The sequence below is a fragment of the Dermacentor silvarum genome, unplaced genomic scaffold (assembly GCF_013339745.2).
Source record: "Dermacentor silvarum isolate Dsil-2018 unplaced genomic scaffold, BIME_Dsil_1.4 Seq357, whole genome shotgun sequence".
Taxonomy (NCBI): domain Eukaryota; kingdom Metazoa; phylum Arthropoda; class Arachnida; order Ixodida; family Ixodidae; genus Dermacentor; species Dermacentor silvarum.
Genome location: NW_023606106.1, coordinates 1 through 220,001, shown reverse-complemented (window position 1 = coordinate 220,001; position 220,001 = coordinate 1). Strand labels below are relative to the sequence as shown.

At 51.5% G+C, this 220,001-nt stretch overlaps 3 protein-coding genes across 3 annotated transcripts; all 3 read left to right on the top strand.

Moving 5' to 3' along the window:
* Positions 1 to 5,471: 5,471 nt before the first annotated feature.
* On the top strand, positions 5,472 to 88,603 carry LOC119434975 (uncharacterized; the record flags this gene model as incomplete). The annotated part of the gene is made up of 9 exons (XM_037701968.2): positions 5,472 to 5,765; positions 8,169 to 8,309; positions 25,013 to 25,270; positions 44,451 to 44,707; positions 58,295 to 58,475; positions 58,543 to 58,590; positions 78,784 to 79,100; positions 87,917 to 88,026; positions 88,359 to 88,603. Coding segments are annotated over 9 exons (1,851 nt in total), but the record flags the coding sequence as incomplete, so codon positions are not given.
* A 186-nt stretch (positions 88,604 to 88,789) lies between these two features.
* Positions 88,790 to 138,819, top strand: LOC119434974 (uncharacterized). The gene is made up of 4 exons (XM_037701967.1): positions 88,790 to 88,854; positions 119,267 to 119,430; positions 119,823 to 119,950; positions 138,679 to 138,819. The coding sequence occupies exons 1-4, from the start codon at positions 88,796 to 88,798 to the stop codon at positions 138,817 to 138,819; spliced, it is 492 nt and encodes a 163-aa protein (XP_037557895.1). The 5' UTR covers positions 88,790 to 88,795.
* A 15,464-nt stretch (positions 138,820 to 154,283) lies between these two features.
* Positions 154,284 to 206,265, top strand: LOC119434973 (transmembrane protein KIAA1109). Its single transcript, XM_037701966.2, has 6 exons — positions 154,284 to 154,568; positions 160,799 to 161,035; positions 174,750 to 175,055; positions 205,851 to 205,928; positions 205,989 to 206,085; positions 206,159 to 206,265. The coding sequence occupies exons 1-6, from the start codon at positions 154,299 to 154,301 to the stop codon at positions 206,248 to 206,250; spliced, it is 1,080 nt and encodes a 359-aa protein (XP_037557894.2). The 5' UTR covers positions 154,284 to 154,298; the 3' UTR covers positions 206,251 to 206,265.
* Positions 206,266 to 220,001: the final 13,736 nt, after the last annotated feature.

Sequence of the window (220,001 nt, the reverse complement as noted above, 5' to 3'; positions counted from 1 at the left end):
CGCCAAAGCCTTCGTTTAAGCATGGGTTTCCCACTTCAGATGCCCCACCATTGTCATAAATGATCGAGGCTAGCAATTTGAATGTACTCTCTTCACTTCCCTCAACCGCCTGCTTGGCACTAAGCACTGCCATACCGCGTGTGGGGGTCTTCCCCAACCTGTAGCGCGTATAGTCGCAGCCACGTAGGGTTCGGGCGAATAAGGCAACAAGCGAGTCAACTCAACAACGTTTATTGCTGCGGGCAATAAAACACACTTGCAGAGGCAAGTCCGCTCTGTATAATAAGTAATAAAATAGGCTTGCCCCATTGCGTGTGATAGTGACGCAAACGAGGTCACTCACGGGTTGCAGCGGGTGTATCCGTAGGGGCAGGTCAGGAGTAGCGAGGTCAGAGGCCCGGGTGTCTCTCGGTCGCGCTCTTTTATACCTTTTTACCTTTTCGCAAGGGCAATGTCCTCCTCGCCCGCAGGATACTTCCCCTCTTCCCGCGTGGGCACGCGCGTCGCGAGAGGCGAGCGAGAACCGGGAGAGGGCAAAGTGCATCTCTCCCGTGCCCGCCCGGCTCCCGGCGAGTGCGCTACGTGCGCAAGCGACGGCGAGCGCTCGCGTGAGAAGGTGGCGGCGTGTGCTCCCCACACGCGTGTGGGTTCTTGGTGTCTCACAGGAGACCAACCACCGCGGGTTCGAGCTTAGCGAGCCACAGGGCCGCGTCAGCCGTCGCCTCCACCACCGCTCGCGCGCGAGCTCAGAGGCCGCAAGGGGCTACCGAGTGACGCACGCAATAACACGGTAAAGCCCCGAGTTGACGGAAACCGTTTACTGAAACCGTCGGCACCAGCACTGCACAAACGCCAGCGCGGCGGGGAGCCAAAGGGGTCCCGCACCAGGCCGAAAATACAATAACAGGCGCCTATAACACGTCGCGGCGAGAGCACAGGCTCAAGCTGGGACCGCTAGGAAAAGTCCCGGCGGCTATGCTACTTGCTCTGGCGATAACCAATGGGTCAACTCGTGAGAGCATGGGCAATATCCTTCGGCGTAGGCTTTCGGCAAGTGCGGCTCGGCGGGGTACGACCTCGCGCGAGCACTAATGGCACCGCTCGTCGGCTTAGCGTCGGGAAAAGGATCTGCACAAAGTACGCGCTCCCCGCACGGGCAAAGGCACCGTGCGCGAGCTCCAGTCCTAGTCACAAAGGTGTTGGCGGACGAGAGGAAAGCATGAACGTACCGTGCGCTGGTCCCGGAGAGAAGTCCCCGCGGCATGCTTCCTGCTAGCAGCCGAAACGCAGCCGCCTCGTGACGTCAGCGCCCCGCCCTCAGCGCAACCGCCGCGTGCGCAGCGCCACCGCGGGAACCAGTTACGCGGAGGACAGGGGAAAACCGGGGGACGGCTGAACAGGTGTTAGCCCGCGCAATGACGCCGGCGCAACCCTCAATCCCCACACGCGACATACCATCCCTGTGCAAACGGCATGGTTGAGCGTGAGTGAGTGAGTGAGTGAAATAACTTTTATTACAGGTCCGGCGAGGACGCGAACTCGTCGCGCACCCGGCTAGTCCCACGTCGGGACCGGCAGGTCTAGCCCACCAGCCCGGTCGCGGGCACACCGGACAGCCAGGATTTGCTTGTCTAGAGCGGGGCTACGCAGAAGCGAGTCCCACTCGTCCTTGAGCGTCTCCATCGCCAGCTCAAGGCTGCCCTTACTCTGCACCAGGATTGAGAGCACTGAGCCAACTTCCTTCCTGATGCTTCTTTGCCTATACGCCATCCTTCGTCTCTAGCTTGGCTGTTCAGCAGCCGAACTTGTCTACGGTGCACCCCTGCAGCTTCTGGGAGACTTGTTCGTTTCTTCTGCCCCCTCACCCTAGCCGCTGAAATACCTCCAATGCCTACAGGACAGCATTCTGCAACTACATCTCGTCCCGCCTCATCTTTTTACCACAGCATCTTTGTGCATCCGAACCTTGCGTCTTCGACGCACATAGTTTCAGGGGAGATGCTTTAAAGGCACCTCTTGCACCCTCCTACGATTTGCCGTACCATGTCGTCCACAATATGCTGAAGTCCGCCGCTATCCTATTGAATGGTCATGAAGAGGTCGTCTTGTTAGACCGCTGCAAACCGACCTACCTCGAGGCACCTCCCACGGAACTCCATGCGGATGTCGCAGGCATATATACCGATCTGCATGTCACCAAGATAGCCCCATCTTTACCTCGTCGACACGTACATTTCGCTGTTCCATCTGGGCTGAGTGCCCTGTGGCACCCACCAACACCGCAGCATGGGCACTCTATGGTCGGTGCTCTCAGCTGACCCCTTCGTGCCAGCTGCGAACGATGAGAAAAATAAAGATGGCCAGTGCATGCTTGATATGCAAGCACAGCATGGACAGTTGTGTTCTAGAAGCCTGCTACGCTGGTCCTCTTGTTCTGGCGCTCTGCTGCGACCCTCGGTTCTTGACAGACGCAGTAGCAGGCTGCGCCACAAGTGCACTGGGTATGTGCCACTTTCCATCATGAAGCAAAGCTTTAGTGAGCTGCACCATGAATGCACTGGGTATGTGCTGTTCTTCAACAAACCTCTCGCCAATTTGCGTGACTTGAGTATGTGCCACTGTGTGTGCAGCAAGCTGGGGAACAATTCTCAGCATTTGCAGGGACCGCCGTGCCAGGCTTCTCATCTCGAGGCTATGCGCATATATTTACGCACTTTTCAACGAATATTTTTTACGCCTTTATACAGCCGTGTTTCATCCACGTCTCGATGTTTGCTGTTCATATACCATTGACAGTCTATTTACATGGCCTTTGTGCTCTTTGGCCACATCTGGCCCTTGCGCCAATAAATACCAATGATCATCGTCATCAGGCATGCACGGACTTCTCGGCAGTGCCGCTAGATGGTGCAGCATGTCCAGAAAGAAGCACGAGAGGATCTTGACACATTGTATCACTGCAATGATTCAGTGCTAAACGCATTACCGACGGTTGACAGTCATTGTGAGATAGGTTCCCGCACTTTTTGTTTTCGCCTTTGGTGCGGCAGCCCCTTTGATTCTTGTGCTGTCCGGGGACTGGGCATTTGTGTAGTTCTGGGTGTTGCCGAGGGCAAATAAACTGTTTTTATAATCTTAGGGCAATAGTGTGTTTTCTTGTATGCGCAGTGCTCGGTGCCCCCTTTTTGCGGCCTGAGTGTGTGCACAGCGGTGCACTAGATTACACGAAGCGACGGCTTGCATGGCCCTGTGGCTCGTAAAGCCTGAACCCGTCCGTGGTGGTTGGTACTCCCTGTGAGATACAAGACCCCCCACAAACTTTATTTTAATGGAGCACTACACTGAGCAAAAGATTGTAAACGAATTTTCAGATGTTCCAACGCTCTGTAAAACAGTGAAGCCAATTTTACCGTTGTAATTCACTTTTGCAGATGGCCCAATAATTTGGACATTTTCAGTGCATTGTTAGTGTCCAAAAGTTGATCGGTGACTGTAATTGTGTTTTCGTTGGGCCACCAGTGGTCGCGGTATTTTGCATTGCAGCCCAAGCACAGTTTGAGGCTTTAGTGAGTAGCTATAAGCCTGCCTTGTGCAAGGCCTACACCCAGTAAAAATTTCTAAGAAAGTGTGGGCCTTACACGAGTAAATACAGCAATTTGGGAAATAGATAAGGAGGCGCATTTCATGGGGCTCTCCACAGGTTCTTTTAAGCAAGAAAGCTTCTGAGGCTGTGAACAATAATTTTTACTCTATTAAAATATGTCATATTCGAGGGTGAAAAGTAATGTTATGAGGTATAGGGATATTACTCAAGTTCGCCCTTCTCTGGAACGCACCGCGCCAGCGGAGCGGCAGTTGCTCGCAAGCACTTTCGCAGCAGCTTTAACAGTCAGAGCTGTGACCCCTAACCCACGGTTCGCAGTGAGTTGCGACCACAGCGGGTTCAGGCCAGGGGGACAGGGCGAGTCTTTGACTTGAGGTGTTTATTCACCTTGGGTTTCATACACCAGCAGAGGCAACAACAACAAATGGACAAACAAAAACCAGAGCGGCGGACCTTTCCGCACAGCTGAGGCGTTAAACCGTACACTAGTGGAAACACACAAGAGGCTGATAAGGGTTCAGCTCACCTCGCGTGAATCTGCACTTGGGCCCTGGGGCAGTCGGTCAGTCACAAAGGTTGCGCATTGCAGGGGGACGGCGTGCGGCGGTCTCCCCGGCTGCATTGAGATGCGGCCAATCACAAGCTTGTTAGCCGAAAGACAAAAACGCATCGGGGTAATCGCGCTTCTCCCTGAGCGACGGAGAGGGAGTGTCCCTGGTTCCAAGAAAGGGGAAAGAAGGGAACTGGTTGCCTTGGCTGCGGCGTTGTGGCCAGGCGCGAAGAGCAGCGTGAGCAATGAAACGTGCCCTCCCCGCTACCCTCCGTGAGCGAGCACGTGAACATTGCGTGATAACCGCGCAGGCGCTTCGGAAATATCGGAGGGCACGTGCATTAATGCATGCGCACTCCCACAAAGGATATGTAAAAAAAAAAAACAATAACTGGACAGCATATCAAGGAATATAAGTTACACAAAAGATTCAATGCTAAATTGGTTTTTCACTGCTAAAACGCCCAAGCCTGGCATACCATTTAGGACTATTGTTAGTGAACAGGGTACTTGGCAGCTTCATGTTAGCAAGTGCCATCCGTGTCCTTGTGATTGTCTTGTGCCATGTCTACGGTTTGTGTGCATCCTTTTAGCGACAATTATGTCTCAGTAAAAACATTTGCATCTTTCAGTTCCTGCGAGCATTAGCTGGCTCTGATTTTACCAGTGGCTGGCCGTACCTCATAATTGAAAAGTGGAAATGCTCTGCTGGGGTGTTCTGCTGCTCAACTTTGACTGGTTTGACTATACATGTTGTAGAGTAGCATGGTGTCATGGTTTACTATGCCTGTTGTAGGCACAATGTGTGGAGCTCAACGAAGCTAGGGAACAGGGAAAACACAGAGAAATGCCAACTTTTAGGACCAGACCAAGATACAAAGCGGTGAAGACCTCCACACATGCGCAGCAGCACAGAGCATGTGTGACAGAAACACAGTGTCATGAAAGCTGCCTTGTTAAAAAAACACATTTCAGAAGAAAACAATGATAGATGTCAATGGAAGCAGATCTTTCTTATATCAATAGCTTCCTATAATTTCGCAGTTTGGTTCCTGCTCTTGCCTTCAATCTTACATGCTCAAAGCCAAGCACACATGCGTCATACTCTGACCTTTGCGCCAAAAACAACATGTACAGTAAACCTAAACACCAACTTGTCCAAGAACAAGTTCCTGGAAGGTGGATTTTAGTTATGGTCGCAGTGGTCTTATTTCTTGACTTGTGGTACAATGAAAAACAGCGCAGCTTTCAAAAACTTGGCACCAGCCCCCTGCTGCCGCATAGCACTCTGTCTGTCCTTGCATGTGTATGTTGCAGCAGCAGCAGCAGCAGCAGCAGCAGTGGGCCCAGCCGCTGTCATTGCGTAGTGCAGTGGTGGTGCGCCTGCAAGGGGATGTGCAGCTGCTGGTGTCGCCACCTTTCCTGGAAGGGGTGCGAGGCTTTGCTGAGGCCCTGGTGCCCACACTGGCAGCCCTGCACCCGACCACTGTGCTGGGCCGGCTGATGGCACAGTGCTGGAGGGCAGTCAAAGGCAGCACGCCCCCGACGGCTGGCCACCCATCTCAAGCACCCTGTCCTGCCGAAGGGTACCACGAGACGCACACAGAACAGGCAAGCCGTGCTTGTATGAATGCGAGACTTTTAATGTATTTGCATTCTTAGGGTACTTCACAGACTTTCCTTGGGCTAACTATCTATAGTTGAACCTTGATATGCTGAACTTCAGTATAATGGGAGCACGACAAATCGAGGAAGTCCGACTCACCACAACCCGATAGCGAGCGAATATGTTCGCTCCTGTGCTGGACACCAATGCCTAAGTCGGCGTGTACAGTCACGTGCATGGTGGCGCGTTCGAATGATCATATTCGTCCATTCCAGTGCCCCGTTCCAAAGCTGCGGACGTTCCGCGTGCGTGGAACGTCCGCACCGCTCTCTGACCGCAAGCAAAATAGGAACAGCCCGCTCCCTTTTGTTCCCGAGTAAACCCGCCGTTAAGTGGCATTAGCAGCGCAACACTCGCGCCATCTCTCGTACTAGTCTGTAACCACACTGACTGCCGCCGGCACAAAGCTACGCGGCGAAGCCATATTACCGGAGACGCGAGAACCAGACGGGGAAATAACATGAGGGGAGGCGTGAGAGTCGAGCATCGCCACCATTCCCCCTACCTTAAATAACTACATACTCCGGCGAAACATGTCACATGTTCTAACATCAATGTGTGCTTCGTGAACAAGATGCGGCAGTGGCAGCACCGAGGAAATATCCACACACTGTCCATAACATGCGCACGCACATTATGTCTTTGGGGTATACCATTGGTCACAGGAGCAGCTCTGCAGACTCGACGGCACTACTCCATGCCAGGATTTAGCAAGTGTTGCTCATGAGCGAGCGTTGCCATGAGCAAGCATTGCTTGCACCTACGCACCCTGCAGGAGAGATCCACAGTAGTCGTTGGTGATTGCCGGCTCTTTTCCCAGTCACCAAGGGTTGCGAGCCGGACATAGGCAGCTGCTGAAGTCGCTGCGCAGGTCAGGTGTAGCGAGGTCAGAGAGCCCTGGGGGTCTCTCGGTCGCGCTCTTTTATACCTTTCTACTTTTCGCAAGGGGAATGTCCTCCTCGCCTGTCGGACACCTTCCCTCTTCCCGCGCGGGTACGCGCGTCGCGAGAGGCGAGCAAGAAGCGGGAGAGGGCATAGTGCCTCTCTCTCGTGTCCACTCGGCTCCCACTGCGCGCGCTACGTGCGCATGCGACGACGAGCGTACGCGAGAAACGAGAAGCGTATGCAGCAGAAGAGAAGTGTACGCGTGCTCCCCACACTGTATACATAGGTTAACGGCCTGTTATTAAGGACTGCTTCAATTGTGATTGTTTGTATCTCTTCTCTTCATTGCTGATTTGCTTACACACATGAAAAATCCATGGAACCCTAGTCATAAAAAAAAAAAAGCTGCTTGTTAGAATCGGGTAGATACTGCAGTCAGCCATTGTGAGCTACAGTTATTGCTTGAAAATCTTCCTACAGCAGACTGGAAATAAGCATTTTCAATGGTAGGTGACTTGTGATCAATGCATTCACTGTCCCCTAAGCTTCACAGAGACAGACGCTACCACTGAAGGGGTTCCTATTGGTGCCACCATGGCGGTCAGGTGCGTTTGTGTTGACTGGTGAAGTTTGAATTATCCAGCAAAGGTAAGTTTTAGGATTGATGTAACGAAAGTTTCAGCACAGAAAAAGGTAGGCATCGACCGGGATGCTCGTTCAGGATCGAATGAACGGAAAAAATAAATTAACTAGAGTCGAATTCACGGAAGTCCACTGTACTGTGTTTTTTTGCGGTGTAGCGCTCTTAGGAAGTTGAAAGCAGGCATGCAATGGCATGCCAGATTATGCGAGGCACCAACTGACGTGGCTCTGCGGCTCCCTAAGCCAGAACCTGCCCGACTCAGTACTCCGACTCAGTACATGAGACACCACAATGCTCTTTGTGCTTTCTCTCCTTGTGCCACTGCTCTGTGGGAATTCCCCCCACTACGTTAGCTCGGCAAGACACCATACCTGGATGAAGAGACAAAGAAGCTAGATCCACATGCTCTACCTGAGTGATTGTAGCTTGATAGCACAATCGAGATTATCAGGATTGCTCTGCCTGCAGGATTGGCTCATGGTATAAACCACCATGCATGTCTGAACCAGGTCACACATGTGCACTGATGTAAGGATCTGCCCACCATAGCACCCCCTACAACTTGCCCAGCAATATATTCTACTTACCACCTTTGATTGCACAGTCTCTGGGGTTGGCCCAGTTTTGATCGCAGCGGTATCAGCCCACTATAATTTGTGAGACACCATCTGACGGACAGGCAGGAGACCCAAGGAAGGGGGTGAGGTTAGGCAAAAAAAGTTTTGCTTTGAAGAAACAAGCACTTGTGATCGTTTAGTTTAATAGATTTTGTTTTTTCTTGGACTCAGTGGCTGTATGTTGTTACACTTTTCTTTTACAGGTGCAACTCTGGCTTCATGTACCCCGTGTGAATGTCATGGCACTACAGTGTTCGGTTGTGGAAGAATTGATTGCTTTTTCCGCTCTGGACAATCTCAAGGACTTGGCCTGTGTGTCCGTCTTGGCCCTCTGTTTAGACCAGGTCAGTTCTCCAGATGGTTTTTAACTCTGGTTATTGGTTTTTCATGTTGTGGTGCTCAGCCTTATTCACCCATCTTATTGCAGGTGAGGTCAAACAAAGGGGGTGCTGGTTGGCCATTTTCACTACATGCCCAAGTGAAAATTTGCAACTGGTATTTAACTGGCTTGCAACTGGTTCCAGTTTAATTGGTTTAAGGAACACATTCCCACTTGGTAACTGGGACCAGTTAGTAACTGGGACCATTGGCAACTGGGACCAGTTCCTAACTGGTCCCAGTTGCCAGCTGGTCCCAGTCCCAAAACCAGTCCCTGTATGTGCCAGAATGTCCATGCGCTCCAGCTAGCTCAAATAATCTTGAACTTGCGGATATCCTACCCCATTGCAACTGATCTCAGTTGGATCCCCATTAAACTGGCCCGTGCAGAAGCCTATCAAAAGTGTATTCTGCTGATGGATTTCACACAACTAAGGCAGTTCAGCTGTTATTGCTTAATTCTCTAGCAAAAATGCTAACACAAAAACTTACAGCCTATTAGGTTATTCACACTAATACAGTCTATTAGGCCTATCAGTGCATTAGTCTAATAGGCCTATTGGTCTAGTAATTAGTGTATTAGTCTAATAGGTCTATTGGTGTGAAAGAAAATGTTGCAATCTACCAGATACATAACGAAAACAGGTAAACAGCTAAAAGCTTTATTAGCACAGAATGTATTTTACAAATTCCTCTTTCGAGATCTTCGTCAGGTCAGCAATCTTGATTAAGAGCTTTTTGTTGACTTCGACCAAAGGATGTCCCTTTGAGGAAGTGGATAAAAAAACCTGGGCACGAAAATACACACATATAGAAGCAGATAAAAACAGGGGTGCCAGTTCTACCACTAAACGTTTAAGCTGGCAATATTTGCTTCCACATTAGAATAATGTGGCTTCGCAATTACCAAACTAATTTTAGGACAGTGTGTTATATGCTAGCTCAAAATGTTTATCATAATAAAAAATGACGCCACGTGACATGACAGGACAATTCTAAAGACACAAAATCAACATAAGATGTGTGTTGTATCGAAACAGTAGGCAGATAGAAGGAACTCTAGACAGAAATCTTGCACAGCGTTGTCGGAAACAGGCATGTCATTGCTGCAACGTGCACAGCAATCGGCCTGACGGCACTGTACAGAAGTACTTACGTCCACCGTCAGGATAAAAAAGAAAGAAGAAAACACTTCATACTGTACCATAGAAGCATAAATAAGAAGTATAATTACCTCGAAATGGTAAATCGGCGCCGGGTAAAACACTGCACATCGATGCACACTGATAGATCCACAAAGCCGTGAAAAACAGGGGTAAAACAGTTGCCTTGCATTGTTTTGAAGTCATAACAGCAGCCATGATAAAACTATCCAAATATACTACTGCACGAATGAGATAATGCAGGCGCTAACACTACGGGTTCCTTACAAACACATCGGTCATTCACTAACACGCACGCATGCCTCGCGTGACGCCTCGCCTTGACATGGCAGCCGCCATTGCACACGTGCTGTGCGCAACTACAGCTGACTACGGTCGCAGTTTTATGCCCTTCCCGCCCGCCGTGTTCCCTTCTCTGCGATACTGCTCTTTGATGTCATTAAATATTACGGCCTTTTATATGTGATATCAAGTCAGCAATTTAGATTAAAAGTTTAATATTTACTTTATGTGCACTTCAACAGAAAATATGACACTGACGAAACTTCAGCGGCAAACAAATATGGTTGCTGCTATTACATTGTTGTTCGTAAGCTGACCGGGCACCGCGATCTGACGGCTGGTGGTTCGTTTGTTTTGTTTTTTTGCGCAATTATATGGACACTTCAACCGGATTTCTGCCGTCGGTGTCGCCGTTGCTGTGAGGTTTCGTATGGATTCCAAGGGCTATAAAATCGTCACCGCGCGCCATATGCACGAGCGAAAGCGCGTGGGGGACGCGCGCTATCATGGAGAGCGAACACACGGCAGAAAGCAAACGCGACCGTCACGAGAAAGGCCGTGGGGGTATGGGAGGGAGGGAGGCAGGGCGACGCTGTGCTCCGGCACCAAAGGCGTATCTTGCAGCCGGGCGTAAGGGGAACTTGCCACTCAGTCTCCCACGCAAAAGCAAGAAAGTGGGAAGGCAGCGCGGGAGGGAGGGGGGGGGGGGGCGCAGCTTCTACTCTGCCAACAACTGCCTTCGTACTTTGCCCGGCTGTAGCCGTCGCCCGCACCGTCTCTTATCTCCACACGACTCTAACCTTTGTATGCGCCTGTGCATCCGCCGCTCTATTTCCTTTGAAGCGATAGACCGCATGAACCTTGCCCGCTGCGGCGGCTGCGCTTGCTGCCAGCGTTTTGACAGTCGTAATCTGCGGTCATTCAGTGTGATCTACTCTTGTTTGCTTGTGCGCGCTGACACCACGCTTGTTAATTCAGTTAGTAAGCGGATGTGTCCATGTTTATGCAGCCGATAAAACTACTATCCCTACTCCGAATAGCTCTCTACTAATTTGCTATCGCAATTGATGCTTCGCCTTTCGGGCGAAACTGCGACTTTTTTTTTTTTTTTTCGTGGGGAAGTATTCGCTGTCCCTAGCAAAAATTCTAATACAAAACTAATAGCCTATTAGGTTATTGACACTAATACAGTCTATTAGGTCTATTAGTGTATTAGTCTAATAGATATTGGTGTATTAGTATAGTAGGCCTATTAGTTTAGTAGGTCTATTAGTGTATTAGTCTAGCAGGTCTATTAGTGTATTAGTCTAACAGGCCTATTAGTGTTAGTCTAATAGGTCTATTGCTCCCTTCATTCAAACCTGATCCTGCCGCTTGCTGCAGCTGGTCTAGCCCGCCAAGCTGGCACTCTCTCCTTTTCCAGTTGATGTTGCCGACGCGCTGGTGCACGCTGTGACACATCACACTAGATGAGCGCGGACACGCGCTTTCAAACGCTGGCGGCGTGTGGAAGCGCCGCTGCAGAAGCGAGCGAAGTGACCTTCGTGCTGTTGTTAATCGCTTCAACGCAAACTGAGCGCCGAGAACACACAGCCCGCACAAAGCTACGAGCCGCCGACACATCTACACTGCTAGACTCCGCCCCAACGCACATCGCTTTCAAGATACGGCCCGCGCGACTGCGCGTCGCCACACAATACGCAGTTGATGCCAGAGTACAGTACAATGCCACCCCGCTATCCCTCCCCCCTCGCCGGTGTCTCGAGCGCAACGGAAGAAGGCGCGCTTCCTCTCTGCTTTTCTTCCGCGCGCGAGATTTAGGAGATTTAAGGTACGGCCACGCTAGCGTAAAAAACACGCGGCAAAAACACGCCGCAACGCGTCATGCCGCGCGCGGCAAAAGCGGCAGGAATCGGGGGTTTTGCGGCGTGCCGTGCGAAATGGGTTCGAGACCCATTTCTGCGGCAAATGTCGCATGCCGCGAGATTAAGAACCAATCAAGAGTGACGAGGGTGACGTCACGGAGCCATCACAACCGGACCGCCGCCGGGTTTTCAATCGACGATCGTCGTCTCTCGCATGAAACAACGAGCGCTCGCGGTGTTGCTCGCTCGTTCGGAGAGCGCGGAAGATCTTATCGCGCTGCCGCGCGGCGAGATGCGCTTGCCACGGTGGCCTCGCAGCAAGGCGCTGACGCGCGGCAACTGCCCCCGCGGCATGACGTGACGCGCGCGTTTTTTGCCGCTAGCGTGGCCGTCCCCTTACTGACGCCGTCGTCGGCTCCTCTCGCACGTTTTCACTCGCACATACAGCATACGGCGCGCGGCGACTGCATTATCGCCCTTGGACTTTATACCGAATATCTATGAGCCGAATTTTCGAATTTTCGTGCCGAACCTGCATATAACGAAATCCTCTTTATAACGAATTTTTTCGGGAATTTGTCAATTTCGTTATATCCAGGTTTAACTGTAGTAGACACGCAACACTGCTTGTATAAGACTAATAAATCTAATAAACACGGCCTATTGGTCTTATAGGTAAATCACTACAACTAATAGAAATTTCTATTGGTCTAATACAAGACTGTATTAGAGTAATTATTACAAACTTCTATTAGAATGTTTGCTAGGATTGTTAAAACTGCCAAACTTAATTGCTCAGTATAAGTAGGACTAGCTGCTGCTGTCTTAGCAAGCACTGCATGTTACTTGCTTTCAGTTAAACCATTTCATTAGGATCCAAACTGGAACCAGTTGCTACCAGTACAACTGGCCAATGTTCAAGTTGGTTCCAATTGCTACTGATACAAATGGTCAAAGTTCCAGTTGGAATCCAACTGGAACCAGTTGATTCCAGTACAACTGGTGAAAGTTCCAGTTACCTCTCTACTGGAACCTGTTGATTCCAGTACAACTGGTCAAAGTTCCAGTTGTATCCCAACTGGGTCCAGTCACTCCCAGTATAACTGGAAATTGTTCCAGTTGGATCCCAACTGGAACCAGTTGCTACCCAGTTGCTTTCCAACTGAGACCAGTTGGTGTGTAACTGGAACCAGTTGGTTTCCAGCTAGAACAGTTCATCCCAGCTGATCCCAGTTGGATCCCAGTTGGAAATTTTCACCTGGGTTAATTTTTTGACTCTTTGTGGGTGCTGGCGGTTTCTGTCTTGCCAAGTAAATGAAACTTCACAAGGTCTCTTATGTTATCCCTAAGACTACTTGAAGGCAAAAGTCCGAGTGCCAATGGATTAAAAACACACTTAACGTACACATCCCCCTAAATTCGCTTAGTCTGCTTTGCTTAGTCATCCCTCTTAATTTGTTTATGGATCCTCCTAATTTGCTTACTCATCCTCTTCATTTGCTTACTCATCCTTTCAATTCGCTTAGTCATCCCCCTTAATTTTCTTAGTGTACTTCGTTTAGTCATCCCTCTTAAATCCAAAGGTCGACGGTTCAACTCCCATCCAAGGTCTAGTGTTCAAGTGCCTTAATTAACTCTATCTTACTTAACTCTGTAGGAATTAACTTTGCCTTCATTAACATCAAAGGTTGTGGGTTCGAGTGCCTTAATTAATTTTTATCTTAATTACTTGTGCCCAAATAACTTTGCTTTAAAAAACATCAAAGGTGGTGGGTTTGACTCCCACTGAAGGTTGTGGGTAGCACACACGGGCACCTTCTCCCACGGGCACTCGCCGTCGCTTGGGCACGTAGCGCACTTGGCGTGAGCAGGCGGACATTTTCTCGTGCGCGCGCAGCGCGTGCAGCGGGAGCGGGGCGGACACGGAAGAGATGCACTTTGCCCCCTCCCGGTTCTCGCTCGCCTCTCGCGACGCGCGTGCCTGAGTGGGAAGAGGGAAAGTATCCGACGGGCGAGGAGGACATTTCCCTCGCGAAAAGGTAAAAAGGTATAAAGGAGCGCGACCGAGAGACCCTGGGGCTCTCTGACCTCGCTACCTCATCTACCTGCCCATACGGATATAACCGCATCTACCTGCATACGGACATACCCGCTACCTGCCCATACGGATATACCCGCTACCTCGCTACCTGCCCATACGGATATACCCGCTGCAAACCATGAGTGACCTCGTTTGCGTGATTACCACATGTGACGAGGCAAGCCTATTTTATTACTTATTATACAGAGCGAACTTTCCTCTGCAAGTGTGTTTTATTGCCCACAGCAATAAACGTTGTTGAGTTGACTCCCTTGTTGCCTTATTCGCCCGAACCCTACGTAGCTGCGATTATACACGCTACGGGTTAGGGAAGACCCCCACATTTGGCGCTACCAACGTGGTTTGAATTCGGCAACACGGCAAATTATTTTCTGTTTTTTGGAGCTGGGACTACTGAAGTTACAGCCAACAATGGCGACGGGCTTGTCTGACTTTCCAGATTTTTTCATGTTGTCGGATGTAGCGGCAGATAATCAAAGACCTAGTGCTAACACGGTGGCACCTTCCGAACAAACCGGTAGCTTTGATTTTGAGTGTTTCACGCGGAACAGTCAGGATCGCGGAAATGCCACGTTGTCAGGGTTTAGGCCTGAAGGCAGGCGTAACACGCCGAGCACCTCGCCACTTCCTCCCGCGGACACAGAGGCACATATGCACCTGAATAGTTCGACGCAAGCTGCGGATGCGTCCAAACCTTGGGGCGGTAGTATTCTGTCGAGCGAAATAATGCTGCAGAATGCACTGCAAGTCATGCAGAGCTTAGCCGGCGCCCTGCAGAACACAATGCAGGCCCCGCCACAGAGCAAGCGACCACGAATTAAGGTAGACATGCCTACCTATAGCAGGTACCACGATAGCACTAGTGCAAACGAGTACCTCGACCGTCTGCAGTAATATCAGCAAGCAACAAGGCGGGCTTTCAGACGCCGAACTTCTCGCGCGCATGGTCCCTGCTTCACTGTCTGAGCAGGCGGCTCGTTGGTTCCGACTGGCTGGATACAGAGCCCGCACTGTAAAAGAGTTCCGCGCGAACTTCCACGAGAAATTTCTTACGGCGAACTACGAGTGGCGTTTGAGGAGAGTGTTGGAGTTGCATACCCAGCATCTGGACGAGTCCCTGCTGGAGTATGTTCGAGCGATGGACGAACTTTATTGTCTCGCAAGTCCTCTCGCCAATGACGCCGAGAAAGTCGAGCGTGTCACACGGCAAGTGCACCCGACTTTCGGGGTCTGCTTCAGGGGATGTAGGTTCAAAGACCTAGACGAGCTCGCCGCCAAAGCAACAACGCATCCAAGGGGACATTCCTCGCGGCATGAGCATACCGTCCGCCTTCACACGCCGCGCTGTCACTCAAGCCTCGCTGTGCGTGGAATGGCAGCGGGATCGCTTCACATTCCCCTATGGTCGACGCATCGGCATCGTTCGCCGACGAGCAGGTCCAGCGCAGTTGGGAATTATCAGACCGCGCCTTAGACCCGTACGCCTACGCGCTGAAAACAGCACAGCATAACGCGGCATGCAGTGCGCCGCGGCAGGAACTTGCAACTAATGCGAGAACTGAGGAGCGGCACATGCCGACCGCCGAGCGGGGAAGCTACAGCCTGCCGGATTGGAGCGACGGGCGCCCACGCCACCGAGGCATCTGTGGCCGTTGATACCAGTGCGGCGGACTGGGGCACATCGCCCGTGACTGCGCAAGCATGCCTGGCCGAGGTCGAGCACGTGGTTCGGGAAACGGGCGAGGCCGCCGGTGATCCACCTTGGGTCCCGGGCAGCGATCTCGAACACAACCAGTGATTTCCATTTACTTGCGCCTTTGGCTTGTCGCATAGGAGATGTCGCGGACTCGCAGGCGTTCATCGATCTAACGATAGTGCGAAAGAAGTTTGCCGCACTATTGGATACTGGGACAAGAGCTTCTTTATTTGGTGACGAGGTGTTGCATCATCTCTGCGAGAACAATATCCCTTAAGAGATAGTGACACCACTTTCCACCTTGCTTCCGGCGCAGCACAATCGAGCGGTGCAGCTAGGCTAGTGATCCGTTGGGAGAGACGCGTCAGGCGACAATGCCTCGTACATCTTCCAGGTCTGTCAGTGCCTGTTATTTTAGGTCGAGTCTTTCTCGCCAAGTCGGGTATTTTGATAGACATCGCCAGCGGAGGTTACCGAGAGAACAGAACGGGTGCTTTGAAGCGTTTCGCAAAAGCGCCCGTGCCTGCGGAGACACGCCAGTCTCCGGGCGCGGCGCGAGCGGGCAACACCCAGCCACAGCCGAGCGAGCAAACAGTAATCGGTGAAGGCGATGAAAGCAACGGAGAGACAATGGCACAGTATTGTGCCGCGGTGTGGCAAGGGGCAGCGCACCCACTTTTGTCAAAGGTCAACAGCCTGCCGGAGAGAGAAAGGGCACGACTGTCATCGCTGTTGTACGAATACGACGTGATTTTCACGGACCGTCCGGGCCGCACTACGCTAGTCAGGCACAGGATAAGCATGGGTGACGCTGCACCGTGGAAATGTAATCCTCGGCCGATAAGCTTGACTAATGGAAAGCACTTGACAGCGCCTTATACGAACTCATCGACACAGCCGTTGTGGAAAGGTCGAACAGCTAATGGGGCTTCCCGGTAGCTCTAGTCCCGAAGAAGGACGATACTTATCGCCTTTGTGTAGACTACCGCAGGCTGAATGAGGTTACGAAGAAGGATGCATACCCTCTACCCTCCATTTCCTCTTTGGTAGCAGTTGATAACGGACAATGCGTCCTACTTCACTGCAAAGGTGTTCGTTGACTCATGCGCCACACTTGGCATTAAGCACAAGAAAACAACAACCTACCATGCTCAGTGGAACCCCACTGAACGAGTCAATGGCAACATCAAGCACATGCTTGTCACGTTCAACGAAAGACATAAGGACTGGGATACCTACCTTCCAGAGATCGGGTTTGCATTGCGATCGACAGTGAACTGCTCGACTGGATTTTCGCATTCTTCTCTCAACCTGGGGAGAGAGCTGCCGAATCCGATGGATAGGGTTCTCGCGGATCGCAGTGGAATGCCAGTCGCGCCGTCAGCACAAGCTGAATACGCGACGCATCTACGTGCCAAGATGACGGAAGTTTTACATGAAGCACGCTGCAATCTTCGCACTGCTAGGGCACAACAGAAGGCGCAGTAGGACCGCTCCCATCGGAACGTTCCGTCCACTACGAAGTGGGCGATCTGGTGCTTCGATGCCAGCACGTTCTCAGCGATTCAAGCAAACAGTTCGCTGCCTTGCTGGCGCCGAAGTGGACCGGGCCATATCAAGTGCGAGAGAAGGTTTCCTGGCTTGTTTACCGGCTCAAGAACAAGAAAGGAAAGCCGATCGGCGGACCGGTACACGTATGCGACCTGAAACGCTACGTGCCGCGTGATGAGCAGTGGGATGACGATCAGGCCCTCCCTCAACCGCGATCGGGGGGAGAGAGCAGTCAGACACGAACGGCGAGCCCGCAGCCGCGCTACAATTTGCGTAGCAGGCGAAAGTAATCTGACTGCTAGTTGCGTAACTCGACGACTGTGAGGAACATTCGTAAGTCCGGGTGGCGTTGCGTACCGCGTGAGCATACAGCCGCGCTGGGCTGGCACCTTGGTAGTTTCTTCCGGGGAAGCGAACGTCTAGTGACCACGGAGCGCCGAGTATGGACGATGAGTTGTCGCTCTAGCAAGTACCCTCACAGGCCACAACGGGAATGTGGCGTGAACACTCTACGCGTGGCTATGCGGGATGCGGTTTGACCAAAGACTGCTGTGAGGGCTAGTGCGGTGATTATCTTGTGCTGCAACTCGAATTGGTGATGATGCTTGCGAACATTCCCTTCGTAACAGACGTCGACGGGGTTCCCGGATACGCTGATCACAGTGCCGCTCCCTGCAGTTTGCTAATAATTTCCAGGAGCAGAGCAAGACGAGATACAGCCGTGTGAATTGCCTGCAGTACGCGCTGGAACAACTGACGCCCTTGCAGCACTGACGGCGCTACGCCGGCCTTGGAGCCACACAAACCGCTAGCCGGCGGCCGGCAGGTGACCACCCGCTCCAGCGCAGCCGACCCCTGGGGCACGGCACTGAGAGCCAGCTTCGAGCCCCGACAACGATGCCGCCTTGCAAGCCCGCCTCCCAAGCCCGAGCAGTGCAGCTGACTAGCCGCCTCGGAGTCGGCATCAAGTGTCCGCCAGCTGAGGGCTACATCACCACCATCCCGACGCTTCCTCGGTCGCCAACCTCGGCGGGTACTCGGGCAAACGGACGTCCCTAGGTGCCAGCTTCAACATACGGGGGCCTTCTTAAGGGGTGGAGGATGCGGGGAGCACACGCCGGCACCTTCTCCTGCGAGCGCTCGCCGTCACTTGCGCACGTAGCGCACTCGGCGTGAGCGAGCGGACATCTTCTCGTGCGCGCGTAGCGCGCGCAGCGGGAGCCGAGCGGACATGGGAGAGATGCACTTTGCCCTCTCCCGGTTCTCGCTCGCCTCTCGCGATGATCGTGCCCGCGCGGGAAGAGGGAAAGTATCCGACGGGCAAGGAGGACATTCCCGTCGCGAAAAGGTAAAAAGGTATTAAAAGAGCGCGACCCAGAGGCCCTGGGGCTCTCTGACCTCGCTACACCTACCTGCCCATATGGATATACCCCCTGCAACCCGTGAGAGACCTCGTTTGCGTGACTACCACATGCGACGAGGCAAGCCTATTTTATTATTATACAGAGCGGACTTCCCTCTGCAAGTGTGTTTTATTGCCGACAGCAATAAACATTGTTGAGTTGACTCGCTTGTTGCCTTATTCGCCCGAACTCTATGTAGCTGCGAATATACGCGCTACGGGTTGGGGAAGACCCCCACAAGGTCTATGGTTTGACCCCTACCAAAGGCCGAAGGTTCGACTCCAACCAAAGGTCATGGGTTCGACTCCTACCAGAAGTCGACGATTCATAACCTTAATTAACACCAAAGGTCGTGAGTTCGACTCCCTCCAAAGGCCAAGGGCTCATAGCCTTTTTGTACCTTTCGTGTCGTCGACGCCTTTTCGCTCAAGGTCAACTGACTATTGAGAGAAATAAGGCTTTCGCCTTGAAAACTCGGCCAACTAGGTATGTAGTACTCGAATAGATGAGCAGCAGAATAAATCTCTCCCTGTTTGCAAACAGTGTGACGTCACTGCGTGGGCTCCTCCCCTCTGCCGTGCTTCCGAAGCGGGCGCTGGTTGGCAAAAAACGTTCATGCGACCTGTTCTCTCTGCATAAGAGCGCCGCTTGTGTATCAACTGCTGTGATCGTAAGTCCAGCATAATGCTATTTTTTGAAGTGACAGCATTTACGAACTGTGCTTAGGAAGTATAATCGTCCCCGTTTTACCGGTACAACAATGTAGTGTTGTTGCCGAGTGCATGGTTCCCGTAAGTCAGCGTGTGGTGATTTCATAAAAGTGCCCCTCTTTCATAGATCAAACATCTACAAAAATGTATTACTCCTCGAAAACAAACATTTTATGACAGATGATGCACATTTTCGCGTTGACAAAGTGATACTTCGCTAAATGACTAGTCTTCGAACGCAAACTTGTGTTGCATTGTCGGGAATGCACTGATTTGCGCCCCATTTACACTGTAGCTTTAAACAATATACAAGATGAACTTTGTCTACAACTACACGGTGGCTCAGTGGAGCCGTAACAAGTAGTGGCGCCTAAATTCACATTAGGGAGAAATGCCGAAAAACTTATTACCCAGCTTTAGGAGCATGGTAAGATACCTTAGGTGGACAAAATTAATCCGGAGCCTTTTGTTACACTGTCCCCCATAAGCTGCTGTGCAGCTTAGGGTTGTTAAACACCATAATTTAACTTTAATATTAGTCTCAGTCATGTGAATGTACAAAGCAAAATCTTACATAAGTACATAATCCTGAGACTTTGGGTAACAGCGCAAACAGACGACCACAAAAAGGGAGACACGGACACACAGGCGGTGACTAACAACTGGTTTTATTGTGAAGGATAGCACACCTTATATATGCCAGAGTGAAGCAAGGGAAAGGGGAAAACATAACAAGGGTAACATCGTGCCAACAACGCAAGCGCAAAAACGCCAACCAAGCGCAACAAGACGCAAACAATTATTTTTCTTTCTAATCTGAACCCCCGATAGCCGCATCCAGAAGATAAAATTCAGCGTCAAAGAGAGCAAGGGAAGGGGTGCTGAAGCACTTGCTACCGAACTTCCTGATGTGGTAAGCTTCCAAACTGATGCGCGCTGTCTTGTCACTACTCTTTCCTAGAATCGTCGTCTCCTTTAACCGGGCCACACAATCAGTGCACTTGCTAACGTGCGCAACTATATGTGCGTATTTGTCATCTCGTTTTTTCAGTTTTAGAGCGTGTTCCCCTAAACGGTCATTGACACAGCGACCAGTTTCGCCGACGTAAAACATCCCACAAGACATGGGAATGCAATACACCACTCCAGTGGAACATTTGACGAACGGCGGTTGGTGGTTCTTCTGGCATCCACGTTTACTGGTGTTGCAGATACGTGGGCACAACTTTCCCAGCTTGTTAGGGGCAGAAAAACATATTGGCACGCCGTGCCTACTTGCCACCTTCTTCAGATTGTGGGAGAGTTTATGGATGTAGGGGACCACCTCAGGTCTATGTGCCTTCCGGTGATCCTCCGCCGTTGTACTTCCCGTTCCACGCTTGAATTTTTGAAGGAGGGTTTCAGAAACAGCAGTCAAGACCGAGACGGGAAACCCTGCAGCCAAAAGACGGCTTACCTGATTGTTAAAACTGAGCGTCATCTGATGTGGGCACGATTTCTGGAGAGCCGATTCCATACACATCACCGCTATTCCTCTCTTAATTGTCTTGGAATGTGCCGATTCATAGGGCAGTAGCTCCTTCTTAGCCCGTGGGTAGTATCCCCAGCAAACGTGTCCATCACAGAACGTGATTTTAAGGTCTAAAAACTGTAAAATTGAAGAGTCCGGAAGTTCATGGGTGAAACGCAACCCACGTCCATGTTTGCTAAAAAAAGATAAAACTTCACCTACAGTAGAGGAGTAGGTGGAGGCAGGCTGCTTTTTTAAAAGCACTAAAAAATCGTCAACATACCTAAAAGTTTTTAAAACCAGCCCCCCATTAAACACCTGTTCTAGTGTGTCGTCCACCTTGGCCAGAAAAATGTCACAAAGAATAGGGGCTACGCAAGACCCTATGCAGATGCCATCACGCTGCAAAAAAGGCTGATCGTCAAATACAATAAAAGTAGAATTCAAGTAAAACTGCAATAAAGACAGAAAATTATCAACGGACACGCCGGCGGTGTTCTGGAAGGATACGTCGCCGTTAGCTTCAATGCACTCTTTGACACACGCTAACAGTTGATTCTGCGGGACAGAATAAAACAAGTCCTGCACGTCAACAGAAAAACCAAAACCAACATGATCATTTCCCTCTAGAAACTGTGCTACTGCGGCTGAATTTTTGACCAGAAATGGGTCGTTCACAACAAGCACATTCCTGACTCGGCACATTCCAAGACAATTAAGAGAGGAATAGCGGTGATGTGTATGGAATCGGCTCTCCAGAAATCGTGCCCACATCAGATGACGCTCAGTTTTAACAATCAGGTAAGCCGTCTTTTGGCTGCAGGGTTTCCCGTCTCGGTCTTGACTGCTGTTTCTGAAACCCTCCTTCAAAAATTCAAGCGTGGAACGGGAAGTACAACGGCGGAGGATCACCGGAAGGCACATAGACCTGAGGTGGTCCCCTACATCCATAAACTCTCCCACAATCAGAAGAAGGTGGCAAGTAGGCACGGCGTGCCAATATGTGTTTCTGCCCCTAACAAGCTGGGAAAGTTGTGCCCACGTATCTGCAACACCAGTAAACGTGGATGCCAGAAGAACCACCAACCGCCGTTCGTCAAATGTTCCACTGGAGTGGTGTATTGCATTCCCATGTCTTGTGGGATGTTTTATGTCGGCGAAACTGGTCGCTGTGTCAATGACCGTTTAGGGGAACACGCTCTAAAACTGAAAAAACGAGATGACAAATACGCACATATAGTTGCGCACGTTAGCAAGTGCACTGATTGTGTGGCCCGGTTAAAGGAGACGACGATTCTAGGAAAGAGTAGTGACAAGACAGCGCGCATCAGTTTGGAAGCTTACCACATCAGGAAGTTCGGTAGCAAGTGCTTCAGAACCCCTTCCCTTGCTCTCTTTGACGCTGAATTTTATCTTCTGGATGCGGCTATCGGGGGTTCAGATTAGAAAGAAAAATAATTGTTTGCGTCTTGTTGCGCTTGGTTGGCGTTTTTGCGCTTGCGTTGTTGGCACGATGTTACCCTTGTTATGTTTTCCCCTTTCCCTTGCTTCACTCTGGCATATATAAGGTGTGCTATCCTTCACAATAAAACCAGTTGTTAGTCACCGCCTGTGTGTCCGTGTCTCCCTTTTTGTGGTCGTCTGTTTGCGCTGTTACCCAAAGTCTCAAGATGTACCAACTCGCCCAAAAAGAAGTATTGATGAAGTACATAATCCATTGTGCGGTAACTTCGCTGCGTCTGCTGCCTCCTTTGCTGCTCTCAACATTACAAGACCCAACTTTTGCATGTTTATGTGCATCATCACGGCATGAAGTCCGTGCCATAAATGTGAATACACAAATAACGAAAAAAAAAAGTTCAGTTTTACTTAAGACCCTTGAGATCTACGTTAAATCACGATAATTTCAGTGGTTTGCGTTTAAGGCATTTTCAGTGGTTTGTCCCGTGGTTAAATGCATACATGGCTTCGGCAGTGGTCAAAACATCTCAGTCGATACCTCTCAGTCTATAAATTATGCTCAAACGAAGGTGATTGTTGTTTTTTATAGTTTTTTTTCTGCGCACAGCGCAGATGACACTGAAATACATGCGCTCACTAATTATCATGTCTCATTCATTCTCACCTTTTCAATAATTACGGGTCCTGAAGTTCTATCGGTGCCTGATCACTACAACTGGTTTTATTGCACGCAACATACGTCCACAGTCTCGTAAGCAAGATGTATTGCTAATCACGTAGCACACCACGCGCGCACGTATACACACAAACGCACACTACGCAAAGATAAACCAATATCATCGCTGTTCTCGCCACACACTTTACCACAGCAAATGTGGCACACTTCCATGGAAAAGCCGATATTTTTTTTTGTACAATCCATCATAGACCACCACCACGTGGTTCACGTTCGCAAGTAAAAAAGGCCAGTGTCGCCACATTTTCATCGCGCAGTTTAGCACGCGCCGATGTTCTCCGACACACATTACTGTTAATCTGGCTGGCAAGAGAATTGTGGAGGTTCACGTAAAAATTAAAAATTAAATAAAATAAATAAAAACACGCATCCACATGGCGCTCACCTACACCAACTTCTGCATGACTGCACCACGCAGAAAGCCGGCGGCGGCTGTTTTTTGCCAACCAGGGTCACTGCACGTGAGCCAGTGATGTCACGCTGTGACGTCGCCGGTGTGGTGTGATCTACCCCAGGAGAGGTGTATTGGGAAGAAGTGAACAAGCCGGCTATTTTATTTATTTATTTATTTATTTATTTATTTATTTATTTATTTGCAATGCCTACAGCGCCCTTGTGGGGCATTACTGTAGGGGGAAATAATTACATTCAAATACAAAAATACAAATACATAGCAAAATGCAGATTGCTGACATGTCATTTGGAATTAACCACAGTACAACTACGAAATTTCGTTTAAAATCAATAAAGACAAAAAAAACATAAATCGCTAGGACAAATTGCACAAATCGACCTGCAAGCACAAATCAAGCACAAATAGAAACAGACACAAATGTAAGCACAAATCGCAAGCACAAATCGCTAGAAGGAGGAGAAGAAACTGTAAACAATAACTTTCATGTGAGCCCAGGCTGAGATGAAATGGAACTTTGAAGGACAAGTGGGAATGTTGAAAGGGGAGCGGAGGCAATTTCTTGCGGGAGTTTGTTCCATTTTTGAATTGTTCGTGGGAAAAATGAATGTTTGAAAAGATTTATTCTGGTAGCAAACTCACAAACTTTTAATGTGGGATCAGTACGGGCAGAAACAAGCAACCAAGTGTGGAGAAACAAGTGAAGTGAACAAAATGAATGCCAAGTTGTCATTTTGAATGAAATCAAGCCTCTTTGATGACATTTCCGTAAACATGAAAAAAAGCTTCAAGTAGTATCGCAGGTTCCTAAATATGAGTGGGATTCATAGATTTCTTTTTTCTTTTCTTTATGCCGGATTTTTGTAACACAGTGACTGGAGAGTAGCTGTGGTGCACGAAAATTCAAGCTGAAGAGCTCATCTTTTAAACGAAACCAACTTGGCGATAAGCGCAGAGTTGTACCCCATTGTAAATGCGCATTTTTGGGGTCTTCACTGATGCAGACTGAGCCGCCTTGCATTGTAAAAATTGACGTTATGACTGAAATACGGGTGTGCAAGATGAAAAACTCTGCAGGTTAGGAGAAAAATAAATGTATATTCTGAAAATATCATTTAAAGAAAATTTGTATTTTTGTTCGAGGTTTGTAGCAACAGAAAGATTGTTGAATGGACGTAGCTGCACTGTTAACTGATTTCTTTATTGAAATTCCCGGGATTTTTATGTTGTCACCAAATCTTGTCCTTTTTATCTTCCTGTGGCTTCTCCAAAAAGCTACTTTTCTTGTCAAGACCACTGACAAGAAATTACAAGTATTTACAAATTACATGGCCACTGACAAGTACTTTTGTGTTTTTTCTCGCACCAAAAGCCCATGTTCCCACTTGAGTACTGGCCAGCTACTTTGCTTCAGCAAAATTAAGCCATAGGTGATCACTGCAGTATGCTTGAGCTTTTGCTGTGAAAAGCCACAAGTGTGTCAATGCTCTTGGGAGTGGCAGTGTTTGGACACCCATAGCAACATGCTGACCACGTTTGGACACACAGCATTCATGATTCAAGTTATTTGAAATGCCAGTGTCTATTTAAGAATTTCTCGGTTGCTGGCCATTGGATTGACCGAGCCTGGCACAAATACTGAGCTTGTTGGCAGCATTGGGCTCATGCACTGTGCCTGTGCTGCCCCAACTTAGTGTTGTGCTGAGATGCCCCACACTGTTACTTCATTCATGGTTATGTGAGCAGCTCCAGTGATTAGGTGGTCTTTTGTGGGGAAAGGTGCAAGTGCAGATGCTGCAGAGCCGGCAGGCGCAACGGTGCCTACAAGTGCTGCCCGAGGCACAGGAGCAGAGCCCACCGCTTGGCCGGCGCCCTGAAAAGCCACTGCTGCTTGAGACGAGCCTGCCAGGCCACCATCAGGGTGTGGCCACCATCAGCCTGGGTGCAGCCCATGCTCAGCTTCGGCGCCTGCGCAACTGCAGCTCCTCGTTGCTCAAGGAGGCCACCGTGACGTGCGTCGCACCCCACCACAGCAAGGTTGGCTTTCTCAAGGGTTTCCTAAATCTACCACGTTTTAAAGATGGGCTAGTTATGTGCTACATCTTGAACTCATATTCGCGGCACAAAATTCAGGAGGACAAGCACACAGAGCAAGGCCAGCGTTGGTCTTGTCTATTTCGTTTCTTTCTCTGTGTGTGTCTTCTTGAATATTGTGCTGCGAATATGAATGCTGGCTGGAAGTAGCTTTATCACATAAGTGAACTTTGCCTGACCTGTCAAATCCACATTTTTGCCATGCCACCAGAATGGCAGCAGTGGTTTAGTGAAATAAAGCTGTGGGGGTTTAGTATCTCACAGGAGTACCGACCACTGTGGGTTCGGGCTTAGCGAGCCACAGGGCAGCGTTAACTGTCACCTCATGTCCTCTAGCGCACCACTGCACGCGCGCTTAGGCTGCAAAAGGAGGGGGCACCGATTGCTACACATGCGTACGATTTTTCACCCTAATTTAGCGGAAACCGTTTGTCACCGGGGACACCCAACACTGCTCAAACGCCCAGTCCCAGGCTGGCACAAGAATGAAAAGGCTACCGCGCCAAAGGCGAAAAATACAGAAAAGGGCACCGCTAGCACGTCGCTGAGGGAGGATGGCTCACCTTGACACGCTGCTGGGAAATGACCCTGCAGCTATGCTGCTTTCTCTCCCGATAACCAATGTGCCCACACACGAAAACTCCGGCCATCTCCATCGGCTTGGGCCTCCGATAAGTGCAGCTTGGCGCAGTATGACCACGCATGAGCACTAGGCACTGTCTTGGGCTTAGTGTTCGGAAAAAAAACACCGCCCAAGCACTCCGTACAGATGGTTAACCAGCGAAGATGAAACGTACGGCCCCGGTATTTAGCAGTGGGTTAATCCCAACGCTGTATTGAAGCATTTCTCAATTATTAGTTATTGTTATGATGTGGATAGTGGCATGTGGCGGTGACAAGATGAGCTTGGAATGATGATTCTGCTGTGGCAACAACAAGAAGAGAATTGGTGATGGTGATTGTGGAAGAAGACCACGTGCCACCAACAAGCAAGCGGCGTGCAGAACGTGAGGGCGAGGGGCAGTCTCGAACGGCAGATCGCAGAATGGCGGTGCAAGGCTCGATGACTGGCAGGATGGGTGTCCTGCTACCGTGCGGACCTGGTCGGAGATCCCACTCGTGGTTGAGCTCTCCTGTGCACCAGCGGCCTGCTGTTATAGCGGCCAGGTGCAGTGCTTCCTGCTGGCGACTGGGACGCCTGAGCTACCTGCCTGCTGAGTGAGCCCGATGACTAGCAATCGGGGGTCCTGCTACCGTGCGGACCTGGTCGAAGATCCCACTAGTGGCTGAGCCCTCCTGTGCACCAGGGGCTTCTGTAATAGCGGCCTGTTGCAATGCTTCCTGCTGGGCACCGGGGCGCCTGAGCTACCTGTCTGCCGACCGAGCCCAGCGTTCTAGCGGCCAAGGCGTTAGAGGCCAGGCGTTACGGCCCAGCTACAGCAGTGGCCTGGTGTTCTGCCGGCCTGCTGTTCCCCTGCTTCCATATCACGACAAGGTGTGGCGTGATGATGATGGCTAAGACGTGGCCGTCGCAAGCAACACACCAGCTGTCTTCAAGGGTCAGACGATGCAGCGACGCACTACGCAACGACAACCGTCATGGTCATCGCTACGACGACACACACCGGCGAGTCGTGATGCATGAGTGCTAGGCACATCTTTATATAGAAGGACAAGCGACTTCGCGAGCTCTAGCCTGTGTGTATGTAAATCGTCTGTATCGTGTTAGCATGTCTGTATAAAGTCTGTGTTGCATGTAAAAAGCTCCCCTCTGCCGTGTCATTATTAAAAGGATCCTGGGCCCAAAGGAAACGGCGAGTTTGTTTCCATCACAGTTACATGTTTGTGTTCCTAGTGCAACGCAAGCGCCAATGGCGGGTGGATGCTGGTAACCACAATGCTGAGCTAACTCGAGATATCGAACGCATGCTACAACGGCGAGCCGAGGAGGAGGCGTTGCGGGCAGAGCAGCGTAAACGTGGCAATGGCGGGAACGTGTTCGCCGGGGCCAACGCCTGCTTTCTGCGGGAGTTTCTCGAGCGGCACTTTGGCTTCAGCTGCGATGAAATATCCACAGTGAAATCGTGAAGTAGAACGCAAGCGCCAATGGCGGGCGGATGTTGCTAACCACGATGCAGAGCTAACTCGAGATAGCGAATGCATGCGCCAACAGCGAGCCGAGGAGACGGCGTTGCGGGCAGAGCAGCGTCAACGTAGCAATGGTGGGAACGCGTTCAATAACAACGTCACTAACGGCACTGCCACTGGCGCACGCGCTTCTGTGCGACGTAGAGAACGACGTAACTGACCGCGCAGCAAATGGAGACGTTTAGAGAAACATGGGACGAACGGTTTTTCGTTTTGCCTAGCCATATACAGCTTTCGCTGTAAAAAGGAGCAACACAAGGTATGAGCTTGTTGTAGGTGCAAAGGCACCGTAGTTGAGCTCAAGTCTGGGGTCCTACCGAAGGGGCCAGCTGACCAGGTGGAAAACATTTATTGTGGAGCACACGCCGGCATCTTCTCACGCGTGCGCTCGTCGTCGCATGCGCACTTAGCACACGTGGCGGGAGCCGGGCGGACATCTTCTCCCGCTGTGGGGAGCACACGCTGCCACCTTCTCCCGCGGGCGCTCGCCCGTCGCTTGCGAACGGAGCGCACGGGCGGGCATCTCGTGCGCGCACAACGCGCGCCGTGGGAGCCGGGCGGACACGGGAGAAATGCACTTTGCCCTCTCCCGGTTCTCGCTCGCCTCTCGCGACGCGCGCGCCCTGCGCGGGAAGAGGGAAAGTATCCGGCGGGCGAGGAGGACACTCCCCTCGCGGAAAGGTAAAACGATATAAAAGAGCGCGACCGAGAGACCCCCGGTCTCTCTGACCTCGCTTGACCTACCTGCCGATACGGATTTACCCGCTGAAACCCGTGAGTGACCTCGTTTGCGTGACTACTACACGCGGCGAGGCAAGCCTATTTTATTACTTATTATACAGAGCGGACTTCCCTCTGCAAGAGTGTTTTATTGCTGACAGCACTAAACGTTGTTGAGTTGACTCGCTGGTTGCTTATTCGCCCGAACCCTGTGTAGCTGCGATTACACGCGCTACGGGTTGGGGAAAACCCCCACATTTGGCGCTACCAACGTGGTTCGAATTCGGCAACACGGCGAGTTTTCTTTTCTGTTTTTTGGAGCTGGGACTACTGAAGTTGCAGTAAACAATGGCGACGGGCTTGTCTGACTTTCCAGATTTGTTCATGTTGTCGGATGTCGCGGCAGATAATCAGAGGCCTGGTGCTAACGCGGCGGCAGCTTCCGAACAAACCGGTAGCTTTGATTTTGAGTGTTTCACGCGGAACAGTCGGGATCGCGGAAACGTCACGTTGGCAGAGTTTAGGCCTGAAAGTAGGCCTAACACGCCTAACACCTCGCCGCGTCGTCCCGCGGACTCAGAGCCACCTATGCCTCTAAATAGTTCGACGCAAGCTGCGGATGCGTCCGAACCTTCGGGCGGTAGTATTCTGTCAAGCGAAATAATGCTGCAGAATGCGCTGCAAGTCATGCAGAGCTTAGCCGGCGCCCTGCAGAACACCATGCGGGCCCCGTCGCAGAGCGAGCGACCACAAATTAAGGTAGACATGCCTACCTATAGTGGGTACCACGATCGCACTAGTGCAAACGAGTACCTCGACCGTCTGCAGTATTATCAGCAAGCAACAGGGCTTTCAGACGCCGAACTTCTCGCACGCGTGGTCCCTGCTTCACTGACTGAACAGGCGGCTCGTTGGTTCCGACTGGCCGGACACAGAGCCCGCACAGTAGAACAGTTCCACGCGAACTTCCGCGAGGAATTTCTTCCGGCCAACTACGAGTGGCGTTTGAGGAGAGAGTTGGAGTTGCGTACCCAGCATCCGGACGAGTCCCTGCTGGAGTATGTTCGAGCGATGGACGAACTTTATCGTCTCGCAAGCCCTCTCGCCACCGACGCCGATAAAGTCGAGCGCGTCACACGGCAAGCGCACCCGACTTTCGCGGCCTACTTCAGGGGATGTAGGTACCGAGACTTAGACGAGCTCGCCACCGAAGCAAAGCGCATCCAAGGGGACATCCTCGCGGCGCGAGCATACCGTCCGCCTCCACCCGCCGCGCTGTCACTCGAGCCTCGCTGCGCGTGGAACGGCGGCGGGATCGCTTCACATTCCCCGAGGGTCGACGCGTCGGCATCGTTCGCCTACGAGCAGGTCCAGCGTGGTTGGGAATTATCAGACCGCGCCTTGGACCCGTACGCCTACGCGCTGAAAACAGCACAGCATAACGCGGCACGCAGTGCGCCGCGCCAGGAACTTGCGACTAATGTGAGAACGGAGGAGCGGCACATGCCGACCGCCGAGCGTGGAAGCTACGGCCCGCCGGATTGGAGCGACGGGCGCCCACGCCACCGAGGCTTCGGTGGCCGTTGCTACCAGTGCGGCGGACTGGGGCACATCGCCCTGACTGCGCAAGCACGCCGGGCCGAGGTCGAGCACGTGGTTCGGGAAACGGGCGAGGCTGCCGGTGATCCACCTTGGGTCCCGGGCGGCGATCTCGAACACAACTGGCGATTTCGATTTACTTGCGCCTTTGGCTTGTCGCATAGGAGATGTCGCGGACTCGCAGGCGCCGTTCATCGAGCTAACGATAGCCCGAAAGAAGTTTGCCGCATTATTGGATACTGGGGCAAGCGCTTCTTTATTTGGTGACGAGGTGTTGCAGCATCTCCGCGAGGACAATATCCGCTTAAAAGATAGTGACATCACTTTCCGCCTTGCTTCCGGCACAGCACAATCGAGCGGTGCAGCTAGACTAGTTATTCGTTGGGAGAGACGCGTCAGGCGACAACGCCTCGTACATCTTCCCGGTCTGTCAGTGCCTGTTATTTTAGGTCGAGACTTTCTCGCCAAGTCGGGTATTTTGATAGACATCGCCAGCGGAGGTTACCGAGAGAACGGAACGGGTGTTTTGAAGCGTTTCGCAAAAGCGCCTGTGCCTGCGGCGACACGCCAGTCTCTGGGGGCGGCGCGAGCGGGCCACACGCAGCCGAGCGAGCAAACTGTAATCGGTAAACACGATCAAAGCAACGGAGAGACGGTGGCACAACATCGTGCCGCGACGTCGCAAGGGGCAGCGCACCCACTTTTATCAGAGGTCAACAGCCTGCCGGAGAGAGAAAGGGCACGACTGTCATCGCTGTTGTACGAATACGACGCGATTTTCACGGACCGGCCGGGCCTCACTACGTTAGTCAGGCACAGGATAGACACGGGTGATGCTGCGCCGTGGAAATGTAATCCTCGGCCAATAAGCTTGACTAAACGGAAAGCACTTGACAGCGCCTTCGACGAACTCATCGACACAGGCGTTGTGGAAAGGTCGAACAGCCCATGGGGCTTCCCGGTAGTTCTAGTCCCGAAGAAGGACGATACTTATCGCCTTTGTGTAGACTACCGCAGGCTGAATGAGGTTACGAAGAAGGATGCGTACCCTCTACCCTCCATTTCTTCTTTAGTATCTAACCTAGGCGGGGCGAAGTACTTTACGACGCTCGATGCTAGTCGGGGATATTTTCTGGTCGAAATGGACGAGCGCGACACAGAGAAACGGCTTTCACTTGTCACCGCGGGCTCTTTCAGTTCAAAAGAATGTCTTTTGGCTTAGTCGGAGCTCCCGCTACTTATCAGTGGTTGATGGACCGAGTTCTAGGAGATGCGAAGTGGCAACATGCTCTCGCATATCTCGACGACATAGTGGTTTATTCGAAAACATTCGACGAGCACTTGCGCCACTTGAGAGACGTCCTAGACAGGCTGAGGTCCGCGGGTATCACGTTGAACCCGAGTAAAGCTCAGATAGCTGCGAACAGAATAACGCTGTTGGGATTCACGTTGGACAACGGCCGCATTCTGCCGAATGAGGATAAGCTTGAGGCTATACTGAGCTACCCGTCGCCGAAAGACATCGGCGAACTGAGACGCTTTCTGGGATTGGTGAACTTTTATCGCCATTCATTCCAGACTGCGCGGCAGTGCAAGCGCCTTTAACGAAGCTCTTGAGGAAAGACGAGCGTTGGACTTGGGGTCCAGAGCAGGAGGCGGCACTGCGTGGCCTCACAAAGGTGCTCGCTGACACAGCAGAGTTGCAGCTGCCTGACTTGAACAGGGAGTTTGTGATTCAAACAGACGCAAGCGACCTGGGTCTAGGTGCAATTTTGCTTCAGGAGCACGGAGGCATTCTCCAACCGGTTGCGTTCGCGAGCCGTTCGTTGACGCCGGCGGAAAGGAACTACTCGGTGACAGAGAAGGAGTGTCTCGCGATAGTTTTCGCTCTGCGAAAGTTTGACTATTATGTCGACGGGAGTGGCATTCACGATTGAGACTGACCACATGGCTCTCACTTGGTTGAGGCGCTTGAGTGAGCCGAGTGGCCGCCTGGCGCGTTGGGCACTGCTGCTGCAGCGTTACGACTTCACCGTGCGCTACCGCAAAGGAAAAAGCAATGCCGCAGCGGACGCACTTTCGCGAGCGCCAGTCCGAGGCGAGGGAGAAACCTTGGCCGTAGCCCGAGTAAGGGACTCGGAACAACCGTCGATCCTGGGCGAGAGCGTGAACCACGTAGATGTTGTCGGTTCCGCAGGAGTTGTCTTCAGCAGAAAGGAGCTGTTCGAGGCTCAGCAGAAGGATCCGTTTTGTCGAGCCGCCGCGCACATGGAGGCAGCTGGTATTGCTGTCGGTGCGGAGCGCTCAGGAACAGCTGGTAATGCTGTGAGCGCGCTGGATTCCTATCTGCTGAATTCCGACACCGTCCTGCTGAGGTATATTCCCACCGAGAACGACACAAGTGAGGCGTTTAAGGTGGTGATACCGCGCGCATTGAGAGGAGCACTGCTACGCTACTTTCATGACTCGTGCATCGCTGGGCACGCGAGCGGCCCCAAGACTTACGTTAAGTTGTGTCGCTTCGCCACCTGGCCAGGCATGAAATGAGACCTGATTCGCTACGCCCGATCATGTCATGTGTGCCAAAGCGTCAAGCCCCGAGGCGGACGACCGCCCGGCTTCATGCAGCCTATCGACAGCCAGACTCCCTGGCAAATCGCGGCATGTGACGTCATGGGACCGTATCCCACAACACCGAGCAGGAACAAATTCTTGCTGGTGGTCACGGATCACTTCAGTAAATGGGTAGAACTTTTCCCCCTACGAAAACTGACGGCACGGGTGATCATGGATAAGTTGATGGAGGTTTTCACCAGGTTTGGTTTTCCGGAGCAGTTGATAACGGACAATGCGTCCTACTTCACTGCAAAGGTGTTCGTTGACTCATGCGCCGCACTGGGCATTAAGCATAAGAAAACGACAACCTACCATGCTCAGTCGAACCCCACTGAACGAGTCAATCGCAACATCAAGCACATGCTTGTCGCGTTCTCTGAAAGGCATAAGGACTGGGATACCTACCTTCCAGAGATCGGGTTTGCATTGCGATCGACAGTGAACCGCTCGACTGGGTATGCGCCTTCTTCTCTCAACCGGGGGGAGAGCTGCCGAATCCGATGGATAGGGTTCTCGCGGATCGCAGCGGAATGTCAGTCGCACCGTCAGCACGAGCTGAATACGCGATGCATCTATGTGCCAAGATGACGGAAGCTTTACACAAAGCACGCTGTAATCTTCGCACTGCAAGGGCACAGCAGAAGGCGTAGTATGACCGCTTGCATCGGAACGTCCACTACGAAGTGGGCGATCTGGTGCTTCGACGCCAGCACGTTCTCAGCGATGCTAGCAAACAGTTCGCTGCCTCGCTGGCGCCGAAGTGGACCGGGCCGTATCAAGTGCGAGAGAAGGTTTCCTCGCTTGTTTACCGGCTCGAGAACAAGAAAGGAAAGCCGATCGGCGGACCGGTACACGTATGCGACCTGAAACGCTACGTGCCGCGTGATGAGCAGTGGGATGACGATCAGGCCCTCCCTCAACCGCGATCGGTGGGAGAGAGCAGTCAGACACGAACGGCGAGCCCGCAGCCACGCTACAATTTGCGTAGCAGGCGAAAGTAATCTGACTGCTAGTTGCGTAACTCGACGACTGCGAGGAACATTCGTAAGTCCGGGTGGCGTTGCGTACCGCGTGAGCATACAGCCGCGCCGGGCTGGCACCTTGGTAGTTCCTGCCGGAGAAGCGAACGTCTAATGACCACGGAGCGCCGAGTATGCACGACGAGTCGTCAAGGGCACAATGGGAATGTGGAGTGAACGTTCGACGCGTGGGTGTGCGGTTTCACCAAAGACTGCTGTGAGGGACAGTGCGGTGATTATCTTGTGCTGCGACTCGAATTGGTGATGATTCTTGCGAACATTCCCTTCGTAACAGACGTCGACGGGGTTCCCGGATACGGCCAACTATGCTGCTGATCACAGTGCCGCTTCGTGCAGTTTGCTAATAATTTCCAGGAGCAGAGCAAGACGAGATACGGCCGTGCGAATTGCCTGCAGTACGCGCTGGAACAACTGACGCCCTTGCAGTACTGACGGCGCTACGCCGACCTGGAGCCGCACGAACCGCTAGCCGGCGGCCGGCAGACGACACCCCCTCCAGCGCAGCCTACACTAGGGCGCAGCACTGAGAGCCACCTTCGAGCCCCCACAACGATCCCTCCCGCCTCGCTAGCACGAGCAGTGCAGCTGACCAACCGCCTCCGAGTCGGCATCAAGTGTCCGCCAGCTGAGGGCCACATCACCACAACGCTTCCTCGGTCGCCAACCTCGGCGGGTACCCAGGCAAACGGACGTCCCTAGTTGCCAGCCTCAACGTACGGGGGGCCTTAAGCTGGGAGGATGTGGGGAGCACACGCTGCCACCTTCTCCCGCGGGCGCTCACCCGCGCTTGCGAACGGTGCGCACGGGCGGGCATCTCATGCGCGCACAACGCGCGCCGCGGGAGCCGGGCGGACACGGGAGAATTGCACTTTGCCCTCTCCCGGTTCCCGCTCGCCTCTCGCGACGCGCGCGCCCGTGTGGGAAGAGGGAAAATATCCGGCGGGCGAGGAGGACACTCCCTTCGCGGAAGGTAAAACGATATAAAGAGCGCGACCGAGAGACCCCCGGTCTCTCTGACCTCGCTTGACCTACCTGCCGATACGGATTTACCCGCTGAAACCCGTGAGTTACCTCGTTTGCGTGACTACTACACACGACGAGGCAAGCCTATTTTATTACTTATTATACAGAGCGGACTTCCCTCTGCAACAGTGTTTTATTGCTAACAGCAATAAACGTTGTTGAGTGACTCGCTGGTTGCCTTATTCGCCCGAACCCTGTGTAGCTGCGATTACACGCGCTACGGGTTGGGGAAGACCCCGACACCGCGTATGCTCGTCGTCGCATGTGCACATAGCGCGCACAGCGGGAAACCGGGCGGACACGAGAGAGAGGCACTTTGCCCTCTCCCGATCTCGATCGCCTCTCGCTGACGCGCGTACCTGCGTGGGAAGAGGGAAGGTATGCGACGGGTGAGGAGGACATTCCCCTCGCGAAAAGGTAAAAGGTATAAAACAGCGCAACCGGGAAACCCCCGGGCCTCTCTGACCTCGCTAAACCTGATCTGCCCCCACGATTATAAACCGCTTCAGCCTGTGAGTGACCTTGCTTGCGTGACTTCCACACGCAATGAGGCAAGCCTATTTATTCCTTATTACAGAGTGGACTTCCCTCTGCAAGGGTGTCTTATTGCTCGCAGCAATAAATGTTGTTGAATTGACTCGCTCGTTGCCTTATTCGCCCCGACCCCCTATGTAGCTGCAATCGCATGCGCTACGGTGTGGAGTACATCGGAACAACTGTGTGTGGCTAGATCTGGAGCTTGCCTTCAGCCTTAGCTCGCGCAGAACGGACCCCTGCAGTATGTACTGTGTGATATAACGGAGAGGTCTCCCCATCCTTCACTTCGCCCATCGCGCCGCGACCGCTGTGGTTGGCCGCGGCCGCTGTGGTTGGCAGTGTGAAGTGCTACCACCAAAACTGGTCCATGGCAAAGCCCACCCCCGACAACCGTCACGAGTGGAAAGGGAGAGCCGTAGGGTTGACAGCACAGTTGAATGCCCCCCCAAAGGTGACTCAAGTGGAAAGTTAGGGCTCCACATGGTAGTAGAATAGGAAAAATGTCTAAACAAGCACTACGTCCGCGCCTACGCTCCTCTTTAGTTTCTGTGGTAGTCGTGAGATGGCGATGTGAGTTTTGCACCTGACAAAGCACTTAAGAGGGGTGTGCAAATACCGCAAAGTAGATATTGAATCGAACTAAGAAAGAAAAGCTAAATATTGAACGGAATATTGGCTCGCTTTCCTCTTCCAGCTCGGAGGCCTCAGACTTAATTTTACCGATTTCACAGACAGGGCATGTACTCTTGCTCGTAAAATATAGTTTATGAGTGAGTGTTAGTGAGCTTCTTTATTTTGCCGATTGTCAAGCGCCTAAAAGCAGAGCAGTGTGGCATGCTTTGACAATAGTAATGGCACTAGATAATCAATGTTGTAAACTAAGCTCGTGGGTTGAGCAAATGGCTTATTTGAAATTGTAGAAAATGGAAGGTAAAAGAAGGATGGTAGCCTTTTCAACATGTGGGTGAGGATGAGGGAGGGTGGGTAAAGCTTTTTGTGCTGAGGGTGAGGTTGCAGAAGGGCGGATAATTTTTTTTATAGGTGAGGACGAGGTTGAGAGAGGGCAGTCAAATTTTCATTGGACAGTGAGGTGAGGACGGTACTTGCGGTGGAAGGGTAAGAGGGGAAAAAAAAATTATTAGGCAATTTGCCCACCTCTGCCGACCACTACAGCTTTGAACTTCAAAGCTTACAAGCCGCAGGACCATGTCAGTGCTTGCTGTGCAAATACTGATGCACTGTAAGAAGCACAGTGGTGCCCAAGCTAATGAAGGAGAGGTTTATTTCCTTTTGACGACACCTGACAAAGGACTAGTCATGGGTAGCATGGGAAGCATAATTGTCCTATGAAGGGTGAATACTACATAGAATACGCACTGCTAGCACATAACTGTGGGAAGAAACTTCCCCTACTATGCTGTGTACATTTACTGTGACCAGAGTGCATGTTGCGAGGGCATAAGGTCTATCTCCATCAGCGTTTGCCTCCCCTGAGTGCAGCCCAGCATTGTATGACCATGCGCAGCATCTTCAGCTTAGCATTTAGAAAGGAGCTGTGCAGTGTATGCACTGTCTTGAAAGCACTGCAGACTAGCTCAAGCCCAAGTGGTTCCTGTTGGACAAGAGATAAAGTGCGTACAGGTCTTGTGCTGTCTTGGTGTCATGAGTAAGACGCCGGAGGCGAAATAAAAGAAGACGAGGACGATGTGATCGGAGCGTTCGGAACGGCGCGAGGCGCGTGAGGCGCGTGAACCGAGCCATAATCGAGGCATGTCATGAGTAAGACGCCGGAGGCGAAATAAAAGAAGACGAGGACGATGTGATCGGAGCGTTCGGAACGGCGCGAGGCGCGTGAGGCGCGTGAACCGAGCCATAATCGAGGCAGAAGCGAGGCTGAGCTGGTATTATCGACGTGGTTCCGGGCCAGGAAGGTCGCATCGCCAGCACCGCACTGGCGACGGGAGACTTGGGGGTCTGGCCGAGTCCGTGACGTTGGCCGTCCACGGTGTGGCCGTCGACCTCGGCAAGTTCGGGCGAGGCTCCTGGACGAGCTGCAGCTCCTCACGACAAGACCAGGCACCCCAGAGAGGCTCCCCCTTCTACGGCAGACCGGCACGTGCGATGATCCCCGGAACGCCACGTCGGCACTCGGGAAAGAAGCTGGACGGAAGCGGCGACTGAGCACGTCGCTAGGCCTAACCCGTCACCTCTCCCGGCCACGTCAGCAACAGCGACCGGGTCAAACAGGCTCCGAGAAGAGCGAGTTGAAGGACCGACCGAAAGGCAGCAACGAATATACGACGGTCGACGGAGGCACCGACATTTAGAAAGGCCCAACGAGATTCTCGCCGGGAAAATACGCGCATCGACGGACTTTCGTAAGAAAGACTTTCCTCTATCGTCACTACAGTAGGCCAGTGATGCCAGACTTTGGGGTAGGAAGGGCCTAAGACTAACGGAGGTGAAGTTAAGGATATTTAGTGATTCATTAGGTTGTTTTTGTTAACCTTTATTTATTCATTGTCTTTTAGTTCTGTGTGCACTTGAGTTTTAGTTTGAGGTTTTTTGGCTTTCGTGTGAGAATTAAAAAAATCTGTTTGCTGTGTTGCCATGCCTCTTCCCTATCCATCTCTCATAACACCCGCACGCCTCCGAGATCAGTGACAACGAAACACATCACACTTGGAGACTTTTCTCCTGCGCTTGCTGTCACAGTCCCGTCAGTCCTATCTCTAATGTGCGCTGTGCGTTGGATAACAGACTGACGTGCCCTCACATGACGACTGAGCACTTACTGTACATGCCACTGGCAATTTCCTCTCTCGCTCGGTGAGAGTTGCCGGGAAACTGTACAAAGTGGCACACCTAGCCACCTTTTGTGTCGTGTGGGGATGCACGACTCTCACGCGTACCATGATGTTGTTTTCCCCGCACGGCTCTTGCGTCTCCTGTAATCCGGCTTCCCGCATAGCTAAGCGCCGGCAGAGGTCGGCGTAGATGTTAAGAGAGATGGCACAGGTGTTGCACTGCAAGCGCCACCCAACGGCGGGCTTAGTCGGGCTCACGAGGGAGCAGGGTCTTCCTCCTCTTTAGCTTGTGATTGGCGAGATGCACGGATGCTTCTCGCGTGCGCCGGCTCGCTTCGCGAGACCGTCCCAAGGCTAGTAGCAGGACACCGGTATAAATGAACATGGATTGTTCGAACTCACCACCGTTCGCATGACCGTACACGTGAACGACTAGGCGATGGTGTCATATCTTGGGGCGAACATATTCGCTGACTATCCGGTTGCGGTGAGTCGGACTTCCTTGATTTGTCGCGCGCCCATGTAAATGTTCTATGGCTAGTAATTCGGCTAGCATGCATTGGTGTATGAAAAGTGCAATAATGCCCTTTTGATATTTTGTACTACTGTGTTGTCGTTCCTTTATCCCAAGAGCACATTTGACACCCCACAGCCTTCGTCTTTTGTTCATGACATGTCACGCTAGAAGAAGACAACAACGAAGTGCGCACGCGAATGCACAGGACGTGATGGCACAAGCCCGAGCTTCTCATCGAACGCTGGCTAGTTGTTGACTCCAATGCCTAAGCTATGCCGCTTAACATGTTCATGTTTCCTTGTTTGTAATAAATCGTCGGCAGCCACAACCTGCTGCACAGACATGACAATTGGCGACGACGAAGACTCTGGACTCAGCGGCAGTTCACCGACATCAAGGAACGGAACGACATGGCGGTGCGTGACTTTTGTCAGCTACCCGAATTCAGTGGCAGCTCTGGCTCCTGGAGATCCTGGTATCGGAGGCTACAGTTCTTCTTCGAGGCTAACGACATTACGGACGCTTCCAAGAACCGTGCTCATCTGCTAACGTTGTGCGGAGAACAGACTTACGACATTGTCTGCGCCCTCGTTCAACCCAAGCAGCCCTACCAAGTTTGAGATGCTCAAGGCTCGTTTTGGTCCGCAACCTTCTGAAGTCTTCTGCAGGGCACGCTTCCAACGACGTGACCAATGGCACGATGAAACGGTCAGTGATTACATCACAGCGCTTGAGGGGCTAGCAGCAAAGTTCAATTTTGGAACAAGCGCAGACACTGCGGCCAATCCAACAATCCTGCCTCTTGAGGTAATGCTGCGTGATTGTTTCGTTTACGGTCTTCGGAACGAGCAGGTCCAGCAATGGCTGTTCGCGGAAAAGGACTTGACATTCAAGAAAACCTTTGACATTGCACTGCGAGCTGAGAACGCCGTTGAAGACCAGAGAAACGTGAAAGTTGAATTTAAAGAGATTCACGAAGCCTGCACAAGCATCTCCAAGACAGAAAGCCAAGGTCACTCGAGTACGTCTTCCCAAAAGAGAAACAATGCTGTTGGCGTTGTGACGCGCAACATAGTCCGGACACTTGCAAGTTCCAGACAGCTTCCTGCAACTACTGCAAGAAATGCGGACACATTGAAAAGGCATGCCTGAAAAAACGGAAAGAGGCAAGAACGAACAAGAACATTAACATCGAATATCCCTGACAAGGAACTTCGACAACAGCCTCAGCACCAGTCACGACTCAACATGATTCACCAGACGGGGCACTTTACGAGCTCAACACCTTAATAGACGTCCAGCACGCAGAAGGTCATGACTCATCTACGCGTACGGGGCAAGTCCTTAGAGTTCGAAGTCGACTCAGGTGCAGCCTGCACACTCATCAGTGAGGCCACGTTGAAGTCCACATGGACAGATGACCCTCCACAGCTTGAGACAGACAACATCCTCCTATGCACCTGGTCAGGCCAGGCCCTTCGTGTTCTTGGATGTTCAATGGTGGATGTAACGCACAGGAACAAGACCCTGACATTACCACTTGTTGTCATCAAGGGAGCAGGGTGTAACCTCCTTAGACGCAACTGGTTCCTTATCTGGGTACAGGGGAATCTCGATGATACGATCTCGGCTAATACGAATTTCCGGATGATACGAATTTTTCTGCGGTCCCGGCTGAGCCCCATTACTTTGCAACGTGCTAGAGAACGATTGTTACGAATCGATTTTCGACCCGCGTCGGTTGATACGAATAAATGCCGCCCCACCGACAGTCGCGAAAGAGAACAGCGCGCAGTCACACGCGTTTTCCTTTTCTCTTTTCGTGCGGAGGCACAGACGCGGCGCCGGACAACGCGGAAGCCGCAACTGGGCGTGAGGAGTTTGAAGCGGTGGCGCTTTTTTGCTTTTGTGCTTTTCTTCTTGTCTCATCGCTCGCTGCGGCGGCGCGCTTCCCCACGCGTGGCCGCCGCAGCAAGCGAAGGTTCGTGCGGTCTATCGCTTCAACGGAAACTGAGCGGCGTAAGCACAGCGCATACAAAGGTCAGAGCCGCGTGGAGATCGCTTTCAAGATACGGTGCGTGCGATAACACCGACAGCCGGCACAGGCGCAAAGTACAAGAACGCATTTGTTGGCAGAGTAGGAGCCGCCCCTCCCTCCCGCGCTACCTTTCCGCTTTGCTCCTTTCGCGTGGGGAGATTGCATCGCCAGTTACCCTTGCGCTCGGTTGCAAGCATTTGGCGCCGCAGCACAGCGTCGCCCCCCCTCCCTCCCTCCCTTCCATACCCCCACGGCCTTTCGCGCAACGGAAGTCGCGTTTGCTCTCCTCTGTGCGTTCGCTGTCCGTGAAGGCGTGCGTCCCCCGCGCGCTTTCGCTCGCACATACGACGTGTGGTGACGACTTTATTGCCCTTGGACTCGTGCTCCACGTCTTATGCTCCTCCTCCGCATCGCCCTCGTTGATCTCCTCTCCCATCAGTGGGCGCACATCGTGCTCGCAACCGCCCTTGTCGGCGAGATTTTCCCGCGGAAGCCGCAATTTCGTCTCACGCGGCTGCACTGTAAGCGGCATGCGTATACTACATGGAGTTCTATGGGAGGGTAAACCGGAGTCGGAAAAGGCCGCGTTGTAGCCAGTTCTGCACTATAAACGGTTACGTTATAAGTGGTCTATACTGTAAATGCTTTTTACGTACGTGCGCCTGAGTGAGTTCACCTCTCGACTCCCGTTTAGCTAGTTTTAATTGTGTTTCGATGATGATACGAATTTCGGCTAATACGAATTTTTCTCGTGACCCCGTGAGATTCGTATCAAAGAGATTCCACTGTATACAGATCACGGGCATCAATGACGTATCAGACGACGAACTTGTTTCCAAGCTTCTGGACAAGTACCAGTCTGTGTTCGACGAGAACATCTCATCACACGTTGGTCCTGAGGTACAGCTTGAACTCGTGGAAGGAGCAAAACCAAAGTTTCTAAAAGCCCGGCCAGTTTCTTTTATGTTGCGGTCAGCTGTAGAAGCTGAATTGGATTGACTGCAATCAAGGCATAATCGAGCCTGCGCAGCATTCGGATTGGGCAACGCCTCTCGTACTTGTTCGAAAGAAAAACGGCTCGTTGAGAATATGCGGCAACTACCGTTGCACAGTGAATCAAGTATTGAAGAAGGCAGATTACCCACTTCCCACTACAGATGAAGTCCTCAGCCACTTGAGGGGAGGCAAGGTGTTCAGCACTCTGGATTTGGCACAGGCTTACCAGCAACTTCACGTAACGCCAGAGACAGCAGAGATATTGACCCTGAACACGTTGAAAGGGCTTTACAAGGTCAAACGGTTGCCTTTCGGAATCTCTGCAGCTCCAGCCATTTTTCAACGCTTCATGGAGACTATGCTATCTGGCATCACAGGCGTTTGCGTGTACTTAGATGACGTGATCATCAGTGGGAAAGACGCCACAGAACACGCCGAGAGACTGGAAGAAGTCCTGAAGAGGCTGCTGCGCAAGTACAACCTTCGGCTCGGCAAAAACAAGTGCTGTTTTGCAGTGTGACAAGTTTCTTTTCTGGGACACCGAATCGACGAAACAGGTGTCCACACCAACAAAGAGAAAGACCGAGCTATAACAGAGGCTCCAGCACCAAACTGCAAGCAAGCACTCCGATCATTTCTCGGAATGCTGGCTTTCTATGACAGATTCTTGAAGAACAGGGCGACAATTGCCAGCTGTCTCTACCAGCTCCTGCAGAAGGACGCCACGTGGAGATGAGAGACCAACCATCAAGAAGCATTCGATAAGCTTAAGAGATTGCTTTTCAGTCAGACCGTACTACGATGAACAGAAGGAGCTTCTTGTCTCATGTGACGCTTCACCATACGGCATAGGAGCTGTTCTGTCTCAACGGGATGACCATAATAGAGAGGCGCCAATCGCTTTCGCATTTGGGACGCTAGGGTCGGCGGAACGCAATTATGCTCAGCTGGACAGAGAAGGCCTTGTTGTAGTGTTTGCAGCGCACAAGTTCCACAAGTATATTGCGGGAAGAAAGGTGACTTTCGTCACGGACCATCAACCGCTGCTCGGCATACTAGGTCCAGGAAAGCCAACGGCTCAAGTCCTCTCACCACGGATGACCAGATGGTGTATCAAGTTATCGGCGTACGACTACAACATCGTCTACCGGCATGGCAAGAACCATCAAAATGCAGATGCGTTGAGCCGATTACCATTACCAGAACCTCTCTATGAACCCTGGCCACCAGGCGACGTACTGTTGTTTGAAGCTCTGTCGAGACCTCTGTTTACTGCTACAGAAATAGCACGTCTGACAAACAAAACATCGCATCCTGCAGAGGTTGTACAAGGCAGTGTAGGATGGCACAGTGGAAAAACTCACTGGAGAGGAGTTCGCTCTTTACCGACAAAGAGCGACCGCACTAGCATTTCATCCTGAGTGCATCACCTTGGGTCTTGGGTGATCTACCAACTCCGCACGATCTCACGTCCTGGCACTTCTACATGCTGGTCACACCGAGGCATGGTAGCCATGAAAAGGGTGCAAGGAGCTACGTGTGAAGGCCCGGAATCGCAAGGTGATCGAAGAAACGGTGCGACAGTACCGTGAATGCCGTTCAATGCAGAAGAGCCCACCCAAGCTCCTATTCCCACCTGGGACCGTCCCCAGACACCATGGCACACGGTGCACGTTGACTTTGCGGGGCCACTACTCGGGCGCACCTATTGGTTGTTGTGGACGCCACACACAATTGGGTGGAAGTTCGGCACGTGACGCAAGCAACATCCGCAGTTGTCATCGATGTGCTTTGAAGCCTCTTTGCAACGTTTGGCATTCCCCAAAAGGTCGTATCCGACAACGGAAAGCCTTTTTTCTACCGAGATAAAGCAGTTCTACATGGCAAATGGCATTCAGGCTATAACATCACCAGCGTACCACCCTGCAACAAATGGCCAGGCAGAATGCTATGTGGTAGAGCTGAAGAGAGCGCTCCTGAGGGATACAATTAAGTCTATACAGTGCCGACTTGCAAGATTCCTGTATCGACAACACACAACTATACACACTGCCTGCCACAGGGATGACACCTGCGAAAGCCATGTTCGGGAGAACTCTATCCCCCTTGATCTGCTCAAGCGGGAGACGGAGATACAAATCCCTGAAAGCCAGGAGGCATTACCGAAATCACGTCGCTTCGCTGTAGGGGAGAGAGTACAAATCCGTCAATTTTGAAAAAGCCGGAATGGATTGAAGGCGAAATACTGTGCCGCGTCGGACCACGATCCTGGCTGGTAAACAGCGACCAGGGAAGGTTCGGCGTCACCTCAACCACATGAAAGACCAGACAAGCAACCCAATCACTGATTGATAAGACATAGCAGACGATCTCTCAGGCACCACGTCAGAAGAGACACCGTGGACTTCTGCGGTTCAACGGCGTGACTCGCTAGACAGGCAAGACAATACTTAATACTTCCTTGCAACCGTCGACCTCGACGTCACAAGCAGGAACCACCCGGAAACTGCGACCACCTGAACTTAGGCGTCCTCCAGACCGCTATGGAGACTTCGTCTAAGGGAGGAAGAATTGACATGTTGCACTAGAAAAAGAACGACAACGAAGTGCGTGCGCGAATGCACGGGACGTGATGGCACGAGCGCGAGCTTGTCATGGAACGCTGGCTAGTTGACTCCAACGCCTAAGCTATGCGGCTTAACATGTTCATGTTTCCTTGTTTATAATAAATCGTCAGCAGCCACAACCTGCTGCACAGATGTGACAGTTCACAAGCAGCCTGTTGAGCTGACCACATTTTATTTAATGGTGTAGTTAAAGATCTCGCTTTTCATTCTATGCTGCCTCGTCTTTGCCCTCTGCCCATCCTTGGTCAAGTATCTGGCCACTGGAATGAGGAGCCCGTTGCAACTCTGCACAGCCATCACTCAGTCTTACTGTCAGAGGCAATGGGGAATGCACAAAACACATCCGCGTAAAGGTCTCACAGCATGCATGCTGTCACTGCTTTCAGCCAGCATTGTTCTTACAGTGGTATTCAGTGTCAATATTTCTCTTTTATAAAGAGAGCCTTTGCTTTCAGGTGTGCTTCACGTTTGAGTGCCCTGACTGCGAGAAGGTGGACGACAAGATGGGCTTCATCATGACAGAGTGCGGTGTGGAAGGAGCGAGCTTGAGGCTGGTGGGTCATGGTGGGCCACACAGCACCAACCCTGAGGCCCTGTACTCTGACGGAGAGCCATCCTGTGATGCTTTGCTCCTTCTTGAGATCAAGACAGTCTGGTTCAACTTTGCTGCCCCTCCACGAACCACCAATGCACACCGCACTGATTTCACCAGGTACTCCAGTGTTTGGCCTTATAAAACAAAAGATCTAGAACTTTTGCTCGGCTTTAATTCCTGAAAGTTTTGCTTGCTCATCGTAACGGTTTCTTTAGTTAACTGTGGCATGTAAACTTAGTGACACAGCTTACGGTGTAATCAGAATGGATGGCTTGCCACGCGGCACCTATACGACCTAAAAGATCGGCATCTGCAATGCACTTTAAAAAAGAAATTTTATTATGAAAAGCAGTAAAGCACAATACAAATGACAAGGCAAGTGACAAGCCAACTGCCAAGCTCACATCTGGAGCCTTTTATTAGAAACAGTATCAAATACAGTAATCCCTCATTATAACGAAGTCAGCGGGACGGTGAAAAAATTCTTTAAGCTGTAATTCGATATAAGGGACCACTCGAGACAAGCTAAAGCAGTCGAGCTTTAATTGCGTCACAACTGCGAGGAAGTCAAAATATAATGTATTCAGTGGAGAAAAACTTTATTCAGGTGCAAAAAATTGGAGGACGCTTAACTTCGCCCTAAAGAGTGGAACGCGATAGCATTATCGGGCTCCGTTTGCATCACATTTTTCTTTGAGTAGGCTTCCCTGCAACACTCAACGTGGGAAAGCCAGCTTACAAAGACCAAGCTTGCACTGATCCCCTTAAAGTCGGCTTCACTTTTAAACACAAATGCATTGCTGGGAAGACGTTTTTACATGATCAATTTAAGCCATCTTATATCAAAATGTGAAGGCCCTAGGGCCTTTTTTTATTACATTATTAATTGTTTGCTATTTCCCCGAGGCGTGCGCGTGTGTCCAAACTTTAGAAATGCTCGGTTTTCAACATTCCGCTCAATGTTACTGATTTTACTTTGAGAAATTCAACTTTTGTTCACTAACACCTTGCGCCATAGGGAGGGCCTGTTGTGGTCGGGGTGGTTCAGGATCGTGTGGTTCGGCATGATTATTTCCTCCAGACGCCAATGCTTAATGCTGAAGCCGACACCGACGCAGGATTTCTTACGACACGGGGCCCTTAACGCTATCGTGTTAAAAGGCAGTGAGCTTTGGCTGTTTCAAGTTCTTACCGGGTACGAGCAACCTCTGCTCTAATTTGACCAAGCATTGCACGAGGCCATGGTCCCCGCCCATGCATTCTACCTTATTTTGCAGCAGGCGTAGGTACTCCCGCGTCTGCATTATAGTTGGATCTTCATCTGGCTCTTCGTCCGCCGGCTCTTTGTCCTCGTCGAGGCCACCAACAGTGTCAATTATCTACGCATCCGTCGCTTGGGCGACCACGGGCAGTAGCATCAACCAACGCAAATGTCTCGAAGTCGCCTTCTACCTCTTGGCCAGCAATTTTATGAACAGCCTCGTACAGATCGCTGCAAGTCCAGTCATCGTCAGGCTGGTCAGAGTCGCTGACGACGGCACGGGAAAAGCCAGTGTGCACAAAAAAGTTGGCGACCTTCAAAGGTGTGAGTTATTTCCGTGAAAAGTTCAGTAAATGGATCGCACCAACCAAATCAATGTTGCTGGTGTCTTGCTTGCATCATACACTGTGAGCATGCGCTGCGAAAGAGCCTTGTGGTACAGCTTCCGGGCTGTCTCAATGATGCCCTGATCCATCGGTTGCAATACCGCGGTTGTTTGCTGGCAAAAATTTCACAGCGATCACCTTGAAGTTGTCTATCTTCCCGTGGCTTGGACCATGGTCAGTTATGAAAAGCACTTGCCGATTCCTTGCGTCGAACCGTCTATCCAGAAGGCGCACGTAGTCTTCAAAAATAGCAGCAGTCATTCATGCTCGCTTGTTGTGTAGATGCATTCCTTGGAATACAGTTAAACCTGGATATAACGAAATTGACAAATTCCCGAAAAACTTCGTTATAAAGAGGATTTTGTTATATGCAGGTTTGGCACGAAAATTTGAAAAATAAACTGATCACTTTGCCGACGATCCCTTACCTGCGTTTAAAACCTTCGAGCCACCCCTTACTGCCTTTTAAATCATCGCAGCCCAGGATGCAAGCATAATCCCTTGCTTTTTGCTGCAAAACAGCACCGCTCATGCGTACGTTTCGTGCCCGCATGTCCATAAACCATCTGAACACAGCTTGTCGACATCGGCATATATTGATGACTTCAACTTCTTGCCGTCCGTGCCACGCTCCATAGCACTGCGAATCGCATCTTTCGCTTTTCAAATTGTGGACAAAGAACTAGCTGGGGGATGCAAAATTTGGCAGCTACATCCTTCTTTTTTTGGCCTCCAGAAACAGCGTCCAAGTTGGCCATTTTGTCCTCAAGAGTCAATATCTTGTGTTTCTTCGTCGAAGCACTCATCCTTGGCATGTCACACCAGGTAGAGGATGCGTGGACGCGTGTCATTTCGCACAAGCGCGAAGCATCGGAAACGAAGAGCGAGCGACACGATGGCGTCGTAGTAGAGAGCCTACAGCGCTTGCATTTAGGCTCTCTAGCGTCATAGCGTCGTATAGTGTCACCTAGTGTCAGGTTAGTGAAGCGCAGAGACTTGCGCAGTAACGAAAGAGTGGCGCTGCCAGCGCGTTGAAAAAAAAAACTTTTTTTTTTTCGGCAACATCAACTGGAAAAGGAGAGTGCCGGCTTGGCGGGCTAGGCCAGCTGCAGGAAGCGGCGGGATCAGGTTTGAATAAAGGGAGGGGGAAAGGTCACGCCCGCGGTGGCAACATCGCCGGGTCTGGGGATGCAGGCCCGCCTCGCGCACGCTCGCACGCACGCACATGTGCGCTTGATCTCGCCTCGTAGTCGCCGTGAATTCGAACGCGCCAAGCGCGACACTGCCGCTTTGCATTTCGTCGCCGCGGAGAAGGTGCTTCCGGTTGCTGCTCGCGCAAAAATGACAAAATTTGGGGCGAAATCTCTAGGTTGTCGCGGGGAAAACGTGTTATTTCGAGGGGGTCTCCCGCTACCACTTCATTACGTAGAGGTCTCAATGCATGTGGAGTAACGGCGGGGAATAGAAAAACTTCGTTATATCCAGGAATTCATTATATGGAGGTTCTTTATAAGCAGGTTTAACTGTAGTTGCATTTCGGAAGCAGCGCGGCTTCTCTGCCTTCCCTAGTATCAACAAGGGAAGCTGGTCCTTGCCTGTTGCATTGGTACCAAACAGCAGCGTGACACGCTCCTTGCTCTGTTTTCCTCCGGTTGAGAATCAGCCAGTGGTAGTGAACGTGCAATTTGGTAGCATCTTGTAGAAAAAGGCAGCATCATGTAGATTGTCGTTGTCTTTGTCTTCATACATTTCAAGAAGCTTGGAGCTAATGTTGGCGCCTTACGTCTACATGTCTCGATTCACGGCTGTGCTTTTGCCAACAATCAACTTCGAGGTTGTTGACAGGTTGTGACAAAGTTGTTTGAGATCGACTTCGAGGATGTTGACAGCCTGACTCGCCGCTGGCGACGCTCGTATTTTTCGTGTTTTCAGCAAGTTATCGGTCGATTTGCACCGTCAAATGCAACAAAGCGAGGGCGGTGTTTTATTACGATGCATGCCGATTATGGCGAGCGGCGAGCAAATTTCTAGACCAGCTTCCCCCAAGTCGTGTTCCCAATTTGTTAATGTAGCTCCTCCTGTCGAACATGGCGTTTATAATTGGACGGACACTTCCTTTGCCTTTCGGCGTGTTTCAGCGCCAGAAGTGCTCTTTAGAGCGGTAAAACTTCGCTCATCTACCGCACCCCATGGAATGCTATGGCGCAAGTCTGCCCGCAGGTCTTTTGGCCACTTTTCGGCATCCAAGAGACCACAATTTTCTGGCACCGCAAAGCATCAGGAAAACTTTATTTTCGTGTGGATTCTATCACGGGGGACACCAGCGATGCGATTGCGACTGAGATTAACGGTTCGGGCACGCTGCACCATATAATTTGACACCTTCCGTTCGTTCTGCAGTAAACAGCTGTAAACGTGCATATACACGTTTTTAAGTACAGGCTGTGTGACCAGTATGGGTGCTAGATATCTAACAACCGTATAAAGCAGCGGAAAGAACTGAAATCATATTTATACATATATCTGGATAAGGATCCGCACAGATATCTTCCAGACGTTTTTACAGAATGTTTTCTAGCCATTTTAGCAAGATGATAGCGTAAAACAGCTTAACAAGATGCCTTCAAGCCATCCTTTGCAAGACATCTTCAAGACGTACATATAAAGACGTCTTGTAGCCATCTTGAATAGTTTTAGACGTTCTAGTTCATTTTGGCTGGTCCAAGACAGCTACAAAACGTCTTGTGTTCAGTGGGTAGTAATCGTCACAGTCTTAGTCTGGAAATTGTTAGCGTCTGTTTCCTTTTGAGTCAGGGGCACCCATGATTTGTTCCTTTTGTCGCCTGTTCTAGTATTCAATGGAACACTGCTGGGCTGTTCCTGACTATCTGGAAATTCGTAACTTCCACTGTTTATCTCATCTTTCGGGAGACGGTTGAGCATCCGCCTATTTTGGTGAACTTCGAGCCCGTTCTCTGTCTGAATACGGTATGAATGGATGTGCCGCTGCTCCGTGCACGGTACCGTTTGTACGGAGGTCAGTCACCACACCGTATCGCCTGTTTCAGCATGGGGAGATGTTTAGATCGGTGACGTCGATCAAGGTAGTGGCTCAGCCTCTTCCTGACCTTCCGATAATTATGTACTGCCTATTTCGGGGAGTACTGTCCCGGAGTACGCCGCTGAGGCAGCATTGTGACTTGAGTCCGGAGCCTTTTATTCATTAGGATCTCCGCTGGGCTGACTTCTAAAACACCAGGCGTTGCTTGTGGGGATGCGCGACTCTCACACGTCTCCTGTGGTCCGGCTTCAATGCGCGGCTGGGCGCCGGAGGCGCTCGTAGTGGTGCGTTGCGAGAGATCGCGCGAGTGTCGCGATGCTAACGCCACCGAACAGCGGGGTGACTTGGGAGAAAAAGGTCGAAGGCGCTCTCTCTTGGGTTGGGATCGTGAGCGACGCGGACGTCCCGCGAGTGCGCCGATCCACGCTTCGTGAGACATGGCTGTACGATGTACATGTACGATGTCACTTCTTGGGGCGGCAGTCAATGAGGTGGGATGCCATGGGAGATATCTCATAGGTGACAGGAGTCACCTGGCGCAGCACGCGGTAGGGCCCGACGTACCTCGACATTAACTTTTCACAAAGGCCGACACGACGAGATGGGAGCCAGAGGAGGACGAGAATCAGTATCCCGGTGTCGACGATCGTAAGTGGCCTTTTGTGCGGTTTGCGATGACGAAGTTGAGCGCGGGCGACTGTACGCGCGACGAGCGCACGCGTGATGGCATCTTGCGCATAGGAAGTCGTGGACGGGGAGGCTGGATCAGAAGGGAGCAAGGTGTCAAAGGTAGTAAGGGATGACGTCCAAAGAGAAGATAGAAGGGTGAGTAGCTGGCAGTTTCATGACGTAATGAGTTGTATGCAAATGTGACGAACGGAAGCGCATTGTCCCAATCGTGGTGGTCATCGGAAACGTACATGGAAAGCATGTCGGTCAGTGTACGGTTTAGGCGTTCGGTGAGTCGATTGGTTTGAGGGTGATATGAGGTCGTGAAGTTGTGGTGAGTAGCACATGATCGATAGATCGTCAACCACATGAGAGAGGAAGCAGCGACCGCGATCTGTGAGCAGGTCACGTGGAGCACCATGTTGGAGGATGACGTCATACAGTAGGAAGTCAGCTACATCTGTGGCGCAGCTGGTTGGCAACGCTCGAGTAATTGCATATCGAGTGGTATACTCCGTAGCGACTGCATTCCATTTGTTGCCTTTCGTGGAAATTGGAAAGGGACCGAGCAAGTCCAGGCCCACTCGATAAAACGGCTCGGTTGGAACGTCAATTAGCTGAAGTAGACCAGCAGGTTGGGTCGCAGGTTTCTTGCGACGCTGACACAGGTCACAAGATGTTACGTAGCGGCGAACAGACCGATAAAGGCCCTTCCATAAAAAACGCGTCGTATGCGATCATAAGTTCTCGAGACGCCTAGTGCCCGGAAGTGGGGGCGTCATGAAACTGGACGAGGACGTCCCTGCGATGATGCGGGACAACGAGCAGGAGTTCTGCACCGTCGGGGTGCATGTTGCGGCGATAAAGAACGTTATCCTGAAGCAAGAAATGTGAGTGAAGGGTCGATGGTGCAGGATTGCAGACGGTCAATAATAGAGAGCAACGATGGATCTCTACGTTGTTCGTCGGCCACATGGATGAAGTCTGTTATCGCCAAGACATAGATGTCGGGGTCTGTTTCAGTGGAGTCGGGTGGTTCAACGGATGGCGGGAGAGGCAGTCGGTGTCGTTGTGTAACTTGCCAGATTTGTACACTACCGGAACGTGTACTGTAACCGTAATGCCCAACGGCCGAGCCTTCCTGGGGGGTCTTAAGTGTCGAGAGCCAGCAGCGCATGATGGTCTGTGATGACCACGAACGGGAATTTCGCGACAGCCCAGACGAGAGCTAGGCACTCCTGCTCAGTAATGGTGTAATTCTTCTCCGACGGTGACAGAAGACGACTAGCATACGCGATCACAAGGTTGTCTTCGTTCTGTGTTTGGGCGAGGATAGCACCAATGCCATGGCCGCTTGCGTCGGTGCGAAGTTCTGTTCTAGCAGCGGGTCAAATGAGCCAGCACAGGTGGTGAATGAGGGCAGAAATCAACGACGCAAAGGCAGTCGCTTGTTCCCCGCCCCAAGACCGCCATCTTTTTGAGTAGGTCCATGAGGGGTCGAGCAATGTCCGTGAAGTTGAGAACAAACCGCGAAATTAGGGCAGAGCCCAAGAAAGCTGCGTACTTCTTGCGTGGACCGTGGAACTGGGAAGTCGCGGACGGCACGGACCTTGTCAGGGTCCGGTTGCACGCCAGTAGCGTCGACTAGGTGTCCAAGTAATTTGATCTGGCGGCGCCCAAAGGTACACTTAGATGAGGTGGAGTACACCCAGCACCTCCACCAAAAAGACGTTACGGGGAGTATTTAATTACCAGTAAACGGCTAGCGCTTGTCTCGTCAAGACTGCACAGAGCGCACAGGTTCCAGCAGGTTTCAGTCTCACAGAAGAGCCTCTGACCCAGCCCCACTACAACGTCTTTGTCTTTTCCATGGCTCGTGACAATATGATTGGTAATTACTCAAGTCTGTGCTCTTAACTAGGGACCATTGTGGCTCACCATACATTCAGGAATACCATGTCAAGCGAAAATGCTTTTTAGTCGGTGTATCACAGTGGCAGACTGTGTAGACGGAAGATGGCTATTTCTGAGTTACGTGAAAGATAAGCTACTTACTACTTGTCCGTTAAGTTGTAATTTGACACAGATCTGCACAGATTCTTCCCACGGATAAGGGATGTTGGCGATGCTATCATTGGTTCCATCCTCTCAGGGGCATGCATTGCGCAAACACTACACTGTTTCACGAAAGATGCTATTTCAGTGCTTAGTCCTGGCCACCAGACGGAACCTTTGGCTTTACTACGGCATCGTGAGATGCCTTGATGACAGTCATGCAGCTTACATAGCGCTCCTTTTCGAAGAGATTGAGGAATGATTAGCCTCATTCCATTTAGCAACAGCCCATTCACCAACGTAATGCATGCTTGATTCTGCCAGTAAGGTGCAAGATAGCCAGGAACCTTTTGTTTCTTCGGCCAACCTGCAATGCACAGTTTTCGCAGGCTTCTACACACTGCGTTGCTCGCTTGACCCTCTCTCACCCTTGTCAGGAAATCCATCTCCTGTTTCTACGAGTCTACACGAAAACAAGCTTTCGAGTTGGCTATAAATTCAGAGACCGTCAGGTAGATTGACAGTTTTGTGTTAGCTAACGGAGAACGTGAGAGAGTGTCTGCAGTGATGAGCGATTTTCTGGGAACATATACAACAGAAAAACTGTATCGCATCAGCCATAAGCGAAAACGTTGAATTCTTGGTGGCATATCATCAATGCCTTGGACCAAAAATAATGGTCCACTTCAAAAACTAAGTCCAAACCACCTACATGCTCATCGAACCTTTCCGCTGCCATGTTAGCGCAAGCGCTTCCTTCTCAATCTGGGGGTAGCATTGCTCGGTTTTAGTTAGCGAACGAGACGCGAACACAACTGGTCTGCGTTTCCATTTGTTTTTGAAACAAAACTGCTCCTAGTCCAAAAGACGAGGCGTCAGCAGAAAGAATTGTTGGTAGCGAAGCGTCGTAGATCGCCATACACTGTGCTGAACAAATGAGATCTTGAGGTTTGGAACTCTTTTTCCTGATCACCGCCCCAAAGCAAGGGTCTATCTTAGTGCAAAAGAACACGTATAGGAGCAGTGACCTCAGCTAAATGTGGCAAGAAGCATCCCAAATGATCTGCCATGCCTAGGAGGCTTCATACTCAGTTACGTTTTTGGGTGGCTTCAAATCTTGAATAGAGTGATCTAGCCGGATCAGGATTAATGGCATTTCCATTAAGGATATGGCCCGAAAAACGTACTTGCTTAAGGGGGGACGCGGCTTTCGCATCGCGAAAATGGCTAAAAAATCGATTTTTGAAAATCACATTTTCAGTTTCTGTAACTCTATTCTATATTATTCCGAAATATCATCACTGAAAACCAAGTAGAAGTGCTCTAAAAAATTGTTGTATCAGCCAAGGTGCTGAAAAATTGCGCGGAAATCGCGAAAAAAACGGCGTTTTTCAAGCCACGATATCTTCGGAACGGCGCAGCCGAGCGCCGCCACTTGGTCTCGTTGGAAAGCGCATTCTCCGTCTTCAAATCTGCCGCTTCAGCTATCTCCTCCATACAGAAACAAGCACACAAAAAGCAAATGTTTGAAGGTCGTGCCGGAGCCACCGATTGGCCGCGCCCGCCACGTGACTCCAGCGCGGTTCGCCATTGGTCCGGTGTTCGCTCCGTGATGGCGTCGTCTGCTCCGCTTGTTGCGGTGTCCTCGCGAGCTCCGGACAGTTTCCGTAATTCGACGAGTGTTAAGGGGGCGCTACGTGGACATAGCAGTAGTGTGGCGATCCCGCTTTTTGTGGACGTCTCAGACCCGCGGCTAAGCATTCCGAGCATCGGTGACGCGGACTTCGCGACCGAGCTTCGGGCACGGAATGCACGGACACGCGGCTAAGCCTCTCGCGCGTAGGCGTCTCCGACTCGGCGATAAAGCACATCGCGCGCGACGATTCTCGGATCCTTGCCTAAGCATTTCGTGCGTTGGCGCCTCCGAGTGCGCGACTAAGCAAATCGAGCGTCGACTCCTCGAGCCGCGGCTACGCATTTCGCGCGTCGGCACATCGCTCAACAAGTGTCGACTCTCGGACCGCGGCTACGCACTTCGCGCGTCGGCACCGCGAGCGTCGACTCCTCGAGGCCGCGGCTAGGTATTTCGCGCGTCGGCACTCGGACTGTGCGACTAAGCTAATCGAGGATCGACTCCTCGAGCCCGCGGTAGGCATTTCGCGCGTCTTCACATCGTCATCGAGTGTCGACTCGGACCCGCGTCTAGGCACTTCGCGCGTCGGCACCTCGAGCGTCGACTCCTCGAGCCCGTGGCTAGGCATTTCGCGTGTCGGCACATCGCTCATGGAGTGTCGACACCTCGAGGTCTATTCCTCGGACCCGCGGCTAGGCATTCGCGCGTCGGCACCTCGGACTGCGCGATTGAGCTTACCGAGCGTTTGGCCCGCGACCAGGCATTTCGCGCATCGGCACCTCGGACTGCGCGACTAAGCTCGTCGAGCGTCTATTCCGCGGGACCCGCGACCAGGCATTTTCGCACATCGGCACCTTGGATCGACCCGCGACTTAGCACATCGCGCGCCGACTCTGTTATCGTAATGTCACGATATCTAGTAATCATACCTATCATACCACCCCTTCATAAAGAGAACCTCATCATGAGCTCTGTTCATAGGCCACTGGGCTGGCAACAGACACCTGGCTGTTAGAAGTGAGGCATGATACAAAAGTACAGGCTGGGAAAGCACCTAGCAGCTGCATTGCTGCCTATCTATCAGTGGCTCTCCTAACCTCCATAGCCATTTTCAATGGAAGATGATTCAGAAGGCTGCTGTCAGCCTTCATTCAGTAACATGGTCGATTCTACCAAAAGAAAACAATGCCTCACTGACTGCACTATAGGATGCTATCAATGAGGCAGTCTGCAGATACAACGCTAGAACTACTGTAATTTATGCCCACATAGTTCTGCACCTCACTTGGTTTGAAACCAGGCACCATGCTCTTTGTAGAGCAGCAGTAAAGAATGCCATACAAACATGAAAAAGGCAGAACGAAGGCTCAGCAGACCAGAGGCCACATGCCCAAGAAGCCCCACGTCACAAAACACATCAAAGATTACAACTTGGTGCGTTTAGAGAACTGAAGAGAAGGTGCAACTTTGAGAGCCATTTTCTCAAAACTGTTTTTTCGCCTTTCTGCTCAGTTTCTGGAGCTGATTACTTCGTTACCGTTTAGCCTATTTGATTCTGTTTTTTTTGTCACGTTCCTTGGACTACAGTGCAGGTCGAGACAGTCTCGCATTTTTATCTTGACATTTATAAATTTATGGCGTGGCTATTCGTTCACCCCGAAAGTGTGCTTGGTGCGAAGGTAACTTGAAAAATGACTATCTAAAAAATTTGTTGCGAACAAAAAAAGTAAGACTGTCACGACCTTCAGCACGCATTGAGCTGCAGTCAATACTCAACGAGCCTTCCATCATGTTTTTTAAGCTCCCAGGCCCTCCAGAAAGTTCAAGAGAGAAAAATTCTGCTCAATAAAATGTTCTGAAGGTATCACTCTGAAACTTTATGGAAGTATCAGGGAGACATTCTAAACATTTGTGCCAATTTTCATCAAAATCCATGAAGAAATCAGGAAGTTGATTTTCAAAGCACGTCCCCCTTAACCCCAAACAAGCATTTCTCTTTGTTCAATGTCCCGTTTGCTTTTGCTAGGCGTGTAATACTTCACTTAGCTGCTCATCATGCTGAGCTTTTGTTTCACCAAACACTAGGACGTCCATAACGTTAACATCAACCGGAAGGCCACATAGAATCTGTGACACTCTTTTTTGAAAATATTCTAGAGCGGAAGTAATTCCAAGCCGTAGTCGAGTGAAACAATATCTACCGAATGGTGTCAAGAATGTTGTTAGCTCTTCAGAATCCTTACTGAGTCACACCTGGTGGAAGCCCGAGTTAGCAACGAGTCTTGAAAAACCACTTTGCGCCCGACAGTGAACCAAGGGCCTGATCTACCGTTGGTAACGTAAAACGTTCTCGACTTAGGCACTTGTTCAATTGGAACGTCTACACATAATCGCAGGTCTCCTGATGGCTTCACGACTGGAACTATGCAGAAGCGGCAGCGTTCCTCCCACGTGGCTGTGCTGGCGGTGGTTAACCTGTGGATGCAACTGGCCGTGCTGCCGGCGTCTCTGTTGAGCCGCGGCATCCATGTTGGGGCCTTGGTCGCGAACTTCTGATGACTGGCCGTCGTCTCCCGTACAGTACACTGCTGCTGTTAGACGCTCTCCTTTAGGCGAGCCTTTTCCAGCGCTGTGCCAAATGTGAGCTGCGAATCGTTTGTAGAGCTTCCGAGAGCTTTGCGTCACGGAGTTCGACAACAAGTCTGTCTCGGATCATCCATTCTTGAGGCTGCCGAAGTTGCAATGGTCCGCCAAGACATGTAGTGCAGTGACGAACTGGTCTACAGACTCTCCTGGCTTTTGAGCGTGTGTGTGGAAGCAGGCGCTCTCATACACAATGTTTCGATCTTTCACAAAGTGTCCGTTGAATTTTTCTTTACGGCTTCATAGTCTTTAGCCTCTTCCTCTGACAGCCCAAACGTACTGAAGACCTCACGTGCTTGCCGTCCCATTGTGACAGTAGCGTGCGAACCTGGGCTTCCCTGGAGCGTTCGTTGAGTCCCGTTGCAAACTGGTAATCGTCGAAGTGCTCGATCCATGCCGGCCACTCTTATATGTGGTCAAAATCCAGCGATGGCATTGATGGATCCATATGATGATGAATCTATACAGGTGCATTGATGGCTTCTCTGACATTGTTTCTCGTAGCTGCGTCGTTCAGAGGAAAGATTCTTCACCAGCTTCTGACACCAGGTCACGATGAGACGCCGTGTCCCAAGAACGCAGTCAGGACGCTATGCTTTGGGTAATCGAGGAGAGCCTTTTATTCAGCAAACGCCTCTTATATAGGCTCCGCGCACCACGTAATCCACCGTGCAGACACAGAAACATGACTGATTCCAACACAGTAATATTGACACTGCATGTGGAAAAGCGCGTGCAGTGTCAAATTAAGCGGGTCAAATTAAGCGGGTCAAGCTCTTTGTGCGCTTTGAGTAATGTGACTTAAAATACATGCGGCTTGGGTCGGCACCGGAAAAAATTTCGAATAAAGCGATATTCGAGTAAAGCGATTTCATTATAACTAGGGATTACTGTATATAGAACAATGAATATCGAGCCAGACGACAGTGCCGCTAAGGCCCCAGTTGGCAAAGCAACATTTTTGAAGTGAAGAGCGCAAAAGTGGGACAGACAAGGAGCTGTGCTGACTGCCAACTGAGTTTTCTGCCACAAAGTGACCAGTTTTTAAATGGTCAAAAGCAACAGTTCAAGCCAATGCATTCTGTACAATGAGGACACAAGTACTATTGCTAGTTATATTTCTTTGTAACATTTGGCATGTCAGATGTCTAAGATGAATCGCGTCAGATTCAGTTGGATTTTAGGATCAATTTTATAGGAAGAAGGTTTAAGAAGTCAGAGATCAGGTAATCTGTGATGTAACTTCGTAGCGTGGAAACAAAGAATGAGACCGAGGGCCCTTCCGTCTCGTTTCGTCTATTGAAATTACAGCACAGAAGTAAGAGTTACTTCAGAGACAGCATAAACATGGTCAAATACGACTTTGCACTCCACATAATCTGAAATGAGCCCATCGAGTTTTGCTTTCAGCTGTTCCAAGTCCACTTTCTTCCAAATACGCAACAATATTGTCGCCAAATCACAACTCAGAGGAGCGTACGATTTAATGAAATACAGGGGAAGGCAAATGAAGGAGGGCTGCTCCAATCAGGTCCCTGCACTGCTGGAGCTACAGGGCCAGAACATGCCCTCTTTGTATTGTAAATGCCAATGTGCCAACAAAACGTTTTGCTGGACACTGCAGGCGACGCGAGTATATGTTGCACCATCTTAGAGCAATGTCCAGACAGCGACACCTTGGACTCGTGCCTAGTCTACTAGTGAAAGAAAAATAGGACGTGAACCATGCAGAAAGTGAAGTCTTGGTGGCCATTATAGCTGCAGCATTCGCCTCTCAACTTTAGTTTTTAGCGATGCACTACAGACAACTTGTTAGTGTTGCCATTATATGGTTATGTCACTAGATTTTACGCCTCTTGGTCTGTTTAGTGACAATTTTTCTTTATTTAGTGACCGATTGCATTTTTAACAGTGTGATAGAACAATTGTCAATATTTTAATGACTTCAAAGTTATGAAAACTGCTTCGATATATATGTGGTGTTGAAACCCAACAGGTTGGACTGGCATCTTCTGAGCACAATGACCCCATCCATAAATGCCTGGCTCAAGCCGTGCGACCGGCTCTTGGTGGCTTTGCGCAAAGCTCAGCAGACAGAACAGCAGCGTCTTTGTGCGGTGCTTGCCTGGCTCATGGCGGAGGCGATGGATGCACAAGGGGGACATCTGCCACCTAGGGTCAGTGCTTAATAAGACTGAGGCACAAAAGAATGCAACAACTGTTCCATTTCAATTCTCTTTCCAGGGAAAACAACTTTACGGAAAGCTGACGCCTCTTGCTCGAGCGCTTCAAGTAAGCTTGCCTATAGGCCTTTTGCAGTGAAGCAGTCTATGGCTAGGGTTTTATGCATTATTTGTGTCCGTCAACAGATCTGCTGCGTATGCAAAAACTCAGCTCCCGAATTTGATGCAAAATCATTCTTTCTAAGCAAAACCTTATACGTCTCATCACTTGGATATGCATTTGATTAGTTATCAGTAGGCATCATTTTCAAGATTAGTAGACTCTGGTAGATAATGAGCGTTTCTCAAAGATTTACGGCTCTGCAGCCCGCATTGGCCATGTCTACGTTCACACCGCCCTCTCTTTTCGTTGTTCCTAGTCTCGTGTGTGCCTAGTTTCCTTTCCGCGCTCCCAGGGCGGAGCACCCTAGTGCATTGTCAGCATGAAGGAGGAAGACAAGCTGCCGTTCTTCATTTTTAATTTCACTTATCTTCTCTCGATGTAAGGGAGAGGCTGCGTATAGGCGGACTCCCGAGGAGCAGCGCCTATGAATAGTGACAGCCAGAGCAGATGCAAGAATGCAATCAGCGGCGGCGGGCGGCAAACACCAATAAAGATCGTTCCCGAGAGTCCAGCTACAAGCGGCTCACCATTGAAGACGATGCAAGTCGTGTGCTCTCCGTCGTGTGCCAAACAGCTTCGCTGGTCATCCACCTTCAGAGTGGAATGGCTCATGATTTTTTTCTGGAGTACCTTGCTGTGGACCACTGAGGTGAATATACAGTTGTAAACTTGAGCGGTTGGAAGTACAAAGAAGTCAGCCAAGACAAAGGCTGTGGGGTCTCACATTGCTCTTGGGACAAGGAACGACAATACAGTGGTGCAAACAATTAAAAGGGCATTTATTGCACCTTTCATACACTATACACACTAGCCGAATTACTACCAATAGTTCATTCACATGGGGCCGTGACATATCAAGGAAGTCCGACTCCCGCGACCCGATGGCGAGCGAATATGTTTGTCCCATGCTGTGACACCATCGCCTAGTCGTTCACGTGTAAGGTCACACGAACGGCGGCGCATTCGAACGATCCGTGTTTGTCCATACCGGTGTCCTGCTCTTAGCCTCGCGAGACAGTCTCGCGAAGCATGGATCACGCACACGTGGTACATCCGCATCGCTCACTGACCCCAACCCGAAGAGAGTGATCCTTTGACCTTTTTCCCCCAAGTCAACCCACCATTCGGTGGCATTTGTATTGCGACACTCGCGCCATCTCTCGCAATGCGCCGCAACCACTACGACCGCCTCCGGCACTTAGCAACGCGGAGAAGCCAGACCACAGGAGACGCGAGCTATGCAGGGAAAACATCAGGAGACGCGTGAGAGTCGCGCATCCCCACATCCCCCCAACCTTAATTCACTACACATACTTCGGCAAAACCTGTCACATGGTCTATCAACGCGCGCGTAGCGAACGAAAGTTAGTACATGCGACAGTGGCTGCACCGAGGAAATGTCCACATATTATCCACAACATGCGAGCCGACATTGTCTTTGGGGTTCACTGCCGGCGTCCGTTGGTCACAGCACCACCTCTGCGGATTCGACGGCACGACTCCAGCCCAGGACTCCGGAAACGGCGACGCAGAAGTCGGCACAAGCAAGTGACGCTCGCGCCGACGCGCCCTGCCAGCGAGAGCCACTGTAGCCGTTGGTGACTGCCGGCTCTTTTCCCAGCCGCCGAGGGTAGCGAGCCGGACACAGGTGGCCGTCGAAATCGCTGCGCCGAAGGCATCTGGCCACAGGCATCTGCATCGCCTGGGGTAGCTCGATTGTAGTCCGGGGCAGCAGCGCTGATGATGTGCAGGTGACAGCAAACCAGGGGTGACTCCGCTCATGCTGCGTACACTCAATGCACTCGACAACCACTAAAGTAGTGCAAGGGAGAGGAATTCAGCATACGCATCGCCCACATGGTACGATGTTCAATTCGGCTAGCAAAATTTCGGGCGGCATTTCTCAATGCTAAGTTCACGTGAACAAAGCTTACTTTCTTGAGTGGAACGAGTATTTCAATTCGTGTGAAGCTAACTAGAATGAGGGAAGCAAAGTGCGACACCTCAACACCACGGTCAAATAGGTTGTGTCCCTCAACGTGCAAAACCTTAGGCCTATGCGTCACTACTTTGACAATAACCGGCATCCAAAAAAAATAAAAAATCACCCAAAATGGGCACAACAGGCAGCCGCGAGGAGACGTTAGCTCTGTGAGGTGGTCCTACCCCGCTTGGTGCATACAGCATCCGAGTTGACGGCGCCCACCGTCCCAGACGGTGTCGGAGCGCCCGTGCCAGGCCGCAATACCAGTCAGCCCGTAGCGGCACCCGTGGCCCGCGGCCACCCGGCTTCCTGAGCCGCGACTTCCGAAGTCAAAGATATAGAAGAAGCTATTTACATAAGAAATTCGGACTACCCCGAGGCTTCCGTACTCACTCGCTTCAGGCTTGCCAATGCTCCGCGGGCGCTAGGCCTCGCTCTCCCAGGATGCAGACCACGTGGCTCTCGTACGGACGAGTGTACTTCAACAAAACACTCGCGAAAAGGCTTAGCATGTTGAAAAGTTCAAACACACTACAGCGACCGTCGCCTTGCGCAAGAAAGCACGCCGCCGATGCTAGCGATCAAAATCCACGCTATGAATACGCTTCAGTTCAAACAAAGGTTTTCTCGAACCGAGCAAAACTCAAAATTATCGTCCGATGTCCCAAGAGGTCCACGTTGGGCAGCCAGATGTGGGGTCTCACATGTGTTCATGGGACAAAGGAACGACAATACAGTAGTGCAAACAATCAAAAGGGCGTTTATTGCACCTTTCATACACTAATACACACTAGCCCAATTACTACCAATAGTACATTCACATCGGCGCGCGACAAATCAAGGAAGTCCGACTCACCGCGACCCGATAGCGAGTGAATATGTTCGTCCCATGCTGTGACACCATCGCCTAGTCGTTCACGTATACGGTCACGCGAATGGTGGCGCGTTCGAACGATCCGTGTTCGTCCATACCGGTGTCCTGCTCTTAGCCTGTGTCAAGCAATCTTTGGGTATTCTGTACCTTTTGTGTCACAGTGGGACATACTCATTGTGAAGGGTTCACCAAGAATGGGCACACACCCAGTGGCACATACTAAGTGGCTAAACCAATTAAAATAAAGTAAATCAAAGAATCCAATAAATAGAATTCACTACAGTCGAACGCCTTTATAACGAAGTGCTGTTTCTGGTAATCCCTATATATTGTAATGGTCTGGTACCTTGCAGGAGTACCAACCACTGTGGGTTTGGGCTTAGGATGCTGCAGGGCAATGTCAACCATCACCTTGCCTAATCAAGTGCACTGCTGCTCGCGCATGCTCAGCCTGCAAAGCGGGCCATGCACTGCACTGCAAGAAGCACTATATTGCCCTAAGTTGATGAAGACAGATTTATTCGCCTCCGGCGACACCCGGCACTGCACACATGCCCTGTCTCAGAGCAGTGCAGTAACCAGAGGCGCTCTTGTGCCAATGCCAAAAATACAAAGTCCGAGGACACCTAAGCACTTCTTAATGGTTGTGAATGGGAAAGCAATAATGTCCAGTTGAATGCCACTGAGCTGTCCTTCAAGTTTTGCGCTGCGATTTATGTATCTTAGTGGTACGTGCTGCCCCAGCCAAGCAGCAGCTGCCTGCAGTGCCAACGCCGCATGCCACTGACGTCCTGCACCACGAGAGACCCACGAAGCAGTAGCGGCCACCAAGGCTTGCAGGCACACCCTGCAGCTAAGCCTAGGGGCGGGGGTGAGAGAGACATACGGGCTGCGTGGCGGCTTCTGATAGCAAGAGCGAGGTTGACGTGGCATCGCGGAGATCCTCTCTCTTCACGAATACCTGGCGCACTAGTGCGACAGCAGGTGGCCCCTTTCGCCACTCTGCTCCATCAGTGCACGCTCTTGGCATGGTGTCGTAGCCAATGGGAACTCAACTGAGGCGCGCTTGTGACATGGCATCACAGTCAATGGGACTTTAGGTGTCGTTTTGCTGCTACAGACTACAGACACTGGCTTTTTTGCTCAATGGGTCATTTGATGCTTTTGCGTCAAAATTGCGGCTGAACCCATCTCGATGACTCAACGGTAATGCATTAGCATTGAATCAATATAGCGACACAATGTATTGCCACCATCGGAATGAGCTATGTATGAGGTGTCTACTGATGCGGGACTCATCTTTTTCGCACTTCCCTAATAACACTTGCCACCATCGAACACCACGGCCGCAACGCCTGCAGTGGCCTCAAAATGCATGGCACGCCGGTGCAAGTGTACACTGAGAAATGTGTCATGCAGCAACTGGGGCTCCTCTCTCGCACTTCTTTCTCGACACGCTGCGCCATCTAGCGGCACTGCCAAGAAGTCTGCACGAGGCCTCCGAGACAAGAAGCGTGGCGCGCCAGTATACCTGCAAACGCTGAGAATTGTTCCTTTGCTTGCTGCTCACTCAGTCGCACATAATCAGTGACTCAAGTTCGCAAGAGGTTCATTGAAAAGCGGCACATACCGAGTACATTTGTGGCGAAGCCTGCTAATGTGTCGGGTAGCTGTCCTTGAGACCTTGTGACGCGTGTTCAATTTTGCTCAGCATTGAAGAAATTTAAGAAATCTTTTTCGTCATTGTAGAGCAGTGGATTCTCACTGGCGCATACCTAGTTGGCCAAGTTGGCGTCAAAGACGTTCATTGAAGAGTGGTGCACACTCAGTGGCACATACCCAGTGACCCACGTTAGCATAAAAAGGTTCGTTGAAGACCAGCACAGACCAAGTGGCACATACCCAGTGCTGCAACTGGGCGCTGTGGAGATGGGTTTGCACAAGGCTTACCCGACGAGCGACAGTCAGGATAGGGCACGACGCTCCTCCACTCCGCAAAGCACAAAGGCGCTACGGCAGGGTTCATCGACTCTCCGACACGGCGCAGAGAAGGCTCTGGAGTCAGATCGCCAACAAACACGGGTTTATTCACCCAAGATACAGCACAGTGTGACAGTGACGGCGCTTACGGGCCAAGGCCGATCCGCAAGACCGATCGAGTACGCGCGCCCGCTGCGCTAGGGCTAACTGGGTAGCGGTTCGCCAAGCGCGAGAACGAGGAGTCGCGAGAATAAAGGTCTCATGTAACCACCTCGTCGTGGGCCTGTAAGCATCTGCCGCGGCAAGGAAGTGCTCAGCGGACGAGAGGTCGGGTGGAGAGGGTGCCTGGGGGCAGCCACGCGGGAGGCCAATCAGAGTGCGTCCCGGTGACGTGTTCTCACGGGGCATAGAGTTTCTCACTATAACACCTAGAGGGTAAACTGGCACCACCGTCTATGCAAGTTTCTTAAAGGGCTGCCGTGCCCTCATGGGAATGACGGGATATGTGTCTGCGAGGCTTGTGTTGGCTGGTGTTGTACGAGGCTTTGTCTAAAACGTGGATATGGCTACACAAATAACGCATTCTTAAAATAAAATCTACATAAAAGGCTTTCATTCACCCATATTACATCTCTCAATAAAGTTTACTCACATACAATGCAGCATCAAGCAAAGAAAAGCAAGAACAGATGACAAGTTGTTCCAAAGCGAGCGAGAATCTTGTCATCTGCCCTACAACTTTAGCGGCCAGCTGATACTTTTTACGTTTCATAGAATTGTGCATCCAATAGTATGTCCTCAAAATTAAACAAAACATGTTTTTTGTGTAATAATAAAGCTAAAGTAGTTTTTTACGTCCTGTTTTATCAGGAAAAGAATCATTGTGACAAACGGAACGGTGCTAGCCAGGCGCGTCTTCAAGGCGGTCTGGCTCTCCAAGAACGATGCCAATCCGAATCCACAATATACCGGCAGTCCCTTGCATACCACGGCGCAGTAGCGCCACATTTCCCTCTAGGTTTTATAGTGATAAACTCTCTGTCGCGGGGCAAGTCCGATTCCGGGGGGGGGGAGGGGGGGGGGAAGCACGGTTTGTGCGGGAAAGTAGGTCCGGCGCGTTAGCTATGTACGCCATGTTGCCGTTACGGCGGCGGTTCCCGGAGATCGAGCTAAGCGCCACGCGCGAGCTTGGGGACGAAGCGCAGGAAGGCACCTCGACCCCCACAGCGCCAAAGAGTGTCTTCGAAGAGCAGCACCTACCCAGTCCCGCATCTTACAGTGACCCATGTTGTCGTGAAAGAGGTTTGTTGAAGAGTGGCACGTATGTGCACATTACCACATAGTCAGTGACCCAAGTTGGTTTTATGATTGGTTTTGAACCCTGTTACCTCGGCACAGCAGCCTAATGCACTACAGATTATGGTGGCAATACGTTGTGTCGCTACAGTAAAAGCTCGATGATACGAATCTCACGGGGTCACGAAAAATATTCGTATTAGCCGAAATTCGTATCATCGAAACAATTAAAACTACAGTCGAATCTCGATAATTAGAACTCGAAGGGGCCCGAAAATTTGTTCGAATTAAAAGGACGTATTTTTGAAGTATTCGTGCACCATAGCACGAAGCACGAACGGTGCGAGTTGTGAAATATCGCGGCGAGCAAGCGCATAGCAAGCGCGGGCCACGAAACTGCCCAGGCTGGCTAATGGTCGCTTCCCGATAACAGCAGAAAACGAAGCTTCAGGGAGCGGATGGCGCTCGCACATGGGTGCGCGCAGAGACCGTCGAAGGTGAGGGAGGAGCGCGGCAGGGAAGCGGATTTGGCCGCGTCAACTCCGCCGCTTCTGTGGCTCTCCTCGCCCTCCCTCCCTCCCTCTCAACTCCCTCGTAGCTTTCTCACCTTCGACTCCGTGCGTGCCCGCCGCCATGCTGGCACCAGCTTAATTTAGCCGCTCCCTGAAGTTTCGTTTTCTGCCGTTACCGGGAAGCGAGCTTTTGCGGGCGTGGGCAGTTTCGTTGGCACGACTGCGCCTCCGCCGCTGCTTCCCTCTGCGCTGCTGCCGCAGCGTGCAAGGTCAACATGTGCCTAGAAAATAGAGGAAGCATAGAGGAGAAGGGTTCACTGCCATTTTATCCGCGTGGCTGAGACGTCGGCACTAGTGTGTGCTAGAATACGGTTGTCTAGAACACACTAGTCGGCACGTACACGCTTGTTCCGTCTCGATGCAGAAACGGCGACCTTGCAATTTGAGAGAGGGTGAAATTTCCGCCGCAGGTTCTTTTTTTTTTTTTTTCAGTTCCTTCGCGCGCGGCATTGAGCGGTCTCTCCTGAGCTTTTGCTCTACGGCGGTGTCGGAGCAATGCCAGTCGGATCCGCCGCCGCGTGATTTGGCGCGCTGCTAAGAGCATTGTCGGTGCGCGGTATGTTCGAAATAAGCGTGTTCGAATTAACGAGATTCGACTGTAGCTAAATTAAAGAGTCAGAGGTGAACTCACTCAGGTACATGTACGTAAAAAGCATTTATTTCTTGAAGAAAAAGTCTCTAATGTCCTTCTATCTCGGTAGACACAGCTCGCTGCGACTAGGTAAAAGGTGCAAACACAAAGAACGCGGACCGAAGCACAGCAGCCACTCCGTCCGATGGGCGGCCGCCGAAAAGGAGAAAAGTACAAAAGTGCCACCACTTCAAACTCTTCGCGCCCAGTCGCGGAGTCCGTGCTGTCCGCGCTGCGTCCGTGCCTCCGCACCTAAAGAGAATGGGAGAAAGCGCGTGACTGCGCGCTGTTCTCTTTCGCGGCCATCGGTGGGGCGGCGTTTATTCGTATCAACCGACGCAGGCCGGAAATCGATTCGTAACAACCGTTCTCTAGCACGTTGCAAAATATTGGGGCTTGGCCGGGACCACAGAAAACTTTGTATCATCCGGAAATTCGTATTAGCCGTGATCGTATCATCGAGCTTTTACTGTATATTGATTCAATGCTAATGCATTATTGTCGACAGTCATCGTGGGATGGGTTCTGCCACAATGTTTTTCTTTCTGAGGTGTTGTAATTGGAGATGCAAGCTATAAGCATAAAAATACGATACTACTCCTGTACCACCATTTTCGTGTGGTGTCGAATGACAGCACGTGGTGAGAGTAGCCAATAACCAACAGTGTTTTTTTTTTTGTGCCAGAGTTCATTCGGGCAAACCCGGCCAATGATGAGCTCAACTCATCTATTATACTTTTCGTTCTCTTGCAATTTTCATTTTTTTTTGGCAGCAGTGCATTTCATTTTCGTTAATTTTTTTGTATAGCTTTGTTAAGCTTCACTTGTGCAGCAAATCGGTTACAATTTTGTTAATATATGTACAGAATATTGTCTACTTTTGTTTTCATAGAGGATATTGTGGTAAAGAACTTGTCCATTTTTCGTCAGATTTTAGGATAACAGCGTACAGTAGCATGAAAAGTCTAATTCTTTGATGGTCATCACTGTACATGTATAGCAGCTACCAAATGTCTGAAAAACACACCTTTTCGAAATGAACCACTCCTAGCATCACTCCAGAGGTACTGCAACCTTCTGTGACTGCTTGAAAAAAATTGAGTGGGTTGCCGCCCCTCTGCCTCTACCAAAACCGACATTTAGCTTCACACTGTGGTGGCTGCTACCTCTACAGTAATTTAGGGGTATTCCCGTTTCGCCTGGTTTAGTGCCACATGCTTACGCCCCACTTGCGCACTTTATACAGTTAAACCTCAATATAACGAAGTCGGTAAATTTGGGAATTTGCATTGTTATATTGAAATTTTTATATTGAAATTTTATTGTATTGAAATTTGACCTTTTATGCACTTAAGTACAGTTAACGATGGATTTTTCTTGCACGGAAAGGACCGCAGAATGTTCCCAATTATCGGGCACTGGACAAAACCAAATCCGAAAAAAAAAATAGTTTCGTGTATTGGAATCGGCAACGACAGATACGCTTTGTATGCACTTTGTTATAATGAGATTTAAAACATGGTGTTCTATGGACAGGAAAAAGGTGCATAGTGAGTTACACTGCCATAGTGAATTAGAGTGCACATTATCGGATGCTATGTACACCAGGATATAGCACGTTCAATGTTTATAAGTGGCACTGGTAATGATGAAGGGCATGAAAGTCCGGTACGAGCTTTGGGAGGATGAGAGGCAGCGCCGTTGCTGTCCAGCGCGTGGAAATCACACACGTAGGAAACTTGCTTTTCTATCGCTGTTGAGCGGATGAATCCACCAGTTTCTGAGCCAAGGTGCCGGATCTGTTACGTGCCACCAGGCTGAGCACACATGGCAGGGAGAATCAGAGGCGAGAATCGGATTACAAAGCTGGAATAATGATGCAACGACCATCACAGCATCGTGTACATGAGCATACAGTCATCGGCCCAAGTGGTAGACAGCTTACAGGGTTATCTGTAAAGTAATGAGACGGGTCTGATAAAAAGAATTATTGATTCTTCATTATTAAAATTCTTCAAAATCATCTCCTGGGGCGTCGATACGTGCTGCCAACGGATTCCCACACTGCAAAGGCTCCCTGGAAGTCAGCTGCCATAACCTCTCTCAGAGACTCTGTGACAGCCTGTTGGATGGCGGAACATTGTCACAATGGTGACCTTTCAAGCTCTCTTGAGCTTTGGAAACAGGAAAAAAGTCTACCAAGGCGCACATCGGGACTGTGCAGTAGCTGCGGGAACGTTGCAAACCCCTATCCGGGCCAGGTAGGCGGACACAACCAAGGCGGTGTGGACTGGAGCATTGTCGTGGCGGAGCTTTCAGTGAGCGGCAATCTCTGGTCGTTTCCGTTTGACGGCTCTGTGAAGGCTCTCAAGGACTTTTTGTAGAACACGGCTTCAACGGTTCATCCCGGAGGTACAAATTCTTTGTGGACCACTCCACGATTGTTAAAAAAAGACAATGAACATTGTCTTTACTTTGGACTTCGACATTCTCACTTTCTTGGGGCTCGGGAGTTCGCGGTGTGCTACCCTGAACTTGGGCGCTTGGTTTCGGGGTCTACTGGAGTATTGGGCACCCATAATTCGTCGCCTGTTTCACGCCGTCTAAGAAGTCCCATTCACTTTCTAACTGCACCAACATCTCATGGGAAACGTCAACTCGTCGTTGTTTTTCTTCCATCACTCAACACTTTGGCACCAATTTCAAACAAACCTTCTGCATGCTTACATTTTCAGAAATTTTCTGAACTGTTGTTTTGCACATGTTGAGGTCTTCGGCAATTAATTTTATACTCAAACGATGGTCGGAGTCCAGGAGATTTTTAGGGGCGAAGCTCCTTATAGCGGCACCCGTTTCGTCCCCGTCGTAGTAGTAGTAGTAGTAGTAGTGTGTAACCAGTCTGAGAAAAATGAGAAAAAAATTCCGAAGTGTGTGTAGCGCGGAATCGAACCAGGGACCCCTCGCTTCCGAGCGCGCGGCGTTAGCCACTACGCCCCGAAGCGGACATGGACAAACGCACTACGATGGCTATAAATACCCAACATTAACGAAACGCCGCGTTTCTAGCGCGTTTCTAACGCGTTTGTGCTAGCGCGTTACGGCCCGTGTAAGAAGCTGGTGTAAGACGCTGTGGCCTCTCCACCTTACCTTCAACGCGTTTCGAACGCGCTGCCCAAAGCGGTGGCAAGTCAAGTTCAAGTCGAGGCGTTTATGAATACGGGGGGTATACTCTCTCAGCAGTCATGTGATGGCGTCGGCAAACGCGGTGCACGTTCCGGCATGTGTAAATGGCTGCGTAAGACGCTGTGGCCGCTCCCCCTTACTAGAGAGTACTGCAAGTTTCTAACGCGTTGTGCTAGCGTCCCCTTAAGCGGGAGATCCGATGATTCCCTCCGGAGCTTCGCCCACTCATCATCATTCACCTCGTGGATCTGCTGTCATTTTTTTACTTTGGCCACATTTTTGGGCAAATAACTCGTTAAAGAGCATCCAAATTGCTCCATGTCTTCAACGGTCTCCCGTCCGACTTGAACTCACTGAACCACCGAAAAACCTGGGCCCTTGACAGAGCGTCGTCCTTGTAAGCCTCCTTAACCAAGGCAAGCGTCTCGGAAGTGGTTTTGCCCAGGTGAAAGCAAAATTTAATCGAGTACCGCTGCTCCAGCGAAGTTTCGTTTTCTGCCGTTATCGGAAGCGGGCGTTTGCCAGCGTGGGCAGCTTCGTTGGCCGGCCTGGGACAGCGCCGCTGCTTTCCTCTGTGCCGTAGCCGCAGCGTGCAAGGTCAACACGTGACTAAAAAGTGGAGGAAGCATAAAGGAGAAAGAAGGGTTCACTGCCATTGTTTACGCGTGGCTACGGTAGCGTGGCTAAGACGTTGGCATGTACACGCATGTTCTGGCGCAACGCAGAATCGGTGACCTTGCCATTTGAGAGAGGGTGAAATTTCCGCCGCGTCTTTATTTCTTTTTTTTTTTTTTTTTTTTTCGGCGCGACATTGGGGGTCTCTCCTAAGCTTTTACTCTATGGCGGTGCTGGAGCAATGCCGGTCGGAGGCGCTGCCGCGTGATTTGGTTCGAATTAACGAGATTCGACAGTAAATTGAATGCAAACGTTCTAGCCGCATTCCTCGACTGTCGCATATGCGTGGCGGCTCGGTGCACGTTTTGTATGTGTGGGCCTTAAAATTGTTGCTTTGGTTATGGTTCGGTACCGCTTATAGTGCGGATATTCGCGACTCCGGCGACTTACGTTATAAGCGGTCTACACTGTATATATTTTATATGAGAGAAAGGGAACCGAGGGGCCCAATTTTTATTAATCATATCATAAGAAGCCAACAAACAATGACACCAGGACAACATAAGGGAAATTACTTGTACTTCCTAATTGAATAAAGAAATGAAAAATAATGGAAATGAAAATGGCGTCTTATGTGTGGGGCCTCACACATGCTCTTGAGACAAAGGAAGGACAACACAGTAGTGCAAACAATCAAAATGGCATTTATTGCACCTTGTGGGTTCTTGGTGTCTCACAGGAGACCAAGTAAAGCCCTGAGTTGACGGAAACTGTTTATTGAATCCGTCGGCACCAGCACTTCACAAACGCTTGCACGGCAGGGAACCAAAGGGGTCCCGCACCAGGGAGAAAATACAATAACAGGCCCTATAGCACGTCGCTGCGAGAGCACAGGCTCGAGCTGGGACACGCCGCTAGGAAAAGTCCAGGCGGCTATGCTACTTGCTCCGGCGATAACCAATGGGACAACTCGCGAGAGCTCGGGCAATCTCTTTCGGCTTTCCCTTTCGGCAAGTGCGGCTCGGCATGGTATGACCTCGCATGAGCACTAGGCACCGCTCATCGGCTTAGCGTCGGGAAAGGATCAGCACAAAATATGCGCTTCCCGCACGGGCAAAGGCACCGTGTGCAAGCTCCTATCCTAGTCACAAAGGTGTCGGCGGACGAGAGGAAAGCATGTACGTACCATGTGCTGGTCCCAGGGATAAGAGAGCCACACTCCGCCGCTAGCAGCCGACGCGGGTGCGTAGTGACGTCAGCGCCCCGCCGTCACCGCAAACCACCACGTGTCGAGCGCCACCGCTAAAACTGGTTGGGCGTGGACGTGGAAAAAAAAGCGAGGGACGGCAGAACTGGTGAAGCCCGTGCAATGGCGCGGCGCCTCCCTCATACTCCACATCCTCCTCTCCTTAAATGCCCCTTACCAGCCTGCCGAAACAGCTAGTAGGGGCTTATGCACCAAAGACAATTGAGTCTTTCATGCACAAGCTAAATGTAACCCCAGCCCAGCAAGTACTTAACACCCGCGTTCCGACATACATAAAACACTTTCATGCGCTACAGTTAAACCTGCTATAACGAACCTCCATATACGAATTCCTGGATATAACGAAGTTTTCTATTCCCCGCCATTACTCCATAGAAGCACATGTATTTGCGACCTCTACGTAACGAAGTGCAGCAGGATACCCCCTCGATATAACGAATTCCCCCCTCCGACAGCCTAGAGATTTCACCCCAATATTGTCATTTTGCGCGAGCGGCAACCGAAGCACCTTGTCCGCCGCGACGGAATGCGAAGCGAGCGCACGTGTGCGTGCGTGTGTGTGCGAGGCGGGCCTGCATCCCTCGACCCGGCGATCTTGCCGCCGCGGGCGTGACCTTTCCCCCTCCCTTCATTCAACCTGATCCTGCCGCTTGCTGCAGCTGGCCTAGCCCGCCAAGCCGGCACTCTCTCCTTTTCCAGTTGATGTTGCCGACGCGCTGGTACATGCGTGCCCATCACACTCGATGAGCGGACGTGCGCTGTCAAACGCTGGCGGCGTGTGGAAGCGCCGCTGGAAAAGCGAGCGAAGTGACCTTCGTGCTGTTGTCTATCGCTTCAACGCAAACTGAGCGCCGAGAACACAGAGCACGCACAAAGCTACGAGCCGCTGACACACCTACACTGCTAGACTCTGCCCCAACGCAGATCGCTTTCAAGATAAGGCCCGCCGCGACCGCGCGCCGCGCGCAGTACGCAGTTGATGCCAGAGTACAGTACAACGCCGCCCCTCTATCCCTACCCCCTCGCTCGCTCGCTGGTGCCTCTAACGCAACGGAAGAGGGCGCGCTTCCTCCCTGCTTTTCTTGCGCGCACGAGATTAGACGCGGTCGTTGGCTCCCCTCGCACGTTTTCACTCGCACATACAGCATACGGCGCGGGCGACTGCGTTATCGCCCTTGAGTTTCTGTGAGCCAAACCAATTTTAGGGCCACAACGCGTCATAGACACCATCTTTATGTAGCCAATACGGATCTCAAGGGCCATACGTTTCTGGTGGAAACCGAAAATACGTCATAGTTGTCGCCCCTGGCACTTTGGGCGGCCAATGCCATCGTCAAGCCACTAAGCCAACCGACATGAAAAGTCAAAATGGCCGCTCGGGCCGGCGCGGGGTGGCAGTTCGCAACGTATGATGCGGGAACGGTCCCCACAGTTGCGACGCAACAGCGGGGTTACCAATGCATTGGTTCTATGGGAGCTGTGCCGGGACCGGCCGAAAACGAACACGGGAAAACGCAGCCCCCGGGAACGTAACAGCGGGGTTCTATGTAACACTATACGACGCTACAACGCCATCGTGACGCTCGCTTTTTGTTTCCGATGCCTCGCGCTTGTGCGAAACGACACGCGTCCACGCATCCGGTACCTGGTATGACATTCCAAGGATGAGTGCTTCGACGAAACGGAAAAGGGTGCGCGTTACAATTGAGGTGCGTTAGAATCGAGTAAATACGGTAAGCGTTTCTTTTTCGAATTTTCGTGCCGAACCTGCATATAACGAAATCCTCTTTATAACGAAGTTTTTCGGGATTCAGGTTAACTGTAATAATAATAATAATAATAACAATAATAAACAAGGAACGTGGAAAAAAATTAAAAATGCTACGCTCCATGATACAAAAAAAAAATAACGCCGTGAGATGGGCAAGAAATATTAACAAAAATAGTCGGCCGCTGGCATGGGACAGTGTCCGGTGCGAAAGGACATGGCGCATACAGTTTTGGTGGCTAGGGGCGGTGGCCGAAGACGTAGGAGTTTCGAGGAAGGCTTGGTTGCAGGAACGGGCTCACCGTTGGTAGATCAGAGTTGTTCTTTTGTGGTAGTGGCGGTCCCGAACTCCAGCCGGACGGGCAGGACACTGCCAGGTCAGCTGGCCACGCCGCTGGGCCAAGATGAAAGGGCAGCCATGACCGTGGCTGCAAGCCGCTTGCACGGCGGCGACGACTGCAGAGAGCCGGGCTCTCGGTCTGATGTCAGAGGGTCAGTGACCCCGTCCACCTTCAGTGTCCACGGCGAACCGATGCAGCGTTGGTGCGACTTCTGGTTGCTTCGAAGAGCAACAGGCACCACGCCACGCATGCACGCGCACACACACAGGCACGCACACACACTCCTTGCGGTTTTCTCCATGGCTGCGCAACACTCCCAAACACCCCAATGCTCATCGCCGTCCACAACACGCCGCGCCATAAAAGGCGCAAAGCGTCCTTCGCCCCCTCACACCCACGAGTCAATGGACCATTGTCCCCCCCGCGCCTGACGACCGCGTTAATCACCAACCCCCTTCTCGGCAAAGAAAAAAACAGAAAAAAGAAAAGAACAAGAAAAACATTTTCATTTTGACCTTGGTCAGTGACCTGCTTCACAAATAACAATGCTTTTACCTGACCAGACGGTATTCCGTCGAACTCTTGACTACAAAAATCTTCTACATCTACGTACAAAAAAAAAACACGTAATGAATTAAACTATAAGGCCATACACGCAAAAATTAAACACACTTTCAAATACAAAAAACATAATTGCACTCAGCATGCGTACTCAAAAAAAAAAAATGCAGACCGTTAAAACGCTACATAAGCACTTGCAATAAGCTGGGCTGGGACCAGCTTCTTTACGTGCACTGGCCATAAAGAAGCTAGCCCACTGAGGCTACGCATTTTACTGAGGGCCTTCGGTTGCGGAAAAGTCCGTCGTCCGGCACGAAATCACACAGGTGACAGCTTCCTCAGATTGTACTGGTGCGTGGTCCGAATGCGGAACGTTGCCCCGGGTGTGCCCCGTTGGTGTCGCGCAATGCCACTAAGCACTGGCGCGAGCTCGTCAGACCGTGACGCAAAGGCCTTCAGCTTGGCGACATGGGCAAGGCCAAGTTTTCCCGAAGGGGAATCTTTCAGCAAGTACACGAGCGGAGACCAAACTTTCTCTACTCGGTACGGACCAAGCCACTTAGGAGCAAGCGAGGCTGAGAACCCCTTGGTCGCGTCGCTAAGAGCGTGGTTGCGCTTCAGGACGAGATCACCTACCTTAAATGAAAGATGGCGATGCTTCCGGTCGTACTGAGCCTTCTGCTGGGGCTTGGCCGGCGTCAAACCCTTCCTTGCTCTACAGAGAGCCCGACAAAGCCTGTCCCGAAGTGCTGAAGCGTAAGCAGAACAGTCTGCCGGCCTCCTCGTCCCCGAGCTGGCATTGCATGACACTGGTCACCGGATTAGCCAACTCCCTTCCAAAATTGAGGAAGGCGGGAGAGAAACCAGTTGAGTGATTCTCGGAGGTTTGAACTGCGAACGCAAGCTCACTCAAGTGGTCTGCACAATCCTTTTGACGATCGGCAAAGGCAGCTAACATTGGTTTGAGAGTTCTATTGAGTCTCTCCATCCAATTGGACTGGGGATGGTAGGGCGAAGTGGTGCAGTGATAAATTTCCAGGAAACGGCACGTAGCACCAAAACCCCAGCGGTGAAATAGGACGCGTTGTCCATAATCAGTCTTTTCGGAAAGACAAACCGACAAAGCACTTCCTGTAGCCTTTACAGCACCGCTCGCTCTGTCACTTTTCGAAGCGGAAACAGTTCCACCCATTTAGAAAAATGATCAACGACTACCATCAGGTGTGTGAACCCCTGCTTACTCCTGGGGAAAGGTCCCATAAGATCGTAGGTAGCCACTTGCCGCGGACATTCACTGTCGATTGGTTTCATCAGCCCGGGTGGCTTGCCACCCCTTGATTTCACCATTTGACAGACCTGGCAGGAACGGCAATAGCGAAAAATGTCACGCTTTATGCCAGGCCACACAGTTTGGATTAGTTTCACAAAACTTTAGAGCCACTCAAATGACCGGCCAAGGGGTCATCATGAGAACATCGCAACAGTGCGCAACAGTGCGCTGGGCCTTCAGTAGCTCTTGGCTGCTGAAAGCGATTCCAATTCTCCCAAAGGGGAGGCTGGTCTCGTCCCCACTCAGGACTACAGCCATCGGCATCATGGGTTTGCTTTCGAGAAGCTCCCCGCATGCACGCTTTCCGGCGCGCTGCTTGCCTGGAGCGCGGAGAAACAGATTTGCCCGCTTGCGGACTCGCCTCTCCGCTCGTTTCGCCCTCGGTGCTAGCTGGCGCAAAGGCACCGGCAGCGGCTGTCGCACCTGGAGAAAAGCTCTGGTTGGACAATGGGGCACGAGATAGCGCGTCAACTACCACGTTAGTATGTGAGGTCTCACATGTGCTCTTGGGACAAAGGAGCGACAACACAGTAGTGCAAACAATCACAAGGGCATTTATTGCACCTTTCATACACCAATACATGCTAGCCGAGTTACAATGCATAGAAAATGCACATGGGCACGCGACAAATCCAGGAAGTCTGACTCACCGTGACCGGATAGCGAGCGAATATGTTCGCTCGCCGTGTCGTTCACGTGTACGGTCACGTGAACGGTGGCGAGGTCGAACGATCCGTGTTCGTCCATGCCGGTGCCCTGCTCCTAGCTACGCAAGATGGTCTCGCAAAGCGTAGATTGGCGCACGCACGGGACATCCGCATCGCTCACCGATCCCAACCCGAAGAGGAAGCGCCTTCGACCTTTCGCTCCAAAATCACCCCGCCGTCGGTGGAGTTAGCTTCGTGACACTCGCGCCATCTCTCGCAATGCGCCGCAACCACTATGACCGCCGCCGGCACTTAGCCATGCGGTGGAGCCGGATTACAGGAGACGCGAGCTATGCGGGGAAAACAACATCAAGGGACGCGTGAGAGTTGCGCATCCCCACAAGTGCTTCCCTTTCGATACTACACAGAAAAGTCATAATGCTGTATCTGGAGAGCCCAGCGCGCCAGTCGGCCCGCAGGCTCACGGAGCCGCATCAGCCAGCATAGCGCACTGTGGTCCGTTTGCACTACGAATTTCGTACCATCAAGGTAGACATTGAATTTACGTAGTGCAAACACGATAATGTGGCACTCCTTCTCCGTCACGGAATAATGCCTCTCTGCCAGTATCAAGGAGCGGCAGGCAAAGGCCAACGGCTGCAACATGTCATCGTATTCCTGTAAGAGGACTGGTCCTAAACCCAGATCGCTCGCGTCGGTGTGGACAACGAACGGTCTGGTCAGGTCGGGGAGTCTGAGCTGCGCTGTTTCCGCAATGGCGCTAGACAGTTGGCAAAAAGCCTGCTGCTCAGGTACTCACTGCCACTCGGCCGACTTACCCACGAGCTTGCTCAAGGGTGCCTGCACTCGGGCACAGGACGGCATGAACGACCGGTAAAAGTTGGCCATTCCCAAAAAGCGGCAAAGGTCACGTACGTGCTTGAGCTCGGGGAAATTGAGGATTGCCCAAAGTTTCTCCCGGTCCGGCTCAATGGAGCCTCTGCCCAGCGTAAACCCCAGTAACTGAACTCGGGTTTGCGCTAGTTGTGCTTTCGCAGGATTCAAATTCATCCCGGCGGCCCGCACCCTCTCGAGCACATCGGCAACATGGGCCAAGTGTTCTTTGAAGGTTCGTGAATAAATCACGATGTCATCGAGGTAGCACATGCAGTATGACCACTTTGCTTCCCCGAGGATGCGGTCCATCAGTATCTGAAAGGTCGCAGGACTGTTGCAAAGAGCAAAGGGCATACGAGTAAAGTTGAACAACCCTCTGTGGGACGTGAACGCGGTGTTAGACCGGTCACGCGCATCCATCCGGACCTGTAGGTGACCTTTCGAGACATCCAACATAGTGAAGTACCTCGCACTGCCCAGGGTTCCTACAATGGAGCTAATCGTAGGAAGCGGATAGGCATCCTTACGATTCACTCCGTTCAGACGGTGGTAGTCTAACCACAGGCAATGACTGCCATCTTTCTTAGGCACCAACACAATTGGAGATGCCCAGGCACTGTACGAGCGGTGGATAATGTCGGCCGATAGCATCTCGTGCAGCAAACCATCAATCACCTGCCTGTTTGCAAGGCTGATGGGCCAGGGGTTACACTTCAAAGGAAGCTTGACACCAGTTTCGATCGCGTGGCTCGCCAAATAAGTACAGCCCGGTTGATCGGTGAAAAGGTTTTTGAAAAGTCAAGCTCAGTCACTAACAGCCGACGCGGGTGCGTAGTCAAGCCCCCGCCCTCACTGCAAACCACGCATGCGGAGCGCCTCTGCTAGAACCAGTTGGGCACGGACGGGGAAAAAATGCGAGGGACGGCAGAACAGGTGAAGCCCGCACAATGGCGCTGGCGCCTCCCTCAATCCCCACAAACTTTCATACACTAATACACGCTGGCCGAAGTACTATGCATAGAACATTCAAATGGGTGCGCGACAAGTCAAGGAAGTCTGACTCACCGCGACCGGATAGCAAGCAAATATGTTTGCCCCATGCTATGACACCATCGCTAGTCGTTCACGTGTACGGTCACGGGAACGGTGGCATGTTCGAACGATCCGTGTTCGTCCATACCGCTGCTCTGCTCCTAGCCACGCGAGACGTTCCCGCGAAACGTGGATCGGCGCACGCGGGGACACTCGCATCGCTCACCGACCCCAACCTGAAGAGGAACAGCCTTCTCCCTTCTGCGCCTGCATAACCCCCCGCCATCGGGTGGCGTCAGCAGCGCAACACTAGCGCCATCTCTCGTAATACGCTGCAACTCCGCCGTCTTAAAGCTTGTGGGAATCCTCAGGTCCCATGACTGCCGCACGCGCATTGAACGTCGCATCAGGCGCATGCGCACCAGGGAGAGTTGGGAGAGGGGAAACTTTCCTTCCGCGGGCGGCGCACGGGAATTGCAAGCGCTATCAGCGCCACCGGGTGGGTCACGTGAGATCCCGCTGACATCACCCGGGTCTCTTTGGTCCCCAGCAAGTGGTGATAGTGGAAGTCTCCGCCGCCGCTCCCATATTCCGCACGGGTTAGTCAACATACTCGCACATGTTGTTTCAAGTTATGGACATCGAGATAACCGATTTCTGTAAATATAATAGGCTGATGATGGTGATCTTTTTCTTATCAGTCAAAGTGTTAGCGCTACGTGTTCACCCGCTTGCCTCTTCCGTAGGCATTGCTTTGTTACAGGCGGGCGCTCGCAAACCGGCGATACTGCAGTCTCTTTTGTGAGATGTGCAAGAACTGATAAAACCTTGTCTAATAATCTAGCAATTGATTACAGCAAGAGTCTCACTGGCTTCATTTTTCTGACGGGTGCACACCACTGAGTTTGCTTGCAGGCACTAACATGGTGTGCCTCACTTTCGCTGTGGCCGCGTGTCTCTGGGCCATATATTTAAAGATCCACTTGATTTTCTGTTCTTCTGGCCTGCATTGCTTTCATCCTTGCCTAGATCACACCCTCCGTGCAACACACAATAAAGGTGGGAAATGAAATGAAAAGTTTCGAAGTATAGTTATTTGTGGTATTTGTGCAGAGAGTTTTCTGTGACTTGCTCACCCATTGGTACCTGTTTTACCTGTAGGAGGAGCCATCATGCCAGTTGTTATCCGCATTGTGCCGTTTTCTGCCTGAGGCACCCAGCCCTGAAGAATGCCTTGGCACCCAGTGTGTGCCACCACTGAGCACACTACGACGTGGTCTCTTGGCACTCAGCCGCCAGTGGAAACACCTGCTGTACATGCCTCTGCTGGTGGAGCAGAACAGCCGGCTGCGCAAACGCACACGGCCGGAGCCACCAGCTCAACTGCTGGGTGTGCCCTTGCGTGAGGATGAACCCCCGTCTGATGAGACTGCTTGCCTGCTGGCCGAGGAGCCGCAGGTGCTGCGCAGGCGGCCAGGGTGAGTAGTGCTCTCACGGAAAGAATATTCTGCACCTCCCAAGAACAAGCATTGAAAGCATCCGACTAATATTAGGAGTAGTGAATGTAATAAGGAGTTGAGCAGCAGTGAGAAAAACTCTCAGGACTTTAGCCATTAGAAGGATGGGCAGGACACAATATGAAGGACTGTGACGTCAAGATTGCAAGTTTGCTTTGGTTGTATGAAGCAGACTGTCTTTGTTTCTATTAGCACTGTTGACTCCTGTTGGACTGAGGTGTAAGTGGTTGTTCTACAGCCAACTATTATTTGCAATTTAAAGCAAAGTGAAATGTTGAACTCATAATTGCAAGTGACCTCTAGACGTTAGCCTAGTTTCTTGGCTGCAACACATCCCTGGAGTGAAGGGTGAGCAAGCCTGTATGGAAACTACAGGTTTTCCCACTCAATTTAATGCCAAGCACCACTGAAAATAATCAAGGTGCCAGCCACTTTAATCTGAGCGCCAGCACTTTAATTCAAGTGCCAGTAATTAATCCAGGCGCCACCGCATTTAATCCCAGCGCTATCCAAAAATCCGCGTGCCAACTGATTTTATCCTTGCGCCAGCTATTTTAATCTAAGTGCCACCTTCACACTGCGCAAGGCTTTGGCGAACAAAAATTGAATTTATTAAAGTGAAATTCGTCAGAAAAATTGTAAAGTACGACTTAACCACAACCTACAGACGTGATGGTGTCGGATGTAATTTGAATATACTAGAAAAAAAACCTGATAATCAGCCAGAGATCTTTGAATGCTATCGCGTTCCACTCCTAAAGGCGAAGCTTAAGCGTCCTCCAATTCTGATGGTGTTTCGCTGCACTTTGGTTCTAGGCAACTTTGAGGTGAATGTTGAAAACCGGGCCTTCCTAAATTTTGATCGGGCCCCATGTCGCAGAAAATACGGTGTCGGTGTCGACGTCAACGGCGTCCAATAACGCTATCGCGTTCCACTCTTAAAGGCGAAGCTGAAGCGTACTCCAAATTTTTAAGCAAAGCTTTATAGGCTCGCAAGTGTTGGCGGTGGTGGTGGTGTCACGCTGAAAAGATGGCCGATCCTGGCGATAGTGCAGAAAGGGTCCTAGCTCAATGGCACATACCAGTAGGTAGAAGAAAGAAAGAAGAAGGAAGAAAGGAAGGAAAGAAGACAAAAAAAAGAAGAGAGAAAAGAAAAAAAGAAAGAAATCATGTGTGGCGCGCACCTGCATTGGATATGCTACATGCGTTATCACGTGACACGCGCGCGACCAGTCAGGTTCGTTGGTGTGTCGAGAAGCCCTAGGGACATGGAATAAAGCGCGTTGGCGCACGCTCCTCTGGGCTTCCCTCGCCTCAGCTCAGTTTCGGCAAACAGATGGGAAGGTCACGCGGGGTGCGCTCTCCAGAGTAGCAAGCTGCGTTTGATGAACCCCGGCGTGAACTCGCTCCGTAAAGGGCTCGTCGTCAGAGTGCTGATTCTAGCGTTCGTGCACGAAGCGTTCGTGCGTGTTGGCCGCCGATCCCACGCCAAAGAGGAAGCGCCGTTGACCCCTTTCTCCCAAGTCACCCCGCCGCTTGGTGGTGCCAGCATCGCGACACTCGCGCCATCTCTCGCACTGCGCCGCAACTCCGCCGCCGTAAAGCTACGCGGCGAAGCCGTATTACGGGAGCCATGCGGGGAAAACAACATCAGGGAACGCGTGAGAGTCGCGCATCCCCACATCCCCCAACTTTAAATCACTACACATACGCCGGCGAAACATGTCACAAGGCCTATCAACGCGCGGTCGCTTACAAAAGTTACTACATGCGACAGTGGCGCCGCCGAGGAAATGTCCACACGTTATCCACAACATGCGAGGCGACATTGTCTCTGGGGTTCACCGCTGGCGTCCGTTGGTCACAGCACCAGCTCTTCAGATTCGATGGCACGACTCCAGCACAGGACTCCGGAAACGGCGACGCAGAAGTCGGCCCGAGCAAGCGTCGCTCACGCTGACGCGCCCTGCCGGCGAGAGCCGCTGTAGCCGTTGGTGACTGCCGGCTCTTTTCCCAGCCGCCGAGGGTAGCGAGCCGGACGAACTGGCCACAGGCATCTGCATCGCCTGGGGCTTGATTGTAGTCCGGGGAGGCAGCGCTGACGATGTGCAGGTGACAGCAAACCAGGGTGACTCCGCTCACGCTGCGTACACTCAACGCACTCGACAAACACTAAAGTAGTGCAAGGTAGAGGAATTCGGCATACGCATCGCCCACGTGGTACGATGTTCAATTCGGCTAGCGAAATTTCGGACGGCATTTCAGATGCTAAGTTCACGTGAACAAAGCTTGCTTTCTTGAGTCGAACGAGTAATTTCAATTCGTGCTAGGCGAACTAATGAGGGAAGCAATGTGCGACATCTCAACACCACGGTCCACCTGGTTGTGTCCCTCAACGTGCGACAGGCGGCTTTGTTAAGCCTTAGGCCTAATGCGTCGCTACTTTGAAACAACCGGCATCCAAAAAAAAAAAAGAAAACATCACCAAAATGGGCACAGGAACAGGCAGCCGCGAGGAGACGTTAGCTCTGTGAGGTGGTCCTACCCCGCTCGGTACACACAGCATCCGAGTTGACGGCGCCCAATGTCCCAGACGGTGTCAGAGCGCCCGGTGCCAGGCCGCAATACCAGTCAGCCCGTAGTGGCACCCGTGGCCCGCGGCCACCTGGCTCCCTAAGCCTCGACTTCCGAAGTCAAGATATAGAAGAAGCTATTTACATAAGAAATTCGGACCACCCACGAGGCTTCCGTACTCACTCGCTTCAGGCTTGCCAATGCTCCGCGGGCGCTAGGCCTCGCTCTCCAGGATGCAGACCACGTGGTTCTCGTACCGACGAGTGTACTTCAAAACACTCGCGAAAAGGCTTAGCAAGTTGAAAAGTTCAAACACGCTACAGCAACCGTCGCTCGCTCAAGAAAGCACACCGCCGACACTTACGATCAAAATCCACGCTAGGACTACGCTTCGGTTGAAACATCTCGAACCGAGCAAAGCTGTTAAAATTATCGTCCGATGCACCAAGAGGCCCCACGTTGGGCGCCAGATGGGGTCTCACACATGTGCTCTTGGGACAAAGGAACGACAACGCAGTAGTGCAGACAATCAAAAGGGCATTTATTGCACCTTCCATACACTAATACATACTAGCCGAATTACAACCAATAGAACATTGACACGGGCGCGCGACAAATCAAGGAAGTCCGACTCACCGCGACCCGATAGCGAGCGAATACGTTCGCCCCATGCTATGACACCATCGCCTAGTCGTTCACGTGTACAGTCACGCGAACGGTGGCGCGCTCGAACGATCCGTGTTCGTCCATACCGGTGTCCTGCTCTTGGCCTCGCGCGACGGTCGCGCGAAGTGGGCCGGCGCACGCGCGAAGCGTCCGTGCGTGTTGGTCGCCGATCCCAAGCCAAAGAGGAAGCGCCGTTGACCCCTTTCTCCCACGTCACCCCGCCGCTCGGTGGTGCCAGCATCGCGACACTCGCGCCATCTCTCGCACTGCGCCGCAACTCCGCCGCCGTAAAGCTACGCGGCGAAGCCGTATTACGAGAGCCATGCGGGGAAAACAACATCAGGGAACGCGTGAGAGTCGCGCATCCCCACAATGTATATCAAACGAAGTGGTTTTCAAAGAGTAACAACCTGCTCACTATCACTCGGTCAAATGACATAATCACTAGTGACTCACGTGACGCCATTATGGCGTTTTCCCAACAGGGAACTCTCCTAACCTGCCGACATGCATATCAAACGAAGTGGCTTTCAATGAGTAACAACCTGCTCACTACCACTCGGTCAAATGACGTGATCACTAGTGACTCACGTGACGTCATCACGGTTTTACACAACCATGCGCTCTCCTAACCTGCCAATATGCATATCAAACGAAATGGCTTTCAAAGGTCAACAACCCTGCTCACTATCACTCAGTCACACTACGTGACAGTCAGTGACTTACGTGACGTCACCAGAGTCGCACCCGAGCATCAATCGCACCGAGCATCAACTATCTTTACCTGCTGGCATGCGTATCAAACAAAATGGTTTCACATTCACATACTACGAAATGGTTTTCAAATTGCAACTGGTTGGTTGGTGTTATTTAGCGAAGACCCAGTTGCATTTCCGACAGCTGATCGCACAGTAGCAGGGCAGAAGCAGTAATGGCTTCGTATTTGTGTGCATTCGCTGAGGCAACGTATGGCGCACCGCCGATAAGCGCCATCTCGTTCCTCTAGAGCAAACTACTCCGTGAAAAGGGTCAATATGCCTCTAATTTGGTAGCACTTGTGCAGTTTTTAAACTTTGTATTCACAGATACTTTTCTGGTGTGTGTGATGGTGACAATGTATGAAGCATTTGCCCAAGCATTTGCCGATGATTACAGAGAACTTGTTGCACCTAGAAAAATTGATGCTATGAGCGTGCTGGACATGGCAGTAAGCCTGATGACAGTGCTTTTTCACAAGTGCACATAGCTGTTGAAGACGTTTTGTCTTTTTCCCATTCTCATAGGAGCATCATCATTTGCCTTGTGTTTGGAGATAGACAGTGCAAAGTCACAGTGGTGGAGCAAACATAGCGGTTCGTTTGCAGAAAATGAAATTAATGTTTTAAGCATTTCTGACATTTATATTACTTGGTACTTTCATTATTTAGGACTATGTAGCTCATTACTAGACCCTCATGCTGCCAGAGGTTGCTGAACTAGGCATGATAACATGCAAAAAAATTTGCAACGCCAGCGCAAAGCTTGCTAATGGCACTACATGGCATTTGAAAATGTGATTTCTATTGTGACTATACCAAGAAAGAAGAAATGGCTGCTGCGGACACAAAATGATTGCCACGGTGATTGATCTGTCTGGGTTGTTGCAGCGCAATGTCTGCTTCACTCGGTGCAGATAGCGCTCGATATAGATTCAATTGGTTTCTTGTTGCTGTGAACACTGTGCATCACCATATTTACATGTGTCCCTGCCTATCCTTTTTCTGTCACTGGCAAAGAAATGTCAAATGTTATCGCGAGGTGTAAGGCTTGCTTGCATGTATGAGAACATTCTCAATTATTGTAGCCGATTCTATCTGTTGTCCATGTTATCACCGAACCTTGAGTAACCAGATTGTATCCGTGATAAGAATAGTGTTATACTTTCTGGAAGGTACGCAAGCACCAGTGATTGCGCTGGAACCTTGAACGAGTCATGTGTAACTAGTAGACGGATCTGACCCGTAGATCAGATTACGGCTATTGTTGCATGTGCTCGTCACAATCATTCTGGTTGAGTGGTTGAGTGTAACTTACCTGTGTGGGCACAGGTTCCCTCAATAAAGAGTTCATTTGGTGACTCACCATTGTCATCATCATCATCATCAGCCTATATTTTATGTCCACTGCAGGACGAAGGCCTCTCCCTGCGATCTCCAATTACCTCTGTCTTGCGCTAGCTTATTCCAACTTGCGCCTGCAAATTTCCTAACTTCATCATCCTATCTGGTTTTCTGCTGACCTCGACTGCACTTCCCTTCTCTTGGTATCCATTCTGTACCCTAATGGTCCACCGGTTATCCATCCTACGCATTACATGGCCTGCCCAGCTCCATTTCTTCCGCTTAATGTCAACTAGAATATCGGCTATCCCCGTTTGTTCTCTGATCCACACCGCTCTCTTCCTGTCTGTTAACGTTAGTCCTAAGATTTTTCGTTCCATCGCTCTTTGTGTGGATCGCCAGTCAGCCTCTAGAGTCTGTAAAGGAGTATGTTTATCTAGGTCAATTACTCACAGGGGACCCTGATCACGAGAAAGAAATTTACAGAAGGATAAAATTGGGTTGGAGTGCATAAGGCAGGCATTACCAAATCCTGACTGGGAGCTTACCACTGTCGTTGAAAAGAAAAGTGTACAATCATTGCATTCTACCGGTGCTAACATGTGGGGCAGAAACTTGGAGGTTAACAAAGAAGCTCGAGAACAAGTTAAGACTCACCATTGTACCACAGTTTAATTCTTCACCGTCATGACAATGTGACAATATAGCATTGCTAGCGTACACTCAGCACATTCACATACTCTGCACGCATTTTGCTCTTCGAATAGCGTGCATGATGGCTCTAGGTATAAATATCCTGAATTTTGAACATTCGCACTGCCTTCAGCAGCATGCCCCTCCTGTTTTTCAGGGAACACACGGTGCAAAGAGCCGTTGTGGTGGAGGGGAGCACAGGGTTTTACTGGAAGCACATCTGGCGTCTGTGGGAGTTGGAATCATGTGAAAGATGGGTACATGGATTTAGCCAATCTTCGTGTCTTCTGGCTTCAAACAACTTTGCCACTGTGCTTATTGATCATCATCATCAACCAATATTTATGTTCACTGCAGGACGAAGGTCTCTCCCTGCGATCTCCAATTACCCCTGTCTTGCGCTAGCTGATTCCAACTTGCGCCTGCGAATTTCCTAGCTTCATCACTCCACCTAGCTTTCTGCCAAAGAAGCTCGAGAACAAGTTAAGGACGGTACAAAGAGCGATGGAACGAAAATGTTAGGCCTAACGTTAAGAGACAGGAAGAGAGCGGTGTGGATCAGAGAATTAACGGAGATAGCCGATATTCTAGTTGACATTAAGCGGGAAATGTGGAGCTGGGCAGGCCAGGTAATGCAAAGGATCGATAACCGGTGGACCATTAGGATTACAGAATGAATACCAAGAGAAGAGAAGCGCAGTTGAGGACGGCAGAAAACTAGGTGCTTATTGATCACTTTCAACTAAATATACTGTGTTATAATGCAACAATTTGCAATGATTACACGTGCGCATGGAATATGTGATTGCTTGACATTTATTCCAATAAATGCAGATAAAGCGTAATAATAATACATCAAGAAAGCCTGAAACACGAAGATTAGACATCCTTGCCATGGTAGCTAAACGATCGCAGCACAGCCAGAGTTCCCTCTCGTAAGTTTTGTAGGAAAGTGTGGACGACAGCCAGTGGTGTCACAACTCTTCCCATCATGCATGGCACACAGACCGGTCGTGAATGCACAAAAGCTGAACTTGTGAAAATTTCATTGAAAAAGCAAACAAAGTCCTTGCCTGTCTCAAAGAATGTTTGAAATGTCCTAGCAACCAATGAGAGCCAAGATAGGACTAGATTTATAATGCAAGAGCAGTGCAAATGCTTTAAACCCAAAGTGGCAGTTGAACAGCTTTCTTCTCAGCTAATAACATACCCATTGTCATCTACCCAGTGATGTATGTTGGTCTGACGGTTGATTTCGAAAGTGGTTCCCTCAGCACAGCAGCCCGGTTGTGCTGCCTATTAGACCATGGGCTACCCAGTTGCCTAAGTTGGAGTGAAAGAGGTTAGATATGGACAGACGGGCAGAGAGGCATACTGCAAACTGGATCAAGTTCCTAGAGAATGTTAATCGCATTAAAGATGCCGAGTCCTTGCATGATAACATGTCCCATCTATGAGAAGTGACGTACAAATGCTTAAAAAATGCGCACGCACAGCACAAGAAGATTTTCCACATTGCATTGTGAGGCATCATACATCTGTCAATTCAATTCCGTTCAATTTTATTTTTCAGATAATTCTATCGACTGCAGGCCCTATCCAGCACCCGTGCACTTCTTTGGCCTAAGCTTTTGTTATTTGAACCTAAATTGGCCTTCACCACATAATTTGAACTTGAGCAGTCAGCATGCACGCGCGTGACCTCTATGGTGATGCCAGTATCGACCCCTTTTGGTGAAGCATGTCTCGATGAAGCTTAGGGGACAGTGAATGTGTTGGACACACATCATATCTCGTCGAAAATGCCTATTTTGGCTTGACATGGAAGATTTTCAAACAATAATAGAAGCTTACAATGTATGATTATGGTATTTAGAATTTATCTGCTTCTAATGCGTGCCTTTATTTACCAAGAGAATTGGACCGAAAATCGCTTGTGTGGTGCAATTGATATAAAACCAAAACCGCGTTCGCAGCGTTCGTATGGTTTATCACAGGACATGCCTGTATTGCGGCAAAGCTCACTATAGAGCTTCTGCGGCGAGTATGACTTTAGAAAACCGAGCACCATTGTGCAACACATATTAGACCCTTGCCAATTTTTTTTTGCTGAAAAGCAAAGTACGTGTTAGATTTCTACTTCGTTTAGGAGCTTTAATGACATTTCTACATAAAGTTTTCTACTTGGACACAGAAAGCATGCGGGCGTTTGATTCGAGGGCATCTCAGAATCGGGCAAACACTGCCAAATGAACCATGGTGTGTTTGGTGGTTATTTATTTTTTTCTAGTTTTATTGACTCACCGGATAATTCAATCAATTTGGTCGGACCATCAAGGTCGAAATAATGAAAGTTGACTGTAGTACTAATTTCATTATGCATAGTCAATCGGCTTCTCTACGGAAACAACTGAAGAGGAAACCGATATGCCATGCAACATACTTCTATGCACTGCGCAGATACTCCACAGTTCAAAGGTAAGCTGTCCTTGAACATCATGCCATGGAAGATTCTGTGATTTGAAGAAGCTGCTGAGGTTTTAGCGTGATATGTACACTCAATGTTACAGTAAATAACACCCACTGTTTTTTTTTTTTTTTTTCGCATGAGAAATGAGAGGTTACTGTAGCATTGTTTACAAATTCAGTGAATTGTGTGTAGCTGTGATCGTTAAGAAGCCGAGCATGGGTCAAGGAGTGTTACCGAAACTGTGGGACCTAGCGCCTTCTTTTTGCACCCCACAGGTGTCTTGACCAGATCTCTTGCTATTTTTTATTTTCAGGAGGCCAAGACAAGCCGGCCAGGAGCATTCCCACTTCGGGTGCACCTCTGGATTCCCCGCTGCATTATGGCGGTATGCTGTATCTTGGCAAAACGCTGGAGCACGGCATCTCATGCATGGTAGCCAACAGTGGCCGTTTGCGAGGCTCACGCCACAGCCTGGCTACCTGGAGCTTTTCTAGGTCGAGCCCATTCTGCGCTCCTCCCTGGACCCAGCAAATGATGACGAGGACTTGTACAATTGGATGGCACGTCAGAGGGGGCCGTCATCACCTCTCGACTCACCCTCAAGTCGCAGTGCACCACGTGATTCGGTGTGCCCACGGGAGGAATTCCTGATGCCCAAACGTCTTTGAGCCACTCTTGGAAGTGCTGGAGCCTGTGCCCTCAGTTTGCAAACACCAGGGCCACGACTAGCACTTTCAGCTTTGACAGAGCTTCTGCGCATAGACCTTGTGGAATCAGAGAGTCCGGAGCAGCCTCAGAGAAGGCGGTCCAAGCCTGGCCAGCGGCTTTTCGTGGACACAAGCACGGACACACCAGCTTTGGTGTGCGACCGGCTGGCATTGGAACTTGACATGCGTCACCCAGGAAGCCCTGGGACCTGTGCCCACATTGCAGTAGATGTGCAGTATGTGCTCAGCAGGTGAACATCCCTTGTTGCGACTGTTGAACCAGTTCTCAAGCATGTACGAGAATGTGAAAGAGACACGGCTGGAGCTGCAGTGCCGCCGACCTCGAGCTGACTCGGTGATTGTGCAGCAGCAGCCAGGCCTTGGCGGCAGCCAAGAGTCGGTTGCCCCTGCACAGGCAGGGCAAGGCATACCGCGTGCTGGAAAACTATGTGTTTCCTGCTCGACCTGTACGAGACAATGCCCCCTTCACAGGCCTTGGCTGACAGGTGAGTGCATTAGATTTGGTGCAAGCCTGTGATGTTCAAATCTGGCTGAGCACACTGATGTTGTACTGATATGTCTTCTGCCAGCCTGGTTCGAGTTGTCTTTAAAGGAAGCTTTAGCTCGGGACCAACTTCAGTTAGTCATTTAAATACGTGTAAAACGCAGAAAGCTTTTATGAGACAACCGCTCGACCAACTTGATGAAATTTGTTGAAATTCTTGCAACTCTAGGAAGAGGAACCTCGATTTAGGACCTCAAATATTTTAGAATATAGCCAAAATCGGTGAGCTTGAAAAAAAAAAGGAAATAGAACCACAGTGTCTATAAATCTGAAACTCTCCACGAAAAGCAGATATTGCCGTTCTCTAAAATGAATTTGTTAGAGCATCTAAAAGGAACACACTTGATGTAGGAATTTACCGCTTACGTGAAATTGTTTTAATACAGTTAAACCTGGATATAACGAAATTGACAAATTCCCGAAAAACTTCGTTATAAGAGGATTTCGTTAATTTTTATATGCAGGTTCGGCACGAAAATTCGAAAAAGAATCGCTTACCGTATTTACTCGATTCTAACGCGCCCTCGATTGTAACGCGCACCCGTTTTCCGTTTTCGTCGAAGCACTCATCCTTGGAATGTCACACCAGGTATTGGATGCTGGGGACACGTGTCGTTTCGCAACAAGCGCGAAGCATCGGAAACCAAAGAGCGAGCGTCAGGATGGAGTCGTAGGGCGTATAGTGGTATAGAACCCGCTGTTACGTCCTGGGTACTGCGTTTTCAGGCTGTTAGGTCGTTTTAGGACGGTCAGGCAATCCCTTATACCCAATGCATTGGTAACCCACTGTTGCGTCGCAACTGCGGGACCGTTCCCGCATCGTACGTTGCGAACTGTAACCCGCGCCGGCCCGAGCGGCCATTTTGACTTTTCATGTCGCTTGGCTTGGTGGCTTGACGATGGCATTGGCCGCCCAAAGTGCCGGGGGCGACAACTATGACGTTTTTGGTTTCCGCCAGCAAAAGTACGGCTCTTGAGATCCGTATTTGCTATCGAAAGATGGTGTCTATGACGCATTGTAGCCCTAAAATTGGTTTTGGCTCATAGATGTTCCGTGTAAAGTTTAAGGGCGATAACACAGTCGCCGCACGCCGTATGCTGTATGTGCGAGGGGAGCCGACGACCGCGTCCAAATCTCGCGCACACCCGAAGAGAAGCAGGGCTTCCGTTGTGCTCGAGCACCGGCAAGGGGGGGGCAGCGGGCGGCGTTGTACTGTACTCTGGCATCAACCGCGTACTGCGCGCGGCGCGCGGGTCGCGCCGGCCGTTATCTTGAACGCGATCTGCGTTTGGGGCAGAGTCTAGTCAGTGTAGTTGTGTCGGCGGCTCGTAGCTTTGGCGGCTGTGTGTTTCTCGCGCTCAGTTTGTGTTTAAATATAGACACACACGAAGGTCCTTCGCTCACTTCTGCAGGGGCGCTTCCATACCCGCCAGCATTTGAGCGGGCGTGTTTCGCTCGCTCATCAGTGTGATGTCCAGCGTCGGCCAGCACGTCGGCACATCAACTGGAAAAGGAGAGTACCGCTTGGCAGCTAGCCAGCTTCAGCAAGCGGCAGGATCCAAGTTGAATGAAGAGGTGGAAGGTCACGCCTGCGGCGGCAAAGATCGCCAGGTCGAGGGATGCAGGCCCGCTCGCACATGCTCCCACGCACTCACGCACACGTGCGCTCGCTTCGCATTCCGTCGCAGCGGAGAAGGTGCTTCCGGTTGCTGCTCGTGCAAAAAGACAACATGACAAAATCTCTAGGTTGTTTGGGGGAAAATTCGTTATATCGGAGGGTCTCCCATTGCCACTTCGTTACGTAGAGGTCTCAAATACATGTGCTATGGATACGGCGGGAAAGAAAAACTTCGGTATATCCAGGAATTCGTTATATCGAGTTTGTTATAAGCAGGTTTAACTGTAGTTATGGGAGGGTATTACAAATGTCCTACACGCAAGTTTGTTGTATATTTTTTTTCAGTGTATAACCTCGATATAACCAAGTCGATAAAACGGAACTTCGCTTTTAATTTAAATTTGACCTTTTATGCAGTTCAGTACCGTTGCCAGCGAATTTTTCATATGCAGAAGGGCCACAAAATTTTCCGAATTATCGGGCATTCAGGAAAGCAAACTTGAATGAAAAGAATTTCATTTTTCTTAACGTAATAGTAGGCTACAAAAGATACGGTTTCATGCCACGTCAAATATTCTTCACATCATATTAGTAAGATAGTTAACAGAACGCCTACCAAAATGGTGTTGTCGAAGGGGGTAGACATTTCAGCTTCCACAGGAAGCCTTGCTCACTGAACTGATGGGCCCGAAAATTCGAGCTCCAATCCGCTTGAGTAATCTGTTAAGGCATCTTGCTAGACAGCGGCAAATAACCGTCATTCCAATTTAGTTTTGTTTACTGTTGTCTCGATAGTCAGGGATTCCAGATATTGCCTCTGTGTTGTGGGGTCTCACACGTGCTCTCTTGGGACAAAGGAACAACAGCACAGTAGTGCAAACAATCAAAAGGCTTCATTGCACCTTTCGTGCACTAATGCCTGCTAGCCGAATTATTGCTGATTGAACATGGGACGATAAGCGTGCGACAAATCGAGGATGTTCAACTCACCACGACCGGATAGCGAGCGAATACAGTTAACCTGGATATAACGAAATTGACAAATTCCCGAAAAACTTTGTTATAAAGAGGATTTTGTTATATGCAGGTTCGGCACAAAAATTCGAAAAAGAAACGCTTACCGTATGTACTATCGCTCAAGATTTACTCCCAATACACTAAAGTTGCGATGAACAAAAAATCCCAGTTTCGCCCGAAAGGCGAGCATCGATTGCGGCAGCAAATTAGCAACAGCTATACGAACAGTAGATAGTACAGTCAAACCTCGTTAATACGTACCCGCTTACTGCGTAATTGCGGTTTAAACGTAGTTGTGAATATTCCCCCACCCAGCCCCCATTGAACCCCATGTATTGGCTGACCGCTTAAGCCATAGTCGCTCATTGCCACCAAACGGTTAGTGGGTACTATTTTTCTTGTTCTACACGTACAGACACAAAATCGGCTCAGGTGCGCAGACGTTCGATTCTCGAGTTGCGACGCCGGACGACAGTCGCCTGCGATAGTGAAATTACAACATGGCCACCATCATGTATTTTTGCTGATACAGCTGTTGCCGATTGCCGTGCACAAAAGCATGGCCTTCGAGATGAGTTCCCGGTAACACGGAGAAGCTGCTGGTAGGGGGTGCGAATTCACTGTCGCTGTCGGAGTAGTAACCGCGCAGAAGCTCATTTATAACGAAGGGCATTTGTGCTGCCACCGTGGACGTCGCTTTGAGGTTCCATGTAAAGGACAAACACGGCAACATCGTTGCCGGGCGCCGTACGCTGTGTGCGAGTGAAAGGTTGCGGCGGTCAGCCGACTCAATCTCGCTCGCGCGAGGGGAAAGGGGGGGGGCGGAAGCGCACTTCCGCGCTAGGCACGGCGGGGGAGGCGAGAAAGAGCGGCGTTTACTTCGGCGGCGGCCGCCGTATCTTGAAAGGGATCTTTGATGTGGAAAAATTGTGCTCCCGCGCGGGCTTATCTTCAAAGCGAACTGCAGACAAGGTCATATCTTGCTTCTTCGTCGAAGTACTCCTCCTTGAAATCTCACACCAGGTACTGGATAAGTGGACACGTGGCACTTCGCACTAGCGTGGCGTCGGAAACGATGAGCGAGTGACACGATGGCATCGTAGCGTCGTATAGTGTCACCTAGTGTCAGGTTAGTGAAGTGAAGCGCAGAGACTTGCTCAGTAACCAAAGCGTTGCGCTGCCAGCACGCTGAAAAAAAAAGGTTTTTTTTTTTCTCTTCGGCAACAGGACAGAACTGCCGGCTTGGGGGCTAAGCCAGCTGCAGCAAGCGGCGGCATCAGGTTTGAATGAAGGAGGGGGAAAGGTCACACCCCGCGGCGGCAAGATCGCCGGGGTGAGGGATGCAGGCCCGCCTCGCGCACGCTCGCTCGCACGTACGCACATGTGCTCTCGCCTCGCAGTCGCCGTGAATTCAAGCGCGTTGCCGCCACTTAGCATTCCGTCGCGGCGGAGAAGGTGCTTCCGTTGCTGTTAGTGCAAAATGACAAAATTTGAGGCGAAATCTCTAGGTTGTCGGCGGGGAAAATTCGTTATTTCGAGGGGGTCTTCTGCTGCCAATTCGTTCATAGAGGTCTCAACTACATGTGCTTCTATGGAGTAACGGCGGGAAATATAAAACTTCGTTATATCCAGGAATTTGTTATAATGATGTTCGTTATAAGCAGGCTTACTATATTTTGCCCCGTGCTGGACACCAACGTCTAATTGTTCGTGTTTACGGTCACGAGAACGGTGGTGCACTCGAACGATCGTGTTTGTTCATCCCGCTGCCCACCCTCCAAAACGTTCTCGGGATGGTCCTGCGAAACGGTCGGCGCACACTGAAGCATCCGTGCTGTTTGCTGACCCCACGTCAAACAGGCACAGCTTGCTTCCTTTTGCGCCCAAGTAACCCCGCCGTTAGGTGGCATTAGCAGCGCAGCACTTGCGCCATCTCTCATACTGCTATGCAACCACACCGACCACCGATGTAAAGTCACGCGGCAAAGCCGGATTTCAGGAGATGGAAGCCATGCGGGAAAAACATATCAGGGGACAAGTGAGTCGCGCATCCCCACAGTGTCCAGTTTCTTTCCCTGGCGATAATTAACTCATGGTCCCAGTTAATACTGTGTGGCACAGTATGTGCATGCTCAGTGAGGGCATTGGAAGCAACCTTTTTCATTTTGACGTCGTAATGTGCTCTTTTAGATGCTTCGTGAAATTTCCACTCTTGCCAATACAAATGTAATCACAGTCCGCATAGAGTATCTTATATACAACTCCCAGGAACTTTTCTTTTTTTAGTTTATCCTTCACCCTCATCAGCTCGTGGTGCAACGTGTGAGAAAGAACATGGGCCGCTTGCAAGTTGTAGCTGGGCATGACATGTGTCGAAGCTTCGCTTACACTGGGCACATAAGGAATGGCAGTACACCTTAGGCAGGCAGTATCATGTGGTTCTGCAGTACGGAGGGGGTTACAGAGGAACTTTGAGTACTATTGCTGAATTACAACAATCCAAATGCAAAAATATGCAAAAATACTCACCAATTCGGGATGTCACTAACAGCCCTGCCCTAGCTGTCAGAAAAAAACAATTGACTCCAATTGGGAAATTTACAATTGGTACCACTTGGAAAATTTCCAATCGTAAATTAGTACATAGTAATTGGACCAATTGGAACAACTGGAACGTGACCAATTGGTTTTTGTTGGAGTGACCAATTGTACCCAATGGGTTCCAATTGGTTGAAACGAATGGGCACCAATTCGTTGGAATGACCAATTGCACCAATGGGCAATACCAATACACATAAATACCCCACAAAGCAAACCTGAATAGGATTCCAGCTGTCAGAAACAGATCTGCAGGAAGCCATAGTACTGCATGCCTTAGTACAGTAGACCTCTTATACGTAACCGCTATATAGCAGTACCGGATATATATAGGCATTTCGCACATCGACACCTCAGACCCCGACTTAGCACATCGTGCACCGACTCTATTATCGTATTGCCACAATATCTCGTACCAATACTTATCATACCACCCCTTCATAAAGAGAACCTCATCATGAGCTCTTTTCACTAGGCCACTTGGGCTGGCACAGACATCTGGCTGCAGAAGTGAGGCATCATACAAAAGTACAGGCTGGAAAGCACCTAGCAGCTGCATTGCTGCCTATCTATCAGTGGCTCTACTAACATCCATAGCCATTGTCAATGGAAGATGATCCAGAACGCTGCTGAGAGCCTTCATTCAGTAACATGATCGATTCTACCAAAAGAAAACAATGCCTCACTGACTGTACTAGAGACTGCTATCAATGAGGTAGTCTGCAGGTACAATGCTAGAACTACTGTATATTTATACCGACATAGTTCTGCACTTCACTTGGTTTGAAACCCAGGCACCATGCTCTTTGTAAAGCAGCAGTAAAGAATGCCATACAAAAATGAAAAAGCAAGAACGAAGGCACAGCAGACCAGAGGCCACATCTCCAAGAAGCCCCACATCACAAAACACATCAAAGATTACAAATTTGGTGCGTTTTAGAGAACTGAAGAGAAGGAGAAACTTTGAGAGCCGTTTTCTCAAACTGTTTTTTCGCCTTTCTGCTCAGTTTCTGGAGCTGATTTCTTCGTTTTTTTCTGGAGCTGATTTTTTCTGAGCGGATTTCTTCTGGAGCTGATTTTTTTTGTCACGTTCCTTGGACTACAGTGCAGGTCAAGACAGTCTCGCATGTTTATCTTGCTTTTTATAAGTTTATGGTGTCACTATTCGTTCACCCCGAAAGTGTGCTTGGTGCGAAGGTAACTTGAAAAATTTCTGTCTAAAACATTTGTGTTGCGAAAAAAAAAAGTAAGACTGTCACGACCTCCAGCACGCATTGAGCTATGCAATCAATACTCAACGAGCCTTCCATCGTGTTTTTAAGCTCCCCAGGCCCTCCAGAAAGTTCAAGAAAAAAAAGTCTGCTCCATAAAATGTTCTCAAGGTATCACTCTGAAACTTTCATGGAAGTATCAGGGAGACATTCTAAACATTTGTGCCATTTTTCATCAAAATTCATGAAGAAATCAGGAAGTTTATTTTCAAAGCCACGTCCCCCCTTAACCACATAAAGCCAACAGACAATTATTCCAAGGAAAGCATCGGGGAAATTAAGTGTAGTTGAAAATGGAATGTAGAAATAATGAAGAAAAGGGAAATGAAAGTGGACAAAAAGATAACTTGTCGCCAGCGTGAGCCGAACCCGCAACCTCCGCATTACGCGTGCGTTGCACTACCAATTGTGCTACGGCAACGACCATCAATTCGTCCACTAACTTGGGTATTTATATTTTCAAGATCTAGCCCTAGGAGTATTAGCCAGTGCCACTCAGAACCAAGGTAGGATGTGGAACATCCTTTTTAGCCCGATGGCGTCACCATACACGTGATCTTGGGAGAGCAATCACATGGCTAATAAACCCTCGCATGATACCTAATGACATCAAGGCTGCCAGATTCGAGACCCTCGTAATGAAATACGAAACAAGAAGGTGAATCGAGGCGCTCGATTTTGTTAATCATAGCCACATAAAGCCAACAGACAATGATACCAAGGAAAGCATCGGGGAACTTCAGTGTAGTTGAAAATGGAATGTAAAAAATAATGAAGAATAGGGAAATGAAAGTGGACAAAAAGATAACTTGTCGCCGGCGGGAGCCGAACCCGCAACCTCCGCATTACGCGTGCATTGCACTACCAATTGTGTTACGGCGACGGCCATCAATTCGTTCACTAACTTGGGCCAGAGTCTTCGTCTTCCTCTCGTTCGCGTCACCTCTTCTTTCCCTTCACCGTAACATCACCCTCCCGGTGGGGTTAGCTCCGTCCCGGTGCAGGTTATGGAGCGTCGCTTAATGGGGGGACATAGGGCTTGAGCCTGGCGACGTGAACAACATCGCTGGTGACGTTGGGAGGCACTGAAGGCTGACCGACTGGGGCGATCTCGTATGTCACATCGGGCAGTTGTCGTAAGATCTGGTATGGACCAGAATAACGGGAAAGTAGTTTTTCCGACAAGCCGACGCGGCGTGAAGGCGTCCAGAGAAGGACAAGGGAACCAGGTGAAAAATGGTGGTCTCGGTACCGAAGGTCGTAGCGTCGTTTTTGAGAGGCTTGCGAGACTGTGAGGCGATGACGGGCGACCTCTCGGGCCTGGGCGGCTAAGGCAATAGCATCGCGAGCGTAACCAGTGCTGGATGATTGTACTGCGGAAGGTAGCAATGTGTCGAAGGGCAAGGTGGAGTCGCGGCCATACAAAAGGTAAAATGGGGAGAATCCGGCAGTATCGTGACGGAACGAGTTGTATGCGAAAGTGATGTACGGTAAAGCGAGTCCCAGTCGCGGTGATCGTCGTCAACGTACAGGGCCAGCATTTCAGTTAGTGTGCGGTTGAGTCGTTCGCTGAGGCCGTTCGTTTGAGGGTGGTACGCGGTAGCGAGCTGGTGTTCTGTAGAACAGGAGCGGAGCAGATCATCGGCGACCTTCGAGAGAAAGTAGCGGCCGCGATCCGTGAGTAACTGGCGAGGGGCGCCGTGGTGCAGGATGACGTCGTATAGTAGGAAGTCGGCGACATCTGTAGCGCAGCTGGTTGGCATCGCTCATGTAATGGCATATCTCGTGGCATGATCTGTTGCTACAGCAATCCATTTGTTTCCTTTCATAGAAATAGGAAAGGGGCCAAGGAGGTCGAGGCCCACACGGAAGAAGGGCTCTGTAGGGATAGCAATTGGTTGAAGCAAACCAGCAGGAGGCATAGCAGGTGTTTTGCGGCGCTGACACAGGTCGCAAGAAGTGACATAACGGCGTACAGAGCGATAAATGCCGGGCCAGAAGAAGCGGCGCCAGGCGGTCGTAAGTACGAGTGATGCCCAGATGTCCAGCAGTAGGAGCGTCGTGAAGTTGCTGGAGCACGGCCAGTCGAAGGTGCTTTGGAACGACTAGGAGGAGCTCCGGGCCATCAGGACGAAAGCTACGATGGTATAAAGTTACATCGCGCAAGGTGAACATCCGGAGCGACGGGTCATTGGGCAAGGAGCTTAGGCGTTCCATAAGCGTTCGAAGAAGAGGGTCTTGGTGTTGCTCGTCGCCAATATGGAGAAAGCCGGAGAGGGACAGAGTACTGATGTCCGAGTCTGCATCGGTATTGTCCGGTTGATCCACTGGATTGCGGGACAGGCAGTCAGCGTCTTTATGCAGGTGCCCTGACTTATACATAATAGAAAATGTATTTCTTGTAGACACAATGCCCACCGTGCAAGTCGTCCAGTTAGGTCCTTCAAAGAGGAGAGCCAGCAGAGGGCATGATGATCGGTTACGACGCAGAAGCTGCGACCGAAAAGGTACGGCCGAAATTTCGCAACCGCCCATACGAGCGCGAGGCATTCCCTCTCAGTGGTGGAGTAATTTCGCTCGGGCGTGGAAAGAAGGCGGCTGGCGTAAGCGATGACACAGTCGTGGCCCTGTTGACGTTGAGCGAGGACAGCGCCAATGCCATAACCACTCGTGTCAGTTCGTACTTCAGTAGGCGCAGAAGGGTCAAAGTGTGACAGAATCGGGGAGGTTGTAAGCCGCTCGATCAGGGTAGAGAAGGCGTGCTCCTGCAGTGGTCCCCAAGAGAAAGAGGCATCTTTCTTAAGAAGGTCAGTGAGAGGGCGAGCGATGTCGGCAAATTGTTTCACCAATCGCCGGAAATAAGAGCATAAGCCCAGAAAACTACGGACATCGTTTGTTGAACAAGGTACAGAAAAATTGCGCACGGCGTGGAGTTTCTGTGGATCAGGTTGGATTCCGGCGGCGTTTACGAGATGGCCGAGCATGGTAATTTCACGGCGACCGAAATGGCACTTGGAGGAGTTTAGCTGAAGGCCAGCCCTGCGAAACACGGAGAGTATGGTCGTGAGGCGCCTCAGGTGGCTCTCAAAGTTCGACGAAAACACAATCACATCGTCGAGGTAACAGAGGCATGTAGACCACTTCAAGCCGCGCAGCAGAGTCCATCATGCGCTCGAATGTAGGTGGCGCATTGCATAATCCAAAGGGCATGACTTTAAATTGGTACAGACCGTCCGGTGTGACGAAGGCGGTTTTCTCACGGTCCATCTCGTCGACGCTAATCTGCCAATAGCCGGAGCGGAGGTCAATTGATGAAAAGTATTGGGATCCGTGAAGGCAGTCAAGAGCGTCGTCAATGCGAGGCAGGGGGTAAACATCCTTCTTTGTTATCTTGTTGAGGTGACGGTAGTCAACGCAGAAGCGCCACGAGTTGTCTTTTTTCTTTACTAAGACAACCGGTGATGCCCACGGGCTACTGGAAGGTTCAATGATGTTCTTGTCCATCATCTTGTCAACCTCTTTCTGGATTATGGCCTTTTCTGTTGCAGAGACACGATATGGCCGCGTATGAATGGGGCTGGCGTCACCGGTGTTGATGCGATGCGTGACAACAGATGTCTGACCAAGTGGACGGTCGTCCAAATCAAAGATATCCCGATAAGATGACAGGAGGTGACGAAGAGCTGTTGTTTGCTCGGAAGGAAGGTCAGGGGCGATCATCTTACAAACATCGTCCACAGGCGTCGAGCACGAAGGAATGGGTGACAAAGGTGCGTTGGTACTCGGGAAGGATTCGGAGGCCAAAGAAGAAATCTCAAATTCTTCCAAAGGAGTGATAAGTGCGACGGCAATACCGTGCGGCAGCACATGCGTCGAAAATCCAAAATTGAGGATGGGCACCTGAGCGCAGTTTTCGAGGATCCGGATTAAGGTGCTCGGTAGGGCAATATTTTGTGACAAAACCATGTCAGTAAGCGGGGACACGACGTACTCGCCATCAGGTACGGGAGGACAGGGCGTCAGGAGGACATTGGTAGCCGCCTGTGGAGACAGCCTTGCAAACTCAGCAGAACATAAGTGGGGTGAAGCACAAGTTGTTGCGTCTGCGTCGGCAGGAAGCGGCAGATGCTGTACAACACCTGCGGAGCAGTCAACTTGGGCAGAGTGTTTCGAAAGGAAGTCGAGGCCGAGAATTAGGTCGTGTGGACAGTGTTCAAGGACGATAAATAATCCAACGCTATAATGGCCCGCAATGGTCACACGTGCTGTGCACGTTCCAAGAACAGGTGAAGTACTCCCATCGGCGACTCGCACAGTGCACGGTACGGCGGGAGTCAGAACCTTTTTGAGCCTTCGGCGGAGCAGCGCTCATAACTGAAAGCTGCGCTCCTGTGTCAACCAGCGATGTAACAGGAACACCATCAACTTCAATGTCCAGTAGGTTTCCACGTGTAGGCAGGGTCAACAGAGGATTTGTGGGCCGGGTCGGAGTTGCAGCTTCACCTCCGGTAGCTGCACCGCCTAGTTTCCCAAAGCGAAGCGACCGGTTGCAGATGGGGACGAAGAGCGGTGGACGAGAGGCGAACGGGACCGACGGCCTTGCGGAGACGGGGAGCGGCTGGGTCTTGGTGGAGCACTGTCGGCATTGATGTTCCTAGGCGGCGTGTAGGGCGAGAAAGTGCGATTGTCTGGTACTTGGCGGTAGTGACTCGGAGACGACCACCGAGGAGACGACGACCAGCGGTTACGGCAATGACGGGCGATGTGTCCAATACCAGAACAATTAAACAGATGGGTCTGTCATCCGCTGTGCGCCAGTCAGCGGGGTTGCGGCGGAGTGGCGGAAAGCTTTGCGTCTGGGAGTGAGCGGCCGGAGAAATCTGGTAGGTGTTCGTATGGCGGACCGAGCAGAGAAATGGAATGCCCAAACTCACTATTTCCTCCCGAACGACCGCTTGTATAAGCGAGATAGCGGGCACACATTCCCGACAGTCGGAACGAATTGGACCCGGAGCCATGGCCTCAAGCGCACGGAGAACGATACGGGTTATATCTTCTGATCCTGTCGGCTGAACGAACCGCGGCGAGTCTTCGCACGAAGATGTCGCGGCGGTATTGGGCAGTCTGTCGAAATGTTGAGGGACGCGGCGGCCTTTCGCTTGTTCGAAGCGTCGGCACTCCTTTATAAGTGCATCCACAGTGGCACAATCCTTACACATCAGGAGATTGAAGGCGTCATCTGCAGTACCTTTTAGTATGTGACCAATCTTGACCACCTCGGTCATGGTGTTATCAGCTTTGCTCCAGAGAGCCAGCACATCCTGTATGTACACGACATAGGATTCTGTGGACGTCTGAGCGCGGCATGCAAGTTCTTTTTTTGCTGCCAACTGACGACCAACAGGTCTGTCAAACAGGTCTCGCATTTTTTCTTTGCAGACATCCCAGCTTGTTAGGTCAGCTTCATGCGTATCGTACCATTGCATCGCAGTTCCTTTTAGATAAAACTTGAGGTTTGCTAGCATCATTGTTGGATCCCACCTGTTGTTGTCGCACACTCGTTCGTACATCGCAAGCCAGTCCTCGACGTCGGCGTTGTCCGTGCCACAAAATGTCCCCGGGTCCCAGATGAGTGAGGATGACCGTTGGCGTGGACTGCTGAGGCGTTGCCGGTTGTGTCGGTTGATATGCCATTGTGGCGGCAGGTAGATGACGTCTGCTGCGAAGTTCCGTGATTGTACCCAGCACCTCCACCAAAATGTTGCAGGAAGAAAGCAGGCCCACGAGTGTAGAAGAACGCCAGAGTCTTCGTCTTCCTCTCGTTCGCGTCACCTTCTTCTTTACCTTCATCGTAACAATATTTACAAGATCTAGCCCTAGGAGTGTTAGCCAGTGCCACTCAGAACCAAGGTGGGCGGATGTGGAACGTCCTTTTTAGACCGATGGCGTCACGATACACGTGATCTTGGGAGAGCAGTCACATGGCTAATAAACCCTCACATGCTACCTAATGACATCAAGGCTGCCAGATTCGAGACCCTTGTCCACTTTCATTTCCCTTTTCTTCATTATTTTCTACATTCCATTTTCAACTACACTTAATTTCCCCGATGCTTTCCTTGGTATCATTGTCTGTTGGCTTTATGTGGTTATGATTAACAAAATCGAGCCCCTCGGTTCACCTTCTTCTTTCGTACGTCCCCCCTTAAGGTGGTTATCCCCAAATGTCTGAGAAGCCCACTGTTGCGATGTTCTCTTGACAAACCCTTGGCCGGTCATTTGAGTAGCTCTAAAGTTTTTGCGAAACTAAGCCAAACTGTGACCTGGCCTGGCATAAAGCGTGACATTTTTCGCTATTGCCGTCCCTGCCATGTCTGTCAAATGGTGAAATCAAGGGGTGGCAAGCCGCCCGGGCTGATGAAACCAATCGACAGTGAGCGTCCGTGGCAAGTGGCCACCTGCGATCTTATGGGGCCTTTCCCCAGGAGTAAGCAGGTTTCACCACCTCCTGGTAGTTGTTGATCGCTTTCTAAATGGGTGGAACAGTTTCCGCTTCGTAAAATGACAGTGCGAGCGGTGCTGGAAAGGCTACAGGAAATGTTTTATCGATTCGGCTTTCCGAAAAGACTGATTACGGACAGTGCATCCTATTTCACCGCTCGGGTGTTTGGTGCTACGTGCCGTTCCCTGGGAATTAATCACTGCACCACTTCGCCTACCATCCCCAGTCCAATTTGACGGAGAGACTCAGTAGAACTCTCAAACCAATGTTAGCGGTCTTTGCCAAACGTCAAAAGGATTGGCCAACCACTTGAGTGAGCTCGCGTTCGCAATCCGAACCTCCGAGAATCGCTCGACTGGTTTCTCTCCCCCTTCCTCAATTTTGGAAGAGAGTTGGAAACCCGGGGACCAGTGTCATGCAACGCCAGCTCAGGGACGAGGAGGCGCCGGCAGACTGTTCTGCTTACGCTTCAGCACTTCGGGACAGGCTTTGTCGGGCTCTCTGTAGAGCAAGGCAGAGTTTGGCGTCGGCCAGGGCCCAGCAGAAGGCTAAATACAACCGGAAGCATCGCCATGTTTTTTTAAGGTAGATGATCTCGTCCTGTAGCGCAACCACGCTCTTTAGCGACGTGACCAAGGGGTTCTCAGCCTCGCTCATTCCTAAGTGGCTTGGTCCGTACCGAGTAGAGAAAGTGTGGTCTCCACTCACTTAATTGCTGAAGGATCCCCATCAGGAAAACCTGTATCGCCGACCTAAAGGTCTTTGTGTCACGGTCCGACGAGCTCGCGCCAGTGCCCAGTGGTATTGCGCGCAAGCAACGGGTCACACTCGGGGCAACGGACCGCATTCAGACCACACACCGGTACAATCTGACGCGACGGCTCCTATGGTCTCCGTCGCGTCAGGTCGGCCTGTCAGAAAAACTGCTGTCTCGTTACACAGGCCCCTACCGAGTGATTCGTGCCGTGACTCCCGTCACCTACGAGATCGCCCCTGACGCCCCATCTGCTTCCCAGTCCAGTGATATCGTGCACGTTACACGACTGAAGCAGTATCACCCTCCCAGTGATGACATTTAGACGCTCCGGGACGTCGCTTCTGCCGCCGGGTGATTATGCTACACGCGTGTGGTATTTGGTTGTTTGAACGAGGCGCGCGGGCGCCTAGACGAAGAAGACGAACTGCTCTGGGCTCTCGAGCTTTCCGCTGATCTGGCCAGCGCTGCAGCTATCTTTTGTAAATACACTTGTAAATAGTCTCCTGTACTTAATTCTTCGTTCGCGTAACAGTACCTTGCACTGCCCAGGGTACCTACAATGGCTAATCGTAGGAAGCGGATAGGCATCCTATGAGTCACTCCGTTCAGACGGCGGAAGCAGGAGTAAGTATTGAAGCAGCATTAAGTATTGAACGTAGCGAAACACCAGTAAAGGGCAGAATTAGACGACCATGAGTCAGGAAAAGATGCAGAAAGGATAAGAATAGAGAAGGTAAAATTTGCTACATTAACATGCAGGGTGGTCGCAAGCAGGAAAAATGGCTGGAAATTCAAACGCAGCTGAATGATGAGCGATTAGCGTGTACACCTTGACCGAAACACATCTAAGAGATTAGGAGCAGCCGCCTGTTATTGACAATTTTGTATGGGAAGGGTGCAACAGAATGACCGGGTCAAGGAAAGGCATAGGCGTACTAATTAGGCGAGGTCTGAAGTGGCAAAGGGTAAACGAGACATGTAAAGAACATTTATGGATTAGTGGCACATGGCAAGGTAAAAAGACGTGGCTGGGAGTAGCTTACCTTTGGACAGGTAGTGATAGCAGAGAAAAAAATAAGGAATTGGTTGATTGCATTAGAAGCGATATTAATGAGTTCAGTAAATCGGGCCAGATGATATTAGTGGGAGATATGAACGCACACATGGACGATTGAGATGGATATACTGATTACAACGGCTCTCTAGTGCTGGATCTGTGTGATGAACAGAACCTTATAGTAGTTAACAGGGAGAATAAGTGTCATGGACAGGTAACGTGGCAATGCGGAAACAGGCAGTCATGTATCGACTACGCCTTAGTCTCAGAAATGGTCTACGAACAACTAGACCAAATGATAATAGACGAAAATGGAAAAAATAGCCTGGAAGCGATCATAGACGTTTAGCATTAAATTTTGGCGAGATACTAGCGCAGAACATGAACCAATAGCCTCAGAATTTTTAAATATGAATGACGAGCAAATAACAGAGATCGCAAACAACATAGAGAAGAAAATTGAGGATTTTCCTCCAGCAGTCTGGGAATATAAGGAACTGGTGGACGTTATGCAGCATGAAATAAGGCGGACACGGCAAAACAATTGTTGGTTTGGCAAGGGGAAACCACGTAAGTGGTGGAACAAGGAAGTAAAAGCTATAGAAGAGCGTAAAGAGGCATCTAGGGCTCATCGAGAAGCCAAAAAGTTGGGATTACAAGAAGAAGAGGTGCTCCTTAGATGGAATACATACCGAGAAAAGAAAAGGGTTGCGAGTGATCTCGTGCAAGAGAAAATTAAATGCGCAAGTGAACGTTGGGTGCATAACATTCACAAAAGAGATAAAAGCGCTCCAAAAAGATTCTGGAACCATATAAAAGCACTCGGAGCTCCAACTAAAAACTCGCAAACGGCTATAAGGGATGAAGACGGTAACATCTACGAAGGAGATGATGCGATGCGGTACATCACAGACGTTATTAGGGATAACTTCGGCACGAGAAAAAGCGCAGTTTAGACAACAGATCCAGCAACAGCAGAGAGGGCAGAGAGATCAAAATTTAGCATAGAAAGCTTTTATTGGAAAAAGGGAGCAGAAAATGTCCCTAACAACACGGCAGCAGGACCCGATGAAATCCCAATACAGCTAATCAAAAACCTCGGTCCAAAAAGCAAGGCACTGCTGACTAATGCCATAGAGCAAGTGATTAGAACAAAGAAAATTCCCGTTGGATGGTAAAAGCAAGATGAATCTCATCTACAAAGGCAAATTAGATAAGGATAAGATGAGCTCGTACAGGCCAGTTACAGTAACGTCGGTGATATATGAATGGCAATGCAAACTATATAATTAGAACTGTCGAAGTGGCTGGAGAAAAACGATGTATTGGGGGAACTACAGAATGGGTTCAGGCCAGGCAGACGCTTAGAAGACAATATGTTTGTACTAACTCAGTGCATAGAGATTTCAGTAGCTCAGAAAAGACATATATGGATAGCATTTCTAGATAATAAAGGAGCTTATGACAACGTAGACAGGGAATTGTTGTGGGATATTCTTCAATAAGAAGGCATAGATGACGATTTCGTGGAGCTGCTGAGGGAGATTATAGAGACAACCAAGTACAAGTGGTATGGGAAGGTAGAAAAGGAAATGAAATGGTGGGAATTCACCAAGGATTGAAGCAAGGATGCCCTCTGTCACCATTGTTGTTCACGCTTTACGTCAAGGGTATAGAAAGACTGACGAAAACAGCGAATTAGGGTTTGATTTATCCTACATGCGTAATGGTCAAATGGTGCAACAGAAGGTCCCCGGACTGATGTATGCAGACGACATTGTGCTTCTAGCGGACAATAAAAAAGATTTACAGATACTTGCGAATATCTGTGGGAATGCAGCGACAAATCTAGGCCTTAAGTTTAGCACAGAGAAATCAGGAATTATGATCTTTAATGAACACACGAGTAACTTCGTGGTGTCAATTCAACAGCAAGTAATACCCATAGTGAAGCAATATAAGTACCTCGCGCACATAAACGAAGGAAAGAATTACTCAAACAACCACCAAGATAATCTGAAAATAAAGGGGAAGCGGAATGCAGCAATAATGAAACACAGAACACTGTGGGGCCACAATAAGTATGAGGTGGTGTGTGGAATCTGGAAAGGAGTAATGGTGCCAGCGCTAACATTCGCAAATGCCGTTATATTGTCACGGCTCACTGGAGACAAGAGCGAAGAGCGGTATTTAATTGAGGCAATGAGGACAAAGCGCTCAGTTCAAACTTCTTCTTCTCTAGCACCTCGCTTGCAAGCTCGAGGTCGTCGTCTTTGTCGTCAGCGTGGTTGGGCACAGATAGCGTCGCGGCATTTGCCCCCTCCATAAGGAGCATCGACCCGATGCTCGGCGGGTAGCACCCGGTGATCAGCAAACCAGAGAGTACCCATGTCATTCAGAAAAAATAAGGTTTCATGGGCACCACGTGCACAGTCTCAGGCAGGTTCATACGGCGCCTCGAGCAGGATGGGCTGTCAGAACAACTTCATAGTTGACGTCGCTAAGGCGTCGTAGAACCTTGTATGGTCCGACGTATCGGCGTAGAAGTTTCTCCGCGAGGCCCCGTGGCGTACTGGAGTCCAAACCCAGACTCTTTGGCTGGGATGGCAGACGACGCATCGATGGTGTTGATTGTAACGTCGAGCATCTCGCTCTTGCTGGCCAGTTATGCGAACGCGTGCGAGCTGTCTTGCTTCTTAGGCGCGCGCTGTAAAATCTGCGCGTCAGTCTCGGAATCGCTGGAATCATGAGGCAGCATAGCATCCAGCATTGTAGTCACTTCTCGACCGTGGAGGAGACTGAATGGTGTCATTTTTGTTGTTTCTTGCCGAGCCGTGTTATAAGCAAACGTGACGTAGGGTAATATTTGGTCCCAGTTCTTGTGGTCCACATCGACATACATGCACAGCATGTCTGCGAGAGTCTTGTTGAGGTGCTCCGTAAGTCCATTGCTTTGGGGGTGATAGGCTGTCGTCTTTCTATGTGCCGTGCCACTGAGCGTTAGTACAGTTCGCAAAAGTTCAGCCGTGAACGTGGTTCCCCTGTCGGTTACGATGACCGCAGGAGCACCGTGCCTTAGGACGACGTTTTCAATGAAGAACTGTGCGGCCTCGGCTGCTGTGCTGCTCGGAAGTGCCTTGGCTTCTGCATATCGCGTAAGGTAGCCTGTCGCAACTATAATCCACTTATTCCGGCGGCAGATATTGGGAATGGACCCAAAGGTCCATCCCAATTTGTGCAAACGGCGTTTCCGGCACTGGAACAGATGTAATAGTCCGGCAGGTTTCGCAGGTGGTACTTTTCGTCGCTGGCAGTCAGGCACGTTCGAACGTAGTGCTTCACCTGTGCTGCAAGCCGTGGCCAGTAGTACTTCTCTTGATCCGCGCTAATGTTCTTGTGTACCCTAGGTGGCCTGAGGTAGATTCATCGTGATAGGCCTGCAATTTTCATTGCGGAGAGTTTTAGGGACGACTATAGATATCTGTTCCCTGTTGAAGAGAAGTTCTTTCTAAAAAGAACACTGTTGCGTATGCAGAATGATGACAGGTCCCTTGAGAACAATCCAGGCTTGTTTGTGGTGCGGCCTTCTAAGAAATAATTACAGAAGCGAGCTCCTGATCCTCTTGTTGTTGTTGAGAGATGGTGGCCGCATCAACAACTCCTAAAAAGCCTGTGGATTCTTCATCATCTCCGCCTGACGACTCGATCGGCGATCTGGAAAGGCATCAGCATCTAAGTGCTGCCGTCCCGATTTATAGACCACTGTCATGTCGTACTCTTGAAGCCGTAGGGCCCAGCGTGCCAAACGTGTAGATGGATCTTTCATGTTGGTCAACCAACAGAGAGAATGGTCACTTATGACTTGAAATGGGCGGCTGTATATGTCGGGGAACTTGGTAACTGCCCATACTACAGCCAAGCATTCCTTCTCTGTGGTGGAGTAGTTCGATTCGGCACGTGACAGTGTTCTACTCGTGCGATAACTCGCTCAGCGCGTCTTGCCGCTGAACAAGGACGGCGCCTAGACCCACGTTGCTGGCGTCGGTGTGGATCATTGTGGGCGCATCCACGTCAAAGTGGGCAAGAACAGGTGGAGTTTGTAGACGGTGCTGCAACTCGTTAAATGCCACCTCCTGCTCCTCGCCCCACACAAACGCGACATCTTCTCTGGTTAGGCAAGTCAGCGGTGAGGCGATGCGTGCAAAACCCGCAATAACTCGCCGGTAATATGCGCATAGGCCCAGGAAGCGTCTGACTGCCTTCTTGTCCGTAGGCCTTGAAAACTTTGCGACAGCTGCGATTTTCTCAGGATCAGGTCTGACACCTGTGTGGCTTACAACGTGGCCCAAAAACTGCAGTTCTTCATAGCCAAAGTGACACTTTTCAGGTTTTAAAGTAAGCCCAGCGGACCGTATGGCTTGAAGAACTAACCGTAGCCGTCTGAGATGTTCATCAAATGTGGCAGAATAAACAATCACATCGTCTAGGTACACTAAGCAAGTCTTCCACTTAAGGTCTGAGAGAACGGTATCCATTAGCCTTTGGAACGTGGCTGGGGCGGAGCACAAACCAAAAGGGAGAACTTTGAATTCATAGAGCCCATCAGGCGTCACAAAAGCAGTCTTTTCGCGATCCTGTTCATCGACCTCTATTTGCCAGTACCCACTCTTTAAGTCCATTGACGAGAGTACCGACTGTGTAGCCTGTCGAGGGAATCGTCGATGCGTGGTAAGGGATACACCTTTTTTTCGATCCGATTCAGCTTGCAATAATCGATACAAAACCGCAGGCTACCATCCTTCTTCTTAACGAGTACCACGGGTGACCCCAAGGACTTTTTGACGGCTGGATGACATCATCTTCTAGCATTTTCTTGACTTGCTGCTGTATTGCTTCACGCTCTTTCTCAGCCACGTGATACGGATGCTGCCGGATGGGTATTGCTGTTTCCTCCGTAATAATGCGGTGTTTCGTCAGTGGTGTTTGACACACTCGCGACGTTGTAGAGAAGCAGTCCTTAAAATGGTCAAGCAGTTCCCTGAGACTTTGTTTCTGTTGCGGCGCTAAACCTGGGTCAACGTCGACGACAGTGCATGTGGCATCGTATCGGTGGTTGATTCCTCTTTGACAGCAAAGCAGTATTGAACGTGGTCATTTCGTCAAAGTATGCCACAGCGGTGCCTTTACTGATGTGCCGGCATTCATTAGTAAAATTTGTCAGTAGTACCTCTGTGCGACCACCGATTAGGCTGACGATACCCCGAGCGATAGCAACACCTTGATGGAACAGAAGTGCAGTTAATTTTTCGGCTACACCGTCCTTGTTAAACTGTTCTCCGCAACTGACGGAGACAAGACTGCATGATAGTGGTGGTATGCAGACGTCGTCGTCGGCGACACGTAATGATGTACGTTGGCGCTCGTCGTTGTGGCTCGTGTCTATACTGTTCGATAACGTTTGTGGGGTCTCACATGTGCTCTTGGGACAAAGGAACGACAACACAGTAGTGCAGACAATCACAAGGGCATTTATTGCACCTTTCATACACTAATGCACACTAGCCGAATTACAACCAATTGAACATTCACACGGGCGCGCGACAAATCAAGGAAGTCCGACTCACCGCGACCCGATAGCGAGCGAATACGTTCGCCCCATGCTATGACACCATCGCCTAGTCGTTCACGTGTACGGTCACGCGAACGGTGGCGCGCTCGAACGATCCGGGTTCGTCCATACCGGTGTCCCGCTCTTAGCCTCGCGCGACGGTCGCGCGCGAAGCGGGCCGGCGCACGCGCGAAGCGTTCGTGCGTGTTGGTCGCCGATCCCCAGCCAAAGAGAGCGCCTCCGACCCTTTTCCCCCAAGTGACCCCGCCGTTCGGTGGCGCCAGCATCGCGACACTAGCGCCATCTCTCGCAACGCGCCGGGCTTAGCCACGCAGAGAAGCCGGACTACAGGAGACATGCGGGGAAAACAACATCATGGGACGCGTGAGAATCGCGCATCCCCACATCCCCCAACCTTAAATCACTACACATACGCCGGCGAAACATGTCACAAGGCCTATCAACGCGCGCGTCGCGAACAAAAGTTAGTACATGCGACAGTGGCGCCGCCGAGTAAATGTCCACGCGTTATCCGCAACGTGCGAGCCGATATTGACTGGGGTTCACCGCTGGCGTCCGTTGGTCACAGCACCACGTCTGCAGATTCGATGGCACGACTCCAGCCCAGGACTCCGGAAACGGCGACGCAGAAGTCGGCACGAGCAAGCGTCGCTCGCGCCCTGCTGACGAGAGCCGCAGTAGCCGTTGGTGACTGCCGGCTCTTTTCCCAGCCGCCGAGGGTTGCGAGCCGGACATTGGCGGCCGCCGAAGTCGCTGCGCCGAATTGACCACAGGCATCTCCAAAGCCTGGGCAGCTCGATTGTAGTCCGGGGCAGCAGCGCTGATGATGTGCAGGTGACAGCAAACCAGGGTGACTCCGCTCACGCTGCGTACACTCAACGCACTCGACAAACACTAAAGTAGTGCAAGGGAGAGGAATTCGGCATACGCATCGCCCACGTGGTACGATGTTCAATTCGGCTAGCAAAAATTTCGGGTGGCATTTCAGATGCTAAGTTCACGTGAACAAAGCTTGTTTTTTTTTTTTTTTTTTTGAGTCGAACGAGTAATTTCAATTCGTGCGAGGCGATCTAATGAGGGCAGCAATGTGCGACATCTCAACACCACGGTCCACCAGGTTGTGTCCCTCAACGTGCGACAGGCGCTTTGTTAAGCCTTAGGCCTAATGCGTCGCTACTTTGACAACAACCGGCATCCAAAAAAAAACAACACCCAAAATGGGCACAAGAACAGGCAGCCGCGAGGAGACGTTAGCTCCGTGAGGTGGTCCTACTCCGCTCGGTGCACACAGCATCCGAGTTGACGGCGCCCACCGTCCCAGACGGTGTCGGAGCGCCCGGTGCCAGGCCGCAATACCAGTCACCCGTAGCGGCACCCGTGGCCCGCGGCCACCCGGCTCCCTGAGCCCGACTTCCTAAGTCAAGATAGGAGAGCATGTACATATGAAATTCGGACCACCCTAGGCTTCCGTACTCACTCCTTCAGGCTTGCCAATGCTCCGCGCGCTAGTCCTCGCTCTCCCAGGATGCAGACCACGGCTCTCGGACCGACGATAGTACTCAAAACACTCGCGAAAGGCTTACATGTCGAAAAGTCAAGCACGCTACAGCAACCGCGCCTCGCTGAAGAAAGCACACCGCCGACACTAGCGATCAAAATCCACGCTAGGACTACGCTTCGGTTGAAACATCTCGAACCGAGCAAAGCTGTTAAATTCGTCCGATGCCCCAAGAGATCCACGTTGGGCAGCCAGATGTGGGGTCTCACATGGCTCTTGGGACAAAGGAACGACAACACAGTAGTGCAACAATCACAAGGGCATTTATTGCAACTTTCATACACTAAGCACACTAGCCGAATTACAACCAATGAACATTCACACTGGCCGACAAATCAAGGAAGTCCGACTCACCCCCCCGATAGCGAGCGAATACGTTCGCCCCATGCTATGACACCATCGCCTAGTCGTTCACGTGTACGGTCACGCGAACGGTGCGCGCTCGAACGATCCGGGTTCCCATACCGGTGTCCCGCTCTTATCCTCGCGCGACGGTCGCGCGAAGCGGGCTGGCGCACGCGAAGCGTTCGTGCGTGTTGGTCGCCGATCCCCAGCCAAAGAGAGAGCGCCTCCGACCCTTTTCCCCCAAGTGACCCCGCCGTTCGGTGGCGCCAGCATCGCGACACTAGCGCCATCTCTCGCAACGCGCCGGGCTTAGCCACGCAGAGAAGCCGGACTACAGGAGACATGGGGGAAAACACATCATGGGACGCGTGAGAATCGCGCATCCCCACAGGTTATCTCGCCATCCCGTATGTTAACCACAGTGCTGTACTCCCGCAAGAAGTCCATTCCAAGGATGAGTGATCTGCAGCACTCTTTTAAAATCATAAAAGAGGCGACAAAAGCTTATTTCCTATCTGGAGTCGTGCAGTACATTTTCCTGTAGGTGTCATTATCTGGCCCCCGGCATTTCGAATATGAGGCCCGTCCACTGCGTTTTGCGTTTTGACTTTCTTAAGCCGGTCTGCCAACTGCTCACTCATTATCGAAAAGTCTGCGTCAGTATCAACCAAAGCTGTCACGTCGTGTCCATCAATCGTTAAGAGTAGGTCGGCACTCACAATTCGTCGGTGTTCCGTTTCTCCGGGTTGCTCTGCTCCTTGCTCAGTAATGGGGATTTTCGGTGGTTGGACGACTTGCAAACTTCCCCCCGGAGGTCGCTGATTTCAGTTTCCCCGCCGTGGGCTTGGAGAGCGGCCTCTTACCACGTCGGCGAAACTGCGACGGTTCGGCGAAGAATAGTGTAACGGAGACGGCGAGCGCGACCGGAGATTAGCTGAGCTGCCTTGTTCCCGAGTGATACTGTCGTCGAAGCGTGGATTTCTCTCTGGAAACTGTCGCGAGTAGCAGGTGACATTTCCTGGATGCCACCCTGGCGATGAGGGCAAAAACGATAAATGTGCCCTGGTTCGCCACAGTGAAAACACAATGGTCGGCGATCAGCAGTGCGACATACGTCGTTCCTGCGAAGCTGGGGTCGCCTGAAATGCTCTCTCTGTATCCAGGCAGCAGTAGGTGGCCGCTGGTGGTACTGCTGTACTGGCACGGTAGAAAGAGGGCGACGGACAGCGTCAGCGTAGCTATATGCACGTGGCTCGTAGCGTGGCTCAAAGCGTGGCTCGAAGCGCGGCTCGGGACACGGTTCAGGGAGTGGCTCAGGAGAGGCAAATGCTTGCCGGATTTCTTGGCGGACAACTTCAGCGACCAAAGCAACAGTAAACTCCTTCGGTGTCGCAGTTTGCTTCGCAATCTCCTCGCGCACATATCTCTGATCAGTTGACGCAGCGAGGTCTCGTCGGTCACTGCCAGAACTGCGGCTCCTGCAGGTGCATCGTTAGTTAGGCGTTCATATTGCCGGCTACGCTGCTGGAGTGCCCGCTCAATTGCTGTGGCTTCCTTAATAAATTCTTCCACTGTTGTAGCGGGTTTCGCACGAGACCAGCGAATAGCTGTTCTTTGACGCCGCGGATGAGATGGCTCAGCTTCTTCGAATCAGGCACGTTAGGATCCGCACGGCGAAACAAACGAGACATGTCCTTGGCAAACATGGAGACACTTTCGTTGGGTTTCTGAATGCGCAACGCCAGAAGGCGTTGTGCATTATCTCGGCGATCAGTGCTTCCGAAGGTATCAATTAGCCGACGGAAAAATTCGTCCCACGTTGTCAAATGTGCCTCGCGGTTTTGAAACCACCTTCTTGCGCTACCGTCAAGAGCGAAGTACACATTGGAAAGCTTCTGGTCCGGACGCCACTGATTGACCCTAGCCACGCGTTCGTACTGGTCCAGCCAGTCTTCGGCGTCTTCATACGTGTCACCGCAGAAGCTTTAGGGGACTAGATTGTTCTGAACAGTCACCTGTGTTGTACTTGCAAGTGCCATTTCCTGAGTCAGTGCGGTCGCTGACAAACTTCCTAGCAAGAGACTGAATTCCGGGCACAGACCTTGCAGGCGGCAGCTTGCGCGGTGCACAGGTGTCTCGACACGTGGATGATGTCTTGAAGGGCTGGATGCAGGGCTACTCGCAGGAGTCGTCCCAATCATTAGGCGAGGATGCGATACCCAGCACTTCTACCAGTGTCACGGCTCACTGGAGAGAAGAGCGAAGAGCGGTATTTAATTGAGGCAATGAGGACAAAGCGCTCAGTTCAAACTTCTTCTTCTCTAGCACCTCGCTTGCAAGCTCGAGGTCGTCGTCTTTGTCGTCAGCGTGGTTGGGCACAGATAGCGTCGCGGCAATATGCTTAAATTGGATATATTGGGGGTTTGGAAGTTAACCAAAGATCAGTAAGCCGGTTGGCTTTGGGAGCCCACGGTATTACCACAAATGAGGCAGTGCAGGGTGACATGGGTTGGGCCTCTTCTGAAGTCAGAGAAGCACATAGCAAAATTAGTTTTAAAAAGGCTCAGGAACATGGATGAAAAAAATGGGCGGCTAAAGGTGCACAGTATCTCTACATGAAAAGCGTAGACACAGAATGGAGGAAGAGGTCGAGGAAGTTGGCAACCAAGTACAGGATAATCGAAACTGCAAATAGACAACCAGGGGTCATCAGAAAGAAAGTGAGAGAAATAGAGACCGTGAATTGGATGCAAGAATGGAAACAAAAAGGACAATGGAGATTTACAAGAATGAGAGAAAGAAATTAGAAGGGAAAATCTGTACGATAACATAAAGGGCAGTGCCTTGCTATTTGAAGCTCGAGGCGGTTGCCTAAGGACGAAAACATATCGGAACAAATATTCGGAACTAGATGACATGTGCATGCTGCAGTAAAGATCCAGAAAACTCAGCGCATCTGATGGAATGCGATGGGATCCACCCAGCTAGAACCGTAGGTAACGTGCAAATCCCAGAAGCGCTTGGTTTCAAAGTGGAAGGAAACAAACAGATCAGCCGTAGAGATCAGCAAGAGACGATTGGAGTACTGGTGGAAAAAAGCAGGGAAAAGATGGATACGACCTGATCTCTTAAAATCATAGGCAGCGGCACAAGGTAAATTTTTGAAAAAGAAAAATAATAATGAGAGGTATACAGAAATGCTAGATAAAGAACATGTATGGTATACCTGATTAAATCAAGCAGGCTAGGTGACTATTTGTCGCCGCCCCGTTTCAAAGGGGATGCCATTAAATCATCATCATCATCATCGGTAGTCTACGCACAGGTGATGACTGCCATCTTTCTTAGCACCAAAACAATTGGAGATGCCCAGGCGCTGTACGAGCGGCGGATAATGTCGGCCGATAGCATCTCGTCCAGCAAACCATCAATCACCTGCCTCTTGGCAAGACTGGTGGGCCTGGGGTTACACTTCAAAGGAAGCGCGTCACCAGTTTCGATCGCGTGGCTCGCCAAATCGGTACAGCCCGGTTGATCGGTGAAAAGGTCTGCGTTGTCGTGTAACAGTGCCGACAAACGAGCCTTCTGTGCATCATCCAAATGAGCCGCACAGGCAGACAGAGGATGTGGTGCCTCTTCGTGCCGTGTCGCTCTATCCCACTGGGGATTGTGAGTCGACAAGCGCATAGCGCAGGGGCTTGCCTCCAAATTCTGCGTGCGACACGGTTCGTGCCGTGCCTCTCAATCCCAAAGGGGACCATGAGTAGGCGAGCGCGAAGCTCGGGGGCTTGCCCCCGAACTCGGCGCTCGACATGATTCGTGCCGTGCCTCTCGATCCCACAGGGACCATGAGCAGGCGAGCACGAAGCTCGGGGGCTTGCCTCCGAACCCGGCGCACGGCCCGATTCCGACGCCCCATCTGCACAGGCAAGATCAGACGCCGGCGGGCTGATGTACGGCTTTAGCCACATGAACTGACCGTCGCGATAGCCGCCATTCGCAGTGTCCACAACGATCCCAGTTTTAAGGAGAAAGTCCTGGCCGAGAATCACAGGAACACTGAGCCCTGGGAGATGAACAAAACGCGTGCGTCTCATTCGCTCTCCCCACTGACATCCAGCCTTGCGGCGCCAGCCGAATGGGCCACATCTTTCGCAAGATTGAATGTCGTTCGGCAGTCCCGCAAGCGCACTGCGTGCTTGTGCGAGTTGGACAAAACCTGTTCGCCGAACAACGAAGCGCTTGCGCCCATGTCCAGCAGCGCCGAAAATTCGCGGCTGGCAATGGTCACCGGAATAAACGGCGCGTGCGCACCAGCAACACAGCCTGCTCGGTACGCCGAGTGGACAAGCAAAGGTTCGGTCACTCATGCCTCCACGAGCGACCTGCTATTCCGTTTCCAAGCCTCACAGGAGACCGGGGCACGGTGCAATCCCTTGCAATGTGCCCTAGTTGTTGACAGCGAAAACAGCGTACTCCGCCGCGGTATCTTTCCCGAGGCGGAGCAGCTTCAGCTCCTTTCCGGGGTCGGCTCAGCACTTGGCCACTGGGGCCGATAACGAGCGTTTCGCTCCGCGATGCGCAGTGTCGAAAAGCGTCCCTGCACATGCGTTTCGAGCGGTGGCGCAGCACAGGCTGCCCACCTCCCGTGCATGTATGGATCGAGAGTGCGCGCGCGCTCAGCTTCCAACACATCCGCTTGCAGCCGCAAAGGCAGCTTGGCCGGGTTGTTGCCGTTGGGGAAAGGGCTCAGGCCCTCTCCACGCCAGCTCGGCTCAAGGGCCTCGCTGGCGGGCGGCGGTGGGCGATAGGTGTGCGCGCGGCGATAATGTCACTTGAATGCGCTTTGCCTCAGCGGGTAATTCCTCCAGATTCGGAAGCGGCCGCCACGCAGGTACCGAAAAGGTCGGATGTGCCTGCCTGATCACCCGTTCGACGCATTCCTCGTTTCGAGTAATTGGGCTCGGCGAATAAGAAAAGGTCTTCCATCGCCCGTACGTACTCCTGAAGCGACTCATCATGAGCCTGTGTACGTAGCCCAGCTCTCGCCGCATCCTACTCTCGTAGTCAGTGGGTAGGAATTCACGCAGGAATGCCGCGCGAAACTCCTCGAGGGTTTTGCACGGTGTCCGGAAAGCCTGTACCACCTAGCCGCCGTGTCAGTGAGTGCAACAGGGACGACGTGTCCGAGTACATCCTGATCGTTCAAACCCAGAGCTCTCTGGTAGCGTGCGAGGTAGTAACAGTAGTCCCTGGCACTGAGCAGGTCACCGTATCCGCTGTAGGTCGGGACTGCCAACCGTACAGCGGGTGAGCGCATTTCGGAACAGATGACAGCGTTTTAACTGCCCCAGAGAGCGCCTGGATCATTTCGGCGGCGTTATGCAACGGCGTCTGTACGCCTGCTCCAAAGGGAGCCATTGGCGCATTAGCGGCACGATCGAGCAAGAGTTAACTGACCAGCCAGCTCGATCAGTGGCGCAGTTTCCACAGGGATACCGGCCGGCGCCGCCGTCCCCAGAGCAAAAAGGGCTCCTAGCGGGGTACGCCTGCTGTCGTTCACAGCTGCCACTTGAGGCAGCTATACGTGAATTGCTTGGCCGCTTGCAGCCAGCGTTGACAAAACAGGCGCCTGCTAGATCGGTGTGCCACTGCGCGCCACCGAATGTACTCCAAAGGGAGACGTATGAGCGGAATTCGTGGTCGCCGTGATAGAATCCCCACAGGGGGCCGCGGCATTCCACTGGTTTTGGCTGTTCAATTGAGAAGCAGCCAGCGTCGATAAAACAGGTGTGTGCTCGATCGGTGTGCCACTGGGCGCCACCGAGTGTACTCCAAAGGCAGACGTATGAGTGGAATTCGTGGTCGCCGTGATTGAATCCCCAGGGGGCCGCGGCATTCCACTGGTTTTGGCTGTTCAATTGAGAAGCAGCCAACGGGCAAAAGTCAGAGAAGGCTAAGGCCCCGTTTCCGCGCTGCGCTCCATTTACTCCCGAAGGAGTCAGTGATCGGGCGCTGCGACATCGCACTGCTTAGCATTCCAAAGGGAGCCGTGGCAGACGAATGTGCCCATGTGCACTATTAGGAGAGGCTCTGGTCCCTTTTTCAACAACGCTACTGCTCCAAAGGGAGCTGGTACGTAGCGCCTCGCGTTGCCGTCCCACAGTGGGTCGTTTACAAGCGAGGGTGCAGGAGTGCGCTGCTCAAGGGGGGCCCTGGCCCCGTTCTCCAGCAACGCAGCGTCTGCTAGCATTAACAATGGACCAAAGGTCACTACGCCTAGCAGACATAACGCGGCGAGTCCAATCGCTAAGGCGTATGGACTCGGCTAAGCACAGACAAAGGCTAATGAGCCTTTGAATCACGTTGGGCGCCAGTGTGGGTTCTGGTGTCTCACAGGAGACCAACCACCGCGGGTTCGAGCTTAGCGAGACACAGGGCCCGCGTCAGCCGTCGAGTCCAGCACCGCTCGCTGCGACCTCGGAGGCCGCAAGGGGCTGCCGAGCGACGCACGCAAGAAACACAGCAAAGCCCTGAGTTGACGGGAAACCGTTTACATAAAACCGTCAGCACCAGCACTGCACAAAAGCCCGCGCGGCGGGGAGCCAAAGGGGTCCGCACCAGGGCGGAAAATACAATAACAGGCGCCTATAGCACGTCGCGGCGAGAGCACAGCTCAAGCTGGGACACGCCGCTAGGAAAAGTCCCGGCGGCTATGCTACTTGCTCTGGTGATAACCAATGGGTCAACTCGCGAAGCACAGGCATATCCTTCTGCTTAGGCTTTTGGCAAGTGCGGTGGGGCGGGGTACGACCTCGCGCGAGCACTAATGGCACCGCTCGTCGGCTTAGCGTCGGGAGGAAAAGGATCAGCACAAAGTACGCGCTCCTTGTACGGGCAAAGGCACCCGTGCGCGAGCTCCAGTCCTAGTCACAAAGGTGTCGGCGGACGAGAGGAAAGCATGAACGTACCGTGCGCCGGTTCCCGGAGAGAAGAGCCTGCCACGCTCCGCCGCTAGCAGCCGAAAAACGCGGCCGCGTGACGTCAGCGCCCCGCCCTCACCGCGAACCGCCACGTGCGCATCGCCACCGCGGGAACCGGTTAGGCGGCGCGGGCGGGGAATAAGGCGAGCGGGGAACGGTGGCGAGGGATGGCAGAGCAGGTGAAGCCCGTGCATTCGTGCCGGCGCAACCGTCAATCCCCACATCCTCCTCTCCTTAAATGCCCCTCTACCAGCCTGGTGAAACAGCTAGTAGGGGCTTATGCACCAAAGACCAATTGAGTCTTTCATGCACAAGCTAAATGCTAACCTCAGCCCAATAAGTACTCTTAAGACACTGTGTTCTGACATATATAAAAAAGAAAAAAAAACTTTCATGCACTACAATGTTAATAATTAAGTACAAGGATCGTGGAAAAATGAAAAAATAAACGCCGCGAGAGGGGGAAGACATATTAACAAAAAATAGTCGTCCGCTGGGGGAAACACGGACAGCGTAAACAGGGGAAACGCGGACGGCGTCGGCAGCAGCTTTGCACATTGCCTCGTTATTGCTGCCACAAGGGAATGGCGCGGCCGTGGCAGGATGAGACCACCGACGATGAGCAGGCCATGGACACAAAGTGTAAGCCTGCTGCCCGCCAGAACCGCGAGGCAAAAAGAAATGCGATGCGTCCATGTGGCCCCGATCCCTAAAACTTTGAACGTTTCATCAGAGCGACTGTGAATCACCACATACACAGCTTCGCTGGTCATTCAGCTCACAGATTGGAATGACACTGAATTCTTTCGTTTTTTTCTCTTGTTTATTTGAACCGTTGAATAATTAGATCAATTTCATCAGTCCCGTCAGGGTCGAATAATGGTAATCAACTGTATATAATTTCTCCCATGCATTGCCATTATTGATGAATATGTGGTCAGCCTAATTGCTGTGCGTAGGTTACTGGTTTAGCGGTGTACTTTGTATCGGACGTGTTCATAACTTGCTTGTGTGCAGGTTCACAATATCTGTGGGAGCTGAGCACAAGATCGATGCCTCTGAGGGCTACAGAGGCAATGGCAAGTACGAGCACCTACATGAGCATCGGGTTGACATGGAGAACGGGGATTCTCAGGCCAGGCCAGGCCACAGAGAGATGCCTTTACGACCAGCAGCTGCTGGTCAGTGTCATTTCTTTAATCTCTATTTTTCACTGCTGGCTGTGGATAGGCTGAGTAGAGAATAAAAAGGCCTTTGGTCACGGAACTTCAAAGTAAGGCATGTTGTGTGATAATGTTCATAAAAGAATAATATTACTGTCATTTACTAAAAGTTCATTTACCCTTGAATGGCTTCTTAGACTTTGATTGAGTCTGTAAGTAATGTCTTGCAGTGCGTGTTGGTATAGCAGGTAATAAATGACACAGAGATGGCGTTACCTCTCTGATGGTATTATGTGAGCTGAAGAACCCAGCACCTTTTCCGTTTCACTGCCATATGCATGCATGTACATTTGTTTGATATAAATCCTATATGTGGTGCTTTATTACGCACGCTTGTTTTATTCTGCCAGCTACTGAACGTGTACCATTGGCAGTGTTTGCAATGGGCCATGTGAAGAGAATCCGGCTTCTGGCCATGCTCAGTGGACTTAGACTTGAGGCAGAGCTGTCTGGACTGCAGGCTAGCGGCACACATAAGGTAAGGTACGCACAGCTAAGTGTAAATTGGATCCTCTTGGTTTGGTTTTAGGTGTAGTGCGTCAAATTGAGTGAAGTAATAAATTAATGGGAGGTTGTGAAAGTTACGTTAGATGCAAATGACCACCTGTAACAATGGCACTTTCCTTAGGTTGTGGAGATGGGTTTGCACGAGGCTTACCCTACGAGCGACGGTCAGGAAAGGGCACGACGCTCCTCCACTCCGCCACGCACAAAGGCGCTACGGCAGGGTTCGTCGACTCTCCGACACGGCGCAGAGAAGGCTCCGGAGTCAGATCGCCAACAAACACGGGTTTATTCACCCAAGGTACAGCTCAGTGCTACAGTCACGGCGCTTACGGCCAAGGCTCGCCGCAAGACCGATCGAGTATGCGCAGCCCGCTGCGCTAGGGCTAACCGGGGGTTAGCGGTCCGCCAAGCGCGATAACGAGGAGTCGCGAGAACAAAGGTCTCATGTAACCACCTCGTCTGGCGAGCCTCGTGAGCCTCTCCCGCGGCGAGGGAAGCGCTCAGCGGACGATGAGCTCGGGTGGAGAGGGTGCCCGGGGGCCGCCGCGCGGGAGGGCCAATCAGGGCGCGTCCCGGTGGACGTGCCTCGCGGGGCAAGAGTCCAATCCCGGGGGGGGGGGGGGTTGAGAAGCACGGTTTGCGCGGGAAAGTAAGTCCGGCGCGCTCGCCATGTCCGCCATGTTGCCGTTACGGCGGCGGTTCCCGGAGATCGAGCTAAGCGCCACGCGCGAGCTGGGGGACGCGGCGCGGGAAGGCACCTCGATCCCCACATTCCCCCTCCTAAAGACCGAGGGCCAGCCCTCCCCAAAGTGGCTGACCGAGGCCAAGTGGCAAGGTTGACTCAGCCAAAGAGGGCTAAGCCAACGGGGCAAAGTCCAAGAGGGTGTCGTCGTCTCCTCAGGACCCGGACAGGGAGAAGGGGCCAAAGCAGTCAAAAAGGTGAAGACGTCGCTTCTCTTGACACAAAGCCAGGGGTTGCCTTGGCCACCAAAGTTCCGCACACTGGAAGGACCCCTGCCAGGTGGAAGAGTCGGCAGCCCAGGAAGGACGGGGCAGGGCAGCACCATGTTCAGCCAGCAACACTCGAGGTCCGCCGGACGGAGCAGCCAGGAAACGCGCGAGGCGTGGCTGCCATTGTGGCGCAGCCAGCCACCACAGAAGTCACTGGCTCCCCGGATTGCGCAGGAACAGCAGGCCGGCAATACCGGCAGCCAGGTCAGCAAGCGGCGCAGGAGTGACCCTCCTCGGCCAGAGGTCAGCGCCTGATTGGGGACCAGCCACAATTAGCGGCAGCCTAGGCAGCAGGAGGCAAGGCTGGCAAGGGTTCGTGGCCCCCAGAGGCAGGAGTCGTCAGGCGGAAGGACCAGGAGCAGCAGGCCTTGAGGTCGGACAACAGGCTGACATGGTAGGGCCAGGGACAGCCGGCATCGTGGTCAGCAAGACTGGTGGCACAGTGGAGCCAGGCGCGGGGAGTAGACTGGACGACTACAAGGTGGAGGACAGGAACGCCCCCCGGCATAGCCGGCGTGCCAAGGAAGTTGCCCGCCTGGCTGACAGCCCAAAAAGGGGCGTTTGCCAGGCTGAGGCTTGGGCAACACATAAGAGGGTATATTAGGCCACATGGGCCTGTCACCGCTTCGATGTGCGCCCTTGCACCGTAGCTACATTTCTCCATTCACCGGCATGGTAGGAATGAAGTCCAGCTACCTGCTAGGGGAGAAAGCTGACTAGGCGCGTTCAGAAGGCGGGTGAGTACGAGAGGGTATATTAGGCCAAAAGGGGCCTGTCACCACTTCAACGTGCGCCTTCGCACCGTAGCTGTGTCTCTCCGTTCATCGGCGTGGTAGGGAATAAGTCCGGCTACCAGCTGGTGGGAGAAAACCTGCCTAGGTGCGTTTCCGTAGGTTGTACCGGTGGCGTGGCCTGGGGCCAGCCGTATCACGGTTTGCCTGCGGTTCGTTGACCGCCTCCCCCTCTTCCCCAGTCGTTGCTACGGGCAACGAAAGGTTTGAGGTCCGAGACGTGAACTGGACCGCCGACTGGTCTCCCTTGGGAGTCAGCCAGCTTGTATACCAGAGGGGACATTTTGGTCTCCACTCGGTACGGGCCAACATTTGGCCCGACAGGGAGGCAGAGATGCCTTTGGCGGCGTCACTCAAGACATGGTTGCGTCTGAGGACGCGATCGCCGACACCATAGTGCACGTCCCTATGTGACCGGTCGTACTGGGCTTTTTGTCCAGCTCGCGCTTTTGCCAGGTTGGAACGGGCCAGGTCAAGGGCCGCGTCCATCCGTGAGCGCAGTTCCGCCGCGTAGCCGGAAAGGCCGGCTTTCGTGGCGCACGCGCCCTGCTGCCGGTCCGCAGAACGCGGTCCATGGGGTTTGGCAGCTCCTCTCCCGAAGTTGAGGAAAGCGTGCGTGTACCCAGTCGAACGGTTTCACCGTGGACCGCAAGAGAAGCCTATCTCGTTAAGACAGACATCCCAATCCCTATGTTGCTGGGCAGAAGGCCGCGGCAAGGGCTTGAGGTTCCGGTTATCCTTCTGTCGGGTTGGCCTGTGGGTTATACGTGGTTGTCTTGGCGGTGCTAATGCCAAAGGCAGCACACGCATCCACCGAACACCTTGGGCCGTGAAGGTAGGACGCGTTGTCCCGTTATCAGCTCCGCCGGAAAGCCAAAGCGGGGTAAAGACCTCGGTCAACTTGTCCCAGATTGCGCGTGCCGTTAACTCCGAAGGGGAAAAAGTTCACCCATTTCGTGAAGTGATCTGTGACAGCCAGGAGAAAAACGTAGCCTCGCCGGTTTCTGGGAAAGGTCCCATAATGTCACAGGCCGCGACTTGCCAGGGTAGCTGGCTGTCGAGTGGCTGCATGAACCCGTGGGGTTTGCCCGCGCGAGGCTTCACCATTGGCACACAGCGGCATGAGCGGGCGTAGTGAAGAGCGTCACGCTCTCATGCCTGGCCAGGTAGCGGAGCGGCACAACTTTTGGAAGCCTTGGCCACTCGCATGTCCGGCCACCCGCGAGTCGTGGAAATAGCTCAGGGTGGCTTTCCTTAGACTGCGGGTTACCACCTAGAAAGACTCCTGGGGAGCCTCCTCAGATGGGATATAGCGCAGGAGAGCTTTATCGGCGCCAAGCAGATACGTATCCAACGTGCCCGCAGCAATACTAGCTGTCCGGGTACGCCCGGCGCTTTGCCGCCCCACTCCTCTTGGAGCTCGGCTCTTGGAGCCTGTCAACGATTTCTATTTACAAAACGGTCGTTCTGCTTAAGCAGATACGGATCCCCGTGCCCGCAACAATACAGCTGCGTGGCACTCGGCGCCAACAGCAATACCAGCTGTCCGGGTGCGCCCGGCGGCTTTGCCGCCCTGCCCCTCTTGGGAGCTCGGCTCTTGGAGCCCGTCAACGATTGCTATTACAAATGGATCGCTCTGCTGAGCCTTTAGCAGCTCTTGCCTGCTGAAGACAATACCCGATGAGGTAGCGGGATCCACCAGGGTAACGTCCTCTCCGGGGCTGGCAATCCGAGGACGCTTCGCCGTCGGGGGTCGCGCCTTTCGAGCCATTGGAGACACAGGCTCGGTCTACTACTAAGTGCATGAGGTTCGCGCCTTTTGAGCCATTGGAGACTGAGGCTCCGGCTTCTACCTTGGCGATTGCTCACGGGAGTGGCGGACCAAAGGATTAAACGCCGAAACGGGGGCTCGCGACAAGGCGGTCCGCCACCACGTTTGAACTCCTTTCCGGTAGCGCGAACAAGGTACCACTGCCATGTCAACGCCAGGCGTCGAGGCGGCCGATGGCTCGCACAAGCGCTTAAGCCGGATTGTACATCTCCACGGCAAACGGCACTTACGCTAACGCCAACTTCCGGAGAGCAAAAGGACCAACGGACAGGTGGTCCGCTCAATGCACGACCGACCGAAATGGGGCCAGTAAACGGCAAAGAGAAGAGCTGGGCTGCCGCTCCGACAGGCGCATGAGGCCTCACATGACCGGCAGACGGATCGACAGCGGGCGGGGTGACTCACGCACGTCGAAAATGTCGCTCGGTGCGCGTGAGACAAGCAGTAGGCGGAAAACGCGGCGACTTTGTCGGCTGAGCGAGGCGGCTCGCTGCTCGACATTGCTCCCAGCTGGCTCGGACAAGGAGAGGCCAGCGAGCATTTGCACCAACAGCGAGGCAGGGAGGCTCAGCTGCGGCGCACGGGACACCGAACTGCGCTCGGGCAAAGGAAGGCCAGCGAGCGAGCTCGCGCCTACGGCGTAGCGGAAGGCTGCACCGCGGCGTATTGGTCCGAGAAAGGCGCTCGGGACAAGGTGGGCCAGCGAGCGTATGCGTGCGCGTATCTAAGCAGGGTGGCTCCGATGCGGCACATGGCGCACGTGAACGACCGCTCGGAAAAGGGAGGCGGCGAGCGTATTCGTGACGAGCATCTAAGCAGGGTGGCTCCAGATGCGGCACTTGGCGCGGCGAACGACGCTCGGGACAAGGGAAGCCGGCGAGCGTATTCGTACCGGCATCTAAGCAGGTGGCTCGATGCGGCACATGGCGCGCGAACGACGCTCGGGCAAAGGGAGGCCGGCGAGCGTATTTCGTGCGGCATCTACGCAGGGTGGCTCCGAGCGGCACTTGGCGCGGCAAACGACGCTCGGACAAAAGGGGACGCCGGCGAGCGTATTCGTACGGGCCATCTAAGCAGGGTGGCTCCGATGCGGCACATGGCGCGCGAACGACGCTCGGGACAAAGGGAGGCCGGCCGAGCGTTATTCGTACCGGCATCTAAGCAGGGTGGCTCCGATGCGGCACATGGCGCAGTGACCGACGCTCGGGACAAAAGCGAGGCCGGCGAGCGTTATCGTACCGGCATCTAAGCAGGGTGGCCTCCGATGCGGCACATGCGCGGTCGAACGACGCTCGGACAAAGGAGGGCCGGCGAGCGTATTCGTACCGGCATCTAAGCAGGGTGTGCTCCGATGCGGCACATGGCGCAGCGAATGACGCTCGGGACAAAGGGAGGCCGGCGAGCGTATTCGTACCGGCATCTAAGCAGGGTGGCTCCGATGCGGCACGTTGGGCACAACTGAGCTCGGGACAAAGGCCAGCGAGCGGAGACAGCACGCCGGAGGGGCTAGTAGGCACCTGCTCCCCGCGCGTCTCAAACAGTTGATAAAACCCGTAACTGGCGTGGCTATATAGGACTAGCGTACACATCCGAGCTGTCGACATCACCTAGGGCGCTCCAAGGAAGGGATCGCTCCCGGTGGCCGAAAGCATAGGGTCGCGAAGGCGAACCTACCTCGTGCTATCGGTGTCGTTCGCTCCGAAAGGACGATAAGTCCGCAGCCAGGGGGTAAGGCAGGAACGAGGGCCGTTAAGGGGCCTGCTCTGATGCCATGCCGAAACCGCGTTGGGCGCCAGTTATGTGGAGATGGGTTTGCACGAGGCTTACCCTACGAGCGACGGTCAGGAAAGGGCACGACGCTCCTCCACTCCGCAACGCACAAAGGCGCTACGGCAGGGTTCGTCGACTCTCCGACACGGCGCAGAGAAGGCTCCGGAGTCAGATCGCCAACAAACACGGGTTTATTCACCCAAGGTACAGCTCAGTGCTACAGTCACGGCGCTTACGGGCCAAGGCTCGCCGCAAGACCGATCGAGTATGCGCGCCCGCTGCGCTAGGGCTAACCGGTAGCGGTCCGCCAAGCGCGATAACGAGAGTGTCGCGAGAACAAAGGTCTCATGTAACCACCTCGTTGCGAGCCTGAGAGCCTCTCTCTGCCGCGGCGAGGAAGCGCTCAGCGGACGAGAGCTCGGGTGGAGAGGGTGCCCGGGGGCCGCCGCGTGGGAGGCCAATCAGGGCGCGTCCCGGTGACGTACGTGTCTCGCGGGCAAGCCCAATTTCGGGGGGAAGAAGCACGGTTTGCGCGGGAAAGTAAGTCCGGCGCGCTAGCCGTGTCCGCCATGTTGCCGTTACGGCGGCGGTCCCCGGGGATCGAGCTAAGCGCCACGCGCGAGCTGGGGGACGAGGCGCGGGAAGGCACCTCGATCCCCACAAGGTGCAGAAGGCACGAGTCCTTAACACGCCGTTTGGGCTGCGCGCAAAAACATAGTTCCGATGCTTCTACAGTGGAGTCTCGTTGATATGATTCTGCATAATACGTTTTTCGGTATAATACGTTTTCGTTCTTTTCCCGGCCAATGTCTTATAGGAGTAATGAATTTTGGATGATATGTTTTATTTTCCGGTTCCCGTGAAGATCATATCCATGAGATTCCACTGATCCACAACAAAGTATTCATGACCATTCGATGCTGCGTTCGCTGTGCATGGCCTCCGAGATCTTGCGACACAGGCAGTGGCCAGCCACAGGCGCTGCTTGATCTCGACGGTTATAGATTACGAATGTTTACTTGTACTTCTGTGTCTTCCATAGATGGTGCCACATCACTAGTTGGGGTTGGGCGTATGTGTAGTGCATAATGTACGGAGAGTTCTCCGTTCTCCAAGTTTGCATGTAGTGTTGCCATTGGTGGCTATTTTGTGCCAGACTGGCTACATTTTGGGAGTGCATGACACTTAAAATTTTAGGTTGGCTTCCTCTGCCTTCCTGGCTACTTTTGACTTATATTTCGACGTATATTACTGCCATTTCCTCATGCTCATGCATGTCAAAGCACGCATGGGTGCCTACAAAGTTTTTGCTACGTGTGCCTTGGCCTCCACCTTTTGTCATCTTTTCTTTCTATCATTGACACATGTTGATTCCTTGCTCATGTTTACTATTGCATTTTTGGTTAGCAGCGCGACGATCTACATGGAAACGAGAGAGAGAAGGACAGGACAGGATTTTAAGTGTTAACTGCAAGTACTGCAAATTCAAGATACTATTGCACTTATGGCACGTGGCTCGTTTGCAATGTCATGGTGCATTTGCAGGCTAAAGAACTGGGAAGTTTGGTTGAGAGACACCACCATGACACCAAGTCTGATTGCATGCAGGGTGTCACCGGCCAAACATGGAACCAGTGTTAACTGCAAGTACTGAAAATTCAAGATTTGTCCACATTTTTAAGACCTGCTTAAGCACGCCAAAACCAAGAAGCACCATAAATGTGTGATTATTTCATCTTCACAACAAGAACTACGACAATACATACTGTCTGCCACGCCACCTATGACAGGCTCGTCAATTAGAAATTGCCCTTTATGTTGCTGTGCATGCATCTATAAAAGCCGTTAATGAACTTGGCAAGATTCTGGAAAGTTTTCAGCTGCACATAATGAAATGCACGGCTATCATCAGGAATGTTTGTTCTTTCTTTATACAGTCGAACCTGGATATATCGAACCCATATATAATTAATTATTGTGCATAACGAACAGCTGTAAAATCCCCTTGAAACCTTTTGTATTAAATATGTATTTTATATATCGAATTACCTTTATATTGAACTTTTTGTGATCTCCTTCAGATTCGATACATCCGGTTTGACTGTATTTCACGCAGATGATAAATGGTGCAAATCTGAACTGATGGAGTGAATATCATGTGCGGGCAACATAATTCTCTTTTCAGTCCGCTTCTTGAAAACAACAAAGTGTATTGGTTAAATGTTGTGGGGTCTTACTGTCTCACACGAGTACCGACCACCACGGGTTTGAGCTTAGCGAGCCACATGACGGCGTCAGCCGTTGCCTCCAGCATCGCTACGCACATGCCCAGATCGCAAGGGGCTACCGAGCGATGCACACAAGAACACGTATTACCCTGAGTAACGGAAACCATTTATTTAATCTGGTGGCACCAGCACTGCATAAACGCCCGGGCGGCGAGGAACCAAAGGGGTCCCGCACCAAGGGTGAAAATGCAGACACGGGCGCCTATAGCACGTCGCTGCAAGAGCACAGGCTCAAGCTGGTATATGCTGCTAGGAAAAGGCCCGGCAGCTATGCTACTTGCTCTGGCGATAATGATGGGCCAATTCGCGAAAGCTCGGGCAATCCCCTTAGGCTTGGGCCTTCAGCAAGTGCGGCTCAGTGTGGTACGACCTTGCGTGAGCACTAGGCACTGCTCTTCGGCTTAGGATCAGCACAGAGTACGCTCTCCCCGTACAGGCAAAGGCACTGTGCGCGAGCTCAAGTCCTAGTCAAAGGTGTCGGAGGACGTGAGGAAAGCATGTACGTACCCTGCGCTGGTCTCGCAGATAAGAGAGCCACGCTCGGCAGTCAGCAGTAGAACACAGCCACATTGGGACGTCAGCACCCCGCCCCCACCGCAAACCGTCACGAGTGGAGCGCCACCTCTGAAACCAGTTGCGAGCGAACGGGAGAGGCTTGGGGACGCCAGAGCAGGTGAAGCCCGCGCAATCGTGCCAGCGCACCTGTCCCCATTGTGTTCATGCCACAACCTCAACCTTGTATATTTAAGTAAATAGGTGCAATTCCCTCCTCCGTCGAATACATGGTCCGCGAGACCCAAACTACTTTGCCCATAGCAGCTGCAGGCAGGAGATCTAAACAAAAAGCTGTACATGTCTTCAGGGGACGAGAAGATCGAACTACCGGCAAAGATCTTCACATTTTTACTAGATGGCACTGACAGAATACTGGCACAGTATCAAGAAAGAGCGTAAGATTGGGCGAGTTGGTATTCCATGTCTTGTACTTAATAGCGCATAAAAAGGGGACGAGGCAGATGGACGACGCGGACACAGCGCTATGTCGGCGCTATGGCGCTATGTCGACGCGGACACATAGTGCTGTGTCCGCGTCGTCCATCTGTGCCTCGTCCCTTTTTATGCGCTATTAAGTACAAGACAGTATCAAGCTCTGGCACAGTTCTCCAACAAACAGAAGATCGCAAATATGATGTCTGCATCTCTCAAGAGATGTACCGAGACCCGAAAAAAAACACGTGTGTGGTGTTTCTTGCATCCATCGCAATGCCGCAGGGCACGTAAACAAAATATTCTATAACAATACCCCTGATCCTTCGTCATGGTTACAAGAGCTTGAAAATTTATATTTGGAAACCTTGCAACGAATTTTGAAGCCATGATTTCAAGGCCAACTGTTCAACGAGCTTCTTGGTGCTGGATTCGGTCAATATGACATTGGTCTTCTTGAGCTTGGAAGCAGCAGAGTCGGGAGGTGTTGTCAGCGATAACGTAGTCAGCCTGGTTGGTAAAATGGTTGCTAATTACTCACGACATTGCAGTATTTATGCATGATGATGCACATTAGTATCCTTGATTTTATACTACTAATCGCATTCATTAGGATGGCGAAAAATCTGGTGCGAAAATAAGAGACTTGGCTACTATTGGCTATTTTGGCTTTAGTTTGTGGGGATGTGCGACTCTCACGCGTCCCCTGATGTTGTTTTCCCGCATGTCCCCTGTAGTCCGGCTTCTCCGCGTGGCTAAGCCCGGTGGCGGTCGTGGTGGTTGCGGCACATTGCGGGAGGTGGCGCGAGTGTCGCGATGCTAACGCTGCCGAACAGCAGGGTGACTTGGGAGAGAAAGGTCGAGGGCGCTTCCTCTTTGGGTTGGGATCGCTGAGCGACGCGGACATCCCGCGCGTGCGCCGATCCACGCTTTGCGAGATGTCTCGCGTTGCTCGGAGCGGGGCACCGGTACGGACGAACACGGATCGTTCGAGCGCGCCACCGTTCGCGTGACCGCACACGTGAATGACTAGGCGATGGTGTCATAGCATGGGGCGAACGTATTCGCTCGCTATTGGGTCGCGGTGAGTCGGATTTCCTTGATTTGTGGCGCGCCCATGTGAATGTTCTATTGGTAGTAATTCGGCTAGCGTGTATTAGTGTAATAAAGGTGCAATAATGCTCTTGTGATTGTTTACACTACTGTGTTGTTTCTTTGTCCCAAGAGCATGTGTGAGACCCCACATCTGGCTGCCCAACGTGGACCTCTTGGGGCATCGGACGATAATTTTAAGTTTTCCTCGGTTCGAGATGTTTCAACCGAAGCGTAGTCCTAGCGTGGATTTTGATCGCTGGTGTCGGCGGTGTGCTTTCTTGAGCGAGGCGACGGTTGCTGTAGCGTGTTTGAACTTTTCAACATGCTACGCCTTTTCGCGAGTGTTTTGTTGAAGTACTGTACACTCGCCGGTATGAGAGCCACGTGGTCTGCATCCTGGGAGAGCGAGGCCTAGTGCCCGCGGAGCATTGGCAAGCCTGAAGCGAGTGAGTACGGAAGCCTCGTGGGTGGTCCGAATTTCTTATGTAAATAGCTTCTTCTATCTCTTTGACTTCGGAAGTCGCGGCTCAGGGAGCCCGGTGGCCGCAGGCCACGGGTGCTGCTACGGGCTGACTGGTATTGCGGCCTGGCACCGGGCGCTCCGACACCGCCTGGGATGGTGGGCGCCGTCAACTCGGATGCTGTGTGCACCGAGCTGGTTAGGACCACCTCACAGAGCTAACGTCTCCTCGCAGCTGCCAGTTGTGCCCATTTTGGGTGATGTTTTTTTCTTTTGGATGCCGGTTGTTGTCAAAGTAGCGACGCATTAGGCCTAAGGCTTAACAAAGCCGCCTGTCGCACGTGGAGGGACACAACCTGGTGGACCGTTGTGTTGAGGTGTCGCACTTTGCTTCCCTCATTCTAGTTAGCCTCGCACGAATTGAAATTACTCGTTCGACTCAAGAAGGCTAGCTTTGTTCACGTGAACTTAGCATCTGAAATGCCATCTGAAATTTTGCTAGTCGAATTGAACATTGTACCACTGGGCGATGCGTATGCCCGAATTCCTCTCCCTAGCACTACTTTAGTGTTGGCGAGTGCGTTTGAGTGTACGCAGCGTGAGTGGAGTCACCCCTGGTTTGCTGTCACCTGCCATCGTCCGCGCTGCTGCCCGCGGCCAAGCATTTCTATGGGCCTAAGCTTTCGTTAATTTCAATCCTAAAATTGACCTTTGTGCCGGATACAATTAAACCTGCTTATAACGAACCTCCATATAACGAATTCCTGGATATAACGAAGTTTTTCTATTCCCCGCCGTTACTCCATAGAAGCACATGTATTGACCCTACGTAACGAAGTGGCAGCGGGAGACCCCCTCGATATAATGAATTTTGCCCTCCGACAATCTAGAGATTTTGCGCCAAATTTTCTCATTTTTGCGCGAGCAGCACCGGAAGCACCTTCTCCGCCACGACGGAATGCGAAGACAGCGCACTGTGGTGTGTGAGGCGGACCTGCATCCTTCGACCGCGATCTTGCCGCCGCGGGCGTGACCTTTCCCCCTCCCTTCGTTCAAACCTGATCCTGCCGCTTGTTGCAGCTGGCCTAGCCCGCCACCCGGCACTCTCCTTTTCCAGTTGATGTTGCCGACGCACTGGTACACGCGTGACACATCACACTCGATGAGCGCGGATACGCGCTGTCAACGCTAGCAGCTGTGGAAGCCCGCTAGAGAAGTGAGCGAAGTGACCTTCGTGCTGCTGTCTATCGCTTCAATGCAAACTGAGCGCCGAGAACACACAGCACGTACAAAGCTACGAGCCGCAGACGCACCTACCTGCTGGACTTTGCCCCAACGCAGATCGCTTTCAGATACGGCCCGCGCGACCGGCGCCGCCGCTCAGTACGCAGTGATGCCAGAGTATGGTACAACGCCACCCTGCTATCCCTCCCCTCTGGCTACTTCTCCAGTGCCTCGAGCGCAACGGAAGAAGGCGTGCTTCCTACCTGCTTTTCTTGCGCGTGAGATTTAGACGCTGTCGTCGGCTCCCCTCACACGTTTTCACTCGCACATACAGCAGACGGCACGCGGCAACTGCGTTATCGCCCTGGACTTTATACGGAATATCTATGAGCCAAAACCAATTTTAGGCCACATCGCGTCATAGACACACCTCTTTATATAGCAAATATGGATCTCAAGGGTCATACTTTTGCTAGCGGAAACCGAAAATACGTCATAGTTGTCACCCCCGGCACTTTGGGCAGCCAATGCCATCGTCAAGCCACCAAGCCAAGCGACATGAAAAGTCAAAATGGCCGCCGGCTGGTGTGGTGTCGCAGTTCGCAACGTATGATGCGGGAACGGTCCCACAGTTGCGACGCAACACCGGGGTTACCAATGCATTGGGTTCTATGGGAGCTGTGCTGGGACCGCCGAAAACGACGTAACAGCCGGGAAAACGCAGCCCCCGGGAACGTAACAGCGGGATTCTACTGTAACACTATACGACGCTACGACGCCATCGTGACGCTCGCTCTTCCTTTCCGATACCTCGCGCTTGTGCAAAACGACACGCGTCCACGCATCCGGTACCTGGTGTGATATTCCAAGGATGAGTGCTTGTCCGAAAACGGAAAACAGGTGCGCGTTACAATTGAGGGCGCGTTAGAATCGAGTAAATACAGTAAGCGTTTCTTTTTCAAATTTGCGTGCCGAACCTGCATATAACGAAATCCTCTTTATAATGAAGTTTTTTGGGAATTTGTCAATTTCGTTATATCCAGGTTTAACTGTAGTTCAAACTGACCAGCCCGCATGCACGCGCCTGACCCCTATGGTGTCTTTCATATTTTTTTTTTTTCCAGGGAACTGGGCCGGAAATTGCCTGCGTATAGTGCAATCGAATACGAAACTAAAACCGCGTTGGCGGCGTTCATATGCTTTACCGCATAACATGGCTGTATTGCAGTGAGGCTGACTATAAGAAACTGCGCGGCAAACTTTACTTAAGGAAACCAACCACCATTGTGCAACGTATATTAAACACTTGTCCATTTTCTTTTGCAAAAAAAATAGGGTAAGTATTAGACTCCTACTTTTCTTGAGCTTTTATGTCATTTCTATCTACTCTAGTTTTCTACTTTGAATGCATAGAAAGTGGGCACGCATTTGATTTGGGGGTATGGCTACAATCATGAAAATACTGGCAAATGAATCGGTTGTATGTTTTGTCATTCCTTCTGCATATTGTTTAATTTGACCCGTCGGATAATTAGATCAATTTTGCCCGTCCTGTCAGAGTTGAGTTAACTGAAATCGACTGTATTATATAGCATCAGGAAGTCTCATTGCAGCTGGCATCAAGTGTGTAGTGCTCACCGATAAAAGATTTCACAAAGATAATAAAAAAAAATAAACAATAGCATGTGGATCCAATGAGTGAATGCACGCAGCCACGGAAACCTTCCGCCCTGCACATTGATGAACTCTCAAGGCAGTGCACATATTCCCTAAAAGGAAAAACACTGAATGCAGGCGCAGAAACATATTGAACATTCTGAAGTACACCTTTTGGGGGGTCTCATAACACTCAAGAATACCGACCACCGTCAGTACGGGCTTAGTGAGCCCTCAGGGCCACATTAACTGTCGCCTCGCATAATATAGCACACCACTTTGCTGCCAATATGTAATCTTGCAGTGAACATAGAGCTACTGCAGCAAAACCCAGTGGACATATCTATTCAGAACGAGCAATGATATATGAATAGCATTGGATAGGTGGACACTAGGCATGCTTCGCACAATGTTGTGCCTTCAACCATCTCCTCCAGCAGCAGCTCACGCTTTCCTTTTGTTCACTGCAAAGAGCTACTTGAGCTCACAGGGGTAGAGATTTCAGCGAGTTGGTACTCTGTGACGCATCCTTGGCAATAGAACAACTCAGAATGAGTGAAGGAAAAAAAAGAAGGCCACATTCTCTTGGAGGTGCCAAGTTTCTTGGCACCATGTGGTGGACCACCTCAGGGTCTGCCAGCTACCACGCTGTTTAGGCCAAGAATAATAAAATATGTCTCAACTAGTTTTAATAGAGCAGCAAACGGCCGCATGCACTTGAGCAAGTTCTAACACCAATTATTAAAGAGTGCTTTGTGCCAACTTTCTCAGAACAGTTCTATTCAGTTTCTCCACCTTTGTCTGTCCCCCTCTCAAAGGCACACCTGTTTGAGTGAACAAGCCTCTTTTAATGTTAAGGGGCCCGTGTTTTGATAAATTTTTATGTCGTGCAGAAAAGGAAAGTATTTCCTTTTTAATGTTAATTTCAACACTTTTAGTTTTATTTTTCAGATATATAGTTTTGGCATTGTAATCTTGTCCCATATGAACGTTTCCTGTTGCCCCTGTAAAGTGCTATTATCGGGCACAGACCCGTCAAGCCTTTCTTTGGATTTTAATTTCGTACTATGAAATCACGGCTAAACACACTTTGTATATTGAGGTTAAAGGTACGTACATGGTTTTCTATGGACATCAGTTATAGTTATGTAAGGTTTTGTGGCACAAAAGCAACTAAGGCTATGATGCGCCATGCACAGGATGGGACATCAAGTTATGAAAGATTAAGTATTTCGTTACATCATTTTGTTTATGGTGAAGGTGTTATATCAAGGCTTAACTGTACTCCATTGAAATAAAGCATGGTAATTTTAGACTTACTTGTTATAGCAGATAATTTGTTATATCTGTGTTACATTGACTTTCGACTCTATCCTATATCATTATAAGTGTACATGCTGATATTGGTGGGGGGAAAAAAAACAAAACAAGATCGAGTTTATGTTCCACTTTGTTTATGTGTATATTATTTATTTATTTATTTATTTATTTATTTTTATTTATTTATTTATTAGTTATTTATTGTACCCTCGGGGCCAGTGGCATTACAGAGGGGAGTGGGTTAGGGGAAAAAAAAGAAAGCAATGAAGTGTGACATCATGGTAAGTTTCTGGCAATTAAATTTTAGCTAAATGCAGCAAATCAAGATGTGCAATATAAAGAAATAATTTCAGGTACCTTCTAAGTCCATGATGAAATACAACACTATCTTGGCAGCTTTAGTAAAATGTGCAAGCATAGTGAAATTTCTATGTGTGCAATATTTACTAAAGCTGTGCAAAATTAAAATTGTCAGTGATTAGCGATTGACGCTGCCGAGCCAGGAAGCTGGTTCTAAGCCTCTGAACTTACTGGATGAATGACAGCTGACTGAATTTTGTTTAGCACGACATAGTTCCGAGTTTATGTGGAAGGTCAATAAGAGTTGAGATGTGCGAAGAGAGTGCAATTATTGCCTAGTCATGGGGGTAAAATCGACGCTCGTTATTCAACATATTGTGATAATTCAGCGAAAAAGGTCCGTTATATCCAAAGTCTGTTCTGTCCAAAATTCTATCCAAAATTAGGTCGCGGTATGTCGTGAAATGGCGGAACTTGGTATATACCGCCATCTAACCCATGGCTATCGCAAAAAACTATATAAACAGTGAAATTAAATAAACAGCTCTAGATAAACGGGTTTTATGTGGTAGTTGTACAGCCATGTGGCACTTCATCGTCCTGCGTTCTCCAGGTGCTGGTACTGACAAACGGCAGTATTCCTGCACTAGAGCATACATCACCCGCATAACAGCAATTTTAACACGACCAGCCAGCACTGCCGGCACGGCAACGCTGGCTGGTTGATGTTGGGTTGGTTGATGATGAGAAAAAAGCGTTTTCAATACAATGCATTTTGCAATCATTGGCAGTGGTTTTTGAAGTGCCATATGCTACGCTACGCTTTGAAGCTGGTTAGGTCTAGCGAAACCCTTGGCACCTTCTCTGTACTGAGCTACAGTGGGGCGGCTATGGACCTGGCAATGGCTATGGTTCTTTACTCCTTGCCCTCTCATCCATCCGTGACGTTGACGCTCGTATTGTATACTGCAAGCGAACGTTAACGTCGCAGAGCATTGCTGGGCGCCATGTCTACCTATACCACGTCCCGGGTCACCGCGGCGTCCTCGGAAACGAGCTCGCGGATTCCGCTGCTTCATCAGCAGCCACCACGGGTCTTTGCGGGAAGTTTGTCTGTCATTACGTTCGTGTGGCAAGGCGTCTGGCAACGCGAGGGCGCCGGCACATCTCTGTATCAATGGCTCCCCAGTGTTCACGCTATTCCTGAGTGGTGTCCTCCTCGCCGTTCGCTAGTACATCTCCTCACGGGTCACGGGCATTTTGTGCCCTACTTATTCCGTTTCATCTGCACGCCAACAATCTGCGCGTGTGGGACGCCGTGTGAGGACATATCTCACTACTTGCTGGCTTGTCCTAACACCGCACAGATTGTTGGTCAATTGCGTACTGCAGTTCGGGTTGCTTCCATCACTCCTCCTACTTACCCACTGTTACTGCGCTCGAGGAAAACCCGCGCATTGCTTACCCGCCTTTCCATTCTTATAGCGCGGTCAGTCCCCACCTTGCCTCCCGCTCCAGCTGTTTTGCCTGACGCCTTTTAATTTTTTTCCCTATCATCTTCATGTTTTCACATATTAATTTTGCATGTTTGTTTCTGGCCATCACCACTGTTTATGCCAACTATGGCGGGGGAACCCCGTGGCCGATGCCTCAAGCTGCATGCGTCATTGTCATCGTTTACTGCTCCCCCTTTCTACCCTCTCCTGTGCTTTCTTTTCCTGTCTGTTATATTCCTTGCGTTTTGCCTTGGTCTTTCCCTTTTGTTCTGTCTTTTTCTTTCTTCTTTTTCTATTTCGTCCTGCAGCCACCCGTGTTGCCCGCTGAGCTGCCCACCATCAACTGGCGCCTTCTGCTTGGTTCCTGGCATCAGCGAGGCTCGCCTAACACGTGGCATTTTAATTCTCGTAATAAATGGGGTTCGGCGTGTTTTCCGTGGATCACTGCCGGGGATTTTTTTTTTATTCTCCTTCCAGAGCTGTTTGGTTTTCTGCATTCGGCCCTTTTCCATGTAATCACTGAGCGCAGGCACTTCGCCTTTCATATTGCCTGCTTTGTCTCCGAGACCTTTTTTTTAATTTTTAATTGGCTTTCTTTAAATTTCATTTGGGTTGCTTCGGTAACTCCTTTTCATTTATTCCTATTGCCTTATACCTGCCATACCTCTCTGGGGTGCGGGTTTGCCCATTTTATTTTTTATTTTTTTTCATCTCCGGGCAAAGAACAAGCTATGGACCGCTTAACTTAAGTGGTCAGTGTGAAAATTCCCCACAGCAGGGCGTTGCATGCCGTTGCGGGAATGTGCCGCTACGGTATTCATACCTACAGAAAAAACGCATTTTCTCAAATTCCGTTAGTGGGTGGAAATAGTTGCATGCAGTACACTGCCGCACCCGCAACAGTGGAGCGCGGGTCCCTTACTTCCAGGACCAGCACTGGGTACAGAATCTTTCCTCTCGTCCGCCGACACCTATGTGTCTAGAACCTGAGCTCGCGCACAGTGCCTTTGCCCATGCGTGAGCACGTACTTTGTGTTGATCCTTTCCGGATGCTAAGCTGAAGAGCGATGCCTAGTGCTCGCAAGGATTCGTCCACGCTGAACTGCACTTATTGGCGGCCCAAGCCGAAGGAGATTGCCCGAGCGCGTCGCAAGTTGGCCCGTTGGCTATTGCAAGTAGCATAGCCGCTGGGACTTTCCTAGCGGCGTGCGTGTCCTGGCTGGAGCCTTTTCTCTCTCCCAGCGACGTGCTAGCGGCATGTCGCTGTCTGTATTCCCTGTATTTCCCTGTCGTATTTTCTCGTTGGCGCGGGAGCCCTTGGTTCTGACGCCGCCCAGGACCAGGTGTTTTGTGAGTGTTGGGTGCCACCAGAGACAATAAACGTTCCAGGGCAATACTGTTTTCTTGCGTGTGTAGCGCTCGGTAGCCCCTTTTCGACCTGAGTGCGTGCACAGCAGCGCGCTAGAGGAACGTTTACACGACCCTGTGGCTCGCTAAGCTCTAACCCTAACCCTAAAGCCCGTATCGGAGCGCGGGCCAGCGTCGTTCGCGGCCAGCCACGCTACGCCAGTTGCGCTGCGCCAGCCAAACGCCATCTCTTCTATACTCTGACGCGCGCGCTGTCGGCTGTTATCTTCGGAGCATGCGCAGAATGATCCCAAGCCCGTGCGCCGCTTTGAACGGCTGTCTGCAACCGTCGGCGAAGCGGCGTGGGCGCCTTTATTTCTTCGCGCGAAATGCATTCTGGTTGGCACAGTCGGCGCGACCAACGCGCGAATGAGTCAGGAGCCAATTCAGCGCGGGCCCGTCTGGGCGCGTCGAAGCCGCCGGTTACGTTGGCTGCGTCGGTGCGCTCGATTATAGAGTGGTTCATTTTCGCCAGCGTGACGTAGCGTGTGCGCGCACTCACTTACGTCGGACTATAAACGGCCCTTAAGACCCCACAAGCTTCATGCATGTAAAACGCGTTTTCCTTCTATTTTTCTCCGAAGGCACCATAGAGCTGCAGGACCATAAAACACTTGCAGCTGTTCCCGCCCAAACAGACCAGCAGTGTGGGGATTACGTTCGTCCATTTCGCTGCAGCGCCATAAACAACACGATTTGGGCATTCGGGCGGCAGCCTGCAGACGTCGCTTTCGAACTACACGTGCGCAAGCCGCCGCTTTCCCTCTCTTTTTTCTTCACGGTCACCGTAGAACAGTAGACCTTAAATTACTTCCTGCTGCTTCCCGCTCAACAGCCAGGATGTGCGCGGATTGCGTTAGTCCATTTCGCTGCGGCGCCATAGCGCAACACGATTTGGGCATTGTGGCAGCATTACGCGAAGTTGTTTTCGAACTGTGTGTGTCACAAACTTGTTAGCCTCTTTTTGTGATTCTGTATAGGTTTAAGCTGTGCTTTCATGCAAAGCTACCAATTGTCCTGGTTGAAATTGCTAAGTTATATCTCTAGACATGATTTCTGGCAGGAAACGCTTCGTGACGGAAGTCGCCAGAGTGAGTCATCTGCAACCGGTCGCCTTGGACCAGCGAGTGTGGTCCTGCTAGAGGGCCAGCCTCCGAACCACCAATGGTGGTCACCATGGCTGTTGGCACATCACAGGCACTAGGCTCCAGCCGTGGCTGGGGTCCAACGGCACGGCATGCGGCCCTGATGTCAGGGGGCCGTGCACATTGACATACCGCAGCACCCCGTGGTGCTTCACAGCATGGTCACTCGCTCAAGCAAGCAGCTGTCCACCACTCTACAGGAACTACGCCGCAGTGCTCCGGGGCGCCACAGTCAGCGGCCACCCATGGAAGAGAGAACCTGGTGAGGACTTTAGACTGTGTGAATATTGAATATGCAGATACATTTATTAGTAAGGGTGTGTGAATAGCGAAATTTTCAAATTGAATATGAATTTAAAGAAGGCTTCAGATAGTGAATGAGGTATTGAATATTTTTATCACTTATCAACAATGTAAAATATAAATACTACCATGTAGCCTGTTTAGCCACACATGGCTTATTTACGTTATTTGTTACATCATCATTATCATCAGCCTATCTTTCTGTCCACTGCAGGACGAAGGCCTCTCCTGCGATCTCCAATTACCCTGTCTTGCGCTAGCTGATTCCAACTTGCGCCTGCAAATTTCCTAACTTCATCACCCCACCTAGTAAGCTTGTAAATGAGAACAAAGGAAATATGACTATCTGTTTCACTATGACAATGACAGTAATTCAACAAAGAAAAAGCACTTCTGCTAGTACATGTAGAATTGTTGTGCTCATTGAAAGCATTGCCATACAGTACCACACAGTTTTAAAGGGTTGCCCTAATAATAAGTTCATTTGCCTAAATATAGAGAGGAAATTCGTAAGCTGCTTAAGGCGGGACATGTGTCATTATGAACTGAAAAAGCAAATTATTTCCTCCATGCGTTCGCTCGCAAAACTTGTGTGCCTGCACAACAACTGTTGTTCTCTGTGCGAAGCATTCACGAGACTGTCCAACTGCATCAGTATTCCACTGTTGACTTCAAAACTCTTCTGTCCCTTAGTATCCAAAACAACGAATATTCACCAACTTGAATAGAGAACTCTCATATAGAATATTGTGATTGATGGTAACTATTGGATTTGTATGTAAATTTCAAATATTTGCACACCCCCTCTTTATCACAAGTTTCTTATCATGTTTAAACATCACAATTGAGTTGCCCACAGTAAAAACTAGTAGTCTAGAAAGTAGGGGTGTACGAATACGGAATAGTCGATTTCAAATCGAACATCAAATCGAATTAAGAAAGAAATCCAAATTCAGTCGAATATAAGAAAATTTCACAAAGTTTAATGCTTAACAAATTCTGTGCTAGAAAACACAGTGCTGTACATGCCAGTGAGTCTACTAATTTTGCTTAACAAGGATGTTGCAAACTATCAGTAACTTAGGTAATGTGGGAAACAACTCGATCCTGCAGTCCATGCCAGCAGGCTCCAATCTCCGAAGGCTGTGCCCAATGGCGCCCAGCAGCAGCTCGCGCGGCCCTTCGCCATAGCTCGCACGTCCCTCGTCTTCTTCGTCCACAGTTGGCTCTGATGCCACCAATCATGTCAGCTTTCCCACAGTACCTAGGAATCAAGATGTAGAGTATGATGCACTCTTATTAAAGGAAACAACAAATTAATATGCCAGTACTGATCACAGCTGGTATCAGTATGACGGCGGTTGCAAGTACTCACGAGTTGCTAAGCCTCTCCTATTTCCTGCGCTGATATCCCTGTGCCGGTACTGCCAACCTGTGAAACCATTTTAATGCGAAAGCATTAAAAGGCAGAAGAGGTTTTAGAATTAAAAGATTTACGGTGGTTTGGAAGGCTGATGCACTATAATTTGTGGGGTCACACATGCTCTTGAGACAAAGGAACGACACACTAGTGTAAACAATCAGAAGGGCATTTATTGCGCCTTTCAGGCACTAATGCACGCTAGCCGAATTACTACGCATAGAACATTCACATGGGCGCTCGACAAATCAAGGAAGTCGGACTCACCGCGACCGGATAGTGAGCGAATATGTTAGCCCCATACTATGACACCATCGCCTAGTCGTTCACGTGTACGGTCATGCGAACAGTGGCGCGTTTGAACGATCCATGTTCGTCCATACTGGTGCCCTAGCCATGCGAGACGGTCTCGTGAAGCGTGGATCGGCGCACGCAGCGGACGTCGGCATTGCTCACCGATCCCAACCCGAAGAGGAAGCACCTTCGACCTTTCGCTCCCAAGTCACCCCGCCGTTCGGTGGCATTAGCATTGCGACATCCACAACATGCGAGCCGACATTGTCATTGGGGTTCACCGCTGACTTCCGTTGGTCGCAGCCACCACTCTGCAGGATCGATGGCACGACTCCAGCCCAGGACACCGGAAACGGCGATGCAGAAGTCTGCACGAGCAAACGTCACACACGCAGACGCGCCCTGCTGGCGAGAGCCGCAGCAGTTGTTGGTGACTGCCGGCTCTTTCCAGCAGCCGAGGGTTGCGAGCCGGACACAAGCGGCCGCCGAAATCGCTGTGCTGAATTGGCCACAGGCATCTGCATCGCCTGGGGTAGCTCGATTGTAGTCCGGGGCAGCAGCGCTGACGATGTGCAGGTGACAGCAAACCAGGGGTGACTCCACTCATGCTGTGTACACTCGATCCACGCACTCGACAAACACTAAATTAGTGCAAGGGAGAGGAATTTGGCATACGCATCGCCCACGTTGTACGATGTTCAATTCAGCTAGCAAAATTTCGTGCGGCATTTCAGATGCTAAGTTCACGTGAACAAAGCTTACATTCTTGAGTCGAACAAGAATTTCAATTCGTGCGAGGCTAACTAAAATGCGGGAAACAAAGTGCGACACCTCAACACCACGGTCCACCAGGTTGTGTCCCTCAACATGCGACAGGCAGCTTTGTAAAGCCTAAGCATAATGCGTCGCTACTTTGACATCTGGCATCCCCCCCCCAAAAAAACATCACCCAAAATGGGCACAACAGGCAGCCGCGAGGAGACGTTAGCTCTGTGAGGTGGTCCTACCCAGCTCGGTGCACACAGCATCCGAGTTGACGGCGCCCACCGTCCCAGACGATGTCGGAACGCCCGGTGCCAGGCCGCAATACCAGACAGCCCGTAGCGGCACCCGTGGCCCGCGGCCACCCGGCTCCCTGAGCCACGACTTCCGAAGTCAAAGAGATAGAAGAAACTATTTACAAAAGAAATTCGGACCACCCACGAGGCTTCCATACTCACTCGCTTCAGGCTTGCCAATGCTCCGCAAGCGCTAGGCCTCACTCTCCCAGGATGCAGACCACGTGGCTCTCGTACCGACAAGTGTGCTTCAACAAAACACTCTCAAAAAGGCTTAGCATGTTGAAAAGTTCAAACACGCTACAGCAACCATCGCCTCACTTAAGAAAGCACACCACTTACGCTAGCGATCAAAATCCATGCTAGGACTACGCTTCGGTTGAAACAAAGGTTGTCTTGAACCGAGCAAAACTGTTAAAATTATCGTCCGATGGCCCAAGAGGTCCACGTTGGGCAGCCAGATGTGGGGTCACACATGCTCTTGGCACAAAGGAACGACAACGGAGTTGTAAACAATCAAAAGGGCATTTTTGCGCCTTTCATACACTATTGCAAGCTAGCCAAATTACTGCGCATGGAACATTCACATGGGCGCGCGTCAAATCAAGGAAGTCCGATTCACCGCGACCGGATAGCGAGCGAATATGCTCACCCCATGCTTTGACACCATCGGCTAGTCGTTCACGTGCACGGTCACGCGAACGGTGGCGCGTTCAAACAATCCGTGTTCGTCCATACCGGTGCCCTAGCCACGCGAGACGGTCTCGCAAAGCGTGGATTGGCGCACGCGCGGGACATCCGCATCGCTCACCGATCCCAACCCGAAGAGGAAGCGCTTTCAACCTTTCGCTCCCAAGTCACCCCGCCATTCGGTGGCGTTATCATCGCGACACTCTCGGTATCTCTCGCAATGCGCCGCAACCACCACGACCGCCGCCGACGCTTAGCCATGCGGAGAAGCCGGATTACAGGAGACGCGAGCTATGTGGGGAAAACAACATCAGGGGACGCGTGAGAGTCGCACATCCCCACAAATTCAACTCCTGTCATTATTTCTCGATTATGTTCGTAGTGGCACCGCAATCACAGTTGAAATTTTCGTTTAAGCTCCGCCCCTGTCGCGCGCCGAGCGTAGCAACAAAAGACTGGGTGCGAGGATGATGTCAATACAAGGGTCACGTGAAAGCTCTAAATCACACTCCTCGCCAATACCCAAGATGATGTCATGATCGTCTTCGTCATTAGAGCCAGTTAAACGACCTGCGGTGTCTCCCGTAGACGCTACGGCTTGTTTCTGCTAACTTAAAGCAACTAGCTGTGTCTTCTGGTGTGTTAAACTATGATTTTAATATTGAGGGGGTGAAAAACAATAATAATTTGTTGAAAGCTCACTTTTTTAAAAGTGCTTTAGCTGCTCTTAAGGGCCCCGTGTCGCGCACAAAATCTCGTGTCGGCGTCCACTCCCACCGGCATGTTCGTCAGAAAAAATCATCCCGAACCAATATCCTGCAGGCCCTCTGCGTGGTGCTCAGGGTTACTGAAATAATTGATTTCTCGAAGTAAAAATGCATAAGAAAATTGTAAATTTCTAAACACAACCTACTGACAGGATACGTTTATTGGAATTGAATATAACAGAAAATAGTTTGAAATTATGGAAAACATAATTCTCTCATGGCAGAAACTCTCACGAACCTTTTTTCCTTGCTTACGGGGGTAATGAACCATGATGGATCATCCTTGTAGCCTCTGCCTTGTGGGGGTTCATCCGTGCCCTGCACTGCCACCAGGTTCGGGGTCGGCCTCACAACGGTGCCCGATAATGCTATCGCGTTCCACTCTAAAGGCGAAGCTGAAGCGTCCTCCAAGATTTTCTCCTAAATTGGACAAAGAAATTCCCCACTTTTCCTACATTATGTAAGTACATTTGTTCAGTTGTCCATATGGTTTTGTGAGGTATACTTTAGTTGCTATGCTATAATAGGACTGAAAACTTGGTAGTTCAATTTATTTCCAAGCTTGTTTTATAAACAAATAATGATATCGCCTACCTCAGAGGGAAATGATGTTCCAGTGCAAGCCATGCTTACAAGAATTATTCTTGCTAACAACACAGCCTCCTGCTTGAACTACATTCAAGAAGGTTGTTAGCAGTTTATACTCGCTCCACATCAAACATCTTGAACAACAGCGAAATGCCCATATTGACACAGAATCGTATTTAAATTGTATGAAGCGGGCACAGTAGTACATAAGTAGCAATGTCAAACAGTGTGTCCCTTCACGACATCAATATATAAATGTATGTGCATAATTTTTCTTCCGTGCTGTGATGTACTGACATAGCAGCACCACGTTTGCACGCTTACGAGGCATTGCCAGCAAAGCACACAAGTATGCGTTCGACTTTTTATTTCTACTATACCAAAATTCACCCAAACACATGACCACTGAGATTCTACAATGCGAGTTTGTGGCTCAGCCTATGACGGTAAATTTAACTGCATTGTCGGCTACGCAGTGCCCTGACTGCCTAGTCCTGCTCAGTGCTAGGTATATATATGTCCGCTTATGCCGAGATTTGCAGGTGCTGCTTTGTTTGGCATAGCAGCATATGTTTGTTTTGCCGGTTACCGATAAATATTCAATTTAATGGGGATGTCCACACCTTGTTGTTTACTTGACAAGAAGCGTTCACTGTACCACAATATGACCACAAGTCATACTCCACATGCTAAAGTAATTTGGGCTGACTGAAATCAAAACAGACCGTCATGTCAGCAATTCCACGTATCAGTCATTGCGGCATTGGAGCAGTGGTTTCTCAAGTCTGAGTTTTTTTTTCCTCCATGTCATAGCACAAATTTCCCCTAGATTTGGAAAATTTTTTCTAAGCAAAGCCTAGAATCTCTGGCACCAAGATCTAGGGAAATTTTCATAGAGTTGGCAGCGCACCACTGCATGCATCTCTGGTGACACTGCGTCCTGAAGACTACTTGTGCGCATGTTCGAGCAGAGGCAGCATGATTGCCTACCTTTGCACAACCAAACACGCCTATAAATTAAGTAAGGGTGTGCGAATACCAAACAGTTGATTTCGAATCAAATCAATAAAAAGAAAGCCGAATATAGAATTAAATATTGACGCGAAATAAGTTGGCACGTGGTGACACTGGCCCCTTGAGGCGAGAACGACGAAGTTCGTGGTTGCGCGCGCGCTCTCCGAGGTCCAGCCATTATTAAAGGCTGACGTGTTTTTTGCCTATCTGTTTCTGGTCAACTATTCTAGCTGTACTAGCTGGGTGACATTTCTGGTGGAAGTGCTGGGTACGGTCGATGTTAAGATCTCCGGAGCGTACCCCAGACCTAAGCCCGGCGAGTAGTTCGGCCGAGCTTACCCCTGTGCACCTATGTACCAGCCGACGTCTCCAAGGACTCCAGCCACAGCATGGTCTGCTACCCGAACGAAGTAGAATGACGAACCAACCACCTCCTGCCGCTACTGCAGCATCGCACGTGTTCGTCAATCAGATCCGGGCGCCGAATCGTTTCCACGGGAGTGCTTCAGAGGACGCCAACGACTGGCTTGACCATTTTGACCGGGTCGCCAACGTCAATGACTGCACACACGAGCGTAAGCTTCGCTACGTGTACTTCGCTCTTGAAGATTCCGCAAAAATATGGTTTGAGAACCACGAGGCGACACTGATGTCATGGGAAGAATTTCGTCGGCAGTTCCTCAATGCCTTCGCCAGCGCGGACAGGAAGGAGAGGGCGGAGTTAGCAATGGAGTCGAGAATTCAAGGCCCGAATGAGCGAGTGACGGCGTACGTAGAAGACATGAATCGGCTCTTCAGATGTGTGGACCCCTCTATGACTGAAGTCAAGAAGGTGCGCCACCTAATGCGCGGCATCAAAGAGGACATCTTTGCTGGCCTCATTCGAAATCCGCCGCCGACAGTGGCAGAGTTCCACGACGAAGCCACCACCATGGAAAAGGCCCTTCAACAGCGGGCCAGGCAATACAACCGCGACGTAGTGATTTCAAGGGAGCTGTCTGCCGTTACCCTCGGCAATGACGTCGGCGCCTTGCGAGAACTCATCAGGGCTGTCATCAAGGAGGAACTGCAGAAGATGCAGACGACCGCTGCCTCTGTGGGACAACTTTCCATTGCGGAAATGGTGTGCGCCGAGGTCCGACAGGCCGTCCATGTTCCTGAACAGTACGAGGCACCACAGCAGAGACCGCGTCCTGAAATGAGTTACGCAGAAGCAGTACGCCGTCCACCACCCTCAAGTGCGTATAGCATGGTGCACCCCGCTCAGCAATTGGACGTTAGCTTCAGGCCTCGCAGCACACCGCACATGGCCGAAGCAAGAACTAGGAAGAGCGACGTCTGGCGCACCGCAGACTACAAGCCCCTTTGTTACCATTGTGGCGAACCCGGGCACTTCTACAGAATGTGTCCTTATCGTCATGTGGGGCTCCGAGGATTCGCCCAAATGCACCTCGTCCACGACCTGGTGAGCGGCCGCCGGAAATAGAGAGTTTCGTCGCGAATCGTCGCAATGGTGATCAATGATGGCACGAGCCCCGTTCGTCGTCTCCTGCTCGTTACAGGTCACCATCACCAAGCCAAGCCTTCTCTCGCGGCGCTCTCAGACGCCGCTCGCCTAGCCCGACGGCTCGGGAAAACTGAGTTCAGCGACCTCCGGAGGTGAGGCCGCTGACGTCGACTGTGCGCAAGATCCTCCACTACGACGACAACGACGAAAACAGAACGACACAGATGTACAGACGCAGTCAAACAGCGTACGAGAGGTAATAACGTCGAACATTCCCGTCACTGTAGACGACGAAGAAATAACAGCGTTAATCGACACTGGAGCGGACACCTCAGTTATGAGCATGGACCTTGCCTGCAAGCTGAAGAAAGTTTCTACCGAGTGGACTAGGTCGCAGATTCGCACTGCAGGAGGCCATCTGCTAACCCCGGTAGGAAGATGCAAAGCGCGAGTGAGCATTCGTGGATTTACGTACCTCGGAGATTTCGTTATCCTCCCAAGCTGTTCGAGGGACCTCATTCTGGGAATGGACTTTCTGCAGGCTAATGGAGCTGTGAGAAACTTACAAAAGTCGCTGGTAACGTTTTCAACGGCGCAGGCCTTAGCAGGGAGCAGCACTGACGACACGTATGTCAACGCCTTGAGGATTGTCGACGAGAACATCACGGTGCCGCCAAGGAGCAGCGTATTGACCCTCGTAACCTGCGAAGCATTCGACGACTATGAGGGTATTGCCCAGGCAAATATCCCGCTGTTGCTCGAAAGACACATCTGCATCGCCCGGGGCCTTGTTCGAATACAGAATAAGTGCTCGCAAGTTTTGTTGACGAACTTCTGCCATGAGTATCAGCACGTACCTCAAGGTACAGCTGTGGCCTTTCTGAACGACATTGCTGACTTCTCCGACGTCGGCACGTTACAAGTGACTTCACCGGATGCAACAACTCACGCCAGCCTGAGTACCCGCGTCCACATTAATGCTGACTTAGCAGATGTACAGAAGGATCAGCTACTGGGCCTAGTGACAGAATTCTCTGGCTGTTTTTCCACAGAACCTAAAGTCCAGCGCACCTCCATTACGGAACACCGGATAGTTACAGAGGAGTCGGCGCGGCCTGTTCGTCAGCACCCGTACCGCATGTCACCTATGGAGCAGGAGGCGATTAAGCGTCAAGTTTGAAGAAATGCTCAATGATGACGTCATCCAGCCGTCGACAAGTCCGTGGGCGTCGCCTGTCGTACTAGTAAGAAAGAAAGACAACACGCTCCGCTTCTGCGTTGACTACAGACTCCTTAACCGAGTCACCAAACGCGACGTTTGCCCCCTGCCACGGATCGATGACGCTTTGGACCGTCTGCGTCATGCTGAGTTCTTTACTTCGTTAGACCGAAAGTCAGCGTACTGGCAAATCGAAGTGGACGAGCGTGACCGGGAAAAAACCGCCTTCGTGACTCCCGACGGGCTATACGAATTTAAAGTCCTGCCTTTCGGTCTCTGTTCCGCTCCTGCTACGTTTCAACGAATGATGGACACTGTACTCGTCGGACTAAAGTGTGCGGGCTCGCTCTACGTCTCTTCGCGCGGCGTCGGTAAATCGCCCCAAAAGCGGGCTTCACGACGAGGCGCGACGGCGTGCGGCGATAGACCCACCGCAGGTTCGAGCACCGAGCCTAAAGGCCTGGCCGGCTCTTGCCGTACGTATAAAGCCCCCTCCCAGGAATGCGAGACTTCCAGGACAATTAACGCATTTATTGCTTAAAACACTTCACCAGTAAATACAAATTGCACTCTAAAGCACGGAGCACACTCAGCACCCGTGGTCCCCGATGGCGGGGAAAGGCAGGTTCCGCGCCGCGTCGAACAATGGTTCGCACATGCGTGCCGAGATGCGTTCGCAAGACACTGCCTAGCGCTTTTCCGCCACCGACTCTGGTCAGCGACGGTTCGGACACGCAGAATGTGACGCACCGAGCGCCTGCGACTACCGCAAGGGCGGAACACAGAGCCGCTCAGCAAGCCACACTCACGCAAGTGGGCAAAGCATGTGAATGTCCAAGGCCGTGGCGTTGGGGACACAAATAGATGGTCGCTCACATACCTTGCCGCTTGCCTCTCGTTACCGGCGCTTGTCCTTCCCGTTGCTCCACTCCCGCGCGCCGCGCAACGCTGCCATAGGGCTTCTCCCTACGTCACGCCCCCACACCCATCGGAGGGCCGCGTTGGCACGCCCCATGGCACGGCCGCGGCGCCCGGGAAAACAGCGCGTGGTCGAGGACTGTTTTTGGAGGTTCCTCGCACTAGCGAATGAGCCCGGAGCCGAGCACAGCAACGACGCGCCCTGCTGACCGCGGATCCCCCACATCCCCACAAGTGGCAGACGTGTCTAGTGTACCTAGACGACGTTGTTGTTTTCCAGCACGTTCGATGAACATCTCCCCGACTACGAGTGTCCTTACCGCAATACGCATGCAAACCTCACCATCAAGCCTGAAAAATGTTACTTTGGCTTCCAGGAACTCAAGTTTTTAGGCCACGTGGTCAGCTCCCAAGGAGTACGACCAGACCCAGAAAAGCTCGCTGCCGTTGCCGAGTTTCCTCACCCTAAAGACAAGAAGGCTGTTCAGCGGTTCCTGGGCCTCTGCGCTTACTACCGCCATTTTGTTGAAGGCTTCTCGAGGATTGCTGAACCTCTCACGAGACTAACGCGACAAGATGTGCCCTTTGCCTGGACGGAAGACCAGAGGCCTTCACCGAATTGCACAAACGCCTTCAATCCGCTCCAGTGCTGGCGCATTTTGATGACACCGCGGCAACTGAAATTCACACGACGCAAGCAACGTAGGACTCGGGGGCTACTCTGGTTCAATGGCAAGACGGAGCAGAACGTGTAATTGCGTACGCGAGCCATAGTCTCACAAAAGCAGAAGCTAATTATTCAACCATCCTCACACGTTATTCAGCCATCCTCACACGTTATTAGCTTCTTTGTGCAATGATAGGCAGCATGTGTAATATGACATGATTGAAATGACTGTGCGGGATATTGACGAAGTTCCTGTGTGATGTTGAAAATTTGATTTTGTATGGTACAGCTGTGTTGCTTGTAGTGTTCGGTGCCTGTAATACATGCTCATTTATATTACATATCTGCGGATATTCTTGTGTAAAATTGGCATAATTAAGCAGTTGTATTTTCTGGTTTGATTTGTGTAGCGCTCGTGTCTGTAGCGATCTTTGAAGCTTATTTTATGAGTTCTCTACCCTGTATCGGCCTTTGGGCTAACAGTATCAATAATAATAAATAAATAAAACAACATGCGCCAGAAGAAGCCTAGGTTTCATGTAGAGTGCAAGTGCGATAAGATAGTGCCTCGAGCGCCATTTGCTGTGGCTGCAAGGGGTAACCAAGAAGGATGGTAGTTTGATGCACACCTTCCTCCTGCGTGCCTGATCGAGCACGTGCTAGGAGGGCTGGGGCCTAGGTGAGCATGCAATAATCTAATCAAGCGCCCGCTAGGAGGGAGAATAGGAGGGCGCGCAGTCGCGTGATCGAGCTCGCCGCGCTGGGGGCTTCTTCCTGCTTCTTTTAAACTGCATGGGAAAGAAGGGCACCTGCCACTCTGTTTGCTGAGTCTCGGCTTCCGGCGCCTCCTTCCTTGTGTAAATGGTAGCTAGGGAAGCATCAAACATTCACCTTTGGCTCAGATTTTTCCGAAAAGCAGTCCACGTGAATGAGAAATTTTGTTCGAAATAACCATTGTGCGGGTTTCGGAGGTAGAATTTCTGATAGTTGTTCTCTATTCAAATACATAAGGCTTTGCCAGGGCCATTAGAGAAGTTGAATTATCCGTCGATTCAAATTAAGAGATTTCAAATTATCGAGATTTCACTGTACTTACGCGGCAGGCAGCTGCAGGTTTGCGTTTCAGGAGTATTGTCTGACACAAAGATAATTAACACTGTTGTTCCGCAAGGGTCCATACTGGGTCCACTCCTGTTCTTTATATCTGTGAATGATTTTCCAAACTGTCTAACTTCTACAGAATGCCTTCGTATGCAGACGACACCACTGTTTACACATCCTATAATGACATCTGCACACTAATGAGCCTTTAAATGACCAACTACATAAATTTAATATCAGCAGTTGGGTTCAAGAAATATAAGTAACTTATTAGCCCTCAGAAAACAGAATTTATGGTTTTCAATTAACCCAATAAATCTCCATGTAACATTCTACCAGTGTACATAGTGTCCCACCCAATATTACCATCTTATGAGTGTTCATTTTTATGTGTTCAAATAGACTACCTCCTAAAATTTAATGTGCATGCCAACTTCTTAAAAAGAAGACTACCTCTGGCATCAGAGCACTTCAAAGGCTAGACACTACTTTCAACAGCATACTCTGATGACATTGTATTATGCCTTCCTTTATAGACATTTAAATTATTGTATCGCCTCGTGCAATTTCACATTCTGCTGTCATATAGCTCCATTGCAACACATCCAAAATAACGCTGTTCGCATCATTGCCTCAGCTCCTTACAATGGTCATGTTACCCCCATCTTCATTGATTTAAATCTCCTCTCACTAAATAAAATTATCTGGTGCAACCATGGCATTGCTACTTACCACCTATTAAAGATACAACTTCAAATTATGTCATTGGTAGAAATGGTCTCACAAACCCGAACACCTTTCTTTACAGAATGATCTTTGACTGCCAAAATCACCCAGCAACTATGGCAAACTATTGGGTTTGCTGGTCTGAAAATTTGTAATAGTTTACCGGCTCACAAAAATCATCACCAACATAATCATCGTACCAGTGTTCACTTCGAACTTATATTGTAACTTTGTAAACTGTATCCCTTTTCATGTATTTTTGTTTCCCTACATCCTGTGGTTACTCATTATTTACAGTTATTGTGTTAAGATGTGTTTTGTTAAGTTTTCCTGCCAAAACATTGTATAAATTCTGTAAGCATTTGTTATTTATTTGTAATCAAAATTGATGCCTTTTTCATTATGTGTTCTTATGCAATTAAACAAGAGGTCCTGCTGGAGCTCTAACTGTGGGACCTCTTTCTGGATAGCGTCTCATATACAGTCGTATCTCGTTAATTCGAACACGCTTAATTCGAACTGACGCTGTGGTCCCGTCAAAGTTATGGGTATTTCAATGGGCGAAAACGCTCAGTAATTCGAACGCGAAAGCATTTGCGACGGTTAATTCGAACATACCGCAGACCGACAATACTCTCAGCAGCGCACTAAATAACGCGGCGGCGCCTCCGACCGGCATTGCTCTGACCGACATAGAGTAAAAGCTTTGGAGAGACCCCTTAATGCATCGGCGGAGGCCCAGTCCGGCAAACGCTCGCTTCCCGGTAACGGCAGAAAACTAAACTTTAGGGAGCGGGCTTTGCCGGCGCTGGCATGGCGGCGGGCGTGCGCGGAGACTGTCGAAGGTGAGGGAGCTGCGAGAGAGTTGGGATAGAGTGCAAGGAGAGCCACCGAAGCGGCAGAGTTGCTGAGGCCAAATCCGCTTCCCTACCGCCCTCCTCCCTCACATTCCACTGTCGCCGCGCGCCCGCCCGTCGCCATGGCCATGCCGGTGCTGTCTGCTCCCTGAAGTTTCGTTATCTGCCGTTATTGGGAACCGAGCGTTGGCCGGCGTGGGTAGTTGCGCTCTTTATGCGCTTGCGCGCCGCGATATTTCATGATCGCACCATTCGTGCATCGTGCTTTGGTGCTCGAATACTTCAAAAATACGTCCTTTCTTTAATTCGAACTTCCTTTAATTCGAACAAATTTTCGGGCCCCTTTGAGATCCAATTATCGAGACTCGACTGTATATATGTGCCAATAATAAAACAATGAAACTGAATCTGAATTTAAACCCTGGGACCACCACAACAGATTTTGTTAACATGATGAGTCTCCTTTTTCATGTCCAAAGGCCCACTGAACTTGGCGTGCATTTTGAGTCACCTCCATTCCGTTTCGTTGTGCTAGGTAACGCCCTCGATATTCGCAGACCTATGTCTCTTTCTGCCGAGAGCTGGCTTTCTCGCAAACCTTAGTCATGCGGCGTCTGAGCTCACCTGAAGCGCTAAATTTCGCCATGACAGGAGTCCTGGCACAAATTTGTAGGTTAGATTGAAACAATATCAAAGAACACTCTCAGTTAGCTGCCAATAATATATTAGATTTGGTTAAAATATTTATTACATTGAATGTTTCTAATCAAATATTAGAAATGCTGCCCTACCTGTCTCCCCTCTTCTTTTGAAGTTATGGACTAAGGTTGGTGCAAATAATCAAGAGGACAATCATTTTGGAAGGAAGAAATGCTAAAGCTGAGGAGGAAGAACAAGTATGCGCACCACATTGAACCTAGTGTAAGGAAAGAGAGAAACGGCATGGACTTATGAAACAGATTGTTTACAAACAACGAGCTAATGCAATATTACTAGTGGGTGTGAATAGGGATTTTTCGGACCGAATCGAATACGAATCGAATAGTGCCAGAAGTGAATCGAAACGAATCAAACATCGAATAGTTTTTCATGGTTTTCGAATAGTTTTCGAATGATGAATAGTCGTTATTACAATCAATATGAAACGATGTTCATCCTAGTATCCTTAAAGTTAGCAAGTTTCTGTAATTATACATAGTTTGTTAAAATCTCAAATGCCTTAGGAACAAGCAAATAGTTTCTTCGCATGCACAGGACTGTTCAGAGAGTGCGAATGGTTGCTGTATAGCCTGTAAAGTATGGCTACCGAATCGACATAGCCCTGCTACACTATGCAAGTTCTCATGTTTTATGTCTATACTGTGCCCGCTGGGGTGAAAATTTACCATTCTTTTAGTCTGTTTTTATGTTTAATAGGGCACGGTTTACGTATTGAAATATTCGAAAAGTATTAGAAAAATATTCACATTTGCGAATAGTGACTTTTCGATTCATTATTAGAAGGTTTTGAATATTCAAAATCCCCTAAATTTTCTTTGCGATTTGTCAGCTAACAGTAATACATTGTGCAGGGCGAGTCAGAGATACAGCCAAACATTTCATTGTGCAAGTTTAGTCACATAAGAACATTATAGATACAGAGATGATACTATTGTATAACTGCTCATTCTTTCGGATTTGCCATAGGATGTATGCATTTTGACCATTTTGTATGGTGGTGAAGCTGAGATAATTATGTTCCTGAAATTGGAGTTTTTTTTTTCATGTATGAAGGAGGATACCATTTGTCTGGCCATGTTTTAATTGAAGCCAATCAGTGTAGCTGAATGGAATTGACATCCTTATCATGGAGTCCTACCTTTTCTGTTTGTAGTGCTGCCATTTCAGGCACAGATGCTTAATACACATGCTGCTGTCACCAAGTGGGTTGCAGCCCTTGCCTTATACAATGTTGTATATAAATGGTTGAATACAATGACCCTTAGAAATGCTCTTTTCGCAGTTGTGGAAAAATTTTCTGCCTGATTTATTCATTGCTGCAGTCAAAGGTGGTGTTCTCCAAACATTAGTTGAGTTGGCTTACGGGTATCTCGAAGAACCACCCAAAGCAAGCCTTTAACACATGTGCCTACCTCTATCATTCATTCTTCAGAATCTTGAAAGCTCTGATTGCATGATTGAGCAATGGAGCAAAGCCGTCCCTCAAAACATTGTCAGAATAGTATTTGCAGCGAATGCATGTGCAGGACTTGAAAAGGGCAATAGAGCAACGATGTAAAAGGGCCCAGTGCACTTAAAATAAATTGAGTGCAGCTGGTTTGGGCTTGTCGATAAATTCATTTAAAGATCATTAACTGTTCAGGTCAGCACACAGTGTTGTCTACAAGTCCTTGTCTGCTAGCACTACGAATGCTCTCATTTACCAACTTGTCCAGCAACTGCTTCAATCTTGTCTGGTTGCAGCAGGGTAGCCCCATGCCACCAGTGATGAATCCACGACCTGCACCACCTGTCGTGAGGCTAGACCTGCTGTTGGAGGGACTGACGACTGGAGCGGCACTCTTGCCTTCTCTGCGGGCACACTACCACATGGGGCCCCTGACTGGCACTGGTTGTACGGGTGCCCAGGCTCGCTTTACGGTTCACTTGCCCCAACACTCACTCAGTTTCAACACAAAGGTATGGCCGCCAAACTAAAATTGGTCAGCATGCATTGTCCAGAGCAGCTCTCATCTTCCGATATGTCTTGCTAATAATCTTGCAATAGATTTGTGTCCGTATGCCAGTTTGATGTGTTTTGCTTATTCAAGTGTCTAAAGCTACATCGGACGTACATTTGATCGATCTAGTCTGTAGCCTTAAAGATATGGCAGAATGATGGATCCATCAGGAGAATTCTTCTGCAACCACATTCCGCAAAGCCATGTGCTACCTTAAGGATACAGTGGTATAAATATATACAGAGCTGCTTATCCTACATGCATACACGCATGATGACGGATTGCCGTCGTCATATCTGCTAGCTAAGAACCTGCACAAACAAAAGGGAGGAGTATGTGCCATAGCAAATTTCGACAGCAATCCGTGCTAGCGGAGGGCTCGATATTCTAATGAAAGAGGTATTTATAAACGGCTCTATGCATTAAATATGTTATAGGATAAGAGTTTAGTTTAGAGTAGAATGTAAGCAAAGCGCACAAGAATTTGCCGTCGAAAGGCTGAAATAAAAAAAATTATGCAGATCCTGCACTATAGGAATCGACGTAAGCGAAGCTTTCTGTGCTGTTTGCTTTGATTCACGAGAATTAGCTGTGATCTTCACGGCAAATGTTGAATTTCTATAGCATTTAGTACGATACAAGAGTGGTACAAATTGAAGTGTGGTGTGAAAAAGCTGCGAATATTTTTCTGCTGCGACAGATGCATGTGTGTATATATTCTTTCTCAGGTATTAAGTAAGCACAAATTTATATTTGGTTGTGGTGTAGTTACGTCACATTCACATCGGTAGTTGAATGCATTGTTCACTAAGGTTGAGTGTTGGGCTAGTTGGTGCTGTGTAATCAATGTTTTCCTAGCGCATTAGAGAATAGACACACAGCACTAAACCAACAACTGAACTCTGTTTTCCCAAGTGCAGGTATATATGCACATTACAATGCATTTATAGCTGAGCGCAGGTACAGTTAAACCTGCTTATAACGAACCTCCATATAACGAAGTTTTTCTATTCCCCGCCGTTACTCCATAGAAGCACATGTATTTGAGACCTCTCCATAACCAAGTGGCAGTGGGAGACCCCCTCGAAATAAAGAATTTTCCCCGCCGACAACCTAGAGATTTCGCCCCAAATTTTATCATTTTTGCATTTTTGCACGAGCAGCAACCGGAAGCACCTTGTCGGGATATGGGGGATGCCACGCCCTCTGCCTCGACACACCGAGCCCCGCGGTTGGCGCATGCCTGCGCATCAACCGCGGTCCGGTACAAGCTCGAGGAAACAATAGACGACAACCACGTGTACACTCGGAAAGCATTTATTACGACTGCAACTAACACTTCGACCAGGCCAGCTAGCTATAGTTGACATCGCTGAGGGTTCCCTCGAAGAGAATAATACACTAGGTAAAGAAGGGCTTCCGACTTACCAACTGGGGAATAGGGGGGGCCGCGGCGTTTGCCGCGGCAAGAACGCGGTTGACTAACCACGTGCGGGAATACGGGAGCGACGGCGGAGACTTCTGCCGTCGCCGCTTGCTGGAGACCAAAGAGACCCGGGCGATATCAGCGGGCTCTCACGTGACCGACCCGGTGGCGCTGATAGCGCTTGCGATTCCCGCGGAAGGAAAGTTTCCCCTCTCCCAACTCTCCCTGGCACGCATGCGCTTGACGCGACGTTCGCTGCCCGTGCGGCGGTTATGGGACCCGAGGGTTCCCACATCCTTCCACCCTTAAATATTGCCCTACGGCGGAGAAATCGCTGGAACGACGTATTGACAAAGTATCCGGGCAGATGCGATGGTAAACTCCGGCAGGAAATGGCAGAATCCACGTTGATAGGCAGCACAGTCCTGTGTGGCGGCCGCCCACATGTGGCAGCCGTCACAGTGGTTGATGATGACGGGGGCTGAAGATGGCTTGCCCTCCAGTTGTGCGCCGCAATGTCCACCCGGGAACAGCGGGTCAGAACTTTCTCGAAGCGGCGCGCGCGCCGGCTCGATGAACCTCGCACCGACGCATCCTCGGGGGGTGTATGATGGTGGGCCTCCCTCATTGTGGCTGCCATGTGCTGCTGCATCGGGCCGCGAACAGGGAGGCGCCAAGACAGCAGGCAGGGACGTGTACCATGGCAGCAATAGCAAGTCGAGGCGGCTTCACTCGTTCTGCAAAGTCGCTCAAATGCACTCCACAAACACTTAGAATTAAGGCAGTAGAGGCCGCCGCAGCGTCGGCCATCTGACACGATGCTGAACCCCCCGTCTACCGCATAGCTTTATGCGGCAACGAGGAAAAAAAACAATCCAGTTCGTTTGAATGAAGTTATTCGCTTCAACCGAATTTTTCCGCTCCGATCCAGCGTGAAAGTGGGCGATGCTCGTATGAACAAAGCGCTCTATGGTCCCCCGAGATTTCCGTTATTCCGCCCGCAAAATATTGAGTTCATCTAAACAAAATAAGCTTTCTGTTTCGAATGAGGTTTCTCCGCATGGGCCAGTATAGTAAAACTAGCGAATCCGGTTGCACCCGCTAAATGTCACGGCACGGTCGTCTTCGAACATGCGACCGGCAGCTCCGCAGAGCCTTAGGCCTAATCGCGTCTATGACGGATACCAATGCCACAAAAGCCCCATAAAGGGTTCCAACGAGCCGCCGCGAGGAGATGCAGGCCTAGCTAAGTGGTCCCCGCTCACTGCTCAACCCGCAGCTTCTGAGCCGACTCGTGGGACTGCGCCCCGCTGACGTCCTTGCCAGCGTTTCCGGCACCCGGTTCCCAGAGCCAAAGATACAGAAAGGATGCTATTTACATATGTACAGGGAAAATCGACCACGCGTCGGCTGCTGCACTCACTCGCTTCGGGCGTACTCTTAGGAGAAAACTCGCTGTAACTCTCAGCGTCTACACGAGTTCGGCAACACTGGTGCAGCGTTAACTTGCACTCAAGAAAGCATACGCCCAATCTAGCTAGCAATCACGCCTTCGGTCAAGGCCTAACGCTGGTCCGGACAAAGCCTTCAGGCTTCCTCGCATCCGAACCGATCGTCGTCCCGTTTTCCAAGAGCGTGCCCCACGTTGGGAACGCCAAAATGTCGGGATATGGGGGATGCCAACGGCCCTCTGCCTCGACACACTGAGCCCCGCGGTTGGCGCATGCCTGCACATCAACCGCGGTCCGGTACAAGCTCGAGGAAACAATAGACGACAACCACGTGTACACTCGGAAAGCATTTATTACGACTGCAACTTCTGGGTTCTTGGCATCTCACAGGAGACCAACCACCGCGGGTTCGAGCTTAGCGAGCCACAGGGCCACGTCAGTCGTCGCCTCCAGCACCGCTCGCGCGCGAGCTCAGAGGCCGCAAGGGGCTACCGAGCGACGCTCGCAAAAACACAGTAAAGCCCTGAGTTGACGGAAACCGTTTACTGAAACCGTCGGCACCAGCACTGCACAAACGCCCGCACAGCGGGGAGCCAAAGGGGTCTGCACCAGGGTGAAAATACAATAACAGGTGCCTATAGCACGTCGCGGCGAGAGCACAGGCTCAAGCTGGGACACGCCGCTAGGAAAAGTCCCGGCGGCTATGCTACTTGCTCTGGCGATAACCAATGGGTCAACTCGCGAGAGCACGGGCAATATCCTTCGGCTTAGGCTTTCGGCAAGTGCGGCTCGGCGGGGTACGACCTCGCGCGAGCACTAATGGCACCGCTCGTCGGCTTAGCGTCGGGAAAGGATCAGCACAAAGTACGCGCTCCCCGCACGGGCAAAGGCACCGTGCGCGAGCTCCAGTCCTAGTCACAAAGGTGTCAGCGGACGAGAGGAAAGCATGAACGTACCGTACGCTGGTCTCGGAGAGAAGTCCCGAGGCACGCTCCGCCGCTAGCAGCCGAAAACCGCCCGCCTCGTCACGTCAGCGCCCCGCCCTCAGCGAAACCGCCGCGTGCACAGCGAAACCGCCGCGTGAACAGCGCCACTGCGGGAACCGGTTACGCAGAGGACGGGGAAAACCAGGGGACGGAGAAAACCGGGGGACGGCAGAACAGGTGTTAGCACGCGCAATGACGCCGGCGCAACCCTCAATCCCCACAAACTAACACTTCGAGCAGGCTAGCTAGCTAATAGTTGACATCGCTGAGGGTTCCCTCGAAGAGAATAATACACTAGGTAAAGAAGGGCTTCCGACTTACCAACTGGGGAATACGGGGCAGAGGGGCGTTTGCCGCGGCAAGAACGCGGTTGACTAACCACGTGCAGGAATACGGGAGCAACGGCGGAGACTTCCGCCGTCGCCGCTTGCTGGTGAACAAAGAGACCCGGGCGATATCAGCGGGATCTCACGTGACCCACCCGGTGGCGCTGATAGCGCTTGCGATTCTCGCGCGCCGCCCGCGGAAGGAAAGTTTCCCCTCTCCCAACTCTCCCTGGCACGCATGCGCTTGACGCGACGTTCGCTGCGCGTGCGGCAGTTATGGGACCCGAGGGTTCCCACAACCTTCTGCGGTGCGACGGAATGCGAAGCGGTGGCGTCGTGTTTGGCACGCTCAAATTCACGGCGACGGCGAGGCAATATCGAGCGCACGGGTGCGTGCGTGCGAGAGTGCGTGAGGTGGGCTTGCATCCCTCGGCCCGGCGATCTTGCCGCCGCGGGCGTGACCTTTCCCCCTTCCTTCATTCAAATTTGATCCCGCCACTTGCTGCAGCTGGCCTAGCCCGCCAAGCCGGCACTCTCCTTTTCCAGTTGATGTTGCCAAAAAAAATAGTTTTATTTGTTCAGCGCACTGGCAACGACACCTTTGGTTACTGTGCAAGTCTCTGCACTTCACTTCACTAACCTGACACTAGGTGTCACTATACGACGCCATCGTGTCGCTCGCTCTTCGTTTCCGACGCCTCGCTCTTGTGCGATATCACACGTGTCCTCGCATTCAGTACCTGGTGTGACATTCCAAGGATGATTGCTTTGACGAAGCAATGCAAGATATTGACTTTTGAGGACAAAATGGCCATCTTGTGGGGATGCGCGACTCTAATGCGTCCCCTGATTTTGTTTTTCCCGCATAGCTCGCGTCTCCTGTAATCCGGCTTCTCCGCGTGGCTAAGTGCCGGCGGTGGTCTTGGTGGTTGCGGCACATTGCGAGAGATGGTACGAGTGTCGGAATGCTAACGTCACCGAACGGTGCGGTGACTTGGCAGTAAAAGGTCGAAGGCGCTTCCTCTTCGGGTGGGGGTCGGTGAGCGTTGCGGACGTCCCGCGCGTGCGCCGATCCATGCTTCGCGAGACCGTCTCGCGTGGCTAGGAGCAGTGCACCGCTATGGACGAACACGGATCGTTCGAACGCGCCGCCGTTCGCGTGACCGTACACGTGAACGACTAGGCGATGGTGTCATAGCATGGGGCGAACATATTTGCTCGCTATCCGCTCGCAGTGAGTTGGACTTCCTTGATTTGTCGCGCGCCCATGTGAATGTTCTATGCGTAGCAATTCGTCTAGCGTGCATTAGTGCATGAAAGGTGCAATAAATGCCCCTTTGTTTGTTTGCACTACTGTGTTGTCGTTCCTTTGTCCTAAGAGCGCGTGTGAGATCCCACAATCTTAGACGCCGTTTCTGGAGGCCAAAAAAAGGAGGATGTAACTGCCAAATTTGGCATCTCAGCTATTTTTTTGTCCACAATTTTAAACGTGAAAGATGAGATTCGCAGCGCTGTGGAGCGTGGCACGGACGTCAAGAAGAAGTTGAAGTCATTAACATATGCCGACGTCGACAAAGCTGTGTTCACATGGTTTATGGACATGCGGGCACGAAACGTACCCATCAACGGCGCTGTTTTGCAGCGAAACTCAAGGGATTATGCTTGTATCCTGGACTGCGATGATTTAAAAGGCAGTAACGGGTGGCTCGAAGTTTTTAAATGCAGCTACTGGATCGTCGGCAAAGTGATCAGTTTCTTTTTCGAGTTTTCGTGCCGAACCTGCATATAACGAAATCCTCTTTATAACGAAGTTTTTCGGCAATTTGTCAATTTCGTTATATCTAGTTTTAACTGTATAAATGCAGTTGTTAGTTAAGCGCTGTGTGTGTCCATTGTGCTGTCTTTGTCAAATGCGCTGGGAAAACATTGATTGCATTGTGACAAGGATGTTTATTGGCCAGAAGATGCAGATGTGCATAAACTCCTCTGCTGCTACACAGGTGCCCCCAGCGTGTGAAGCCAACCTTCCCTCACGTGCCAGTGTGGAGCTGCCACCTGTGCAGGTGGCGGCCGAGTATCTGCAGGACCCAGGTGGGCCCTCGCAGAGGGATGCTGATGGTGTAGTGCTGCGTCGGGGCTCCTACCTCAGCGCCCTCGCCGAGATTGGCACGTTTGAGCACAGCCTCACCACCGACTTGCTCAACCACCTGGTGCTCGTGCAGAAGGTCTTTATGAAGGTACTGAACCCAATCCTTGTTTTCAAATTGCTGCCTTCAGAACACTTCTTTTAGCCATGTAGGAAAGAAAAACAAATTTTGGTCACTGATTATCCAACTTTTGCAGCGGGTATACTAACCAGTAAGCTGCGAACATTCACACTTGGAAATTTGTGGTGGATTCTGGGCACCATGCGGACAGGTGCTGGTATGTATTTCAGATGACACAGATGGCAATGCTGCACCAAATGACTGTGTGAATTGCAAGGAAGGCAGTTTTTGAGAAGATGAGGATGGTGCTTCCTTGATTCCTTACCTCGCTCGTCTTGCAGTGGTGCAATTTCGTCAACATTTTCTTGGTCAAAACTAGGGGTGTTTGAATACCAAATAGTAGATTTCTAATCGAATATCGAATCGAATCAAGAAAAGAAGGCTGTATGTCAAATCAAATATCTGAAAATTTAACACAAACCTTTATGCTTAAAAATTTTGTGCAAAAAAAACACAGTGCTGCACATGCTCAGCAGGCTCGTGCTCATTTCCTAACTATTGATAATATCTGCCGGTTCAGTCATTGGTGGTAGCTAAACTATGAGCAAAGACAGTAAGAGCCAAATCTAGTGTCAATCACACCACACAGCATGTGGTGTGTGGTCATGGGCCAGTTAAAGGATGATGAAAAGGTTGATGGTGTGGGCCTAAGGCGTGCTTTTTACAACTTTGCCTGTGCTCTACTTGGAAGCAAACATTAACCCTTTGAAGGTCGAATTATTTTGAAAAAAACTTTCCCAGAATGTCAGATTACTTTATTGCGGATATTGAATGTAAAAAATGTATAAAGTCGGGAATAAATAGTGAAAAAAAATTAGAAATAGTATTTTGATGTCGGCATCACTCAGAACTCCAAATGTTCAATAATATTTCAGAGTGTGGTATTCCTTGAAACACGGTTCTACGCACAGCGCCTTATCGCGCCAATCAAGGTAGCGCCAATCAAAGAGCAGCGCCAATCAAGGTAGAAATCTTCCGCCGCATCTGCAAGAGAGTGCCGACAGAGAAAACTCATGTTTCGCGCGCCTCCGTGCGATTATTCGGCGGAACCGAAACCGCGTAAGCGCGTTGATGAGAGAGCGAGAATACCTCGTGATCGGCGCTGAAAACAAGCTAAGACAGCGCTAATCAAGATAGAAATCAACTTCCGCCGCCCCTGCAAGAGAGTGCCGACAGAGAGAAAACTCACGTTTTGCGCGCCTCCGTTGCGATCACGCGGCGCAACCGAAACGCGTAAGCGCGTTGCCGCAGAGAGCGAGAATACCTCATGAGCAGCGCTGATAAACAAGCTAAGACAGCGCCAATCAAGATAGAAATCAACTTCCGCCGCCCCTGCAAGAGAGTGCCGACAGAGAGAAAACTACGTTTGGCGCGCCTCTGTTGCGATCACGCGGCGCAACCGAAACCGCGTAAGCGCGTTGCCGCAGAGAGCGAGAATACCTCGTGAGCGGCGCTGATAAACAAGCTAAGACAGCGCCACTCAATATAGAAATCAACTTCAGCGCCACTGCAAGACAGTGCCAACAGTGAGAAACTCACGTTTCACGCGCCTCCGTTGCGATCACGCGGCGGAACCGAAAGCACGAAAGGGGTGTTGCCGCAGTCTGCGCGACGCACGCGCTGAAACTAGAAATCAGTTCTGTTTATTTCCGCAAGAAGGTAGCACAAATGTCAAACGCTTCTTGTAAGTCCTAAAAGGTGGCAGCACCTCCCGGTAAGCATGCATCGTCATTATGGCGCGAAATTTCAAACGGAGGATCGAAACCGTACCCGTACGGCAAAGACCTTGCGGGACAGAAAACCGCCGCCGTACACATACGGCAAAAACCTTCAAAGGGTTAAGCAAATTCTGCTTGCCATTGCAAGTACTACACACTGAGGTTATAACATTGGTTACAGGAAGCAGCAGTGCTTTCGGTATAAGTCACCTGACCTAACAATGAAAATGAGAGGTTGGGGAATTGAGGGTTGCGCCGGCATGATTGCGCGCGCTTCGCCTGCTCTGCCATCCCTCGCCATCGTTCCCCGCTGGCCTTCTCCGCCCGCGCCGCCTAACCGGTTCCCGCGGTGGCGCTGCGCACGCGGCGGTTGGCGGTAAGGGCGGAGCGCAGACGTCACGACGCGGCCGGTTGTCGGCCGCTAGCGGCGAAGCGTGGACTTCTCTCCGGGACCAGCGCACGGTACGTTTATGCTTTCCTCTCGTCCGCCGACACCTTTGTGACTAGGACTGGAGCTCTCGCACGGTGCCTTTGCCCGTGCGGGGAGCGCGTACTTTGTGCTGATCCTTTCCCGACGCTAAGCCGACGAGCGGTGCCATTAGTGCTCGCGCGAGGTCGTACCTCGCCGAGCCGCACTTGCCGAAAGCCTAAGCCGAAGGATATTCCCCGTGCTCTCGCGAGTTGACCCATTGGTTATCGCCAGAGCAAGTAGCATAGCCGCCGGGACTTTTCCTAGCGACGTGTCCCAGCTTGAGCCTGTGCTCTCGCCGCGACGTGCTATAGGTGCCTGTTATTGTATTTTCGCCCTGGTGCGGGACCCCTTTGGCTCCCCGCAGCGCGGGCGTTTGTGCAGTGCTGGTGCCGACGGTTTCAGTAAACGGTTTCCGTCAACTCAGGGCTTTACTGTGTTTTTGGCGTACGTCGCTCGGTAGCCCCTTGCGGCCTCTGAGCTCGCGCGCGAGCGGTGCTGGAGGCGACGGCTGACGCGGCCCTGTGGCTCGCTAAGCTCGAACCCGCGGTGGTTGGTCTCCTGTGAGACACCAAGAACCCACACTGGCGCCCAACGCGGATTCAAAGGCTCATTAAGCCTTTGTCTGTGCTTAGCCGAGTCAATACGCCTTAGCGAATTGGACTCGCCGCGTTATGTCTGCTAGGCGTAGTGACCTTTGTCCTTTGTTAGTGCTAGCAGACGCCGCGTTGCTCGAGAACGGGGCCAGGGCCCCCCTTGAGCAGCGCACTCCTGCACCCTCGCTTGTAACGACCCCCTGTGGGGACGGCAACGCGAGGCGCTACGTACCAGCTCCCTTTGGAGCAGTAGCGTTGTTTGAAAACGGGGCCAGAGCCCTCTCCGAACAGTGCACACGGGCACATTCGTCTGCCACGGCTCCCTTTGGAATGCCAAGCAGTGCGATGTCGCAGCGCTCCCGATCATTGACTCCTTCGGGAGTAAACGGAGTGCAGCGCGGAAACGGGGCCATAGCCCTCTCCGACTTTTCCCGTTGGCTGCTTCTCAATTGCACAGCCAAAACCAGTGGTATGCCGCGGCCCCCTGTGGGGAACCTTCAATCACGGCGACCACGAATTCCGCTCATACGTCTCCCTTTGGAGTACACTCGGTGGCGCCCAGTGGCACACCGATCGAGCACACACCTGTTGTATCGACACTGGCTGCTTCTCAATTGAACAGCCAAAACCAGTGGTATGCCGCGGCCCCCTGTGGGGAACCTTCAATCACGGCGACCACGAATTCCACTCATACGTCTCCCTTTGGAGTACATTCGGTGGCGCCCAGTGGCACACCGATCGAGCACGCACCTGTTTTGTCAACGCTGGCTGCAAGCGGCCTAAGCAATTCACGTATAGCTGCCTCAAGTGGCAGCTGTGAACGACAGCAGGCGCACCCCGCTAGGAGCCCTTTTTGCTCTGGGGACGGCGGCGCGCCGGCCGGTATCCCTGTGGAAACCGCGCCACTGATCGAGCTGGACGTCAGTTCGTCCTTGCTCGATCTCGCCGCTAACGCGCCAACGGCTCCCTTTGGAGCAGGCGCACAGACGCTGTTGCATAACGCCGCCGAAATGATCCAGGCGCTCTCTGGGGCAGTTAAAACGCTGTCGGCTGTTCCGAAATGCGCTCACCCCGCTGTACGGTTGGCAGTCCCGACCAACAGCGGATACGGTGACCTGCTTAGTGCCAGGGACTACTGTTACTCCCTCGCACGCTACCAGAGAGCTCTGGGTTTGAACGATCAGGATGTACTCGGACGCGTCATCCCTGTTGCACTCACTGACTGGCGGCTAGGTGGTACAGGCTTTCCGGACACCGTGCAACAACCCTCGAGGAGTTCCGCGCGGCATTCCTGCGTGAATTCCTACCCGCTGACTACGAGAGTAGGAGCGAGAGCTTGGGCTACGTACACAGGCTCCTGATGAGTCGCTTCAGGAGTACGTACGGGTGATGCAAGACCTTTTCTTAGTCGCCGAGCCCAATGCTTCGAACGAGGAACGCGTCGAACGGGTGATCAGGCAGGCACATCCGACCTTTTCGGCGTACCTGCGCGGCGGCCGCTTCCGAAATCTGGAGGAATTAGCCGCCGAGGCAAAGCGCATTCAAGGTGACATTATCGCCGCGCGCGCCTATCGCCCACCGCCGCCCGCCAGCGAGGCCCTTGAGCCGAGCTGCGTGGAGAGGGCCTGAGCCCTTTCCCCAACGGCAACAACCCGGCCAAGCTGCCTTTGCGGCTGCAAGCGCGTGTGTTTGGGAGCTGAGCGCGCGCGCTCTCGATCCCTACACGCACGATAGACGGGCAGCCTGTGCTGCGCCACCGACCGAAACGCATGCGCAGGGACGCTTTTCGACCCAGCGCATCGCGGAGGGAAACGCTCGTTATCAAGCGGCGAGCCGACCCCGGCAGGGAGCTGAGGCTGCTCCGCCTCGGGAAAGATACCGCGGCGGAGTACGCTGTTTTCGCTGCCAACAACGAGGGCACATTGCAAGGGATTGCACCGCGCCCTGGTCTCCTGTGAGGTCGGGAAACGGGATAGCAGGTCGCTCGTGAAGGCACGAGTGACCGAACCTTTGCTTGTTCCCTCGGCGTACCGAGCAGGTTTTGTTGCTGGTGCGCACGCGCCGTTTATTCCGGTGACCATTGCCGGCCGCGAATTTTCGGCACTGCTGGACACGGGCGCAAGCGCTTCGTTGTTCGGCGAACAGGTTTTGTCCCACTTGCAAAAGCACGCAGTGCGCTTGCGGGACTGCCGAACGACATTCAATCTTGCGAAAGGCGTGGCCCATTCGGCTGGCGCCGCAGGGCTGACTGTCAGGTGGGGAGAGCGAATGAGACGCACGCGTTTCGTTCATCTCCCAGGGCTCAGTGTTCCTGTGATTCTCGGCCGGGAGTTTCTCCTTAAAACTGGGATCGTTGTGGACATTGCGAATGGCGGCTATCGCGACGGTCAGTTCACGTCGCTAAAGCCGTTCATCAGCCCGCCGGCGTCCGATTCTGCCTGTGCAGATGGGGCGTCGGAATCGTGTCGCGCGCCGAGTTCGGGGGCAAGCCCCCGAGCTTCGCGCTCGCCCGCTCATGGTCCCCTTTGGGATCGAGAGGCACGGCACGAACCGTGTCGCGTGCAGAATTCGGGGGCAAGCCCCTGCGCTATGCGCTTGTCGACTCACAATCCCCAGTGGGATAGAACGACACGGCACGAAGAGGCACCACATCCTCTGTCCGCCTGTGCGGCTCATTTGGATGATGCACAGAAGGCTCGTTTGTCGGCACTGTTACGCGACAACGCAGACCTTTTCACCGATCAACCGGGCTGTACCGATTTGGCGAGCCACGCGATTGAAACTGGTGACGCGCTTCCTTTGAAGTGTAACCCCAGGCCCGTCAGTCTTGCCAAGAGGCAGGTGATTGATGGTTTGCTGGACGAGATGCTATCGGCCGACATTATCCGCCGCTCGTACAGCGCCTGGGCATCTCCAATTGTGTTGGTGCCTAAGAAAGATGGCAGTCATCGCCTGTGCGTAGACTACCGCCGTCTGAACGGAGTGACTCGTAAGGATGCCTATCCGCTTCCTACGATTAGCTCCATTGTAGGAACCCTGGGCAGTGCGAGGTACTTCACTACGTTTGATGCCTCGAAAGGGTACCTACAGGTCCGGATGGATGCGCGTGACCGGTCCAAGACCGCGTTCACGTCCCACAGAGGGTTGTTTGAGTTTACTCGTATGCCCTTTGGTCTATGCAACGGTCCTGCGACCTTTCAGAGACTGATGGACCGCGTCCTCGGGGAAGCAAAGTGGTCATACTGCATGTGCTACCTCGACGACATCGTGATTTACTCACGAACCTTCGAAGAACACTCTGCCCATGTTGCCGATGTGCTCGAGAGGGTGCGGGCCGCCGGGTTGACTTTGAATCCTGCGAAAGCCCAACTAGCGCAAACCCGAGTTCAGTTACTGGGGTTTACGCTGGGCGAAGGCTCCATTGAGCCGGACCGGGAGAAACTTCGGGCAATCCTTGATTTCCCCGCGCCCAAGGACGTACGTGGCCTTCGCCGCTTTTTGGGAATGGCCAACTTTTACCGGTCGTTCATCCCGTCCTGTGCCCGAGTGCAGGCGCCCTTGAGCAAGCTCTTGGGTAAGTCGGCCGAGTGGCAATGGGGACCTGAGCAGCAGCAGGCTTTTCGCCAACTGTCTAGCGCCATTGCGGAGACAGCGCAGCTCAGACTCCCCGACCTGACCAGACCGTTCGTTGTCCAGACCGACGCGAGCGATCTGGGTTTAGGAGCAGTCCTCCTACAGGAATACGATGGCGTGTTGCAGCCGCTGGCCTTTGCCAGCCGCTCCTTGATACCGGCTGAGAGGAATTATTCCCTGACGGAGAAGGAGTGCCTCGCTATCGTGTTTGCACTACGTAAATTCGATGTCTACCTTGATGGTACGAAATTCGTAGTGCAAACGGACCACAGTGCACTAAGCTGGCTGATGCGGCTCCGTGAGCCTGCGGGCCGGCTGGCGCGCTGGGCTCTCCTGATACAGCATTATGACTTTTCTGTGCAGTATCGAAAGGGGAGCACTAACGTGGTAGCTGACGCGCTATCTCGTGCCCCATTGTCCACCCAGAACTTTTCTCCAGGTGCAACAGCCGCTGCCGGTGCCTTAGCGCCAGCTAGCGTCGGGGGCGAAACGAGCGGAGAGAGAGGCGAGTCCGCAAGCGGGCAAACCTGTTTCTCCGCGCTCCAGGCAAGCAGCGCGCAGGAAAGCATGTGTGCGGGGGAGCTTCTCGAAAGCGAACCCATGATGCCGATGGCTGTAGTCCTGAGTGGGGACGAGACCAACCTCCCCTTTGGGAGAATTGGAATCGCTTTCAGCAGGCAAGAGCTACTGAAGGCCCAGCAAATTGATCCGTTTTGTCGCGGAGTGAGCGACGGTCTCAGGGAGACGGAGCGCCGAGACGCTGCTGGTAGTGCGGCGGGCGCAGGGGGGCCGGAAACAGTGTGTGTCGCTGAGTCCCCCGCGGATTTATATTTGCTGGATCATGATGGGCTCCTGCTGAAATACATAGCCGCCGATGATGACGCTGTGGACCCGTTTAAGGTGGTTATCCCCAAAAGTCTGAGAAGCGCACTGTTGCGATGTTCTCATGACGAACCCTTGGCCGGTCATTTGAGTGGCTCTAAAGTTTTTGCGAAACTAAGCCAAACTGTGACCTGGCCTGGCATAAAGCGTGACATTTTTGCTATTGCCATTCCTGCCATGTCTGTCAAATGGTGAAATCAAGGGGTGGCAAGCCGCCCGGGCTGATGAAACCAATCGACAGTGAGCGTCCGTGGCAAGTGGCCACCTGCGATCTTATGGGGCCTTTCCCCAGGAGTAAGCAGGGGTTCACACACCTGATGGTAGTCGTTGATCATTTTTCTAAATGGGTGGAACTGTTTCCGCTTCGTAAAGTGACTGCGCGAGCGGTGCTGGAAAGGCTACAGGAAGTGTTTTGTCGGTTCGGCTTTCCGAAAAGACTGATTACGGACAACGCGTCCCATTTCACCGCTCGGGTGTTTGGTGCTACGTGCCGTTCCCTGGGAATTAATCACTGCACCACTTCGCCCTACCATCCCCAGTCCAATTTGACGGAGAGACTCAATAGAACTCTTAAACCAATGTTAGCGGCCTTTGCCGAACGTCAAAAGGATTGGGCAGACCACTTGAGTGAGCTCGCGTTCGCAGTCCGAACCTCCGAGAATCGCTTAACTAGTTTCTCTCCCGCATTTATCAATTTTGGAAGGGAGTTGGCTAATCCGGTGACCAGTGTCATGCAATGCCAGCTCGGGGACAAGGAAGCGCCGGCAGACTGTTCTGCTTACGCTTCAGCACTTCGGGACAGGCTTTGTTGGGCTCTCTGTAGAGCAAGGCAGAGTTTGGCGTCGGCCAGGGCCCAGCAGAAGGCTCAATACGACCGGAAGCATCGCCATCTTTCATTTAAGGTAGGTGATCTCGTCCTGAAGCGCAACCACGCTCTTAGCGATGCGACCAAGGGGTTCTCAGCCTCGCTCGCTCTTAAGTGGCTTGGTCCTTACCGAGTGGAGAAAGTTTGGTCTCCACTCGCGTTTTGCTGAAGGATCCCTCTTCGGGAAAACTCAGCCGTGCCCATATCGCCGACCTGAAGGCCTTTGCGTCACGGTCCGACGAGCTTGCGCCAGTGCCCAGTGGCATTGCACGCAAGCAACGGGGCACACCCGGAGCAACGGACCGCATTCGGACCACTCACCGGTACAATCTGAGGAAGCGGTCACCTGTGTGATTTCGCGAATTGAACTGAAGGCCCTCAGTAAAATGCGTAGCCTCAGTGGGCTAGCTTCTTTGCGCCCAGTGCACGAAAAGAAGCTAGTCCCAGCGCAGCGTATTGCAAGTGTGTATGTAGTGTTTTAACAGTGTGCATTTTTCCCCCCTTTTTTTAAAGACGCACGCTGAGCGTATTTATGTTTTTATTTTTTTTTGAAAGTGTGTTTAATTTTCGCGTGTAAAGCCTTATAGTTTGATTCATAACGTTTTTTTTTTTTTCCCTTGTAAGTAGGCGAACAGCATTTTTTTTCTCGTTCTCTCTGTCTCTCGTTTTTTTTTTGTTTCTCTCTGCGCTCGTCGTCGCTTTTGTGTTTTTTTGGCGAGGAGCGGGGAGGTGAGGGTCAGTAGCCCTGTCATTCGTCGGTGCGCGGGTGACGATCGACGCGACTTGTGTGCGTGTGTGTGTTACGCGGTAACGACCAACCACAAGGTGCGCATGCAGTGACGGGGGTGCGCGGGTTGGGAGACGCGTTCGGCCATTGGTGCGCGGGCATATGACGCGGTGTGTTGACGGGGACAAGCCGGCAGGGGAACCGATGATGCGGTCAACCACTACGTGCATCCGCACACGACAGGATGATTTCAACGAAGCAATCAGCCATCTCCAGATCCACCGAACATGGCCGCCCGAGGAGAGACACGTGGCGCACCGAGCGCATGGGATTGCCCATGCGGCCGGCTCCATCCACGGTTACCCCACGACCGCGACCACGGGTCACGCACCGGACAATGACCACCTGGACGAGCCAGGCAGACCAGGAGCCACCGCGATGCTTCTCGACCGAGGCACCATGGAAGACACAGCGACGCGTTGGCCGGGAGTTGTCACTGGACCGGGTGCCTTGGCCATTCCGGGGCCGCACGATCGCCGAGATGGATCGGGCGGCTCGGGGAGCACAGATGCCTGCTCCGCCCGACGTGGCGTTTTGTGCCTTGTGCCGTGCCACGGTGTACTTCAAAAGCCATTTCACCGGGGCCTTACACGTGGCGCACAAGGGAGGCCGCGGAGAAGGCGCGTGGGGTGAGCGCCCCGCAGAGACGCCAACCGTCACCTCTACCAGACGCGGACCTCGCGGCCCTGTGCCGCCAACGGCTGAGGGAGAGCGCGGATTTTGCGGCCCTCATGGCTGGACCGCCCGGGCCTAAAGAAGACACGAGCGCACCGGCCCACGACCCCACCACCCACGTGAGCCTACTAATGACGGAACTGGGGGACTTGTTGTAGGAAGGGGAGAAAGACGTACATAAAGACCTCCGTTCTTCTCCGGCGTACTCGAACTAGTTTTCTTGCCGTTTCTTTTGTTTCACCCCCTTTTGTTGGGGGGGTGGGACAGAGAGTGCTAGTTTTTTTTTCCCCTCTTCTCTTCGCAGTAACGTTTTGTGCTCTACCATTTTTTTTTATTGCATGAAAGTGTTTTGTTTTATATGTCGGAACGCAGTGTGTTAAGAGTACTTGCTGGGCTGAGGTTAGCATTTAGCTTGTGCATGAAAGACTCAATTGTCTTTGAAGCATAAGCCCCTACTAGCTGTTTCGCCAGGCTGGTAGGGGGGCATTTAAGGAGAGGAGGATGTGGGGATTGAGGGTTGCGCCGGCATGATTGCGCGCGCTTCGCCTGCTCTGCCATCCTCGCCACCGTTCCCCGCTCGCCTTATTCGCCGCCCGCGCCGCCTAACCGGTTCCCGCGGTGGCGATGCGCACGTGGCGGTTGGCGGTGAGGGCGGGGCGCTGACGTCACGCGGCCGCGTTTTTCGGCTGCTAGCGGCGGAGCGTGGCAGGCTCTTCTCTCCGGGACCGGCGCACGGTACGTTCATGCTTTCCTCTCGCGCCGACACCTTTGTGACTAGGACTGGAGCTCGCGCACGGTGCCTTTGCCCGTGCGGGGAGCGCGTACTTTGTGCTGATCCTTTCCCGACGCTAAGCCGACGAGCGGTGCCATTAGTGCTCGCGGGAGGTCGTACCTCGCCGTGCCGCACTTCCCGAAAGCCTAAGCCGAAGGATATTTGCCCGAGCTCTCGCGAGTTGACCCATTGGTTATCGCCAGAGCAAGTAGCATAGCCGCCGGGACTTTTCCTAGCGGCGTGTCCCAGCTTGAGCCTGTGCTCTCGCCGCGACGTGCTATAGGCCCTGTTATTGTATTTTCGCCCTGGTGCGGGACCCTTTGGCTCCCCGCTGCGGGCGTTTGTGCAGTGCTGGTGCCGACGGTTTCAGTAAAGTGTTTCCGTCAACTCAGGGCTTTACTGTGTTTTTGGCGTGCGTCGCTCGGTAGCCCCTTGCGGCCTCTGAGCTCGCGCGCGAGCGGTGCTGGAGGCGACGGCTGACATGGCCCTGTGGCTCGCTAAGCTCGAACCCGCGGTGGTTGGTCTCCTGTGAGACACCAAGAACTCACAAGGTCTAACAGAAATAGTGGTTCCACAGAGCCCCTCAAAAAATGTTTCGGCGCCAGAGCTCCACCTAACTCTGGCATGGCCGAGTTAAGAACTGTAATCGTCTCTGCTGTGACACCTGTAGCCTGCACCCATTCAATACAACGCATTCTGTGAGTAGTAACAATCTGCTAATGGTGTGCGCTGATGGAAGAAATGTATTGTCTGAGTGTGCGATTACTCGAATATTCAATTTCGAATCAAAAAACACCGCATATCCACGAAGTGAATGATGATGAGTGGGCGAAGCACCAGGGGATCATTCGGGTAACCGTGAATCGCCCTGACGCTGGCAAGCGGACCCAGAGGCGGCGAGAGCGCGGGAAGTGGCGAGAGCGCGGGAAGCGGCGAGAGCGCGGGAAACGGCGAGAGCGGGGAAACGGCGAGAGCGCGGGAAGCGGCGGCAAAACGCCGGAAGCGTTCTCTACCTGAGGTTGGTGGCGCCGATGCTCGGTTCAAGCGCGGCAAGCGGACCCAGAGGGTGTGAGAGCACGGGAAGCGGCGGCAAAACTCCGGAAGCGTTCTCAACCTGAGGTTAGTGGCGCCAATGCTTGGTTCAAGCGCGAGCTTCGCGAGCTCAGCTCCGGGTCCGCTTGCCGGCGTTGCCGTACTGCTGCAGCTTTGCGAGCCCTCAGCTCCGGGTCGACATGTCAGCGTCGCCGTGCTGCAGCAGCTTTGCGTGCCCTCGACTCCGCTTGCAGTTGAGCTGCCACTCTCGCCTTTTCATCCATAGCGGGCGCGCTGTTATCAGAAGCGACCGATATAATCCATGGCTGAAGAGATATCATAAAAAGCCAACAAACAGTGACCCCAAGGACAACATAGGGGAAATTACTTGTACTTACTAACTGAATTAAAAAAATTATAAATTAATGAAAATGAAAATGGATGAAAAAACAACTGGCCGTACGTGGGGAATGGACCCATGTCTTCGCATTACACGTGCGATGCTTTCACCATTGAGGTACCGCGGTGCCGTTTTCCTATCCACTTTCTGAGGTATTTATGTCTTACAACTAGAATTAACCCTGGGAGTGTTAGCCAGCTCCACCACTCACAAACCTAGGCGGCGGAGGTTTGTCCGCCGCTGTTGTAAGTTGTTGTAAGTTCTTGGAATAAATGCCCTTGTGCACCGCAGCGCCCCTAGCGGACTCCATGCAAACCAGAGCTACGGACGACGACGACGAGGGGGGACAAGGCTCGGCCCTAAGGTGCTTCGCCCCTAATAGTGAACATTGTAATAATTCGATTCACAAATCAAATATATACTATTCGGTTTTTCAAATATTCGGGTGTATTTGGGGAGGAACATGTCCGTGGTTGGTGCCCTGACATGCACGGCCTTCCCGCGGCATGGGACCTCTATCGTTACCTATCCGATCTCCATCCAGGTCAACGGGACCAATCAAAACGATTAAAATGACGATGACGTGAGCTCATGTCATCTATTCGCAGCAACCGTGCAACACTCAGAAAGCTGACAAACCTACTCGCAATCGAAAGCAGTTGTACGGGATGGCAAAAATATTGTTCTCGACCACCATCTTTGTGACACACTGTATGACGGCGTCTTGATCCCGATGCCGCTCTTAGACGCGCATCGGTCTCAAGTGAATGAGCCATGGCCCCTCCAATTACAGAACCTTTGACAGGTGACAAATGACACTAAAACCAACAATGAAAAGTTACCTGCTCTTTACCATTGGCATCAACAGCTGTCGACCGGCACAGCACCACAATGGCTATGCAAGGTCCGTGCTTTCGTCTGTCACGCAGATTGGCCTTAAGATAACCCACCCGCTGCAAAGATGAGAAAGGCCTTTTGTATTGTGGAGGGAAACTGGAAAGCAAAGCTTTCTAAGCAGTAAAAGATTGGCATAAGTACAGGTCCACTATTAAATTGAGATCGTCATCGGTATTCAGTACAACAAAGCATTACTAATCCTTTAGCTTGAAGAGAAAATTGCACTTGATTCTATTCAACATTCTATTGATTAAAAAAATATTTTCCAGGTCTTCATGTACTAGAACTGATCTGTAATCAGTGCTAACATCTAATTTGGAGTTTCCTTTAATAAGAGTAGACCGTACTGTACGTATTTATATCTTGGATGTCTATTTACCTAAATTACTGATAGGTTTCTACATTCTTGTTATGCAATGCTAGGATATTCCTGGGCATGTGCAGCATCATGTTTTCTTCCCCAAGTTTTGCAAGGCATTAAACTTTGTAATAAATTTTCCGATATTCGATTTGGTATACCTTGTGTTTTTTTTTTTCTTTTTTCGATTATATTTGACTCGAAATCTACTATTCGGTATTTGCACACTCCTAATAGTTATATCTGATACCCTTCAATATTGGTGAAAATGATATCAGGAGTGGGTTTATGCAAAATAAGCAAAAGAGTGATGACATGTATCAGCATCTCAAGCCACCAATTAATAATTTATGTGAACTCTGAACAGCCTGTTCACCGATACATGGTCGATACATGGCATGTGAACTGATGAAGGTATAAGACTCAGTTTCTGCTGTCACCAGCATGCACCAGCTTGGCAGTGAAGATAGATACAATTGGTGTGGTCACACTGGATCGACATTTGGCTGGCCAGCTTAAGATCGGCCGAACCTAGCTTTTGCCCAAAACACATACCCACATTCGGAATGCGCTTTAGCTCGTCACATTTCCGCAACACAGGAGGTGAATGAGGTTGTGCAGAAGATGTCTGGCACACGGCCACTGCGCCTCTGGGAGGGTGGCGGTGGCAGCAGCAGCAGCAGTGCTTTGGGTGGCGGCCAGCTGCTATTCTCCCTGCAGCTGCGACTGCGGGGCATCCGGCTTACTGCGACGACCCCCACAGCTAGTGCTGTGCGCCTTGAGACTGGCACCCTCGACCTGCAGCTCTCCAACAGGGTGCAGAATGCCTCGCGTGCGGTCACAGCCATGAAACTGTTTGGGAAAGGCCAGGTGGACCTCAGCCTGGCTCTGGGCCAACTGGTCAAGGTAAGCTGGAGAATGAATGCATAAATTACCTGTTTTGAGCTTTCAATGCCTCGCGAGAACTTGAAATTCTTGGTATGTACTGTGAATTTTCATGTTTCTGCACCACCTGAAATTAATGCCATTGACGAAGGCATCTTTTTAAAACCTGGATAGTTTGTTTCATTGGGTAAACCTTAGATGCAGTGCTGGGTCTGTAGAACACTTCACATTTAACACCACACTCTGCTAGGTTGTTACTAAATGTTGTGTGCCCGCTAACAACTACGCAATAAAATTATTTTTCTCATATCCTTTTATAAATTGGGGGCACATTTCATTGAGGTGCACTTTTATTTTCTTACATTGAACCCATCAAAATTGGATGCGTGCTAGATACAGTGGTGAGTTAGAATTGAGTAAGGAGGGTAAGTTTCATGGTTAACATAGATGCAAAGCTTTGGAAATGTTTGTTAGATAGGTGTTCAGATTGGCGTATTGTAGTTCGCATGTTATCACTTGTCACCTACTTGGCACTTGGCACCTACTGCTCTCGATAGCACGTGCCTTGCACCTTTTCATGTTCACATGGTATCTAGCAGGACCCGGGAATATATTCACCGGTAAAAAAAAGAGCCGTTACTGCGTTGGGTAAATTTTTGTGTTTGTGATCACGAATGTTGCCGTCCGAAAATGATACTAAATGGGATCATATCAACAAGGCTCTACTGTATTTCATTTGGTCTGTCACTAGTGCTGCTTGTATTTGTCAAGGACAAGATGCGCTGAGTGTAACTGAATAACGATTTCTTGCGCCAGGTTCTGTATTATTGGAGCTTTCAGAAGCACTCCATATTCTTTTTCTTCGACGCTAAAGCTATGAAGGAATGTTACACGAGAGTAAAAGTAAAACTTCATTGGGAAAGGGTGTCAAGTACATTCTTTATTTCAGGAAAAAATCCTCGGCGCACACACACACACGCAGTCTGCGTTCCATCCCGCCGAACTGCACGCGGCTTGCTCTGTCGATTACTTCACTCACTATTCACTGTCATGCGCTCCCCGCATGTCGACCGCGCACGCGCCTTCCTTGTTCCCCCGCTCGCCACACACCGTTGCCTACTGTCCCGTCCTGCTACTGTACACGGTTGCCTACCATCTCGTGCCTGTGACTCTACCCACCTGGCGTTAGCCCGGTACCCTCACAGATCACGCTCCCCCCCCCCCCCCCGCTCCCCACCTTTTATCCTGTGAAGAGGGCTTCCAAGGCACATGATCACGTGATAAAGGATCAGCTGGTCTCCATTAGCGAGGCCTTTCTGTTTCCCTATAGCCAGGTCTCTGAGTCTGTAGGCATTGCGTCCAATGTGTGCAGTCAATTTAGATGGCCCTGTGCGTCGAGAGGCAAACTTGGCTGTGAATCCAATGGCTGCCTTACTTATTCCGTAGTGTTTAGACGCAACCAGGGACGGAAAAAACAAAAACAAAAAACAATCAGGACAGGAAAGAGCGTCACTTGCAAATAGTTTATTGTGTAGGGTCTCACACATGCTCTTGGGACAAAGGAACGACTACAGAGTAGTGCAAACAATCAAAAAGGCATTTAATTATTGCACCTTTCATACACTAATACACACTATCCGAATTACTACCGATAGAACATTCACATGGGCGCGCCACAAATCAAGGAAGTCCGACTCACCGCGACCCGATAGCGAGCGAATATGTTCACCCCATGCTGTGACACCATCGCCTAGTCGTTCACGTGTACGGTCACACGAACGGTGGCACGTTCGAACGATCTGTATTCGTCCATACCGGTGTCCTGCTCTTAGCCTCACGAGACAGTCCCGTGAAGCGGGCCGGCGCACCGCAATGCGTTCATGCGTGTTGGTCGCCGATCCCAAGCCAAAGAGTGAGCGCCTTCCACCTTTTTCTCCCAAATCACCCCGCCGTTCGGTGGCATTGGCATCGCGACACTCGCGCCATCTCTCGCAATGCGCCGTAAACCACTATGACCGCCGCCGGCGCTTGTGGGGGTCTTCCCCAACCCGTAGCGCGTGTAATCGCAGCTACGCAGGGTTCGGGCGAATAAGGCAACAAGCGAGTCAACTCAACAACGTTTATTGCTGTCAGCAATAAAACACTTGCAGAGGGAAGTCCGCTCTGTATAACAACTAATAAAAAGGCTTGCTCGTCGCGTGTGGTAGTCACGCCAACGAGGTCACTCACGGCTTTCAGCAGGTAAAATCCGTCCGGGCAGTTAGGTCCAGCGAGTCAGAGAGCCCCGGGGGTCTCTCGGTCGCGCTCTTTTATCTTTTTACCTTTACGCGAGGGGAGTGTCCTCCTCGCCCGCCGGATACTTTCCCTCTTCCCGCGCGGGCGCGCGCGTCGCGAGAGGCGAGCGAGAACCGGGAGAGGGCAAAGTGCACTTCTCCCGTGTCCGCTCGGCTCCCGCGCGCGTTGTCGCGCACGAGATGTCCGCCCGATCCGCCGCGTGCGCTCCGTTCGCAAGCGACGGGCGAGCGCCCGCGGGAGAAGGTGGCAGCGTGTGCTCCCCACGCTTAGCCACACGGAGAAGCCGGATTACAGGAGACGCATGAGAGTCGCGCATCCCCACATCCCCCAAACCTTAAATCACTACACATACTTCGGCAAAACATGTCACACGGTCTATCAACGCGCGCATCGCGAACAAAAGTTAGTACATGTGACAGTGGCCGCGTCGAGGAAATGTCCACACACGTTATCCACAACATGCGAGCCGACATTGTCTCTGGGGTTCACCGCTGGCATCCGTTGGTCACAGCACCACCTCTGTAGATTCAGTGGCGTGACTCCAGCCCAGGACTCCGGAAACAGAAACGCAGAAGTCGGCACGAGCAAGTGTCGTTCGTGCCGACGCGCCCTGCCGGCGAGAGGCACTGGTGACTGCCAGCTCTTTTCCCAGCCGCACAGGGTAGCGAGCCAGACACAGGCGGCCGCCGAAATCGCTGCGCGCGCCGAACTAGCCACAGGCATCTGCATCGCTTAGGGTATCTCGATTGTAGTCCGGGGCAGCAGCGCTGATGTGCAGGTGACAGGAAACTCAACGCACTCGACAACACTAAAGTAGTGTGCAAGGGAGAGGAGAGGAATTCGGCATACGCTTCGCCCACGTTGTACGATGTTAAATTCGGCTAGCAAAATATTTCGGGCAGCATTTCAGATGCTAGGTTCACGTGAACAAAGCTTACTTTCTTGTGTCGAATGAGTAATTTCAATTCGTGCGAGGCGAACTAATGAGAGAAGCAATGTGCGACACCTCAACACCACGGTCCACCAGGTTGTGTCCCTCAACGTGCGACAGGCAGCTTTGTAAAGCCTTAGGCCTAATGTGTCGCTACCCTGACACAACGGGCATCCAAAACACCACCTAAAATAGGCACAAGAACAGGCAGCCGCGAGAAGACGTTAGCTCTGTTAGATGGTCCTACCCCGCTCGGTGCACACAGCATCCGAGTTGACGGCGCCCACCGTCCCAGACGCGGTGTCAGAGCGCCCGGTGCCAGGCCGCAATACCAGACAGCATGTAGCGGCACCCGTGGCCCGCTGTCACCCGGCTCCCTGAGCCGCGACTTCTGAAGTCAAAGATATAGAAGAGCTATTTACATACGAAATTCGGACCACCCACGAGGCTTACGTACTCACTCGCTTCAGGCTTGCCAATGCTCTGCGGTTGCTAGGCCTCGCTCTCCCAGGATGCAGACCAGGATGCAGACCAGGATGCAGACCAGGTGGCTCTCGTACCCACGAGTGTACTTCAAAACACTCGCGAAAAGGCTTAGCATGTTGAAAAGTTCAAACACGCTACAGCAACCGTCGCTTTGCTCAAGAAAGCTCGCCGCCGATGCTAGCGATCAAGATCCACGCTAGGAATATGCTTCAGTTCAAACAAAAGTTGTCTCGAACCGAGCAAAAATCAAAATTATCGTCCGATGTCGCAAGAGGCCCCACGTTGGGCGCCAGATGTGGGGTCTCACACATGCTCTTGGGACAAAGGAACGACAACACAGTAGTGCAAACTATGACAAGGAAGTCTAGCACGGCTGTGGATGACGCGAAGGACGCTGACAGGAAGACACAGCAGCGTAGGTTAGCCAGCGCACCAGGAACAGCGTCGAGCCCGAGCCCCACTTCAGTAGCGCTGGCGATCCGGCTCCGGACGCACTTCTTCCTTACATCTTCCCCCCTCGCTGAAGACGGAGCCGCACAGGAGGCCTAAGGCGTCATGAGGACAAAGGGCTCGTGATACGGCTTGAGCCGATCGATGTGGACAGTTTCGCGGCCTCGGCGACGCAGGTCTGTAGGAGCGTCAGAGGTTCGATGACGTAGTTCATCGAAGAAGTTTGCTGCAGAACCCGGTAGGGTCCATGGTATCGGGATACAAACTTGGAGGAGACACCTGGTGTCGAAGTAGGAGGCACCCACAACCAAACGAGAGCGTCAGGCGAAAACTGGGTGTGGGGGCTCCCGTCGTCATGACGAAATTTCTGTAGCACATGTTCTTGCGTTGAAAGGGAGCGAGCTAGTTGCCGACATTCTTCTGCATACCGGGCGGCTTTGGAAACCGGTGTACCCTCTGATAAGTCGCCACGGTAAGGAAGAATAATGTCAATGGGGAAAGGACGGTTCTTGGCCATATAAAATAAAGAAGGGAGAAAAGCCTGTCGTTACCTGGGGTGTATTGTAGGCGTACGTGACATAGGGAAGGATGAGGTCCCAGTTGGTGTGGTTGGAGGCGACATACATCGAAAGCATGTCGCCAAGAGTTCGGTTAAAGCGTTCTGTCAATCCATTTGTTTGCGGGTGATATGCGGTGGTAGAGCGATGAATAATGCGGCATTCAGTGAGAAGTTCATGAAGGACATCGGCGAGAAATACGCGGCCTCGGTCGCTCAGTAGTTCGCGGGGAGCGCCGTGATGTAGAACGAACAGTTGAAGCAGGAAAGAGGCAACGTCGCGGCGGGTAGAGCGGCCGTTTCGGCATACCTCGTGAGGTGGTCTATAGCTGCAATGACCCAGCGATTGCCAGCAGCTGTGTATGGCAGAGGCCCGTATAGGTCTATTCCAACCCGGTCAAAGGGTCGTGAAGGGCACGGCAAAGGTTGCATTGGTCCAGAAAGCGGCAAGGATCAGGCTTGCGGCGTTGACATTCTGTGCAAGAGCGAATGTACTTTTGCGCAAATGTGTACATACCGCGCCAATGAAACCTATGACGTAGTCTGGTGTAGGTCTTGAAGAGACCAGCGTGTGCACACTGAGGGTTGGCGTGGAAAGCGGCGCATACATCAGTGCGGAGCTGCCGGGGTATTACAAGCAGCCATTTGCGGCCATCGGAACTGTAGTTACGGCGATGGACGATGCCGTCACGGATGGCGAAGTGCGAAGCTTGCCGGCGTAGTGCTCGGGATGGTGGGCGTTCAGGTGAATCAGAGATGTAATCTATCAAGATGAAATCCAGGAGTCCTTGCGCTGCTCCAAAGCCATGTCGACAGAAGCGAATGGGGGAAGTGGGTCGTCTAGGACGGAGACACTGACAATGTCGGTGTGGACAGGTGAGCGCGAAAGAGCATCGGCATCGGCGTGCTTCTTGCCTGAGCGGTAGACAACCCGGATGTCGTTCTCTTGGAGCCTCAGCACCCACCGGGTTAGGCGGCCGCAGGGATCCTAGAGGGACGACAACCAGCAAAGTGCGTGGTCAGCGACAACATCGAAGGACCGGCCGTACAGGTATGGACGAAATTTTGTAATGGCCCAGATGATCGCTAGACATTCTTTTTCCGTGACTGAATAATTCGCTTCAGCTTTCGTAAGAGTGCGGCTCGCGTAAGCAACAACATATTCTTGGTAGCCGGGCTTCCACTGGGCGAGCACAGCGCCAAGACCAACGCCGCTAGCATCCGTATGGATTTCCGTTGGAGCAGTTGGATCGAAATGGCGCAGTATCGGTGGTGGTTGTAAGCAGGCGACGTAGCGTCGTGAAGGCCTCGTCGCAAGCCAGGGACCACACGGAAAAATTGGGGTCTCCCTTAAGTAGCTCTGTCAGCCGTCCCATAATCGAAGCGAAATTTCGAATGATGCGGCGGAAGTACGAGCAGAGGCCAATGAAACTACGCAAGTCTTTTAGAGATGTTGGCCTTGGGAATTCTGTAACAGCACGGAGCTTTGCGGCATCGGGAAGAACGCCATCCTTCGACACGACATGTCCGAGAATTGTCAGCTGGCGTGCCCCAAAGTGGCATTTTTTCAGGTTGAGTTGGAGGCCAGCGTCACTGAGACAGCGTAAAACCTGCTCCAAGCGATTGAGGTGAGTAGGAAAATCTGGTGCAAACACTACTACATCATCCAAATAACACAAGCACGTGTTCCATTTGAGGCCTCGAAGAATAGTATCCATCATCTGCTCAAAAGTCGCGGGTGCGTTGCAAAGGCCGAATGGCATCACACGAAATTCGTATAAGCCATCTGGTGTGATGAAAGCTGTTTTAGGCTTATCGTCTGCAGCCATAGGCACCTGCCAATAACCAGAGCGTAGATCGAGGGAGGAAAAGAACTCTGCACCTTGTAAGCAGTGTAAGGCGTCATCGATCCGTGGCAATGGATAAACATCCTTTCGGGTTATTTTGTTTAGGCGACGGTAGTCCACGCAAAAGCGGATCGAGCCATCCTTCTTTTTAACTAAAACAACTGGCGATGCCCATGGACTGTCGGATGGTTCAACGACAGCACGCTTGAGCATTTAACCTACTTGCTCATCAATGACGCGTCGTTCTATCGAAGATACGCGGTATGGTCGCTGCCGTAGCGGTGAGTGAGCACCGGTGTCAATCCAGTGGCATACAGTCGTTGTTCGACCCAGAGAAGTGCTATGGCTGTCAAAGCAGGGCGAAATTTGTCGAGGAGACGGAGGAGGTCATGGCGCTGCTTGGGGTTTAAGGCGTTGTCAATGACGTGGCTGAAAACGTCTTCAGGTGATGTGGCAGGTACGGGACTGCCGGAGAGGTGTTGACCTCGGACGATCCAGAAGGAAGTTCCAACGCGGTAATGGTGTCGTAAGGCTCCACGGTGCCGAGAGATTCACCGCGAAGCAACATAATTGGGAATGGGAAGTGGTTGTAGACAGGAAGGTGAGTCGCACCTGCTTGAAGGCCAAGCAGCGCGGTTGGAAGCGGTGAGATGTGGCGACAAACGAAAGCAGTGGAAGGTGTGAAGACTACGGTAGAGTCGGAGGCAACGGAACAGGATACAGGTGCCAGAACAGGCCAAGCGACGAGAAGGCGACTTCTGCACGGGAGCAATCAATGACAGCTTGGTGACGAGAGAGAAAATCCCAACCTAAAATAATATTGTGGGAACAGTGGGGAAGAACAACGAACTCGACGATGTAGAGCACTCCTTGAATTTCAAGTCTGGCGGTGCACGCAGCCACCGGCGGACGTGCTGTGCTGTGGCCACGCGGAGTAATGGACCGAAGAAAGGCGTCTAGACTTTTCGTATTGAGCGGCATAGTTTTTCGGCAATCACAGATATGGCGGCACCTGTGTCAATGAGGGTAAGCATAGAGACACCTTCAACAGCGACATCAATAACGTTGGGCGGCGAAAGAAGAGGGCTTGAGCGTTGCGACGATGACGCAGTTCTTGCCTCGGGAACTGCGCCGCTTAGTTTTCCGTGTCAGCGGTAGAGGGACGTCGACGCATCGGGGAGAGCGAGTGACGACGAGGAGAAGGAGAACGGCGGTCAGAAACTGGGCGAAGGCTAGGGCGGGGAAGAGGTAAATCGCGGTCTGGAGCGTAAGACAACGGATGGTCGTACGCTGCTGCGTGGGGTCGTCACGTGGGTGAAGTGGACGGCGGCGGCACAAGCGTGCAACGTGTCCGGGAATACCACACGAATAGCAGATGGGCCGATTGTCCGCTGTGCGCCAGGGATTAATTGCTCGATGGACTGGAGGGCATGGTGGCGTGGAGGTAAAAACAGGGCTAGGCATCGGAGGCGGAGCCCGGAACGTCGGTGGGCGTGGTCGTGCGACAGCGTCGGCGTAAGTCAGTGGGGCGGTGAGTTGAGGCGCCCGCTCCAGAGGAAGGACCTCAGACACTTGCTCTTCTATAACGTGTCGTAGGGTCGGACTATGGGACGAACTGGACTCCGGCGGGTTGGAGATAAGGGAGAGCTGGCAAGCAGCTTCTTCCCGGACGAAAGCCTTGATCTGCAAGAGGAGGTTGGAATCGTGAAAAGGAGAGGTCAAGCCGGATAACGATTCCTGATGGGGAACAGGAAGGCAGGTGAGGAGGCGTTGACGGCAAAGCTCGTCATAGCTTTGGCAGAGTTCAATTACTTGGGCAACAGTAGAGGGGCTCTTTGAAATGAGCATCTGAAACGCGTCCTCGTCGATGCCCTTCAGTATATGCTTGATTTTTGTGCCGTCAGTCATGGATGCATCGACGCGTTTGCAGAGAGCGATGACATCTTCGATGTAGCTCGTAAAGGTCTAACCAGGCTGCTGAGAGCGCGACTGCAGACGCTGTGCGGCACGAAGCTTTTGAACAGCAGGTGGGCAAAGACCTCGCTGAACTTTGTCTTGAACACAGTCTAGCTTGGGACTTCGCTTTCGTGGTTGCAAAACCACAAGTGGGCAATTCCGGTGAGGTAAAAAGGGACGGTGGTCAATTTCGTGGTGTCATCCCATTTGTTGTTAAGACTCGCGCGTTCGTATGAGGATAGCCAGTCATCAACGTCGTGGTCATCAACATGGGAGGGTCCCACTGACTGAGTGCACCGGGGCATACGGAGCACTGGGGAGCAGGTGGTGGTAAGCTCGTGGTGCCTGCGGAGGTCGTGATGGCAGGGAGGATCCGGCTGCGCAATTCCAGGATTACAGGAGACCCAGCAAACCTCCACCAATTATGACAAGGAAGTCTAGCACGGCTGTGGACGACACGAAAGACGCTGACAGGAAGACACAGCAGCGTAGGTTAGCCAGGCGCACCAGGAACAGCGGCGAGCCCGAGCCCCACTTCAGTAGCGCTGGCGATCCGGCTGCGGAGCTCTACACGACGCACTTCTTCCTTATACAAACAATCAAGATGGCATTTATAATTATTGCACCTTTCATACACTGATACACACTAGCCGAATTACTACCAATAGAACATTCACACGGGCGCGCCACAAATCAAGGAAGTCCGACTCACCGTGACCCGATAGCGAGCGAATATGTTCGCCCCGCTGTGACACCATCGCCTAGTCGTTCACGTGTACGGTCACGCGAATGGTGGCGCGTTCGAACGATCCATGTTCGTCCATACTGGTGTCCTGCTCTTAGCCTCGCGAGACGGTCCTAAGTGGGCCGGCGCACGCCCGAAGCATTCGTGCGTGTTGGTCGCCGATCCCCAGCCAAAGAGCGAGCGCGTTCCACCTTTTTCTCCCAAATCACCCTGCCATTCGGTGGCGTTGGCATCGCGACACTCACGCCATCTCTTGCAATGCGCCGCAACCACTACGACGGCCGCCGGCGCTTAGCCACGCGGAGAAGCCACATTACAGGAGACGCGTGAGAGTCGCGCATCCCCACAATTGAAAGCAGACAAGAGTCAATTTTAGGAAAAATGGCCTTGTGCGCATGTATATTTGCGCACATGACTCAAAGTTTGCATCATTACCCAATCATATAGTGCAGAAACTGGTGTTCAGTGCTGCGTAAAGCCACAGACGTATCGCTGACACAGATGTCATGTTTCATAGCAATGAAGTAAGCCTCCATTAATTCCCGTGCCAGGAAATCTTTGCTTTTGCCAAGAATGCAGATACAGTGCAGACCGCTTATAACGTAAGTCGCCGGAGTCGCGAATATCCGCACTATAAGCGGTACCATACTGTAACCAAAGCAACAATTTTCAAGGCCCGCACATATGCAAAACATGTGCACCGAGCCGCCATGTGTATGCAACAGTCGAGGAATGCGGCTAAAATGTTTGCATTTAATTTACAGGCGAATCTCGTTAATTCGAACCAAATCACGCGGCGGCGCCTCCGACCGGCATTGCTCCGGCACCGCCATAGAGTAAAAGCTTAGGAGAGACCCCTCAATGTTACGCATGAACGAAAAAAAAAAAGAAATGCGGCGGAAATTTCACCCTCTCTCAAATCGCAAGGTCGCCGATTCTGCGTTGCACTGGAACAAGCGTGTACCTGCCGACGTCTCAGCCACGCTACTGTAGCCACGTCTAGAAAATGGCAGTGAACCCTTCTTTCTCATTTATGCTTCCTCTACTTTCTAGTCACGTGTTAACCTTGCACGCTGCGGCTACGGCACAGAGGGAAGCAGCGGCGCTGTCCCAAGCCGGCCAAAGAAACTAAAGGCCTTATATAAGAAAAGTACCGCCATCCTTTGATCAATGCCGCATCTCTCTCTCTTGTATCTCTGATTGGACGATGATAGCGCGTGCTTTCATTTCTTTATATTTTGTTTTGTTTTTCTGCCTCAGAGCCATGTTCAAAGTCCTCGACGCAGCCGCAGTTGCTGGCGGCGGCGGCGGTGCGCGCCCGGCCTAAAAGCTTCAACGTGGACTTTCTAGGTGCGCCACTGTCGACTTGCTTTCGCAAGCCAAAAGTAAAGAAAAAAACAAGCGCTTTAGGAGAGGAGACGGCGGAGGAAAGAGTAGATGGCGGTACTTTTCTTATATAGGGACTTTAAACGAAACTACCCACGCGCGCCCGCTTCCCGATAACGGCAGAAAACGAAACTTCTGGGAGCTGGCGCCAGGCCGGCTGGAGCAACGGCAGAAAACGAAACTTCTGGGAGCTGGTGCCAGGCCGGCTGGAGCGGCGCCGCCTGCACGGCGGCGGGCGCGCACGGTGACAGTCGAAAGTAAGGGAGCTACAAGGGAGGGCGAGGGGAGCCACCGAAGCAGCGCAGTTGCCGAGGCAAAATCCGCTTCCCTGCCGCCCTCCTCCCTCACATTCCACGATCTCCGCGTGCGCCCTTCGCGTGATGTGACGGCGCCACCCGCTCCCTGAAGTTTCGTTTACTGCTGTTATCGTGAAGCCAGCGTTAGCCGGCGTTGGCAGTTTCGTGGCGCACGCTCGCTATGCGCGCCGTGATACTTCACGACTCTCACTCAAGATTCTGGTTTCAGCCTCACTCGCTGTTCGTTCGCACCACGTGCCCTTCTCCTCCACTTCGTCTCTCTTTCTTCCTCGAGCACTCCTTGGGGCGCCCGTTTGAGGGGCGTTCGCCGTCTCCGCTGACTTCCGTACTGCCAGGCAGCCGCACTGTAACCGGTATTTCGTTTCCCGCAACTGCATGATAAGCGATAAGTGTTGTGGGTTCTTGGTGTCTCACCGGAGACCAACCACCGCGGGTTCGAGCTTAGCGAGCCACAGGGCCGCGTCAGCCGTCGCCTCCAGCACCGCTCGCGCGCGAGCTCAGAGGCCGCAAGGGGCTACCGAGCGACGCAAAAAACACAGTAAAGCCCTGAGTTGACGGAAACCGTTTACTGAAACCGTCGGCACCAGCACTGCACAAACGCCCGCACGGAGGGGAGCCAAAGGGGTCCCCCACCAGGGCGAACAATAACAGGCGCCTATAGCACGTCGCGGCGAGAGCACAGGCTCAAGCTGGGACACGCCGCTAGGAAAAGTCCCGGCGGCTATGCTACTTGCTCTGGCGATAACCAATGGGTCAACTCGCGAGAATACGGGCAATATCCTTTGGCTTAGGCTTTCGGCAAGTGCGGCTCGGCGACTCGCGCGAGCACTAATGGCACCGCTCGTCGGCTTAGCGTCGGGAAAGGATCAGCACAAAGTACGCGCTCCCCGCACGGGCAAAGGCACCGTGCGCGAGCTCCAGTCCTAGTCACAAAGGTGTCGGCGGACGAGAGGAAAGCATGAACGTACCGTGCGCTGGTCCCGGAGAGAAGTCCACGCTTCCCCCCAGCAGCCGATAACCGGCCGCGTCGTGACGTCAGCGCTCCGCCCTCACCACAACCGCCCGTGCGCAGCGCCACCGCGGGAACCGGTTAGGCGGCGCGGGCAGAGAAGGAGGCCAGCAGGGAACGATGGCGAGGGATGGCAGAGCAGGCGAAGCGCGCGCAATCATGCCGGCGCAACCCTCAATCCCCACAGTGTATACATGGAGTGCTATGGGCAAACTAACGGGAGTCTAAAAAGACGCACTATATCCGGTCCTGCACTATAAGCGTTTACGTTATAAGTGGTCTATACTGTAGAAAAGTCGGCCTCACTGTGCAGGAATCACAGTGCTAGGTAAATGTGCACTAATCTTTTCTTGATAGACAGCATATCCCTTCCCTATCATTGATGCAATGGCCTCGATCGATAAAACCCTGCCGCAATCAAGTGGATTTCGTACACCACACCGATCGCGCTCCTATAATTTGAACCCTTGCTTGCTTTCAATAACTATGGCAAGTGGTGCTCTTTCCTGTCCGATCGATTTTTTTTGTAATTTTTTTGTTTTCTCCGTCCTTGGTGCGTCTAAACCTACGGAATAAGATGAACCAACTAGCCCAGCAACAAGTCCTGATATGCTGCTTACTTAGCGGGTGCGTGGTCCCCGGAGAATCAAGTCTCCAACTGGAAGGTAGCTGGAGTGCGCTTTTTGTGGTAATACTTTGTCTGGCTATTTTTTTGCCCAAAGTTGGTGGTCCTGTGCAAAGGCCCAGGCATCTCGAAGGTACTCATCCAATTCAGCAGCTCATGAGGCGCAGAAGGGGGCACCTTGGTGCCAGCTGCCTGATTGTGATTGGCTCCACGGTTTCGCGTAGTTCCCACCCATAGCACAGAGAGGCAGCATAAATCCGGAACTACACTTCAGACGCCACTTCGGAGCGCTTTTGTCCTTTTCCCCTGTGGGAAGGGCAGTAGCCCACCAGGCATTGTTTAACCGTTTCGTTTGGCTTCCACAGTTTGTCCTGCTGGTCTGTATGAGACTGTGTGCTCTCCTTGATCCCCAGTGCTGGAGAATGCCTTTCCACAGTTTGCTTTGAATAATTTGCCAGTGTCGCTAGAATGGAGGCTAGGCACACCATGCGGCAAAAAACATGATCATTTATCGATGTCAATTTGGAGGTAGGCGCACGTAAGGAAAAGCTTTAACAAACTTGGAGTCTTGCCAGCACCCCCGATGGACTGTGTGCCGAGGTTGTTGGGCTAGGCTTTTGGTTTTTGCCGGCGAGGTTTTTAAAGTCTGGCACTGCTGGCAGCTGCAGATCTACGGGAGATATCGGAGCGGATACCGAGCCATGTGAACCGACCTACCGTTTCCTAGTTTTAAAGAAGCTAAATGCCTACTTAGGGGTGTGGTCATGCTCCATTTCAGTGCCATGTCTCGTAACTGTTGGGGAAGCCAGTCAACCTTCCAGTTCACCGCCGTGTACATAAGCTAACCATTGTTCGAGATTTCCCTGTCATAGCTAGGCCTGCCCATCTTGACTCTTTAGCGTCACCGGTAGCGAGCCAGACTTTGCAGTGGATCCTTGTGTTTGTTCCACTGGAACTTTGCGTGTCGGTGAGTGGGCCGATCAGTCCACGTCAATGCAGGGCTGCCAGTTCAAAACAAATGGTTTGTTGTTTCTCCTTGCACTTCAATTGGAACCAGTTTCTACCAACAACAGGCTGAGCAGATTCGGCAGCAGGGATGGGCACCTGCTTAGTGTATCCGCTTGGACGTTGGCCCGTTCTTTACGACGCCTTATGGTACCTTGAACCCTTATAATCTCACACCCGTCCACTCTGCACATGTCTGCTCAATTGTAACATCCGCAGATCCATAGTCACATGCACCTCAAGTGAGGTGAATTCTACATACGGTCGAATCTATCGACAGCCCACACCACAGCGAGCATTTCCATTCTTGGACAGTATAGTTTTTTTCAGCAGCACGAGGGTCCTGCTTATAAATGACACAGGCCTGAGTTCACCTTCGACTTCCTGCAACAGCAATGCCGATATGCCAGTGCCACTGGCATCTGTTTCAATCACAAAGGGCCTGTTCAGGTCGGGCAATACCACAGTCACCTCTCCTCCCAACGTTAGCCTCAGAGTCTCGAATGCTGTCTGTTGCTCGGCACCCCAAACCCAATGGGCTTATAGCGCCCGCCGACGCCTGTGGAAGTTGGGCTTCTTCAAGAGAAAAAGGCCGCAAGACCAGGAACCAACCCCTCAACCCTCCGGAGAAAATGGCTATCAACTGGCACAGGGTGATGAAGCCCTATGAATTCCGTATATGGGCCGCAACGAACACAAGAGGATGGCGCGGTCTTGTCAGGGTATTTCAAAGGACCTTGGCCGTACCAACTTCGTCAGCGGAAGTACCTGTTGCCCCGACACTGAGGCAACGCGTACTACATCTGCAATCATTGTGCGCAACTAGGCTGGAGCTGTGTCAGAGTGCCTCTGAATGCTCGAACAAATATGATTGTCTCCGCCAAGGACTACCGCTAGTTTTATATTAATACAGTGGAATCTCAATGATACGAATCTCACGGTGTCACGAAAAAATTCGTAATAGCCGAAATTCGTATCATTGAAACACAATTACAACTAGCTACATTAAAGAATCGGAGGTGAACTCACTCAGGCACACGCACGTAAAAAGCATTTACAGTATAGATCGCTTACAACGTAACTGTTTATAGTGCAGAACTGGCTACAATGTGGCCTTTTTCGACTCCCGTTTACCCTCCCATACAACTCCATGTATACGCATACCGCTTACAGTGCAGCCGCGTGAGACGAAATACCGGTTATAATGCGGCTTTCGCTGGAAAATCTTGCCGACAAGAGCGGTAGCGAGCACGTTTCTCAACGAGGTGCACCCACCGACGGGAGAGGAGATCAACTAGGGCGATGCGGAGCAGGAGCATGAGATGTGGAGCAGGAGTCCAAGGGCGATAAAATCATCGCCGCGCGCCGTATGTGCGAGTGAAAGCGCGCCTTTCCTTCACAGAGAGCGAACGCACAGCGGAGAGCAAGCAAACGCAACTTCCGTCGCGCAAAAGGCCGTGGGGGTTTGGGAAGGAGGAGGGAGGAGGGGGGGGGGCAACGCTGTGCTGCGGGGCACCAAATGCATATCTTGCAACCGGGCGCAAGGGTAACTGGCGACGCAATCTCCCACGAGAAAGGAGCAAAGCGGGAAGGCAGCGCAGGAGGGAGGGAAGGAGGGAAGGGGGGCGGCTTCTACTCTGCCAACAAATGCATCCTTGTACTTTGCGCCTGTGCCGGCTGTCGGGTTGTCGCGCGTGCCGTATCTTGAAAGCGACCTCCACACGGCTCTGACCTTTGTATGCGCTGTGCTTACGCCGCTCAGTTTCCGTTGAAGCGATAGACCGCACGAACCTTCGCTCGCTGCGGCGGCCGTGCTTCCCCACGCCTGCGTGGGGAAAAGCACAAAAGCAAGAAAAGCACCACCGCATCAAACTCTTCGCGCTAAGTCGCGGCCTCCTCGCTGTCCGGTGCCGCCTAGGCGCTTCGGCACCCAAAGGAGAAAGCGCGTGACTGCGCGCTGTTCTCTTTCGCGGCCGTTGGTGGGGCGGCGTTTATTCGTATCAACCGACGCGGGTCGAAAATTGATTCGTAACAACCGTTCTCTAGCACGTTGCGAAGTAATGGGGCTCTGCCGTGACCACAGAAAAATTCCGGAAATTCGTATTAGCCGTGATCGTATCATAGAGATTCCACTGTACTGTTAAAAAGAAAATAAAGAAGCGCAAGCTTGGCACGCGCAGTGTCGTTCTAGAAGCCGGCCACGCTGGTCGTCGTTTGCCCTTCTTAGGGAATGATGGCACAACTCGTACGGCCACCGTCACGTCATCCTACAGTGGTGACGCGAGACAACGCGCCTTGCATCGAGTGACACACCGCCGTGGCCACCTGGCCGGAGCCACAGTTCGACCCACCACTGCCCCCGGTCTCGTCCAGCTATGTCGGCGCATGGTTTGCCCAGTCCGAGGCGGCTCTGGAGCTTAACCACATCTGGATTCAGGAGTTCAAGTATGCAGTACTCCTTGACGTCCTGCCGCTTGCTCCCCAGCTCCACCTCGGCGTTCTGTCGCCTGGCCCGCGCCCGTACGACGCACTGCAGCAGTGCCTGCTCGACTTCTACGGTGCTGCCTACCACCCTCTTCCAGAGGTAGACAGCACGGTGCGCGAGTCCTCCACCAACACCATCATGGCCAGCACCAAGCGCGTCTGCTCCTGCGCCCGTATGCAATCGTCCTCAGGCCACTTCATCGCCTTTATCGCCACCAACGATGACACGTGGCAGCAGAGACATCGCCGACCCAACACCAGATCCCGTACCCCACGCCGTCGGGTCTGGCGACAATGACGTCACTCCTGCCATTCGGCCTCCTACCAATCCTTCACCGAATTCGTCCACGCGGCCGGCTGAGCGAGCCTCCGTGTCAGCGCGCCAGCCCTACCCCGTGCCGACTCTGCTGCCTCTGACCTTGTCAACTGTTTACAGACCGCGGCACCTACAGGCCAGCGAGAGCGACGCAGCAGCAGCGACCTTCGTCCCTGCCCTGCACTGCCCGTCCTCTCCTTCGGCCGACTTGCCGTTGGGCCCTTCCGGCGACCGCTCTGACAAGTCAGACGATGAAGGCTGTGAACAATTGTCGCGCGACGCAGATCCGGCAGATGGACTGACACCAAAATCCCGCGACTCTAGTCTTAATGGTGTCTCGCAGCCGCGACCTGATCCTGTCATTCGCGTCGTGCCCACAGTGGCGCTCACCAAGCAACCTGACCCGGCAGCTGCTGCCCCGGCTCTCCCAGATCTTCGCCAACCGGCGCCGGTGCTGTCATTGAGCGTTGCCTGACGACCCCTTCCTTGCCGTCTCGAGCACCACTTGACTCCAACGTCGTTGACCATGGCAACACCCAGGCTGGACTCGTGCTGGCGTGTGCTGGCGCCAGGCGCGTGCTGGACTCTCTTCACTTGACTCGGACGGTGTCGCGCGCAGAGGTTTGCAGCTTGCGACGTTGTGGGGATGCGCGACTCTCACGCGTCCCCGCACGGCTCGTCTCCTGTAATCTGGCTTTGCCGCATAGCTTTAGGGCGGCGGATTTGCTGCGTATTTATTACGAGAGATGCCGCTAGTGTTGCGCTGCTAATGCCACCTGATGGCGGGGGGTACGTGGGCGGAAAAGGGAGACGGCTGTTCCTTTTCGGGTTGGGGTCAGTGAGCGATGCGGACAACCCGCGCGTGCGCTGATCCACGCTTCCCGAGACCGTCTCGCGTGGCTAGGAGGAGGGCACTGGTATGGACGAACACGGATCGTTCGAACGCGCCACCGTTCATGTGACCGTACACGTGAACGACTAGGCGATGGTGTCATAGCATGGGACCGCGCTCACTCATAGCGCTCACTATCCGGTCGCGGTGAGTTGGACTTACTTGATTTGTCGCGCGCCCATGTGAATTTTCTATTGGTTGTAATTTGGCTAGTGTGCATTGGTGTATGAAAGGCGCAATAAATGCCCTTGTGATTGTTTGCACTACTGTGTTGTCGTTCCTTTGTCCCAAGAGCCCGTGTGAGACCCCGCAACGTCTACCGCGGGTTGGGCAAGACCGGACAAGCGCCTGCTTAAGCTGCATCCACCAGAGCTCACGCATCCGCTAACACGTGACGAACAAGTTTGTGGCTTGTCGTGCCTATCAATGGCAGCGCCCAGTCCCCGTTCGTTATGCCTGACCTCCGTGAACTGCTGCAGAGGCGTCTGCCTTCACACTATCCATGCTGTTGAACCGTTCGTCCGCAGCGCCACTCGCAGCCTCGTCCACCGGAGGGCTTGGCTAGTCCCTTTCGCTTCAACGGACTCGCACTACTTGGACTGCCTGGACCCTTTTCACACTTCGCCTTTCTGCGCAGGGAACGACGGCTCGGCTCGTTCGGCCGCCTGGATCACTGGAGCAGGGCTCAACTTGTTACATCGCCGTTCCGTCTGGGCGGGTGACCCTGTAACGGCCGCTGACGCCACAACGCGGGGCGCTTTGGTCGGCGCTCTCAGCCGGCACTTTGGTGCCGGCTGTAAATAGAAGCCAGCCCCCTGGTCGTCGCAGCCGCCGCTCCGCTAGCCGCTTTCGCCCTTCTGAGCAGGGAACGATGGCTCGGCTCGTTGGCCGCCGTCACGTCCTCCTACAGGCTCCTTTCTTGAGGAGAGCTGTCAGGGGTGTGGCTTTGTCAGAAAACCAGGGGATAAAATTTCTGTAGCGTCTTACAAGGCCCAAAACGATTGGAGCTCCCTGACTGCTTTAGGGCATGGGAACTCTACAACCATGGAAGAAGGAAAATATATGAGGGAGCTAGCATACCGCAACGCCACTGTCGCCGACTGTGGTGGCCCAACACGTGATGAAAATGTCAGAACGCGCGGTAGGTTTTAGTACTCGTGGTTTTTTTTTCTTTTCAATACCCATTCGAAATCATTTGAAACTCTTGAAATAAACACAACCAAGAACAAGGGAGAAAAAACAAAACAAGGAAAATTATTTTTGCTTCCTGCATGTGAGCAGCTGCCAGCCAAGCACGTACCGATAAAAACTAAGTAACCAAACGTCTCGGCAAATCTCGATTCTCCGGGATCTCGACGCAAGAGGTCTCGTGTTGGGCCACCACTGCTGTGTTCGCTTGTCAAGGGGCTGCGTGACGTAATGCTACCTCCTATATTTTCCTTCCTCCATGTCTGCAACCACTTGCACCTTGTCCAGGTCAGGTTGACTTTGCCTGGAAAGTTTACATGTCCAAGGAACTTTATTGCCTGTTCACAGCATGTAACTTTGCTGGGATTGATTGTCAGACCTGCAGAGCCAATTCTTTGCAGTACCTCATCGATATGTTGTAGGTGGTCCTCAAAAGTCTCTGAATAAATGAGCACATCTTCAAGAAATGCCATGCAGTAGTTGTGTTTTATGCCTTCTAACACTTTGTCCATGAGAGACTGAAATGTTGCCGGCCCACCTGCTACCCCAAATGGCATTCGCTTAAATTTAAACACTCCTCTATGGCACAGGAATGCAGTCTTCGGTACATCTTCGGGAGCAACTGACACTTGAAAGAAGCCTGAGCGAGGACGAGGCTCGTGAACCACCTAGCGTGGCCGAGCTGAGCCAGTACCCAGTCTGTGCGGGGCATGGGGTATACTGGCACAGTGTGATTGCATTTAAGGGTCTGTAGTCAACCGCAAGACGATATCCTCCAGTTTTCTTCTTTACTAATACAGGGGCACTGGCCAAGGAACTGGAGCAGGGCTCAATGAGGTCTTGGTCCAGCAAATCTGAATACACCCTCAAGAATTTCTCTATTTTGGCTGTTAACCGGGCGCAGCTTGCATCTAACCGGTGGGTCGCTGCCTGTGTCTATTTGTGAAATACCAGGGACGTACGACCTGGCAGAGGTAAAAACATGGTTATGGTCTGCAAGGATATTATTAAGTTTCTGCTTCTGCTCCTCCTGAAGGTTGTCTACACTACACTCACCACTCTCAGTGGTATTGTGGCATACATCCTGCACATCTGCAAAAGGGCCTGTAGAGAGCTGGCCACATTTTCATCAGGCTCTTGACCTTGCTTATCGCATTGCAACACTGTCTTACAGACTGACAGGGGTCAGTGTCTAGCATCTGATGCACATGGCTGCTTCGGTGCCTTTTTAAATTTGACGAGCCCATATGGGACAGAGTGCAATGACCATCCGCGAAGGCCCATGTGCAGAGAAATACCTGCCACCTCAAGAAAATCCTGCCCAAGGACAACATCGTGACACAGCTCTGGCAAAAGAAGAAAACGCTGCTTCCTGGACCCACCTTGCCAACGAATACGACAGCGAACCGATTGTGCAGTTTGTGACCAGCCCTGAGCAAGCCTGATAGCCTCAGGGTTTGTGGTTCTTCCCTGAAGGTGGTTCCCGCACACTTGGCCACTGCGATGGCACGGCTACCTATTAAGCTCACACTTGCCCCAGTGTCCATGAATGCATAAAGGACATTGTTACCAATCAACAGTTTAAGCAGTGGTTCTTTGTTTCCGGCTGTTGCGAGCACTTGCAGGGACGTCGTGTAGCCGTCGGCCGGAGAAGCGGCTACGCTCGTCCATTTCCCGGGCAATCTGATTGTAGTTGTCCCGGTGAATGGCAGTAAAAACAGCGGGGTTTTCTACGTGGTCTAGCAGTAGCGTATTGACGTGCAATATGGCCAAAACCGCCACATCGACGACACGTGATACGGTGGTTTGGCGGCTCGAATCGCGGGATACCCTGCGTCGCTTGAAACCCAAAGTTCTGAGGCACTCTCCCGAGCTGTTGCGGTGCTGAAGTGTACCGTAAAATTCCGAGCAAGCGCCCCCCCTCGAGCGAGTCGAAATTACCGGCAAAGTTAGGGGAGCGCTATCCCGGAACGGCACCAAAATTCAAGATGGCCACGACAAAATTTTCCCGCAAAAAAAAAAAAACGCAGTAGGAATAGCATTAAAATTTTATTCAACATGACCTTTATTAAGCCAAAGATTTGTTAGTGGTGTTTATAACTCTCAAACCACCGTTACTCAAAACCACGAAAGAACTACAGAAAGAGCGCATCGACGCTGCACCTATTCCAGGCAAAATTATATCCGCTATAGAGTAGTGTGATGCATAATGTTCACTTTATTAAAAACCATATGTCCACGGTGAAACGTTTAGCGCTAATGAGAGTTCCGATACAAGTGAAGCTCAGCTGCAGTGCATGGCTACCGACGGCAGACAGCGAACCGCAGCTCGGCCATGCTCGCATCGCAGCTGGTGGCGCCGCAAATATCAGCATGTTTACTTCATCGTGTGAAATTATTGCAAGGAGAGGGTAAAGCGGCAACGGCGGTAACAAAACATTGCTGCTTGGGAGCGTCGGCGGTTCGTGCTGAAGCGCCATCTGCTACAGATTCGAAGTGAACTGAAAAAGGCCTAGCGACGATATCGGTGGCGAGTGATTAGCAGCGGTGAAGCTGCTGGCGATGCCAGAGCGTAGCCGCGACCACTCCTCTGTCGCCGAGTGGTCATGTCGCTGTGCCGCAGGGAACTCCTCTGCGCCGTGCGAGAGGCAGATCTCACCGGCGGCCGGCGGTCCGTGAACTACAGACCGCCAGCTGCAGCTCGCCCCGATGCACTCATGTGCCCACTGGGGCGCGTGGGTGCAACCATGATTGGATAAATGGCTCATCGGGGCACCCCAATGCGCACCGGTGCGATTTGCTGAATTTGCCATTATTTTCGTGGACTGGATGTGGCAGGCCAGTGTTGGTGTGGAGCGGGAGCAAGCGGAGGGGGGGGGGGGGGGGGCGCTGTCCCGGAACGGCGCGGAAATTTGAAATTGGCCGTGAATTTAGGGGGGGGGGGGGGGCTCTTGCACGGGTGGGGGCGCTTGCTCAGAATTTTACCGTAGTTACCCGTGTTCGGCGTGCGAGCGAATGGCACAGGTGAAGGGTTCCACTCCGGGGCTCCAGCAAGAAGCGTCATTGACCACGGACACTTAGAAGCCGATACTGCTGCAGGCTTCAGCTGCGACTCTCGTTGCTGGGCAGGGAGGGTTTGGTTGGGCGTTGCAATGGTGTGCAGAGATGAATAGACGAAGGCCAAATCAGCTGCTGTTTGGGCAATACGCGGTGGTGGCAAGGGCACGTAGCGCAGGTGATGCCAAGCGCGTTCCATGATGGGGCTGGACGCCTTCACCATTTCTTGCAGGTTTGCGAAGCTCATGCTGGCTGTTAGGTCTTGGAATGTCGGATGCATTTGTCTCCGCACGCGTTCCACCTTTTCGGCATCTGAAACAGGCTCCGCTATACTGTCAAAGTATTCGGCAATGACGTGAATGAACTGCTTGAGGTTTTTGCTGGATGCTGAGCGACCTGATCTAGCTCTGCTTTTAGTTTAAACTTGTAGTCAACGGTGGTAAACTCAGCCGTAAAGTCGGACGCGAAGGACTGCCAGTCGGGGTTCCCATCTGAGAAGCGCCACCATTGTTTGCTGACCCCTCCAATGCTGCTGGAAGCAATTGCAAACGGCAGTCAGGGGGGATCCCTGCAATATCGCAGTACTCTGAGTACTTCTCTAGAAAGTCTTGTGGCGAGTGTCGGTCTTGGTAGCCACTGAATTTCGGAATTGTGACGGGCGCACCTTTGATGTTGAGCGCTGGCCCCGCGCCGGTTGTCTCGTCAGTCCTAACCATGTCGTTGAGCGGCGTGGTGCACAGAATTTGAGCTATATCAGCCGCGAGTCTCTCCCTTTCCATTGTGGTCCCAGAGTTCGAAGCCAACAGTCCTTGGGTGATCAAAGATGGCAGGAGAGGCTGCGCAACTGGCTGGCTGGCACTAGAAAATTCTTGGTCCTCTATGTTAGGTCCGGTCGAACGAACCCCTACTTGTCAAGTGCATTCTTTATTTCAAGAAAAATCCTCGGCGTATGCACACGCACGCAGTCTGCGTTCCGTCCCACCGCAACGCACGCGGCTTGCTCTGCCGATTACTTCACTCACTCCGTTCGTTGTCGCACGCTCCCCGCATGCCGACCGCACACACACGCCTTCCTTGTTCCCCCGCCCGCCACATACCGTTGCCTACCGTCCCGTCCTGCTACTGTACACAGTTGCCTATTGTCTCGTGCCTGCGACTCTACGCCACCTTGCGTCGGCCCGGTACCCTCACAAAGGAGTCTGTAATCACTTTTGCAACATTTGAAGCCCTTTGAAATTTTTTCGGGAACAGAGGTTTAGAAGGCAGTGCATGTGGTCTTAAATATCAGTTATTTGTAACCGAATCGTGGAGAAGTTCTATAGCTCTGGTATAACTCTCGTTATAGTGTTCAACAGGCCGCTGATGACCCCTTCTGCTTTACCCGTGAGGTAACTCCGAAGATATTTCAATTTGTCTACCTGTGGTAAATATCAGTTCTGCTGACTTATGGGCTCAAATTCATGCCAAAATTCTCTCCAGTTAATGGTGTCGTCATGAAGCTTTGGCTCATCAAGCTTCGGTAACTTAACCTGGGCATGTCCTAGATTAGAGTCATTGTGCGAGAGCACATAGTCGTTGATTGGAGCTCTGATAAATACATATGCATGGGACTTCACATGGCCGATATATTCTTCATAATAATTGACGCATTGAAGGCCCCTCGAGATTATAATCCAACCTGCTGTGTCTTAGCAGTTGTGTAAATTTCGTTGCGTAAGAGCTGTCATATTATGACGGTCAGGTGACTGCTGCTTCAAACAGCACACGTTTCCATCACAGTCTTTCCATATCGTCATGTCCGGCATTAGAATACACGTAATGACGTGGATCATTCTTGTTTCTGTCGCTGCGTAGGTGTGTTAATTGCATTAGTCGACCATCCTCTTCAGGGAGCTTGCTTCACCGTCACAGGTCTAAATTGTACGTCTAAATCCTTGTCGCGACACCATAATTTTGAAAACTAAAAAATAAAGCCGAGTTAACATGCGCTTTATTTGATGCTTGAAAAACAACTCGAAAGAATACTGTTGCGCGCCCGTGCCCTCATTTGCTTGTTCCTTCTTTTATGCGCGTGTGACACATAATAAAGCGAAGCTCTTAGGTGCCCGTTCCTGCGGTGAGCGTCGGCCGTCGGCGTAACCAAGTGAATGAGCACAGTGAAGGATGAAAGCGAATGTGGAGCACAGCAGGAGATGAAAGACGGCGATAGCAAAGAGAGCGTGAGAAGGAAAGCAGAGGAAGAGGGTGCAGCGTAACCATGAGGCAGAAAGTGGAGGAGGAGGGTATGGTGAAAGCGTGAGAAGAAGGGCATAGTGCTGCGCAAGGTGGGCTCTGCGGCAACGATGGCTACGATTTGACGCCAGAGTAGTGCGCTTCGTCTGTTCATCGATGACGCCAATGATACCATATATGGAAACAAGCGCTGCATGAGCGGAGGTCTGTCTGCGGCGGCTGCTGTGAATTTCGCCCATGTGGCACCCATGCGCTCGTTTCCTCTCTCAATTACCCGACTTCGCTCCGTTTGCAACGTGCTGCACGAGACAGGTTGTCTCGTGCAGCCAATATATCAGCCAATATATTTCGAAATGAAAACACATATAGAGCTGTGCTCAGATTTCGCATTAGCAAGTATCGTAATCACCGGGGAATTTTTTTTACAGCTTCAATAATAAAGGGGCATATGCGCCTGAAATTAACTTTTCCACATTTCTTGCAACACAAAGAGCTGTTTGACAACTTGATTTTTAATTCTCATAAGATGCAGCACTCCGTTATTGCTTTATGAACCTTTAAATTTTCCATACTTGCAAATCACTGCAAGGCATTTCTTGACGTTGAGTGGTGTGCGAATTTCTTTGGTGGGGCGGGGGTTCTGTATATGCACAAGGTCACAAATTGCCTTAAAAAAGTGGCCTACTCGGTTTAACGTGCTGATGATTTTTTCAACCCCAAGAAGCTTGCCTCAGCTGAGCTGTCGCATCACTTGTGCAGACAAAAATGTGGGCTGTAAAAAGAACCATAAAAAAGCGTTTTGTTAAGTGTGCCAACAACATCGTATACAAGATTCCCCTATCCTGCAGAAAAGTATGCATCGGCCAGATGGGGTAATGCATTAATGATCGACTCAGGGAACACACAAGAAATCTAGCTAGTAAGAAGAATACACATCTTGCTTACCACTGCAGTAGCTGTCCCACTTCGAATCACGTTTCCATAGCATGAAAATCCTAGGCAAGAGCAAGCAGAAACCGTGAAGCATTAGAGGCTTTTTTTTAATATCAGAAAAGCAGGTCAGGAGTATGTAAACGAAACATCAATTGCACTGTACAATGCACAAAAGAAATTCCTTTCGCACCTGGTTTAATCACTTCCTGTTTGACGATTTCCATTTTCCTTGTAACAGTGCCCCTGCGCAGCTTCTGGATATTCCATACCTGTGGTCTGGCTTCAATAAAATCAGTTGTTAGTTTGCGCCTATGTTCATCTTCCTTTCTGTTGTGCCTGGACGTTGCATGCTATTTCAAGATGGTTCTCATGTCGGCTTATGTTAGAGGGGAAAAATTATACTCTGCATCATCTTTACATGGTTAGTGCAGCCATGACCTGCTGAGGTGTTCTAGTGCCCTGAAAGCATGCCACAAACGGTTACTGTTCCAGCAGCGCACAGTCAATAAGCTCAGTGAACGCACTGCGTCTTCTGCTATGGTGGCTACAGTGGTTTGGCCTTCTTGCCGCTACCAAGATGGCGGAGACCGGCTTCACTTTTGGAGAGCCACCTCCCCTCCAGAACTTACGTATATAACCTCCTTGGATAGCACCTCCCGAAGCCTGATATTCTTCCTGATTTCGAAGATAACTTACTAAAAAAGTGAAATTTTCTCAAATTCTGCTCTACATTTCCTCGAGAAACTTGGCCATGAGATAAAGGAATGTCCTAGGATTCCAAGAAAAAAAAATATATGAGGGCGAGTCAAATGAAAGCGAGCCAATGCGAATGTATGACAAACGGGGTACTTTATTTAAAAGTAGCCTTCATGAGCATTTGGACATTTGTCCCACTGACTAACGAGTTGCGCGATTCTCATCTCATAGAGCTCCTTGGGTTGCTGCTTCGAAAAGTCTTTGACTCTTTCACGTGATTGTCCGGCACGAATCTGGTTCCCTTGGGCTGTTTTTTCAATTGCCCGAAAATGTGGAAGTCGCAACGCGACAGGTCTGGGCTGTCTGGCGAATGTTGCAGTGTTTCCCACTTGAACTTTGACAGTTTCGTGTTAACCACATCAGCGACGTGGGGAAGGGCATTGTCGTGTAGCAAGATGACCCCATTTGTCAATTTCCCACGTCGTTTGTTCTTGATTGCAAGATGCAGCCGATCCAGCATTTCACAATACTTTCCTGGAAACGATTGATAGTTTCTCCATGTTTAGCAAATTGATCAGTAACGGCCCCTGACGATCAAAAAAAAAAAGCCAACAGCACCTTTCCACCGGAAATGGTGGCCTTTGCTTTCTTTGGGGGTTATGAATTCGAATGTTTCCACTGTAAGCTTTGCCGCCGTGTTTGAGGCTCGTAGTAGTGGCACCATGATTCATCCCCGGTCACAATTGCAGACAAGAAATCATCACCCTCAATGTGATACCGGATCAGATGAGTCAAGGCAGCACCGAACCTCTCCGTCTTTTGGCGGTGGTTCAAAATCTTCGGCATTCATTGCGCACACAAGAGCTGATGACTGAGATGGTCATGAATTATGGTGTGAACCGAACTGTGACTGATGTTTATTTATTTATTTATTTATTTATTTATTTATTTATTTATTTATTAGTTACCTGCATCGCGCCCCACCCAGTAGGGCATTTCAGCAGGGAGGTTACAAACTTCACTAAATGTGATGCAGGTTCTTTTCTTTAACGATTCTGACGGTTCTCTGAGGCGGAGCCTCCGAGAACCCAATTGAGGACAAAGTCGTTTGTTGGAAAACACACATAAACTTTTAATAAAACTAGAAAGAGAAAAAAAACATAAAACAAACACTCAAAAGGCATCACAGCAAGAAACGCACTTAGGGCTAGGATGACGTTAATAACAGGCAAGTTTGGGCAGGCAGCAGGTGTGAATGCGCACTACAGTCTCGACGCGGCGAAACAGAGACGAGACGACGAGAGAAGTGGTGTCGGTCTCACCAAAAGGTCGGGGTGTTGGCCCGTTGAACGGGCGACCAGAGCTGTCGCGCTCTGGCGTGGAGAGAGAAGGGAGGTGGCTCGACAGCACGGGCAGACGGGGAGGTGGCTCGACAGCACGGGCAGACGGCGGCAGCATTCGGCCAGGTTGAGTGTGGAACTCGGGCCCGTAGCCGGACCGCTCACGTTCTGCCCACGGGCACAGAAGCTCGCCAGCCTCGGGCAGCAGTTGACGATCGGTCAGACTGGCGACTTCCAGGAAGGGGTTAGCAGGAGGCCCCAGTTGGGTGAAGTCCTGGTGGCTCGGGTTCGGAACCCGAAGGCCTGGGCCGTCTTCAACCCCCGGTCCTGTGGCCGACCTTCTCCTGGTGCCGCTTCTGAAACTCTTCCCTCGTTCTGCCAGCGCGGCTCGCTTTTCTGCCGATTTGGCCGATTTGTCGTTTGCTCATTGGCTGCTTGAAGCTTGAAGCACCAAGAACCCACAAGCTCCGTGGTTTCTTCTGATTGGATTGGCTTTTTTTCTTTAGTTTCTCTTCTTGCGCCGTGCATTCATGTGCCGGACGCTCTTCAACATTGTCGTTTTCCATCCAGCATGGAATTCGACTCAGTGCGTGCACTCCTTGTCATCTGCTTCTTGCTTATCTCCATTCACTGCATCGTGTTGCGCACTCCACACAACACACTAAATACATGAACAAATTATTTCAATGCGTGGAAAAAAGCATCATTTTCTCTGATTTATACAATGCTCGATAAAACTGTTCCGAACTCGAACAGTTCTAACAAAAAGGAATATTGGAAGATGTCACCTCTACAAGAAAATTTACCCTACACGCTCTGCCAGTTCATCGATGCTTATCCTCTGTTCTTGTCTAATCAGCTCATCAATCTTTGCAATTGTGTTGGGGGTGATTGCACGGTGGCTTTGGCACGGTCTTGGATTGTCTTTGCAACTTTTATTTCTTTCTTTGAACCGTTTGCTCCATCACTTGTGGGGATGCGCGACTCTCACGTGTCCCCTGATGTTGTTTTTCCCGCATGTCTCCTGTAGTCCCGCTTCTCTGCGTGGCTAAGCCCGGCGGTCGTTGCGGCGCGTTGCGAGAGATGGCGCTAGTATCGCGATGCTAACGCCACCGAACGGCGAGGTCACTTGGGAGAAAAAGGTCGGAGGCGCTCTGCTCTCTCTTTGGCTTGGGATCGGCGACCAACACGCACGAACGCTTCGCGCGTGCGCCAGCCCGCTTCGCGCGACCGTCGTGCAAGGCTTAGAGCGGGACACCGGTATGGACGAACACGGATCGTTCGAGCGCGCCACCGTTCGCGTGACTGTACACGTGAACGACTAGGCGATGGTGTCATAGCATGGGGCGAACGTATTCGCTCGCTATCGGGTCGCGGTGAGTCGGACTTCCTTGATTTGTCGCGCGCCCATGTGAATGTTCAATTGGTAGTAATTCGGCTAGTGTGCATTAGTGTATGAAAGGCGCAATAAATGCCCTTTGATTGTTTGCACTACTGTGTTGTCGTTCCTTTGTCCCAAGAGCACATGTGAGACCCCACATCTGGCTGCCCAACGTGGACCTCTTGGGGCATCGGACGATAATTTTAACAGTTTTGCTCGGTTCGAGATGTTTCAACTGAAGCGTAGTCCTAGCGTGGATTTTGATCGCTAGTGTCGGCGATGTGCTTTCTTGAGCGAGGCGACTGTTGCTGTAGCGTGTTTGAACTTTTCAACATGCTAAGCCTTTTCGCGAGTGTTTTGAAGTACACTCGTCGGTACGAGAGCCACGTGGTCTGCATCCTGGGAGAGCGAGGCCTAGCGCCCGCGGAGCATTGGCAAGCCTGAAGCGAGTGAGTACGGAAGCCTCGTGGGTGGTCCGAATTTCTTATGTAAATAGCTTCTTCTATATCTTTGACTTCGGAAGTCGAGGCTCAGGGAGCCGGGTGGCCGCGGGCCACGGGTGCCGCTACAGGCTGACTGGTATTGCGGCCTGGCACCGGGCGCTCCGACACCGTCTGGGACGGTGGGCGCCGTCAACTCGGATGCTGTGTGCACCGAGCGGAGTAGGACCACCTCACAGAGCTAACGTCTCCTCGCGGCTGCCTGTTCTTGTGCCCATTTTGGGTGATGTTTTCTTTTTTTTTTTTTTGGATGCCGGTTGTCAAAGTAGCGACGCATTAGGCCTAAGGCTGAACAAAGCCGCCTGTCGCACGTTGAGGGACACAACCGGGTGGACCGTGGTGTTGAGATGTCGCACATTGCTTCCCTCATTAGTTCGCCTCGCACAAATTGAAATTACTCGTTCGACTCAAGAAAGTAAGCTTTGTTCACGTGAACTTAGCATCTGCAATGCCACCCGAAATTTTGCTAGCCGAATTGAACATCGTACCACGTGGGCGATGCGTATGCCGAATTCCTCTCCCTTGCACTACTTTAGTGTTTGTCGAGTGCGTTGAGTGTACGCAGCGTGAGCGGAGTCACCCCTGGTTTGCTGTCACCTGCACATCGTCAGCGCTGCTGCCCCGGACTACAATCGAGCTACCCCAGGCTTTGGAGAAGCCTGTGGTCAATTTGGCGCAGCAACTTCGGCGGCCGCCAATGTCCGGCTCGCAACCCTCGGCGGCTGGGAAAACAGCCGGCAGTCACCAACGGCTACTGCGGCTCTCGTCAGCAGGGCGCGAGCGACGCTTGCTCATGCCGACTTCTGCGTCGCCGTTTCCGGAGTCCTGGGCTGGAGTCGTGCCATCGAATCTGCAGACGTGGTGTTGTGACCAACGGACGCCAGCAGTGAACCCCAGAGTCAATGTCGGCTCGCACGTTGTGGATAACGCGTGGACATTTACTCGGCGGCGCCACTGTCGCATGTACTAACTTTTGTTCGCGACGCGTGCGTTGATAGGCCTTGTGACATGTTTCGCCGGCGTATGTGTAGTGATTTAAGGTTGGGGGGATGTGGGGATGCGCGACTCTCACGTGTCCCCTGATGTTGTTTTCCCCGCATGTCTCCTGTAGTCCGGCTTCTCTGTGTGGCTAAGCCCGGCGGTGGTTGCGGCGCGTTGCGAGAGATGGCGCTAGTATCGCGATGCTAACGCCACAGAACGGCGAGGTCACTTGGGAGAAAAAGGTCGGAGGCGCTCTGCTCTCTCTTTGACTTGGGATCGGCGACCAACACGCACGAACGCATCGCGCGTGCGCCAGCCCGCTTCGCGCGACCGTCGCGCGATGCTTAGAGCGGGACACCAGTATGGACGAACACGGATCGTTCGAGCGCGCCACCGTTCCCGTGACTGTACACGTGAACGACTAGGCGATGGTGTCATAGCATGGGGCGAACGTATTCGCTCGCTATCGGGTCGCGGTGAGTCGGACTTCCTTGATTTGTCGCGCGCCCGTGTGAATGTTCAATTGGTAGTAATTCGGCTAGTGTGCATTAGTGTATGAAAGGCGCAATAAATGCCCTTTGATTGTTTGCACTACTGTGTTGTCGTTCCTTTGTCCCAAGAGCACATGTGAGACCCCACACACTTCAGAGTGGCCAACGAAGTGCAACGTTCACCGTACACGGCAGCCATACGGTGACTAATTTCTTTTTGGGAAACACCTTCAGCTGTCAAAAATCTCACGACAACACGCTGTTCAACTTTTGGAGAGTCCATTATGTCATGCAACCATATTCAACCCAGTGTATGAGAGCATTAAAGAACATTTACCCTCACACCTGTGTGTCACTTTTGTAAATGAGAGATGCTTGTGTGCTATGCGCATGCCTCACAGATAATGGACCAAACCATTATTGCGTGTGGTGGCTTGGCTCACTTTCATTTGACTCGCCTTCATGAATAAATAGGAAATTTTGAAAAAGTCGGTCATTTCATTGCTGCACGCCCCCCTTCCCGATTTTTATACGTTTTTCGGTGAAACGAATTTCGGGTGATATAAATTTTATCGCCATCCCAAGAGATTCTTATCATCTAGATCCTAGTACAGTCATGGGGTTACCGACTTCGTTATTACATAATCTGACCTCTTATGAAGCCCACTGTGCATGTAAAACACATTTGTTATTCCAATTTTTCTTTGTTTTCTGCAGAACACATTGTTTGAAGAAGCAGAATTTCAGCAGTTTGCATTCTTCAAGACTCGGATATGCTTACGCAATGCTCTTCAAGTAAGCCATCTCAAAACAATTATTGACTATGCAGCACCTATCTACTGACTTTTCTTTCAGGATGAAATGATCTCCAGCCAGTACGATGACAAAGAGGCTGTTCTCATCACAATGAATCGGCCCATGATTTACTTTCAGCCTATTGCTCTTGATAAAGGTATTTACTGTTGGAATAGAATGCTTGTTGGTCAAAGTGGCAGTGCTCACGATGGCTGTAATCTCTTTTGCAGCTGTCCTTGTCTGGCTTAACTACAAGAATGCTTACGAATACTGGAATGAGCAACGGGGAAGCTTAAATAAAGAGGTGAGCATGGTAACTTGAGCAGTTTCCAGTAATTTCTTGTTTGTGCAAGAATGTTTTATACCCAGCTCTCCCTGGCAGAGAGATCTCTACAGAACTGACATCATCGTTGGCATATACTTAGGGTCCTTCATTTTCGGGTTTTATATTTTTTTAATTTCAGAAGGTAAAATCTGGTGTTATTTTAAAGAGGTAAACTGGGTAGAAATCGGTGGCTTTGTTCTCAGGCAGGAAAACTAGAGAGAAATTGGGACTTTTGTTCTGTGGCAACACACAGCTCTAGATTTTCCTGGTAAGTTGATCAAACGATTAACACAAGCAATGACCTCCTTCTGGATATGCACATTCTATTTAAACAAGTGAAATCACTGGAACATGTAATGGCAAAGAGAGCTGCTCGCGAATTGTGTGACGGACTAATCTACAAATCCTCAGTCAGACATTATAACACACATAAAACGAACCACATTAACTAAAACATCAAATAGAGACTGTTTTGGTGATAACTTTTTTTACTTAGTTCTCCCCTTTTTTAAAACAGGAAATAAGTACAAAATGTAGTGCACATGGGTGTGCATTGCAACAGTTGCGATGCTTTTTCCACACTTACAAGCCCTTATTGCCATGCATTATCTTATGCATTGGGAGCATTTCGCTCCATCCTAGACCTGTCGGTACTTTGCTCTTTGTATTTTGTCGTCGCATTTTACTGGTTCGACATATAAGCTCTTGCCACAAGAAAATAATGGAATACCAACTAGATGAATCAGTCAGCCTTCTTTAAACATAACGTAGCTGCATCCTCTCAATGGCACAGCTATCATTGCAGATGTAGAGCATTGTAAATGCTGGGTTAATTCGCTTCCTAGTGCATTACCGACTTTTACATATACAGTCGAACCCACTTATAACGGTACCAGTTTTAACAATATATCGGTTATAACAATGAGAAGCTGCTGCATCATCAACTTTTGTATGTATTCTATGGTGATATAACCCGCTTACCACAATGCCCCCATTCCGCATTATCGGTTATAACGATGAAGTCTGGCTACTGGGTGGCCGGGCCGAAAGAGAATGGAGTGCGAAATCTTTGCAATCAAAAAAGAAAATAATAAATTTGAGCCGCTGCATGTCGCCACGCGCTATTTTCCAGCCTTCTCCGCATCGCCAGCCTCGCGCGAATCTCTCCCGTGTGGGGATCAAATCTATCCCATGTGGGGATCGAGGTGCCTTCCCGCGCCTCGTCTCCCAGCTCGCGTGTGGCGCTTAGCTCGATGTCCGGGAACCGCCGCCGTAACGGCAACGTGGCGGACATTTCTAGTGCGCCGGACATACTTTCCCGTGAAAACCGTGCTTCTCCCACCCGGGATTGGACTTGCCCCACGAGAACACGTCACCGGGACGCGCCCTGATTGGCCTCCCACGCGGCGGACCCCGGGCACCCTCTCCACCCGAGCTCTCGTCCGCTGAGCGCTTCCTCGCCGCGGCAGATGCTCACAGGCCCGCAACGAGGTGGTTACATGAGACCTTTGTTCTCGCGACTCCTCGTTCTCACGCTTGGCGGACCGCTACCCGGTTAGCCCTAGCGCAGCGGACGCGCGTACTCGATCGGTCTTGCGGTGAGCCTTGGCCCGTAAACGCCGTGACTGTCGCACTGTGCTGTATCTTGGGTGAATAAACCCGTGTTTGTTGGCGATCTGACTCCGGAGCATTCTCTGCGCCGTGTCGGAGAGTCAACGAACCCTGCCATAGCGCCTTAGTGCGTTGCGGAGTGGAGGAGTGTCGTGCCCTTTCCTGATCGTCGCTCGTAGCGTAAGCCTTGTGCAAACCCATCTCCACATAACTGGCGCCCAACGTGGTTTCGGCATGGCGTCAGAGCAGGCCCCTTCACGGCCCTCGTTCCTGCTTGACCCCCTGGCTGCGGACTTATCGTCCTTTGGAGCGAACGACACCAATAGCACGAGGTAGGTTCGCCTTCGCGACCCTCTGCTTTCGGCCTCAGGGTGCGATCTCTTCCTTGGAGCACCCTAGGTGATGTCGACCGCTCAGTTCTGTACGCTGGTCCTATATAGCCACGCCAGTTATGGGTTTTCTCAACTGTTTGAGACGCGTGGGGAGCAGGTGCCTACTAGCCCCTCCGGCGGGCTGTCTCTGCTCGCTGGCCTTTGTCCCAAGCGCAGTTGTGCCCTATGTGCCGCATCGGAGCCACCCTGCTTAGATGCCAGCACGAATACGCTAGCCGGCCTCCCTTTGTCCCGAGCGTCGTTCACTGCGCCATGTGCCGCATCGGAGCCACCCTGCTTAGATGCGGGCACGAATACGCTCGCCGGACTCCCTTTGTACCGAGCGCAGTTTAGTGCCCAACGGGCCGCATCGGAGCCACCCCGCTTAGATGCTCGCACGCATACGTTCGCTGGCCTACCTTTGTCCTGAGCGCATTTCTCGGACGACTACGCCGCGGTGCAGCCTTCCCGCTCTGCCGTAGGCGCGAGCTCGCCCGCTGGCCTTCCTTTGTTCCGAGCGCAGTTTGGTGTCCCGTGCGCCGCAGCTCAGCCTCCCTGTCTCGCTGTTGGTGCAAAACCGCTCGCTGGCCTCTCCTTGTCCCGAGCGCAGCTGGAAGGCAATGTCGAGAGCGAGCCACCCCGCTCAGCCGACAATGTCGCCGCGTTTTCCGACTACCGCTCGCCTCATGCGCATCCGAGCGGTATTTTCGACGTGCGTTAGCCACCCCGCTCCACCGTCGATCCGTCTGCCGGTCGTGTGAGGCCTCATGCGCCTGTCAAAGCGGCAACCCAGCTCTGCTCATTGCCGTTTACTGGCCCCATTGGGTCGGTTGCGCATTGAGCGGACCACCTGACCGTTGTTCCTTTTTGCTCTCCAGAAGTTGGCATGAGCGTACGTGCCGTTTGCCGTCGAGACGTACTATTCGGCTTAAGCGCTTCTGCGAGCCATTGGGCCGCCTCACGCGCTGGGCGTTGACATGGCAGCGGTACCTTGTTATGCGCTACCAGAAAGGGAGTTCAAACGTAGTGGCGGACGCCTTGTCGCGAGCCCCCGTTTCGGCATCTGATCCTTTGGTCCGCCACTCCCGCGAGCATTCGCACCAAGTAGAAGCCGAAACCTCAGTCTCCAATGGCTTAAAATTAAGTTGGGCTATTGCTGTCGGGAGACGTGGAATCAAACCCAGGACCAGATGGCGTCTCACCCCAGTCCATTGAATCTATTGCAATGGCCATATCTCGCATCGAAACATCGCAAAGTTCCGTCCTATCCGAAATTTCTCTAATCCGAGCATCACAGACTAGCATCGAGACCCTTGTGACCAGCCTTTCGGCTCGTGTTGATGCCCTGGAGAAGATTGTGCAGTCGACTCAGTCAAATGAAAAAGGTTTAAAGGCAGATGTGAATGATAGCCTTGCGAAACTTTCCACTGAAATCAAAGTTCTTGCCGAAAAATGCGACGACGCAGAAAACCGCCTGCGTCGTTCAAACTTGCTTTTTTGTGGAATTCCATACACAAAAGGCGAGACTTGGCTTCAGTCCCAGACAAAAATAATATCGTTCTGCTCCGAGAAACTCGGTTTGTCCATAGATACAGACGACCTGGAGCGTGCGCACCGGCTTGGTCGCTACCAGCAAGAAAAAACTAGGCCTATCATTGTAAAATATGCAAGATTTAAGGATAAATCTAGAACTCTTGCAGTGGCTTCCAAGCTCAAAGGCACGAGTTTTTCGATTCGCGATGATTACTCAGCGAGAGTTCGACAAGCGCGAAGAAAACTTTACCTTCATGGACAACAGAGTGGCAAAACATTTAAACTTCGCTTTGACCGGCTCCTGCTTGATGGCAAGCAATTCACGTACAATGCTGAATCTGATTGTGTAGTTGAACTGAAGGCGTAGCAGTCCCTGCGTTTTCCTAGGCATGCGCGTCCTCCTCCTGCCCCCCAATCCTGCCTCGCCCCGATCGCTAATCCCGTTTATCAAAATATGTCCGTCTTGGTCGCAAACGTGCGTAGTTATCTACCTAAGAAAGATGCCGTAGAATGTATTTTAAGAGACAGCGATACTGACCTCGCTATACTTACAGAATCGTGGCTACATCCAAATATTGCTGATCATGAGCTACTACAGGATGACCTAGCGTACGCTGTGCACAGGCTTGACAGGTTGGGGCGTAGGGGAGGCGGCATTTTGATTTTTGTGAAAGAAAATGTTCCTTCATATGTTACCGAATTGAACTGTCAACACGAAATTCTGTGTGTGAATATTTCACTTGCTTCAAGAATGATTGTGATTGTTGCTTGTTATCGCGCTCCTGACTGTGATGTTTCTTTCAACCATGAACTAAATTCCGTACTAGCCGATCTTTACTCACGCTTCCCGTCTGCGAATTTTATGCTGTGTGGCGATTTTAATTTTCCGGACATTAACTGGGAAGATCTAGAGGCGCATAGCCGGCAATCCAAAGATTTTCTTGATACGATCCTAACATTCAATTTTACTCAGATGGTTGATATGCCAACGCGTGAGGGGAACATTCTCGACCTTGTTCTTGTTTCTGATCCTGAAATAATAAAATCGCTATCATCTGTTGGTGGTCTAAGCGATCACAAATTACTACTATTTAATCTCTGCATTGCAGTTCCTATCCGACAACCCTCAACAAAACAGATTAGGGACTACAACAAAGCAGACTTCAGCAAAATCAATACTGAACTAAACAAGTTTTCTTTTTCTTTTCGTCAGGCTGCTCCTTCTCGTACAGTAGATGAAAACTGGATGCTATTTAAGAATACGTTACTATCGCTTGTTGAGAGACACGTGCCCCTTGTTCGCATTCGCGGTGATTTAGGAAAGCCCTGGTTTTCTAATACATTAAGGAGGCTGTTAGGTAAGAAAAAACGTCTTTTTCGTGATGCGAAACGCTCGAAATCTTGTTCAAAGTGGGACAAGTACTTTACATGCCTTCGTGAATACACCAACACTTTGAAACAATCCAAAAAGAAATTCTTCCACCACGACTTGCAGAACATTATTCGTGTCAACCCTAAAAAATTTTGGAATATTCTGAAACCAAACAATCGCTCCAACAACATTTCTTTGACATACCCTGACGGTGCAAATGTGCCACTTGATCAGCGGTCAGACGTAATCAACTCATATTTTTCTTCTGTTTTCACTCGTGAGTCTGCACTAAAGGACGTTGATTTGCCCAGCTACTGTTTCCCCCGCATGCTTCCTATTATCATTAATTCTCAAGGCATTATGAAGCTAATTGAAAACCTGAAAATTTCTAGTGCCCCCGGGCCAGATAACATCTCTGCTAAGATACTAAAAGGTACGAAAGAAATTTCCAGTCAAATATTACAAATAATTTTTACCCAGTCCATTACCGATAGCTCACTTCCAAATGACTGGAAAATCAGTAAAGTGGTACCTGTATATAAGTCAGGCAGCCGCTCTGATCCTTCTAACTATCGTCCCATTTCTCTAACAAGCATTGCCTGTAAACTCCTAGAACATATAATATATTCACAAATAGCATGTCATCTTGGGGATCATTCCTTCTTTTTTCACAATCAACACGGTTTCCGGCCTGGTTTGTCATGCGATACACAGCTTTTTGAATTTGTTACTGATCTTCACCTGAACTTAGACTCATCAATTCAGACTGACGTCATCTACCTAGATTTTGCCAAAGCATTCGACTGTGTTCCCCATCAGCGACTTTTGGCCAAACTTTCATGCCTCAATCTCGACCCTCTCGCACTGTCATGGATTCATTGCTTCCTAACAAATCGCCTCCAGTACACAGCTGTCGGAAATCATTGCTCTGGCACTTCTAGCGTGATCTCCGGCGTACCACAAGGGTCTGTCCTCGGTCCCCTTCTCTTTCTTATCTTCATAAACGACCTTCCTAACGGCATTTCATCCTCTATGAGACTTTTCGCAGACGACTGCGTACTTTATCGTCGCATCAAGGACCAAACCGACCATGCAATACTTCAACAAGACTTACATTTAATAGAAACCTGGTGTTCCAATTCTCTTATGAAACTTAACATCTCCAAATGTAAAGTTATGCGGATCTCCCGTAAGCACTCTAACAAGGAATACCAGTATTCTCTAAATTCGACAACCCTATCCACCGTTCAATCATATCGTTATCTCGGTATCACCATTAACAGCAAGTTGACCTGGACGGACCACATCACAAAATTGGCTACCGACACTACTAAATCACTTGGTTACGTCAGACGCAACCTGGCCCTGTGCCCCCCATCGACACGAAAACTAGCCTATGAAACTTTCATTCGAAGTAAACTTGAATACGCCTCAGCTATTTGGAGCCCGCACCAAGCTTACTTGATCAACACTTTAGAATCAATACAAAATCGTGCCGCTAGATTCATCACTTCCAGGTACAGCCGCCAAGAAAGTATCAGTAAGATTAAATCAACCTTAGGACTCGAACCATTGTTGTTGCGTCGGAAAATTGCAAAGCTGTGCCTTTTCCATCGAATATATTATAACTTCCCACATCTGCATGGAAAGCTTCTTATTCCACCAACCCGTACATCTCGTCGCCTTTTTAACTCTTGCAGCATCCAGCGCTTGCATGGTTCAACATCTTCCTTTAATCAATCGTTTTTGCCTAGCACTATCGCAGAGTGGAACAGATTACCAGATAGAGTTGTCAGCGAGCGTAACCACATTATCTTTAAACGGCTGCTTACTGATTACCTCAAACTCTAACCTTATAATGACCGTACTGTGTTTTCCTTCTTTCGCTTTTTCTTTTTTTCTTGCTTTTGCATTGTATTCGGTGTGCCGCGAAGTTTTTCCTTTTTTTGTGTGTTCCTTTTTTCTTTTTAGTTGTGTTCTCAAATGTAATCCACAGGCTGTAGGAAATTGTAACCACGTCTATATTCCTATTCTTACCTCCTGTAACCCCCCCTTATGTAATACCCCGACAGGGGTCCTTAAGGGAAAATAAATGATGATGATGAAGGCGGGAAACTTATGCGCTCAGTAGAGACCAGAGCCTGTGTCTCCAATGGCTCGAAAGGTGCAACCCCCGACGGCGAAGCTATCCCCAGATTGCCAGCCTCGGGAGAGGACGTATATACCCGGCGAACTCCATTACTCCCGCTGATATCGCTACCTGGCCAGGCATGAAGCAGGACGCTCTTCACTACGCCCGCTCATGCCGCGTGTGCCAATGTGTGAAGCCTCGCGCGGGCAAACCCCTTGGGCTCATGCAGCCAATCGACAGCCAGCTACCCTGGCAAGTCGCGGCCTGTGACATTATGGGACCCTTTCCCAGAAGCCGGCGAGGCTACGTTTTTCTCCTGGCGGTCACAGATCACTTCACGAAATGGGTTGAACTTTTTCCCCTTCGGAAGTTAATGGCACGTGCAATCTTGGACAAGTTGACCGAGGTCTTTAACCGCTTCGGCTTTCCGGCGAAGCTGATAACGGACAACGCGTCCTACTTCACAGCCAAGGTGTTCGTGGATGCGTGTGCTGCCTTTGGCATTAAGCACCACAAGACAACCACGTATTACCCACAGGCCAACCCGACAGAGCAGATTAACCGGAACCTCAAGCCCTTGCTCGCAACCTTTGCCCAGCAACACAGGGATTGGGATGTCTGTCTTAATGAGATAGGCTTCTCCTTGCGGTCCACGGTGAACCGTTCGACTGAGTACACGCCTGCTTTCCTCAACTTCGCGAGATAGCTGCCAAACCCCATGGACCGCGTTCTGTGGCCCGGCAGCAGGGCGTGCATCACGACAACCGGCCTTTCCGGCTACGCGGCGGAACTGCGCTCACGAATGGACATGGCCCTTTACCTGGCCCGTTCCAACCTGGCAAAAGCGCGAGCTGGACTAAAAGGCCAGTACGACCGGTCACATAGGGACATGCACTACGGTGTCGGCGATCTCGTGGTCAGGCGTGTGGGGATTGAGGGTTGCGCCGGCATGATTGCGCGGGCTTCACTGCTCTGCCATCCCTCGCCATCGTTCCCCGCTGGCCTCCTTCCTCGCCCGCGCCGCCTAACCGGTTCCCGCGGTGGCGCTGCGCACGCGGCGGTTGGCGATGAGGGCGGGGCGCTGACGTCACGCGGCCGCGCGTTTGGGCTGCGAGCGGCGGAGCGTGGCTGGGGACTTCTCTCCGGGACCAGCGCACGGTACGTTCATGCTTTCCTCTCGTCCGCCGACACCTTTGTGACTAGGACTGGAACTCGCACACGGTGCCTTTGCCCGTGCGGGGAGCGCGTACTTTGTGCTGATCCTTTCCCGACGCTAAGCCGACGAGCGGTGACATTAGTGCTCGCGCGAGGTCGTACCTCGCCGAGCCGCACTTGCCGAAAGCCAAAGCCGAAGGATATTGCCCGTGCTCTCGCGAGTTGACCCATTGGTTATCGCCAGAGCAAGTAGCATAGCCGCCGGGACTTTTCCTAGCGGCGTGTCCCAGCTTGAGCATGTGCTCTCGCTGCGACGTGCTATAGGCGCCTGTTGTTGTATTTTCGCCCTGGTGCGGGACCCCTTTGGCTCCCCTCCGCGCGGGCGTTTGTGCAGTGCTGGTGCCGACGGTTTCAGTAAATGGTTTCCGTCAACTCAGGGCTTTACTGTGTTTTTTGCGTGCGTCGCTCGGTAGCCCCTTGCAGCCTCTGAGCTCGCGTGCGAGCGGTGTTGGAGGCGACGGCTGACGCGGCCCTGTGGCTCGCTAAGCTCGAAGCCGCGGTGGTTGGTCTCCTGTGAGACACCAAGAACCCCACACTGGCGCCCAACGCGGATTCTGTCATGAGTAAGACGCCGGCGGCGCCATAAAAGAAGAAAAAGACGATGTGAGCGGAGCGTTCGGAACGGCGCGAGCGCGCGAGGCGCGTGAACCGAGCCATAATCAAGGCAGAAGCGAGGCTGAGCTGGGATTATCGACGTGGTTCCGGGCCAGGAAGGTCGCATCGCCAGCACCGCACTGGCGACGGGAGACTTGGGGGTCTGGCCGAGTCCGTGACGTTGGCCGTCCACGGTGTGGCCGTCGACCTCGGCAAGTTCGGGCGAGGCTCCTGGACGAGCTGCAGCTTCTCACGGCAGGACCAGGCACCCCAGAGAGGCTCCCCCTTCTGCGGCAGACCGGCACGATTGATCCTCCTCGGGACGCCACATCGGCACTCTTGAAGGAGTTGGAACGCGTCCCGACGCTAGGCCTAGGCAGGTGGGCCTAAGCTACGGCGACCGCCGTTGCGGACGAGCCGACGAGCTCATCACCGATGAAGCACCGGAGAGCTCCCTACCGATAAAGAGACGACGCGCCGACGGCAAGGCAAAAGCATCAACGAGTACACCTACTGCTGGAAGAAAAGGGCCGACGAGCTTCGGACTCAGACAAACGTGCAACGACGAACGCAGCAAGGTGACTCTTATTTGTAGCGTCGCAGAAATAAGACAGGGTTGCCTGACTCGGAAGAGTTAGCCGCCACGGACGCGCATAGGCGCCAAGTAGAATGTTTTGTACATTAGGTTTTGTACTTTAGTTTGTATTTTTATTAGTATTTCTTCCCGTAGTGTGCTTGATTTTTAGTTTTGGTTTTGAGTGTGCGTGTTATTAAAAAATCTGTTTGCTGTGTCGCCATCCGTCTTCCTTCTCCATCTCGTCTAACACCCGCACGCCTCCGAGATCGGTGACACACAAAAAACATCACAATTGGCGAGCCTGCCAGGATCCGTCCCGGATTCTATCCAGCCCAGTCACTGATTCTCGGAAGTAGCAAAGATGGAGTGGGAGCGTTTGGCGGCAATAGCAAAGGATTTGAATATGTCTAAGGATGAGGCGATGGCATTTTTCGAGTACACTCGTCAAGAGAAAGAGAAGGAGCACGAACGAGAGCGCCAGAAGCACGAACGAGCACGCGAGGAACATGAACAAGTACGCGAACAGCAGAAAAATGAAAAGGAAATTCTAGAACTAAAGATAAGACTAGCGGAGATGGGCGCGGGTTCTCGCGAAGGCACAAGTTCACCCGGATCGGCGTCATCCAACTCAGCTGCTTCCAGACCAAAGAGAATTTGCCCTAGAAAATTAATGGCTCCTTTTGACGAGCGAAGAGACGACTTGGATGCATATTTGCATCGGTTCGAGAGAATAGCCATCGGGCAAGGCTGGGAGAAGAGCGAGTGGGCTAACGCCTTAAGCCTATGTTTGGTGGGTGAAGCGTTGAGTATATATGGGCGTATGTCAGCTGAAGAATCACTAGACTACGACAAGGTGAAAAATACTTTATTACAGAGATTCAGGTTGACGGCAGAAGGGTTTCGAGAGAAGTTTCGCTCATGCAAGCCAGAAGACTCGGAGACAGGCAAACAGTTTGCGTGCCGACTAACTAACTACTTTGAAAGGTGGATAGAGCTTTCAGAGACTGACAAAACGTATGAAGCAGTTCGTGACAAAGTCGTAGGTGAACAATTTCTGGCCAGGTGCAGTAACAGTCTGGCAATATTTCTCAAAGAAAGAAAGTTGCAAACAGTAAAGCAGATGGCCGAACAAGCCGAACAATTTGTAGAAGCACAAGGGTTGAAGAATTTGGGAAAGAGTGATAAAGATACGCACGCAGCAGCGGTAGAGGAGATGAGGAATCAAGGACAAATGAACAGACCAAGGGGACCGCAGAGGTGCTTCCTATGTAATCGGCTGGGTCATGTAGCGATGAACTGTCGGGTGAGAGATAATCGTCACGAAGCACCGGTAGTTTGTCAGTTGTGCCAAAAGAAAGGTCACAGAGCAGATGAATGCAGGACTAGTTACATGGATCAGACTGCATGCATTATGAGCGCAAGAGAGGAAGGACAGAGAGGACAGAACATGCCTGTAGTGGAAGGCGAGGTAGAAGGGCACAAGGTTACAGTGCTGAGAGACACAGGAGCAAATACAATTATAGTGAGGAAAAGTTTAGTGCCGCATGAAAGCATGACCGGATACTTTAAACCAGTGATCTTGGTAGACAAGTCAGTCAAGTATCTGCCAGAGGCACAGATCCAAATATCGACACCCTTCTATACAGGACTAGTCACAGCTAGATGTGTAGACGATCCCCTCTATGATTTGATTGTGGGAAATGTACCGGGAGCGAGGAAAGCAGTTGACCCCGACCCAAATTGGAAGAGGACCGAGAAGGACGTAGAAGAGAAGGAACGCTTAGAAGCGCGAAAGGTGGAAATGCAAGACACAGACGTAGCCGCTGTAGTACAAACACGAGCAAGTAGCAAGGGCATCAAACCTTTGCCAGCATTGCAGGTTACGGCCGTGAAGGGGTTAAATATAACTGTAGCAGAGTTTCGAGAATTGCAGAACAAGGATGAGTCGATAAGAAAGTGTGAACAGAAGATAGGAGAACGGGTGCAAAGGAAAAGGAGTCGGACAGTAGCGGAGTTTATAAAGAAGAACAATTTATTGTACCGGAAATGTATATTTAGTTCAGGTAGGGAAGTATTACAGTTGATGGTCCCGAAGAAACTGAGGAATAAAGTACTGAAGTTAGGGCATGATAGTGTAACGGCAGGTCACCAGAGAATCAAAGACACGTTACAAAAAATAACAGAAGAGTTCTTTTGGCTGGGAGTGCACAGTGACGTGAAACGATATGTAAAAGCATGTGACGAATGCCAAAAGGCGATGGCTAAGGGGAAAAACGAGGAGAAGACTGGTGTTTGTTTGGCGATTGCCGATGACAAGGACATAGGATTGACGATAGAGCCAACCAAGTGTGAGATAGGCTACAAGACTAGGGAATTTGTGGGGCACAAGTTGGGAACGGGACGAGTCGAGCACAAGGAGGATACACGAGATAAGATGCAAACAGTGGGCAGGCCCCAGGCAGAGAAACATGGTCGAGGAAGGATTTTCAGACCTACCCGAGCAAATAGAAGTTGGGCGGAGCGAGATGCAGTGTTTAACACTTTCGTGACCGCGCCTATTCCCGTCGACAGTATGTTGTCGATGGTACAAGTTGAATTTTCGCGCCTCTCTGAGCGCTCCGGACAGCTAGCGCCATCGAGCGGGTTAAAAGAGAGACTATTTTATCGGTTTCGGTTTTGTGTTTCTCTTTTCCACCGCGCGGGGATTTTTAAAGCGCCTGCATAGTCGGGGTGACGAGCGCTCGTCGTTTGGCATCTACGTCGCGCGCGTCCGCTCCATGGAAACGGCGAGTTTCGACGGTTTCCGACGCATCTGGGCTCGAATTTGCGGATGATCGCAGCAGCACAGACTCGGAAGACGACTTCGATTCGTCGGACTTCATTACGGACGAAGAAAGTGCGGCAAACCGCCCCGGAACATCGACGGGTATCCGCCGTTCAGTTTTGCTTTCTTCTCGGACCGTGTTATCGCTGCCGCGTATCGACGTAAGGATTTCCGGCGTGTTCTAAAGGTCACAGTTCTTATCTGCAAGTTGTAAACGTCGTTCGGACGGGATAATTTACCGGCGGACGCGCAGAGAGTCGAGTTTTGTCCACGAAGACGGCCGGGAGTGCACCTTGGAATCGCGCTCCGAAGTGCTGTGTGTACCCGTGTGCCTCAAGAACTTTTGTAGATACATAGCTTATATTTGCAGGCTGATTTCATATATCCCTTTTCTTGAAAATGTATATTTCGATTTTTTTAAATATTTTTTTTGTGCAAAGCAGCATTGATGTTTTTATCGATCTTTCTCGTTCTTGATGCGATTTTTTTTGTTTTGATAATTTTTTTCGTAGTATTTTTAATAAATATACTGTTTGAAATTAATACCGTTGGAAAGATAATTTCTTCTTCTACAATTTGATACCATACACTTCAACATGAATCATTTCCTGTGGCAGGAAAAAAAATAATAGCCAGACTACCCGAAAACTACCGATTTTCTTGCGGTCACGAAAGTGTTAACAGAGGAGCCCGTGTATATAAAGCTAAGGCGACGTATAACAGATATGATGAGAGGGAGCCTTACTTTCCACATATAGTATATTAAGGGACGACAGAACGTGGGGGCAGATTACATGAATAGGGCAATGGATTGACTAAACAGTGAGAACATAACGCGGACAAAACAAATGTACATATTTGAAGTGGTGCGAACAATGAACTCATGAGTGTTGTGAACAGTGCAAACAGTGAAATGTGTGCGACAGTGCAGTGAAGTGTGGTGATAATCGGTAAGCGCCGACGAAACACAGAAAGGCACCCAAGTCACAAGAGTCAAGTTCGCCACCAAGAAAGAAGACGGACAGAAAGCAGTTTTTTCAGAAAAAACTCTTAAAAAGGGGAGCCATGTCATGAGTAAGACGCCGGCGGCGCCATAAAAGAAGAAAAAGACGATGTGAGCGGAGCGTTCGGAACGGCGCGAGCGCGCGAGGCGCGTGAACCGAGCCATAATCAAGGCAGAAGCGAGGCTGAGCTGGGATTATCGACGTGGTTCCGGGCCAGGAAGGTCGCATCGCCAGCACCGCACTGGCGACGGGAGACTTGGGGGTCTGGCCGAGTCCGTGACGTTGGCCGTCCACGGTGTGGCCGTCGACCTCGGCAAGTTCGGGCGAGGCTCCTGGACGAGCTGCAGCTTCTCACGGCAGGACCAGGCACCCCAGAGAGGCTCCCCCTTCTGCGGCAGACCGGCACGATTGATCCTCCTCGGGACGCCACATCGGCACTCTTGAAGGAGTTGGAACGCGTCCTGACGCTAGGCCTAGGCAGGTGGGCCTAAGCTACGGCGACCGCCGTTGCGGACG

Coding starts and splice junctions, on each gene's coding strand:
- LOC119434973 (XM_037701966.2), top strand. CDS start 154,299: ATGCTCTCATTTACCAACTTGTCCAGCAACTGCTTCAATCTTGTCTGG. Junction 161,036..174,749: donor TGCAGAAGGTCTTTATGAAG/GTACTGAACCCA, acceptor TCCGCAACACAG/GAGGTGAATGAGGTTGTGCA. Junction 206,086..206,158: donor GCCTATTGCTCTTGATAAAG/GTATTTACTGTT, acceptor TCTCTTTTGCAG/CTGTCCTTGTCTGGCTTAAC.
- LOC119434974 (XM_037701967.1), top strand. CDS start 88,796: ATGTGTTTCCTGCTCGACCTGTACGAGACAATGCCCCCTTCACAGGCC. Junction 119,431..119,822: donor TTTACGACCAGCAGCTGCTG/GTCAGTGTCATT, acceptor TTATTCTGCCAG/CTACTGAACGTGTACCATTG. Junction 119,951..138,678: donor AGGCTAGCGGCACACATAAG/GTAAGGTACGCA, acceptor GATTTCTGGCAG/GAAACGCTTCGTGACGGAAG.